This window comes from Carcharhinus amblyrhynchos, chromosome 3 (assembly GCF_965287045.1).
Source record: "Carcharhinus amblyrhynchos chromosome 3, sCarAmb.v2.hapA, whole genome shotgun sequence".
In the NCBI taxonomy this organism is placed as follows: domain Eukaryota; kingdom Metazoa; phylum Chordata; class Chondrichthyes; order Carcharhiniformes; family Carcharhinidae; genus Carcharhinus; species Carcharhinus amblyrhynchos.
The window spans coordinates 43,903,085-44,150,719 of record NC_137326.1 but is presented as its reverse complement, the minus strand read 5'-3'; the positions used below and the strand labels follow the sequence as shown (position 1 = coordinate 44,150,719).

Genomic DNA, 247,635 nt, shown 5'->3' with positions numbered 1-247,635 from the left:
TGTGTGTGTGTATGTACTTGTGTGCATGTATGATGCCTGTGTATGTGCATGTGTAAGAAGTCTCACAACACCAGGTTAAAGTCCAACAGGTTTATTTGGTAGCAAATGCCACTTGCTTTCAGAGCACTGCTCCTTTGTCAGGTGAGAAGGGGCAGCACTCCGAAAGCTCGTGGCATTTGCTGCCAAATAAACCTGTTGGACTTTAACCTGGTGTTGTGAGACTTTTTACTGTGTTTACCCCAGTCCAATGCTGGCATCTCCATATCATCTGTGCGTGTGTGCAGTGCAGTTAGAAATCCTTCTCACATCCCCAATCCCCCACATTTTTAAATGTGAATAAACTTGCCTCTGAATTAATCATGACATGAGTTTCCTGCGTGTTATTAAACTGAAGGTTTGGAAAAACACACCACACTTTCCATTACATATAATTCAAAAACATCTCTGCTGAAGGATAGACAGAGAATGGATAAAGAATTTCAGTTTTTTTCCTCCCTTCCATCCATTACAGGATACTTACCTTTCCAATCCATAAGCATCAATTTGGTTAACCAGCCTTTATGTGTACCTTGTCAAACACATGTCGACAACATCTACAACATTTCCTTTATCATCCTTCTTTGCTCCTTCGTCAACGGATTCAATTGGATTAGACCAAGTCCCCGTTAAAGAATTTAAATCTCTCCAAGTGCTTGTTGATTTTTGATATAGTGTTGCTGAGGGCTATTTGGCCTCTGGTATCTGTGCAGGTTCTTTGTTAGAGTTAGCCAGTCAATCCCACCCCTACCCCTGTTCTTTCCCCACAGCTTTGCACAGTTTTTTTCCCCTCAATTTATCCAGTATATTTTTGAATGTTACTGCTGAATCTTCTTTCACCTCCCTTCAGCCAGAAAACCCTCATGCTACCTCTGGTACTTCTGACCTTTAGTTTGTGTTGTCTCAAAGTAAACTCTTCTGCAGCCTGAAACAATTTACCTCTATTTACTTTAACAAAACGATTTATGATTTTGGACTCCTCTGTAAGTCCAAAGATGTGCAGGCTAGGTGGATTGGCAATACTAAATTGCCCCTTATTATCAAGGGGACTAGCTAAGGCATGGGATTGTAGGGGTGGGGCCTGTGTGGGATTGTGGTCGGTGTAGACTCAATGGGCTGAATGGCCTCCTTCTGCTCTGTAGGATTTGATGATTCCATGAAATCGCCTCTCAACCCACTGTGCCCGTCACAAAATAACCCTGGCTTCAGCAGTCTGTCCACATAACAGGTCCCTCACTTCCGTTACTATTCTAGGTAAAGATTTTCAAAATTAGGAGAGGATTTTGATAAACAAAATATGGAAAATAATTTTCATTGGTTGCTGATTCAGTAAGTCGAAGTCATAACTTTCAGGTCATCAAAAAGTTGAAGGATGTGGTTGATCAGAAACAAGAAAAGCCTTTAAACAGGAACCACTTATATATTCTTTAAAAAATTAGAAAGCTCTGGTAAAATGGGCAGGATATGGGATGAAATAGATAACTTTGTGATCTGGCACAGACACAACGGAAGGAATGGCTTCCTGCCATCCTGTAAAACTCTACTTAGTAACAAAGGACACAGCTACCAAACTGTTCTGAAATAACTTGACCAGTGAGCTGGAAAGCAAATCCCATAATACTATCCCTCAAGTTACTTACTAAACAGTAGTCTGTTATGCCTGTCTGCATTTTAAATCAAGAATTGGTAGAAGACTGTGTATTTTTGAAAATTGTTACGTCTTGGCCATCCAAAACTAGCAAGCTGAGGACAATTAAGGGTACGATTATACTACCATTTTCTACTTCACAATAACACAATAGCATAACTCTGCACCAATGTCCTGATTCAACTTCCTCAAGGGAGCCATCTTTGTTTTATTTCACAGACTTATAATTCCAACATAGTGTCATAAATAATAAACAAGGCTCAGTGGACTAAGTGGTCATTTTTATAAACTGAAGCTAAGCTGTTTTTAATAGTTTTAGAAAGCTCAAAAATATTCCAAGAGGAGCAGAGCAGCCTGATGTGTCTCATAGGCATTCTCAGAGCCTTTGCAGGCTCCAGCTGATACTGTTGGTTCTGAAACTCATTCTGGAATTCCACATCTCAGACCAAGATCTCAGTCCAAGTGCAAGCTGAACAGATAAAGTAGCACTCGACAAACAACAGTCCTTTCATTGAGCAATCCCCAGAAAAATACTACAGATGCTTGTAATGACTTCAATCAGGCCATTGAGATTGGCCAATGGAGTATGAACTCCCTGATTAAGGATCCAATTCATGGGCCAATCAGGGAGTCTTTACATTGTAGTTAACCAGGAGTGTCAGTTCCTCTGACACCCCTGGAGGTAGACTGCTAATTGATAACACTCTGTGCACTGCTGTTTGTAAATAAAGGGATTTTGGTGAAGGGTCTTTGACCTCTGCAGATTTATTACAATGCTGGAATCTGAAATAAAAACAGAATTCGGGAAAATCTCAGCAGGTCTGACAGCATCTGTGGAGAGAGAATGGAGCCAACGTTTCGAGTCAATCTAACCATTTTACAAACCACTCTTGTCTGCCTCATTCGCCATACTTGAAAAGATATTGATCAGTTCTGAGCATGGGATCATCAGGCATTCTCACCCAATCTGAAACACTCTTGATCTGTAAAATAACAACGGGAGCTTGCAACTGGTTGGCCTTAGTTCTACTCATTGAGTTCCTTTTTTTGATGCAGTTTGCTCAATATCAGTGTAACTGGTGCAAAAGATCACAGAATTATAAGCACAAATTGCATTTGGCACAACTTGAGTTTCCCAACAAAAAACAGAAATATTCAACAGGTCTGCCTGCGTTTGTGGAGAGGGGAACGGAGTTCATGGGCTGGATTTTTGTTTTGGAATTGGAACCCCGATGTTGGGTGAATTCCCACTCCTCTGATGTGACTTTGGCAAGGTTAGCCAACTAAGAGCCAAGAGGTGCACTTGCCGTCCAACAAGAGGCTTTCCAACAATGAGATATCAGCAGCAGCACTGTCTGAGGTGTGAATTGCTGGTGCATATGAGGGAGACTGCAGCCTCAAAATGGAGATACAATCTGATGGGAAGTTAAAAAGGAAAAAAAGGCCACAGTTGCCAGGCTGTCAGCATGAAGAATTTTTCCACTGGATGACCTGTCGCTGCAGGCTATGAAATGTGTAGGGAAGAGATCCTGGCAGGATGGGAGTGTGTTCCTGCTGCCAGGTAATATGGTTAGAGGATTGGTTAGCTAACAGGAAATAGAGATAAGTGTGTAATTTTTATGTTGGCAAGCTGTAACTCGTGGTATGCTGGGGTCTCAACTGTTTACACTCTAAATCAATGACTTGGAAGGGACCAAATGTATGGTAGCTTTTGTTTTATTCATTCGTAAGAGATGGGCGTCGTTGGCTGGCCAGAATTTATTGTCCATTCTTAGTTGCCCTTGAAGGGCAGTTGAGAATCAATAACATTGTTATGGCTCTGGAGTCAAATGTAGGCCAGATCACGTAAGGATGGCAGATTTCCTTTCCGAAGGGACATTAGTGAACCAGAAGGGTTTTGCCTCACAATCGAAAATGGTCATTGATAGGTTCTTCATTCCAGATTTTTAAAAAATTCAAATTCCACCGTTTGCTATGGTGGGATTTGAACCTGGGTCCCCAGAACATTAGCTGAGTTTCTGGAGTAATTATCACATGACAATACCACTAGGCCATCACCTCCCCATTTGCTGAAGACACACAGATGGCAGGGGCTAGAAATAAGGGATGCCACTTTAAATTAAGGTCTCCTATTTAAGATGGAGTTGAGAACTTTTCTCTTGAAGTTCGTGGTGGGATCCTCTTGCCTGGACAGCAGTGGAGGAAGGGTCATTGAATATTTTTGAGGCCAAGTTAGATAGATTCTTGACTGACATGGGATTCAAAAGATGTAGACAGGAAAGTAAAGTCTACAATCAGATCAACCATGATCTTATCAAATGGTAGAGCAGACTTCAACGGCTGAATTGTCTCCTGCTGTTCCTAATATGTTTGTTCGTACGTAAAAAGATTGCCTGACTGCAATGGTTCAAGGCAGATTTTGCATTCAACGATGCACAACTGAGTTTCAGCAGAAACTTAGGGAAAGAAAGCGGAGGCGATTCTCCCAAAAAAAATCGAAGTGTCGAGTTTGTGGAAAAATGGGAGTAAATCACATTGTTTTTTTCAGCATGAGTTTCAAAATAAATCGCCCACACTCTGTACACTGCAGAGTCCACTAGCACAAATCAGTCCAAGAATCTGTTCCCGCTGGAGATGCCAGTAGCATAGCACTGTGTGGGCCACTGCACATGTGCCGATCTGTCAGCGCTGAGGTTGGTGCGTGCGCAGTGGCTCTGCATTGTCAGCCTCCCGATCACTGGCCAGCTCGATTGGTGGCAAGCCCCACAACCCTGCATTGCTGGCCCGCTGAACGTGCCTGAGTCAGCCTCGAAACCCCACTCCGTCCACCTGGCTCCGATCTCCTGATCCCGCCCCTTGATTCCCCCCACTTCCCGGTCTGTCTCGCTGTAACCCCCTCACACAGACTCATTTTCCCAACTCCCCCCGATCCCCCCAGCAGGCTGACCTCCCCCACCTCGAAGGCCAGCCCTGATCGCTGGCCTCCCTCCCTCTGTCAAATGCAGAATGGCAGTGGAACCCACCCCACCCCCACCAATTGCCCCATCTCCGTCAGGTCACACACCTTGGCCCGATGGGCAGTGCCAAGGTTTTCCCTGAGCAGCGGCACATTGCCCCTTGGGCAGTGCCAGGGGACCAGGCTGGCACTGCCAAGGTGGTAATGCCCAAGGAGCACCCACCCTGAGCCCGACCCTCTGGGGTGGCCTCAATGGCCCCCTGCACTCCAGGGGGGTCAGACCGCCTGCTCCCTGCAAGTGGGCAGCTACTGTAAACCCCGCTGGAGTGAAATAATCCTGGCAACGGAGGAGACGCTAGCGGGCCCAGAAACTTCAGTCCCAGACCCGCTAATGATATTTAAGTGATATTAAAATTAGTACTTGCATGATTTATAAAGTTCTGTGCCGATTTCTGGTGCGGAGTTGACTGCACCAGAAATCTGGGGCTCAGAGACCTTGCAGAGACTGCGGTGCCCAGCAGGGAGCCCGTGAAACGGCCTCTGCTTAAGTCTCCTGGCCCACTGTGCTACAAAAACAGCTCAGTGGGACAGGAGGATCACACCCAACGTCTTTAAAAATGGATATAGCTGAATTGGCAACTGGACACAAATAAAATATGCCTCATTTAATGCAAAACCTAGTCAGACAATAATGGAACTACATGCCACAGCTGACAATAGCACTTTTATTAATGAAATAATATCTTATATTTAAAACAAACATGTATAAATATTGGGGATTATATATCACATTACAACAAAACAAAAAGAACTTGCATTTCAAATACAACTGTTCTTGGAATCAGTTTATTGTTCAGGTCGCAGTCTTTGGATAAGTATACAAGTGATTTTTCTTTAGGTGCCACCTCTAACATGCTTTGAATAGCTGGCTCAATAAAGGACCATCTTCCTGGAGGATGATTCTAATGACCCGGAATGACATTTCTACCATAAATATCTTGCAATGTTTGGATATTCTCTATTCCAATAATTTGCGTACGTGACATGATTAAAAAAAAGTACAAAAAGCCAAAGATCTAAAGCCTCATTTCTGAAAAAGCAAGAACATCCAGGACCTCAAAGAAGTCAAAGTGTTCTTCAGATATGGTTGACTCATTTAATTTTAGTTATTTATTAAGGACTAAAATGTCTGCAAATCCTCTGTGCTTTTAAAGTGTGCTTTCTCTGAGAATCAAGTATTAGGACATAATCCGATCACACAAGCTTGTGTGCTCACAGAAACTAAACTGCTGACATATTGTTAAAATTAAAACTTCACATGAGCGAAAAGACTCTTCAGATTGAATTATGAACAATTGTCACAATTTTCATTGCTGGAGCAAAGGAAAATTCCTATTCTAATAGTTGGCTTTCATCTCACTATTTTTGGTACCACATAACCATCCCCTGCTTCAGTCCCTGTAATTTGCTAGCTCTTCTCAAAGTGCTGGAGGTACAGTTCCATACAAGCTCCCCTATCTGACCATTTTGAGTCTCTAAGTTGGACTATTCAACCACAGAGGCCATCATCAGTCCAGCTCTGATGCAACATTAAGATGCTGATTTCCAGTCTGACCCACAAGGATCCTACTTGCTTCCTCCCCCACCAAAAAAGGGTACAAGGTCACCGGGGTCAACTGAAGAACCCAAATTGTGCACCAGGTGACTCAGTACAGACAAGAAATTGAACCTGCAATCTTCTGGTCTGTATAGCTTAGTTTTATCTCAGGGTTGTCTTTAACCATGAGATGGTCAGGGAGTTGCTCGAAGAATAGATAATTGTGCAGATAATTATTTCACAGCATCTGTCTCAAGGAATGTTTTTGCACTGGCAAGTGCTCTAGTGTGAAAGACAATATTTAACTTGATAAAGAATAATACATTTCAGCACATTAATAATTCTAAAACATCTTATATATCCAATGTCGGTTTCTACAAGGAGAAACAAAGTTGGGATACCGCTGAAAGCCAATGGACTTCTGGCTGGGCCATCGAATTTCCCGCTGAGTATCCTGCCATAATATACTGGAAAACCCCAGCCAAAAATACAAACCAACCATTGCCCACACACCCATTCTATTTGTTCAACCTCAGGATCCTCCTTCATGTTGCAAAGACATTTAGCAACAACGGGTTCATATGTTGTGGATACAATCACCTTGGAGCAGTTCTCTAAGACACCACCAGTGCTAGCATGGTCTTATTGATGCAGTTGGCCGGATTCATTATATTCCTCCTGGTTTCACAGTTAACCAGCTGTATGGATTCATATAAGCATACAAGACAAGTGATGTGTGCAACCTCACATCCCAAGACTGATGACAGGACCGCTCTTCTGCATGGTTAAAAAGTGCATTGAGGATGAAAAGAAGTAACTATGTGAGGCTTTTGCTGCATAAAACCTGCACACTCATAGAACAGAAACAAAAATGCATGGTGAAAAAAACTGGGAAGAATAAATCTGAGCGTTGCCTTTGAGTTACAGTGCAGCACACACAAAACTTCTTCCATGTTCATTCCTTATCCAACACGAATAACACGGAGCTCATACGCTTTCCTCATGGCTTGTTCAACCTGCTTAAGGAACACTTGAGGAAGCCTCCCACATAAAGTGTGGACAGTTTTCAGGAAGTTGTTTTGGAGTGGAAAATAAAGGGACTGAAACATATTCTCCTCAAAAGGAAACTGAAAGACAAAAAGAAAAGTTATTATTAATGTTTCTGTTTTAACACAAATTCCAACAGTTTCCGAACACGTTTGTCAATGGAACTGGGCATCATGTCTATGAGAAAGGGTAACCCATTACAATCACAGGGCAGAACACAGTGGTATAGTATTTGGCATTGCTGCCTCACAGCGCCAGGGACCCGAGTTCGATTCTCGGCTTGGGTCACTGTCTATGCAGAGTCTGCACGTTCTCCCCATGTCTGCATGGGTTTCCTCTGGGGGCTCTGGTTTCTTCCCACAGTCCGAAAGACATGCTGGTTAGGTACACTGGCCATGCTAAATTATCCCTCAGTGTACCCGAACAGGCGCCAGTGTGTGGCGACTAGGGGATTTTCACAGTAACTTCATTACAATGTTAACGTAAGCCTACTTGTGACACTCATAAACAAAGTTAACAGCAGTGCACTGTGCTCATATTTTTGATCACGCATCTTCTGTGATATTAATTGTTCCAGACGGTTTTCAGAAACAGAAACTGAACATTCTGACATGAGTGTAGCACGATGACAATATCCTTGCCCTTGTGAAAAGACAATCAGGAAAATTGCCGTGATTGTTCTTTCAGGCACGAATAGTATTCTGACAAGAAACCATTAATTATGCACCTTCGACTGCTCTTGTGCACAATGTATTGTGCTGACTGTTGAGTAGTCAACTGCCGAGTGCTCTGAATTATTCATTTTCAGCAGGGCTTGTTAGTATCACCAGCATATAACCAACACAATGTACAGAAGTCAAATGTGAGCACAATCACAACAGTAAACTGCATTTTTTTCCCACAAACTGAAAAAGCTGGAGCTACACAGCATCCATCAACCCCAAATATTTTTTATTCATTAATTGCAGCAGAAGGATCAAATGAGAAAGTTTTTTTTCAAAATTAATGATGCAATCTTATCAGTTTTCACTACATCAGCTCAAGTAGAAATCAAAGATTGAGTAAATCTGTAATGGAAAATGTTGTGGTTATGGGAATTTGAAATAAAATAGGAAATATTCAGCAACCTGCTTCCACTTCCTTTCCAAGGTTCACATTTTCTTCTCTTCCCCTCTCTTTTCTGCATTTCAGAGGGACCATTCCATCCTTCACGCCCAACAACCCTTCCCTCTCCCACTTCATCTTTCCATGCAAGCCACATACAATGCAATATCTTCCCTTGTAGCCCGGCCCCCACTTCCCGCTGCCCAAGGTCACAAACAGCCCTCTCGGTCAAACAGCAATTTACTTCTTTTCACTTTGAATACTGTATTCGCTGCTCACAATAGTCTCCCCCACACTGGGGAGACCAAGCATAGATTGGGTGGCCACTTTGTCAAACATGTTAGTTCAGTCTGCTGGCATGACCTGGAACTTCCAGTTGCCTGGTATTTTAACTCTCCACTTTGCTTCCCTGTCCTCTGAGCTCTGTCCTCAGCCTGCTTCAGTGTCCTGAGGCAGTTCAGTGCAGATTCAAGGAATCTTTCAACTGGACCCTTCACAGCATCCTGTCCTCAACGCGGAGTTCAACTATTATAGATTGTAACCTCTGCCCCATTTTGGTTTCCTTTTTGTGGTTTTTGTTTTTCTCTTGTCTTTTTCTTTTGGACAGCAGCTGTATGTTTCTGCCATTGACACCTCCTCTCAACAATATGTTTGTTTCTTTACTTGTCCTATTACTACTCCCTTTGGCCTTGTACCATGAACACTTTTGTCGTTTAATCTCTCCTGTCGCATTATCACTTTTGATTTCCTCCCATGTTTCCCTCTCACTTGCTTAAAACCTATTCCACCCCCAACTCTTGCCAGTCGTGATAAAAGGTTACTGATTTGGCAGCAGTGTGGCATTCCTAACGGTGTTACTGAAAACACGTGTGTCATTTCTACTCTTCTGCCCTTTCCCATTTTGCACACGGTTACTACTGAAATTTAAAGTGCTGGCAGTGTGCACGAGAGACAGGTGAGATTCAGTGACGGAGGTAAGTTTTCAGTGGGAAATCCACCACCAGCTGCTATCGCTGCAGCTCCAGACAGGTTATTAAACAGCCTCCTGTTCAAACAGAGACTGTGCTTCACAGCCTGAATGGTGTCATTCAAGAGGATTCTTCACAAAATCCCCTGCCCCCACCCCCCCATCAAATTCCTCATGGCAGAGCGTCAAGAGTTGCACCTCTGTTCAGTGATGCCTCTCTGCAGGTTATCAAGGAAAGGAGGTCCTCCAGCCAGACCAAGGCTGTCTGGATGGAGGTTGCAGAGGACGTCAGCAATCACGGCATAAGAAATAAAACCTGGAAAGCGCAGGAAACTGGTCAACGACTTGTCCCAATCCATCAGGGTAAGTGTACCATCTTCAACAGGAATCTCTTGCAGGCAGTCAATGTGCGAGTGGACAGCTCTGCCAGAAGAGTTATATTTGATGTGCTTTAATGCCACTTGGCAACTGAGACCAACGCATGTGGAACTTTGGCGTTTGTTGTCTGTTGATAAATTGGGGGTTGGTGCCACTTACATGTTACTAACTCTGCGGTTTGTCATGAAGATGACAAGCAGCCCCACAATTCCAATGGGAGGCAATGGACAGGAGAAGTTCCTGACCTCAAGCCCCTGATAGATGCTGAGGAAGAGACAATCGAGATGGCTGGCAAGGCGTTAGCGTGATCAGCTGCAGACAGTGAGGTTCGACTGGAGAAAGAGGCAACCATGCTGCTGGTGGCATTTGGGTTCACAGGATGGATATGACCAAATGTGACTTACTCAAACTGTGGTGATTCTTAATATACTTCTGTTTGTTCTGCTTAGCAGCTCATCGCCATCCAAATACCCACTTGCCTACTCTTACCCTGAGGCCTCCCATTACATCCCCCCCACCGCCCGCAATGTTTTTATCTGTTCCCATGCCCCAGCCTATGAAAGGTCTGAATACTCAACCTAGACTGCAGAGCTGTCCCTATACCAAATCTGGCTCCTCCTCCCTCACCATCCAGCACGGGACCCCAACACTGACAGCACCAACCTCACTGTTTAGGTCTATAATGCACCGTACCAATTCTGCCTGGATCTACATGTCCCTCCACCCACCACTGGCCCCTGCCCCCCCCCGCCAATTCCCAGCCCCCAAACGCACATGACCACCAACCTCAGCATCCGAGGCCTTTCTCTCCTCCCCAGCTCCCTTTTATAGATTGCAAACATGTCAAAAGTAGGAACCTGCCACGGGCTGACTTGAAGTTGCTGAGTTTAGTTCTGCATCTAAACCACCATCAGGTAACCAAAACCTTGCCTCCCACCTAATTCAGTCACCCTACATGCTGCATTTCCTTGTTCCTGCGTGCTCTGCAAATCCATCCCCACAACACAAGCATCCCTCTAACCACCTCCCCCCCCCCAAAACCCCACCCACCAACTCTGCCATTAACTCTGTTCCTCTCTCCACTGGTGCTGCCAGACCTGCAGGGTAATTCTAGCATTTTCTCTTCTAAACCGGTAAGGGGCATGTAATCGCAGACAGGTCATTCCATCCGCTGATAGGAATCAAGTCAAGCATTCCTGATCCAATTGCAGCCCTTCAGAAAGGAGACATTTCATTTTTGTGATTGAAATACTTACATCACGTATGGCTTCATACATTACTTTGAAAGCAGGTTGTTTATCATCATGATAAACTCCACGGTTCCCATGGAGAATCGAAACTCCCTGGTCCTCTGCTCCTCGACAGTTGCTGCCATACATACAGTGATCTGGTCTATAATTCCACTGACAAGGGAACACGTACAGATATTCTACAGAATCAAAAGAAACATGATTTTAATATCCTACCCAACTGAATTACCAGAGTTTGTGGCGTATTAGTTGACCTGGCTTTCGAGATGACCACATTTCTTTAGCCCCGTGGCTGGGATTCTCCCAGCCTGCTGTGCAGCTTGAGTAGCGCTGTGGGCTGGGAGACAACAGTAGAGACCTTTAACGGGATTTGCAACTGGTGTCCAGCTGGTCGCAAATCTCAGAGACCCTTTTCCTTAGCGCAATAAGCTCCATGCTGGAAATTGGTGCAGAGCTGATTACCATTTGGGAATTACAATTCTCTGTGCCAACTAGCGTCTACACCCCACCAGGAGAGGTTCCCACTACTGAGGTTTACAGCCAGCCCCCACTAACAGGGAACCTGTCCTTACCCCACTGGTGGGGATAGGAGGTCAGGGGCAAGGGGGTGGGGTGTGTTTGGGCAGTGCCAGCCTGACACCCTGGCATTGCAGTTGGCACTTCTCATTGGGCACTAGGCACTGCCAAGGGGGCAGGGCGGGACCTGCTGCCACGCTGCACCGGGATTGGGGCTTGCCATCGGCGGCAGATGGGATTTCGGTAGATCAGCAAGTGGGCGAGGGCAGTATCGGGAGGCTAGTCATAAGGAGGGGGAGGCCACCCATTAGAGTGGTGGTTCGGGGATAAACAGGAGACCAGCAGTTTGGAAGCCAGTGGGGGATGGGGTGGGGGTAAGTGCACATGTGTGATCTCCCCACTGACAGATCGGCGCATGCGCAGCGACCTGCTCAGCGCAATGCTGCAGGCGGCTTGGGTGGGATTAGGCCCTGCCCACCCCCAAACTTTCCAGCACTGAGGCACTCTGCATTGCACACTGCTGGAGATTCGACAGCACTGAGGCACTCTGCATTGCATGCTGCCAGAGATTCATTCAGGTAAGTACACCCAAAAACAAGTGGAAAATTCTCTAATTTTCACACCCATTGGGCACTTAGTTTTTGGGGGGAGAATCCCGGTCCATGTTTTTGCAACTACCCAGTGTAACTGTTGCCCTCCCTCTCCTTTTTTTGGCCATAAGATGCTATTCTCAACTTCAATTTTTTTTTACGCGAGGTGGATGTTTTACAGTATCACAAGCTATGCTGCAAAGATGTGGAGCAGTTTAAGCATCGCCCGTGCTGGGATCCCAGAACCGAAGCCCAAGTTATATTATGAAGCCAGACTAGACCCCAATAATTTTTCTATTTTGGCATAAGTGTGGGAAAAGGTTGCTATGCACTCGGAGTAATTCCATTGACTAATTGGGATCTTTTACAGTAAAACAAACTTCATTTAATATCACAGTTTTAAATATAACAGAAGCTATTAACTAATAGCAGATGAACAATATTTAAAAATGAAAGGAAGCAACTTTACTTTCCAGCTTGTGACTGTTCCAATTTCAAATAAGAAACATTCCTCTTCGAGATTTAGATGCCACTTTAAATTGTTAGCAACCCAGGTATACAAACTTTAACATTTGTTAACAGTTTTGGAGCTCTCAGAGACAAGGTTCCAAAATTCTTCTAACTTCAACCACAGCTAAATTGTTTTTTGCAAAAGATTCTTCTTCCTGCTACAGGCCCAATTCTGCACACAAACCACATTATCACATGACCTTGTCAATCATAGAATCCCTGCAATGCAGAAGACCATCCAGCCCATTGAGTCTGCAATGACTCTCTGACTGAGTATCTTAACCAGGCTCTCTCCCCATCCTATCCTCACAACCTGACACAATCATCAGTGCTAATCCATCTAACCTACACATCTTGTGACACTAAGGGGTGATTAACCAAGGCCAATTCACTTAACTTGCATATCTTTGGACAATGGGAGGAAAGTGGAGCACCTGGAGGGAACCCATGTAGACACAGAGAGAATGTGCAAACTCCACACAAACAGTCACCCAAGGCCAGAACTGAACTTGGGTCCTTGGCACTGTGAGGCAGCAGTGCTAACAACTGTACCACTGTGCTGTCCTCCACAAATTTAGCCTGAAATTCCAGGGAAACTTAAGTAAACAAAGTCCATTAACTCCATTTAAAATAACCACTTGCAAGACTGAAATGAGTAATGAACCTACTCTCCTAGTATCTGAGCTGCATTCCCTCCAAACATACCAACTAGCTGTAGCATAAAGCTGAATTCTTAAACATTCCCCTCAGCCATATGAATTGCACCCATAAAGAGCAGAACCCACATTGCAAACAACAAAATGGCAACCATCTGCAGCCACACCAGAGGGTTATTTTTATATTCCGTGTCTAAGTCAGCCCCCCTTTCTGGAGCAAATTTTTGAGACTTGAAAGTTGGCTTATGCGTCAGCATCTACAGTTCTTATCACCGTTAAAGAAAATCTTTCTTATTGAATTCCTTAAACTTTGAGATTTAACATCGGAAAAGATTTGGAATGTTTCTCAAAGTTTTTTTTTACATTCCATATACTTTAAACACAAAGGTTTCTTCACGTTTATTTCTGCAGGTTTCTCCAGTGACGCAGTAAGTACTAACCTTTAGGCTGCAGGTACAGTTTAAAATTTGTATGGGTCCCAGCGATTTAAAATCAGCTTGGTGCGCTGGAATTACTGTCAATATTCTTGGGTTTGGAAGGATTAAAAAGAAGAATTAACCGAGGTGCTGTTGCTGCGCATTGGCAAATGAAGATAGTGATGTCCCCGACAGCTGGAGCATCTACTAACAATGAACGTCTGGGGCCAGGAACTTTTTATGTCTGAGGAGGGTCTGGGCCACCAGACAGAGAACTGGCAGGGAACACTCATCAGTCTTGTGGAGGAACCTGATGGAATCATCTTTGGGCATCGAATTAGCCACTTGTAGGCCTTCCCCATAACTGAGGTCCCCACCGGCAGAGATCGTACCTGCCAAGGGCTGCCGATCAAGCAGCAGTGCTCCTATCTGCAAAGCTGCCTTTGCCAATTGGAGCATTAACAGCTGAAGAGAGATGGGGGTCAGGGAAGAGGGAGAAAGGGGTGGGAGGAAGGGTGCTGGGTAGAGGTCAATGGCTACAGCCCTGACACTGGGTCCCTTCATTGGGCATAAATTGCCAAAGAGCCTCTCAGCCTCCATTTAATCCACCAGCCACCACTAAATTGCAGTGGGCCCGGAGATAATGAGCATTAATTGGTTTTATCAATGAGTCTAATGACAACCCACTGCTGGCAGATGGGAATCGCACATTAGCCTCTTCCACCTTAATCAGGGGACGTTTTCCCACCCACACAATAAAAATGCTGGAAGATCTCAGCAGGGCTGACAGTATCTGTAGAGAGAGAGAGAGAGTAGAGCCAATGTTTTGAGTCTGGATGACCCTTCAGCAGAGTTCTGACAAAGGGTCATCCAGACTCGAAATTTTGGCTCTATTCTCTCTCCAAAGATGATGTCAGACCTGCTGAGATTTTCCAGCATTTTTCTATTTTGGTTTCAGATTCCAGCATCGCAGTATTTTGCGCTTATCGAAGTTTTCCCACCATTGGGAAAACTGACACAAGGTTTCTCCCATGATTAATTGGATCCTGTCCCCTTTGTCCCCAGCACGATGACCTGCAGAAAATCCAGCCCGAGGTTTACATGAGGCTTCAGGTGATATTAGTCTGCCAGCACTCAAACTGACATCACTCACTGCTCTCAAGAGAAGAGAAGAGGAAAAATGTTTTGCAAAGCAATTGTTTAAAAACTCTCAAATTTCAAATCATTCGTAAATGAGTGGCGAGCAGTTTATATTAATTGTGATATAACAAGTAGCATGCTCGCTAACCTATGTTTATCTGAGCATTTGTGAAATAGAATCATAGAATCCTACAGTGCAGAAGGAGGCCATGCTGCCCATCAAGTCTGCACCGAACACAATCTCACCCAGGCCCTATCCCCATAACCCTCATGCATTTACCCTAGCTAGCCCCCCGACACTACAGGGTAAGTTATCATGGCCAATCCATCTAACCTGTATGTTTCTGCCCTATGGTAGGAAACCAGAGCATCCAGGGGAAACTCACACAGACACAGGGAGAATGTGCAAACTCCAGACAGACAGGGACCCAGACCAGGAATTGAACCCGGGTCCCTGGTGCTTTGAGGCAGCAGTGCTAACCACTGGGCCACCATGCCACCACTCAATAGCCTGTAAATGGCAAACTTTTATAATCCAGCAAGAGGGAATTTTAATAAAAACTTGGTCATGCCCCCAATCTAGCCATGTAGCCTGATGCATCATCAGGTCTTGGATTATATATTTGCCAACTTGCTTTAATGCACTAGAAAAATCATTTTAAAAAAGGCGAGTTGCTATTTTCTTCATAATTACCGAGCACAACACAGTCAAGTTTATGATTATCCCTGTTCACCTGCCAGGCATTACTCATGCTTTGTTTCTGTGCTCCAAGGCTGGCTTAATTAGATAATTGATTTAATTACTTGCTTTTCAATCTTTGATATGTGACACAGTTAATGTGCTCAAGTGCAAAACATGAGTTATAACCCTGCATTCAAGGAGCAAGAATCCTAAAACCAAGCCACTCGCTCTTAGGTAACTCCTCTAAAGTTCCGATCTTCTGTCGGTTGATCAAAAGCTACCATTTTGTTTTATTGAATCCTGACTCAGTGTTCTCGCCAGTTTTCAGAATCATTTGAATCCTAGCTGAATGGAGATCAGTCAGTGTTTGCTGCTTTGCGAGCCAATGTAACTCAAGTGATTGAATGTTATGTGCCTGGTCAGAAGCTGTCAAAGCTTTCTTTCAGCAGTAAAATGATCAAGTTATGCACCAACTTGCAGATAATACACAGGACCACACGAGAGAGCAGCCTCCATTTAAAATATCTGCATTCATTCATTGCCCATTCCCATAAAGTCATAATAAAAATAGAAAACTAATAGACATTTGCTGTTTTTAAAAACCTTGGAAAATACAATTATAGCAGCAGGCTTTCATTACTTACCTGGGTTGTAGTGAAAGATTATATTTAATAGATCCTGGTCTCCCCATGTGATATCATTCTTGTATTTATGATATAATGGATACAACAATTCTTCCCATCTTAGTCCAGTTGGAATCATACTGTTCTATACAGACAGAAAACCAGACTCAGTAATCAGAATAAATGGAAAGTGACATTTCACTGACAACCCTATTGGATTACAGTCCTGTTGGAAGTCATTGGATAAGGTACAAGGAACACAAAAATCAATCAATCAAAAAATTACCACCTATTTTCCATTTAAAAATTACAAGGTGAAAATGGAATGAACACGCTGCAGGAATTAAGAGAGACCCCATTCGTGGTCTACAGTGACATGTCAGCTTTACAGCTCGTATGTCTTTATAGACATAAGTCTATAGCTTTACCAGCCATGATTGAATGGTGGAGCAGACTCGATGGGCCAAATGGCCGAGTTCTGCTCCTAAATCTTAAGGTCTTTGGGTGACAAGGAAGGCACCCTGATTCAGGTTAAGAGAGGGCGTAGGGTGATAGGGGGCAGAAAATCTTTAAGACATCACGTAGAGATGTTATTGAGGAAGTCAATGTCAGGTGCTCAGCCATGGCTGCCATACAGAAAAATAGAATAATGCTCTCACCAAAAGCTGACAAGGGGAGAAACACAGAAAATAGATGGAGGAGGAGGCCATTCAACCCTTTGAGCCTGCTCTGCTATTCATTTTGATCATGGCTGATCATCAAATTCAATATCCTGATTCTACCTTCTCACCATATCTCTTGATTACTTTAGGCCCCCCTCCCCTCAAGAGCTATATCTGTAGGGAAACTTATTCCAATCTCCTCTAATGCCTGCACCACCTACAGCCACCACTATAGTTCCTTCCCCACTTCCCTTTATTCTCAAACATTCACTACTCTAAATTTTGCTCCAGCTTCCACCCTGACTTGCTCACAAACTATTCAGCTACGTCAACTAGGTTGTCACTAACATGTTCTCTTCTTTCTACAGAAGGTTGCACGCGACAATCAGCAGGAGGCTGAAAATGGAAGAAGCCATGATCATCAATGTACTCTGATCCGACTGGAGGGATCAGAGAGAGGGAGTGAGTTACATCCATGCTGAGCGGTGCCACTGGAGACGATATCATGCAGAGTTTCTTATGCCTTACACCTTTTTTGCTTCTCACGTTGATCTTATTTTACTCACACTGCATGATTAATGCAGCTACGTTCAGCAGCTACAGATTTCTCTCTGCTCTCACTTTACGCCAAAGTTAATCTTTGTGCCCTCTTTCATTGTGGGTGCTGAAAATGTAAGGCCGCTGTGCTATTTCAGGAACAGGAGGCCAGCCTTCCTGAAGATGTCAGCTCGCTCGATTTAAACATGGCAAGCTCCAGCTTACAGACTGAAACCATGTGTACCTTGCTGAGTGGGCAGGTTTGAGGAGTAGCCTTCTTGTGATGAATCAGCAGCTACTAATGTACGAGGGCTGGGGGGGCGGGCATAGGAAGCCACAGATGAAAAATGCAAAACTCACTAACACCCTACATTGCTACATACCTGTTAGTTTTATTTACCTAAAACAAACTAATTTTAAGCTTCTATTGCATTCTAAGTCAATCTTGTAGCCATTTCTCTCATTTCATTGTTGTTTGCCATTTCCAAAACTTGACCACTCATCTCAGAAACATGACTCCCTGAGTCCCTGCTACATATTGTTCCAAGAAAGGGACGTAACTTTCACGCAATGGATACAAAGTAGTTCAGATTTCTTTGCAGTTTTGGCAAAAACAACACAGTTACTGACTCATTAAGACCTGAACAAACAATGGGGGTGATTCTCCCAACCCGCTGCACTAAAAAATGAGCGCAGTGGGATGGGAGATTCCAGCGGTGCCTGACGCACGGGATCTGCACTGGGCGGCCCAGCATCTCATTTCCAACAGCGTCACATCCGTGCTGGAAATCGGCTGGGAAGTGCATAAATTATGATACATTAGTATTACCATATATTTTAAATGTGATTAGTGAACCCAGTACTGAACTTTCCAGGCCCGCTAGCATCTCTCCCCCACCCCACCAGAGTGTTTCACTCTAATGGGGTTTACATAACTCCCCACTTTTGGGTAAGTTGCAGCCTGACCCTGCTGGTGTCAAAGGGGGCAATCGGGGTCCCCCTGAGGGCCAGGGGTTGGGGGGGGGGGGGGGGAGGTGCCCCTGGGCATTAGCACCTTGGCAGTGCCGTTGTGTGCCCTGGCGGTGCAATTGGTAGGAGAGAGGGTCCCACTGCCACTCCTCCATAGGGATTGGTGGGGGAGGGAGGGAGGCCATCAGGGTGTGGGGGTTCAGGGATACCGGGGGGGGGGGGGGAATGGGAGGGGGAGGTGGGGGGGGGGGGGGAGGGAATGGGAGGGGGAGGCGGGGGGGGGAGGGTAGGGTCAATAGGGAGGTGGAGACTTGACCGGACATGGTTGGGGGGAGCCAGTGATCAGGCTGGCTGATGGTGGGGGGGTGGGGGTGTGTTGGAGGGTCGATGTTGTTGGGATCACAGGGCTGGCCAGCTATTGAGTTGGCCAGCCACTGCAAAGCTAGCAATGAGGGAACACTGCGTGTGTGCCAATCTCAGTACTGTCAGATCAGCATATGCGCAATGGCCTGCTCAGCGCTATGCTGCCAGCCTCCTGGGCAGGCATTGGCCCCATGCCCTGAATTCTGGAGTAAATCACTCTCGTGCTCCCTGCAGTGCACAGAGTGTGGGAGATTCATTTTCAAATCCCTGCTGAAAAAACCAACAGGACTTATTACAGTTTATACATGAATTCGACACTTAGAATTTTTTTTGGGAGCATTCTGGGCAATAACTTGAACAACTGTACATACACAGCACTCAAAGCAACCTTGTGTTCTGAATCCTACTTGGACACATCACACAAATCCTCAACTCCTGTAATATGAACCTGCCTAGGAAGACTCAGAATTATTTCAGGTTACAGTTGTAGAAAACTGAATTATCGATGAAGGATCTATGATGAATTGCTGTTTTATTTTAAACCTTGAATAGTTGATTTCTTATTCGAGTCAGATTCATTAGCATGACTCCTGAATTGACTCCAGCTGCTCCATAATAAGGATGCCGTGCAAACCGACTGTACCATCCAATTCTTGGGATTTCATGCTCTGGGGCCATGGCTGCAAGTTGGGTGGAGTTGAACAAATTCAGGAAATACCAAACATCATCAACTGGTCTCAGGAAGAGAACATCAGTATCTACGTACAGCAGAGAGTCAACGTCTTTCAGAATCATCTGGTATGGAAACAGAAGAAAACAAAAGCTTTTAAAATATGCCCGCCGATAACTTCCTGCTCTTTATGCCATCGGGATCTTATGGTCCCACTGACGCATCCCCACCACAGGTTTCCCGGTGACAAGGGGTGCATTCAATGAGAAAATCCACTGATAATGGTGGGATTACAAGATCCCGCCGCCAGTGAGCAAAGTACCTTCTCCCACCGCCACGAAACACACTGCGGAGAGGAACAAAATAAACTAAGCATGACAATTCTTCAAGTTATCTCAAGTGCCTTAAGATCCCAAAATGTACTGTTAGGGCACTAAATCTGAAGGAATCTTCAGTTTTATAAAACCCTACAATTATTGAGACATTTCCAAAAGTGGACACGTTAAATACACTCCTTGTTTTTATTTGATTCCAATGAGCAAGATGCTGCTGCTGCTCCATGTCACTATGCCGTGGCATATATTTGTATATTCTGAGGTCATTCCTGTTTTATACATGATCATAGGGTTATTATGCCAGTTCATGTAGAGAAGATTGTTTGGGTCCCGGACCAGAACCCCAAATTACATTAGGACACCAGACTAAACTCCAACAATTTTTTCTATTTTAGCATAAGTGTGATGATCAGATACTTCCTTTCAGGAATTATGCCATTGACAAATTAAGGATCTTTTATTGCCGAACAAACTTTCTTTAATAACATGGTTTAAACAGAACTCTAACAAATGAAACAGCTTAACTATGAACAGTTGAACAATATTTAAAAATGAAAAGCAAACAATTTTAATTTCTAACTTATCATTATTTCCTCTTAGAGATTCACGATGCCACTTTAAATACTTTAGCAACCATAAATATACTTGCTATAATAGTTTAGACGGTCTTGAAGCTTTCAGAAAGAGATAGAGTTCCAGAAACCTCCAAAATTCTTTTAACTTCAATGTGGCTTCTGCTGCAAACTAAATCAACTGTTTCCTGCAAAGGCTTCTTTTCCCCTCTGATACAGACCCCAGACTACACATAAACCACATCATCACATAACTCTATCAAAGATTCTTATCCAAAATCCCAGGGAAACTTATGTAAACTAAAGTCCATCAGCGCTACTTAAACTAAACACTTGCAAGGTTGAACTGAGTAATTATCCTGCTCTCCCAAAACCTGAGCTGAATTCCTCCCAGATAGCCTGACTTCCCATAGCATAAAGCTGAATTTTTAAACACTCCCCTCAAACACAAAAATAATACATATCTATATCAATTGCATTACCATTATCACAGTGGTTACTACTGCAGCTTCACAATGCCAGGGAACCGGGTTCGATTCCCAGCTTGGGTCACTGTCTGTGTGGAGTTCACATTCTCCGAGTCTGCGTGGGTTTCCTCCAGGTTCTCTTGTTTCCTCTCACAGTCCAAATATGTGCAGGTTAGGTGGATTGGCCATGTTAAACTGCCCCTTAGTGACAAGGGGACTGGCTAGGGTAAATGCTTGGGGTTATGGGGATAGGGCCTGGGTGGGATTGTGGTCAGTACAGACTTGATGGGCTGAATGGCCTCCTTCTGCACTGTATGATTCTATGACTGGTTCTTCCCAGATGAATGGCTCTTGGCTTTGTCATACCTGTATTATTTTTTCAGATGAGGTTGGGCATGCCCAATTTCAAAATGCCTCTCAGTATAGAAAACAGCAAGAGTGTCTCAAGTGCACCACAAATAATGATACAATGGAGTCCTGACCCTGTCCGGCTTTGGTGTGGAATCCAAACTGTGATGATGAGGGGAGATGAGTATTTCAAATGGAGCTGCATTTCCCATTGTAAGGTGCTTAAAATCCTGAGCTCCCTGGGAAAGGCATACATGTAGGACTCATTTTTATGAAATGATCTTATTATTTCTGAGCTGTAACCAGGGGGAGAAAAATCAGGCTCAATTGAGATGACCCCACTGTTGTTCAGAGCCATTAGTATTCCCTCACTGTGCTCACTCACAAGGAAGTGTCGGAATATTGCAGGCTTTGCAGTATAAAGACAGGCCCCCGGGGTTCACTGTCTTCAAAAAGGAGGGAGGGAGGAAAAAATGCTACCACAAGCCTCCAACAGATTAATATTTTCTCTGATCCTTCTGCACAAAAGTGTTGTTACTTTGGTGTCTGAAGTGTCAGATCTAAATTTCACAGCAGAATTATTCATTGCCAAAATCTTGAAATAGCTCTGCTTAGAATTATCGTAATACAACAAAAGACAAAAATAGCAACCCACTGGGAGAAAGAGACGTTGAGCGGCACATGGTTTAAATAATTTTTTCCATTCCTGAGCCTTCCCTGCTGAAAATGTGATTGGGTAGATGTGATAGTCAACGTGCGATTTGAAGGTAAAAGGCCAAGCTTTAATCTGTTGAAAATCAAAAACAAGGAATTACAATACAATACACAGGATTTCATTTCTTCCCAAAACAGATTAGCAGAATTAAATAAATGCAAATAGATTCTGGAGAAAAGTGTGAAATTCGAGACAAAATTTACAGAACAATGGTGCACCCATAGTCATCCAGCAATCCACAAATGTGCATTGACTGATTCTGCAATGCACTGCGCGTGTTCATTGTGCAACCTGTACTTTATCTGAATGTTAATTATTAAATCAGTGTGGTAAATTAACAAAATAAATTTGTTCACAACAGTGCAATCAAAAGTCAATTGTGGAATTTTCCTGGTTGACTTGTAGGTTAACCGGAGATGTGTACTTTGGAACTTGCACTAGCATTACTGTTTACCTGTTACACATTTTAATGGTCGCTTATCTCATTCATCTTTGACAGTTGTCAAACTTTTGTACTGGAAACTAGATGGTTCTCATTTCCAGTTTCTTAGTCAGTTGCAGAAAATGCAGTTTTATCAACTGAAAAGTTCATTAAGAATCGGTTTCAAAGGCTTTTGCTGAATGAGATTATTACAGGTTCACGACTCCAAAGTCTGCTGGCAGCATTTTTCAGAGTTATGGACTGGAATTCTCCAGTTTTGCATGCCCCGCCATCGTACTATTGAGAATGGAGAATTTGGCACCCAGCCAAATCTCCATTCACAGCAGCAGGACTGGAGAATCCCAGCTGGGGGGCAAGGGTCAGAGAAATGTGGCCACAGTGAATAGATGTCATTCAAGAAGATAGACCAAGTGTTAGTTATTTGGCCAGATGAGTCTGCTGCTGGGCTACATGGTACGAATAGCCAGCTCACAGAATCTGGACGAAAGTAAAAGATTAGCTAGAGTTTTAGTCATCACACATGACAGGTACCATCTTCATCAACTGGGGCATGAAATCGCACCCAATATCATTTTTGTTGAAGAAGTGACTGAAGTTGTCTGGTAATGTACTGGAGAAGATCGGTGTCACATCCTGCACGTAATATACTATTTATCGCATGCTTGGTATTGTCGTTGACTCCACTTGCTAAGTTTTAGCTGTTCTACTTATATAAGAAAAGGAAGAGTATGCTTTTGGAAAGTCTGCAGTGACAGAAGGAAATAAACACCAGGCCCCAAAGGAATTATTTTAAAACTCTCTCTCTCTCTGGCTCTCTGTGCTGGCTCTGTCTTCCTCTCTCTGTGCTGGCTGTCTCTCTCTTTCTCTCTCTCTCTGTGCGTTTCTTCCTGCTCTTCAATGAGAAATTAGAGATTTTTCCCTATTTTTACGGGATTACTCATTTATGTTTCTATTTATTGCATAGGTTTATACAGGACAGGGGTTAAAATAATGTTTTTAAAATTTTTTTAAACCGTCTAGCTTTATTTTGTTGAGGGTTACTTTCTGATATTTATGGTCTCAGTCATCATTCAAAGCAGTTAACGTGAGAAATTTAGGATATCATTCCTCCTTAATATTTTCTCTCAAATTAGGACTTAAATGCAATTCCTAATTTTCAGCTGAACTTATTCTTCCCTGACCACCGTTGCCCCAACCTAGAAATTTATCAATTTTGTGCCTTCAGCATTGGGATTTCCTCTTTCAGGATTGCCTTGCATTTGTATCTTTTTCCAATAAAAGCCAAATGTACCTACGTTGCAAATCATACACTGATGGAACATCCTGTATTCACTTGTCATAGACTTATAAACAAAATCATTCTTGAGTTGTCAGCTTTTTATTGCCTGTTCCTGCATTTTTTTAAATAAAAAATTGTTCACCAGCTTTTGTTAGTTTTCAAGTTTGGTTTTCTTGTATCTGGTATATGGAGTCGATGGTAGCCACGATGTGGCCTGCAGAAACTTGGTGTCTGTGTCAATATGTGCAATCTTCTTGGAGATCCTCTCCACTCTGAGCCAGCAGTTTGTGCTGTGGATGGTTGTAAAGACTTGTTATTCAGCCCATCTACACTGTCTGGATTTACTCTTTGACGCTCTCGATTACTTATTAGTGTCAGGCTATCATCACTCCGCCTCTATATTCTGTGCCTGTGCGCCTCCCTCCACTTCATCTGATGAAGGGGGAGTGCTCCGAAAACTTGTGATTTTAAATAAACCACTGGACTTCAACCTGGTGTTGTGCGATCTCTCATCTGGTATATATTTGAGATTGTTTGCTGCTTACATTGCTTTCTTGTCGCACACTTTTCCTTTTCTTAAATATTTTCCCTCCTCATCAGAAAGCAGTAAAATATTTCTCTAGCTCTCTGTCTATAACCTTGAATGAAACTCTGCTGAACATATTATCTCTCACTTGCTTCTTCTGCTCAGCCTCCTGGTCCCAGAGAACGTTGCTGGGTTGAAATGATTGATGGCGCAGTCTCCTGCTTCGGGCTACAGAACTGGCCAGGATAAATGCTTCTCAAGCACCAATCATTCCCTCCTGCACTCACTGCTCCTCCAATCCTGTCCCTGGAAATGCAGCATGAGCATGAGAGGGGGAATTTGGAGAAACTGGAGCCGTGAGCATGGGTGGGAAAGAGGGGGCGATTCTCCCAAAAAAGTTCTCAGCCCTGAATTTGCGGGGAAATTGATGGAAATCACAACTGTTTTTTTTCAGTGGGAGTTCAGAGTCGAATCTCCCACACTCTGTGCAATGCAGAGATCACAATTGTGAATCTCATTAAAAGCTCAGGGGTGCAGGGCCTATTCACTACACAGTCTGACAGTTCTGGAACTCCATGCATGCACAGTGGCCCCGAACTGTCAGCCTTCAGTTTGCTGGCCAGCTTGATTGCTAGCCAGCCCGGGACCCTCGCGGTGCTGCCCCCCCAAAAGCCCTCATGGCCCAATTGCAACCCCCATGACCATTCCCAGGCTGCCCCAACCACACCCCCCCCCCCAACTCGTCCAAGAGCGCCCTGATCTCTAGCACCCTTCCCCCCTCAACAGTGATGAGTCCCAGCCCCTGGAACATCCCCCTCCCCACAGGAGGCAGACCTCACCAACAGACTCATCCCCACCTAGCCCGACCTGACCACTGGCCTCCCTCCAGAGTGGCACGGGACCACCCCCATCCCTACCGATCGCCCCCAGGACCCCACCTCATAGGCCCTGCCCCCGAGGCACTGTCTGATGCCTGATCCCCGACCCCTCGGTGGGCCCTGATTGCCCCCCCATTCACTCCAGCGGGTCGAGCCTTTAGTTTCCTGAAAGTGGGGAGCTAGACTGAACCCTGCTGAAGTGGAATTGTACTTGTGGGATGGGAGATGCTAGTGGGACCCGATAATCACATTTAAATAAGATTAAAAGTAGATTTAAATGACTTACCTGCTGCTCCCACTGGTTTCCAGTATGGTCCCAACTGTGCCAGATATCTGGCGCTGGGTGATACGCACACATTGGGAACGCATGCGCAAATCCCGCAAATTGGCCAAGAAATATTTCTCCCGGCTCACTACACTAAAAAATTAGCAGTGTGGGATGGGAGAATCGCCCCCAGGGCATGGATTTTACAGCCTCACTCGTCCCAAAACTGTAAAATCCCACTCGAGATCAACAGACCTTTCCATTGTCCACCCATCTCCTGCTCCGGTTCCTTTGGCAGGTGGACAGGGCAGTAAAATTCCTTCCAGAATCTGTGCTTGGAGGAGTAGCTCCTCACAAATTCTATCTCTTCTATTTTTGCTGCTCCTTGAATTAAAATTCCCAGAGGCGACTCTTCCTTCAATATTTTGAGGTTTTGCTTTTTTGTGAATTTGAGGGCGAGTTTGCCTGATGTGTTAGTGTATTTTGGGTATTCAGAGTAAGTCAGACAAGCATATGAGGGAGAAAGGAATAGAGGGTTACGCTCAAATTTAGATGAAAGAAGGCTTTTCTCAGGCCATTCGGCCCACCCAATCCAAGCCTCCTCTCATCTAGATTTATCAGCTCAATCCTCTGTCCCCTTCTCCGTCATTTGCTTGTCTGGCTTACCTTTCTAACCATCTAAAACATTTTGTTTCAAATGTGGCAGCGAGTTCCACATTCTTACCACGTGTGGGTTAAGAAATTTTTTCTGAATTCCTCACCGAATTTCTTGATAAGTATCTTATATTGATGACCTTTAATTATCCACTTACCCACAAGTAGAAACATTCTCTCCATAGCATTTAGTCGTCTATTTTACTTTATGCACACTATATAATTACCAACTTCTTTCATTTCCCTAAAAGTGCCACCCACTCCAACCCAAGTAAAGCATCCTTAGCTTCTGCAAAATTACGATATGACTGTTTTCCTCATAACGGGCAACTGAACTTCTCTGAATAAGATCACAAATGGAATGCAAACTGCATTGTATTATGGCCAGTCTGTGCTGCTGGTAAATTTCACTAGAAGTAGAATAAAGGTTCTTACAAACTAATTTGACTTCCTTTCCTTCAAGGAAGCAGAGAGGGGAGGCCATTATCCCATAACAAAGTTGAATCCTTGCTGGAGCCAGTTTTCAAATATTTAATATTTTCTAAAAGTCATCAACATTCTGAACATGTTGTGGCAGTGAAATTTATATCTCTATAATACTGTATTAGAGCACAAGTCATTGCATCTTTAATGCAGATCAGTTACCACTTAATAATTCAGATCCTAGGCACTGCAAGTATTTTAATAATAAATATTTGGGTTTTTTGATAAATTATGAATTGTTCTACAGGTTGCAAACAATATCAAATATTCATAGTAGCATCTATTTATTGGCAAAATATTTCTCGTTCTGGACAACATTAATCCTGGAAGGGTATTTAAGATAGTTTGTACTCAGTGGTATTTCGTAGTTTAACATCACTAATGAACTGAATTAATTCAATAAGTAGCAGAGATTGATCAACAATGATTAAGATCACAATCCTTCTGTATGTAAGCCTTATGTTAAAACCAATCCTAGAATAAGCAAATGTAAATTTATTCTCCCTGGCAACAGTTTGAGGAACCAGTCAGTGTTCAATCATGCCGAACCCCAAGATGAGCTTCTCACATCATATCCACACCATTATTAAGGCCATTGTAACATCTCGGCCTTTTCCCCTGACTCTGCTCATCCTTTGCTGAAATTCTGATTCATGACTTTGTTACCTCAGATTAGATTATTCCAACGCACTCCTGGCTGAGAATCCAAACTCTATCTTCACAAAATCCAAAACTCTGCTGCCTGCGTCTTAGCTAGCACCGAGGCCTGTTCAACCATTAGCTTTGTAGTTTGCCGGCATACGCAGGTTACCAGATAAACAATGCCTCAATTTCAAATTCTTCCTTGGTCTTGCTCCTTTTTGGCCTGAATTTTCAGGATGGCAAGGGCTCCTGAGAATGGTGGAGGTGCATTCCCCATTGACTCTGACAAGTACACTGCCATTATATACTCAATTGAGAGGTGATTGGCAACAGGGTCTGCCCTTGGACAGGTAAGTACTAGGAGTCCCACAGCAGGATGTAGAGGGTACCCTGGGGAAGGTGGTGTGTGTGTGTGTGTGTGTGTGTGTGTGTGTGTGTGTGTGTGTGTGTGTGTGTGTGTGTGTGTGTGTGTGTGTGTGTGTGTAGGGGGCAGAGTGTGATCTTGGTATTGGAGGAAGGCCAGGAGAGAGAAACAAGTGCCAGAGCTCCCACAGTACTGAGGGGAGGGTGCCTCAATTCTGAAATTTGCTTCATATTGAAGCAATCCCTTCCTCCACCTTTCTCACCGAAGATCATTAACTTTTTCTATTTGACAGCCTGGTTCAACCAGCACCCACCAGCCTAAAACACTAAGGCTGGGCCTTAATAGTGGCACTGGCAGGCTTCCCAGCTGAGGCCCTGTCCACTGTCAGGGTCAGGACAGGCGGCTGTCCATGCATATTTTACCCCCCACTGCCTCAGAATCTGCTGTGGGTGGATGGGGTGGGAAAGAGCATAAAATTCTGGCCCTTCTCTCTGCAAATTTCTTTTGCTCTGGAACTCTCCAAGAAATCTGCTTCAGATCTCTTGAGCATCCCTGATTTTAATGTCTGCATCACGAGATCCTGAGTTCTGAAATTCCTTTCCTAAACCTCGCCACCTCTTTCGTCCTTCAAGAGGCTCCTTAAAGCCAAGCTTTTGGTCAATTACAGGAATATCTCTACGTGGTTCAGTGTCAAATTTTGTTTTACGATGATCCTGTGAAGCACTTTGGGATGTTGCATCATGTTAAAAGCACTATACAAATACAAGTTGCTGTTGTTATTAAGCTACTATTGTGAATGAAAACCTATTCCATGGAGATCAAAGTGCACCATATAAAGCTGGCTAATTTTTAAACAATGGAGCAACACGATGCCAGAAGAATCCAACAGTGCTTTGTGAGAATTTATGGGAAGTAAAAAATACTTACAGGCAAAGACAGGTTGTTGGGCTCAGTATAGACTTTTGAAATTTTTGGTATTTTACCAACAACCACAGCTGAACATTCTGGCTGGATGATGAGTTAATTTACCCAGTTATAATGGGACTGGATTTACTTCAAAAATGATAAGATTAATGACCCTTACCATTATTTCCACACAAAATGGAACAGCAACTTCAGACAAGCAGAGAAACGTGGTTACTTCTATAAATACATAAATTATTGATTCATGTAGAAGGCTGTGGGTTTAAGGCCCACTCCAGAAAACTGAACAGAAAATCTAGGCTGGCACCCCAGCACTGAGGGTGCAGTGCACCACTGCAGCTGCCATCTTTTCGGTGACATGTTAAAAAAGGCCTTGTTCAGCTCCTCAGGTGGACATGAAAATAACACTTTTTGAAAGAAATGGAGGAGACTGAATGACGACATGTAAATAGAAGACTTCCCTTCCTCAGCTAATTCAGGATAGACCAGGGGGCAAATGTAGGATTTTCCTGTTGTGGCTGGCACAGCAGTTCAGTGTAGATACTGATTTTAAACATAGAGAATTTAAATGGCCACTTGTGGTTACTTATATTGGTCTTCTAATCGGGGGAAGGGCATTCTTGCTATTGCGGGAGTCCAGCAAAGGTCCACCAGACTGATTCCCAGAATGGCAGGACTGATGTATGAAGAAAGACTGGATTGACTGGAATTTAGAAGAATGAGAGGGGATCTCATAGAAGCATATAAAATTCTAATGGGACTGGACAGGCTAGATACAGGAGGAATGTTCCCGATGTTGGGGAAGTGCAGAACTAGGGGTTACAGTCTAAGAATAAGGGTTAAGCCATTCAGGGCTGAGATGAGGAAGAACTGCTTCACTCAGAGTTGTGAACCTGTGGAATTCTCTACAACAGAAAGCTGGTGGAGCCAGTTTGTTAGATGTGTTCAAGGGGGAACTGGACATGGCTCTTGTGGCTAAAGGGATCAAGGGGTATGGAGAGAAAGTGGGAGTGGGATGCTGAAAGTGCATGGTCAGCCATGATCATATTCAATGGTGGTGCAGGCTTGAAGGGCTGAATGGCTGATTCCTGCACCGACTTTCCATGTTTCTAATAATTAAGCAAATGTAAGTTCATTCAAACTGGTCGACTTTTGTCTACTGAAGGATCTGAAACTGCATCGTACAAACAGCAGTTGGTTACCAGGGTCACTGATCCACCAGCTTTTTGAAATATCAAGAGCACTGGGTTTCATTTCAGAAGCACATTCTACTCTGCAATTATCGACAACAGCAGTAACCAAGCCAAAGCACTGAACTATGCACGGAGGAACTGCAGTTATGTAGGATGCACCAATTTATAAGTAATTAGATTATTGAAAGGACAAAAGTGAAATTCAAAGACATGGCACAAACATAGCAGCAGAAAGCATAAAGTCAGAATATTGGAGGATGCAAAGCAACTGGATTAAAGTAAGCTGCATAAACGGTGACAATGTACTTTTCTGAGATTATTATTTGCACCATTTAACAGACATTGCATAGACAGAAACAACGTTTTTTAATAGCTGCCACATCTTTTTGTTTGAGACACTTACACTTCTTTCAAATTGTGGCTGGAGAAAATCTTCAGCAAAAATGTGGAATTTTATCTTACTAAAGCTGAAGAGAATCACTGATTTTAACATGGTCATGGTCTCTTCGAGCCGGTCCCCACAGGCCACCACTGCCAAGTGCATCCATTCTTCTCCACGCCATGTATGGAGGCGAAACAGTGGCTCATTAAAAATTCTAAAGGCAAACAGAATATTGATCAATTAGAATCTACCATTACAGCTTGGTATATGTGCACTGCCAGCTCAACCTTCTTCTTTCCTGCTTCTCTCATTGCCGCATATGACAGAAGGTTCATGTCATGTTCACTCTTTGATATCTCAGAATGAGTATAAGGATGGACACAGAGCCTCAACCACATCAAAGTTTTATGCCTTTGTCAATATTAAAAATGGTCAAATATTTCATGACATCTGAACTGCCTTGTTGCACAAAACAATGAGGGATAATTTACAAAAGTGTCCAGTTGTAGTTTTTATCTAAATATAAATTGCCTACTGCAAACATCATTTAATAGTTTACAGAATGAGACAGCAGAGAATGAGACAATCTGCCCCTATCATTCCTGTGCCATCTCTGTGAATGAGCTCTCCTTTTAGCCCCATTTTCCTGTAGCCTGGCAAGTTTTACAACCTTAAGTATTCATCCAATTCCTTTTGAAAACGATAATGATGGTGGGGTTTGCAATACTGACGGTGAGGTATGATTGGGCAGCATGGTGACACAGTGGTTAGCATTGCTCCTCACAGCACCAGGGACCCAGGTTTGAGTCCTGGCTTCGGTCACTGTCTGTCCGGAGCCTGCACGTTCTCCCGTGTCTCCTCTGGGTGCTCTGGTTTCCTCCCACAGTCTGGAAGCTGTGCTGGTTAGGTGCATTGGCCATACTAAAAGTTCTCCCTCAGTGTACCTAAACAGGCACTGGAGTGTGGCGACTAGAGAATTTTCACAGTAACTTCATTGCAGTGTTAATGTAAGCCTACTTCTGATGCGAATAAAAAAATAAATTTTAAAATAATTTGGAAATTATGACTGCTGCTGCTTTACTCATCCATGGAATAGCTCTTGCAATTTTGGCACAAATACGCAGAAGTTAATGAGGAGGACTTAACAGTGTCAACTGGGCAGATGTGCCTTGTCACTTTTGGTGTCTCGGTCAATGCTGGGTGGTCCCTTGGGTTTTATTCTGTCTAAACTTTTCTTTCACAGTTTGATACAAGTGAGTGACTTGCTGGGCCATTACAGTGGGCAATTAAGAGTCAATCACATTGCTGTGGCTGTGGAGAGACATAGGTCAGACCACATAAAAAGGGACGATTTCCTTTTGTAAAGGATATTAGTGACCCAGGTGGGTTTTTATGACAATCTGTAGTTTTGTGGTCACCATTACTGAATTTAATTCCAGGTTTATTAATGAACTGATTTTAAATTCCACCAGCCGGTGTAGTGATACTTGAACTCATGTCTCTGAAGCAGTCGTCCTAGCCTGTGGATTAATATCAGGTAACATTAACACAATGCCACTGTGGGAGCAAACATATGCAAGATCCCAACTTGAGTTAGGAAAAAGCTACCATGAGTGGACGCTAACCGGCACCTACTACAAATGAGAGAAAGGCTAACGATGGTGGCTTCAGAGTCCAGGTACGTAGATCATTAAAATTTAATTGGAAAGCCCAAAAGTATAATCAAAAGCACAAATAAAATGCTAGCCTTCATATCTAGTGGAGTAGAACACAAGTGGGTAGAGGTTATGCTTCATCGGTACAAATCCCTGATTACACTGCATCTGGGATACTGTGATCAGGTTTCAGCACCACACCTTAGCGAGGATAAATTTGACCTTGGAAAGAGTACAATGTAGATTTATTAGAGTGGCACCCAGACTCCGGGGCTAAGCCATGAGGAGAGATGTAACAAATTAGGTTTGTAGTTACTGGAAGATAGCAAGTTCAGGGGTGATTTCATCAAAGCTTTTAACATATAAAAGGAAACAGAGGGAAGGTAAATTTTGAGGAGTATAGGTTTAAGAGGTATCATTAAAAAATTAGAGCTAGATTTTTCAGAAGCAAAATGACAAAACATCCTCATGAAAAGTGTGGTGACATTTCAGAATCTCTTCTGAAATGACAATTGACACAAGATCAAATATTGATTTTAAAGCAGATTGCTAGGCTTTTGTTAGTCAAAGTTATTAAGGGCCATGGGGCAAGGATGGCTAATCTGGAGTTAGATCACTATCAGCTCTGATCTCATAGAAGAAAGGGCTTGAATGGCCAATTGGCCTTTCTTGTTCCTATTCTCCTGTGACCAAGTTGCAGTCAGCAACTATCCTTACAAACTTAACAAAAGTTGATAAAACCCTACTTGCAAAGTTTCCCAAGCAGTGTAATGGAGGCAAAGAAATTCTGGGATCATTCAGGAGAAGAAACAGGAGACTTCTATGGAAGGATAGATCAAATGAATTCCCTGCTTTGTACCTTTTAATTGTTAACCTGGCCAAACCACAAGGATCAGCTGAAAAACAAAGAAGTACAGTACTTGAATTAAAGAAAATCTATTGTGAATGGATGTGAGCTATCCATTGACAAGAGGAAACAAGTTATGAGGGCAACGACAATGTTTTCTCACACTTGCTATCAATAAACATTCTTTAATATTATGAAATGACTGTCAGGGCCTGAAGGCAAGAGATAATGGGATTGAAAAGTAAATTGGCAGCCTATTTTGTGAATAAATGCACATTGAGTTGGAATCAATGGTGCTATCCTGTTTGGCAGTTAGTGACTAGTGGAGTGCCGCAGGGATCGGTGCTGGGGCCTCAACTATTTACCATATATATAGATGATCTGGAGGAGGGGGCTGAGTGTAGGGTGACGAAATTTGCTGATGACATGAAGATGAGAGGTAAAGCAAATTGCGTGGAGGGTGTGGAAAGTCTGCAGAGGGATCTGGATAGGCTGAGCGAGTGGGCGAGGACCTGACAGATGGAGTACAATGTTTGCAAGTGTGACGTAATCCACTTTGGCAGAAGTAATAGTAGGAGGGATTATTATTTAAAAGGCGAAAAGCTGCAGCATGCTACGGTGCAGAGGGACCTGGTGGTCCTTGTGCATGAGTCGCAAAAACCCAGTCTGCAGGTGCAGCAGGTGATCAAGAAGGCGAATGGAATGCTGGCCTTTATAGCGAGGGGGATAGAATATAAAAGCAGGGAGGTCTTGCTGCAACTGTACAGGGCACTGGTGAGACCGCAGCTGGAGTACTGTGTGCAGTTTTGGTCGCCGCACTTGCGGAAGGATATATTGGCCTTGGAGGGAGTGCAGAGAAGGTTCACTAGGCTGATACTGGAGATGAGGGGGTTGGCCTATGAAGAGAGACTAAATAGACTGGGTCTGTACTCGTTGGCGTTTAGAGGGCTGAGGGGGGATCTTATACAGACATATAAGACAATGAAGGGGATGGACAGGGTAGAGGTAGAGAGATTCTTCCTGCTTAGAAAGGATAGCAGGACTAGAGGGCACAGCCTCAAAATAAGGTGGGGGGACAGTTTAGATCGGAGTTGAGGAGGAACTTCTTCACTCAAAGGGTGGTGAGTCTCTGGAATTCTCTGCCCGTTGAAGTGGTGGAGGCTACCTCGCTAAATATATTTAAGTCACGGGTAGATAGGTTTCTGATAGACAAGGGAATTAAAGGTTATGGGGAGAAAGCGGGAAAGTGGAACTGATCCACTTCAGATCAGCCATGATCTTATTGAATGGCGGGGCAGGCTCGAAGGGCTAGATGGCCTACTCCTGCTCCTATTTCTTATGTTCTCATGAATAGTTTGAGTATTTCTCTTAATTTCAGTCATTACCAACAAACATGGAATCCATAGCAACAAACCACTACATAGCGCAGTGTTTTTTTCCCTTAAAAAGTGAATTTTAATCAGTTTTCTATTCCTTACTGAATTTAGGATTATAAATCATTATAACCTTTCACTCCTTTGTTAATCAAGAATCTATCTTAAAAATATTCAAAATCTCTACTTCCACTGCCTTTTGAAAAAATGAGTTCAAGACTCACAAACCTCAGATTACAAAATTGACCTCAGCTCTGTCTGAATGAGCTGCCCCTTATTTTTAATTGATCCCCTAATTCTAAATTCTCCCACAAGAGAAAATATCATCTTCACATCCACCCTGTTAAGACCCCGCAGGATCGTGAAGGTTTCAATCAAGTCACCTCTAATCTTCCAAACACAAGTAGATATAAACCCAACTTGCCCAACCCTTCCTCATAAAACTCCCTGTCGATCCCACATATTAGTCCATTAAACCTTCTCTGAACTGCCTCTAATGCACTTATATCTTTTCTTCACACAGTACTCCAGGTGTGGTTTCATCAGCGCCCTGTACAACTGAAGCAAAACCTCCCGATGTTATCAATTCCCCTCACAAGTAAACAATAACATTGTATTAGCTTTCCTAATTACTTGCTGTATGTGCATGCTAGCTTTTTGTGATTCATGTACTCAGATACCCAGGTCTCTCTGAATCTCATTGCTCTGCAATATTTCATCATTTAGATAATAAGATTTTAAAATTCTTCCTTTCAAAATCCCTTTGCCAGATCTTTGCTCACTCACTTAATCAATCTATGTCCCACGGCCTCCTTATGTCCTCTTTACAATTTAACTTCCTACCTACCTTTGTGCCGTCAACAAATTTAGCAACCATACGTTGGATCCCTTCATCCAAATCATTTATGTAAATTGTAAAAAATTGAAGCCCCAGCACTGACCTTGTGGCACACCATTCGTTCTAACCTGCCAATCAGAGAAAGGCCTATTGATGCTAACTCTGTTTCCTGTTAGCGAGCCACACTTCTATCCAGGCCAATGTTACCGTCTAATCCACCTGTGTCCCTTTATCCACAGCACCTGTGACTCTTTCAAGAATTCCAATAAACATGATATCCCTTTCACAAAACCATGTTGACCCTGATTGCTTGGATTTGACAAATGTCCTGCTGTAAAATATTTAATAGTAGCTTTGAATATTTTCCCTATTGCTGATGTCAGGCTAACTGGCCTGTAATTTCCTGATTTCTGACTCCTTCCCTTTCTGATTAAAGGAGTTAGATTTATCATTTTCCAATCAAATGGAGGTTCCCCCAATTATACAGCATTTTGAAAAATTAAAACCAATACATAAACTCTCTTCCTAGCTACTTCTCTCAAGACCTTAGGATGAAGTTCATCCAGACCTGGGGATTTGTCAGTCCACAGTTCCAACAATTTGCTCAAATACCATTTCCCTGGAGATTATATTTTTTTGAATCCTCCCTCTCTTCCATTTCCAGACTTAGAACTATTTCTCGGATGTTACTTGTGTCCTCTACATGAAGACTGATGCAACGTACCAGTTCAATTCATCTGCCATCTCCATACTTTCCATTACCACTTTTCCTGATGTATTCTCTACAGAACCAACACTCATTTTGTTAACTCCTTTCTTATTTAAATAGTTATAGAAACTCTTACCATCAGTCTTCATATTCCTAGTCATCTGCCCCTCATACTCTAATACTTCCCTCCTTATTAATCTTTGTCATCTTTGCTCTTCTGACCCACCATTGATTACAATTGGATGCTTTTTCTTTAAGTTTGACACTTCCTTTAAAGTGGGCCTTCCACTTAGCATGTTTTTTTCTCACTGGAATGTATTGATTCTGTGCATTCTGAAATATCCCCTTCAATGACTGCACTGCATCTCTATACACCTATTGTTTAATCTATTTGCCAGTTCACTTTAGATAGCTGTGTTTTCATGTCTTCATAATTAAGTTTAATACTTTTCTTCGACACATTCTTGTCTACTCAAACTGAATGTGAAAATTCAATCATATTACAATTGCTTTTACCTCGGGACTGTCAATTAATTTTATCGTGTTGCACAATACCAGGTCTAGTAATGTTGGCTCACTGGTTGGTTCCAGATTTTCTGGCTAAGAAACTATCTCAGAAACATTCTATGAATTCCACACCTACGCTATCTTTGCTCATCCGATTTTTCCAGTCCATATGCAGATTAAACCTCCCCCCATCATGATTATTTCCGTACCTTTCTGACAATCTCCCATTATCTCCCCTTCTGTATTATGTTACACAATGTGGTTACAATTAAGGACCTGTAAACCACTCCCATATGTGACTTCTTGCCTTTATAATTTCTCATCTCAATCCAAACTGCTTCTGCATCCCGGTTTCCTGGATTTTCCAGTGTTACAGGATGCCTGCTCTCCCCTTCATCAGTTGTGGTACTTGCTGGACAGAGATTTTTTTCCATGAACCCCTGCTGTACCCCTTGGATCAGGAATTACAGTGGTGTTAAAAACCAACAGAGGTGCTACAGGCTACATACATGATCTAGGGAATATTGGAAGCAACCACTGCTTTAATTACTCTTCACTGCTTTCAAGACTGTCTCATCCTCAGTGACTGTCTGCCTTGGCTTCTGGCATGGCCTCCTCATCCACTGGTGTCACCACAGTTTTGAATGACTCCTCCCACTCCTTCCACGTTTGGTGCTCCCATTACGAGCATGCTTCTCCCGCAGGCACAGGCATACTCAGTGTCACTCCTATCTGATGGTCCATTTGTGTCAATCACTCTTGTAAATGTGTACCACTCTGCCACTGGAAGGATGGACAAGTTGATGCAGTCATCTCAATGCAGCATTCACCCATCGGGTTTGGGTGCATGTAAACTGGGCACATGTGGACAATGGCACCTGGTGGCCACCTGGCCTCACACTTCAGGGGTGCCTTTTAATTCATGCGGGACTTCCAGTTTGCCATTCTAAATGCCACTTGCCTTTCCAGACCTCAGCAGGTCTTTAAGACTTTTCCTGCATTGGATCCAGGTTAGTGCTTCCTATGGCATGTAACGCTGTTAGGGTACACAGCAGAAACCCCAATGTTATGAAGCTTGACTAGGCCCCAACAATTTAAGCAGTTTTCTTCTGATAGACTTAAACTCCTCTTCAAGAATCAGTTAGCAAACAACACGAGCTTATGCATTTTTGACTTATTACCTTTCCTTGAGATGATAACACCGCTGAAGGGAGAGAGAGAGAGAAAAAAAACAGAGAGACACTTGTCTTCTGACAATCCCTAACACCAGCCTCCAGAGAGAAAGAGAGAGAGAGAGAGGCCTCTTGCTTCTTTCAGGGCCAGTCAGAAACTGACTGTTTTAAAATAAATTAGAACTGTGCATTTTTTCCTGCAATCTTAACTCAATCACATGACTCTGCCTCCATCAATCAACCTATTCAAAACCTTACTCTGAAACCCTAGGACAAAACCCAAGTAAACAAAAATGCATCAACTCAGATTAAACAATCATCATTCTAGCTAAGATCAATAGTTAGCCTGCATTCTCAGCATTAGCTGCTTGATGCAGACAAATTGGCACCATGTAAAGAGAGCTGAGTTTTAAACATATCCCTTACAAGAAACATGATATGAATACATTTCTTAGAGGCATACTGTCATCACAACACTCAAAACCGGCTCTGCTGGCCAGGACATGTCATTCATATGCCTGACAGCAGATTCGCAAAAACAACTGCGCTACTCAGGAGTGGCAGGAGATTCCCATAAGGATAATGGAAAAACTTTAAGGATGATCTCAAAATATCCTAAAGAGATCAAACAGCCCTGGGAGACTCTGGCCTCTAAATGACCAAATGGAGAAGGTTCATTCAGGAAGATACCAACATGTCAAATCTTTGCCGAGAACATACAAGCAACATTGAGGCATTGAAGACAGTGCACAAACCTCCAATAACTCACCTGCCCGACTCTTTAACCACCACCTGCTCCACATATGACAGAGTCTGCAGATTGTGCATTGGACTTAGCAGTTTAGTAGAAGGGTATTCAGCTTTGGAAGGGTTAATGGAAGACTGGACAACAGCACTGCCCATATGCAGCCTTTAATTGGTTCTTCCTTGTGAAATCACTGAGGAAGTTCTACCATCTGCCTGTGTCTGTGTGCCACCAATCTGACTATCTCCCATCAATGCTTTCACTGAAAATTTCCAGCTATTCAGAGGGAGTCAGTTTGGATTTGTAAAGTGTGGATCCTGCCAATTATCTAAATATCTTGAATGAATACTGAACAATAGCAGGGACACTTGTTGTTCACAAAGCCAGACTGTTTGAAAGAACTTGCTGCTTTTAGCTTCATTCACAATCACAAGGTGCCCCAAAGAGCTTCACAGCCAGTACAGCACAGCCAATGTTGTGATGTGAGAAACACACCAGCCAACTTAGGCAAAGCAAGGTCACGCAAACAAGAATGAGATAAATAATCAGATCATCTGAAGATAAGTCTTGAGAAGGACACTGGAAATATTTTTTCGAAAGAACCATGGGATTCTTTTATGGACATGCAAGATGGCAGACAGGGCCTTGAACTAACATAACATCCAAAAGTTAATACCTTTGACTCTGATACTCAGTACCACACTGATAATCTGATATTACAGGATCAAGTTTCATGGAGAAGAGTGTGAACCCAAAAGTCTTCACCTAAAGACAAGATCGCTATCAATGAACCAGTGCTGACACCGAGCAAGCCAGCTGTCAAAAAACACACACATTTGAATTGCTATAAGTCTCCTGCTCGTGTTCTGTCAGAATGCCAAAATTGATTATATGCACCATTGCTTGCTTACTGAGAAATATCATTTTTGTTTTTCATCGGATTTGGCTTCAACTTCAAAGCAACAGAGTATTGTATCTGGGCAGCAATCCTCAAACATTCAGTATTTCCATTGCCACCTGCCAGCTTCACACTGCAGCAGTGAAGCGTTCATGAAATGTTTCGCAAAGGTTCAGTTAAAACATTCCAAAATGAGCATTTTGCACTTAATATTCTTTGGAGCAGTGAAAGTGCTTTTTATGTCAAGCACGGTCCTGTTGATGATTTGCTTCTGTGTAATTACGAATCCTGTGGCACATTATTCATTTCATGTCAAAATATGAAGTTGTTTTGGCCCAATAAATAGAGATAGACGAGAACACTAATTGTAACAAATGCAATTATGATTAAATTTAGTAATTGCCAGGCCCAATAACCTTGATGCACAAAACAAGCATCAAGGGAACAAAAAACGTAGCAAAACTGGAATAGTGATTTTCCTGTGCAACAAAACAGCTGCTGCAACATAATGTGAAACTTTCTGTCCACATTCTGAGATATGGATCTGCATAAATCTATGAGATGGGATTTCTCCACTGCTTCATAATATGTCCATCTTAATTGGGTTCATGGCCTAAGTCATTGTGGAGTTCATCAATGCAATTGATCTGCTGGAGATGCTGCCTTTAGGATCATTTAGCAATGAAATGGATCCTGCAAGGTGACAGGATGAAACTGGGGGAAGGATGTTCGTTCTGGATAGCTGAATGAAAATGGGCCAGATGGTTTTCCTCATTCATAATTACCCTGCCATCATTTTCGCCCTGCCCAATTTTCAGTTGGTTCATTTACTACGTGTCACACAAGCAATCTGACAAAGTAAAATGAATATGAACGAAATCCATCCCTGGTTTGCAACACTTCAGTTAAATTACAAGAAATGATAGCACGTCTATTGTGTCAGACTGAGATGTCTAAAACAAGGGTAAGAATTGCCACAACCTGATGTTAAAGAAATGCACTTTCAAGATCTCATAACATTGTTTTGAAGAGCAAGGGAGTTGTTATTCCTGCTGTTTTTAATCAACATTTATCCCTCAATCAACATCAGAGAAACAGACGATCTGGTCATTATCAGATTGTTGCTTGCGGTGTTTCCTATATTACAATGCTACCACACTTCAAAAGTACTTAATTGGCTACAAAATACTTTTGGGACATCTGTTGTTTGTGAAAGATGCAGTAGAAGCACAATACCTTCTTTCCAGAATTTCCAGCACTCTATTGAGATTACAGCTCGAGCACTGTGGCCATTTTAGTTACTGAGACACTGGGAGAAGTTCAATTATTGGTGGTCACATGCAGAAGAGCCATGAGACGAACTCCTAGGAACAAATCTGAGTTAAGAATAAAGAGAATGGGGTCATCTAAGAGGTGATCCTATAAAAATCGTGTCTCGAAAATTAATAGAACAAATTGTTAGGTTAAAACTTGTAAAAAACAAGCTTAGGATTTATACCAGAAAGTACTTCTTCACACAAGGAAGGAGTGAATAGATGTGGAATGGAGTCCCTGGAAGAAGACGACAAGAAAACTGTATCATTTAGCAATGAAATAGATCCTGCAAAGGTGACAGGGTGAAACTGGGTGAAGGATGTTTGTTCTGGATAGCTGAATGAAAATGGGTCAGATGGCTTTCTTTATTCATAATTATCCTGTCATCATTTTGCCCCACCCAATTTTCAGTTAGTTCATTTACTACATGTCACACAAGCAATCTGACAAAGTAAAATGAATGTGAAAGAAATCCATCCCTGGTTTGCAACACTTAAGTCCTTTGTGTCAGAATGAGATGCCTAAAATAAGGGTAAGAGTTGCTACAATCTGATTAGGATTCCTGATTATAGATCTTCAACAGGAGATACCTGGAGCACTTAATGTTCTGATCCCAGTTGGAAACAATTTGAACTGATTTTCTGTTGTTAAGTGCTAATCAATCCTGCATGGTTTGGTGAGGATAGAGTCACAGGTTAGTAAAGGGAGCTGTAGGAATATCCTCCTGCATCCTAGCAAACATGAAGCCCAAAGTGAGTTTTTAAAATTTTGCCTCTTCAGTTCAGCTGAATTAATTGCGAGCAAGGCTTTAAGATAATTTCAACCCTGTAATTACCAGAAATGGCCTGGTTTATAAATGAAATGATGTAAAATTAGAAACATGAATTAAAACACAGCAATCACTATCCCGTGAAGGCTGCCATTGGATTACTGACAAAATTCCCGCCACGCTACAGCTCCTCAGGCAATATGTGCTTGCATTTATTATATCTTCATCATTCCACATACTCTGGAGAGCCATGACCAGCGTTAAGCCTACCCAAAGAATGCCAGTAACAACAGGTTAAAGTTCTAGAAATAAGAAAATACCACAGATATGCCATTTATATACCCAATTGTCTGCTGTGGTGACTGCAATTTTTTTCTTCATTCATAGGACATAGGCATCACTGGATGACCAGAATTTATTGCCCATCCCTAGTTGCCCTTGAAACTGAGTGGTTTGCTTGGCCATTTCAGAGGGCAGTTGAGAGTCAACCATATTGCTATGGCTCTGGAATCAAATGTAGGGCAGACCAGTTAAGAACGGCAGATTTCCTTCCCTAAAGGACATTAGTGAACGAGATTTTTTTTCTGACAATCGGCAATGGTTTCATGGTCATCGATAGATTCTTAATTCCAGACAACTTCTATTGAATTCAAATTCCACCATCTGCCATGGTGAGATTTGGCGTTGTCCTGGTGTTGTCAGACTTTTTACTGTGTTTACGAGATTTGTACCCAGGTTCCTAGAACATTAGTTGAGTTTCTGGATTAATAGTCTAGTGATAATACCATCACCTCCCCAAAGGAAATATTGAATCTTACATACTTTTGGAAAGCAGAAGTCAATCAGTTTGAGTAGAGAAGTTCAGAAAGGTAAAACTAAGGTATTAGAGCACCACCACTGACCAGAGGTTGTAATTGCAGTGGAATAATGTTTACACCGGCAGTTTTCATCACAGATGTAAGTACTGGCATATAACAGGAAAAATTACAAAGTAAGGTTTGGTGATAAGAAAGTTAAAGTTTATTTAATTGGTACAACAAGGCTTACATTCACACTATAATAAAGTTACTGTGAAAATCCCCTAATTGCCACACTCCGGCGTCTGTACGGGTACACTAAGAAACAATTTAGCATGGCCAATACATCTAACCTGCACATCTTTGGATTGTGGGAGAAAATTGGAGCATTTTAAGGAAACCCACGCAGACATGGGGAGAATGTGTAAACTCCACACAGTGATCCAAGCCAGGAATCAAACCTGGGTCCCTGGCACTGTGAGGCAGCAATGCTAACCACTGTGCCACCGTGCTGCTCTTATGTGTAAAATAAACTCATTGTCACCCATCATTTAGATACAAAAAGTGCCTTGGGGCAGTACTCTATAATGCATGTTGCTTTTTATAGCGTCATAGAGGTTTACAGCATCGAAGCAGGCCCTCCGGCCCAACTTGTCCACGCCGCTTTTTTTTAAACACCTAAACTAATCCCAATTGCCCGCATTTGGCCCATTTTCCTCTATACCCATTGTACCCATGTAACTATCTAAATGCTTTTTAGAAGAAAAAATTGTACCCGCCTCTACTACTCTCTCAGGCAGCTTGTTCCAGGCACTGACCACCCTCTGTGTGAAAAAAAATGCCCTCTGGACACTTTTGTATATCTCCCCTCTCACCTTAAACCTATGCCCTCTCGTTTTAGACTCCCCTACCTTTGGAGGGGGTGAGGTTATACAAAAAGGAAAACACTTCTTGGTAGAGGAAATGGAGATCAAAACACAGATGTTCAAAAATAGAGGCTAGATAAATGTCTCAGTTCAAATTTTCTGCACTCAAACATTGCTATTTTAAACAGACAATCCCCTTTCCCCAAGTCCTCTGCAAAACCATGAACATTCCACAGACACAAGTAATAATCCTTTGAACTGTAACCATAGGAAAAGTAGATATTCCTGACATTAGCTCATGCAATCCTGCCGCCAGAGTAATCACTGAACTTTTAAACTTTGGGATCAACATCTGTCAGGGCACAAAACAGTGAGATAGTGGAAGAATGCAACAGTGCCGCCACTCCCCAGAATTAAATAAAATCAATGACATATGTGTTGTAACTAGCGACATGCAGCACACTGTTAGCAAAGAAAACAATGTTTCCTTATAAAACAAGAATGTGGTACAGGAAATAGTTTATTTCATTGCCAAGTGCCGCACAATGAGTACAGATAGATGGAGATGAAAAGATTTTGAAGCATTTACTCAGCATTTCCAGGGTGAGGTGTCTGGAAGCTGGGATGTTGCTGCGAAGTGCAGTGTCTGGGATGTAGGGAGACAGTTGCCTGGTGGCCCCGCACACACACAGAGTGCAGCTCTTACCTGTCAGCCGCTCCAGTTTTGCGCCTTTGTGTTGGGGGACGTGGCTGTTTGTTGACACCGGGCCGATGCAGCAAGCGGAAAGCGGTGGGCGGCTGGGTGAGCAGCCCGCCCCGCAGTGTCGGGGCGCCCGGCAAGGCTGCCCCTTGGTGCCCCTGTGCCGGTGGCTCGCCAGCCGAGTTGCCCGGTAGTAGGTAGAAGAGCAGGCGGCCAGCAACCAGGCAAGCAGCGATCACAGCCAACTTATAGTGAAGTCTCATTGTGTCAGCTCACAGGATCCGCTCCCCACATCCACGTCATTTGCTGTGCACTTTGTTGCCGTAAAGTTCTTCATAACTTTTGTCGGAAATTAATTCCAGATTTCACGTTTTTTTCTCTGTTTTGCCTCCTGTTTGTACTTTATTGGTGCAGCCTAACCCTCCCCTCAGCATCGTCCGCTGAGGCGGAAAAGGACAACGTTATACTGCACCCCCCTCCCCATCACTTAAATAAAGGCCAGGGGTGGGGAAACTCAAGTTGCATTTTAACCCTTCAAAACTAGTGTCATTTTAGTTCCTTGGCTGTGGATGTTGCAGATCTTTTCAGGAGCTTATTGCAAAGCGAGAATTGTAAATGCTGTTGTGGATTTGCAGTGTGGGCGTCTTATTTCAGATTCCAGCTTTTGCAATTGTCTACAGTTTGTTTTTAAAGTTCATTTATTAGTATCACAAGTGGGCTTATGTTAATACTGCAATAAGTTACTGTGAAAATCTGCCAGTCGCCACACTCTGGCGCCAATTCGGGGACACTGAGGGAGAATTTAGCACGGCCAATGTTCCTAACCAGCATGTCTTTTGGACTATGGGAGGAAACTGGAGCACTCGGAGGAAACCCACGTAGACACAGGGTGAATGTGCAGACTCCACACAGATAGTGACCCAAGCCAAGAATCGAATCCAGGCCCCTACCCACCCCAGGCAAATTAAGAATTTGTTCTTTGGTAATACTCAGCAGGAGAATGACGTAATTTCACCCGTTTAAAATGCTTTTAAAATCTTCCAACAGTGGCCCAAATTGCTTGCTTATGCTTGGATAAAGAAAGGCTGCTGGTTGCACTGCATTCACATCTTAAATTATGCTTCATGGACAGAGATATACTTATTATAGATACGGTAAGGAAATACCTATATCTTTTCCTTACCTACAGATAGGTAAGGAAAACATATACACCATAATTTATAAAAGCAAGACCAGAAATGTTTTTCCATGTGTAAAATAAGAAAATACTAAATTTAGAAGTTCATCTGCACCTGTAAACAGAAACAATAGGTTGGCATCGAGTATGTAAGTAGATAGGTCTCAAAACATACAACTGAAATAAGTAGTGAGCTTGGGGAGAATTTATGGGCCTGGTTTTGCAGTTATAATGATGATGAATCTAATGATGTTTACTGTCATTACACTTGGAAACTGACAGCAACTTCTGGTATCAGTACAAAACAGTTAAATACAAAAATCCGGAAATGCTGTCAGTGGTTCCTTATTCCCCCACAGGGGACACTTTTCAAGTCCTTGCAGATGGAAAGCAATCAGAATGTCTGAATGGATGTGAATGTCCTCCTTGAACACGAATGTTGTGGTGATAAAAATCCTTGAAAAAGTTACAACTTGTTGAATGAGGTGCAACTGAATTTTTAAACATCATATAAAAAATTATTCCAGCCAACATTAGCCCAGCAGTAATTGTTCCTGAACTGAGTGGCCTGCTAAGCCATTTCAAAGAGACAATGGGATTGCAGTCACATGTGGGCCAGACCAGCTAAGAACAACAAATTTCCTTCTCTGAAGGGCATTAGTGAACCGGCTGGAGTTTTATGACAATCAGTTATAGTTTCACTATTTCTGAGGTGAGTTTTATATTCCCAATTTTTTGAACTGGGTTCTAATCCCAGCAGTTGTCATGGTGGGATTGGAACCCATATTCCCGGAGCATTTGTAATAGCCTCCAGATTATTAGGTCAGTGACATTACCATCGCACCACTCTCTCTGAACCTGAGAAAAATAATTTTATAATTGAAATGGCCTAGCAAGCCACTCAATTCCAGGGCTATTATGGATGGGTAACAAATGCTGTCAGTGACACCCGCATCCAACAGAAGAATAAACATTATTTTTTTCAATTCCATGAAACAAAGTTTCATTGATTTTTAAAATGATAGAAAATATTTTTTGAAAAACTTTCGGTTTATGATGTTAAATGTCTACCTTGATCCCAGGTGTACGTTCGAAACTTTGTTTCACTGTTTATAAAATCATAAAATATAAACGATAAAACCAGTTGTTACTTACTGGTTTGCTGTCTGTGAGAATTCTTCAATGTGATTGTTAGCTTTGCCTACTTAAGACATCACTATTGCTGAATACCAGAGACCCTCTATAACTGAAGACATTAACAAGCAAGTGCTACCATTCCAGCACCAATCACAAAATCTGGACAAAGTCTCTGTTCTTTGTGAAACAAGAGACATTGCAGCACAGATGTACTCTCCCCAACATTTTATCAGAGTTTAGAGTGAGTTTGCACTTGAGTTCACCATGATCCACCCTTTTCCAACTCTTCCTCTTCTACCTTTTGTGTGTGTGTGTAATATGTATGCATGTACAGCTTGAAATGGATAAATGTATGAGTAAGCGCTGTAAGTTTTGTTTCACTGTAAACTGTCCTTTATAAACAAAGCTGGGGAATAATGATTCTTAGATGGCAATAATGGTACCCAACCAAAAGGTGGCCCATGGATGGATGATGCCTAGTGGAAGAACAACTGGACAGATACTTAAAACAAGCTGCTATAATACAAATCCATGTTTTTCTTTCAATCTTGCTAAATTAGATCTTTGCAAGTTCATTAGTGTGTCAAGCAGAATAGGATTTACTTTAGTAAGCAACACCATGTTTCAAGCGTTTGCTAGGAAATAAGAACAGCTGAACTGGATGGCCATGATAAAGAACCTGTTAACAGGCCTTAGGAGCAGCTGTAGACGTAAACAACTCATTGTGGAATAGATATAAATAATGAAGCTTTTGGGATTTAGTTTGATGTTGAAGACTGGGTTTAGACAAAGAATTCACTGTTTTCTAGGGTACATTAACGATTATAGGGTGTAAATCCCACATCAGCTGTTTGTGCATGTCAGCTGTCCTGCCCGATCTGTATATGTACTCGCTATTGTCATGATTGTATATTTTTGCTGCATAACTAGCGTGTTATATTCGATATTTATTAATCTTAACATCACAGCCCATATTGGCTGCAGACGATCACAGCTATGTCAAAGATTTAAATTCATACAGTTGTTGCACATTGTAGACATGATAAATGGGGCTGGCTTTGATTAAAAACAGAGTTTTATTAATGGTGTGTGATCTTTTCCGTGGTTGCTTTTTCCTTCTCTCTTTCCCACGCTAGGTCTATTCCATCATTTCCGGTGCATGCATTGATACAGCAGAGCTCCAGTGAGCCATCAGGAATAAATGTAACTACATAACATTTCCTCAACCCTTAAGGTGAAAGCCCCCAAATGAATTCACAACAAGTTCAACATGAACAATAGTCAATAGGTCAGTCGCTATTAATAAGTGACAATCTCCAGATTGTCTGACTTTCGGAACGGCTGAAGGTTATCATCCGGCATTTTTATCTTCGCACTGACATTATCAGTGATTGGTTTAACCAGTATTGACATTGGAACTAGAGGTTGTCTCTGCGTCTGAGCAGAAGGTGAAATGTTGCTTTCCTGAATGGTGTCTGGTGTAGACGATGTAGGAAGGTTCAAGTCAGGACGTCGTAAGTCTGGTTCTGAATTTTAAACAGGCTCCAGATTTGGCAGATCTGTTCTTCCAGCCAATAACTGGTCTGCATGTCTCCTCCAGAGTGGACCACCTCACACTTGCCAACATTAAATTCCATTTGCCATTTCCTGGCCCATTCGCCCAGCCTATCTAGATCCTTCTGTAGACTCTCCACACCCTCCGCACAATTTGCCGTTCCACCAATCTTGGTGTCATCAGCAAATTTCGACACCCTACACTCAGTTCCCTCCTCCAGATCATCTATATAAACAGTAAATAGCTGAGGCCCCAGCACCGACCCCTGGGGCACTCCACTAGTCACCATCCGCCAATCCGAATAGCACCCATTGACCCCCACTCTCTGCCTCCTATTTGACAACCAATCCTCTATCCATGCTAACACCCTACCCCCAACTCCATGTCCCCTTACCTTCTGCAATAACCTCTTTTGAGGTACCTTGTCAAACGCCTTCTGAAAATCAAGAAAGACCACATCCACCGGCTCTCCTCTATCCACCGCCCTAGACACATCCTCATAGAACTCCAGTAAATTTGTCAGACACGACTTCCCTTTAACAAAACCGTGCTGCACCTGCTCTATCAAGCAATTCCTCTCAAGATGCCTCGTTATTTCCTCCGCGAATGGGCCAGGAACTGGCAAATGGAATTTAATGTTGGCAAGTGTGAGGTGGTCCACTTTGGTAGGAATAATGGTAGGAAGGACTATTACTTACGGGGCGAAAAACTGCAGCAGGCGACGGTGCAGAGGGACCTCGGGGTCCTTGTGCATGAGTCGCAAAAACCCAGCTTGCAGGTGCAGCAGGTGGTCAGGAAGGCGAATGGGATGCTGGCCTTCATAGCGAGGGGGATTGAATATAAAAGTAGGGAGGTCTTGCTGCAGCTGTATAGGGCATTGGTGAGGCTGCACCTGGAGTACTGTGTGCAGTTTTGGGTGCCGCACCTGCGCAAAGATATTTTGGCCTTGGAGGGAGTGCAGAGGAGGTTTACTAGGCTGATGCCGGAGTTGAGGGGGTTGAGCTATGAGGAGAGGCTGAATAAACTAGGCTTGTACTCATTAGAGTTTAGAAGAATGAGGGGAGATCTCATTGAGACGTATAAGATGATGAATGGGATGGATAGGATAGAGGTGGAGAGACTCTTTCCGCTCAAAAAAGACAGTAGGACTAGGGGGCACAGCCTCAAGATAAAGGGGGGGCGGTTTAGAACGGAGTTGAGGAGGAACTTCTTCACTCAAAGGGTGGTGAATCTCTGGAATTCTCTGCCCGTTGAAGTGGTGGAGGCTGCCTCGCTAAATAGTTTTAAGACGCGGGTTGATGGGTTTTTGATAAGAGAGGGGATTAAGGGTTATGGGGAGAGGGCAGGAAGGTGGAACTGAGCCACGACAGATCAGCCATGATCTTATTGAATGGCGGGGCAGGCTCGAAGGGCTAGATGGCCTACTCCTGCTCCTATTTCTTATGTTCTTATGTTCTTATGACGGATTCTAACATTTTACCTACAACAGACGTTAAACTAACCGGCCTATAATTCCCTGCCTTTTGCCTGGCACCCTTCTTAAACAACGGCGTAACATTAGCTGTTTTCCAATCTTCCGGCACTTCCCCAGAATCCAGCGACGTCTGGAAAATAACCACCAAGGCATCCACTATCACCTCCACCATTTCTTTCAGAACCCTCGGATGCATACCACCAAGGCATCCACTATCACCTCCGCCATTTCTTTCAGAACCCTCGGATGCATTCCATCCGGTCCTGGCGACTTGTCCACAATCATCCCCTCCAGTCTGTCGAGCATGGTCATCCTGCTGGTGGGGTCAGAGGCCATTCAGGCCCCTCCAGGAGGTCGGAGACAGAGTGCCAGAGATTTGTTCCACTAAGTACACCCAAAAAACGGGCTGGAAAATCTCCCGTTTTCCCATCTGTTGGGCACTTAGGTTGTTTTTAAGAAAATCCCAGCCCAAATGCGGAACGTAGTTGCTTTTTTATCACGAGTAAAGCAGGAGAGGCCTTCGTTGTAGAATGTGTGATATTCTGGTAGAGCAGCAAGAATTTGTTGGGTGACTGATAAGTGAACCTAGTTTCTTGGTTGCTTTCATGGTCTGTTTTAGGGCTTGGGGAAAACATTCTGCTAGTCCATTCGTAGCAGAGTAATACAGTGCGGAAGTAATGTGTTGAATACCTTTTTCTTGTAAGAAGTTCTCAAATTCCTGTGAGACAAATTGAGGTCTATTGTTGCATATTAGCTGTTCAGGAAAATCCAAAATGACTAAATACTTGTCGCTTCTCAGTAGTCTTCTCAGATGAGATGGATGTCATCACAGTGACCCCTGGCAATTTGCTGTGAGCATCAACCATTATTCTGAACGTACGTCCTTCGAAAGATCTTGGTTTGTTCTTGCTTTTCATTTTCATTCATTGCTCGCATTTTCTTCCTGCAGGCATGCTGAATGTATACTTTTCCACAGCTTAGACATTCCATATCTTTATGTAACATAAACAGGGCCTAGTTTTATGGCTGATAAAATTGGATATCCTAAATTAAAGAATTGGGCATATTAAAAATCAAACACAGTCAAACCTCAGGCAGGCCAGTTGTACAATACACAAACCTGTCTGGGCCTGACTCATCAACCTCCTATCAAAGGTTGTTGCACCCTACTGATACTTAGCAGGAGATCATTGCACCCCATTGAAATGCACCGGCCTATTGTTAGAAGCCCAGGTTGGGCCAGACTTTCTGTCACTAAGAGTTCCTGCAGTTGGCTTAGTCTGATAACAGGTTACATGTAAGCAGCAGCATGGAGATGGACATCTGAGGGCGGACCCTGGTGTCCTGTCAGGCAGACATCAAGAAACCCACTGGGTATTGGAACCCCCTCCTGAGACCTCATTAGCTGGAAGCCAGAGAAGTTTCTGGAAAGGCAAGCAGGCAGGGGACAAAGGAACACATTTTCAGACACAAGGAGCGAAGACTGGAGAAGACTCGATGAAGGAGGTGACCCTTGACCATTTGGAAGGCTGACCAGAGAAGAAAGAAGGAAGAAGCTGCCATCGAGACTCACCTTCGTGACGCCGGACCAGAGGGACTCAGAGACTCGAGCCTACAGTTTTAACCAAACCATCTTTGCGGGTAGTATATTTGATTTTGGGGTATCCTCTTGTTTTATGTGGGTAATTTAAGGGTTAGTAGTGTTATTGTTAATAAACCTGTTGAACCTTTACTTGTGTTTGTCCTTTGTCCACCTTGCAAATAAGGGCACCAGGGTAAAACACTGGAGTAAGCAAACTGGTCAAAAGAATCAGAGATTTTTAAAATTACAACATTTACGCCAGCATTCAGCAGCAGAGTACCCACGCTTTGGATACCGATAGCATGTATTCAATGACTTTAGATGTCAATTAAGCAGACACTTTGCATATTAGAGAACACAGTTGCTGGGCTTCCTTTGCAGCCAGCTCTATAGAAACAGCAATTTCAATGGCCTTTTGCAGAACAAGATTACTCTCAGTAAACAGATGTTTTTGTGTTGCTTTGATGCGTAGACCACAAATAAAGCTGTCCCAAATAGTGCTATTCAGTACATCTCCAAACTCACAATATCCCCCTCCTCTTGGTTTCTTTTATGGAATCTAAAGTATTCTGCATTCACTAGGGGTTTTGGTGAAAGATATGCTTGCAGAATGTCCACCATCTGTTTGTACGCTTTAGTGCTGGTTGTGTCAGGTTACGCTAAACTACAGAAAATATTAATAGATTCCCCCCATCACATTCAGAAAAGTGGACACCATAATATCTTCAACTAATTTATTTGCCTGTACAAAATAGTCAAATGCTCAGTATAAGCACTCTGCTGCTCCTCATTTTCACCTCAGGTCCCATGATGCTGAGAACTCACGCCATTTTTTCATTTAAGCTGGTTCCCTGTGCGTGCTTCGTAACCTTGCTACCTCTATTTTCTTACATACAGGGCACCTTACTGAGCTGCAGCCTTTTATTTATCACAGCCAGTTGTACAATCTGTTTGCAGATTACATTCACATCCACCTACCTCATTAGTTTCTGCAGAATTGTGAATTTTTTTAACTCCAGTTTTTCCTCGGTAAATTTTTGCTTTTTGGTTGGCTGGCAAGCCACATCTGATGTCCCTGCTGCCAATTTTTGTCATGTATTGGCAGTGTGCAGTGCAGGATAGGCTTTGATTAAAAACAAATGGAATTTTATTAATGTGTGATCTCTTCTATGGTTGCCTCAGCTCTCTCTCTGTTGCCCATGTTGGGTCTATTACATCATTTCCGGTGCATACATTGATACAGCAGAGCTCCAGTGAGCCAATCAGAGTAAATACAAATACAATACACAAGTGTTCATCTGAGTTCTTAGCTGACAATACTCTGAAACTAAGGAATGCATGTCAATACTCTGGGTTGGCCCATCCTCTGATTTTCCTGTTCATTGTCAAAGTAAGCTATGTGAAACAAGTTTGAAGATTTTGACCAAAAGTCAATTGGACATTTGTTCATACAGATCATTCTTGAGATCTTGTGGAAAGAGGGTATGGTGGATCTTGATGGAAGGTTCACTAAGGAGACTGTTCATCATGGATCTGTCAAATAACATGGAGACAGTGGTGAGAAGGACTCTTGTACTCAGATCCTTCATGGATACCCAGAATCTGATGTGTCCTCAGGGGGCCATGCTAGAAAAGCAGCCATTGACTACCTCCTCCTAGAATGTGCATTTTCAACAAAACTTTGGAGAGTGATGCAATATTTTTTGTAGAGGTTCATCCCAGCTCTAGGGATCTTTGTGTTCAATTTACCACAAAGGAATCTCCTTTCGGTATTCAAAGATTCTCACAATTCCAATGGCCCTATTCCCCATGAATCTTTCCCTCATTGTTCCAATGCCATGACCTCCCTATTACCATCAGTCCCTCCCATAGTCCCAGATCCCAACATCACTCCTTAGCATTATTCTCCCAGGACAGGCACAACTCTCCATCTCTCCAATATTCCACTTCAACATCATTGCCCACCTATTACTCAATGGTCTCACACCTACAATCTTTATTCTGTCCCTGTTATATACCAGGACTCTCCAAAGCCTTATGGACCACAGTGGTTTTATACCCTGAGGGCTCCCAATCTGATTTCACCTTTGCCAGTCCTATCAAGCATATAACAATAAAAATTCCTTCAGACTCACACCCTAATACCGTACTGCCATCCCAGAATTGACACAATGCTGCACTTCAACCCCATTTGTACAACTTGCAAACCTCAGAAATTTCCTCCCATCACACCCCGTGATACAAGTGCCTAATGACATTAGTCCATAATGCACTCATTATCCATCATCAGTCTTCAAGTTCTACCTGGCCACCATTATCATTATGGGCTATGCACCTATATGTATTCTGGAACATCTCTCCAAACACCTTCCTTCATATCCTGGGTTTGGAATAGTGGAAGTGATATGCTTTGATACAGACTTAAATCAAACGTATAGATAGACTCACAGCTAGTGACATACATTTTCAATACATACATGAACACAATCTTGGAATTTGACCCAAAAATACCACTAACGTTCCACCAATACTGCATAACAAAACACAGTCAGCTTGCAACAATATGCTACAAATATATGGGATAAAAGATTGTATCCTCAAATTCATGATGATTGATACGACAAGAGATCTACTTGTAATATGTCAAAAATTCTGCTTTTAGTATCTAGTGTCAGTAAATATAAAAACTACTTCCTCGAATAGTTCTGTGATACTTTTATGTCATGTTTAGTGTTATTATTTCAAACCCCATGTCCTCAACCTACTTCTGATTAGTTTGTTTCTCTCACCAGTTCTAGGCTTCTCAAGTCTGTTCCCCCTTGCAAGTCACCAAACTGGAATTGTAACTGATCCACTTATTGCCCCCACTCCACCTTCATGTCCTTCATACTTGCTGTTTCCCAACGTGTACTCAGCAAATACAACGAAAGTGCACAAAGCGCTTTAATCCATCAATGGGAAATGCTGGGATAATGGCTTTGTGAAATTAATAAATCTTGACTCCAAACAACAAAATGAATAAATTATATGGAAACTCAGGCTGCAAAAAACAAATACAATAAATGAATAATAGAATAGACGATCAACAGTTGAGTAAGTAAGCATCAATAAATATGTTTGCAAACAATTCATTCAGTATATAACTCAATTACTTGTAATGTCACAAACTATAAATGATTAAGTAGAGTTATCAACAAATATATAGGTTGTGAATCAATAATTAAACTTGGATGACTGAAAGCAAAAGAATAACATAGTGAGCAATGACTGAACTACTTTCTTTCCTCCCCTGACCTTCTCTTTCCCTTGCTATACTCTACTCACGACTTACTCAACTTCACATTCCTTCACCATTCTGTCCCTGTGCACTTTTATCCAACTTTTACCCAAGTCACATTATCTGTAACCCCATGACTTGCCTGGGCTTGCAACATCTCACTTACTGTCATGTCTGGAGACAATACACATCTCTTTAACCTATGCTTAATGCTATCTCCACTCACATTGTCTGCACCTTTAAGACTTGAATCGCTGTAAAGACTCGCATTCTAATCAGTATTCTGTAAACTGTGTGTTCCTTTATATACTCTGTTTGTGATCAGAATTCCCACTCATCTGACGGAGGGACAAACCCTGAAAGCTAGTGACACTTACTATCAAATAAACCTGCTGGACTTTAACCTGATGTAGTGAGACTTCCTACTATGTTTACCCCAGTCCAACACCACATCTCCACAACCTGAATCGTAAGACAGATTCTAAGGCAGATTTTAATAATACAAAGCTATTTTTGCTTGCCACAGGTTATTTTCAAATGATCAGAAACAAATGCAGTGCTCACCAGAAGTATACTGTTCAACTGTCTTGTGCTCAGTTTATGTAACTGTTCAGAGTGCCAGGTTCTGCGTGAGATGTGTGCAGTGAGGTAACCTAGTGGTAGGAGCCAAAAATTGCAATTTGTGAACATGACTGGAAAGTGGCAGAATACGGAGTAGCTTTGAAAGGGGCAACATTTCAGGCTACTGACATGCTTTGTGAAAGCTGAAAGGGGAGAAGGACAAGTCACAGACAAAAATGAATGGAAAGACATTGTCAGTGATGCACTGTCCATTTGATTTCAGATCAGATAATGCAGAAATAAACTAGTACCTGCTGTAAAGTTAGGAAAATAAATAATTTGCTAAGTTCTGCCCCCGAATGTAACTGACTGTCAATTAAAGTACAATCTTCTGAATTAAGCTTCAATAAACCAACATTCTCTGATTGGTTATTTGGATTTTAGTCACTAATTGGATGTTTACAACAGTATAATTGCAATATTAATTGCAACAGTCTGTATCTCCTTACTTGCCAATTTACTATACTGAACTGTACAATCTATTCTTTTCAAAGGAAACTGGGATGTCTAATCTCATATAATGGCATGTCGTGTGGCACAGTGAGTAGAGTCTCTGCCTCTGAATCAGAAAGTCTTGGGTCGATTCTCACCCCAGAATCTGATGGCAAGAAAGATGTGTTCATAACCTGATGGCCAAGCAGGCTGAATATCAAAAACAGAATACTGCAGATGCCAGAATTTGAAACAATAAAAACTCAGCAGATCTGGCAGCATCTGTAGGGAGAGAAAGCAGAGATGACATTTTGAGTCTTTTCGGCTCTTCACAGAACTAAAGAGAGGGAAAACTGTGTTTGATATTAAAGTGTAGCTGTGAGATCTTGCAACAAAATGTAGTAACTTTAAGGACAAAAGACAGATGGCCTGGTGCAGGAGTGGGAAATACATGTCTGTGGTGCAGAGGGACCTCGGGGTCCTTGTGCATGAGTCACAAAAACCCAGCTTGCAGGTGCAGCAGGTGGTCAGGAAGGCGAATGGGATGCTGGCCTTCATAGCGAGGGGGATTGAATATAAAAGTAGGGAGGTCTTGCTGCGACTGTATAGGGCATTGGTGAGGCCGCAGCTGGAGTACTGTGTGCAGTTTTGGGCGCCGTACTTACGCAAGGATATTTTGGCCTTGGAGGGAGTGCAGAGGAGGTTTACTAGGCTGATGCCGGAGTTGAGGGGGTTGAGCTATGAGGAGAGGCTGAATAAACTAGGCTTGTACTCGTTAGAGTTTAGAAGAATGAGGGGAGATCTCATTGAGACGTATAAGATGATGAATGGGATGGATAGGATAGAGGTGGAGAGACTCTTCCCGCTCAGAAAGGATAGTAGGACTAGGGGGCACAACCTGAAGATAAAGTGGGGGGGGGGGGGGGGGGCGCGATTTAGAACGGAGTTGAGGAAGAACTTCTTCACTCAAAGGGTGGTGAATCTCCGGAATTCTCTGCCCGCTGAAGTGGTGGAGGCTGCCTCGCTAAATATTTTTAAGACGCGGGTTGATGGGTTTTTGATAAGAGAGGGGATTAAGGGTTATGGGGAGAGGGCGGGAATGTGGAACTGAGCCACGACAGATCAGCCATGATCTTATTGAATGGCGGGGCAGGCTCGAAGGACTAGATGGCTTACTCCTGTTCCTATTTCTTATGTTCTTATGTGATATTTAAAAAGGGATTCAAAATGGAGGAAAAAGATTACAATCTAAATCTGCCAATCTCAATGTTGAGTCCAAAGGGCTCCAATGTGCTCAACTTGAAGATGAGATGTTGCACCTTCAGCTCACATTGGGCTTCACTGGAGCGTTGCAGCACACCAAGGATGAACATGTGGGCATGAGAGCTGAGTTAAAATGGCAAGCAACAGGAAGGTTGGGGTCATGCTTGAGAACTGAATGGAAGTGTTCCGCAAAATGGTCACTCAATCTGCGTTTAGTCTCCCGATAAAGAGGAGGCCGCAATGGGAGCAGTGAATACAATAGACCAAACTGAAGAAGTGCAAGTGAAATATTGCTTAATCTGAAAGGAGTGTTTGCTTCTTGAATGATGTGGGGAGAGGAGGCGAAGGGGCAGGTGATTGCTAGGGAAGATGCCATAGGAAAGGAATGGGGAGGTAGGCGTAGTGAAAGAGTGGATCAGGGTGTCACAGAGGGAGTGATCCTTCTGGAATGCTGACGGGGGGAGAGGGAGGGAGGGGGCACGGGGCGGGGGGTGATGAGGGGTGAGTGTCAATCTGCAAATCCTTCCAATACATGGTACTAAGAGTGGAAGAGATTCTTGGTAGGCCATGTGATGGAAAGAAATTTGGAATCTCTCCCACCATGATCCATAGCTCCAGATTACAACATGTGTATCAAAGTGCACATTGCCATTGCAACTTAGACTCCTTATGTAATTACACAACCACCAACCGATGAATATATGTACTCTTCCCCATTTTACCTTCTTATTGCCATTTGATCAGCTGTGATTTCTGGTGGATTGAAGAGACGGTGTTGAAAATAAATTCTTGTGAACATTATGTAATTTAGATCAAATACAAGGTGTAACATAGAAGTATTTTTTTGGAGCATGTTTAGTCAGGATTTAATCATTTCTGAAATTAGACTACATGGATAGAGAGGAAAAGATAATTTATTGAAAACTTATTTTACACAGTTAGCAATAACTCCACAAATGAGGCAAAGCTGAATAAGCCCAAGGGTTGGAATAAAAATAAGCAGAGCTATAGTAAATCCATTTATCAATCTGACTGACATTACGAAATGTCACATTTTTGACACATAACACAATATTCCATCAGGTTGGTGATTGTAAAGGTTGTTATTAGTTGTTCCTTTCATCTCAGTGTGACTGTCATTTCATTTAGTTCTGATTGCATTCAGAGCATCTTTAGCAATGGCCCTCTTCTTGCCTTCGTTCAAAAAAGATAATTGTTTGTTGAGAGTCAAAGGCCCAAATTGATCTTGGATGTTGAGAATCATGAGGTATTTGGCACTATGTAAGTGTGTAGTGACAACTTTAATTATTGCCAAAGGAAAATGCTCTCACTTGACAGCCTTGTGAAGTCTTTAGGGTCTGGAAAGATGTGCACTGTGCCATTCTTCTTCTGTAAGACCACCATTGGACTGATCCTTGAGATTAGTATTGTTCCAGGGGTAATGTTATCCTCTGTGATTGGACCTTCAGCTTATCTTTAAAGCCATTAGTATGCAACATAGGACATGTTGCATGGTGGCAGGCACAGTGGTTAACACTGCTGCTTCACAGTGCCAGAGACTTGGATTCGATTCCTGGCTGGGTCTGTGTGGAGTTTGCACATTCTCCCCTTCCAAGCCATATACCATCCTGACTTGAAATTTTATCACTGCTCCTTCATTGTCTCTGGGTCAAAACTGGAACTCCCTCCTGAACAACACTGTGGTGTACCTACAGCACACGGACTTCAGCTCAAGAAGGCGGCTCACAATCATGTTCTTTAGGACAATTACAAATGGGCAAAAATGCTGGCCTTGCCAGTGACACTCACATCTCGTGAATGAATAAAAAATCAGAACTCCTTTGTTAGTGGCTTGTGGTCATTGATCATGCATACTGTTATTCCAGTAAATGGTGTTCTACTAGTTGTCATCACTGAAAATAATGTTTATGTCTAGGCAGTTCTTTTCATCAGCAGAAGTTGTATAGTTGTGCCAACAATGAGCGTATTATATAATTTGTACTTAGTCACCATGTAGAAGCAGAATTCATACTTGTTATATTAAGGGAAACTTGTATCCACATAAGTTCAGATGAACCTTTGCAAGCTTAAAATCTCTTGGCTCCTATTTGGTATAGGTGAAGCAAAATTAGATGACATTATTCACTTGCTCCCGGCTTAAATCTTACTTTGTTTACTGACTCCAGCCGAAGTCTAACACACTGTTTTATCCAAATGATTAGGACTGCTACTGATATCAAAAATGATGGCATCTGTTATTCTACACAGATAAAATTTTAAAAACTTCCTGTAGTTTCAGAAACTTCACAAAATCAAACGAGAGACCAGAAAATGAAAAGGCAGGAATCACCTGAGAATTCTCATGATGAATCCATAATGGTGCTGAAATGCACCCAGTCAACAAATACCTCATGTCACATCCCACTCACTCTATACCCCTCCACTCATTCTCCTTCTTGCAAAGATCTTAAATCCCTCTCTATCTTTGTAAGCTTCCTCTCTGAGAACGCTGCTCCTCTGACTCTTGAACAGCTGAATTCCTGTGCATTCCTCATCATAAGTGATTATGGTTCATCTCGAGTCCCACATTCTGAAATTCCCTCTCTACAAACTTTTCTGCCTCTCCATTTTCTTCATTCAAACTTTTAGCAACCCTAAAGTACCCTTCTTTGGCTCGGTGTGATTTTTTTGTCTGAATACATTTGTCTATTATTTTAGCTACAGTGTATATATATAGTTGGCTATTCGTTCACGAATCAATAATGGCTACATTTCAAAAGCAAAAGCCAACACAACAACAATTGCAGAATATAAAAGTTTTTTTTAGGTGTTCTTGGGGCAAGTGGAGGATTATTATAAACTTTTTTTCAGTTCCTGGTGTCTTGATGAGGCAGAGGATACTCCTTGCCTCTGGGTGGCAGTGTTGCATACTTGGCGAGGAGTTCTTCTTTTTCCAGATAGCATATCGTTGGAAAGACCGTGAGTCAATGGGCTGAGCACGTTTGCAGAGAGTCAGGTGGAGGAGAGAATCGGCGGCAAGGGAACGCTGAGGAGCTGGATATTTGGAGAGACAGAGGGGACTGGAACGCTGAGGAGCTGGACGTTCGAAGAGACAGAGTGGAAAGGAACGCTGAGGAGCTGGACATTCGGAGAGACAGTGTGGAATGGAACGCTGAGGAGCTGGACGTTCGAAGAGACGGAGTGGAAAGGAACGCTGAGGAGCTGGACATTCGGAGAGTCCAAGGGGAATGGAACGCTGAGGATCTGGACGTTCGGAGAGACAGAGTGGAATAGAATTGTAGGGGGAACCATTCGGACAGCCAGACATTCCAGTAAGGTCGTTACTGCGGATTCATCGTGAGGTTGGAAGCTGCTCATTGACTGTGCTGTTGCTGAAACAGTCTCCCGGCAGCATTGGCTGAACCGTCCTACACTGAAGTGTGCTGCAATCAGAAGGTAATGCTCTCGAATGGTAGCGATATCAGTCTGATTGCACCGGTGTGGGAGAGGAAACTCGGGGCACAGAGTTGTGAGATAGAAAGCTTTATTTTTTCGAAAGATCCGGTGTGAAACATTCACATGCAATCTCCTGTTTATATGCTTTCTGTTTAACAGGTTTAAATACCATTCTGCAGCCGTGGTTGTATATTTGAAGCAACCCACTCTACCTTAGTGTAATAATTAACGTTTAATGCAGTTAATATTAACTGATACTATTTTGACATGTAATGATAAATTGATTTGTTTAGTCTTGGTGAATGGAATGCAAAATTGCCAAATATTTCAGAGTCTTAATGTGTGCCCAGTCTGCAATTCATTCATAATTTCTGAATTGGCAGTCGTTTCATCTTCTGTCTTGAAAGTGCTGTGTCTCCACCCTAAAATTTGTCAATCCTCATCCGATACCTGCTTCAGTGTCAAGTGAGGTACAACATTGGGGAACTATATGTGTACATGATGTGGCTAGCGTGAATGTCAATAATTGTTCCTTTATTGATATTAAAAATGGGCATTCAGGTCCAGTGCTGATTTTGTTTTTAAAAGCAGAACATAAACATAGAAGATGTCGGCTGTCTGGCTCTTGGTCCACCTCTGCCATTCAATAAGGCCATGGCTCACCTTCTGCTACGACTCCACATTCTGTTGTAGCCCCAAATTTCTCCAGTGCCCCAACGTTTGTCGGTGTCAAGTCTTGAATATACTCAATGACTGAGTATCCACAGTTCTCCGGAGCAGAGAATTCCAAAGATTTCTAACCTTGTGAATGAAGAAATTTCTCCTTCTCAGTCCTAAATGACTGAGTCATCTTGGGACTGACCCTAGTTCCCGACCCTCAGCTCCACCGTTGTTAAACCATTGACTTTTCCAAGTCTCAATAAGGTAAATAAAAACATATTATAGCGTCTTGATCACCCCAGCACTAATTTCTTATTTTTACTTCAGTACTCTGACACTATTTTGATGATTGTTTAAATTTTTGGCCAGCCAATAATTTGTCTTTTGGGACAGTGGTAGTGGCTTTGACTTTGCTGGAACGTAGCAATAATTAGAATGATGAAATCTTCAAAATTTTTATTTTCCAAATCACAATTTACTGCTAAGTAAGTGTAGAATGCATGGGGATTACTGGATGGAATACATTCATAGACTTTGATGTGCTCACGACCCAGAGTCAGTCATGCTGGATGAGTTGCAGTGTGTGTGCAATTTGGTTTTGTTGGTTTCTGTGATTATCTTTCTTGAATCTGTCGGTTTTGATCTCCAGATTTTCTGTCGGAATTGCTTTGGGAAATATGGGACTCGAGGGCCTATCTGATTTCCGATCACTCGCACTCATTTGTTGCTTTGGGTTCCGCTCCAGGTAGTGGTTTCAATAGAAGACCTCAGTGAGTAGACTTGCGCTAAATGTTGGCCCTGCTTTCTGGGAGGAGAATGTTTGAAAGATCCATGCTGCAGTGTGCAAATCAAATTTCACAACTCAAGATTTTCTCAGTGCAATTGCATAACATTACTGGGTTCCGTTATCTTTTCTACATTGTTCCCCCTGTCTCCGCCTTCGTATAATGGACTCTTATTGTTCTCACACAGATTATCTTTCTGCTTTTTTCACTCTACCGCTTGAACACTTTCTAATTTCACCTCGTGTGTTTGTGTGTGCCTTTTTTCAAAGTCGATATATCCCACATGAAGAAGAAAGGTTTCCATTTAGGTAGCACCTTTTCACAAACTCGCTTCCCCAAGTGCTTTGCAGCCGTTCAAACACTTTCAAAGTATTGATCGTTGGCAGAGTGCAGGACTTGCAGTCGTGCCAACAATATGTTAATGGCCAGAGGATATGTTTATCGATGCTGCTTGAAGAGTAAATACTAGCCAGGACACTGGGGCAATGTTCCTGCTTTCCTTCAAAATCACAGAAATCCTACAGTAGCGAAAGAGGCCATTTGGCCCGTTGAGTCTGTACCAAACACAATCCCACCCATCCAGGCCCTACCCCCATATCCCTAATATTTTACCCACTAATCCCTCTAATCTGAGGGCTGATTTTAGCATGGCTAATCAACCTAACCTACACATCTTTGGATTATGGGAGGAAACTGGGGCACACGGAGGAAACCCACACAGACACATGGAGAATGTATAAACACCATGTAAACTCGAGCCGGGAATCGAACTGAGGTCCCTGGGGCTGTGTGCGACCGTGCCACCAATGGTAGAATGTTACCATTGGAACTTTCGTTTCCACCTGAGAGGGCCGTTGGATTCTCAGTTCACCTCTGACGGTGCAGTATGTCCTCATGTCCAAACTCAAATATCGACCTAGATTGTTTCTTTTTGGTATTTGAATCCTGGAGAAGTCAGGTCAATTAGTGTTGCAGCTAAGTCTGTTTATCTTGCAGCAGCTGGTGTTTGCTTTGCCCACTGTGGTCCTGGAACTCCGAATCCCCACTTTGAATGAGATACGGTGGTACAACCATATTTTAAATAACACGGGTTATCCATTGGCGTCAGCCCCCTTTTTAAAATGTTATAATTCCAGACTGTACAATTGATCAATGTTTATGTCATTGTCCCTGGGGGGATGCCAGTGAGAGGTGTGTGTTATACCCAGCTTGTATTTTACTTGCTGACCAGACAAAAGCACTTGACTTGTTATTGATTGTCAAATTCTCCCAGGAATTATTGGGATCTGAGATGTATTACCACCTCCCATTTCCCACTTGTCGGCACACCATAATTGTTGCCTCTTGAATAACCTCTGCCCTGTGTGGACTGATTAATCTGGAGGAGTAGCTTGAATTATTTTGCTAGATATAGTTGCAGTTAATCTTTGTTCCAGTAGATTGATAGTCAGGGCTGGTACCATGTTGCTGACCTGAAGACCCTTGACTCAAGTCCAGAGCCTCTGTGAAGCCAATAGAAAATGATAGCAATATTTCTGAATCTCTTGATAAGAGTGAAATACATTTTAAATTGTTTTCCCTTTTTTGAGCAGCGTGTTATCAGCTACGTGCCACATTAGAAAGGTGTTTGAGTTCAACATAAATCGCCCATGAACCTTCAGTATTACACATTAAGCAGAGGTCTCTTATCTGTACTCCTTCAAGATGGAACCGAGACTTCGATGAAACCTCACACTTGGCTGTTCATTACTGACTCCCTAAAATGCGTAGATGTCTTTGATGGTTTACAGAGCTGTCCAAACTGTATCAAGTAGCTCCATTCTTTCTTAGTTTGCACCAAGCTGTATCAGAACAACCTGAAGCCACTTTATGTTTTTGTTTTCCGGTTCTCCTGAATTCCTCCAGAGCAGTTTTTAGTTCTGCCAGTTGTATTCCTCTCTTCAAATACTTCCCTTTTTTTGCTGATTCTATCATCGCTCCGGATTTCTTTGATTGTCCCCTGACAGCAGTTTATCCAGTCTTTTACTTTCTGTATCAAACACTACATCTTGTAACAAGAGAAGATCAACTGGTTCATGTAAACCTGTCTATTCCATCGTGGTATAGCGTAGACACAGCATGGGTCCTATCTGCAGCCCTCCAGCACATAATTCCCTCGGAGGCACAAAGCCGCAAGAAACAATCATGGGGCCAATCTAGAAAAAGAATCCTCCAGCAAATCCCACTCCATCCCACAAAGGGAATCACGAGGGATTGATTTGCAGCAATCTCAGTGCCCGCTGATGTGGGTCTTCATTAATACACGCACTTTCCACACTGTGAAGTATCTTAGCACCTGCAGAAACTCAGCCTGCCTCCTTTGGAATGCTTGCAGCAGATTTGGACCTGTGGCTGTCAATTTACTCGGGAGAGTTAGTGACCCTGCTTCCATGCTTTTGGAATTTGGACTGATATCACTCTGCCCTCTCTAGCCAATTTAGCTCAAGTGGTCTATCCGTTTGGACAGAATCTAATCCCGCAACACTCTCAAAATCTCAATCATAGGTCCTTTGTGTTTTGGAAGCTTTTCCAAATGGAGTATAGAAAGGGTGTTGAGTGGCAGGAGTGTCACAATTGATGGCAGAATAAGCCCTGGCCTGCAGAGCAAGTGGCCCTCTCTGACCTGTACTTCAAGACTGCATAAACTACCCTTGTATTTGACCTAATGATCCTTCATCTTCCTCTTCAGAGAATTGATCCCAAGCAGAAGAAGATGATCTGTTTCGCAGCTGTTACCAAATCATTTTCTTACTCAGTAACTTGTCCAAAATGTTCAGTGAAAGTCTCATTGGTGAGATGTGTTCAGCCCTTTGACCTTCTTCAGCTCTATGTTTAACTTCAATAAGAAGTATCATGATGCCAGATAAAGTCCAGCAGATTTATTTGGAGTCACAAACTTTCGCAGCGCTCCCAAAGCTCATGATTACAAATAAACCTGTTGGACTTTAACCTGGTCTTGTGAGACTTCTTACTGTGCCCACCTCAGTCCAGCCCCAGCATCCCCACCTCACTGTAACCTCAAGATTAAGCACTGATTTGGGTTGGAGCCGCTTTGAGATTGAAAGAAAGGCAGATGAATTTGGGCTGAAGACCTGTATACCAGCTTCAATTTAATAGTCTGACAAGGACAGATGAAGGGTTTGAGTACTACATTTGAAGGTGGTAAAAAAGACCGAGTTAGTGTGCCAAGAGTTTTTATTTAACATAGTAGGAGAGGAGAATGTGTTGGTCATGGTTTAAAACAAACAAAAGCAAATTGAGAGAAGCACTTATCATGTCAGAATTTGGAATCTGGAAAAAGATGGAATCGTTTGAGAGCAGTTGGGAGGGATTTGGTCTGGTGGTTCCGAGCAGTTACATAACTCAATGACGCGGACTTGGCAGGACAATGATTGGGAAACTGGGTGCTCCGGTTTCCCCTGGGAGTTGACGCCGGGTGCCCGGTACTGTGAGGCAGCGGTACTGAGTACTGTGTCACCATGTCCTGTAGCAGCAATGATGAGTGGTTGATAACCAGAAGGGACAAATTGACAATAATTGACGTGTGTTAGAGGGGAGATAAGTGGATGCTTAGTCATTGAGTCAGTTCATGACTGAGATTGATTGCTACGTATTAAAAACAGTAAATGGCATTGAAGTAGAAGATCAGCTGTGATCTCATTGAGTGATGGAGTAGGCTTGGGGGGTGCTGAATGGCCTACTGCTGTTCCTATTTCTTATGTTCTTGTGTTCAGAATTTATTTACCACAGGGAGTTCTTCCGATCAGGAATGCACTGCCTGAAAGGAAGCAGATTCAGTAAGAACCCTCATGTAGAATAATTAGTGAGGGGGGTGGGGGCTGGAGGGGATTACAGGGATTGGCAGAAAGACAAGATAATTGAGATATGTTTCCTGAAGAGCTGGCTCAGCTGGATGTTGATTTTCTTGCACCCTTTCGGCATTCGAATGATCTATCTCAATGTGTGTCTCGTGAAAAAAAGATGCCAAAGTCCCAGAGGGTTTTTGAGAGAGAGTGAGCTGACTGGTGCTGATTTAACCTGAGAGTCATTGCACCTTGGGTGAGGGGCAAGGCTGAGAAGGAATGGATAACTTCCGTTGGTACGGGAACTGAACCCACACTGTTGGCCTTGCTCCGCATGATGAACCAGCTGCCCAACCAGCGAAAGAGCTAAACCGACCTCCAATTATATCATGTCAAAGTGCAGGTCATGTCAGTCATCAACTCCTCGTTGAGTCTCTGGTAATTTCCCTCTGGTGCGGCACAGTGGTTAGCACTTCTGCGTCACAGAGCCAGGGACCCGGGTTTGATACCCGGCTTGGGGCAACCCAAGACTGCACATTGTCCCCATGTTTGCATGGGTTTCCTCCTTGTGCTCTGGTTTCCTCCCACAGTCTGAAAGATGTGCTGTTTGGATGCATTGGCCATGCTAAATTCCCCCTCAGTGAACCCGAACCGGCGCTGGAGTGTGATGACTAGAGGATTTTCACATTAACTTCCTTGCAGTGTTAATGTGAGCCTACTTGTGACACTAACAAATAAACTTTAAACTCTTTTACATGATTTGTGATTTATGTTGTTTGAACTTGGCAATTTGATTACATCCTTGCTGTATTTGGTACTGGCAACATAACTGCAGTGATCAAGAGAGCCAGCAGTCAGCCTGATGCTATAGTTGAGAGACTTGTCAGTTTTTGATGGATTGTGACCTGATTCCTCATGTTCCCTGTCGTATTTTACATGTGTTGAAAGAATGATGTGAGCTGAGAGGATCATTTGTGATTGATCTGCTGTTAATTGACTTTTACTCCTGCTAATCTTTGTTCCAAATACGCCTGATTTTGAACTGTAGCCTTGGGATATACCGTGGATGAGAGTTGTCTGTTCGAGAAGTAAGCAGTTGGCATTTCCAGTGCATATGTTTATAGCAAGCTGATTAATTCTCCACCTGGGCAATGGTCATTCTCAATGTATGTCAAACCATTCTCATTTTCTAATCCACCGTCTGTGGAAAGTTTTCCTTGCGCTGGGCATACGAGTAAAAACCTGCAGAGTGCATGAATCACCTGTCATAACTCAGATGTCAGAATTATTTTTCTCCAAGAAATTGTCCAAAACCAGGCTTTTAAGTCGGAGAGTAGATTTCTGTCTGAAGGAAGAGAAGTTGATAGTGGCAATAGCAAAATCTTCAGCTCTTGTTGAGAGTCAGGAAGTAACGAAGGAGTGCGCAGGCTAAAGCTCTATCACATTTGGCTTAAGATGTTGCAGAGCTTTTTACATTTACTCAACTGGGAAGTACAAACTAAGAGTGGGATGCAACTTCTCCGCCTCACTGAGGTATTAAACCCTGGCATCATTCTGGGAAGCCTGCACTGCAAACCTCTCCAGGGCCTCAGTGTGTCCCAAACTTCAATTTCAGTGGCATTTTCCCATACGTGTACAGAATGTATTTGGTTGCATCAGTATCTGCCAACAGTAGAAACAAAAAAAATATTTTTGAAGAATTATCATTGGTTTGAAAAAAAAATTCTACCTGTGACCATTTAGAGTGATGTGATAGTCCACCAATTACAGATTTACTAAATTCAAGATTATATTTGCCATTATGACATTTGAACTCATGACCTCCAGATTTTAACTTCAGCTCCATAACCATGACAATATTGTACATGGGGGCCTTTGTTTTTATTTTGTAGCTTTATATATTAATTGTTTGACTGAAGGGAAGTTGAATTGGTAGTGATGACTTGAAATAAGACCAGAATTGTTTTGTTTTATTATGGCAGGCTCCAAATAGAGCTGAGGAGATTCACCCCTTCGAATTGATAGGAAATGTCTAAGAGTCTGCAGAGGGATGTAGATAGTCGAAGTGAGTGGGTGAGGGCCTGGCAGATGGAGTACTGTGTTGGTAAATGCGAGGTTATCCATTTTGGTGGGAATAACAGCAAAATGGACTATTATTTGAATGGTAAAAAATTGCCACATGCTGCTGTGCAGAGGGACCTGGGTGTCCTTGTGCACGAATCACAATAGGTTAGTTTGCAGCTGCAGCAGGTAATTGAGAAGACAAATGGGATGTTGTCCTTTGTTGCTAGAGGAATGGAGTTTAAAAACAGGAAGGTTATGTTGCAGCTGTATAACGTGCTAGTGAGGCCACACTTGGAGTACTGTGCACAGTTTTGGCCTCCTTGAGAAAGGAATTTACTGAAGGGGGTGCAGAGGAGATTCACTAGGTTGATTCCAGAGTTGAGACGGTTGGCTTATGAGGAGAGACTGAGAGGACTGGGACTATATTCATTGGAATTTAGAAAAATGCAGGGGGATCTGTAGAACTAAATAAAATTATGAAGGCAATAGATAAGATAGAAGCAGAGAGGTTGTTTCCACTGAAGGGTGAAACTGGAGCTAGGGGGCGTGGCCTCAAAATAGTGGGGAGCGGATTTAGGACAGAGTTGAGGAGGAACTTCTTCACACAAAGGATTGTAGATCTGTGGAATTCCCTGCCGAGAGAAGCTACCTCATTGAATATTTTTAAGGCAAGGATAGATAAGTTTTTGAACAGTGAAGGAATTAAGAGCTATGATGAGCGGGCGGGTCAGTGGAGCTGAGTCTACGAAAAGATCAGTCATGATCTTATTGCATGGTGGAGCAGGCTCAAGGGGCCAGATGGCCTATTCCTGCTCCTAGTTCTTAAATTCTTATGGAAAAAGCAGTTTTGTATTTTTTTTCACCTTTTATTGAGTGCTTTCTTTGCATAGCACTGCTGTGAATAGTGAGGGTAAATCGGCCAGTTAATTGCAGAGGTAAAGCGTTCCTGTGAATTTGGAGAAAGTCAGATGTGCTGCCTCTGTAAATTAAAAGATCATTGATAGGGAAACTACGTCTGGGGATTGAGAGCAGTGTGGTGAAGAGAGTTGAGGTGATTTTTGGAGATATCGTGGTATTTATTCTACTTAGAGTTTGTTTTTAAGATTGAAAATCCATGAATTGTGAAGTAATAAACCACTTCATCAATTACACGTAAGTTGTGTCTCTCAGTACATACAAAAGTGAGCTGAGGAGAGGTAGTATTTGGAAATATGCTCTGACTAAAATATCCCTGGAGAGAGTTGGCCGATGCTTGGCTCTTTTAATTTGGCGATCTGGGTGAGGAGTTCCAAACATTTCATAAACTACTGGGGTACCGGAGTATATGGTTTGATCCAATGTCAAACAAAAAGGACTACATTGGCCTTGTAAATGATTTTGATTTGGCCTCGGATAGAATATTGAGTCCAGTTTAATGTGCATTATGTAACGAATGAACTCCAAAAAAGGCTTTGAGGCCTAGTGGCACAGTGGTTAGCTACGGCACAGCACCAGGGACCTGGGTTCAGTCTGTCCTCGGGTCACTGTGTGGAGTTTGCACATTCTCCCCATGCCTACATGGGTTTCCTCCGTGTGCTCCGGTTCCCTTCGACACTCCAAAGATGTGTGGGTTAGGTTGATTGGCTGTGTTAAATTGCCCCTTAGTGTCAGGGAAACCACAGGGTAAATATGTGGGGTTATGGACGGTTGGGCCTAAGTGGGTTTTTTGTTGGCGTAGGCTCAATGGGCTGAATGGCCTCCTTCTGCGCTGTAGGGATTCTATGAACAGCTGCTAGATTGATGCCCATCTGAAAACAGCCACAGCAACAAAACTAAAAGCAAATTATTGCGAATGCTGGAAATCTAATAAAACAGAAATAAACCGGATAAACTCAGCAGGCCTGACAGCATCTGTGGAGAGAGAAACAGAGTTAACATTTTGAGTCTATATGATTTCTCTAAAGAAGTGTTGACTCTGTTTCTGTCAGTCTCTCTCCACAGATGCTGCCAGACCTGCTGAGTTTATCCAGCATTTTCTGTTTTTCTGACTACAGCAGAAACTTAGATTGATGTCGCAGTTTTCTAAACTATAAATCTATCCCATGGTGTTACACAAGAACCTGTTCATTACCCTGGTTGCCTTGGTAGTTGTCTAACTAATTTTTAGATAGAAAACATATAGCAGTTTGGGAGAATTAGTGTGTCCATGCTGGTCAGTTCTGAAGGTTTGATGGGTCAGGAAGAATGGCAATGCGATTATGCATTACGCAAGTATAGTACTCTGATATATTACTCAGATTTGCCTTTTTGCATTGAGCTGTTGAGCAAATTGTTGGCTGTGCAATGAGTGGATTTACAGCAGGTATTTAGAAAGAAGGTGCTGAGTTCCTGCCTCTTGTTGATCATAGAACTCCTGCAGTGCAGGAGGAGATCATTCAGCCTGAACCGACTGACAGAGTGTGAGTGCCCACACAGATTGGCCATGATAAATGCACACAGTAACCCTGTGCATTTACTGTGGCCAATCCACCTAACCTGCACATCCTTGGACTGTCAGGAGCCCACGCAGACATGGGGAGAATGTGCAAGCTCCACACAGACGGTCATCCAAGGCTGGAATTGAACCCAGGCCTCTGATGGCGCCGTGAGGCAGCAATGCTGACCATTGGGCCAATGTGCTGCCCATTGATGTTACCGCGCAAATGGTAAGTAGTTTAGTCACTGAGTTCCTGACACTCAGCTCGATTCCCTTTTGAAGGGCAAAGGGAATTACCCAGGTTTTTCCTCTTGAATTAGCCATAGATCCATTCCCTCCCCATCCTGAATTAGCTGAGGATTTTTGCCCCTGATTTTGCTTGGGCAGAATACCATTTCATTTTTGCCCCTCTTGGGTATGAGTGGGTGTTGTATGTTTCATCTGTTAGCAGCGTCCTATCAGTGCAACTTGTTGGGATGTCCACGGGAATAACTTTTTATAATTTAAACTATTTATTAGTCACAAATAGACTTACGTTAGCACTGAAATGAAATTGCTACGAAAATCCCCTAACCGCCACACTCCAGCGCCTGTTCGGATACATTGAGGGGCAGTTTAGCATGGTGAACCCACCTAACTCGCACATCTTTGGATTGTGGGAGGAAACTGAAGCACCTGGAGGAAACCCATGCAAACACAGGGAGAACGTGCAAACTCCACAGATGGTGACCCAAGCTGAGGATCGAACCCTGGATCCCTGGTGCTGTGAGGCAGCAGTGCTAACCACCCTGCCACCGTGCCCGCCTGGCACTGAGTTACAGCGTGACTGTTGGGGACAGGCACAGTGGGTCAGCTGATCGTTTCTTGTCTATTTTTCCTCATAGAGGCAACTTGTTTTTTTTTCACGAAAGGGAATGTTACACTGTGAAGGTTGAGGCACTGCAGAGCTTGGCTTTCAAATTCAACCAGGAGAAATTGGATGTCACTGGAATTTATTCCAGCGATCAATCACTGCAATTTTCGAGGGCCTGAAGGTACCTGATGTTAGAGCTCCCTTTGTTAAAGTGAAGCTTTTTTGGCAGTCGCCCAGCAAAGCTGAAGCATTTGAGCCCTTAACTAGCTCTGCGTGGGCTCTGCTGCCTGGCTAAGGCAGCTTGAATCATTAGACGTTTGTGGCCAGCAATAAATAACGGAGAGTGTAATTAATTTTGTGTCCGATCACTCCTCTTGCCAGACTGTTTAATTGCTGCCCTCGGGCAGTTCTTTTTTTCCACTTAGATGGAAAGCAGGTTAATTCTCCGGGGAAGTGCGATGGTATCTGACTGCTGTCATTTTGGATCAGATGTTTTGAGAGGAGCTGCAGAGAGAAAGCTTCTCTGCTGGAGTTTAATTGCAAGTGACATCTGTGTGATGATCCTGCCAATGGAAAGCAGATAGTCTTCTTGGCGAGTGTTGAGGTGTTGCAAAAGCTCGAGCAGTAATGGGTTTAAATTCTGCTGTGGCTTTCTGAATTGAAGCACAAAAATGTTTTCATCTTGTTCCAAGAAGGAAATTGCCACCATTGGCAATAGATACCCCCCCCCCCAAAAGAAACTGGATAAAACGCATCCCCTTTTTGAGAAAAGTCACTGATTTCAGTTTGAAGTTGTGAGCAGTGAGGGCAGGAGATTAACCTACAATCAATTAGCTATGGAGTCTTCATTCACTTGACGATTGTAGAGAGCTTTTGGCAAAAGCATTGGGGCGACAGAGTGGCACAGTGGTTAACACTGCTACCTCAGTGCCAGAGACCCGGATTCAATTCCGGCCTTGGATCACTGTCAGTGTGGAGTTTGCATATCCTCCCCGTGTCTGTGGGTTTCCTTCGGGTGCTCCAGTTTCCTGCCACAGCCCAAAGATGTGCGGGTTAGGTGGGTTTACCAAGCTCAACTGCCCCTTCGTGTCAGGGGGGATTAGCAAGGTAAGTAAGTGGGGATAGGGCCTGGGTGGGTTTATTATTGGCACAGGCTCAAACGGCCTCCTTCTGCATTGTGGGGATTCTATGATTTGGCTTTGTTTACAAGTTGATGTCAAGAGAACTGAGCATTTGGATTTGATTGACAACACCGGGTTCTATATGCACATCGATGACTCCCAGCTCAGCCTCGCCACCATCTTGAATCTTCCATTATCTCCTGTGTTGTCAGATTACTGGTCTGCGGCCACTCCTGGCTGAGCTGATGTTTCTTCCAATTCAATATCTGCACGATGAACGATGTTAGTTTGCACCCATGTCTCTGCTCCTTGCCCCTGCCTCAGACTGAGCCAGAATGTGTTCTGTTGGACAGTGGGCTGAGTTTCAGACCCCATATTCTCACCAGTGTATTTTCACTTGTCTCTGTCCCATCTCAGCCCATGAGGAGCTGAAATCCTCATTCACAGTTAAGTTAACCTGAGACTGGATTATTCCAGTATTCTCCTGGTCAGTTTTCCACCTTGTGCCCTTCATCCTGAGGCTGAACTCTGCCTTTCACACTTAGTCCCTTACGCCCATTATGTCTATATACTTGCCAACAAAAATTTAGCTCCCATTTAAGAACTGCCTTAGTTATAAAGTTCTCATCCTGTCATTGAGATCTGTCCATGACCTCTGACCTCACCCCTCCTATCTCTGTAACCTCCAGCTTTAGAAGCCAGTGAGAATTTTGTGTTCCTCGAAACCTGGCCACCCAGACTTCCTCCATCTGTAACTTCATTAGTCGAGGATCAAAGCTGTGGTGTTCCCTCACTAAAACCCCTTCTCTCTTTTTTTCAAGATGCTGTTTCAGCTCTGGGATGGGCCGCCATTGTTGATGCAGTGCTGCCCCCCCCACCCTGACGGCACCTGGTGGGGAGAATCGGGGCTTGGGGGTTGAGCCACCAGCTGCAGGGGTACCCAGCCTTTGGTTTGCTGTTGCTCTCACAGCATTTCCCGCCTGGTCCACTTGAGTTTCCGGTGTGGGTGATGAATGTTGTCCGGGACACGGCAGGAACCGAGGTAAAGCTCACGTTCCCCAAGTGAGGAATAGTGCCATCACTGGTGGGGAAAAGAAAAGCAGAAATGTCACCTGACAACTGTTGCTTTGAGTTCAGTCTGCGTCACAAGGTTTACTTTTCCAAGATTCCCTGTACCTTTCACCACAGACACCTTCTTGTCTGAGGTACTGTCATTGACTATGGCTGAAAGTTCAGCTTTCAGAGTGAACTTGCCAGCATTATTGTCATGCACGTCCCAACCCTTCAGAATGCGGAAGAGGCAATTCGTTTGACATAACTGATTCCGTTAACCCTGGTAAATAATAAAACAGTGAGGAGTTTCAGCATTGTGGTACCTCACACTAACTTGATCTTTCTCTATACCCTAGCTATGACTGTAACACTACATTCTGCATTCTTTCCTTCTCTGTGAACGGTATGCTTTGTCTGTATAGCCCGCAAGAAACAATACTTTTCACTGTATGCTAATACACGTGACAATAAATTAAATGAAATTGTCTCCCATTCCTGGACCTCCAGAGCTGCCAGTTTAAAGCACCTTTAAAATGCTGAGTTTGTTCAAAGGAGTGGCCAGCAGTTTTATCTGCTGGTCAAGGAACATGGCAGGTCACAGCTTGGCTCATGCTGGACGATGTGTGGGAACGATGTGTTCTGAAGCCCTTGGGCAGCACAGTGGTTAGCACTGCTGCCTCATAGCACCAGGGACCCAGGTTCAATTCCAGTCTCAGGTCACTGTCCGTGTAGAGTTTGCATGTTTTCCCCGTGTCTGCGTGGGTTTTCTCCAGTTGCTCCAGTTTCCTCCCATAGTCCAAAGATATGCAGGCTAGGTTGATTGGCCATCCTAAATTGCCCTTTAGTGTTGGGGATTAGTAGGGTAAATATTATTAAGGATAGGACCTTGGTGGGATTATTGTCAGTTCAAGCTTGATGGAGCAAATGGCCTCTTTCTGCACTGCAGGGATTCTATCGTTCTACAAAATACATCACTTGGCACAATTTTGGATTCATGAAGGCTCTGACTCAAGCTATTGACACAAATAAGTAGTCTCACAATACCAGGTTTAAAGTCCAACAGGTTTATTTAGTTGACAAGCTTTCGGAACACTGCCCTTTCATCAGGTGATTTGACAGTGCACGTTAACCACCCAGAACGGAGCTGGTGATGATTGTTAAATGGTGGCAGGAACTTGGTGAGAGGTGGCTTTAGCTGGATTGAGCAATCCAGTTTGGTTTTGGAAGCTCCTACAGAAGCTGTGCCATAGAATCGTAGAATCCCTACTGTGCTTAAAGCCCATCGAGCCTGTACTGATCACAATCCCACCCAGGCCCTATTCCCTTCACCCCATGTATTTACCATGTTAATTCCCCTGACATTCAGGGATGCTAAGTTTAGCATGGCCAATGTACTTAACCTGCACATCTTTGGACTGTGGGATGAAATCCACACAGACGGGGAGAAAGTGCAAACTCCTCACAGATTGTGATCTGAGGTCGGAATCGAAGCCAGGTCCTTGGCGCTGTGAGGCATCTGTGCCAACCACTGTGCTGCCCCTCATTAAACTTCTGGAAGGATCGGTGCAACATTCATCCCCTAGTCTACATAACCAAAATTGCCAAGATATATAGAAACGAGAAGGTGCTTTCTCCCGACCCCCTTGCTCTACATTATGGACTCCGAGCTTTCATTGAAATGGTGTTCTTCAGTTAATGACATTTTTTTGACACCCAAACATGTTGCATTATCTTTAAATCATTTTCTCAGTGTGGCTGATGATGTCTGCAGAAATGTCGAGCATTTACTGTGGAGTGTGTGACATTGAATTCCATAGTTGTTCCACAGACCATACCTTCCCAATAGGGAGGTTCTGTACTTGATCAAACACTAATTACTGCATACGGGAACTCAGTGTGACTCCAGTGCAAATGGGACTGCCAGCAGATGTTCTAGAAAGCTCCATGTGAGTGCAAAATACTGCAGAATATTCATACTCTGAAGGGATGCTTGCGGCAAAGTGACCTATTGTGGACACAAAACTGAATCCATGTGAAGGTGTGAGCTGTAAATACATTTGAGATCAGTTTATAGCTGTGCTGACAAGATTTTTATCTTGCAAGTTGAAGGTCTCTGGAGTTTAGTTGAGCTTTTGTTTTAGCATGTCCGTTATATTAATGGACTGTGGAGGTGGAGGAAATGGCTCTTGCTTCTGTCAGAGGAAGTTATCTTTTGTAATTATGGATTACTTTACTCTGCTGTCCTTTCACCTTTTTGGGATCAATTTAGAAGTCATGTTGAGCTAGTGGACTGTGATAAATATCTCTTTCCACAGTCAACAGCGTGTTTTTATTCTTCAATTTATCTTGACTCAAAAAAAAATGATGCTGGAAACCATTCTGACTAGACAATGACACGGAGCTGTGACACATATTTCTCTTATGTTTAAGATTCAGTCCCACTTTGGTAAGCAAGCACTTAATCAGGTATGATACTGTATGTGCTGTCTGGGGTTAAACCGAACACACTTGTTGCTGTGATTTGCTGAATAGGGTGGCACAAGATAGCGAAATGAGAATTAATTGACAGATCACATGGCTTGGCTACAATCTGATTTATCCGCAGAATAAGATTTGGAGTTGTGGAAGATTGGCAGAGTAGATACTCACTTTTAACATTATACCTCACTTAACAATGATCAGATGTCACTCTTTGTAAAACCTTCCAGTAATGCTGAAGCCAGGCCTGCTGTGACACAAGCGTTAGCTCAACTCTACCCCATGGTGCGTTCACCTGCTTCGCTCCTGGTCAGTCGAACAGCGGCTTACCGTCGCCTATTGGGTGACGTCCTGTACCCGAGGAGGGAGCTGTCAGTCAATCACTTTCTCCAGAGAAATCCTACGACATGGTACCTGCCACTAGAACTCAAAATGACATGTTCCAGGCAGTCGCAATTTACTCACCACTCGAAGGTCTTAATGACACTTGGCAGCTTTTCTGCAGAGCAGAATTGATTGACAGTGCGCCCTGTGGAAATGATGATGTACGTGTGACATCTGGACTTTCTAATCCCCTGCCACATGCGTGAGGTGATTCAGTAAGCACCCAAACTCTTGGGGGTGACCGTCTACATGCACAAACCTGAACACACTGCAGTTGAGGGCCCCAGATGTACAAGTGAGTGCGATTTCCTTCTCGGGCTGAGAGAAACCCGGTCTGCAATCATAGAATTTAAAGAAGGATGCTTACGAATAATAATAGTTAAAATTTGTGGTGATGCCTGCCAGAATAGGGCAGGAATTCTCCATTCTCCCATGCCCCGTGCCACCAATGCCAGTCAGAATGGAGAATATGGCGCTCAGCCACATCTCCGTTCACAGCAGCAGGACTGGAGAATCCCAGCCATGGGCAAAGTCAGGGAACTCCGACCCTGGATTTCACTTCTGTTAAAGTGGACAGAATTAAAATAGCAAGCAAGAATGAAGCAACTTGGATAATGACAATTGCCCGTTTCTGTGAAATAAGTACGTGCAGCTCAGTGGATCTATGCTGCTGTTTATTCTCTCTACAAACTGCCCCCTGTCCTCCTCCATCTGACCCCATCAGCATCTCCTTCTATTACTTCCTTCCTCACTTGTTTCTGTCCTTACCCCTTAAGCTCAGCAGTGCTTTGCTCCTCAGTTAATCCCTGAAGTAGTGAGTTCAGTTTGGGAAATGTTGTTCATCTTTTTTAATCTACTGGATCACAGAATGGTTACGGCACAGCATGAGGCCATTTGGCCCATCATTACTGTGCTGGCTGTCTGCAAAAGCACTCTCCTGCCCTTTCCCCACAACCCTTCAATTATTCCTTTTTAAGCCATGCTCCATCTTAAAAAGTTTTATCCCTGAGTCCTGCAATTCTATTCAATCTTGTCTCACCCTGTCCACTGTTCCTCCAATGACCATCAATTGTAGATTCAGCTGCTGGTTTCTGTTTGAAATTGCACTTAACTCTCGTTTTGTCGAAGCTTGAACCAGCTTAGAGTTGAGCAAATAAGTCGTAAACCTGTGTTTATGTAGTTAGTGAAAGAGCACACAGGAGTGATCATACTGGGATATGGTTCCTCGTAGAAGGGATGTTTTGATACCTCAGCAAATGATGTTTCTTTGTGTAAAATGCTGGTTAGTTTTCCCCTCCTCCCTGCACAATCTGATGGAGAACCAATCTGTATCATCTTCACCATTGCTCTGAATGAGATAAACTGACTCAGGACAGATTGTTGACCCTGTGTCTGCTCTCTGTAGCTCGCTGGCGGCGTCTCGGCTCTGTGCGGCTCGCTGGCGGCGTCTCGGCTCTGTGCAGCTTGCCAGCGGCGGCATCTCGGCTCTGTGCCGCTCGCCAGCGGCGGCATCTCGGCTCTGTGCCGCTCGCCAGCGGCGGCATCTCGGCTCTGTGCAGCTTGCCAGCGGCGGTGTCTCGGCTCCGTGCGGCTCGCCAGCGGCGGTGTCTCGGCTCCGTGCAGCTCGCCAGCGGCGGCGTCTCGGCTCTGTGCAGCTCGCTAGCGGCGGCGTCTCGGCTCTGTGCAGCTCGCCAGCGGCGGCGTCTCGGCTCTGTGCAGCTCGCCAGCGGCGGCATCTCGGCTCTGTGCCGCTCGCCAGCGGCGGCGTCTTGGCTCTGTGCAGCTTGCCAGCGGCGGCATCTCGGCTCTGTGCCGCTCGCCAGCGGCGGCGTCTCGGCTCTGTGCAGCTTGCCAGCGGCGGCGTCTCGGCTCTGTGCGGCTCGCTGGCGGTGTCTCGGCTCTGTGCAGCTCGCCAGCGGCGGCGTCTCGGCTCTGTGCGGCTCGCTGGCGGTGTCTCGGCTCTGTGCAGCTTGCCAGCGGCGGCGTCTCGGCTCTGTGCGGCTCGCTGGCGGTGTCTCGGCTCTGTGCAGCTCGCCAGCGGCGGCGTCTCGGCTCTGTGCAGCTTGCCAGCGGCGGCGTCTCGGCTCTGTGCGGCTCGCTGGCGGTGTCTCGGCTCTGTGCGGCTCGCCAGCGGCGGCGTCTCGGCTCTGTGCGGCTTGCCAGCGGTGTCTCGGCTCTGTGCAGCTTGCCAGCGGCGGCGTCTCGGCTCTGTGCAGCTTGCCAGCGGCGGCGTCTCGGCTCTGTGCGGCTTGCCAGCGGCGGCGTCTCGGCTCTGTGCGGCTTGCCAGCGGTGTCTCGGCTCTGTGCAGTTTGCCAGCGGCGGCGTCTCGGCTCTGTGCGGCTTGCCAGCGGTGTCTCGGCTCTGTGCAGTTTGCCAGCGGCGGCGTCTCGGCTCTGTGCGGCTTGCCAGCGGCGGCGTCTCGGCTCTGTGCGGCTTGCCAGTGGTGTCTCGGCTCTGTGCAGTTTGCCAGCGGCGGCGTCTCGGCTCTGTGCGGCTTGCCAGCGGTGTCTCGGCTCTGTGCAGTTTGCCAGCGGCGGCGTCTCGGCTCTGTGCGGCTTGCCAGCGGTGTCTCGGCTCTGTGCAGTTTGCCAGCGGCGGCGTCTCGGCTCTGTGCGGCTTGCCAGCGGTGTCTCGGCTCTGTGCAGTTTGCCAGCGGCGGCGTCTCGGCTCTGTGCGGCTTGCCAGCGGCGTCTCGGCTCTGTGCGGCTCGCTAGCGGCGGCGTCTCGGCTCTGTGCGGCTCGCTAGCGGCGGTGTCTCGGCTCTGTGCGGCTCGCCTGCGGCGGCGTCTCGGCTCTGTGCGGCTTGCTAGCGGCGGCGTCTCGGCTCTGTGCGGCTCGCCTGCAGCGGCGTCTCGGCTCTGTGCGGCTCGCCTGCGGCGGCGTCTCGGCTCTGTGCGGCTTGCCAGCGGCGTCTTGGCTCGTTGCGGCTCGCTAGCGGCGGTGTCTCGGCTCTGTGCGGCTCGCTGGCGGTGTCTCGGCTCTGTGCGGCTCGCTGGCGGTGTCTCGGCTCTGTGCGGCTCGCTGGTGGTGTCTCGGCTCTGTGCAGCTCGCCAGCGGCGGCGTCTCGGCTCTGTGCGGCTCGCTGGCGGCGTCTCGGCTCTGTGCAGCTTGCCGGCGGCGTCTCGGCTCGTTGCGGCTCGCCGGCGGCGTCTCGGCTCTGTGCAGCTCGCCGGTGGTGTCTCGGCTCTGTGCGGCTCACTGGCGGCGTCTCGGCTCTGTGCGGCTCACTGGCGGCGTCTCGGCTCTGTGCGGCTCGCTGGCGGCGTCTCGGCTCTGTGCGGCTCACTGGCGGTGTCTCGGCTCTGTGCAGCTCGCCAGCGGCGGTGTCTCGGCTCTGTGCGGCTCACTGGCGGTGTCTCGGCTCTGTGCGGCTCACTGGCGGTGTCTCGGCTCTGTGCGGCTCGCTGGCGGTGTCTCGGCTCTGTGCGGCTCGCTGGTGGTGTCTCGGCTCTGTGCAGCTCGCCAGTGGCGGTGTCTCGGCTCGCCAGTGGCGGTGTCTCGGCTCTGTGCAGCTCGCCAGTGGCGTCTCGGCTCTGTGCAGCTCGCCAGTGGCGGTGTCTCGGCTCTGTGCGGCTCGCTGGTGGTGTCTCGGCTCTGTGCGGCTCGCCAGTGGCGGTGTCTCGGCTCTGTGCAGCTCGCCAGCGGCGGTGTCTCGGCTCTGTGCGGCTCACTGGCGGTGTCTCGGCTCTGTGCGGCTCACTGGCGGTGTCTCGGCTCTGTGCGGCTCGCTGGCGGTGTCTCGGCTCTGTGCGGCTCGCTGGTGGTGTCTCGGCTCTGTGCAGCTCGCCAGTGGCGGTGTCTCGGCTCGCCAGTGGCGGTGTCTCGGCTCTGTGCAGCTCGCCGGCGGCGTCTCGGCTCTGTGCGGCTCGCCAGTGGCGGTGTCTCGGCTCTGTGCGGCTCGCTGGTGGTGTCTCGGCTCTGTGCGGCTCGCCAGTGGCGGTGTCTCGGCTCTGTGCAGCTCGCCGGCGGTGTCTCGGCTCTGTGCGGCTCGCCAGTGGCGGTGTCTCGGCTCTGTGCGGCTCGCCGGCGGCGTCTCGGCTCTGTGCGGCTCGCCAGTGGCGGTGTCTCGGCTCTGTGCGGCTCGCCGGCGGTGTCTCGGCTCTGTGCGGCTCGCCGGCGGTGTCTCGGCTCTGTGCGGCTCGCTGGCGGTGTCTCGGCTCTGTGCGGCTCGCCGGCGGCGTCTCGGCTCTGTGCGGCTCGCCGGCAGCGTCTCGGCTCTGTGCAGCTCGCCGGCGGTGTCTCGGCTCTGTGCAGCTCGCCGGCGGTGTCTCGGCTCTGTGCAGCTCGCCGGCGGCGTCTCGGCTCTGTGCGGCTCGCCAGTGGCGGTGTCTCGGCTCTGTGCGGCTCGCCGGCGGCGTCTCGGCTCTGTGCGGCTCGCCAGTGGCGGTGTCTCGGCTCTGTGCGGCTCGCCGGCGGTGTCTCGGCTCTGTGCGGCTCGCCAGCAGCGGCGTCTCGGCTCTGTGCGGCTCGCCGGCAGCGGCGTCTCGGCTCTGTGCGGCTCGCCAGCGGCGGCGTCTCGGCTCTGTGCGGCTCGCCGGCAGCGGTGTATTGGCTTCCTGTGTCTTGTCAGCAGCGGCGTCTCGGCTCTGTGCAGCTCGCCACCACAGTGATCAGCAGAGCCATCCAGGAGCAACATAGCTGTGATACGTTGGATGACGCTGCCTTATTAGGCATGTTGCAGGCTAAAATATTCTCAAATCCTATTATTATGGCTGGCTGCATGCCCAGAGCTGTTTGTTCAACCTCTTGAACTCTGAGGGTGTAGAGGTGAAATCCCCAAAGCAAATGGCATATGGAGATTCCAGTGAAAATTCTCCGTTCCCTCAGGTGTTTTAGATTGGGTAGTTTTTCACCTCAGAAATGTCATGTTTTTATTTAACATCTCCACGCTTACTCTACTTTATACTTCACGTTGACAGCTCTTTTTAATTTAGAGCAGGTTTCCAAGATCTTCCAACATCAATGAATGTTTCTCCCAACATAATTTATGGTGTGATTTCTTGCAGGATTTGTGAATTTTCTCATATTTATCTGGAGCAATCATGATCACTCCTGCCTTTGAATTAAGTCAAGAGCCTAATTTCCTCACCATCATCATCCACGTCCCATATGCAAAAGTGAACGAAGTTGACCTGTATATTGATGGAGCGGACTTCAAATTTTATGCAAAGCCATACTTCTTGAGGCAAGTACTACAGCAATGGGATTCCGAGTACATTGTTTTAATTGCCCCAGCCCTTGTGCTAAATTTTGTTGTGCTATAATTTTTGTTACTGTACATTGGCAAGCTCATTTATCACTTTACTAATGTGGGATGTATCATTATATTGAAGGCTCTTTATAAAAATGAGTTGTTAACACAATGTGTTTTTAGCCTTATAACCTCAAGCATCTGCTCTCTCTTTGTGAAAACAGATTAACCCTCCCAGGAAGGATCGTGGAGGATGGGAGAGAAAAGGCTTCTTACGATGCTGATGCAGGTAAGGATGTCGCTTTAATCTCGGGTGAAATTATTTCAACTAGTTGTAAGGGGTGTAAAATATAACACCAGAATGATGAACTCTTATGCTATCCTTGCTGGTTTTAGAGCATTTTAAAATCAGTCTGAAAGTACCTCTGTCATTGAGACGTGAAATATTTTTTGAGCTTTCTTTTTAAATTTGGCCTGGATGTAACTAACAAAACCTTCGGACGTGTTAACTGTGTCAGTTGACAAACAGATTTATCATATTTCCAGTAGAATTTTCTTTCAGATTCATTATACGATCTTTATTTAATGCATGGACAATATTTTTGTCCCCAGGGTGTAACAATTATTTTGGCTAAAGCACCGATTTCTACCTTTATCTCCAATATTGACCCTGACTACTTGGCTTTTCGGTAGTGGTGGTTAAAATGAACAGAAGTTAACTCCAATAGCTAACAATACCTGTGATGTGGAGATGCCAGGGTTGGACAGTAAGAAATCTCACACCAGGTTAAAATCCAGCAGGTTTCTTTAAGCTTTTGGAGTGCTGCTCCTTTGTCAAAGGAGACCACTGATTCCAAATAAACCTGTTGGACTTTAACCTGGTGTTGACAGACTTCTTACTAAAAATACTTGGCCGTCGCAAGAGATTTGAACCAAACTTGGGTTTTGCACAGCTTGGGCGACTGTGTGGAGTTTGCACATTCTCCCTGTATCTGTAATTCCTCTGGGTGCTCCTGTTTCCTCCCGCAGTCTGGTTAGGTGCGTTGACCATGCTAAATTCTCCCTCAGCGTACCTGAATTGGCGCCAGAGTGTGGCAATGAAGTTACTGTGAGATTTTCACAGTAACTTTATTGCAGTGTTAATGTAAACCTACTTGTGACACTAATAAATAAACTTTAATAAAGAATGTATGCTTTATTCAGTATTTTCCTTAAGCACAGGCAGGTTGTGTGTCTTTTGTTTCCAGCGTATTTCCATTAAAAATAAGTGATCTTTCTAAAGAGACGTCATAGTTGTTTGGTAACACAGAACTTGAGAAAAAAGAAGAGGTGAAGCCTCAATTAAAAAATGCCTCTTTTATCTTTCGATGAGATGTAGTGTGCTGACACCAGTGACTTATCCCAAAGGGATCAATTTGCCCTCTGTCAATACAGCAATTGGAGTTTTCGCCTCACCAAATGGACTAAAGCTGTTCTGTTGCTGAAATGGGATGTGTAAATAAAGCTTCGGGAAGTCAGGCAGCCTGTTGATGTCGGCACTGAATTACGTTCCGAGAACTGATGGTTATCACTTTCAGCTGAGCAGACAGAAATGATTCCAACCTGTGCCTTCTGGCACACTGGGGGACAGAAGCAATTTGTTGGTCAGTTTAATTGGCAATAATCTCCCGAAACCCTTATTAATTTCCTCCAGCTGGTATCAGAGTGAAGGAGCAAATGAGAAATGACAGTGAATGTTAGCAGTGTTGATCTAACAGAAAATGACTTGGATGTACACGCACGCTGTGGATCACTTCGGTTAAACACTGAACCTAACTCAATCTCGAAAGAATATCTGCTTCCACTATCGCTACTTCTCGATGCTTTAGACTTTATGCGTCTTCAGTGAGTCTGTCTTTGTGTTGACTTTAAATTGTAGTGTGAAATGTGTTAGTGCACTCTGAACTCTGCTAGTGGTGCAAATCAGAAAATCCTACAGTGCAGAGGAAGGCCATTTGGCCCTTCCGGTTTGCACTAACCACAATCCCACCCAGGTCCTATTCCTACAACCCCATGCATTTACCCCAGCTAGTCCCCCTGACACTAGGGGGCAATTTAGTATGACCAATACACCTAACCCGCACACCTTTGGACTGTGAAGAGGAATCCGGAGCACCCGGCAGAAATCCACATAGACACAGGGAGAACATGCAATCTCCAAACAGTGACTCAAGTCAGGAATCAAACCTGGGTCCTCGGTGCTGTGAGGCAGCCGTTCTAACCCACAATGCAATCTAATTTGGCACTCGTTACCACCAGCTCAATAACCTCAGTCAACGGCCAGAAGAATCATAGAATCCTACAGTGCAAAGGAGGCCATTCAGCCCATCGAGACTGCACCAACAACAGGCCCATTCTGTGACCCCACGTGTTCACCCTGCTAATCCCCCTGATACAAAGGGGTAATTTCACATGGCCGAGCCACCTAATCTGCACGTACTTGGACTGATGGACATGGGGAGGGGAACTGTGCCAACCTTTTCAGCCAAAAAAAGAGAGATCATTGCTGAAAAACTGCACAGTTCACACAAGCAATGGGATGGGGCAGATATGTGACCTCAAGCTCATGCCAAGGTCAAACACAACTCAAAGGTTGTGAACAATCTGACTCAGCTTCAGACAGCAGTTAGAATTAAAGTTTTAAAGTTGATTTATTAGTGTCACAAGTAGGCTTATACTAACACTGCAATGAAGTTACTGTGAAAATCCCCGTGTCGCTACACTCCATTGCCCGTTCAGGGAGAATTTAGCATGGCCAATGCATCTAACCAGCACATCTTTTGGACTGTGGGAGGAAACCAGAGCGCTGGAGAAACCCAGGCAGACATGGAGAAAATGTGCAGACACCGCACAGATAGCCACCCAAGCCGGGAATTGAACCTGGGCCTCTGGCGCTGTGAGGCAGCAGTGCTAACCACTGTGCCACCTCTATCCCAAAGTATTGGTGCTGCGGTTATTGCCAAATCCGACTGGTGAATTCTGCGAATGGGTTGGCAGCTAACCCAGTAGTGTCAAGCAATCCAGACAAGGCTGAGAGTACAGTCAGGATTTGTTGAAGGGCAAGTTTGAGAACTTCCCGGAGAAGAGATTAGATATGCTGGAGTATCTTGTCTAAGTCCATTAAGATAATCCACAGTGTGAGGAAGTATTATTCATTTTTTAAACATTGCAACAACACATTTATATTGCGCTTTTCAGACAAATAAAATGCTCAAGGTCCTTCAGAGGAGCTTAATTGAGACAAAAAGTGACTCTGAATTAAAGAAGGTGACATTCGGGCCAGTAACCAAACATCTTAGCTTCAGAGCTAAGGTTTTGAGATTTTAATTATGTCAAGGTGCACAGTGCCTTAAGCGAATTTGACTGCAAACGGTTTTCTCTGTGCATGGAATTTCCGTGAAATAAAGCTGTTTAATGATGCGTGTAAAACTTGGTCTCACAAAGCAATTACTCAATCTGCCTTCAGACTGATTGGATAGCTCCGCATGCAACAGTCATAAGGGTGTCGGAGATGCCAACCCTCTAGGGCAGCTCCGTAGCACAGTGGTTAGCACTGCTGCTTCACAGCTCCAGGGACCTGGGTTCGATCCCTGGCTTGGGTCACTGTCTGTGTGGAGTTTACACATTCTCCTCGTGTCTGCGTGGGTTTCCTCCGGGTGCTCTGGTTTCCTCCCACAGTCCAAAGATGTGCAGGTTAGGTTGATTGGCCACGCTAAGATTGCCTCTTCGTGTCCTGAGATGCATAGGTTAGAGGGATTAGTGGGTGAAGTATGCAGGGATATGGGGGTAGGGTCTGGCTGGGATTCTGGTCAGTGCAGACTGGATGGACCGAATGGCCTCTTTCTGTACTGTAGGGTTTCTATGATTCTATGATTATCCTGGAGTCAATTCCCATAAAAGACACAAAGATTTCTAATCAAACCAAATAACATCACTGCAGCCAAGAATGTGTTGTGGATAGACTTGAATCTGTAACAATAACTGTTGGTACTTAAATATCTCAAGCAGCTGACAGGATTAGATGTAATCGTGTTAGGGGGCACACAGGAACATAGGAAGAGTAGGCCATTCAGCCCATCAAGCCTGCTTTATATCATCCACTTTATTGTTTTTATTCCTCAGACATGGACCATAAACACGGGCATGGATCAGTTGGATCAAGTGGTCTGATTCTGCATTCTATGTTCCAAGTCATTTTGCTGGCTTTGGCAGCTGAAATAAAACACTCTGTGCCAAACTTTTCAACCAAGGAATTGCCACCCCATTTTGTGGAGTTCATTTCTGCTTTTGCCCAAGTGCAGTGTCCATTGCTTGACTAAGTTGGGGAGGTTAGATGGAACATCACTCCGTATCTGTGTGGAAAGCTCTCTAAGATTGCCACCTCCACCTCTGTAACATTGCTTAACTGTGACCTTGCCTTGGCTCATTTGCAGCGGAAACCCTCGTTCATGTTTTTGCAGTTACTATGTTTTAATTTGCACCTGGTGCCATTCACAAATCCCCCTGTGGCAGTTTGTGGCCTACACAAGCTTCTGTTTCAGAGTCCTCATCATGGATACCAAATCTCTTCAAGCCCTCACCTACCGCTATCTCTGTAACCTCTTCCAGCAATATGAATCTTTGATGTCTCCACTCCTCATATTCTGGAATCTTCTGCATCCTCAATTTTTAATCATTCCATCATTGATGGCCATGCTTTCAGCTACCTTGACTGTAAGGTTTGGAGTTTCCTCCCTAAATCTCTGTCTCTCTCTCTCTCTCTACTCTTGCATGTCACCGAAAATGCTCATTTACACTTATCTCTTTGACCAAACTTTTGAATATCTGTCACTGGCCTGATATCTCTCTTGGCTTGGTGGCAAATCTATTTTTTAATATTGGTAACACCTCTGACTGAAGTATCTTGGGTTGCTTTACTTTGTTAAAGAAACAACAATCTGAGTTGCCTGTTGAAGGAATGTTGAACTGTCATCCATTTTCTAGCTCTGATGAAGGGTGATCTTGACTCGAAATGTAGGCTCTATTCTTTCCCAAAGATGCTGTCAGACTTGCTGAGGTTTTCCAGCATTTTGTGCTTTTGTTTCAAATTCCAGCATCAGCAATATTTTGCTTTCATCTATTTTCTTCATGCATAATGGTTCGGTTGCTTTGTTTGAATTATAAATGATATCCCTCAACCCTACTGTCAATCAATTTAACTCTTTTAGAACTGAGTTTCCCTATAAAATCAGCATTTTTAACACATTCAATCAAGGTACAGGTATGAGTCACAAATTATTATTTGGTTTGTGTGCCACAGTTTAAAAGCTGTGTGTGCTTGAAGAGAGCAACATCCTAGACCCAGCCATCTTCAGCTGCTTCATCAATGACTTTCACAAGGTCAGAAATGGGAGTATTTGCCTATAATCGTACAATGTTCACCAATGACTCCTCAGATGCTGAAGCAGCCCATGTCCGAATACAGCAAGATCTGGAACAATATCATGGCTTGGGCTGATGAGTGCTAAGTAACATTCAATTGTCTGGCAATGACTACTTCCAGCAAGAGGAAATCTACGGCCCCCTGACATTCAGTGACATTTCCATTGCTAAATCCCCCACTATCAATATCCTGGGGGTTACCTTTGACCAGTAACTGAACTGGGTGGGCCACATAGACACTGTAGGTCCAAGAACCAGTCAGAGACTAGGAATCCTGCAATGAGTGACACATCTCTGGACTTCCCAGAGACTGTCCACAATTTACATGGCACAAGTCAGGAATATGATGGAATACTCTCCTGAATGAGTGAGGCTCCAAGAACAGTCAAGAAACTCAATACCTTACAGGACAAAGCAGCCTGCTTGATTGGTGCCCATTCCACAAACATTCACTTCCTCCACTACTGAATAACAGTAACAGTTATGTATGCCACCTACGAGATGCGTAACAGGAAATCACCAAGGCTTCTTAGGCAGCACCTTCCAAACCCACTTCCACCTAGAAGGACATGGGCACCAGACACAGGAAAACACCACCACTTGCAACTTCCACTCTAAGCCAATCTGCATTCTGACTTGGAAATTCGTCCCCATTTCCTCACTGTCACTGGATCACAATCCTGGAACTTCCTCCCTGTCAGCATTGTGGATGTACCTATACCACATGGACTGTAACAGTTTAAGAAGGCAGCTCATCAACACCTTGAGGGCAATTACAGATGGGCAGTAAATGCTGGCCTAGTCAGAGACATCCCATGAATGAATTAAAAAAAGGTATTGTTATGTTGTGATATTTTGGAATTTAGTGGCTCTTTAGAAGGTTCAGATGGAATTGCTATTTGGTGATGAGCAAACAGATGTGATTATAATTTGACTTTAGAGTGAAAGATCAGAAATAATTTGAAATAGATACAGGGAAGAGAGAAGACGGTAAAATGATTAAACCGGATTTAAAAACAGAGCTGAATTGGTGAAGGAAGTTCCTTATGTTTAATATAAGAACATAAGAACATAAGAAATAGGAGCAGGAGTAGGCCATCTGGCCCTTCGAGCCTGCCCCGCCATTCAATAAGATCATGGCTGATCTGTCGTGGCTCAGTTCCACTTTCCCGCCCTCTCCCCATAACCCTTAATCCCCTCTCTTATCAAAAACCCATCAACCCGCTTCTTAAAAATATTTAGCGAGGCAGCCTCCACCACTTCAACGGGCAGAGAATTCCAGAGATTCACCACCCTTTGAGTGAAGAAGTTCCTCCTCAACTCCGTTCTGAACCGCCCCCCCTTTATCTTGAGGCTGTGCCCCCTAGTCCTACTGTCTTTTTTGAGCGGGAAGAGTCTTTCCACCTCTATCCTATCCATCCCATTCATCATCTTATACGTCTCAATGAGATCTCCCCTCATTCTTCTAAACTCTAACGAGTACAAGCCTAGTTTATTCAGCCTCTCCTCATAGCTCAACCCCCTCAACTCCGGTATCAGCCTAGTAAACCTCCTCTGCACTCCCTCCAAGGCCAAAATATCCTTGCGCAGGTGCGGCGCCCAAAACTGCACACAGTACTCCAGCTGCGGCCTCACCAATGCCCTATACAGCTGCAGCAAGACCTCCCTACTTTTATATTCAATCCCCCTCGCGATGAAGGCCAGCATCCCATTCGCCTTCCTGACCACCTGCTGCACCTGCAGGCTGGGTTTTTGCGACTCATGCACAAGGACCCCGAGGTCCCTCTGCACCGTCGCCTGCTGCAGTTTTTCGCCCCGTAAGTAATAGTCCTTCCTACCATTCTTCCTACCAAAGTGGACCACCTCACACTTGCCAACATTAAATTCCATTTGCCATTTCCTGGCCCATTCGCCCAGCCTATCTAGATCCTTCTGCAGACTCTCCACACCCTCCGCACAATTTGCCTTTCCCCCAATCTTGGTGTCATCAGCAAATTTCGACACCCTACACTCGGTTCCCTCCTCCAGATCATCTATATAAATGGTAAATAGCTGAGGCCCCAGCACCGACCCCTGGGGCACCCCACTAGTCACCAACCGCCAATCCGAATAGCACCCATTGACCCCCACTCTCTGCCTCCTATTTGACAACCAATCCTCTATCCACGCTAACACCCTACCCCCAACTCCATGTCCTCTGACCTTCTGCAGTAACCTCTTGTGAGGTACCTTATCAAACGCCTTCTGAAAATCCAGAAAGACCACATCCACCGGCTCTCCTCTATCCACCGCCCTAGACACATCCTCATAGAACTCCAGTAAATTTGTCAGACACGACTTCCCTTTAATGAAACCGTGTTGCGTCTGCCCTATCAAGCAATTCCCTTCAAGATGCCTCGCAATTTCCTCCTTAATGACGGATTCTAACATTTTACCTACCACAGACGTTAAACTAACCGGCCTGTAATTCCCCGCCTTTTGCCTGGCACCCTTCTTAAACAACGGCGTAACATTAGCCGTTTTCCAATCCTCCGGCACTTCCCCGGAATCCAGCGACGTCTGGAAAATAACCACCAAGGCATCCACTATCACCTCCGCCATTTCTTTCAGAACCCTCGGATGCATTCCATCCGGTCCTGGGGACTTGTCCACAATCAGCCCCTCCAGTCTGTCGCGCACCACCTCTCTAGTAACAGTAATGTCATTAAGACCCTCCAGTCCTACCACCTTTCCATCGCTAACACCCGGCAAATTATTCACGTCCTCCTCCGTGAAGACAGAAACAAAAAAGTTATTCAAGACCTTAGCCATATCCCCATCCCCTACCACTAGGTCCCCTTTCTCATCCGCTAAGGGACCAACGTTCACCCTAGCCAGCCTCTTCCTTTTTATATATTTATAAAAACTCTTGCTATCCTTTTTTATATTAAGCGCTAGCCCAGCTTCATAGCTTCTTCTACCCTCCTTTATCAACTTTTTTGTCAATCTTTGTTGACATTTAAACCTTTCCCAATCCTCTTCTCGCCCACTGCTCTTAGCTACTCTAAATTCCTCCGCTTTTAATTTAACACTTTCCTTCACCTCCTTCGTTATCCACGGCTTATTACCTCTCTTCCTACTGTCCTTTTTAACCATCGGAATAAATTTCTGCTGAGCACCAAGAAAGATCTCCTTAAAGATCCTCCACTGCTCCTCAGCAGACCTACCTTCCAACGCGCTCCCCCAGTCCACATTCGCCAATTCTTCTCTCATCCTACCATACTCCCCTCTATTCAAACAAAGGACACGTGTCCGGGAACCCACTTTCTCCTCCTCCATCTGCAACAGAAACTCCACCATACAATGATCACTCTCTCCAAGAGGATCCTTCACCTCAAGGTCCCTAATTCTACCCGCCTCATTACATAGCACCAGATCCAAGATAGCTCGCTCCCTCATCGGCTCCAACACACACTGTTCGAGGAAACTATCCCGGCAGCATTCCAAGAACTCCTCCTCGAGCCCACCTCGTCCAACATGGGTCGACCAATCAATATGCAGATTGAAATCCCCCATAACTACTGCCGTCCCATTCCTGCACGCCGCACTTATTTGCGCGTTGACAGCCCGCCCCACCTCCAGATCATTATTCGGGGGCCTATAGACGACACCCACCAGCGTCTTCCTCCCTTTGCTGTTCCTAATCTCCACCCACAACGATTCCACGTTCTGCTCTTTGGTTCCTATATCATCCCTTGCTACCACCTTGATGCTGTCCTTAATCAGCAGAGCTACGCCACCCCCTCTTTCCTCCTGCCTATCCTTCCTAAACACTTGATAGCCCTGTACATTCATCTCCCAGTCCCTGTCACCTTGCAGCCACGTCTCTGTAATGGCCACCAGATCGTATCCATTTGTGTCGATCTGCGCCACCAGCTCATCCACTTTATTCCGAATGCTTCGTGCATTCAGATAAAGCGCTTTCATCCCAGCCTTCTTCTGGACCCTATTTGCCGTAACGCCACCACTTGGGACATCCTCAGCCTCCTCCCTTACCTGTACCCTATCCTTAACTGTAGACCTCCTAACATCACCTACCCTCGCACCCTCCCCCCCCCTAATTAGTTTAAAGCCCTGTCTACAGTCCTCTTTACTCGATTCGCCAGCACTCTGGTCCCAGCACGATTCAGACCAACCCCATCCCGCCCGAACAAGTCCCACCTACCCCAATACTGGTGCCAATGCCCCATAAATTCGATCCCATTCCTCCCACACCAATCTCTGAGCCACCCATTCACTTCCTTTATCCTGTCAACCCTACACCCGTCTGCACTCGGTTCAGGCAGTAGGCGTAATGTTTTCTCAGGCAATGATGAATCTACCTTAAAATGGCACCATAGACATCCAGGAACGATGCTGAAGAAACTAATTACAGTTTTTTTCCACAATTACATAAAGCTCCCAGCTGTCCTTGGAAAGGGAGCATGCGGGTTCTGTAAGCACAGTCGAGGCTTCCCATACCTGGTGGGAACTGTGGGGAATGGGGTGTTTTACTGGCTTTTTAAATCACATTTTGACTTTGTTTTAAGTTTCTATTGCTACATGTTTTTGTTTAATGCAGTATACCTTTTAGAAGCTCCCCCTTTAATTTGTCCTTTTAGTTTAATTGATTTAACCCCAAAATTGTATAAAGGTTTCCGGCTACCCAATAACTTGTTTACCAGGTACCCCTTCTTCTGTAATGAAATGTATGCCTTTAATCTCTCTTGTATGGCTAATCTAGCCTACACTTATCAATTAATACTAAAACACCATAAGCCACTCGGCTATGTTTAACGTCCACCTTATTTTTAATGCTATTGTCTTTGAGCATGCTGCGGAGTGCTCCCCGGTATTTGAAGTGAGGGAGATTTAAAATCCTGATTAAAGATCTAAATACAGAAGATGCTGAAGTAATGGTGGTAAATGGAATGTCTCACTTAGCACAATACAGATCAATTTCTTCGTACTTTGCCAGAAATGACCGTCCCTTAATCATGTTAAGTTAACTTTTGTGTATTTCTGTTTCTAGGAGTCTTTACTATAAAGGTTCCAAAAGAAACCCCTGACGAATACTTTGAGGGGTTGAATATGCTGACTGTGATGCTTGCACCAAAAGGTTCAAGATCTGCAAAGCCACTGCTGGAAGAGATCGGTATGTTTCCTGCAGTCTGATTTCATTTACCCCCTCTCCCTCACCATTTACTTCCTTAAGTAAACCGTTATAGAAGCTGTATGAGTGACTGAACACTAATATCCACTGAAATCCCTGATTGGATAGAGGCGGTGGGTAGTTCTTGAAATGCCCTTGCCCCGTCCCCGAAGCATTGTTGCAAAGGGGTTTGCTTGGTAGGTTTTCGATATGTAAAAATGTTGATTGTTTCTCTTGACGTTTTTCTTAGTTGCTGTGTGACAGCTCGAATGAACTCAGTTGGTCCTTTTTTCCTGTGAGAGCAACTGGAATAATGGAATCCAGAGGAGAAATGGTTTGCGATTGTGCCTTTGGGAGCCTATCTATTTTACTGAATTTGAGATGATGCATTTAATTATGTTTAAAATTAGCTGCTGCTATCAGTAGTTCCATTGGAACTAGAAATTATACTGGCAGCGATGGCAGTACAAATCTCCAGTGCTGAATTAGCACCCCATTCTAACAGACTCCAATTTGCTTTCAGTGAATGCTGTCTGGTTTGGTTGATCGTGTCCTGGTATGAACTAGCTCAGGTCCTGAACTGGACTCCATTCGCAGCATCACAATAAACAGTGAAAGGAAGAAAAATAGCACGAGGATTTGAGTTGTGTGTCAATTTTTATAGTTTATTTGTTAGTGCGACAAGTAGGCTTGCATCAACGCTACAATGAAGTTACTGTGAAAATCCTCTAGTTGCCTGTTTGGGTACATTGAGGGAGAATTTAGCATGGCCAGCGCACCGAACCAGCACGTCTTGTCTTGGACTTTGGGAGGAAACCCACGCAGACACGAGGAGAATGTGAAAACTCAGCACAGTGACCCAAACCAGAATCAAACCCGGGTCCCTGGTGTTACGAGGCAGCAGTGCTAGCCGCTGTGCCATCCATGTTGCCACTTTTTTTTAGAGGGCAGGACATTAAAGTGCTTGAGTCTGAGTTACAGAAAACTGTTTATGGTTTGGAATTTAGAATAAAATCCCTAAAGTGCGGAAGGAGTCCATTCAGCCCATTGAGCCTGCACCAACAACATTCCCACCCAGGCCCTATCCCCGTAACCACATGTATTTACCTTGCTAACATCCCCCTGACACTAAGGGGCAATTTAGTATGGCCAGTCTACCTAACTATACATCTTTGGGCTGTGGGAGAAAACCGGAGCACCCACAGGAATCCCATGCAGACATGGGGAAAACTTATAAACTCCACACAGTCATCAGAGGCTTGAATTGAACCTGGGTCTCTGGAGCTGTAAGGCAGCAGTGCTAACCACTGTGCCACCATGCAGCCCACTTTAACCCTGATTGTTAAGAATCATTTTTTTTGGCAAGATAACATCACAAAAATTATGACCATATGGTGTGCATGTTATGAAACTGTGCCTGCTCCAGGGTTTAATTTGTGCCAGGAAATTTAAGAAACTAAAACAAAATTCAGTTTTAGCCCATGTCATCACACAGTTACTGAAGGAACTATTTTAATGTTAGAACATTTCACCTTGAATGTGCTATGTATAATATAAGAACGATCTATTTTAGTTGCTGAATTCATTGTTTTTAAACACCTGGCGGATAACACAAAGCTTCATCAAATTTCTCAAAAGTTCCATTTAGTTGCTAAAATTATGTTGTCTTAGTATATATTAACCCAGGATTTTACAGAGTGGGGGGGTTGTGACCTGCGGATGGGTCATGGGTGGGCGTAAAAAGGATCATGGTATCTCCCAAAGATCACCTGACTTAGGTGCCAAGAACTTTCACTATAAGTGCGGCCAAACCCAACTGCCTCAATTTTTAACTCCATTGGAAATTATGTTTATGAACCATATGGAACGAGTAGAGTGAGGCACTGAAACCATGATGATTTCAGTTCTGAGGGTTTTGAACTCTGAGTCACCAGTATTTCACTACATATAACGCACAGGGCTTTATATCCTATTTGTGTTGGCACAATTAACCAAACCAAACTTAAGAAATTATCTTTATATTGCTTTAGCTTCTTCTTTGTAGGCTGTTCACCAGTGATCCTGGCACTCTGTACAGAGCATGTCCTGTCTCATTGTGGCGTCGGCAGCACGTCCAGAATGTACACTTGGCGCCAAGTGCCCAGTGTGTAACGTGCTTTAGGCGCAAATTCACTCGAAGGCGAGCTCCTTGCAAACTAGACAAGAGGACTGTGGACTTGCATCATTTTGGGATGAGGAAGAGACGGCCAGAAGCAATGATAGGCAGTGCACCTACTGGCCAGGATCTCTCATCAGAATCTACTGGCGAGAGTCCACAATGGGACAGGACAGTGCTACTGTTAGCTCTATACAGAGTGCCAGGATCACTGGTGAAAACCTTCAAAGAGGAAGCTGAAGCAGTATAAAGATGATTTCTTGAGGTATGGTTTAGTTCATGGTGCCAATGCAAATTACAATGTCATGCCCTTGTGTTATATGTAGGGAAATACTGGCGACTGAGTTCAAAACCCTCAAAACGACAAAGACATCTGAAGACTAAGCATGTCAATCTTGAGAGCCAACCTTTGGCTTTTTTAAGAAGAACGCAGCAAGAACTGAAATCATCAGCTCAAGTTCTTCGCAGAAACGTGATATTGAATGACAAAGCCCAGTTAGCCTCTTACATGGTAGCTTACCACAGCACTGAAGAGAAAATGCCCCACGTTTCAACATTTGGAATGGCTCACATGGCCATAGCTGAGGGGTCAGCTAAAAAAACTGAAGCGCATCCCACTTGGTGATAACACAGTGGCTTGGCGAATTAATGATATTACTGAGAATTTGGAAGTACAGCTTCTTTCTCGTTTAAAGTTGGCACTGGAGTTCCCGGTGCAGCTGGATGGCGGGGGAGGGGGGGTTCCCGGTGCAGCTGGATGGGGGGGGGGTTCCCGGTGCAGCTGGATGGGGAGGGAGTTCCCGGTGCAGCTGGATGGGGAGGGAGTTCCCGGTGCAGCTGGATGGGGAGGGAGTTCCCGGTGCAGCTGGATGGGGAGGGAGTTCCCGGTGCAGCTGGATGGGGAGGGAGTTCCCGGTGCAGCTGGATGGGGAGGGAGTTCCCGGTGCAGCTGGATGGGGAGGGAGTTCCCGGTGCAGCTGGATGGGGAGGGAGTTCCCGGTGCAGCTGGATGGGGAGGGAGTTCCCGGTGCAGCTGGATGGGGAGGGAGTTCCCGGTGCAGCTGGATGGGGGGGGAGTTCCCGGTGCAGCTGGATGAGGGGGGAGTTCCCGGTGCAGCTGGATGGGGGGGGGAGTTCCCGGTGCAGCTGGATGGGGGGGGGAGTTCCCGGTGCAGCTGGATGGGGGGGGGAGTTCCCGGTGCAGCTGGATGGGGGGGGAGTTCCCGGTGCAGCTGGATGGGGGGGGGAGTTCCCGGTGCAGCTGGATGGGGGGGTGGTGGGGAGGGAGTTCCCGGTGCAGCTGGATGAGGGGGAGGGGGGTTCCCGGTGCAGCTGGATGGGGGGGTTCCCGGTCCGGTGGCGTGGGAGTACAGATGTTACAGATTGTGCAATCTTGCTAGTTTAAGTTAGATATGTTTGGCAAAATTTGTTTTTTGAGGATATACTGTGCTGCTCAACATTACCAACCAACGTGACTGGTGCACAACAAATATTGTGAAGCGTTGGGAAATGTACCTCCTCTTGGTTAATTGCAGAGGAATCGCAAGCGATGGAGCAGCTGGGAAAAACAGCGGAGTTTATAGTAAGGATTAAGGAAGCAGCTGGTCAGGACATCTGGAATCGTTGCTTCATTCATCATGCGGTATTGGCATTGAAAGGAGTTCCATCTGAATTTGAAATGGTGCTGAAAGAAACTGTGAAAGTTGTGAATTTCTCTAAACTCAGCACACTTAATACCAGGCTTTCCAAATCTGTGCTTCTAAATGGGGGTCGAGCGCACACAATTATTATTCCATACAGAGGCATGTTGGTTGTCGAGGGATTGGCTGCTTGGCAGAGTTTGCGAACTCGGGTATGAAATCCACGCTTTCCAGCTTGAGAGATGGTTCCCTCCGGCCGATTCGTTTGGCAACGAAAATTGGATGCCAGCTCTGCCTCACCTTGCAGAATCTTTTTGGTTCTGAACAAGCTGAACCTAAAATGGCAAGGAAAGGTTAGTGATTGTTTTCAGCACTGGGAATAAAGAGATGCTTTCCAAAAGTCGTTGAAAGCTTGGCAAATGCGAGCAAAAAGCCAAAACTGCTACATATCGCCTACACTGCAGTGTTAGTCAGGGAACTTTCGATAGACTGACAAGCCGTAGTCAATCGCATCTGGCTGTGCTGATCGACAGTCTGTCACTACTTTCCAGAGGAAGAGTTTCAGATTTCACTTGACTACGACAGAGAGCCTTTTGAGTGAAAGATTTCCTTTATGTACTTTTGTTTTAAAAGTGTTCCTTGATTTAATTCCTGTATGACCTGGCTCTGCTTTGAGGTTATGTTCCTTGTTCTGGGTTCTCCAACGTAGGAATTGTTTCTCTGTATCGCTATCAAATGCCCTTATATTTAAAACACTCTGATTAGATCACCCCAGAACTGTCTTAACTCGAGGAAATATAAACCAAATGAATGCAACCTGACCTCGTAATCTAACGTTTTAAGCTAAAGTATCCAGTGAATCTGTGCTGTACCCTGTACAAGACAACTATGTTCCTGAGGTATGGTGTCCAAAACTGAACGAATACAGTAGGTAGAAGGTGTATCTGGGTGAGTGTTTGTATCTGTATATTATGTAGTCTCATCAGAGTTGTAAATGGACATGCATACCCTGTGCCTGAACTCAGAGCATTTCCTGCCATTTTGGATATGTTGAAATAGGCTCACTTATCGAATATGTTGATGAAATATGGTGGTTGCTGAGCTGCCATTGGCTCTTCATAACGTTAAAATTTTTTACTCAGTCTTTCCGAGCAGAGTGGGTGAAACACTTTGTCAATTTCTTCTGCAGGATCCTCCATCAACACTGAAGAGGAGGAAGATCTGAAAGAGTTTGACTGGGAAATTGAGCAAAGTCCCTTTGTGGAATTGGAAGGAAATGTTCTAAACTCCAGCTGTTTCTATGGTTTTGGGAACCTGAGATCAGGAGTTTTCAAGAGATTGCAGGCAAGTTTTTGGTGTTCTGTCATTCAGGCTGAATGCCCGATACCATTGAGCATTCACTCCAGTTTCACTATGTTGCTGCAAAGAAGCAACAAGCAAAGAATCTCGGGCTTTAGTCTTTGGAGACTGAGATCAGAGGGGAATGTTTGAATAATTCGGATCCCACAGATTGACAGATCTTCCAGAATCCATGGAGAAATGTTATTCTCAGAGTCTTAAGAAATGCAGAAATATATTATTGAATATCAAAGCACAATGCTATATAAATGTTTAAGTATTTGTATTTACAAATTGTTTAATTGTGAGATTTTGCACCTTAATGTTGAACCTTTTATAAATATGACTCGTGTATATGTATATCAGCAAAATTTGCATTATGCAGTCTAAGAAGGTGAGGTGTAACTACTGTCTGAAGATTCATCTTCAGCTGTCATGTTTGTCATTTCTGTTATGCTCAATGCCATTTTTCAAATGATTTTAATGAGCATTTGTCTTGTTGAAATATTAATTTTGAATAGTTGAAGTGGTTGCGTGGAGCTGAGAAATCAGAGCATGTAGATGATGTACTTGTTATAGCTGGTAATCAGTGAATTTTGAAAATGCATTGTGCTGACTTGTGTGCCTAACTGGCTGTGTCAGGGTCTTTTGTTAACGGTACCAATACCTTTCAGCCAGCTAACTGCCTTTATCTGTATTGTTGACGGTGAGAAAGTTAACACTAGTGACTTGTGTGTATGAAGCAGAGAGAGAGAGAGAAGCAGAAAGGGAGCGTTAGGAGAGAGGGAAGGTGAGAGATTGTTCCGAACACAATAGGTTGAAGAAAGTGTTTCACCGTTGAGAAATAAAATAGATATACCTCCGTTACCTGTTTTAATCAATGAAAATATTTTGTTTTTTTTTAAATCATCAGTGTTCATATTATACTTTGAAAAATTACAGCTTCTCTGGGATTTTTACATTATTGTTTTGGGGGCAGGAGGAGAGTAAAGTGGTAAATCAAACCTCGGGAATGGTTAAAATAGTTTTAAATACAAATGCTGATAGTAACGCATGCATTACAGTGCCATATATTCTTTAACAGGTCTTCTGCTCCTGCCAGCCTCTGTCTTGCATGCACCTTTATTTTCCCCTCGGATGAATAACACATACAGATCTCAAAAAGAGTACGTGCACAGGATGTTTATGTATGTATTTATAATTAGATAGAAACCATGTTGATGTATGGGATGGACTTTGCAGTGTCAGTATCCGCAGAGCACCACCTGGGGGAGCCAACGGGCAGGTGGTGTTAAAACAACAACTTGCATTCTATCTTCTTGCTTCACTGAAACAAAATGCACCCCCCCAGGTGCTACACAAGAGGGCCGGCAATCCGACACTGAGCAGAAATTAGAGGCAAGGTTGGAGGACCAAACAGCAGGTGGGATCACAAGGAATTTAGGTTATGAGGAGGTTTTCGTAGGCCAGAAAAAGATTGTCAACAGCTAACTAGTTTAGGACAAGCGCTAAGTGCAATCGATCCAGGAGCTGGTTGGTACTGATGGTAAATAATGTGAGTTGGGATACAGTAAAACTTATACAGGTGGGATGGGGGCAAACCAAGGTAGGATTTTTAGATGCGAGTGAGAATTTGATAAAGTGCTGGGGAATGAGGAACCTGTAGAGATCAATTATTTTTGTTCACAGGGGAAGTGGCCAATGTTGCTGTCTAGATCAACATTTATTCCCCTTGAGAATCTGGTGGTGAGCAGTCATAGAATCATAGAGTTCCTACATTGCAGAAGGAGGCTATTCAGTCCATCGATCTGCACCGACTCTGGCAGAACATCCAGGCCCTAACTCTGTAACTCCACATATTTCCCCCAACTTACACACTTTCGAGACACTAAGGAGCAATTCAGTATAGCCAATCCACCTAACTTGAACATCTTTGGACTGTAGGAGGAAACTGGAGCGTCCGGAGGAAGCCCAAGCAGACACGGGGAGAACATACAAACTCCACACTGGCAGTCACCCAAGGCCAGAACTGAACCCGGATCCCTGGCGCTGTGATGCAGCAGTGCTAACCACTGTGCCGCTCAGTCCATGTAGTGTAGGACCAGCCACAGTGCTGTTCGGCCGAGGTCAACGTCAGTGGTCTGTCTGGTTTTGTCCCTTGTAGACTTAATGGCAGTTTGATACAACGGACTTGCTCGACCTGTTCTGAGAGCATTTAAGAGTCAACCGCATTGACTGTAGCTCTGGAGTCACGCATACGCCAGGACAGTTAGGATGGACATCAATGAAACAAATGAATTTTTACAACAGTCGTATCATGGGCACTATTACCGGCTGAGACTACTATTAAACATCAGATTTATTAATTAAGTTTAAATTCCATCGGCTGCTGTGGCGGGCTTTGATCCTTTGCCCCAGAGTATTTACCTGGGCCTCTGGATCACTAGCTAAGTTACGTTGCCACTATACCACTACGTCCCATTCAGGTAAGGAAGTGAGACAGCCTCAGTTTGGAATTGAAGGCCGGTGACAGTATTCTGGATGAGTTGTAATTTGTACACAATTTTGAACAGGAGGCAGATGAGGAAGAAAGCATTAGGAGGTAGAGAGAGGTCTTTGGAAGTTAGGGATGCAGAGGGACCGTGCTGGGTTTGGAAATGCAATCCAGGGTCAAGGAAGCCCTTGGAATGTGTGGCGCTGATTCACCCCGAGTCAGCAGGCCAGAACTGGGTTGCAAACTGGCCCAAATTGAGGAGTTACTCATGAAAACTGAGCAAGACAAACTTGCATTTTTATAAAATAGTTTATTCTCAATAATTCTCACCTGACAGAACAGCTTGACAGCAGGGTTAGGGATGAAAGCAGAGAGTGAAGAGTTGAACTCATTGACACACATATGGAAGTTGATGCAGTACTCGAGGTTAACGCTATTGTGTGGCAGAATGTAAAAGAGAAACAGGGTCTGAGGATTGATCTGAGAGCTCTTGTTTGTGTATGAGAAGAAACAGTTGCATTTTGGCTTCATTGTTACAGCCATTAAATTGTACCAGGGCTGTGCAATGATACTGAACTTGAAGCGAGTAATAGTTCCTTAGTGTAAGCCAGGCTGTCTCCCTGGATTTAACTGGAATGACTGACGTGCATGTGCCCTTTTGCAAAGCTGTTTCTTTCTCTTCTCATTATTTAGTGATTCACCATTCGGCCTAGTCGTAAAAGTGGCTGCTGCTTCCCTTCTCTTTCACCCATCATTTTTGGATGTGAGGAATCATCTTCTGTTCTGTTAATTGTATGTTAATACATTGTGTACACAACTGAAGGGCATTGTTTAAGCACTTTGACCACCTGATTAGTCTGTGAATAGTCTCTGTTTGAAGTGAATCATCAGTGATTATTCCACCAACTGGTCTAACGACAACTTGAGTATCTTTAACAGCATGAAATGTCCCAAAGTGCTTCACAGGAGAATTGGGCACCATGACACACGTGGTCAGATGATCACAAGCTTGGTCAAAGAAGAAGTAGAGAGGCAGGTATTGGGAGGATATTCCAGAGTTTGGGGCATCGGCAGCTGAAGACAAGGCCACCAATAGTGGAGTAATTAAAATTGGGGATGCACAAGAGGCCATGATGTGGGTATGCTGGCGTTGGACTGGCGTAAACACAGTAAAAAGACTGACAACACCAGGTTTTAGTCCAACCGATTTATTTGATAATACTCACAAGCTTTCGAGGTTTCCCTCTTCGTCAGGTGAATGGAGAGTTCTGGCCTCAGACAGAGCATATAAAGCACAGACAGTTTAGAGATTACTGATTAGAATGCGAATCCTTACACCTAACCTGCTGTTCAAGACCTGAAGTGGCCGACAATGTGAGTGGAAGGAGCATGAGGCCAGAGTGAGATGAATGCTGGTATCTCGGGATTGTGGGGCTGGAGGTTACAACCGTCAGGAGAGCAAGGCCATGGAGGGATTTGAAACCAAAGATGAGAATTTAAAGTCTGACTTTGCTCAGCTGACGATCAGTGTAGGTCACTGAGCACATAGCAATGGTGAACGGGACTTTAAGGTAGAGTTTTAGATGACAGGTTTGCAGAATGTAAAATGTTCCGTCCAAAGAAAGTAAAATCATGAATGAAGGTTAAAGAATGGCATCAGATGAGCTGAAAAGGGGCAAAGCCAAGCTATATTATGTAGTTGGAAGTAGGCGATTTTTGTCATGGTGTTAGTATGTCGCTGGAAGCTCACCTTCAGGTTAAACATCATACCAAGTTCAAATCAGACTGGTTTAGTCTTGGACTGTTGCCAGGAAGAGAGGTGGAGTTTGGAGAAGGAACTGAAAATGATGACTTTGTCTTCCCAATACGTAGCTATAGGAAATGCCTCTTTTTCAATACTGGGTGTTGGACAAGCAGTCTGATAAGTTAGCCTCATTAGCAGAATGGAGCGGTGGCGATGGTGAGGTAGATCTGGTTGGCGTCAGCATGCACAGACAAAGCAAAGCTGTGCTGTCAGATGATGTCACTGAATGGCAGTGTATAAATGCAAAACAGGAGGAAGGATTCTGGGGGGATGCCTGAGATAATGCTGTGGGAGCAGGAAGAGAAGCCATTGCGAGTGATTCTCTGGCTGCAATTGAATGATAGGCATGGAACCAAATGAGAGCAGTCCCACCCAACTGAACAACAGTGAAGAGGTGTATGGCATGGCCAACCATGTCATAGGCTGCAGATAGGCAAAGAAAGATAAGGAGGGATAGTTTTACAGCGCAGAGAGGGGCCCTTTGGCCCATTATGTCTGTGCTGGCCATCAGTACCTATCTATTCTAATCCCTTTTTCCACTTGGTCCATAGTCCTGTATACTAAGGCCTTTCAAATGTCGCTCTAAATGTTTCTTAAATGTTATGAGGGTTTCCAGATCTCCCGTCCTTACAGGTGGTGAATTTCTGATTCCCACTACCCTGTAGGTGAACAAGTCTTTCCTTAAATTTCCTGCCTCCACCTTAAATTTATGCCCTCTGATTCGTGACCCCCTTGACCAAAGGAAAATTTCTTCCTATCTCTGTCCTTCATAAAATTGTGTGTTGCAATTAGGTACCCTACCACTTGGCTTTCTCTGCTCTAAGGAAAATGACCCCAGCCTATCCATCCTCTCTTCATAGCTAAAAACATCCTGGTAAATCTCTCCTGCACCCTTTCTAGTACAGTCACATCCTTCTAGTGTGGTGACCAAAACTGCACACACTACTCTAGCTGTGGTCTAATGATCGGCACAGATAGCTCCATCATGACCTCCCTGCTCTTGTATTCTATGCTTCAGCTAATAAAGGCAAGGAATCATTGTATATTCCCTTACCTTGATAGTCCTCCCAAGGACTTTTCAGGGTTAAATTTCTTGTGCCCATCTGACTAACCAGTCTATGTTGCCTATCATCCAAGGATTTCCTTCTTGGTATTTACCACACTGTCAGTTTTTCTGCCATCTGCGACCTTACTGATCATACCCCATTACCTGGCCTGCACGTGACTTCAGATCAACAGCAGTGTGGCTGACTCTCAAATGTCCTTTTGAAATGGCAGATAGTTAGGGATGGGCAATAAATGCTGGCCCAGCCAGTGACGCTCACATCCCTTGAGTGAATGAAAAAGAAAGCTTGGTGCCAATTATATTTAAAATGTTTCAGCCACGTTGACATGCATGTTAACAGCTAGAAAAATAGAGCAGATTGGCTTATTTAGCTAAAGAGCTATCTGCAGTGCTCGAGAGAACAATGGCAGTCCAAAGAAATATTTTTGTTCTGGGAGATAAAGTTAAAGTACTTTAGAAATATTCAATGAACCCCAAATGGTTGTTAAACTAATCAGGTCAAAGGAATAATTAATTATAAGTGAGGGGGTGGCACAGTGGTTAGCACTGCTACTTCACAGCGCTAGGGACCTAGGTTCAGTTCTCAGTTTGGGTCACTGTCTATGTGGAGTTAGCACATAGTCCCTGTATCTGCGCGGGTTTCCTCTGGGTGCTTCAGTTTCCTCTCTGTCGAATGTGCTGGTTAGCTACCTTGGCCATATTAAATTCTCCCTGAATGTACCCAAACAGGTGACGGAGTGTGGCGGTTGAGGGATTTTCACAGTAATTTCATTATCGTGTTAATGTAAGCCTACTTGTGACTAATAAAGAAACGTTAATTTTAATGTAATGGTCAGTTTGAGGACAGCACTGAGTAGGCCATATCACCATGGAGATGGGTGGAGCTTAGGCTATCCAATTTCAATTTACCTGAGTGTTTGCTGGGAGAGGTTTTGGATTGCAGTTTGGACTTCACGTAGTTGGCAGCTCACTGAGGGAAATTAAGCAAAAGTAAATGACAGTTGGACTCATGCTGAGTAACCAGACTAAAACCCTAACTTCTTTGATTGCTTGGAAGGCAGATGAGGCCTAATCTCACATTCAATTTTGAGGGAACAGAAGCTGGAAGATTCCCTGGTGTCATACTTGGTGTCATAAACTTTAATGTAATACAAAATTGGCCTTGTCTTCAAGCAGCATTATGTCCAGATCTGCTTTTAACCTGCGAGACGAGCGCAGTGAGTGCAGATTCCTGTAGATTCAAGCTTTCCAGCAATAGAAATAATTTACTGCTATTGTATGTTTGATTTTAGCACAAAAAAGCATGGTGTCTTGTAGTTAGTCAGTCTGAGCTAAACCGAGATTTGTACGTCAGAGTAAGAATCTTGTTACGTGCATTGTACTGTGCAGAAAGAAAATATCCACCCAAGTTACACAAATGCCATGTGTAAAAAAGAGAATGCTTAGTAACATTGGAAGTGTTGATGTTGATTGCAATTTGACAACGTTGATGTGAGAACTGAGGGATTTTTTACAGTTTGCTTCTGTAATAAAAATGAAGTCTAATGTGCAGCATTCTTAAATGTTATCTTGGTAATGTCCAGGTTACCTTAGAGCTTTGTAGAATCTGCCAGGGACAAAACACTATTCTTTTTACAGGCTTGTGTATCCTCCTGGAAGCCAAGTGCCCTCAAAACTGCCCAAGTCCAATCTGGTGATCTAATATTTGCAATATGTGTTCAGTAAGAAGTCTCACAACAGGTTAAAGTCCAACAGTTTTATTTGGTAGCACCAAATATTGAAAGGAAAATTCCTTCAGCTTGTTGAAGCGGCACTTGTTTTCTATTGGGCGATATGATATAAAAGGCTGTGGGAAACTGCAAGGCTCTTGAAATTAATTTGCCAAGATTGCTTTCAGAACTATGGGCCATAATTTTTTATCCCTGCTCATCCCCTTGACACTAAGGGGCAATTTAGCATGGCCAATCCACCCAACCCACACGCTTTTGGACTGTGGAAGGAAACTGGAGCACCTGGATGAAACACTTGGGGAGAACGTGCAAACTCCACACAAACTGTGACCCAAGCTGGGTCCCTAGAGCTGTGAGGCAGGAGTACTAGCCATTGTGCCACCATGCTGCCCGTAATTTAAATCATTACTTTCGAATGATTCCACTCATTTTGCAGTCAGTTATGCTGAAAAAAATTAGAAGGAAAAGAAAGCATTTTTGAACTTCAGAAGTATTTTGAAGATCCAGATTAAGCCCACATGGGAACCACTCCCACACCCCGAACATTATACCAGATAGCAACCCCCCCCAAAACTGAACAACATCGACCCAAACCCCTGCCAATGTCGGAACCTCCACCCTATGGCAGCTGGTGCTGTAAAAGGAAGGCATGTCCTCCTTTACTTTGCTGCTCGAACCAGACCTGCTTCACTTCACTCTCACTTGGCCCAAGTCAGGGAGACGAGTGCTTTGGAATTCCAGCGTGGGCAAGTAGCAATTCACTGCTGGTTACCATGCTGAGGGCGTCAAGGGTCCAATGTTTTGGTGAACTGACATGGCTTAATGTAATGCCAGCAATGCTCTCCAGTGTGTATTAAGCCATTGATAATCTAAAGATTTTATTTTGGTGAATATTTATGTCGCATGATAAACAGAAAGAGACCATCTCATCAGATTACCTTGTTGTCATGATGCCTTTGTGTCTCTCAACAGCATGAACTCAGTGATGTGATTGACCTGAAGGAACCGGATAGCACCACAATGGCTGAACGTCGGCAAAAACGGTTAGCTGCTGAAGAGGCCAAGTTTGATTCTGATCATTATCTGTAAGTGAATCATGTGAACTTAAACTGAGAACTTCAATTTTATTGTTGGGGCATTCACACACCAAGGCGGTGATTTAGTTCCATCGTTTAGAACTAATGTCACATTCTCTCCGTCTCTCTCAATCACCACCTTCATCACATTCGATATTCTTTTCACCTTTTTCTTTGTCTACCTTGAGAAGTGTCTCGATTTGAAATTATATTGCAGTATGTCCCACTTGTGCTTTCTATCTTACTCTCTTCTTCCAGTACCTTGTTTCTTTTTCACACTTGTCATTTTTTCACTGTATTTCGTGTTATAGATTTCTTGTAAACGTGTGAACTAAAATATACACACATTCAGACTGAACTGGGGTTTAATGAGAATTTCTGATTTCAGTGGCAAACATTCCTTTACATAATCTTTCCCATCAAGTCTCTGAACTCTTCAATATGCAGAGCAGTCTCAAATACTTGGATCCAGCTATGACTGTAACATTTGAAAATATTTCAGAAAGAATCCCTTTTTGTTCTCTCTGGTGATAATGTAATTTGAATTTTTCAATTAACTGTAGCCAATGTAACAGGTATCCCTACAGTGCAGAAGGAAGCCATTCAGCCCAACGAGTCTGCACCGACTACAACCCCACCAAGACCACATCCCATAACCCCATGCATTTACCCCAGTTAATCCCCCCGACACTTGGGCAATTTAGCATGGCCAATCCACTGAACTCTCTCATCTTTGGATTGTGGAAGGGAACCGGAGCACTCGAAGAAAACCCATGCAGACATGGGGAGAATGTGCAAACTCCACACAGCGACCCAAGCTGGGAATTGAACCCCGGTCCCTGGTGCTGTGAGGCAGCAGTGCTAACCATTGTGCTACTGTGCCGCCCACAATGCAATCTAATTTGGCACTCACTGCCACCAGCTTGGTAACCTCAGTCAACGGCCATAAAAATCATAGAATCCTTACGGTGCAGAAGGAAGCCCTTCAGCCCATCAAGCTTGCACTGCCAACAATTGCACCCAGGCCCTATCTCTGTATCCCACTAATCCCCCTGACATTAAGGGGTAATTTAGCATGGCCAATCCACCTAATCTGCACATATTTGGACTGATGGACATGGGAAAAGGAACTGTGCCTACTTTTTCAGTAAGGAGTTGTCACCCATTTAGTGGAGTTTATTTCTGTCTATGCCCAAATGCAGTAGCCAAATCTGAGTTTAACACGGGTTGTAATCAACTAGTTCTGCAGCAAAATCATGTAAGTGTGACAAGTATTGAATAGTGATCCCGTGCAGTTGGCATGCGTGATCAGCTGTTTCTCTTTTCCCTTTGTGTCTCATGTCTTTCTAACTCCTCAAGCTGCCCGAGAATGATGGCATGGATTGACCCTGAGCCCGTTTCTCTCCACTGTCTACTGCATGGAGCCTTCCCAAAGTCTTCTCTTTATAGAGATAGGCATCTTTCTTAGGGATTGGCCTGGATGAATTATTCTGGTGCTGGAAATACTTCCTTTCTTATAGAGTAGCCAATGAATTGCCAACTTCTTTGTCTAAAACATGGGGGGAAGCCTGCCCTTCATGTTATCCACCTTCCATGACCTCAGGCTTTTGCAGGTACCTTGCCAATCAATCAAGACTTTACACCATTCTTTTCCTTATTTCACCCTAAGCTTGTTTCCCCTGATCAGTTTCTCCCTCCCCAGAAATATCCCATTGCCAACTGTCAAGTAGCCATGATGTTTCATTATTCACAGCTGGTCCATTATCATTAACTGATGGCAAAACCTGTTCTTAGTGGCCATTCAATTCCCGAGTCCTTATTTCTCATTAAATAAGAATACTTAATTCTATTTTTATTAGAATATTCAACCATATTGATTCACTAAAGTAATGCCAATGCCTACATATCAATTAGCTTTTACATTCCAGCAGGCTTCCTAATTAAGCAAGGTCATGTGAAAATTCGAACACATCTTTTTAACTTTAAGTGTCGATCCACTTGCTCTCCCACAATTGTATAGGCCTCTTCTGACCCCAGCCCTTTTCCAGCCCACCTGCAGCTGTCATTATGCCACGAGCTTTCTTTCTGGAGATACGAAACTGTAAACAGCTTTGTGACATTCTCTCTTACATAACACATTAGGCATTTTGCTGCTATCTGACAGACTGCAGCCTTTTGCCTCGTACCTATTCACTAATGGCTGGAATATAAGGGAAGCTAGACATACATATGTGAGTTGTAATTAATTTTGCTAGTAATTATGTTTTTAAAAGCTAGTTATGATACAATTCTGCACTGTAAGTTTGCTTAAAGTACATGCCAGCTTCTCAAATTGAATTGGATAATGGGAGGATAATGCCAGGTCAGCACTGAAATACAAAGGATTTGTTTGAACCACCCAGCGGGACTTCCACATTGGTGAGAATGGTTCTATGATGCCCTTCGCAGTGAGATTTTGTGGAGGTTTTTAGTGATCCAGTGACTGACACCTCACACGATAATTAAATCTCAAAAGCAGAAGAACCAAAAAATCTATACAGACTCTGTTTACATTGTGTCATGCCCATCTCCTGTCTCACGCACTTAGGCACCTGTTGACGAACAGACTGTCATAAAGTTTGACCAGGCTAAATTTTCAAAGTATAATTTTTCTTGGGCATATATTTTGTTTGAGTAATGCTAATTACTAAGAGAGTTATGGGTGTTCTTTATTCCCCCCCTTCTATTTTGCTAAAGGACTTTTCAAGTTAATGAGCAGTCTTCCATAGCAAGTGCTAAACTTGCCACAGCTATTCCTTCTGACAAGTACTGAGTTTTCAGACAGGCATATTGTCCACCATAATAGTGCTGTTTCTCAGTATTTATAATGCACTCAGCCGGAACAGTGAGTCAGTGCTGCTACAAACCTGGAATTTATCCTAGTTTTCTTATTTCTTGGAAATCTGCATGTTTTTCTTGTGATTGACAAACTGTTGCTGTTTACCGACCATCATCGCTTGTGTTTTCCTTAACCAGCTGTCACATCAGTTTAAGCAACGGATCCTTGGCCAAATGTGGTTAATACATCTGGATAGTTAAGTTGGGTGGCTAGTTTTCCTGATAAATAATGGATTTAGATTTCTACAGTTTGTATATCCCTGCCCAGCAACCATTTAAAGGATTGTTAAACTGTCTGTTTTAAAAATCCCCATGTTCTGTAACATGATGCATTGTGACTGTACTGAGTTTGTAGAATTCGTACAGTGCAGAAGGAGGCCATTCGGCCCCTCAAGCCTGCACCGATGACAATCCCACCGACCCAGGCCCTATCCCTGTAACCATATTTATGGACCTTGCTAATCTCCCGATTCTAAGAGGCTATTTAGCATGGCCAATCAATCTAACCTACACATCTTTGGAGTGTGAGAGGAAACCAAAGCACCCAGAGAAAACTCACCTAGACATGGGGAGAACGTGCAAAATCCACTGACAGTGACTCCAAGCCAGAATTGAGTTTGCATCCCTGGCACTGAGAGACAGCTGTGCTAACCACTGCTTATGAGATTGTTACTAAGATTTGTTGAAATGAATAAGATCACATGCGGATTTTAATTTACACAAAGATATTTGGACCATTAATTTAAATGCAGTTCAATGCATTTCTCTAAAAGTGCAATTTTGAAAAAGCATATGCTTCGGTAATGGGTTTCGGAAGTTGATAATCATTCACAAAGTGTCCTTGTGGTCAATAAATTGTTGGATGTTGAATAGAAGAAAATTGGGAGCTACAGTTTTCACTCCAGTGAAGCTGGGCTTACTGAAAAAGAAATGTCATTAGAATAGTGTGACTGCCTTTGTACTTTCAGTGCAGACCTGTTTGAGGATGATGCTATTCAGCACTTAATGAAGTATGAACCCTGGTGGATAGACACTCAGAAGAGGAAAGAAGAAGTGAAGAAAACACAGAGTGAACAACATTTGACAGAGGCACAATTTGGTAAGTGGATAATAAACTGATCACAACTGATTTACCCCATGTTCAGCAACACTGCATCTGTTTTAGTCCAACTGGTCAGTACCCTAACAATAGTGCTGAGGTTGCAGAGTAAACTCACCGTAATTGTCTAAAACTGTAACAAAAACATTTTCCAACAAATATCATTTGGTACAACTTGTTGCAGCATTCAATTAAGCACATTGGTCGATCCCAAACTCATATTCGTCAAAATTGCTTCATTCGTTTTCAAATCCTGGCATGTCTAATTGTGATTAATTACACTTAATAGAGGAGCTCCTGAGCATAAGTGATCATTTCAAGCCCTAGGCTGTAACCTTTCTTGTGAAATGGCTCACAACATTACACAACAGATGGTTTTGAAGTAAGCAATCTGTTACATGTGTACTGCTGAACTATTTGTATAATTATTGAGTCTTTCCTTCCAAGCGAATCTCTAAAACAGGCTGTGAAAATTGCAGGAAAAAAAAGAATTGGAACATTTGAGTCACATCTTTGTTTAATCTCCATGGAAAGATTTCAATTACGTACTTAAGAGTTGGACAATGAGATACCAGCTAGAATTAACACAAAAGGTCACTAATCAGCCTGTTTTCAGTGTTTTAAAGCATCATCACAAAATCCATGTTAATAGATCACAATAATTCTGAAGTGAAATAGGTGCAAATGAGCAAGTATGTTAAATGGTTATAATGGTCTTGCTTGTTGACACCAAACCACATAGACTACCAACAGTGCTTAATCTAATTTACCTGGCATTAAACAAGTCAGTCGCTCAAAAGCAATGGACTCGTGTTACTTGGTTCTCCGAGCAAATAGCTTCTGGTTTAAGATCCGCAGCCGCCTCCTGAAAACGTGCGAAGGGGAGATGTTGATCATGTCACTGGACTCGTAATCCAGAGGCCCAGGCTAATGCTCTGAGAACACAGGGTTCATATCCTATCATGGCAGCTGGTAGAATTTAAATTCAATTAATCTGGAATTAAAAACTAGTCTCATTAATAGTATCCATGAAACAACAGTCACAGGCAGCATGGTGGCACAGTGGTTAGCACTGCTGCCTCACAGCGGCAGGGATCCGGGTTCAGTTCTAATCTTGGATGAATGTGGAGTTTGCATGTTCTCCCCATGTCCACATGGGTTTTCTCCGCGTGCTCCAGTTTCCTCCCACACTCCAAAAATTGGCAGGTTAGGTTGATTGGTCATGCAGAATTGTCCTTTAGGTGTCAGGGGAATTAGCAGAGTAAATTTGGGGATAGGGATTGTTGCAGGCTCGATGGGCTGAATGGCCTCCTTCAGCACTGTAGGGATTCTGTGATTGTGAATGACCTTAAAGGAAAGAAATCTGCCCATCTTGCCTGGCCTACATGTGATTCCAGATCCACAGCAATGTGGTTGAGTGTTACCAGCCCTCGGAAATGGTGCCTCAATCCAGTTGAATCAAGAGCAGTTCGGGACGGACAGTAACTGCTGGCCTTGCCAGCAATGTCCACATTCCATGAAAAAATAAACCAAATACTAAAATATAATAAACTTTTACTTGTGACTGTGCTGCTTCGATAAAACAAGGGTCGCATCTTGCAAGGAAACTTGGGGATAAGGGCCGTTGAGCCCATTAAGTCTGCACCGACTCTCCGACCAAACATCTTACCCAGGCTCTATCCCCATAACCTTACAATTTAGCCCGCTAATCCACTGAATCTACACACCTTGGGACACTAAGGAGCAATTTACCATGGCCAATCTACCTAAGCTGCACATCTTTTGACTGTGGGAGGAAACTGGAATACCTGGGGGAAATGCACACAGACACAGGGAGAACGTGCAAACTCCGCACTGACAGTCACCCAAGGAGGAATTGAACTTCTGGCATTTATGTAGCAGTGCTAATCACTGTACTACCGTGCTGCCCACTTGCAAGAAATGCCCCCCGATGTTACCCTCAGCCTTGTGTAAGTTGGGATTCGGTTCAGCAACTTGGATAGCACTAATGTAAGTGAAGGTGCAGTTTTGTGTGTGGTTCTTGGCTAACGTTTTTTTGGTTGTGAGTGTGAGTGCAGCATACATGGCTGGGTTTGTTAAACTGACCTCACTGCTGTGACTAGGGAGATGACACTCTACTGCAGCAGAGCCTGCAAGAATGTCTGTCACCACTGCCCCCCTTCCCCCATTCATTCTTGATGTACCTTGTATTTTGTTAATATTCTGATCTTCACAGCATGTCGCAGCTGCTGAAGCTTTGATGTGCTTGAGGTGGCTGAAGAGCATTACGAAATAGGAACTTTGATGGTTCTGGGCAGAATGAGCGTTCCCCTTTCCCAGCAGGCCCAAGAGCTGTGTGCATGTGCAGAGGGCGGGAAGGTGATAAGCTGCACATGCCCTGTCCCAGTCACATTTTCGTTAAAGGACTCACCCCAACCAGGATATTGAGAGTTGGCTGGCATGATGTGGAAGCAACAATCACAAGATCCTGAACCAGGGGAGCCCTGGGACTGGGGGAAGAAACCTAGATAGGGGAGAGGTGCTTAGTGAGATAGACACTGGCAGGGACCAGTGGGGAGAGAAACCATTTATGGGAGTAGCAGAGGCAGAGGATCCAAGCAGTGAGACTGCTGCTTTTGGCAGGTTCCAGTAAGTGAGGGCTCAAGAGAAGCCCTGGGGAGCTAGAAGGTTGGTGACTCAATGTTAGGTAGACCTCAATCTGTGGGGGTGTTCTCCTTGGCTGTGCCCACGAAGCGGTGCTGGAGTTCAGCCTCGGGAAGCAAGTGGAATGCAGTCTTGGGAAAAGAGAGGTTAAATGATCAGGCGATGAGTAATTGTTGAGATAGTCCAAGTCGGAGTGGCTTTGAGGGAGTTCAAAGGCTGAATCTTCAAGAGTGAAGACTTGGATCCCCACATGAGGCAGACAGAGTTTTAATGTGATTGTAAACCCTCTGTGGTCACTGACGTCTGTACAGGTTGCTAAGAAATTCGGGAGATCTTACTCGCACCTGCCATTTCTGATGCCGTGTAGTTTGCTCAACCTCAATTTGCCTATTAATTCGTGTGTACCTTGTGTTAATTCTGATTATTAGAATGTAAAACAAATATGAATTGTTCCACTTTTCTGACTGTGTGGCACAGAGGTTAGCACTGCTGTGTCAAGCGCCTGAGATCTGGGTTCAATTCCTAGCTTAGGCCACTGTGTGTGGAGCCTGCATTTGCTCCAGTTTCCTCCCACAGTCCAAAAATGTGCTGGTTAGTTGTATTGGCCATGCTAAATTCTCCCTCAATGCACCTGAACAGGTGCCGGAGTGTGGCGACTCAGAGATTTTCACAGTAACTTCATTGCAGTGTTAATGCCAGCCAACTTGTGACACTCATAAATAAACTTTAAACTTGAATATTTATTCTGTTTAAAATCCATGGAATTTGTGGCTTTATTCTCAGTAAGTTTCTGGGATCTCAAATTTTGTCTATTTTAAACAAAAAATGACTGGTCCTTAAAAGGATCATAACGAATAAATTGTTTGTGGTTTTGTATAACATCGAATCCATTCTGAGAGGACATTTCACTTGCTGAATATTGTTTTATTTGAAGGTTCATTCTGTTGTATGGCTTTGAGGACGGGGGTGGGGAGAGCATAACATCAGACAAGCCGAGGGTGTTGTTTCGTTCTGCTAAGCAGTGCTACAATGGTGTGTTGTGTACAATGTGATATCTTAACCTTCCAATTCATTGGCTGGCATAATGCCTTGGATTTAGAAACAGCTGGAACTGCATTTTAAAATGTTTACAGATGCAGCCTGACCTAAGAATTGACCAAGTTTCTAAAAGCCTCTAAGCAAATTGCCTTGGGAAATGTTTGGGCAGTTCCCCTAATGGACTTGACACTTGCCGATGTCTGAACTCTCTGCAAAGCAGAAAGACAATGGGCCACCAGACTTCCTGACTCCAGAAACTTTGAGGAACAAAGAAGGACCATCAAAGGAGGGCACTAAGAACCTCCACAATGGCATCTTGATAGCTTTGGCAATGGGAGATCAAAGTTCCTTTGTTTATATGGATTGCCCTCCATTGCATATCATTCCCTCCTTCCCTAACAGCACTTTGGGTATGTGTGCTCAACATGGACTGCAGTGGTCCAAGAAGGCAGCACACTACCACATCAGGGTTAATTGGGGGAGCCAATAATTAGCAAATGACACCCATATCCTCTGAATCAATACAGAAAAAGCCAGTTGTTGCATGAATGAACCCCAGTTGCAAAAAGCACAACCTTGCTTATTGAAGCACAAATTGAGTCAGCAGCAGCAACATCACCTTGAAAACAGCAGAATGTGTTGTATTCACTTTCTTCCTGCTACTCTCAAGTTTGGACCCTATCTCCGTACGCTTTGGAATTTATCACAAGAGATAGAGAATTTTAATTGAAAGGAACTTCAAGAGCCATTGCATCCACTTCGGGAAAAAGGCAGGTTGCAGTTTGAAAAAGACTGTCTGCAGGAAGAGGACTAGCTTACATTGGCTGTAACATCATTGGGATTTCAGGACCACCAAATGAATGTGTCTTTGGTTGCCTGGGTTCTAAGCTCTGCTATTTCCTCTTTAAACCTGTCCTACTTTCTCCCTCACTTGGCTCCCTTTCAGGCAGTTACCTAATATCTCAAATAGTTTCAGTGACATTTTGACTTGTGCCTCTGTGAAACACCTTTGGACATTATGTTGAAAGGTGCAGCGTAAAGACAAGTTAGCCATTCGGTAAACAAAACTTTAATGTTGCTGGACGTGTATTTTAATTTTTTTTGAAGTGCTTTCTAAAACTTGGTTTAAAAGCTGATTTGGAAATGTTCCTAAGAACAACTGCAAGACATAAAGCTTCAACAGGGAGACTCTTTTTATTGAAAATACTCAAGTTATGTACTACCAAATGACTACTTGTTACTAAAAATGTACCTGTCTCTTGCCCTCAGTCAAATTTTCTGAAGATGAAAAGCAACAGTTGCGAAACTTCACCAACAAGAGTTACCTGTTGGATCAAAAGTCTTACCCGAGTGTTTACCTTGGTCTGCTTGACATTATCCTTGCGTATACTTATGATATCCGCAGTACTGAAGGAGAAGCCCACGTAAGTCCACTTGCTAGTCTGTACAGTTGACTTTTTTTTGATTTTATTCCAATTAAATCAAGTCTAATTCAGAGTCTTAACAAGTTGAGACATTCCTGAACCAAGCTGACAAGACAGGGCTCTCACCTCCTGTCTTGGGCTTGATCTACATGATCCAAGCTGATTGGAGTAGACATAGCTCCTCCTCTAAGGCTTGATCTCATTTGCATCTTAGCCAAAAGGCCAAGACGCCGCTTTTAAAAATTGCTTCAAATGAAGCTGAAATGTAACCTAATGACATCAACCAAGCACAGCATGTCAGTGCTACACCTGATCTTAGCCAAAAGGCTGAAAACTTTTAAACAGGTTGAGCTCATTAGAACGCGAACTGTCAGTGCTGGGAAGCAGTGTTACTTTGCAACATTGGGTATCTATAGTCAGCATTGGCCATCGAGAGTCAACTTCGAGGCCAGTCAATTATCTGCTTATCAGGTCCCTTGTAGAACTTTACTACCATGAATTTGCACAGTTTTAACTTTGTTTTAAAGTTTATTTATTAGTGTCACAGGTAGGCTCACATTAACACTACAATGAAGTTACTGTGAAAATCCTCCGTCACTATACCCAGGCGTCTCTTCAGGTATACTGCGGAAGAATTGAGCATGGAGTTTGCACCTAACCAGCATGCCTTTCGGACTGTGGGAGGAAACCAGAGCACCCGCAAGAAACCCACGCAGACACGGGGAGAATGTGCAGACTCAGCACAGACTGACCCAAGTCGGGAATCGAATCCCAGTCCCTGGTGCTTGAGGCAGCAGTGCTTACCGCTGCGCCACCACATAGTTCTTCATTTTCCTGTCATGCATAATGTACACAAGCAGCTAGTTACAGGTTATAGCGCCTACAAGCTGCATTATTCCATTTCTCACATTGATCCATTTTTGCACTGTATAGCTGAAAGTTGTTTGTTTTGAAGAACAGACTTAAGATTGTGTTGACATGTCATATCTGGGCCCCTCACTGTTCGCAGGGAGAGAGAAGCCAGTTTTCTAGTGAGCCAAATGTAATTCATATTTCAGAAGGGAAGGACACTGCATCTGCTTATCTATCTGCAGCTTCCTGCCACCCCCTCATTAAGATGACTGGTATGAAAACAAAAATTAGGATGTTCATAGCAACGTCAGGTGATGTTGGTGATGGTTTAATGTGGGCAAATTTTATATGTAATTTTTTTTTCCCCCCAGACTGAATCCTCGTGGAACATCTGGAAACTGAGCGGGACCCTCTGTTGGCTCGAAGTAAGAGGGATAGCTTTTTATGTCATTTGTGTTGCCTTGTGCATAGATTTGGGCAAATCAGTCAATTTTAGAGCTCCCAGCTGTACCCTGCAACTACATAAACATTCAGTCATCAAAGCTTATCTCTCTAGAACATTAACTCTGCAATCGTGGATATAAGAACCTAAATGAGGACCAAGTTGCTACGAGTCATTGATCGACTGGAGTGACAGATGGTAAATGCCTCTTTAGTTGTTGGATAAAAGCCAATAGAGATTTGGTGAAGATTGATAATGCTTTGGGCATCTACTATACAATGTTGATATGAGAGAATTTCTCACAACACTGAAGGACAGCAGTCCCTATTCAATTATCTGTTTGCTTAGCTTTTGAATGAGGTGAGCTGTGCACTTGGCATATTTAGCTTTCAATATGGATGTGTTCCACTGGGCTTTGATCTGCTAGAGAAAAAACATTTTTCTATATATCCCCTTCCCCTCAGAGGAGTAATATCCCGGGGTATATTGCCCAAAACTTCCTTTATGTTGGCCGATTGATAATTCTTCATGTATGAGCATGGTCACTGATTGTTAGCAAACAATTTGACTGTTGCAGGCCTCTCTTGCTGTCCACGCATTCTGCCAGACTTTTAGATTGTACCAAATGCTTCAGTCATATTCCACGCTACAGATATAAATTGATTTGCAAAATAAACAAATGTGATGTGAGGGAAAAAAAACTTCACATAGTGCATTCCAGACCTGAACTATTCATTGTCTGGAAGTGTTGTGGAGGCAGGTTCAATTGAGGCATTCAGCAGAAGATTGGATGATTATTTGAATGGAAACAACGTACAGGGGTACAAGGAAAGGCAGGAGAATGGCATTAAGTCATGATGCTCATTTGGAGAACCAGTTCAGACACAATGGGCCAAATTACCTCCTCCAAGTCATAACAATTCTGTACACAAACTATTCCTATGGGCAACTACTCATTCCGTATAAACCAAAGTGAACTTTAGGCACGTGGTATCTGCATGCTCCCTGGGGCATGAAAGAAAAACCTCTGTGATAATGGTGCACTGAATTAACTTAAGTTATCATGCGCACCCTTCATCTTCATGTAAATGTGCCAGACTGTGCTTAAGAACATAAGAACATAAGAAATAGGAGCAGGAGTAGGCCATCTAGCCCTTCGAGCCTGCCCCGCCATTCAATAAGATCATGGCTGATCTGTCGTGGCTCAGTTCCACTTTCCCGCCCTCTCCCCATAACCCTTAATCCCCTCTCTCATCAAAAACCCATCAACCCGCTTCTTAAAAATATTTAGCGAGGCAGCCTCCACCACTTCAACGGGCAGAGAATTCCAGAGATTCACCACCCTTTGAGTGAAGAAGTTCCTCCTCAACTCCGTTCTGAACCGCCTCCCCTTTATCTTGAGGCTGTGCCCTCTAGTCCTACTGTCTTTTTTGAGCGGGAAGAGTCTCTCCATCTCTATCCTATCCATCCCATTCATCATCTTATACGTCTCAATGAGATCTCCCCTCATTCTTCTAAACTCCAACGAGTACAAGCCTAGTTTATTCAGCCTCTCCTCATAGCTCAATCCCCTCAACTCCGGTATCAGCCTAGTAAACCTCCTCTGCACTCCCTCCAGGGCCAAAATATCCTTGCGCAGGTGCGGCGCCCAAAACTGCACACAGTACTCCAGCTGCGGCCTCACCAATGCCCTATACAGCTGCAGCAAGACCTCCCTACTTTTATATTCAATCCCCCTCGCTATGAAGGCCAGCATCCCATTCGCCTTCCTGACCACCTGCTGCACCTGCAAGCTGGGTTTTTGTGACTCATGCACAAGGACCCCGAGGTCCCTCTGCACCGTCGCCTGCTGCAGTTTTTCGCCTCGTAAGTAATAGTCCTTCCTACCATTCTTCCTACCAAAGTGGACCACCTCACACTTGCCAACATTAAATTCCATTTGCCATTTCCTGGCCCATTCGCCCAGCCTATCTAGATCCTTCTGCAGACTCTCCACACCCTCTGCACAATTTGCTGTTCCCCCAATCTTGGTGTCATCAGCAAATTTCGACACCCTGCACTCGGTTCCCTCCTCCAGATCATCTATATAAATGGTAAATAGCTGAGGCCCCAGCACCGACCCCTGGGGCACCCCACTAGTCACCAACCGCCAATCCGAATAGCACCCGTTGACCCCCACTCTCTGCCTCCTATTTGACAACCAATCCTCTATCCACGCTAACACCCTACCCCCAACTCCATGTCCCCTGACCTTCTGCAATAACCTCTTGTGAGGTACCTTGTCAAGTACAAATCCAAGTTGTTCAAAGTGGAAAAAAAGTAGACAACAGAGGAAACCAGTGAAGATTTTTGTTGATTACAGACTTTAGAATTGCACTTCGTCATGAGCCGTCCAGTTTGGAGCCTGCTGACTGGTGCAAATACCTCCTTGTTCCTTTTGAAGTTCAGAAATTGGGAAATTGAGCTCTCCTTCTGTAGTTGAACAAAACATAAATTCAAACAGTGGTTTCCTGCACTCCCAACTATTTGTGAGATCCAAATGTAGCAAATACAGTACTGTATGCTGATTGTTTTCAGTACGAAACAAATAGTAAGAGGCGAGGGCGTTTCAACTTGTTTTGCAATCAGAAAGTGTTTGCTCGCTAGTAATGCCTCATTGCCTGAGTATGAAAGTAAGAAGTCTCACAACGCCAGGTTCAAGTCCAACAAGTTTCTTTGATAGTAGACCTACAAGCTTTTGGAAAGCTGTTCCTTCGCCAGGTGAGTGGAGAGTTCTGTTCACAGGGCATATAATATGCCCTGTTTGTGAACAGAACTCTCTGCTCACCTGACAAAGGAACAGTGTTCCGAAAATTTGTGTGTTTGCTATCAAATAAACTTGTTGGACTTGAACCTGATGTTGCGAGACTTCTTACTGTGTTTACCCCAGTCCAACACCAGCATCTCCACATCATGAGTATGAAAGACCATAGTGATTGTTTGATGAGAACTCACAGCTTAAGTGTCTAATGCAGTGTCCTGCCTGACCGGAACAGTGACCTGCATTTACATTCCACTGTTAATCAAATGTTCACCAGAAGCACTATGGAGCAAGATTTGAGGGTTGGGAAGGGTGAGCTATGAGTGGATTTGCAAATCAGGATGAGATTTTTAAAATTAAGACATTGCTAATTTGGATTGGAATGCACGGGGAGATTAGGTGAACGAGACTTGTGCGAGTTTATGGAGATGTGTGAAGGATGGGAGGCTGGCCAGGTGTACATTGAAATATTCAAGTCTAGAAATATCAAAATATTTGGATGAGGATTTCAGCAACAGGTGAATTGAGGCAGGTGAAATTTGACGGTGTTGTGGATGTGGAAATAGGCTATCTTGGTGATATGGCAGATAAATATTAAAAGTACAGTAATGTTCTTGTGCTAAGCAATGGCTCTCCTTGTCCAATACGGTTAATATATTTGCACTTCTCAAGAAAACGTCTGCAGGTAATGGACAAGAGCACTGCTTCATTAACGCTTTTTTTTGTGTAGAATACATGCAAATTAAAGTTAAAGTTTCTTAATTAATCACAAGTTAGGCTTACATTAACCCTGCAATGAAGTTACTGTGAAATTCCCCTAGTCGCCATGGTCCGACGCCTGTTCGGGTCAATGCACCTAACCTGCACATCTTTCAGATTGTGGGAGGAAACCGGAGCACCAGGAGGAAATGCATGCAGACACGGGGAGAATGTGCAAACTCCACACAGACATGACCCAAGCAGGAATCGAACCCGGGTCTCTGGTGCTGTGAAGCAGCAGTGCTAACCACTGTGCTACTGTTTGTGCACTCACTGCTGTTCCAGGTAAAATCAGCAGCAACCCACAAACCAGGGATAAAACTGGAAACAGTTCACGTGACACTGTAGCTCACCAACAGTGAGAGACAGTTCACTGTTTTCTACCACTTTTCAGGAAGCTGCCTGAATTTTTTCAATTCATAAGGTTGTGGAGAATAGACTGGTATTGGCTCCAGCATTGCTTTATGGAAGCATTATCGATACTGTTAGCTTGAGATGTTTGAGCAATGAATACAAAATTTCAATCCAACTACAGTGTCATGGCAGTATGATAATCCAACATATGCTTCTCCTTGTTCTTCGTAAAAAGCGCACTTTTCCCCTGTACCCCTCACCTCTTTGTTCCAATCTTTGCACTGACAGTGCAAGTGGCAGCTCGAAGATGCAGTAAATACCTTGAGAAGGTGGGAGAAATCTGCATTTTGTCCCCTTTCTCAAAATGCGAGGCCTGTGCTGAGCATCTCCCGAGGAAAATGTGACTAAGTTCAAAAGTTCCATGTCAACCCGAGAATGTGCTGCTGCCGGGTAAGGCCTGCTCGACATGTAGAAACACGTGGAATCATTGAAATCCTCTGCGGTATAACCCAAGGTTTCTCCATTCACACGTTGAAGCTTTTGGTGAATTGGGATTGATTGTTTTCACAGATTTCTACTTCATTAGCATAAATGTCCTTGGTCTTATTTACAGTCTGCCATTGTGAATAAAAACCTTCACTCATTGTTACCTTTACTGAAATCAAATAGTTGACAGTTGTATTTGATCTGGCCTAAAATTAAATGCAGTATGGTCATTGTGGTACAGATTATATCAATGGACTTCTGTTATTTGTTTATCTATACAGACTTACCACTCTCTTCAAGAAGTTCTTGTGTCCTTCAGCAGAAGAGTTTTGTGTTATCCCTTTTACAGACATTTTCACTTGGCTTTGAAAGCTGTTGAGGATGCAGTGATAATACTTCAGCTGGGTAAGAACGGTTTGTAAATCCGAACTGACTTGATTTGATTTATCATTGCCACGCATTAGTATACAGTGAAAAGTATTGTTTCTTTCATGCAAAGCATACCATTCATAGAGAAAGAAACGAGAGTGCAGGATGTAGTGTTACAGTCGTAGCTAAGGTGTAGAGAAAGACCAACTTAATGTGATGCACGTCCATTCAAAAGTCGAATGGCAGCAGGGAAGTAACAGTTATTGAAGTCGGTTGTACGTGACCTCAGACTTTTTGTATCTTTTTCCTGACGGAAGAAGGTGCAAGAGAGAATGTTCAGGGTGCATTGAGTCCTTAATTATGCTGGCTGCTTTTCTGAGGCAGCAGGAAGCGTAGACAGTGTCAGTGAATGGGAGGCTGCTTTTTGTGATGAACTGGGCTTCATTCACGACCCTATGAAGTTTCTTGTGGTCTTGAGCAGAGCAGGATGCAACCAGAAAGAACGCTTTCTATGGTGCATCGGTAAAAGTTGGTGAGAGTCGTAGCTGACGTGCCACGTTTCCTTAGTTTTCTGAGAAAGTCAAGGCGTTGGTGTGCTTTCTTAACTGTAGTGTTAGCATGGGGAACTGCACAACCCTGCCACAGCAACCTCTGCACCACATGCCAGATCATTGACATGGATGCCATCATCTCACGTGAGAACACCATCCATCAGGTACGTGGTACACACACTCGCAACTTAACCAACGTTGTCTACCTGATACGCTGCAGGAAAGGATGTCCTGAGGCATGGTACATTGGGGAGACCATGCAGATGCTACGACAACAGATGAATGAACATCGCTCGACAATCATCAGGCAGGAATGTTCTCTTCCTGTCGGGAACACTTCAGTGGTTACAGGCATTCGACGTCTGATTTTTGGGTAAGCGTTCTTCAAGGTGGCGTTCACGACACACGACAATGCAGAATCGTTGAGCAGGAACTGATAGCCAAGTTCTGCACACATGAGAGCGGTCTCAGCTGGGATCTTGGGTTCATGCCATCTTTTGGCTTTTTTGATATGTCTCCTTGAATCATAATTGGGTTTCTTGTATAGGTCAGTGTCGCCTGTCTTGAATGCCTCAGACCTGGATTTCAGCAGGCAGTGGATATCCCTGGTTTCTGATTGGGAAACACACGGATTTGCTTCTTTGGCAAACGGTCTTCTACACACTTACAAATGAAGTCAGATACTGTTGTGGTGTACTTGTTCAGGCTGGTCACAGAGTTTTTAAATACTGACCAGTCCACTGACTCTAAACATCCCCTTCGGAGATTATCCGAAACCTCAGACCAACATTACATAACTTTCTTTGCTGGATTCACCGGCTTCAGTTTTTACTTATAAACCGGGAGCAGGAGCACAGCCTTGTGGTCTAATTTGCCAAAGTGTGGTGGGTGATAGAGCTGTAGGCATGTTTGATATTTGTGTAGCATTGGTCAGGATATTTAGGCCTTTGGTGGAGCAGATGTGTTGGTGGTAACTTGATAGTACACGCTTGAGTTTGGCCTGATTTGAAGTCCCCGGCCCCGATGAACAATTCCACGGGCTGTTTCAACTCCAAGCTATTCGTAGTGGTGTGTATTTCATCCAGCGTGATCTTCACGTCTGCTTGGGGTGGGGTCTAAACTGCCACCAGAATAACGGAGGTGAACTCCTGTGGAAGGTAGTAGGGGCAGCATTTTAGCATCAGGTATTCTAGTTCTGGGGAACAGAAAGTTGCCAGTGTTGGTATGTCTAGGCACAACAAGGTATGATTAGAAAGTAGACCCCACTTCTCCTCGCCTTGCCTGAGGTCGCTGTATGGTCCATTCGATGGATTGAGAAGCCGTCTGGTTGCAGGGCACTGGTGAAGCAGGAGTGAACCAGGTCTCAGTGAAACAGAGTACACAGCAGTCTTTCAGTTCCCTTTGGAAAGTGAGTCTGGCTCGAAGTTCGTCTTGTTTTCCTGAGACTGGACATTTTGCCAGGAGTAAGCTGGGGAGGTGGACCTTGGGACCACGTTGTTTCATGCAGGTCTGCATGCTTTCCACACTTCCTGAAGTGACTGCTTCTTTTCGAGCATGGGAGACGGTGAGAGTGGTTTGCGATGTTAAGGGTATGATTGAGTCCAATGAGGTTCTTCGCTCCGGTTCGTGTGCAGATGGAGAATTTGTTGCCTTGCTTGCAGTCCCTGTGTCAGTGGATGAGTCTGAACGGTCGGGCGTTCTGGGTCGCTGCTGTGTTGCGGTTTGGCTTTGCCAGTCGGCAGATACCCAGACCATGCTCTGGCGTGGATGGGCCGAAGGCCGGTAAGTGGATGATGTCTCAGGTCACGGATGAGCCAGTGGCCTGGTCTGTGTATCGGGCTGCACTGGATTACTGCCAGGTCAGGGTCTTCCTTCGGAGGTCGGAGGATCTCTTGACCTGCAAGTAAATTTAAAAGAGCACTTAGTGATTGTTAGGCCGTGAGAGTTTATTTCAGTGTGTGGAGAAAGTAGAAGCTTTGGTGGGCTTTTTTAACTATCGTGTCGTCATGAGGAGGACCAGGACTGATTGTTGGCGATCTGGACACTTAAAAACTTGAAGCTCTCGACCATTTCTACTGAAGCTGCTTAAAAGGATAAGAATTTACCCTCACAGCTTGACCACCAAAGATGATGATCAGTTTGTCGACTGAATCTTAGAGTGAAGCACATTGAATTGCGCAGATAGCTATCTGTGGAACTATAGTCAGGGAACAGCCTTCAGAGAGGGGAATCAAGTATAAGAACATAAGAAATAGGAGCAGGAGTAGGCCATCTAGCCCTTTGAGCCTGCCCCGCCATTCAATAAAATCATGGCTGATCTGCCGTGGCTCAGTTCCACATTCCCGCCCTCTCCCCATAACCCTTAATCCCCTCGCTTATCAAAAGTATCTGGACTGGTTACAAAGCTTATTAGTTAAGACATCAAATTTGGAATGCTTTTTTACAACATGCAATCAGAGCAGCATGACGCATCCCGTCAATAATTTTGATTTACGAGATGATGTATTATACATAGGCAACTGACACAGTCTTGAATTGCTATGAATGTAACAGAAGTGTTTTGCATTCTGAAGAATGAATCTTATTGTGGGAGACTTGCATTTGTTTCTCTCGCCTCTGCTCCAATCTTGTTGATGGGGACAAGATCTGTGGGCGGGTCCTTGTCTACTCTATCCAATTGTATTCCTCATCGAGGGACTTTTGATTGTAGAATTCATTGTTCAGTTCAGTGTAGAATCTATTCACTGACTACTGACCCTGAATAATTTGTTTGGAAAGGACAGTTCAAGTCTTATTCTGTCTTGTTCAGATAGAAATAGGGTTAAATATTAAAATAAAGCTTCTTAATCAGTGAGAAAGTTTAGATCTTTTTTGAATCTTAGTGTTACTTCAGAAGAAAGTTTTGTTGGTATTGTTTGCTGTGATTTTTTTTTGTCCTTAGGCATTGCGTCAGCACCCAGCTTTATTTCTCCATTGCTTCTCTTAATCTCTGCACTGCCTCTATTCTATCAAGTCTTTGGTCTAATTTTGAGTCTTGCAAAATTTGCAGTATTTCCAGTTAAATATTTGTGAAAACAGAAACCACTCTGTCTTTGGGCCTGGTCACAAACGCCATTGCCAATCCCACTGCCAACTATATTGCTGGCAACCTTGGCATCCTGTTTGACCCCAAATTGAGCTTCCAACCTCGTATCTTCACCTTCATCCAGACAACCTATTCCCACTAATCAGCTCTCTCTTGCATTTCTACCTCAGCCCTTTAGCCACTGAACCCCTCTTTCATGCCATTGTCACCTCCAGAAATGAATGTTCCAAAGTTGTCTTTGTTGATCCTGCAGGCTTCCCATCTTCCATTAACCTCAATTTATCCTGCCCCATGCCAAATTCTGCTTGCCTCTCATCAATTAACAGTTTCCTAAAGCACCAAATTTAAAATTCCTGTCCTCATGTTCAAATTCCTCGTGCCTTTGACCTACCTTTTTTCTGTAACCTCCTCCAGCCCTATCCCTGTTTCAAACTCTACTTTCCGCCAGTGCTTCTCTTGTGCATTCCCCCTTCCCTTTGTCCCAGCATTGGCAGCCATATTTTCTCCTGCATCTGCACCATCCCTTAGACTAGGTCTCTACTCTTTGGAGTTTAGAAGGATGAAGGGGGATCTTATAGAGACGTATAAGATAATGAAGGGAATGGATAGGGTAGAGGTAGGGAGTTTCTTCCCGCTTAGAAAGGATAGCAGGACTAGAGGGCAAAGCTTCAAAATCGGGGGGGTGGGGCAGTCTAGATCGGAGTTGAGGAGGAACTTCTTCACTCAAAGGGTGGTGAATCCCTGGAATTCTCTGCCCATTGAAGTGGTGGAGGCTACCTCGCTAAATATATTTAAGCCACGGGTAGATAGGTTTTTGATGGACAGGGGAGTTAAGGGTTATGTGGAGGAAGCGGGAAAGTGGAACTGATGATTAGCTATGATCTTATTGAATGGTGGGGCAGGCTCGAAGGGCTAGATGGCTTACTCCTGCTCCTATTTCTTATGTTCTTAATTCCTTGGTTAAGCTCCAGTGTTCTCTGACCTCCCTCTCCTCATTAAACAAATTCAGTGACTGGATTTAATTTGGTTCTGATGTTCCTTTCCTTTCTGATTATGACCCTGTGTAATTTTTTTTTACATTAAAGATGGGGGATGGTGATGTCTATAACCTGGTTTGTGCAACCAGATTAGAGGATAGGTAGGAACAACCTCATGAAACAGTTTGCAAACGGATGTTTTGATAGAAATACATAGATAAATCCAAGTTAATTTTCCATACGTAGCGAAAGTATGTAGCAAATTGCGTCTGCTACAGACTATGGTGTTCTGAGAGTTTGACTGGGTTTTTATTAAGTTGAGTAAATTAATTTTTTCTTAAATTTCCTAAAATTACAAAGAGCTATGCGAGTTGCAAGGTCCTGAATGCTGATGCATATTTGACAAGACATTTACTTAATTTTTACAGAAATTAAAATTTTTTTGTATAACGTGAAATACTATCATCGTGAGTTCTGCGTAATACAATGAGAGCCACAAAGTTTAGTTTTATAGGAGAAAATATTTCCTTCTGTTTGCACATTTAATGCAGCTGCAAGTGATGTAGTTTTGTTGCCGAAACTTTATGGTTATGACTATTCTGTCAGTGAATGATACGGCTGACATCACATTTACTCACACAACTCTTTGTCTTAATGTTTTCCGAGCACAAACCACTCCTTCTAGTGGTGTGCCCCAGGGGTCGGTGCTGGGGCCTCAGCTATTTACCATTTATATAGATGATCTGGAGGAGGGAACCGAGTGTAGAGTGTCGAAATTTGCTGATGACACCAAGATTGGGGGAACGGCAAATTGTGCGGAGGGTGTGGAGAGTCTGCAGAAGGATCTAGATAGGCTGGGCGAATGGGCCAGGAAATGGCAAATGGAATTTAATGTTGGCAAGTGTGAGGTGGTCCACTTTGATAGGAAGAATAGTAGGAAGGACTATTACTTACGGGGCGAAAAACTGCAGCAGGCGACGGTGCAGAGGGACCTCGGGGTCCTTGTGCATGAGTCGCAAAAACCCAGCTTGCAGGTGCAGCAGGTGGTCAGGAAGGCGAATGGGATGCTGGCCTTCATAGCGAAGGGGATTGAATATAAAAGTAGGGAGGTCTTGCTGCAGCTGTATAGGGCATTGGTGAGGCCGCAACTGGAGTACTGTGTGCATTTTTGGGCGCCGCACCTGCGCAAACATATTTTGGTCTTGGAGGGAGTGCAGAGGAGGTTTACTAGGCTGATACCAGAGTTGAGGGGGTTGAGCTATGACGAGAGGCTGAATAAACTGGGCTTGTACTCGTTAGAGTTTAGAAGAATGAGGGGAGATCTCATTGAGACGTATAAGATGATGAATGGGATGGATAGGATAGAGGTGGAAAGACTCTTCCCGCTCAAAAAAGACAGTAGGACTAGGGGGCACAGCCTCAAGATAAAAGGGGGGCGGTTTAGAACGGAGTTGAGGAGGAACTTCTTCACTCAAAGGGTGGTGAATCTCTGGAATTCTCTGCCCGTTGAAGTGGTGGAGGCTGCCTCGCTAAATATTTTTAAGACGCGGGTTGATGGGTTTTTGATAGGAGAGGGGATTAAGGGTTATGGGGAGAGGGCGGGAAAGTGGAACTGAGCCACGACAGATCAGCCATGATCTTATTGAATGGCGGGGCAGGCTCGAAGGGCTGGATGGCCTACTCCTGCTCCTATTTCTTATGTTCTTATGTTCTTATGTTCCAAAGATCATTTGGCCACATTAGTTGAGCTGCATTTTGCAAGATGGGATCTTGGTCTATTTAAAAAGCATTTTGTAAATATATTGTGACCTTAAACTCCACAGCAGTGCAGTCTACAAGTATGTAGACATAAGCTATTTGATGTGCCTCCAAGAACATAGCAGTGTCCCAGGTTAATTCACTGCTCTACTGAAGAGCTTGTCCAAATCCCCTCAAGAAATAAACCACAAAGCTATGTGGTTGCTCTGTGTCAAAAGCAAATATTGTTGTTGAAAATATTAGGTTTCATGTTTGGATGTTTTGTTTGAAAGGCATGTATTTTTTTTAAACTAGCCTCTGAACCAAATGCTTGCAGGGTGTATAATGGAGGTTATGTGCAATGTTCTAATTATATACTTTAATGGGACGATAAAAGAGCACTTTCTATTGCAGCAGTTCTGTTTCCTACATTAGTTTCCTTTGCAGCTTCCCTGACCAAGTGCCCAGAAAAATTTTGATTTATGCTCTGTGCAGGCACCACTGGATTAATACTGTGCCAACTCCTTTCACATGTACAGTGTTGGGTATAGACTCTGCAGAGTTGTACACATTGGCTCCTCTCGGAAGCAAACCAGTGAGGAAGGAAAATCAGTGGCAGGAGACCATTCAGCCCATCGAATCTGCACTGACTGTCTGACAGAGCATCATACCCAGGCCCACCCCATCCCAGTAACTCCAAGCATTTGCCCTGCTAATCCGCCTAACCTACACATCTTGGGACACGAAGGGGCGATATATCACAGCCAACCTGCCTAACTGAAATAATACTTGAGTTTCAAAATCTGTCTTTCTCAAATCTTCATTCACTACAGTACTAATTTTCTGATTGTGTCTGGGGGGTGGGGCTGAGATCTTACTAATTTTCTTGTCTATCTGCTGAATAATTGACGATCTGTCAGAATGTTTTAAGGTGGGGCTCACGATCAATTACCAGGGTCTTCATTTGTGGTTATGCGCCGTCCGTCCACTTCCTTCACAGTGCCAACAGCACTGTGCAAACGGATGAACATCTACAGATGTCTGGAAGCCATGAAGTTGGGAATTTGATCGCAGCCGCAGCTGAAATGGGGAGGGTGAATAGCCAACCCACTGGCAATGCAGAACAAAGCTTACCAGTGGCAGCAACTGTTCCTGCTGCCAGAAGCATTAGAGAGGAACCCTGGATCCAAAGTATCTTCCCCATTGATGAATTTGCATGCTCCAAAAAATAAATGGATGGATTTCCCACTCGTACTCAGACTGGCATTTCATAAGTGGGGACTCAAAATTGACATGATGAGGGACAAGTCTCATGGGATCACAGGTGAACTAGCCAGATGGGTACAGAACTGGCTTGGCCATAGAAGACAGAGGGTAGCAGTGGAGGGGTCTTTTTCTGATTGGAGATCTGTGACTAGTGGTGTTCTGCAGGTCTCTGTACTGGGACCTCTGCTGTTTGTGATATATATAAATGATTTGGAAGAAGATGTAGCTGGTCTGATTAGTAAGTTTGCGGATGACACAAAGATTGCTGGAGTTGCGGATAGTGATGAATATTGTCAGAGAATACAGCAGGATATAGAGAAGCTGCAAAATTGGGCGGAGAAATGGCAGATGGAATTTAATCCAGATAAATGCAAAGTGATGCATTTTGGTAGATCTAATGCAGTGGGAAGCTATACAATAAATGACAGAACCATCAGGAGTATAGACACACAGGCATCTGGATGTGCAAGTCCACAGATCCATAAAGGTGGCAACAGAGGTGGAAAAGGTGGTGAAGAAGGTATTTGGCATGCTTGCCTTTATTGGATGAGGCATAGAGGATAAAGTTGGCATATGATGTTGCAGTTATATAGAACATTGGTTAGGCCACATTTGGAGTACTTTGTCCTGTTCTGGTTGCCACACTACCGGAAGGACATGGAGGCTCTGGAGAGAGTGCAGAAAAGGTTTACCATGATGTTGCCTGGTAGGGAGGGTATTAGCTATGAGGTGAGATTGAGTAAACTAGGGTTGTGCTCCCTGGAAAGACAGAGGTTGAGGGGTGACCTAATAGAAGTTTATAAAATTATGAAGGGCATAGATAGGGTGAACAGTTGGAAGCTTTTGCCCAGGTCAGAAATGACAAACACAAGGGGTCACAAGTTCAAGGTAAGGGGGCAAGGTTCAGTATGGATGTCAGGGGGATGTATTTTACACAGAAGGTGGTGGGGACCTGGAATGCACTGCCAAGCAAGGTGGTTGAGGCAGACATGCTAGGCTCATTTAAGATTTATCTAGATAGCCACATGAACAGACTGGGAATAGAGAGATACATATGGATGATCTAGTTAGGAACACGTGGTCAGTGCAGGCTTGGTGGGCCAAAGGGCCTGTTCCTGTGCTATATTGTTCTTTGTTCTTCTTTGTTCTAAATGCTGCTACCCCCCGCCCCACCAATCTTGACGTTTCCAATGGCACACACCTGCCTATATTAAAAATTAATTTGCTCCTAATTTGGAACTGGTGATGAAAGCTTTCTGCTGGATCCATACCTCATTTAGCAGAGTGAGGAGATCAAGTGATCAGAAGTGTCACAGCCAGTGACACAAAGAGAAAAGTGGCCTCAGTGTTTTCTATGATGTAGCAAATATTAATTTAGTCTAGAGAAGTGTTCTTGGTGTCATTTCTGAAGAAACAAAGTTGAAGCAATTTTTTAAACTGCTGCATTTAAAGAGAAGATGCATTTGTACTGAGTTTGTTTGAAGTTGAATGTAGTGTTGAAGGAAAAGATGTGTAATGTTTTGTCCCTGCTGCCTCTCTCAGATGGTTCCCACCCGCCCCCGTTTCTCTCCCTCTTCCTTTTAAAACGAGGAAGCAAAACTGGAGCCCCATGAAGTTTTTGTTTCCTGACGCTGCTAAAACCCTGTTAATCTGTCGTGGCTGCAGTCTGCATATTATTAAGGACAATCACGGTGCATCTGAAACACACTTTGAAGGAAGCGCACACTCTGCCAAGTTGGATCGTCCTTGAGGAATAGGGGGAGGTGTGCAGGAGGTAGTAATTACTGCTACAGCTTTGACCTGTGTCTGACCTGCATTTATCCTAGTTTTTTTTAACATGAATTTTAACCTATGTTGCTTGAATAGTTGTAAAAAAAATCAAAAATCTCAGCATTTGCTCGTTATGTAAAAGTAGAACTCATAAGAACATAACATAAGAAATAGGAGCAGGAGTAGGCCTTCTAGCCCTTCGAGCCTGCCCCGCCATTCCAGAAGATCATGGCTGATCTGAAGTGGCTCAGTTTCACTTTCCCACTTTCTCCCCATAACCCTTAATTCCCTTGTCTATCAAAAACCTATCTACCTGTGACTTAAATATATTCAGCGAGGTAGCCTCCACCACTTCAACGGGTAGAGAATTCCAGAGATTCACCACCCTTTGAGTGAAGAAGTTCTTCTTCCTCCTCAACTCTGATCTAAACTGCACCCCCCCCCCACCGCCTTACCTTGAGGCTGTGCCCTCTAGTCCTGGTATCCTTTCTAAGTGGGAAGAATCTCTCTACCTCTACCCTATCCATCCCTTTCATTATCTTACACGTCTCTATAAGGTCCCCCCTCATCCTTCTAAACTCCCAACGAGTACAAACCTAGTCTATTTAGTCTATCTTCATAGTCCAACCCCCTCATCTCCGGTATCAGCCGAGTGAACCCCCTCTGCACTCCCTCCAAGGCCAAAATATCCTTGCGCAAGTGCGGCGACCAAAACTGCACACAGTACTCCAGCTGCGGTCTCACCAGTACCTTGTACAGTTGCAGCAAGACCTCCTACTTTTATATTCTATCCCCCTCGCTATAAAGGCCAGCATTCCACTCACCTTGATCACCTACTGCACCTGCAGACTGGGTTTTTGCGACTCGTGCACAAGGACCCCCGGATCCCTCTGCACCGTAGCATGTTACAGCTTTTCACCCTTTAAATAGTAATTCCTCCTAGCATTATTTCTGCCAAAGTGGATAACCTCACACTTGCTAACATTATACTCCATCTGCCAGGTCCTCGCCCACTCGCTCAGCCTATCCAGATCCTCTGCAGACTTTCCACACCCTCCGCACAATTTGCTTTTCCACTCATCTTTGTGTCATCAGCAAATTTCATCACCCTACACTCAGCCCCCTCCTCCAGATCATCTATATAAATGGTAAATAGCTGAGGCCCCAGCACCGATCCCTGCGGCACTCCACTAGTCACCAACCGCCAATCAGAATAGCACCCATTGCTTCCAACTCTCTGCTTCCTATTAGACAGCCAATCCTCTATCCATGCTAACACCTTACCCCCAAATCCGTGCACCCTAACCTTCTGTAGCAGCCTTTTATGAGGCACCTTATCAAACACCTTTTGAAAATCTAAAAACACCACATCCATCGGTTCCCCTCTGTCTTCTCTGTCTTTTACTGAGTTAATCGATTGTGGCTGTTAATTCGGTGTAAACGTTTCATAGGTTTCCCAGCCATTTCTGTCTGATCTTTTGAATAGATACTGTAAAATTAAATTGCCACAAATAATAGTGTCAATTTAAATTTTAGTAAGTTTCTTTTTTTCAGAATCCTGTGCAAGGAAATTCACATTAAGGTGTTGACCGTTTACTATTAAGAGAAATTAGATACCCAAATGCTAACACACAAAATACGAGTAGAAGTAAGCTCTTCAACTCGTCCTATCACTCAACAAGATCTTGGCTGATATGTTTGTATTTCGAATTCCAGATTCTCATCTACCTTTAGTAACCTTTGATTCCCTTACCTGGCAAGAATCCTTCTACCTCTGCCTTAAAAATATTCCACAACCCTGCCTCCACTGTCATAGGAGACAGGGATATGCGGGTAATTTGTGTTAATGGGATAATTTGTTTAGTAATGCTTTAACTAAGACAATTATTCTATACTTGCAGATTTAGCCATATTTTCTCCCTCTTTTTACATCAAGTGGTTTTGCAGATTGAGCAAAATAACTTTGAAAGCAAATAGAATATTGTCGTTTATTACAAGGAGGTTGGAGGATAAAAGTAAGGACGTCACGCAACACATGTACAGGACGTTGAGACTACACTGAGAATACTGTGTACAGTTTTGGTCTCCTTGCTGCAGGAATTTGCATTGGAAAATTTCCGAGAAGGTTCATTTGTCTGATTTCTGAGATAAAGGGGTTGTTGTGTGAGAACAGGTTGAGTCGGTTGCACTTGTACTCAGTGGAGATAAGAAGAATGAGAGATGATCTTACTGAAATGTATAAGATGGAGTCATAGAGGTTTCCAGTAAGGAAACAGGCCCTTCGGCCCATCTTGTCCATGCTGCCCCTTTTTTAAAAGCTCTAAGCTAGTCCTAATTGCCCACATTTGGCTCATATCCCTCTATACCTATCTTATCCATGTAACTGTCTAAATGCTTTTTAAAAGACAAAATTGTACCTGCCTGTAGTACTATGTATGGCAGCTTGTTCCAGACACTCACCATGCTGTGTGTGGAAAAAAGTGTCCCTCTAGACCCTTCTGTATCTCTTCCCCGCTCACCTTAAACCTATGCTGTCAAGTTTTAGATTCTTCTATCTTCGGGAAAAGTTATTTATTATCTACCTTATCTATGCCCTTCATTATTTTATAGACTTCTATAAGATCACCCCTCAGCTTTCTATGCTCCAGAGAAAAAAGTCACACTGTCCAGCCTCTCTTTATAACTCAAACCATCAAGTCCTAGTAGTACCCTAATAAATCTTTTCTGCACTCTTTCTAGTTTAATAATATCTTTTCAACAATAGTGACCAGAACTATACACAGTATTCCAAGTGTGGCATACAAATGTCTTGTACAACTTCAACAAGATGTCCCAACTCCTGTATTCAGCGTTCTGACCAATGAAACCAAACATGCTGAATGCCTTCTTCACCACTCTGTCCACCTGTGATGCATGTGTCACTGTCCCTCATTCATAAATTCGTAAAATTCTGAGGGGCTTGACAGGTTCGATGTTTCCTGTTGTGGGAATCTAGAACTAAGGAACACAACTTGAAGTAAGGGCCCTCGCGTTTAAGGTGAAAGTGAGGACGAGTTTCTTCTCTGAGAGGATCTTAGTCTTTCAAATTCTCTTCCACAAGAGCAGTGGAGATTGGATAACTGAATATATCCAAGGCTCAAAGAGACAGATTTTCGATTGACAAGGGATTCGGGGTTACAGGGCACAGGCGGGAAGATGGAATTCAGGCAACAGTCAGACCAGCAGGGGGTTTTGTGGGACAGTGGCCTGAAAGCTTCAAGTTCAAGTCCCCTGCCAAGACTTGTTGATCACGGAAGGAGCATTCAAGATGTGGTTCAGCGGGCTGATGATCCACCCAGGAATCCTTCTGCCTCTTCCCTATTGCCCAACGGGAAAGTGTGTGAAGATGTACTTTAAAAAAAATCAGTTCAGCCATGATCTTATTGAATGGTGCAGAAGATGTGGTGGGCCAAATGGCCTTTCTTATTTCTTATGATCAGTTAAGACAATCCCTCTTAATTTGTAATGCAATTTTACCTTGATGGTCCCCAGTCATTTTGTCCATTTCTTCAAGTGGAAAGGCAAGTGGTGAGGATGGCAGAGTCTACAGAGGGATATAGACATGTTAGGTGATTGGGGAAAAAACTTGGCAGATGGAACATAATGTCAGAAAATGTGAGGTTAGGCACTTTGGTATGAAGAATAAAGGAGCTGAATATTATTTAAATGGGGAAAGCTGCAGTAGAGAGGGATTTGATGGTCCTTGTGCATAAATTGTGAAAAGCTAGCATGCAAATTCAGCAGGTAATAGGGAAGGCAAATTGAATGTTTGCTTTTACTTCAAAGGGAACAGATTATAAAGATAGGGAAGTCTTGCTAAAACTATGCAAGGCACTAGTTAGACCACACCTGGAGTACTGTGAACAGTTTTGGCCCCCTTATTTAAGGAAAGATATACCTGCATTGGAGGCAATCCAGAGAATGTTCAGTAGGTTGATTCTGGGTATGGAAGGAGGAGCAATTGAGTAGGTTGGGCCTACACTCGTTGGAGTTCAGAAGAATGAGAGGTGACCTTATTGAGAGGTATAGGATTCTTGGGGTTTGAAAGGATAGATGCTGAGAGGCTGCTTCCCCTTGTGGGAAGGTCTAGGATCAGAACATAAGGAGTAGGCCATCTGGCCCTTCGAACCTGCCCCACCATTCAATAAGATCATGGCTGATCTGAAGTGGCTCAGTTCCACTTTCCCGCTTTCTCCCCATAACCCTTAATTCCCTTGCCTACCAAAAACCTATCTACCCGTGACTTAAATATATTTAGCGAGGTAGCCTCCACCACTTCAACGGGCAGAGAATTCCAGAGATTCACCACCCTTTGAGTGAAGAAGTTCCTCCTCAACTCCGTTCTAAACTGCTCCCCCCTTATCTTGAGGCTGTGCCCTCTAGCCCTGCTGTCCTTTCTGAGCGGGAAGTATCTCTCTACCTCTACCCTATCCATCCCTTTCATTATCTTATACGTCTCTATAAGATCCCCCCCCTCATCCTTCTAAACGCCAACAAGTACAGACCCAGTCTATTCAGCCTCTCTTCATAGTCCAACCCCTCATCTCTGGTATCAGCCTAGTGAACCTCCTCTGCACTCCCTCCAAGGCCAAAATATCCTTGCGCAAGTGCGGCGACCAAAACTGCACACAGTACTCCAGCTGCAGCCTCACCAGTGCCTTGTACAGTTGCAGCAAGACCTCCCTACTTTTATATTCTATCCCCCTCGCTATAAAGGCCAGCATCCCATTCGCCTTCTTGATCACCTACTGCACCTGCAGACTGGGTTTTTGCGCGTCATGCACAAGGACCCCCAGGTCCCTCTGCACCGTAGCATGCTGCAGCTTTTCGCCCTTTAAATAGTAATCCCTCCTACTATTATTTCTGCCAAAGTGGATAACCTCACACTTGCTAACATTGTACTCCATCTGCCAGGTCCTCGCCTACTCACTCAGCCTATCTAGATCCCTCTGCAGACTTTCCACACCCTCCACACAATTTGCTTTTCCACTTATCTTCGTGTCATCAGCAAATTTCGACACCCTACACTCAGCCCCCTCCTCCAGATCATCTATATAAATGGTAAATAGCTGAGGCCCCAGCACCGACCCCTGCAGCACTCCACTAGTCACCAACCGCCAATCGGAATAGCAATCAGTGAATATTATCTCGGAAGAAGGGGTTAAAAGAAGAACCCAGGACGGGAAGCAGGCCCTTCGGCCTAATGAGCCCGCGTCGCGGTTGTGCATTTAAGACAGATGAGGAGGAATTTCTTCTCTTGGTGAATCTGTAGATTTCTTCATCGTAGAGGGTGGTGGAGGCTGGGTCATTTTAGGTATGTTCAATGCCAAGGTAGACATTTTTAATGAGTAAGGGTATCCAGGATTAGAGATAAGGCGGGACAGTGGAGTGGAGTCATGATCAAATTGAATGGTGGAGCTGACTTGATAGACCGAATGACCTACTTCTATTTCTAGATTTTATGGCATAATCCTCATGAATGTTAGGGGTTATTTACCATTGGACGTCAACGGTAAGGTTACTCACCTGAAACCTCCACACTCATACTTTCCCACTCGTGTTAACAGGACTATAACAAGCAGGAAATCTGGCTTATGATCTGCTCCTTAGCTGGGTATCAGGAGGGAGATTTGTTTGGCCCCAACTACTGCTGCAGCTTAGATCGGCCAGCTCAGCAAAATGTCCTGTATTTGCAGATAACTGTATCCACTGTTACATTCACTACCTCAGCTACTTGGGGATTGAAGCAATTAATTAATCTTAATAAAAGTAATTATAAGGTCCCTTATTTTGCCTTTCCCAGACTTTGCTTTTCGTCAGGAAGATGACCTGACCACACTATGACCTGCCAGGCATTAGGTTTGAATGGCAGTAACTAGTTCTTCTCAAGAGCTCATTTATTCTCTCAATTGTGCTGAGACTAATGAGACTTGACCTGTGGAGGAAACACGTGTGCATACGCCTGTAGATTGTTCTCTGTGCATGAATTATGTTGTTTTAATACCAATCTGTTTCCGTGGTTGGCGCAGGGTTTTACATGAAATAATTATGCAGTGAAACCTTGCCATTTACTTCCAATGACAATAATAGTTGCCTTGTTTCCTCCCAAAGTGAAAGCCCACTCACTAGGCGATTTCCGCTTGTCCCTGGTCTCACATACCCTAAACATTTGCTAAGGAATGTCAAAATGAATTGTAGTTTAGTTTATCAGTCTCGAGTTTTAAAATTATATCAGACCACACCTTTTTTACTTGCAACCTTCAGTTTGAATAAATTTTGTGTTGCAATTTTGGGGAGGTGTGAGTTAAACGACGGTGCGTGGAAGAGGGCATCTTAATGAATGATAGTACCGCAGAGTGTCTCCCGAAACAATGCAATATAAGGATTGCAAAAGGAATGGTGGAATAACCGAAAAACAGTGGCATCAAATGTGGCACAGAAAGATAGAGTGGGAATAAAAGATTTGCTTCAGAGAGAAAAGACGCGATGAATTTAAAATTTAACTAAAAGTCAAATCTCTAGTCACAAGAACGGGACTCAGCAGTTTAAAATGTTCCCTTGCTTGACAGGACAGTGAGATTGGCATTTCAGTAATGCTTATTACATTGTTAAAAGGGCACTTGCACCATTAATTATAAGCTGTACCCTTCTGCAGTGGATTTAATAGGCAATTAATGTGAAAATTGAACCAGGTCTTAAAAGTAATAGGGCAGTTTAGGGGTGAGATGCTGCTTGTGTAAGGCAAATGGAGGAGTAGTACTAATCAACCAGCAACATACAACCAGAAGGAATGGGAGCAGAAATAGGCCGATGCACCATCCAGTAAGATCATGGCTGATCTGTTTGTGTTTCAAGTTCCACATTCCTCTCTACCCCCTGAGAATCCTCGATTCTCTTGAGTAATAAGATTCTATCTATCTGCACCTTAATATTCAATGGCCTCACCTTCACTACCTTCTGCGAGGGAGTTCCAAAGTTGCACAGCCCTCAGAGAAAAAAAATCTGCAGTTTTATCATTTGGTTGGAGCTTGCTGGCATGTTAATTGTATATTGGTTGTGTATTGTTTTTTCGGGTTGGGTGTTGCCCCCCCCCCGGCGATCCTCCAGCTCTCGGCCCTCCCCCAGTCCTCCAGCTGTCGTGGAGAGTAGAAAGATTGGGGGGGCAAGTGGAAAGACGTTTCCTCCTTTTGGAGGATCTTAAAATATGGATCACTGTTTAAAAATAAGGGGTCACTCGTTTAAGTGAGATGAGAAATATTTTCTATGAGGATCATAAGTCTCTCTCGTTCTCTTCCTCCAAGGCCAGTGGTTGTAGATTCTTTGAATATTTTTAAGGCAGAGCTAGACAGATTGTTGATAAACAAGGGAGTGAAAAGTTGGCAACAATATGGGGTTAAAGTTATAATCAGATCAGCCGTGACCTTATTGAATGATGGAGAGGCGCATGGCCTACTCCTGCTCCTAATTCATGTGTTTGTCATGTTGCAGAGTTGTTGTGCTGGAATAATTATACAGAGGTTGTAAAATATTACCCTTATCGATGTGGCAGCCAGCCATTAGACTCTTAAGTACATTATTCCACTGATCTTTATTGATTGTGGCATCCTGTTGTGTTTACTCAGTGAGTCTACTTCTGAATGGGGTAGTTGAGTATGTCTGTCTCATATAATAGATATTTTTGCATCAACCTTTTCAGCAGTTTCCCAAGCACCCGTTATCGCACCTCCTTCAATCCCACTGAACACTATAAGTTCACTCAGTGGTGTAGCATTGTGTTCGATAAACCATTCAGAAGGCAGACCCAATCCCTGGTTATCCAAAGAGCTGATCAGGCAGCATGCAGCACAGCTGCCTCACAATGCCAGGGATTCCTGTTCAATTCAGGCCTTGGACTGTCTACGTAGATTTTGCACATTCTCCCTGTGTCTGTGTGGGTTTCCTCCCACACTTCAAAGATGTGCAGGTTAGGTGGGTTGGCCATGCTAAATTGCACCTTAATGCCAGGGGGATCAGCAGGGTAAATATGTGGGATTATAGGGAAAGGGCCTGGTTGGGATTGTTGTTTGGTGCAGACTCAATGGGCCAAATGTCTGCGCAGTCAGGATTCTATGATTTCAGCGTGGTGGGAGCACTAGCAATGGCCTCAGCAAGCAAATGAGGTTTCCCTTTGCTGCTACTTATCTGGTGACTTTTCCTGGAATTAGATGCATGTGTGTTGAATGGAGACGGGATTGTGTTATGCTGATAATAGCTTAGAAGTGAAAGAAAGTCCTTGCAGAAGGAAGCACTTAATTACCTTAGTTTGACAGTCTGTCAAAATGTTTCTTGGGAATTCTCACAATGTTTCAGACATTCGGCTGTGAAGTTGGAAAGATTTAAAGACCCCACTTTGAGATTTGACTCCCAGCTGTTCACTGTTCATGTCCAGCTCACGGCAGGCATGGGGCATTAAAAATACACCTTGTAATGATTTAGAACCATATGTGAACTGTTCATAGTTGGGGGTCCTTGTTAAATAATCTTTTCATGAAAGCAACTTTTGCTGAAATCAATCATGCAATTAATAATCTGTCCAGTTTTGGATTGAATGATCATATTTTGCTTGATATTTCAGAAGGTAATTGATTTTGTTTCCTGTATATGTATACCTGTGTCATAGAAACATAGATTCCCTACAGTCCAGAAGGAGGCCATTCGGCCCATAGAGTCTGCACCAACAGAGTTTCTTAGTCAAAGTATCTGACAGTATCTTACCTAGGCCCACTATCCCTCTAACCCCATGCATTTCCCATGGCTGATCCATCTAATCTACACACCTTTGGATTGTGTAAGGAAACTGGAGCACCCAGAGGAAATCCACAGAGGCAAGGAGCGAATGTGCAAACTGCACACGCAGTGACCCAAAGCTGGAATTGAACCCAGTGCGAACCACTATGCCACTGTGCTGCCTAACAATATTTTATCCAGAAAAAAGATTAATGGGTGATCCATGTCTCACCTGTGCTCTGTAATTGCATTCGCTACCTGTGTAATATATTAGAAGTGCTTTTTTAAACATCAATTTATGGGATATGGGCTTCACTGGTAAGACCAGTATTTGTTGCCCATTCCTAATTACCCTTGAGAAAATAGTGATGACCGACCTGCTGCAGTCCCTGAAATATAGATATACCCACATTGCTGTTAGTGAGGGAATTCCAAGATTTTGATCCAGCAACACTTAACGAAAGGCAATTTCTACATCTTCATACTGGTATTGTAAAGTCCAGGGACAGGCTGCAAGATTGGGAAGCTGAAGAGCAAAAGCAAATTGTGAGAGAGAACTCGCACAAAATATGAAAATGGACAGCAAAATCTAATGTATGAAAGAGATGGATTAAAATGATGGTTGGATCCTTGAAGGATGAGACTGGGGGGTTTATAGTGGGTACACAGAAATGGCAGAGACACTAAATCTGTATTTTGCTTCAGTTTCCACAGTGGAGGACGTTAGTACAATCCTAATGGTAAATAATACAGAGGTAAGAGAAAGGAGGGGCCTTAAAACAATCACTGTCAATAGGGAAGAAGTGCTGAACAAATTATTGTGATTGAAGGCAGATAAGTCCCTTGGACTTCATGGCCTACATCCTAGGCCCTTAAAGGACAGGGCAGTGGAGACAGTGGGTCCATTGATTACAATATTCCAGAAATCCCTGGATGTGGGAAAGGATTGGAAAAATGATAATGTAGTACCCTATTCAAAAAGGGAGGAATGCAGAAAGTAGCAAACTATAGCCCAATTAGTTTAACATCTGGTGTTGGGAAATACTGCAGAAGAGTCTGGGTGCACTTGCGCATGAATCGCAGAAAATTAATATGCAGGTGCAGCAGGTAATAAGGAAGGCAAATTAAATTTTGGCATTTATTACTAAAGGAGTGGAGGATAAAAGTTGTGAAGTATTGTTGCAACTATACAAAAAATTAGTGAGAGCGCACCTGGAGTATTGTGCACAGTTTCTGTCCCTTTGAAAAGGGATGTAGTTGTATTGGAGGCAGTTCAGAGAAAGTTCACTAGAATGATTTCAGAGATTAGGCGTTTGTGTTCTGAAGAGAGATTAAGCAGTTTAGCCGTATACCCTGGATTTTAGAAGAATAAAGGAAGATTTAATGGAGTATACAAGATGTTCAAGGGAATTGGCAGGGTAGGCTTTGAGAGGATGTTTGCTCTTGTGGGACAATCTGGAACGCGAGATCATAGTTTTATGATACGGGGTGGCAGATATAAAAGAGATTAGGAGAAATTACTTCTCCCAAAGGGTCAGGAATCTATGGAATTCAATGTTGTGGATACTGGGACATTACCAATTAAAAATCTGCCCACCTTTTTAAATTTAATCAGTGCGTTGGAATGTTATGGAGGATGGGCAGGAAAGTGGAGTTGAGGACGAGTGAAGATCAGCCATGATCGTATTGATGGTGGAGCAGGCTCAACAGGCTGAATTGCCCACTATTGCTCCGAGTTCTAATCTTCTTTTATGAGTGGCTTGGAGAGGGCATTCCAGATGATGGTGTTCAGTAAGTGATGTTGGAGGAGCCGTAATGAGTTCCTGCAGTGCATTTTGTAGATGGTATATACTGCCAGGTTTGATTTCCACTTTGAAGTAATCTTAATAGTATTGGGTTCAATAAGGCTGTTTGAATAATATGGAGTTTGGCCAGAATCCTAAGCTTCTGTTGCTGAACCACTGGTAAAAGTAAGTATTGAGCACTTCTAGGTAGTTAAACTAGGGCATGGTTGAGTCTGCAACAACCTGTATTCTCTACACTTCATACAAACATACGAATTAACAACGGTCGTAGGCCACTCAGGCCCTCAAATCTACTCTGCTGTTTTATCAGATCATGCCTGACCTGATTGTGGCGTCATCTGTTTTCCTGCATGCCTTCTGCACCCCTTGACTCCCTTGTCAATGCAGAATCTTTCTAACTCAGCCTTCGAAACGTTCAAAATCCAACCCCCTCTGGGCCAGAATACTCCACAGATGAATGACCCTCTGAGGGGAAAATAAACTTATCTCTCTCTTAAATGAGACACCCCCTATTTCTAAGTTGTGCCCACTCCTTCTATGTCTCCCTTAAGGGACAACACACTCTCAGCATTCATGTCCTTTCTGGACTTTGCACGTTGCAATAAGATCACCTCTCATTGTAAACTCCAATGGACACAGGCCTAACCTGTCCAATCTTTCTTTGTAAGATAAACACCCCCTCCCCATTACAAATTCCAAGAATTAGTCAAGTTTTACTTGACAAAATGACGGTTTTAAGAAGTGTCTTTTCTGGGGATTTGTGATAACATAACTGGAACGGCAAAATTATTAACTGGGAAAAGTACAGCAGGAGTTCTCTTTCTCTCTAATCCAAGTCAAATTTGGGTATAAGGAATGAATGCCATGCAATACTTATTTATTACAAGAAAGTTGGATTTTTGAGTGTGTGCAGTAATACAGTTAATAATAATTAACACCGTGAGAGGTCCATCTCTGTTGCTGCGAAGGGAACAGTTGGAGCCATTTTGAAATTTGAATATGAGGACGCAGCCTGATCTTTCCTGACTTATTCTTTCCATCTTCAAAATGCACAATTAAGTAATCTTGTCACCAAAGCAGGAAACAAAAGACTGCCAAAATCTTGTTCTGCCAGTCATGCAAATCCTCATGTTACAAGGAAGCAAAGCCATGTCAGCAACTTAAAAATTAAATGACTGGAAAATGACCTCCATTTATTTTAACACCTAAAAACCTATCTCTTTACCGATTTATTTTTTATATGTGGCTTAGTTGCGAGCAAAGTACCTTGATTTTATGTTGTCTTAGATCGTGCGAGTGATTGGTCCAGTGGAAATAGCATCTCAATCTTTTTAAAAATGTTGGTGAAAATGGCACTTCTTTTTCAGGGTTTACTTTATTCTTCCCTTTGCACCAGGTAAATCTGCTGTTCTCAAGTGCCTGCTGGCCATCCATAAGATCTTCAGAGAGAGTGACCCTGCATACCTCCTTAATGACCTCTACATCACGGACTACTGCATTTGGATCCAAAAAGTCAAGTGAGTCTCACAACTAAACGGATACAGTTGAATAGTTAAAATAAACTGTGAGGACATTTCCATAGCCTGTAAACTGGCAGTAAATTGGTGACCCGCGTTGCACTAATTCTTTTAGTCATTTGCATAGTTCTGTTGGGTTGCTAGGTGACACTGTCTACCTGATTGAATATGTATAAAGAAAAGTGGCTGCCAAAATATGCCACATTAAATTTATTGTTGTACTGCACCGCGTATAATTCTTTCTCAAACTGTTACTTCCTTGATTTGAGCACAGCGGATTTCATTTGTTCAAGTTGCCTTTTTCTTCCTCCGTTGACAATTTACCGCTGTCTTGAAAATTCTTCCAAGATTTTGACACATTCCCTTTGCTACACAATATTTTCCACACAAAATATGCATTAGAAAATGTCACTTTGTGCTTCAAACAGCTGTCTACCATATGACAGTGTGAAGGTTCTTTATGAAATTGAGAAATGTGGCAGGTAACCAACTCTAGTCAAAGGTTCCCAGTCTTGCTGTCAGATTGTGCGAGAGAAGAAGCTCGAACAAAGTGACAGTCTTGGAAGGCTGCTCACAAGATCCTTGGAAGCAGACTTCAGTTTAAGTTACTGACCATATGTTGGAGTATGAATGAATATTTGCAAAATAAAACAGGTGTCACACCTCGGAAGATAAATTGCTCTTAAATCTGAGACTTTATCATGTCCGATATAAAGGACGTTTTATTGCTTAGTGAACTGGTACTTTTGTTTTAACATTAATGACATTTCTTTCACAGCAGAACATAATTCTTTACCACAAAATAATTAATGAATCATTGAATTTGCCGGAGCATGCCAGAACTTGCATCTGTCTGGTACAGATTTGATCTGTTGCCCACATCTGTAATTATCCAGAATGATGTAGATTCTCTGGCCTCCCAGCTGTGTATTTCCCACTGGCGAGAGATGGCGCCTTGTTTCATAGAATCCCTATAGTGCAGAAGGAGGCCATTCGGCCTACTGGGTCTGCACCAACCACAATCCCACCCAGGCCCTATTCCCATAAACCCGCATATTTACCCTGCTCATCCCCCGACAATAGGGTCAATTTAGCGTGGCTAATCAATTAAATCTGCACATCTTTGGCCTATGGTTAGAAACCGGAGCATCTGGAGGAAACCCCCACAGGCACAGGTGGAAACTCCACACAGTCTAAACAAGCTAGCTATTGGCGAGATTGTCACGTCCCGTCCCATGCCGGTGGACACCCACATGCTGGCATGTGTGATGTTGGCAGGACCAGAGAATCCTGCTGGCATGAACTGCCGGAGAATTCAGGCCACGGAATTTCAAGTTGATCTTCAGATCATTCAGGACAAAGTGCATGTGTACACTTGTGCCTGCACGTGGGAAAGCTGCCATTCCAATTACAATTGCAAAAGTTTTGGTTGTTTTAAACATTCCTGTGTGCAACTAAAAGAATGAGCTCTCGAATGGTGAAAACTTCATCTTTCACATTTTAAAGACCTGATGTTGCTCATGGTAAGCCAAATAAGTTGCCAAAAAACATTAAGAATATTAGAGCATATTTTCTGTCATTTAATTTACTGTCATCAGCACCACGCAAGAAGCGCGAATAATAAATTTAAAATGGCCCACAGAGACATTATAATACAAATGTCTCAGTTTGCTCCATAACCAACTTGACTATGCCTTTAGCTGAAGCCTAAAACTTACAAGCGTGTGCTAATCTGCGAAGTTTCTTGAACTAACAGCAATTCAGTGGAGTAATATCAGGTTATGTTTACCCGCAATAATTAAAATATAGGACCAACACAAAGTGCCAGATAACACGTTTCACTGCATGTCACCTTGGGCCAGATTTTGTTGCAACAAGGGGGCTTGACAGCTGGCATTAGTTAAACCTGCCCCTGCAATTTTTAGTTGAAAGATCAGTTGCCCACAAAGTGTGAACTGGGGGAAGTGGAGCCTCTGGGACCTGCCTGAACAGCTAAGTAACAAGTTACCTCCTTAACCAATCTGACTGTAGAATTTTTAAAAATTCATCCGTGGGCATTGCTGGCTAGGCCAGCATTTATTGATGTGGAGGTGCCAGCGTTGGACTGGGGTAAACACAGTAAGAAGTCACAACACCAGGTTAAAGTCCAACAGGTTTATTTGGTAGCACAAGCCACTAGCTTTCGGAGCACTGCTCCTTACATGATCCTTATATGCCCCTTATATATTCCCTTACTTGATGGAGGGACAGCACTCTGAAAGTTAGTGGCTTGTGCTACGAAATAAACCTGTTGGACTTTAACCTGGTGTTGTGAGACTTCTGACAGCATTTATCGACCATCCCTGGTTGCCCGAGGGCAGCTGAGAGTCCACCACATTGCAGTGGCTCTGGAGTCACATGTAGACCAGACCAGATAAGGACGGTGGATTTCCTTCCCTAAAAGACATTAATGAACCAATTGGGAAACTCATATGGGAAAGACTGAGAATGAGGGTAAATTGAAATGCATGAATTCAATGTCGAGTACACTACAGGAAGAGAGAAAGAAGGTATTGGATTAAAGGAAGAGTAAAAAAGGGAAGAGAAAAATTTTTGAAGTTAAATGAAAATCCAGCACTGAAAATTTGATATTTTTATCAATCTCCTCAAAGATCAGAAGTTGAGGCCAAAGGCACTCGCTGTTAATTATATGTAAATGGAACAGCAAATTCAATGCACTCCTCCACCATTAGCATCTGAAAACCACAGCTCCCTGTTTGCCTCGCCATTGACATGCATTGAACATTGTGAAGTTGCTGTACTTGTCTGGCCAATACAGACTACCATTGCCACAGATATTTGGGGCTAGTAATCTTTCGTCGTGCAAGTACCCTTTTAGCAACGTGGTTGTTAATTACTGCCAACCAACCTCGTTAGCACTGAAAGTTAATTAGTACGGGTGTGCCCCCCCTCACTCCCTTCAAGTGTTCAAGTTTAGAAGGAGATTTTGAAAGTGTCAACATTTTCAGTGTAAATTTTTCATCCAATATTTAGGAAGTTTTTTTTCACTTTGCTATCTCCTTTAATCTGACTCTTTCTTCTCTTTCTCTTATATTTTATTTGGTATTGAACTTTACCTATTCTGATTTGCCCTCCATCCCAATCTTTAGGTAAAGAAGGTACCCTGAAGTGCTGTTTCTCTCACCACATCATTATCAGGTCATACAGACATCAAGCAGCCTTGCAGACAAATGCTTTTTATGTTGAAAGCTGCAGGGCAGCTATTGCACTTTTTGCTGCATATTACCATGGGCCACATTTTGGTGCATTTACTTAGTTGATAAAGTGTAGCTTTTATATTTAAGATGGCACTTCCTGTTGGTCCTAAATTTTAATTACTCTAAATAGTCATAACCCAAGGTCATTCCACTCTGTTGTTGTTCCTGGAGATTGGAATATGCTTCAGTTTTAGTTTTATCTCTAAAACACTGGCAAATTATGACATTTATACTGCAATGTTCCAGTACACTGGGCTTGCCATTTTTAGTGTAAATGTTATGCGTGCCAATGACAAAGTTGGTTGATCTGTTTCAATATTGTGCTAAAGTGAGTAAGATCACCAGGCCTTATTGCTCAGTAATTGCTGGATAGAATTTTGGTCTTACCAAGTTTCAGGCCACAACATTAACTTAGGTCGGAATTCTCCAGCTGTTCACGCCGATTGGATTTCCTGGTCTCATTATGGTGAGCGATAAATTCTCTGTACTCGTTGGCAGCAGGGCATCAAGAGCCAGAAAATTTTGGCCTTAGTTTTCATTCTGTTAAGTGTGATACCGTGTGATTAGGGGTGGCATTGTGATTAGCACTGCTGCCTCACAGCACTATGACCTGGGTTCGATTCCCAGCTTGGGTCACTGTCTGTGTGGAGTTTGCTTGTTCTCCCTGTGTCTGCGTGGGTTTCTTCTGGGTGCTCTGGTTTTCTCCCACAGCCCGAAAGACGTGCTGATCCATGCTAAATTCTCCATCAGTGTACCCAAACAGGCACCAGATTGTGGCGACCCGAGGATTTTCACAGTAACGTCATTGCAGTGCTAATGTAAGCCTACTTGTGACTAATAAATAAACTACTTTTTCTTTTGCTTTGGTGTAGTTAAGAGACTGCAGGCATTTCTACACCTGTGTTTTCTGCTCTTCGGGTGTCTCTCTGTACATTGTAACATAAGAACACAAGAAATAGGAGCAGGAGAAGGCCATCTAGCCCTTCGAGCCTGCCCCGCCATTCAATAAGATCATGGCTGATCTGAAGTGGCTCAGTTCCACTTTCCCGCTTTCTCCCCATAACCCTTAATTCCCTTGTCTGTCAAAAACCTATTTACCCGTGTCTTAAATATATTTAGCGAGGTAGCCTCCACCACTTCAACGGGCAGAGAATTCCAGAGATTCACTACCCTTTGAGTGAAGAAGTTCCTCCTCAACTCTGATCTAAACTGCGCTCCCCCCCCCCCTTTATCTTGAGGCTGTGCCCTCTAATCCTGCTGCCCTTTGAGTGGGAAGAATCTCTCTACCTCTACCCTATCCATCCCTTTCATTATCTTATACGTCTCTATAAGATCCCCCCTCATCCTTCTAAACTCCAACGAGTACAGACCCAGTCTATTCAGTCTCTCTTCATAGTCTAACACCCTCATCTCCGATATCAGCCTAGTGAACCTCCTCTGCACTCCCTCCAAGGCCAAAATATCCTTGCGCAAGTGCGGTGACCAAAACTGCACACAGTACTCCAGCTGCAGTCTCACCAGTACCTTGTACAGTTGTAGCAAGACCTCCCTGCTTTTATATTCTATCCCCCTCGCTATAAAGGCGAGCATCCCATTCGCCTCCTTGATCACCTGCTGCACCTGCAGACTGGGTTTTTGCGACTCATGCACGAGGACCCCGAGGTCCCTCTGCACCGTAGCATGCTGCAGCTTTTCGCCCTTTAAATAGTAATCCCTCCTACTATTATTTCTGCCCAAGTGGATAACCTCACACTTGCTAACATTGTACTCCATCTGCCAGGTCCTCGCCCACTCGCTCAGCCTATCCAGATCCCTCTGCAGACTTTCCACACCCTCTGCACAATTTGCTTTTCCACTCATCTTTGTGTCATCAGCAAATGTTGTTACCCTACACTCAGCCCCCTTCTCAGATCATCTATATAAATGGTAAATAGCTGAGGCCCCAGCACCGATCCCTGCAGTACTCCACTAGTCACCAACCGCCAATCAGAATAGCACCCACTGATACCAACTCTCTGCCTCCTATTAGACAACCAATCCTGTATCCACGCTAACACCTTATCTCCAACTCCATGCCCCCTAACCTTCTGAAGCAACCTTATGTGCGGCACCTTATCAAACGCCTTTTGAAAATCGACAAACACCACATCCACCGGTTCCCCTCTGTATATTGCACTAGTCACATCCTCGTAGAAATCCAATAAATTCGTCAAACACGACTTCCCCTTAACGAATCCGTGCTACGTCTGCTGTATCAAACCATTCTTTTCTAGGTGCCTCGCTGTTTCTTCTTTGATGACGGATTCAAGCATTTTTCCAACTACAGACGTTAAACTAACCGGCCTATAATTCCCTGCCTTTTGCCTGCTACCTTTTTTAAACAGCGGCGTAACATTAGCAGTTTTCCAATCTTCCGGCATTTCCCCGGAATCCAGCGAAGTTTGGTAAATAATCACTACGGCATCCTCTATCACCTCTCCCATTTCCTTCAGAACCTTGGGATGCATTCCATCTGGTCCTGGGGACTTGTCCACCATCAGTCCCGCTAGTCTATCAAGCACTACCTCTCTAGTGACAGTAATCGCATTCAGGCCCTCAACTCCTACCATCCTTCTATCTTTAATATCCGGCAAACTATTCGCGTCCTCCTCCATGAAGACCGAGGCAAAAAACTTATTTAAGGCCTCCGCCATTTCCTCATCTCCCACCACTAAATCCCCCCTTTCATCCTCTCAGGGTCCAACATTCACTCTAGCCAGCCTCCTCCTCTTTATATGTTTGTAAAAACTCTTCCTGTCCTTTTTTATATTTAGTGCTATTTTAGCTTCATAGTCTATCCTTCCTTTCTTTATCAACTCCTTAGTCATTCTTTGTTGATTTTTAAACCTCTCCCAATCTTCTACTTGTCCACTACTTTTAGCCACTCTCAACGCATCAGCTTTTAATTTAATACTCTCCTTTATTTCCTTCGATAACCACGGCTGATTATCCCTTCTCCTAAATTCCTTCTTTACCATCGGAATATATTTCTGCTGAGCACCGAAAAAGATCTCCTTAAAGATCCTCCACTGTTCCTCAGCCATCCTACCGACCAATCTGCGCCCCCTGTCTACATTTGCCAATTCGGTCCAGGTGAAGGCTTGAATGAAGGCACTTTATCTGAATGCACAAAGCATTTGGAATAAAGTGGATGAGCTGGTGGCGCAGATCAGCACAAATGGATATGATCTGGTGGCCATTACAGAGACATGGCTGCAAGGTGACGGGGACTGGGAGCTGAATGTCCAGGGGTATCAAGTGTTTAGGAAGGATAGGCGGGAGGAAAAAGGTGGGGGGGGGGGCGTAGCTCTGCTGATTAAGGATAGCATCAGGGTGGTAGCAAGGGATGATATAGGAACCAAAGAGTAGAAAGTGGAATTGTTGTGGGTGGAGATTAGGAACAGCAAAGGGAGGAAGACGCTGGTGGGTGTCGTCTATAGGCCCCCGAATAATGATCTGGAGGTGGGGCGGGCTGTTAACGAGCAAATAAATGCGGCGTGCAGGAATGGAACGGTGATAATTATGGGGGATTTCAATCTACATATTGATTGGTCGACCCATGTTGGACACGGTGGGCTCAAGGAGGAGCTCTTGGAATGCTGCCGGGATAGTTTCCTTGAACAGTGTGTGTTGGAGCCGACGAGGGAGCGAGCTATCTTGGATCTGGTGCTATGTAATGAGGCAGGTAGAATTAGGGACCTTGTGGTGAAGGATCCTCTTGGGGAGAGTGATCATTGTATGGTGGAGTTTCTGGTGCAGATGGAGGAGGAGAAAGTGGGTTCCTGGACACATGCCCTTTGTTTGAACAGAGGGGAGTACGGTAGGATGAGAGAAGAATTGGCGAATGTGGACTGGGGGAGCGCGTTGGAAGGTAGGTCTGCTGAGGAGCAGTGGAGGGTCTTTAAGGAGATCTTTCTTGGTGCTCAGCAGAAATTTATTCCGATGGTCAAAAAGGACCGTAGGAGGAGAGGTAATAAGCCGTGGATAACAAGGGAGGTGAAGGAAAGTGTTAAATTAAAAGCGGAGGCGTTGAGAGTAGCTAAGAGTAGTGGGCGAGAAGAGGATTGGGAGAGGTTTAAATGTCAACAAAGATTGACAAAGAAGTTGATAAAGAAGGGTAGGAGAAACTATGAAGCTGGGCTAGCGCTTAATATAAAAAAGGATAGCAAGAGTTTTTATAAATATATAAAAAGGAAGAGACTGGCTAGGGTGAACGTTCGACCCTTAGAGGATGAGAAAGGGGACTTAGTGGTAGGGGATGGGGAAATGGCTGAGGTATTGAATAACTTTATTGTTTCTGTCTTCACGGAGGAAGACGTGAATAATTTGCCGGGTGTTAGAGATGGAAAGGCGGTAGGACTGGAGGGTCTCAATGACACTATTGTTACTAGAGAGGCGGTGCTCGACAGACTGGAGGGACTGATTGTGGACAAGTCCCCAGGACCGGATGGAATGCATCCGAGGGTTCTGAAAGAAATGGTGGAGGTGATAGTGGATGCCTTGGTGGTTGTTTTCCAAACGTCGCTGGATTCCGGGGAAGTGCCGGAAGATTGGAAAATGGCTAATGTTATGCCGTTGTTTAAGAAGGGTGGCAGGGAATGATAGGCCGGTTAGTTTAACGTCTGTTGTAGGTAAAATGTTAGAATCCGTCATCAAGGAGGAAATAGCGAGGCATCTTGAGGGGAATTGCTTGATAGAGCAGACGCAGCATGGTTTCGTTAAGGGGAAGTCGTGTCTGACAAATTTACTGGAGTTCTATGAGGATGTGTTTAGGGCGGTGGATAGAGGAGAGCCGGTGGGTGTGGTCGGTCTTGATTTTCAGAAGGCGTTTGACAAGGTACTTCACAAGAGGTTATTGCAGAAGGTAAGGGGGCATGGAGTTGGGGGTAGGGTGTTAGCGTGGATAGAGGACTGGTTGTCAAATAGGAGGCAGAGAGTGGGGGTTAATGGGTGCTATTCGGATTGGCAGTTGGTGACTAGTGGAGTGCCCCAGGGGTTGGTGCTGAGGCCTCAGCTATTTACCATTTATATAGATGATCTGGAGGAGGGAACCGAGTGTATAGTGTCGAAATTTGCTGATGACACCAAGATTGGTGGAACGGCAAATTGCGAGGAGGGTGTGGAGAGTCTGCAGAAGGATCTAGATAAGCTGGGCGAATGGGCCAGGAAATGGCAAATGGAATTTAATGTTGGGAAGTGCAAGGTGGTCCATTTTGGTAGGAATAATGGTAGGAAGGACTATTATTTACGTGGCAAAAAACTGCAGCAGGCGACGGTGCAGAGGGACCTCGGGGTCCTTGTGCATGAGTCGCAAAAACCCAGCTTGCAGGTGCAGCAGGTGGTCAGGAAGGCGAATGGGATGCTGGCCTTCACAGTGAGGGGGATTGAATATAAAAGTAGGGAGGTCTTGCTGCAGCTGTATAGGGCATTGGTGAGGCTGCAGCTGGAGTACTGTGTGCAGTTTTGGTCACCGCACTTACGCAAGGATATTTTGGCCTTGGAGGGAGTGCAGAGGAGGTTTACTAGGCTGATACCGGAGTTGAGGGGGTTGAGCTATGAGGAGAGGCTGAATAAACTAGGCTTGTATTCGTTGGAGTTTAGAAGAATGAGGGGAGATCTCATTGAGACATATAAGATGATGAATGGGATGGATAGGATAGAGGTGGAGAGACTCTTCCCGCTCAGAAAGGATAGTAGGACTAGGGGGCACAGCCTCAAGATAAAGGGGGGGCGGTTTAGAACGGAGTTGAGGAGGAACTTCTTCACTCAAAGGGTGGTGAATCTCTGGAATTCTCTGCCCGTTGAAGTGGTGGAGGCTGCCTCGCTAAATATTTTTAAGATGCGGGTTGATGGGTTTTTGATAAACGAGGGGATTAAGGGTTATGGGGAGAGGGCGGGAATGTGGAACTGAGCCACGACAGATCAGCCATGATCTTATTGAATGGCGGGGCAGGCTCGAAGGGCCAGATGGCCTACTCCTGCTCCTATTTCTTATGTTCTTAAGTAATTCCTTTCTCATCCTATCGTACTCCCCTCTGTTCAAACAGAGGACACAGGTTTGGGACCCTACTTTCTCATCCTCCATCTGCATCAAAAACTCAACCATACTATGATTGCTTGTCCCAAGAGGATCCTTCACAACAAGATCCCTAATTCTTCCTGCCTCGTTACACAACACCAGATCTAAGCTCGCTCCCTCATTGGTTCCGTCACACACTGTTCAAGGAAACTATCCCAACAGCATTCCAAGAACTCTCCCTCAAGCCCATCGCGTCCGACTTGGGTCAACCAATCAATATGCAGATTGAAATCCCCCATAATTATCACCGCTCCATTTCTGCACGCATCTGTCTTGTTCCTCTTTGAGTTTGACACAGTGTGACAGGCAGGAAATTGACTGTTTTTTTTATAGTGCAATTCTTTGGGTTTGTTGACTTTGTTGACTAGTTGGAGGAGAAACAGTTAAATAACAGGAGAGGTATTGTGCATCAATTGCCAAGTATTTTATCACAGTCCTTGATTTCTTCTGATGGTATTCTGACATCTTACCATTTTCTCTGAAGGTTGAAATTCACAACTCTGTGATCCCAGAGCACCAGTAATTGGCTCAGAATCCATTGCAATAAATCCGTAAGCCAGTACTTGCAACTCCTAATTTAAGCTCTTTAATGGAGCTGCACAGATGTTAGCATTGCTGCCTCACAGCGCCAGGAACCCAGGTTTGATTCCCAGCTTGGGTCACTGTCTGTGTGGAGTTTGCATATTCTCCCTGGGTTTCCTCTGGGTGCTCCGGTTTCCTCCCACAGCCCAAAGATGTGCAGGTTAGGTGCATTGGCCATGCTAAATTCTCCCTTTGTGTAGCCTAACAGGCATCGGAGTATGGGTATTTTCAAAGTAACTTCATTGCAGTGTTAATGTGACCCTACTTGTGACTGATAAATAAACTTCAACTTTGAGTTGGTCTACAGCATTTACCACTTCTCTGGAAGTCTATTTTGGAGGTCTTTTAAATTTAGCACTTGATTTTCGACTTGTATTTTTGCTACTTGGAGAATGTTCTCCACATCCGTCCTCAACTCTGAAAGCATTAAGAAATTTGTCAGAGAGTTTCAGTAAGTGTTGATCTCAGGAGAGCCCTGGATCTTTTCTGGCTGAACTCTACATTTTAATACAAATGTCAGAAGAACACCCCTTGCTCCTCGACTGTGACATTTCCATTACCCACATGAGTGAGTAGATATATTTCATATTATGGTGTGATCAGCATCGTAGTAAATTGTTGGGATATTTTTGCAGTGAATTGATCCATTAGGTACTAAGTAATCATTTGGGACTCAGCTATCACAGTGGAGCTTTGACTGCATTAACTTGGGATGGATTGAAACTAATTTGAAGAGATGTTAAAAGAGGAATCATTTTGGCTGAAGAATATCTCTTGTTAGCACACAAGCCACCCCAGAATAAAAAAAAATATTGGTTTTGGGAGTAGTGGACCTACTCCGTTCAATACCAAGAAAATGCAGCTCCTATTTGAAAATATTAATTTAATCTGTGATCAATTTAAATCTGGTCTGATTTGATCAGATTGTTGTTTTTTTAACTTGATTGTCCGTGTTTTGTGCTGATTGTACTTTGGAAGCTTGGTTAATTTATCACTGTTTTTCTGAGGTTATCAATACTACATTCACACAGTTTGTACTTCGTTGACATTATCTGATCATTATCAGTTTGCTGTTTGTGTGAATTTACTATGTGCAAATTGGAATTGGCTGACACATTTCTACATTACAACAACAACCACACTTTCATTCATTGACTATGAAGTGCCTTTAGACATCCTGTGGTCATGAAAGACAATAAATTAAAGAACAATAGGGTCTGTAATATCTTTCTTATTGTATGTGACTGTTCGTTTGTCTTTTTTGTTTTTTTTCAGGGATTTATCCATAAATGTGGTACACTTCAGTAATTCATTTCTAACTTGCCAACTTTGCTCTTAAACTTTCATCAACTTTCTGAAGCTTTGACAACTGTCTTGCCTGCTAAAATCTTCTGGTTTTGGTGTCAAAAACATCGTTATTGTCCTTCATTGTCCATTTTACACTTATTTTTGATTTTCATGATCCAAATGGTGAAATTCTGTCATGAAGGTGGATTCTGATATGACATCCAGTTATGACAGGAAAGTTACAGGGGCAGTATGGTTATGTTTTAATTTGGTTTGTTGAAGGCTATTGTCATTTTGATTGTTCGCTTCTTGACTTGGCAGCTAAATAATAAGACAGGTCGAATTGTAATGGATAATTTCTCTTCCCTTATTATTCATCCAGTGTAACAAATTCATATTCTATAGACTTTGTGACCTTGACTAGTCTGATTTTACTCTGCCAACTGCTCAGTGGAAGTGCCTGCCAGCTACAAGATTCTCTTGTTTGTTCCATCTTTCTGAGTAGCTTGTCATTTTCTACTATATTGGGGTCCTCCAAGAGTCCTCTTAAAAGCCCTTTCATTCAGTCCTCCCGAATGTAATCAAATTGACTTGAGGCAAGGCACCCTCTGGCGACTTTTTGGTTTTAAATCTCTACAAGTTCCATCTCTTCAGATAATCAATTCTTTTTCTCCGGCAATAACTTTCTTGCTTCTTCTCCCTCACTGTTGCATGCTGTCTCTCTGTCTCTCACAGGCCAGCTGCTGCTTCCTTTTTTGAATCCAGTTTTTACAATTGATTTGATTTATTATTGTCATGTATTAGTATACAATGTAAAATATTGTTTCTTGCATGCTTTACAGACAAAGCATGCCGTTCATAGAGAAGGAAACGAGAGAGTGCAAAATGTAGTGTTATAGTCATAGCTAGGGTGCAGAGAAAGGTCAACTTAATGTGAGGTAGGTCCATTCAAAAGTCAGGTGGCAAAAAGGAAGAAGCTGTTCTTGAGTTGGTTTGTACGTGTCCCCAGACTTTTGTATCTCCCTCTGGAAGAAGGTGAAAGAGAGAATGTCTGGGGTGTGTCGGCTCTTTAGTTATGCTGACTGCTTTTCTGAGGCAGCACGATGTGTAGACAGTGTCAGTGGAAGCTGGTATGAGAGATGGTCTGGGCTTTCTTCATGTCCCTTTGTAGTTTCTTGCTGTCTTGGACAGAGCAGGTGCCATACCAAGTTGTGATACAACCAGAAAGAATGCTTTTTTTGGTGCATCTGTAAAGGTTGGTGAGAGTTATAGTGGATATTTCCTTAATCTTCTGAGAAAGTAGTCATTGGTGAGTTTTCTTAACTATAGTGTCAGCTTGGGAGGACCAGGACAGGTTGGTGATCTGGACACCTAAAAACCTGAAGCAGTCGACCATTTCTACTTCGCCCCATTGATGTAGACAGGAGCATGTCCTCTACTACACGGCAAGGTAGCACAGTGGTTAGCACTGCTGCTTCACAGCTCCAGGGTCCTGGGTTCGATCCCCAGCTCGGGTCACTGTCTGTGTGGAGTTTGCACATTCTCCTCGTGTCTGTGTGGGTTTCCTCCGGGTGCTCCGGTTTCCTCCCACAGTCCAGAGATGTGGGGGTTAGGTTGATTGGCCATGCTAAGAAATTGCCCCGTAGTGTCCAGGGTTGCGTAGGTTAGAGGGATTAGTGGCTATAATATGTAGGGATATGGGGGTAGGGCCTGGGTGGGATTGTGTTCGGTGCAGACTCGATGGGCCGAAGGGCCTCTTTCTGCATTGTAGGGTTCTATGATTCTATGATACACTTCTTGAAGTCGATGACCATCTCCTTAGCTTTGTTTACATTGAAGGAGAAACATTGTTGTCGTCACGTCAGGAACTTTTGGAACTTGACTTGGGATAAACTTTGATCTGGGCCCTCTGCCCAAAGCAATCAGGCCCACTATGTTTTGCATTGGATTAAAAAGAACAGTTTAAAACATAACCACCTTATGATGTCCAGTGGTCAAAAGTGTGTGGCAAAATCTAATGTCAGGCTATGTCCATTTTATATGATGGAAATATTATTTAAAGCTTAAAATGAGTCAGAATGTGTGTAGTTTAAATCATAAATTCAACAACCTGATTCGATTTCCCATGAAATGCACCTAGTGTTTGATGCCATTGTTATGTGGAATTAGTCTTCAGGTACTTCTGTGCAGATGAAGATATTCGTGCTGCGCAAAGCCTGTATAGCTACATGTTTCACATTCTACTGTACCACCCTTTTGGGGTTTGTGCTAACCCTTTTTGAAATTGTTAGTCAGTTTTTGGCTTTCCCGAATGACAGGTGTATGCATCACTTAAACCTCTAAGGAGCACATTGGAAATTTGTCAGGCAGCCCATCTGTCCAGACCTTAGTGAATATGTTCACAGTACAAAACTGCCTGCGCTTCAGCACTTCTTCAAAATAAATTGTTAATGTCATTCAGAAAGACTGCAGTTATGACTGGGGTGGGAAGTGGAACATTCTTACAATAGAATACAATGCTCTGAAGTTGGTACTCATGCACGTTTTTAGGGAAGAACAGAGAGAACTTTGCATCTAATATGTGCTGTGCCCAGATTAAGTGCTAATGGGCATTAGATGCTAATAATAGGTGCCAAATGAGGGGGGGAGTATTCTGTTGCCAAAATGAGAATGAGAAAGATTTAGTTAATGAGACAAATTTGGTTCCTAAATTCAAAGTGTGCATGAAGCAATGTGCAGCAGTTATGAACCCTTTAGTTTGTTCTAGATGCTGTAACAAGTCAGGGGAAGGGGCGAGCAAGGCTTCTAAGGCAGAACACGGCTTGGCAGCTCAGCCAACTATTTCTTCAGCTGATCTATTAATGCTTGATAGTTAGATGCTGTGCAAGGGTTAAACAAGCTGTGGATTGGTGCTCTATTTAGGCAGTTCGACACCATTAGTGCCTTTACTAACATTGCTTCACAACAGGATACCTGAAAGGGCAGCCTGCCACTGTGAAAATCTATTTTAACTGATCGTGGTTAGATGTGAAGGAAATGTTTCATTGTACCAAACTGAACATCAAAGACAGGGGTTTATAGCAGATTGGTATGTTATGTTCTTCAGCTGCTGATTTTACTCCCTGGGTTTGGACTGAGTAAGCGGCCTTTCACCAGGGTTTGAATTTCTCATCAAATTTTTCATCAGACTCCTGATTATAAGACATTGAAGAGAGGGGCTAAGGGGCCATTGTTATTGCTTTAGAATGGACTTTGCAAAATTGAGATGCACCATTATCTAATCTACTAACATGTCCTTTTTAGACCACCCAATATAGTCTGACAGCCTGACATTCTGCACAAGAACAGACATACAACACTTAGCATTTCCAGGCTGTGCCTCAACACTCAAAGGTGTTCAGAGTTCACCAGGCGGCACTCAAACCTATTAGCTTCACTTAAACCTATTGACTTCATGGATAAAGTCAAGTTTAGGTTCATGGGTTTGGTTCGAAAGTTGGCCATTGCATTCAGGGTTTGTTAACCAGTGTAGGAAAAAGAGCTGAATTGTACTGGGGGCCTCACACAGATCCCTCCTCCCTCATATAAGGGATTTCAAAAGAAAACGTGAAATGCAGGCGTATACACCAGAGCAGTGAAGCGGAGGTACTGATTGTCAAGGGCAAGTTCTGGGTCTGTGTCAGGGAGTATTTGTTCACACACAAGATGCTGAAGATCCAGAATAGAGCATGTTTGAGGCCAGGCCTTTGTACTAGCCTAATAGCTAGGGAGGAAGATTTTGTCGAGTTAGTTCTTTGGAAGTATGATATCAGATTCTCCAATTTGCTCATCTTGTGGCATATAGAACAATCCATGAGTATAATCCTATGATCTGTCCACAGATTTCAAAATTGAAAATTCCAGATAGACTGCAAATTGTTTGTTTGCCAAGAGAAGATAATTATTGAAAAGAGCCCTAACCTTGGCAATCTGCTGTTCTTAATCAATGGTGATTGACTGCAAGGTTGGCAATGCCAATTGATTTTTCACATTTTTATGCAGGCATTGCCCAAGTGTCTCGTGTTTAATATATGATATGAGGTGGCAGGTTGTTTTTTTGAGTGGTATTGACATCCATGTAATAGGTGTCTGGAGCACTAATAATTTCCCCTCACTCTCTTGCTGTCCTTGGAACGCAACCAGCGCAGTGCCCTCAACACCATGCTGACTGACCAAATCATTCAGCATTGACATCGAATCCAAGTTAGAATTTTTTGTCCTGCGGGAATTTATAACTACTTCCCTTTTATGATTCTCAAGTGTGGCCCTAATACATATTTTACTTCCCGTAGCGCAGTTATTGACTGCTTTTTGCAAATACGCTCCATTAGGACTTGCAAGGATGCGTTTACTCCTGCCTGTTTGCAACTCTATCTCTCCATATTCATTCACACTAAGAGGTTGCACATTATCATGCAGTACAACATGAAAGATTTGGGCAGGGCCCTAGCTTTGCGGCACCTGGCTGGTTTATATATTAATGAATACTGTCTTGCGAGCTTTTAGTCTTAAGTTTGACTGATAAAGGTTAAGGTTCAAACTATAAAGATGAAAATAGGTTTCAAATTGAGCGTGACGGTCCAGAGTATTTTTACACTTACAAAAGGGGAGTACTTAAAAGCGTTGTTGATGTGGGATAATCACACTGAAAGGAAACTTTCAGCTTTTTAGGCTGCAATTTGAATATTTATCTTGTTGAATATTGGTGCTGCAATCCAAACTGTCATCTATTTGCAGCAAGTCTGAATGTAACAATGCAGACCACATTTTCTTAAAAGGGTTTTCGCTTTTCAGAATTTTTTTGAGAGGGTTTGCTTTCGGGGAGAGAGAACAAGTTCCATTGAAAGGCTGTGTTCTAAAGCAAAGTACATTCACACAAATGTTTTGAATTTAACCCCATTCGGAAGAAAAGTGGTTACAGTGGCTACCAGCCGGGTTTTGTTACTTCCTCAAAGATTGCAACAACACCTCGTGCCCATTGTGTCGGCATGACCCCCAATCATGGGTTAAGTACTTGAGCTATGAATACAGGAAGATTTAAAAGAGAGATGTGTGTTGTATGGTCATCAGAGGCTGACTAAGTCCGCTATGTATTGAAGGAGAAAACTGTGCAAATGGACTTCTGCTTAGTGGCAGGCAGGAGGATCGACAGTATTTTCGTTGTCAAAGAAGAGACAACTGAAGTGGGGGAGGGGACTGGCATGCTTACTAGTTTTGTACTTTCACATGGCAAGTAGAAATGATTTTGCTCAACCCTAATCACTCGGTTCCAGCCTGATCTTTTCAGGTACTCAGGGTGGCACATTGGTTAGCATTGTTGCCTCACAGCGCCAAGGACCCAGGTTTGATTCCAGCCTGGGTGACTGTGTGGAGTTTGCACATTCTCCCTGTCTCTGTGCGGATTTCCTTCAGTGCTCCGGTTTCCTAGTCTAAAGATGTGTGGGTTAGGTTGATTGGCCATGTTCAATTGTCCCTTAGTGTCCCAGGACGTGTAGGTCAGGGAGATTAGCGAGGTAAATACATGGGTTGGTAGGGATAGAATCTCGATAAGATGCTACATCGAAGAGTCAGTGTAGACATGATGGGCCAAATGATGACCTCCTGTATTGCAGGCATTCTATGATTCTGTTTACAAACTTTGAGAGCATTGGCAAAGCACATACAAGCAATAAAATAAATCTGGTTCAGATTACAAGGGGATATCACTGATGTATTCAGCCCTCATCCCATCCCCCCCCAGTTTACGTTATCAGATTCTTAATGTCAAGAATTTTCTCAGATGTTCGGAATATCCCATCCATTTATGGGTGTAACTAATGCCATTGAATCTGACTGTGTCAACACGTTGTCTGAATTTCTGACAGAGGATTAACTTGCATTGAGTGCGTGACTTGAACATTGGGTATCCAGAACATAGTGGGGGGATGGGGAGACACACTGTGGCATCATGTGTATCAAAGCCTCTTTAAACTAAAACTTGATTCACCTTCAGTTCCAGACTAAGTATTCTTGAAACATGGCATTCCTACCAGAAAGAGCTTATTTGCAGACATTGGATGAGGACAGGTTTCAGCACAGTTGTGATCATGAACCTGCTGAAGCTCCCTGCTTATTTTCATGTATAAAGGATGGCCATTTCATAGAAGTACTGACTGACTGCTGGAGCTGTGTTAATGATGGATCATTCAGCGGAGGAGAAGGTTTAAACAGAACAAGGTCACTGCAGGAGAACTATTTCCTTGCAACCCTGGTGAAGTGCCTTAATCCGGAATGTTTCTCTTTTTAAGTACTGAAAGTTATTTTACTTTTCACGTTTCTGTAGTCTGAATCACCGCTTTATTTTCAAGTGGTACCAAGTTGAATTGGACGCAGATGCAGAGTTATTGCTTAAATCGGTAAACTCATCATTCACGGTGGCTTTTCGGTGCACAGATTCTTGTAGTGTTGACTTGTGTTAAGGACACAGGTGCATGTGGGAAAGGAACTTCATTCCACCGCACACATCAGTTCACTGAAAGCATGTCTGCTGAAATAAGTCTTTATTGATTGATGGAAGTACTCACTGAGTGTATTGCATATAAATCAACTAGCTGCCCAGTTGCTGAGGGAAGCTGTTAATCTTGTCTGCGCTAATAAGGCACCAGGTTGCCGATATCTGTTTTCTGGTATCTTTTCTGTTCAGGTTGACATTATCATTCATTTAAAAGGAAAGTACTTCACCTTTATATCAAAATGGATTTAAAAGCAGCAATAAATCAGCGCTGAAAATATAAGGTGTACCACTGTGTTGAATTATGTTCACTGTTATTTACTATAGCGAAAGATTGAGATAGTAAATCTGTCATGACGTATTTACCACTTTTTTTTGCTTCTACAGATTCTTTTTGCCCTTTTCTTCCTATAGCAAAGTCTAGTTTTAGTTTATTTATTAGCGTCATAAGTAGGCTTACATTAAGACTGCAATGAAGTTGCTGTGAGAATCCCCTAGTCGCCACACTCCAGCGCCTGTTTGGGTGTACTAAGGGAGAATTTAGCATGGCCAAATGCACAGAACCAGCACATCTTTCAGACTGTGGGTGGAAACTGGAGCACCTGGAGGAAACCCATGCAGACACAAGGAGAACATCCAGACTCTGCACACATAGTGATCTAAGCCTGGGAATTGAACCCAGTTCCCTGGTTATGTGAGGCGGCAATGCCAGCCACTGTGCCACTATGAAGCAGATTGTTTTGCCACAGAGCTTGTTTTTGTTTCGGCCTTGATATAGTTGAATGAGAGAGACTGGAACAACTGGGGAGAGGTTGTGGGGAGGAAGGTGAAGCCACATGAGTGGAGAGGGAATAAAGTGATTTCTTTGGATTAATGATCTCTCTCTTTATATTGTGACTAGAACTCACCCTCAGGTATACGATAATGATGTGGTTTGAAAATAATTAGCTTTGACACAGATACCAAGGGATCCAGTTAATGGCCAGATTAATGGTTTTGCTAAGATTTAAGTCGCTATAGACACTTTCCTTGCAGTTGTAGAATATTTCTGTGTTGCCATTTCATTTTCTCTCCCAAATAAATTGGAGAGATCCTCAGTTCTCCTTGTAATGATCGCTGAAGACTTGAAGAATGGCCAGTGTTTATGTTTTTTTGTTTATTTTGGCTTGATTCTCCCATGTCCAAGCAGTGACCAGAATGCTGCTGTTCCCACCTCCTGACAGTAGAGGCCCTCAGTGAATTACAATATCTCTCTTGGCTCAGATTCACCATCTCACACACACACACCCACCCTTTCCTGGAGTTTGCTGTTTCCTTTGTTTTCTGCTTTCTACCCCCACACGGTTTTCTAACACACCAAAGGGGGCTTAGGGGTACTGTCTGAAACACTGGTGGAACCAAGACTGCTGTTGGGCATATTGTTGATTTGTATGAGACTTTGCCTCTCAAATAACTGATCTTTCAACCTCGGAAGATGATGATCTTGTGCTGAAGTTTTCATTTCTAGGTTAAAGTAGGAAATTTGGAAACTTCTAATTGTTAACGTGTATACATATGATATACATCTCCTTACTCAGTTTTGGATTTGATTTGAAAGCTTCCAGCATGTGATGAGCAGTCAGCCATCATGGGATTGGAAGGCTCATCATTTCAAATTCAGTTGCTTCATAGAGGTTGGATCTGAACTGTTTGAGTTTCATTCGAGTGCAGCCAAAGACCTCAGTGACCAGAGTGGATGATAGTTGCTCAGAGATCAAAGAATTGGACTTTCCACTGGGGTTTCAGTGGGCAGTAGATTTTCTTTTATCGTCTAGAATGTGATCAAGCAGTCCAGCGATCAAGTTGTTAATTCTGCCTTTTGAATTCCAAGTATCAAGAGCAAAATACCAAGAACGGCAGTGTTGGAACAATTTCCACGCACACACAAGGAGAGAGCTCAGAGTTTCACTGCTGGTATTCTTTGGTGATTTTATGGATAGTTGCTGTTTAATACATCTGCTTTTGTGTTCATGAAATGCATGCGGTTTCTGGCTGAAATCCTAGCGTCTCATACAGAGCTAGCTCACTGATGATGGTTTATTTTCCAAGTGGGCCAACAATAACAAGAACTTACAATCGTACAGCACCATTACTGTAGAAATTGTTCCCAAGTGCTTCATAGAGGCCTCAGAAAATAATGGATGCAAAGCTGAGGCCCAGCACATAGTAGAAGAGGTGAAGGTTTAAGGAGGTCCTTAATGGGACAGGAGTTGGAAAGACAGATGGATTGCAGGAAGGAATTCCAGCTTGGAATTTTGATAGCTGATAGCACAGTTGACAATGTTGGAACAAAAGAAGAGAGAGCTACAGAAGAGATTGGTCGGGATTGGAGAGTGGGAGGGGGAAGGAGTTGTTGACACAGGAGGTTCCATGGTAATAAGAAAGGCTGCAGTGAATAAGTGTATTCAATTTTCTGTTGGTTACCAAGGGTATGGGTGATTGAGTGTGACTTGTAGGATAGGATATGGGCTAAAGTTTGTGGAGGACAAAGACATCCTGGTGAAGGTTGAAACAGTCAGATCTGGAAGGAACATGAAGGTTTCCACAGCAGATTGGCTGATGGAAGAGTGGAGGTGGGTGATGTTATGGGAGTGGAATTATGGGGCCTTTATGATGAAGACAGTTTGGGTTGAAACTTGAATAGGATGGCAAGATTGCGAACAGTTTGCCTCAATGTTAGTTAAGGCAGGGATAGGGCAAGAGATGGGTGGAGAAGGTTCATGGCTTTGGTCTTATCTGTGTTTAGTTGGAGGAGATTACAGCCCATTGCTGACTGCAAAAGAGAGGAGCTGGAGGGACAGAGTTATGTATTATTGGTGTATGGGTGGAAGCTGGCCCTCTGTCTGTCTGCAGAAATTTCCAGGTCACGAGGAGGTGGGTGGGGGGGGCTTGCTTTTGGAAGTGATGGTGTCTAGGTGGGAAGAAATCCTCCGGCTATGATCAGATCAGCAAAACGGGAAACAAATGACTGTGTCCCCACTGTGCTGAAAATAGAGGACGGGTGGTGGCGTTTGGCTGTATCGAAGGGTTGTGGGACGAATGGGCGTAGTCTATGCACCACTGGTAACACAACTCCAAACTTTGAGTAAGACTATGGGAACTTGATTGGAGAGATTCAAAGAAGGATTTTCAGTTGAAATGACCGTAATTCTGGAAGGTGATGACATATTCATAGACTTGAGAGAGAAAGAGCATGGGAGAATGAGAAGGTGGGGGGACAAAGAGAGAGTAGTTTGAGGGTGGGATATTTGCAACAACAATACATTGGCACCCCAGAAACCTGAGCACAAAATCTAGGCTGATGTTATGGTACAGTGCTGAGGGGGTAGTCAAGCATATTGATATGACAGAATTATCATGGCATAAAAAGGGCAAAAGGAATAGCAGTTGAAGATCATTTGTACAGAGCAGTCTTTGAAGCAGTTATAATACAATAGATTTTTTCCCATGTAACTGGTGCCCTCACATTCTCTCATCTAATAATCTAACTCTCACTGAGCAGCAGTCAGGAGTTACAATTATTTCATTTCCCACCGCAGTTTGCTAAACCCAATTGTAACCCTCCCTTAACGGGTTGAGATCATCCAAGTCGGTGGAGATTACAAGTGGAACTGGGGACTTCCCTGACCTTTATGGCATGTTAATACACCAAGAAGATTAATAGTATTAAATTCTCCATTTTCCAGATTTACAGAATCACAAGAGTTATTACAGCACTGAAGGAGGCCATATGGCCTGCTGTGTATGCATCGACTGTCTATAGGAACAGTTTATCTCATGCCACTTCCCTCTTGATCATTTCACCAATAAATTGCTATTAAGTAAAACCTCCGCTTGAAAAAGGAGCCTTTGTTATATTTAAATTCCTTTACTCTCAGATAGTTACAAGCATTTGTATTCATAGTCGCAATTAAAAACTTTATAAACACTTGGAACTATCGGTCAAACTGAGCTGCTAGGAACCCACTGTGCTAATGATAGGTTGTGAAATCAGTCATGCAGCACAAATCCTGCAATGGCAGCCCTAAGGTTTATGTCAGCAGAGTAAAATCACAAGCACCGATTTTTTTTTTCAAAATTCAAGACCTTGCTCATTCTCTTTGACACTTCTAATGAGTTTATCCGCTTTTTATACACTTCCATGTCCAATCCCAAAGGGCAACTGACTTTTCCCAAAGGTATCCCAGATTGAAGGCAGCTGCACTTTAACATGTGCAGCCACCTGCCTGAGACACACATGTGCAATGTTCAAATCATTCCTGTTCGTCTCTTTACAATAATCGTGGGGTCAGGGGTTAGGAGGTGGGATTTGGGCCACTGGCCATTTTTGAAAGGACATAGAGCGTCTGCATGAAAACTCAAACTTTGTACTCTGACTTGCCACTACCTGAATGTGTGCAGGCACTGGGGCAAATCTTAAATGCAGAAATGTATGTTGTGTTTTGGGTGTCTGTAAATGTACCAACATCACAGAAATGCACTGCTACACTTTTTATTTTGAGCTGTTTCATTTCTCCAGAACATTGCCCCACCTCTTCCTTATTAATTCATTGTAAATAGACTAGTTCTATCTGTATTTTGTGGCTCCTGTTCTTTATCAACTGTGATGTGATCTCTGCTGCCCATGCTTTGGAGCTTCTGCATTATCTGCCTCTTCGAGTTAGAACCTCTCCTTCCAAGTCACTGAGTGAGCGGCACGGAGCCAGACAGTTTGTAGCAGCAATACAGCGACTAATGTTACATGTCTTATTTCAAAAGAGTATTTGATTAGTGTGTCATTTTGTTGAGTCCAATGTGTGAGCCAGCTTTGAATGGATGCAAAAGACGGATATTGGGAAATACTTCCTGATCTGGCAGGTTGTAGGGTATGTTGTACAAGTAAATCCAATGTGCTTCACGTTTCAGATGCAGGTGCTTGCAACACAAGTTTGTATTTTGGATTAGGGCAGGCCATAACATGACCAAAAAGCTGTTTGATGAACCTTGTTAGTGTTGTCAGAGCTTTGGTGTGGTGTTTTGTAATGATACCCATGTAATAAAACAGAGAAATGTAATTTTGACAGGAATTTAATCAAGCTGTATAAAATAACCATTGTGGAATTAAGTTGAAAAGATACATCATGTGATTTAAAAGGCAAATGAGCAAACTTGGTAATTAAATGCAACAGCATGAGGTGTTCTCCAAATTGATGCCCCAAATGGGATCTGTTTACTGTTTGCAAGAAACAAGGGATGAACTATAGTAGCTCACGTTACAGAGTGACATTATGCTCTTATGACTGTGTAAACTGATGTGTAAATGTTATTGTATGACCAAATTTCAATTAATGTCAGCAAGAGAGTAAGCAGGCCTGTCCAATAATTTTCTGATCATTTAAACCTGAACCCAAGATCTAAGCCTGTCATATTCTTGCATCTATCAAATTCCTCGTCAATCTCCTTTGTTCCAAAGAGACCCAGCCATTCCAACCTATGCTTGCAACTAAAACTTCCCATTCTCCTCTTTACATCTTCTGTAAAGTGTGGTGACCGGACTTGGATGCATTGCTCTCGTTGGGGCCTGAACCAGAGCTGAATCAAAACTTCCCCCTTTTGCATTCAGTGCCTCTAATTATGAAAACCCAAGATCCCAACCACATTCTCTGTCCGATCTGCCACCTTCAGTGTAGGTGCACATGCACCACTAGGACCCTCTGTCCCTGTGTACTCTTCAGAATGCTGCCATTTTTTGGGAGTGAGGTTCATAAGGAGGAGGTGTTAGCAATTCTGGAAAGTATGAAAATAGAGAAGTCTCCTGGGCCAGATGGGATTTATCCTAGGATTCTCTGGGAAGCTAGGGAGGAGATTGCAGAGCCTTTGGCTTTGATCTTTACGTCATCATTGTCGTCATTGTCTACAGGAATAGTGCCAGAAGACTGGAGGATAGCAAATGTTGTCCCCTTGTTCAAGAAGGGGAGTAGCGACAACCCTGGTAATTATAGACCCATGAGCCTTACTTCTGTTGTGTTTTTTGGGGAGTTTTGATTCAGCTCTGGTTCAGGCCCCAATGAGAGCAGTGCATCCAAGTCTGGTCACCGCACCTTACAGAAGCCTTACTTCTGTTGTGGGCAAAGTTTTGGAAAGAATTATAAGAGAGAGGATTTATAATCATCTAGAAAGGAATAATTTGATTAGGGATAGTCAACACGATTTTGTGAAGGGGAGGTCGTGCCTCACAAACCTTAGAGTTGTTTGAGAAGGTGACCAAAGAGGTGGATGAGGGTAAGGCAGTTATTATGGTATATATGGATTTTAGTAAAGCGTTTGATAAAGTTCCCCATGGCAAACTATTGCAGAAGATATGGAGGCATGGGATTGAGGGTGATTTAGCGGTTTGGATCAGAAATTGGCTAGCTGTAAGAAGACAGAGGGTGATGGTTGATGGGAAATGTTCATCCTGGTGTTACTAGTGGTGTACCGCAAGGATCTGTTTTGGAACCACTGCTGTTTGTCATTTCTATAAATGACCTGGATGAGGGTGTAAAAGGATGAGTTAGTAAATTTGCGGATGACACTCAAGTCGGTGAAGTTGTGGACGGTGTGGAAAGTTGTTGCAGGTCACAGAGGGACGTAGATAAGCTGCAGAGGTGGCAAATGGAGTTTAATGCAGAAAGGTGTGAGGTGATTCACTTTGGAAGGAGTAACAGGAATACAGAGTACTGGACTAATGGTAAGACACTTGGTAGTGTGGATGAGCAGATAAATCTTGATGTCCATGTGGATAGATCCCTGAAAGTTGGCACCCAGGTTGGTGTGGTTGTTAAGAAGGAATATATATTGGTAGGGTTTGAGTTTCGGAGCCATGAGGTCATGTTGCAGCTGTACAAAACTCTGGTGCGGCCGCACTTGCAGTATTGCTTACAGTTCTGGTCGCCGCATTGTCGGAAGGATGTGGAAGCATTGGAAAGGGTGCAAAGGAGATTTACCAGGATGTTGCCTGGTATGGTGGGAAGATCTTATGAGGAAAGGCTGAGGGACTTGACACTGTTTTCATTGAGAGAAGGTTAAGAGGTGACTTAATAGAGGCATATAAGATGATCAGAGGGTTAGATAGAGTGGACAGTGAGAGCCTTTTTCCTGGGTTGGAGATGGCTAGCACGAGGGGACATAACTTTAAATTTAGGGGTGATGAATATAGGACAGGTGTCAGAGGTAGCTCTTTACTCAGAGTAGTAAGGGCATGGAATGCCCTGCCTGCAACAGTAGTGAACTTGCCAATATTTAGGACATTTAAATGGTCGTTGGATAAACATATGGACGATATTGGAATAGTGTAGGTTAGATGGACTTTAGGTTGGTTTCACAGGTCGACACAACATCGAGGGCTGGAGGGCCTGTAGTGCGCTGTAATGTTCTATGTTCTATTTTTAGTCTCTCCTAATTCCTTCTGCCAAAATGCATCACTTCACACTTCTGTGTTAAGTTCCATCTGTCACTTGTCTGTCTATTCTATTTCCTGTCACAGGCAGTTCATATCATTTTTATTGTTTACTACTCGAGTTTGGTATCATTGGCAAATTTTGAAATTTACTTCACTCCATATTACAACATCCAGTTCATTTATATATAAAAAAAACTAATCCTAGCACTGAGCATGGGGGAACACCAGTGTCTACCAAACTCCAGTCTGAAAAACATCTACTGCCACTCAATGCTTTCTATCCTCACATTAAGTGCCCTGTCCTCACCATTTGAAGCTAGTTAAACCATCAAATTGGGCTGTGCTGGCACGTGTAATTTTATATGGTGCTGGAATTCGGGAGATGTCCATAGTCACTGATTTAGAAGTAGCTTTTCCAATTATCCATTCACTTTTGCAACTTTTATCATTTATCAGTCAGTTGCTGCAGTGGAATTGATGTTTCTCTAAAGTTTGCAAATTCCTGTAGTGACTGCCTTTTCATCTGGCACTCAAAGCAGTGAAATCTGATCGTGGATTTGACAACATAACTTGCTGGCGTTTAGCCAGCAGAGTACTTGTTCATTGTGGAGAGTGTGAAGCTTCTTAAATAAACAGAGGATTAATTGTATTTGTGGCATGTCATTCAAGTGACAAGAGAGGTTGTAATCAGTCAACACTTGTATTTGCCCTCTGGCTCGGTGAACCACAGCAGCCTGAGTAAACACAAGTGCTGGAGGGAAGCACCATGTCTTGTGTTTAACATTGAAATATAACTGCTTTTGTTTGGAATTGGAGGGCGAGCTGGCAATCTTGGCTTTTCTTTCAAGGACGCTGGAAGGCTAAAGGATTTGCTTGGTTGTTTTCTTCCAATTATACACTTTTCTTAGCGAGTCAATTCGAATCACACTGAATTGCAAAGTGTGGGGGTGCAAGTTTAAGGATGCTTTTGCCAAAACTAGATGGGCATAGCTTTGCATTGATGCCGCATAGTTGGTTTTAACCCAGTGGTAAATATGCTGCTGATTGCCTGGCAGATACCAGGCAGGCCTGGAGTTGGTGTTGGAAAATCAACTGCTTATCTCCTGTTTGCAGCTGGTTGCACAAGCCCCCATGTTTTGGGAACTGTTGTCATTGGCCCAAATCTTGCACAGCATCAAGTCATCTAAAGGTACAAGGAGCATTTCTATTCGTGCCTTATCACACAGCTCAGAAAACCCAGACTACTTCACTCACAATGATTGACTAACCTTGAAATTGTTGTGTATGCTGTGCTGTTGTTACTTCACATGCGAGGATGTTTATTTCCAACTTTAAGTGCAAGCCAATTTTGCAAAGCTTCTGTTGCTCTTTGACATGGTAGCATTTTTTTTTCTTAAAATATACCTGGAACAGAGAGGATTTGGGCATTGCTGGCTAACCTTTTATTGGAATCTTCTTGCATCGCCCAACATTCCGCGAAAAATCTGAAGCTGCTGTTTTGCCAGCTCCTGTAATGTTATTTTCCATCAGTCTGCCAAGAGAAAGCATGTTTTTAAAGAATTTTTATCGATTACTTTGTAATGAAATGGAAAATGGGTATCGACAAAGAAAATGAGCAGCTCATCTCCCTTTTGCAATCATTGTGATTCGTTTAAAAATAAGTAAAGCAATCCTGGATAAACTGTGGTTTCCTCCAGGTGAATATTAAGAAGACTGAAGTGAAAGTCTTCAACCCCAGTCCCAAACTCTTAACTCTTCCCACCAATTGTAACCACTCCCTGGCCACGATCTTAGAATGAACCGTTCAATTCATATTGTCATCGTCTTATCCCAGCCCAAGCTGAGTTTCCAAACTGATATCCTCTCCCATCACAATGCTTACCTGTTTCCAATTGTGTAACGTTAGCTGAATACCTCAAATGTAAAACTTTTCTCCTGCTGTTTAAATTTCTCGTCCCTATCTCAGTAACCTCCTTCACCTCTAGAATCTCCTTGACTTCAGCACCACCCCCACCCCCCAACATTGAAGGTTGTGCTTTCAACTGCTGAAACCACATGCTTTGGAATTCCATCCCTAAATCTCTCCTCCTTTCCCCCTTCTGAAGGAATCTCCTTTAAAACCCATCCCTGGAACCAAGCTTTTGGTCGCACCTGTCAGTATTTCTGACAGTGCCTGTTTTCCCTCATTGATGCATTTTGGAACTTTTTTGCATTTGGGTAAATGCAAGTTGTAACTAACTGGAGTAGTTATAAAGCTCAGGCTCCAACAGTGCGTGTGTTGGACTCGGTGCTGGCTTTTATAAAGGCCCACCCACTTCTACATTGAATATCTATTAAAAATTTCAAAGCAGTCGTTTTGTGATGCGGCATTAGCTGTATGTACTTTATTGGCGGCTGAAGGGATTTGGAGGGACCACAAAAGCGGGATTGTTGTTTACATCACTGAATAGACATCATCTCTCAGCCTTTTTTATAAAGAGAGAGTAGAGTAGCAGCACAAGAAGTCACAAGTGATTTGTTTCCTAACAAAATGAAAATAAAATTAAAATGGTTTTAACATCATTTGCAAGTTGCACATGAGAAGAGTTCTCAGTTGGATCCATACATCCAATATACATATAGATCCAACTGAGAGCAGCACAGTAAGAACATGAGAACATAAGAAATAGGAGCAGGAGTAGGCCATCTAGCCCTTTGAGCCTGCCCCGCCAGTCAATAAGATCGTGGCTGATCTGAAGTGGATCAGTTCCAGTTTCCCGCTTTCTCCCCATAACCCTTAATTCCCTTGTCTGTCAAAAACCAATCCACCCGTGACTTAAATATATTTAGCGAGGTAGCCTCTACCACTTCAACGGGCAGAGATTCACCACCCTTGAGTGAAGAAGTTCCTCCTCAACTCCGTTCTAAACTGCCCCCCCTTACCTTGAGGCTGTGCCCTCTAGTCCTGCTGACCTTTCTGAGCGGGAAGAATCTATCTAACCCTACCCTATCCATCCCTTTCATTACCTTATACGTCTCTATAATATATCTTACACGATCCCCCTCATCCTTCTAAACTCCGAGTACAGACCCAGTCTATTTAGTCTCTCTTCATAGTCCAACCCCCTCATCTCCGGTATCAGCCTAGTGAACCTCCTCTGCACTCCCTCCAAGGCCAAAATATCCTTGCGCAAGTGCGGCGACCAAAACTGCACACAGTACTCCAGCTGCAGCCTCACCAGTGCCCTGTACAGTTGCAGCAAGACCTCCCTACATTTATATTCTATTCCCCTCGCTATAAAGGCCAGCATTCCATTCGCCTTCTTGATCACCTGCTGCACCTGCAGACTGGGTTTTTGCGACTCATGCACAAGGACCCCCAGGTCGCTCTGCACCATAGCATGCTGCAGCTTTTTGCCCTTTAAATAGTAATCCCTCCTACTATTATTTCTGCCAAAGTGGATAACCTCACACTTGCTAACATTGTACTCCATCTGCCAGGCCCTCGCCCACTCGCTCAGCCTATCCAGATCCCTCTGCAGACTTTCCACACCCTCTGCACAACTTGCTTTTCCACTCATCTTTGTGTCATCAGCAAATGTTGTTACCCTACACTCAGCCCCCTCCTCCAGATCATCTATATAAATGGTAAATAGCTGAGGCCCCAGCACCGATCCCTGCGGCACTCCACTAGTCACCAACCGCCAACCAGAACAGTGGTTAGCGTTGCTGCCTCGCAGCGCCAGATTCCTGGTTTCGGTCACTGTGTGCAGTCTGCACATTCTCCCTTTGTCTGCTAGGGTTTCCTCTGGGTGCTCAGTTTTCCTCCCACAGTCCGAAAGCCGTGCTGGTTAAGTGCATTGGCCATGCTCAATTCTCTCTGTGTACCCGAACAGGTACTGGAGTGTGGCGACCAAGGGATTTTCACAGTAACTTCATTGCAGTGTTAATGTAAGTCTACTTGTGACATTAATAAATAAACTTGAAACATGGAGGTGGGATAGAAAGCTTGTGCACCATTCTGGGGTCAGGTCAGCATGAAGGATGCTGCTTGATGGTAAAGCAGGAATATTCTTTCCCCCTTCCTGTCAATAATGTAAAGTTAGTCAACTGGAACAGTTTTGACAATGAGCAAAAAGTGCAGCACGTTTGAAGCTGTGTGCTAGCATAATTGTTCTACGTTGACCAGGTCTTGAAGACTGCCAGGGTTTGGCACCTAAGCTGCTTCAGAAATTTGGTATATTTAGACTATGTTAAGGCGTCCTATAATCAAGTCCAATTGCTTTATTTTTAGAGGAACTGTTGTGAATGGATTGTACTTTATCCCTTTTAAGCGTCGTTGACATTTCACCATTCTTCAAGAAAGAAATGCAATGCTGCGTGTTACTGAAAAGATTAGTGGCTCACAATATGTTGATTTGAGTGTTGAGTCAATTTAATTCACACTGTTATTTTAGTGATTTAACAGGTCAACACTGCAGGACATGTTTGCATTTTAAAAAGCAGTATCTGTGACGTGGGTGTTGTGAGCTAAAATTCATTGATACTGATTATTCGTCTGAGGATGAATTGAAATGATATTTTAGTGACAATCCCGGAATGTAGTTGGCAGCCAAGAACGCTTAAAAGGATAGAAAGAGGGAGTGTGTGAAATAATTGAATGAAGTGACAGACATTGGAAATTGAATTCAGCAAAGAAACTTGGATATTGCACAAGGTCCAGCAGCATCTGCAGAGAAAGAGGTTAATATTTCAGATGTTGTTCTTCTGTTAGAATTGAAAATTGGGAGATTAATAAACTTTTAATTGGACAAAAGGAAACTGGGTGGAAGCCAGCAGGTGGAAATCAAATATCAGGAAAGCTCAGTTCTGTCTCAGAGTAGTCAGTGACTTAGACGGAAACAGGCCCTTCACCCAACTGGCCCACACCAACTATGGTGCCCTCCCAGCTAGTCCCAGTGCCCACTTTTGGCGCTTATCCCTCCAATCCTTTCCCATCCATGTACTTATCCAAGTGCTTTTTAAATATTGCTATTGAACCTGCTTCAACCACTTTCTCTGGCAGCTCATTCCAGATAGACACCATCCTCTGCGTGAAGCAGTTGTCCCTCAGGTCCCTTTTAATCCCCACCCCCACGCCCTATGTTATCTAGTTTTCAATTTCCTAACCTAGGAAAAAGACTGTGTGACTTAACTGCACAGCCAAAGGGCCTGAAGTGATAATTATCACAAAAGCAATGCTCAGCCACTGAATGAGCCAGAAGATGGACAGTGACTCCAAAAAGGGGAATTGCAGAAAATAGATATGGATTACATGCACAGCAGGTTTAAAAACAGGGCAGACTGACACCCTGGCTGCAGGAGGTACATATCCAAACCACTAATCCTCTCAGTGCTTTCAGACCTACCATGCTTCTGAGAAAATGGGGAAAATCGCTAAGAACTGAGTTTGCTAAAGATAAAATGTGTTCTGTCTGCCAAGAGGCAAATGTGGATGTGCCGGCGTTGGACTGGGGTAAACACAGTAAAAAGTCTGACAGCACCAGGTTTTAGTCCAACCGATTTATTTGATAGTAAACGCACAAGCTTTCAAGGTTTCCCTCTTCGTCAGGTCACCTGGTGCTGTCAGACTTTTTACTAAGAGGCAAATGGGCAGGTATTGCATCTGCTATCCAGGAAAGTACCAGAGGCAAGGTAACTGGAATCAGGGTGGTAGAAGAATGGGCATGGTGGCACAATGGTTAGCATTGCTGCGTCACAGCGCCAGGAACCTGGGTTTGATTCCCAACTTGGGCCACTGTCTGCACATTCTCCCTGTGTCTGCGTGGGTTTCCTGCAGTGCTCTGGTTTCCTCCCACAGTTGGCAAAGCGTGCTGGTTAGGTGCATTAGCCTTGCTAAATTCTCCCTCAGTGTACCCAAGGTGCTAGAGTGTGAAAATTAGGGGATTTTCACAGTAACTTCATTGCAGTATTAATATAATCCCACTTGTGACACTAAAAATAAAATTAAAACTTATTAGACGGGCTGGTCTGCCCAAGAGGGGAAGACGAGATGATCTTTCTGATGGCATGCTGTTGTTGGCAGAAATAGTGGAAAACCCACTGGTGAATTTCAAACCTTTTTGATTGAGGATGAAACGGTCACCGTCATTGGTGTAAAAATAAAACATTTTGAGAGCTGAGGACAGAGGGCAACAAAATTGGGCAGATGTGGTATGGCGGACATGGTTGAGGTGAAACCTAGCTGCGGGACAGAAATTCCGCTAAGTAAATAATCAGCAGATGCATTAGACAAACTTGGAGGAGCGGGGGAGGGAGGAAAAATGGACTCTTTACACAAGTCCAGGAAGAAATAAATTTTGGATAGCTTTAAGGATCTGTATAAAACCCATTACTAAAGTTGAGCAGAGCAAAGCACCGAGTCAAGAGTGAGAATAGAAAAAGAGTGAAATGAGAGAGTTGCAGCATCACGGAGGGCAGGAGGAGAGTTAAAAATTGAAGTTGAGACTATTTCACGTATGCTCGAACAGCTGAAAAGCTGCATTATTTATGCAGGAAAGGGAGTCAAGTTAAACGCACGCTGCTTTTCAGCACGAGAGCAGCTTGGGTTGTGTTTATGTGCTTTCTTGTCTCTAGCAATGGACTTTCCACATGTATCTAATATAAGACTACAAATTATCAACAATATACTTCTTCCCTTTCCACTTTGTGTAGAGTCCATGCTTCTTTATCCCATCCCACCCCAGTTCACCAGTGTTTCTGGGTTGTGGTGAAAGGGGGAAGTTTACACAATTAACAAGTTTATTTCATTCATGTCACCGGTAGGCTTACATTGACACTGCAATGAACTTACTGTGAAAATCTCCTGTCTCTGCACTCCGGCACTGAGTGTGAGAATTTAGCATGGCCAGTGCACCGAACCAGCACCTCACCTTTTGAACTGTGGGAGGAAACCGGAGTATCCAGAGGAAAACTACACAGGCACGGGGAGAACCTGCAGACTCCGCACAGTGACCTAAGCCGGGAATGGAATTGGTGTCCCTGGCACTCTGAGGCAACAGTGCTAATCACTCTGCCACCGTGTTGCCCGGCAAAAGTAGACGGCTTGAATACTAACGGGGGGCTGGAATGAGTTGTCAGCCTAATGATAGGGCATCAATTGGAGGTGGAGAATCTGAAATTGTAGAGGTGACAGAAGGTGCAAAATAGAAGAAGAAAACTTTTAAATCAAGGCAAGAGTGGGCAAGAGGACGCAATTGCTGGGATGCTCTGTTTGCATGTTTTTGTCTTGTGCAAAATTAGCTAAATCTGAAAATGGGGACAGTGAAGTGAATGTGAATGAAATCTCCCAAGTATGTGAAATCACAGGCACGCTGTGAAGCAGTGGTGCTTTCTTGAAGATTGTGGCCAAGAGAAAGCTGGGGTTATCGATCAGAATCAGATAGTATCCGTGTAGGTACATTTCCAACATGTGCTAATAGCACCTCGTGGCCACCCTGGTATTTATAAAACATAACCTAAGCACTTGGAGCAGGAGTAGACCGCTTGGCCCCTCGAGCCTGCTCTGCCATTCAATGAGATCATGGCTGATCTTTTTGTGGATTCAGTTCCATTTACCCTCACGCTCACCATAACCCTTAATTCCTTAACTGATCAAAAATCTGTCTGCCTTTACCTTAAAAACATTCAATGAGGTAGCCTCAACTGCTTTACTAGGCAGGGAATTCCACAGATTCATAACCCTTTGGGTGAAAAGGTTCCTCCTCAACTCAGTCCTAAATCTGTTCCCCCATATTTTGAGGCCATGCCCCCTCATTCTAGTTCCAGTGGAAACAATCGCCTTGCATCTATCCTCTTAATTTTGAGTTTCTATTAGACCCACCCGTCATTCTTCTCAGAGCTAAGAAGAAGGAAGTAGATTAAGCTGAGTAAGGGTGTTGAAGAACTTGAGGCAATTTCTGCGGAAAAGTTAAGCAGATGAGGAAGTGAGGAAGAGGTCTCGAAAGACCAAGAAGGCTAAAGACTGGAAAAGGGCTCAAATTCACGAGAAGAAGCCATCTTGCCAAAAATGAAAGCAGAAACATGAAAGGACCAGCTGAAGAGCTCAGCACCATGTCAGTGATCAATAGCTACAACTTCAGACTAAGTGAAGTAAATCTGTACAATTGCATTTCTAATGCTTAGAAACTAAAATGAAAGCATTAGGATTGTAATGCAGAACAAGCGGAGTGTTGCTTTTATAGATCTGAATTCAAATTGTCAAATGTATTGCCCTTTTGTCCATGAGAATATCAATCACCTGAGTAGATCTCTTGAGACAGACATTAACTTTTCACAAAGCATGTTTTATAATCATTGTGTTTGCCTAGCTAGTGAAGTTCCCTTGTTTGATATATAAAATGTACTTGACTACCTGATACAAAAGTGAGGTGATAACATCAGTCAGTACAAGACATTAGTTTGCCAACAGTAACCATATTTAGCAGTTTCTGAGCACCACAATGTGGAAAGGATAATTGAGCCATGGAAATCAGGCTGCTACTTTTTTGGTACCTTTTGGTACTTTAATTCTAATCAAAAAAGCCAATTTGAATTAAGTCCACTCATGGTCTCCACATGAGGAACAAACAAGATCCAAGCTGATAAGGCAAGACGTTGCATCTCATCTTGGGCTTGATCAAACAAGATCCAAGCTGACAGGTTGAGGCACTGCAGCCTCTCCTGGGCTTGATAGTAATATGCTTCATCTTTGCCAAAAGGCCAAAATGGCCTTGAAAAATTGCATCAGATAAAGCCCTGGTTTAACCTCATCAGCTACCGATTCTTTACCCCAGCTAAGGCAAACCACAGTTATAAGCGTCAGCATAGTTCTAGTGCAATGGGCTAGCCTCATCCCCTACCTGATGATGGTTTCACCCCTGCCAGGCTGATATTGGTGACACCACTATTCTTACCCCAAATGGATAATTGTTCCATCAATCAGGCTTGGAGGCCGCACTGCTGCAAATTCATGCATGGTTGTCAGATATTGCCAGCTTTTGAATAGTTAAGACACCACCTGTACTCAGATTTCTATGAGTCAGTTCATACAGGCATGTGGCCTAATTTAATGAATACTTGCAGATTCTTGATAGTATTCAGATCTGGGGAAATGTCTGAGATAGATCTGAAAATTGTGCTCCCTCAATAGCTGAACTAAGAACTTGTGTTTCTGATACACATTGAATTTGTTTGCCATTTTGTAATGTATGATTGATCATACGCACATCATCTCTATTATGGAATAATCCTCCACTCACTGTTCTGCTGCAGAAGTCGGCCTGCTTATATTGGAAGAAGTTGCCGTGAGTTTAGTCATTACTTGCATTGTAGCAGTTTGTGGAATTTTTTTTAATAAGCTTTGTTTGCTGAGTCATAGAATAGAATCTTACAGTGCAGATGGAGGCCATTTGGCCCATCGAGTCTGCACCAACCATCATCACACCCAGCCCCTGTTCCTGTAACCCCATGGGTTTTCACTACATTTACACTAGTTCCCCTGACACGAAGGGGCAATTTAGCATGGCCAGTCCACCTCAACTGCACATCTTTGATTTGTGGGAGAACCAGAGCACTAGTGTTGGCTTGGGAGGGACCAGGATAGGTTGTTGGTGATCTGGACACCCAAAAACCTGAAACTCCCGACCATTTCTACTTTGTCCCCATTGATGTAGACAGGGGCATGTCCTCGACTACACTTCCTGAAGTCGATGATTATCTCTTTCGATTTGTTGACGTTGAGGACTTGGCTGGTCAGGTTGGATCAAGTGGTGCTCAGAGCACTCAATGTGGGAAAACAGGCACATGAAACCAGGTACGAGTTGGCGTGCCAAAGCAGCACCTAGCTGAATAAGCCAGTAAATTATTTTACTCATCAAATAATAAATGCATGGTTGTCAGATATTGCCAGTTTTTGAATAGGTAAGACACCGCCTGTACTCAGATTTCTGAGAGTCAGTTCACACAGATATGTGGCCTAATTTAATAAATACTTGCAGATTCTTAATAGTGTTCAGATCCAGGGAAATGTCTGAGATAGATCTGAAAATTGTGCTCCCTCCGTAGCTGAATTAAGAACTTGTGTTCCTGGTACACGTTGAATTTGTTTGCCATTTTGTAATGTATGTTGTTTCTGGGCCTCCAGATTCTCTCAGAATTGCCCAAAATATTCAGAGTAAAATTGGTGATTTATAACTAATTCTGACCATGTGAAACCAAGGCAGCACGGTAGCACAGCTGCTTCACAGCTCCAGGGACCTGGGTTCGATTCCCGGCTCAGGTCACTGCCTGTGAGGAGTTTGCACATTCTCCTCGTGTCCGTGTGGGTTTCCTCCCACAGTCCAAAGATGTGCGGGTTAGGTCGATTGGCCATGCTAAAATTGCCCCTTAGTGTCCTGGATGGCCTACTCCTATTTCTTATGTTCTTATGTTCTTATATATGTAGGTTAGAGGGATTAGCGGGTAAATGTGTAGGGATATGGGGATAGGGCCTGGGTGGGATTGTGGTCAGTGCAGACTTGAAGGGCCTGTTTCTGCACTGTAGGTTTCTAAAACTTAATTGCTAGTGTATAAATATCTGCACCTTGCTGCTTATATACATTGCAGTATGATCTGAAATCAGTATTTTCGCTGCTATTGTGTTTCCTGAATGGAAATTCAGGAATTCCATTCTTGAATGGAATGACAAAGGCATTCCTTAAGTAGATGGTTGCATGGAAAGGTTGGATTATTGGGCTCTTCACTGCCAGTGATGACAGCTTTCCTGATTCCAGGTAATGCATGGTTTATATCTGGGATTGGAATGAAGGGTATGTTAAAAGTTTGGGTCTTATCAAGTAAATTTTTCGAATGCGGTAATGTTATCTATAGTGCAAACCTTTGCTTTCTGTGATCACTTGGGCATATAACAATTAGTCTCAACTGAAGCCTCATGAACGTTATTTTAAAATTCCTTGCTGAAGATGTGGTACAATGTGTCCTCTACACTTTGTGATGCTTTAGTTTTCATGCGTTACTTATTAAAGTTAAAAACAGGACAGTGTAATTCCCAATCGTAATTGAGAAAACCCCTGTTTGAAATCCTAGTCTAAACTAAGTTGGGCGATCTCAGCTAAAGGCATGCAAGAAGCCTATAGTTCTTGTATTAATGTACAACGCAATATCCCTTGCTTTTTTGTCAAGCTTGATTGAGGACAGGAGTGGATATTTCTCTGAAGCCCCAAGAGTCAAATAAAACTACCAACACTCATCGTTGACTGGTAAAAGGATAATTGCTTCCAAGGACCTGGAACCTTACAATGCCTTGCTTGTGAAAGTGTGCCTTAGTGTTGGTCACTGCTTTCAGGAAGAAAAAGAGAAGAAATTGTTTGGGGAAAATTACATTGATGGTAATAGATTAGGATTTTACAGCCCCGTGTTCTGGTAGAAATCGAGTTCTATTTCATTTCTGTTGCTCATTTTCCACAGCCATGAATTACTTTGTCAGTTTGCTGCTGTTATTTGGCTGTGTTCTCTGGCTGATTCGTGCCTCAGAGGTGACCAGACTTGAAGAGAGGAAATGAAACAGTTGCTGTGTGTTTTATAGTCGTGGTGGCTGCTTTCAGGAAGTGGTGAAAAGTTGATTGATGGTGAGAGTTGGAGCAGGGCTGCAAGAAACCAGATGTAGTAGCTATTTATATCAATGTAACTGTGACATAGCACGATCATCTCTATGAGATACTGAGTTCAGAAAAAAGTGTACTTTCTGTCAACTTCCAGCTGTATGAAACTAAACTACTGCCATGTTTTTCATTGGGTTTATTTCATAAACCTACTGACCTACGTTAACTGAAGCATTTCAAGACAAAGTTTAGGTTTGCATCATTCTGTTCAATTTTCTTGCTACGAATTGTTGGGGGGGGGGTGTGCGCTTGGGGGGGGGGAGGGGTGCTAAGTTAAACAGCCCTGATTCCTTTTCTTGCCAGAAGTCTGTAAACAGAATGGCTTCTTGCATACAAGCGTGCATGGGGTGGCATGGTGGCACAGTGGTTAGCACTGCTGCCTCACAGCTCCAAGGACCCAGGTTGAATTCTGGCCTCTGGTGACTGGAGTTTGCATGTTCCCCCTGTGTCTGCATGGATTTCCTCCCAATACTCCAGTTTTCTCCCACAGCCCAAAGATGTCAGTTTAGGTGGATTGGTCATGCTAAATTGACCATTAGTATCAGGGGATTAGAAGGGTCAATATGTGGGGTTACAGGGATAGGACCTAGGTTAGATTGTTGTCAGTGCAGGCTTGATGGGCCAGAAAGAATGCCCCTTTCTGCACTGTTGGGTTTCTGTGCATCTATGAAGAGAATCAAGAGTAAGCCACTCAGCCCTTGAGCCTGCTCCGCCATCCAAGAAGATAATGGCTGATCTAATTTTGGCCTCAACTTCGCTTCCTGCTTAGCCCCTCGCTTATCAAGAATCTATCTGCCTTAAAAATATTGAAAGATTACTCCTACAGCCATTTGAGGAGGAGAGTTCCCAAATCTCTCAACCCTCCGAGAAAAGATTTCTCCTCAAGTCTGTTCTAAATGGCCAGTCCCTTATTTTTAAACAGTGGCTCCTAGTTCTAAATTCTCCACAAGTGGAAACACCCTTTCCACATGTACTGATCAAATCCCCTTAGGATCTTGCATGTTCAATCAAGTCACCCCTTACTCTTCCAAACCTAGCTTGTCCACCCTTTCCTCATAAAACAACCTGCCCGTTGCAGGTGTTAATCTCGTAAACCTTTTGTGAACTGCTTTTGTTGCATTTACATCTTTCCTCAATTAAGCCACTGGTACTGTACGCAGTACTCCAAAGGTGCTCTCACCAATGCTCCTGTATAACTGACGTATAACCTCCCTATGATGTACTCAATTCCCCTTGCAACAAACAGTAGCATTTTATTAGCTCTCCTAATTTCTTGCTGCACCAGAATACTAACCTTTTGGGATTCATGCAATAGGACTCTTGGATCCCTCTGCATCTAAGTTCTGCAATCTCATAACGTTTAGATAATATGCTTTTTATTTGTCTTGCCCAAATGGACAACTTCATATTTTTACACATTATATTCCATTTGCCAGATCTTTGCCAACTTACCCAACCGTTCATCCAAATCATTTATATAAATTATGAAGAATTGGGGACCTGGCACTAATCCCATCCTACCAACTAGAAAATTATTCAGTTATGTCTGCTCCCTTTCCTGATAGCTAATCTTCTATCCATGCCAGTGTGTTACCCTCTACACCAATGAGCTTTTATTTTCCACTGTAACCTTTTATGAGGCCCCTTGAACACTTTCTGAAAATCTGGAAAGTACAGTACATCCAGCAGTTCCCTTTTATCCACAGTACCTGCTACTTCTTCAAAGAACTAAAATTGATTAAACGTGATTTCCCTTTCACAAACCATGTTCGCTCTGCTTTCGGATTATGAATTTATTATTTTAAATTCATCCCAATTAAATTATGGTATCAGATTAAATGTTGAGACATTAAGTTTGCAACTCAGGTTGTGGATCTGCTGAGTAGGGACCAGGTGCTTCCTTGTGCAGTTGGGATCATTGAGGAGACAATTGCCCCTGGCCACATTCAGATGCCTGTCAGTGGCTGACAGCACAGTGGAATAATGGAGAAAGCAGGATGAAAGTCAGTTTAGCCTGGCTGCAGACAAATTAAGAGAAAATGGTAAAATATGACACTCTTCAGTCAGCACAATGGACTTGCTGATATGAATATCATATAGTTTATGACTCTTCGAGTTTCAAGTGGATTGCTGGGCTTCATTTTAAAAAAATTGAAACAAAGCCCAGATTTTGTGTTTAGCAACAAAATAATCGTGCTGGCAGTTCTTAATGCTTACAGCTGCATGCACACTGTAGTGAGCTTTGTGCAGCAACTTAGGATAGGTCAAAAAGCATTTCAGTTTAGTGCCGTGTATAAGGTATCTGGCTACTCTGTGGCCAGGCAAACAACAGCGTGGTCTCTTCAAACAGTCAGATTGAAGAATCCCTATTGTGGCACTCAGAATCTGAAGCAGAAAGTATCAGTTAGAATAATTAATTTAATGTTAAATCATGTGCAGTAATGATCTGCCTGAGGGCAGGTGCCTAAGGGTAGAACCTCGGCACATTTCACCACGCCTTGCAGTCTTGTGTTTTTCTCTTCATTTGCTTATTGGTGCCTTCCACTTTCAATTTAAAGATCATTCCCTTCCTCCCCCTTGATCTACATTTCTTTAACCTTTCTTCAATGATCTCCCTTCAGTAAGTTCCCATCCCATAAAACAGGCTTGTCCAAGCTTTTCAGTTTCACTTGTGTGGGAAGATCCATGTTTGGGTTTTTTTCCCTCACTCAAGAGGCCAATGAGCAAATTTTGGAAAGATAAGGCTTGGCACAACAATAAGCCTAATTTTAACAAAAGGTTGAGATTTTAACGAAATAAACACTTACTGAACAAATATAAAGCAATTTTATAGGAAAATGTTGTTAAGCTAGGAAAGGGTAAGTAATAAAATTGGCCAGAGGATCAGTGTATGGGTGTGTGGTGGTGAGAGTGAGTAAGAAAGCTGAGACCGGGCGTAAGGCCGACACTCTCTCACTCCCACACTCACTCAGTCTCTTAACAGTCACCACCATACACTTGTTCATTGCTGACACCCCCCCCCCCTGCTGTGTGACTCACTGCCTCACTGCCTCTCACAAACTCACTGCCCCCGGTAGCTCACTCACTCTCTCACTAGTCCGCCTATCAGAAGTAAAAGTGAGAGAGAAAAACGACCAGTGATTGGAGCAGATGCATTAAGTGACATCCATTGAAACTCATCTTTTTGAACAGGATTTTGAAAACTGAACCATCAAAGGGCGTTGAAGGCTGTGCTTTGGACCTTTTTACTAACAATCTTCCCTCCTCCATCATCCTGAGACAAGGTTAATGCTCTTGAGTTCTCTTCAACTGACCCATTCTATCCTACTCCACAACTTCCTAGCCTTCGAATGGATACTTTTCTCAAGGTCCCTGTTTCAACACTATCCAACAAATACTCCAAATTGCAGGTTTGATTATTGTCAACTTCTCTACTCATTCTCTGCTTTGCATTAGAGAATGCATTATTTGCTGTTGCTATTCTAGTTCTGATTCTATTTTTTAAAGGTAGTAAAGACCTTTGGGCAAGATGCTCCCCGATACGTAAAGAACAAAATACAGCAGATGCTAGCAATCTGAGATGACAACAGAAAATGCAGGATGCACTCAGCATGTCTGGCACCCAGTTCTCATGTAGGATCATCAACTCTTTTCTTTTGCTTTCCCCCCCGCCCCAGATTCTGCCAGACCCACTTGAGTATTTCTAACATTTTCCTCCCTTAACTAAATTATTTGAGCTGTTGATTATTTATCTTGACCTCCGCTTTCCCATTATTTCTTCCCCCTTCATACCTTTTATCTCCTTTGCGTTGCATCACGTGCAGAAAGCAAAACAAAGTGAGGGAAAGAAAGTTGGATGAAGAGAGATGGAAATAAAAGGGACTGAAAAAGAAGTTCAATTTTTTTTAAAAAAGTCTCCAGCAATAATTAAACTCTGAAGGAATGAGCCTTGAACTTTGTAAAAGTGCATTTTCAGTCAGAGATGTTGTGTATTAGGCTGACCAAGCCATTCAAAAATGAACTAACATTTGAATGGGCAAACCCTAACTTTTTTCAAGTATTATCTGGGTATGTAGTGGTAACTACCACAAATTCACATCCTTACATGAATTTCAGTGCTGAATCTGCCACTCAAACCTGCGCATCTTTACAAACCGCAGCTTGTGGAGGAGCAGGGCACTTCAGTCAGCAGCTTCCTGACCTCAGCGTTTAACTGCATGTGTGCTGTTGCCGGAAGCTGCTGGCCAGTCTCCTCCATAATATGGTGAGCACCGGCACCCTCACTTACTCCAACCATAGGGCCATTGCCTGGATGTCATATGATGGAAGATATCAGTAATTACAATGCAATGGACCCACGCTCCATTCACTTGGACACCCCAGTACATTTTAGTATTACAATCATTTTTGTGTGAAATGTTTTCATTTAGGATGAATTGAATTGAATGAATATTTAAATGTGCCATCATTCAAAGATTTGCAAACAGGCTATTTTTAGCTACAGCTTACAGAAATCCTGGCCCATATGTAACCTTTGAGTAAACGAGTTATGGTGTTTATCAGGATTGAACTGTCATATGCTCAAATATGCATGGTTGCTATGGTGCTCATACATTGGCTGCCACTTAATTGGGAATCCAATTTGGTTTAAAAATTCCCTGCATTGTCAAGGTTAAGACTTGTTACTTTCAGGCTATTGGCACTTTTAAAGAATTGTTTTTCAATGGGTTCCAATTTAAAAATGTACCAAACGAAGTAATAATGTGACTTGTTGTAAGGCAGTTGTCAATACAGACATATTAGCACAAAAGGCTGTTCAAGAGATTGAGAAATACTTTACCTTCTTTTACCCTTTACTTTATCCTAACAAAATAGGGAATGGTAGGATAGTGGTTGTTACTGGACTAGACCTAGACAAACGACTTGGTGACATTTGAACTCATGCCTCCAAAATAGGGCAATTAAAATTCAGTTAATTAAATAAATCTACACTGAAAGGTTAGTGTCTGTAATGGTGGGCATGAAATTACAGAATTGTTATAACAATTCATCTAGTCAAAATTGCAAGCCCTTTTAGGGGAAAAGCAGAAAGGCTTTCATTTCTATAGTACCTTTCACGGCATTGATGGCAAAAGCACTTTACGGCCAATTTTTGAAGAGCAGTTACTATTGTACTTTCGGAAACACAGAAGCCAGTTTCTACACAGCAAACTCCCACAAACAGCAATATGATCGTGACCAGATCATCTGGTTTAGTGATGTTGACTGAGACAGAAATATTGGCTGGAACTAGGTCTAACTGTTCCACTCTTCTTCCAAATAGTGCCATGAGATTGCTTACATCCACCTAAGAGGGCAGCCAGGACCTCTGTTTAAGGTCTCACCCAAAAGACAGCATCACTGACTGTGCAGCACTCCCTCAGTATTGCATTGGAGTGCCAGCCTAGATTATCCTGTGTGGGGGCTGGAACCCGCAACCTTTTTGCTCAGGTGTGAATGCTACCGTCTGAACCACAACCAGCACCAAGGACATCTTCCGTCCTTAGCTGGTATGCAACTTAGAAGCATAGCAGTGTGGCTAACTCTTAACTGAAATAGCCTAGCAAGTAACTCAATTGTAGCTAACCACTGCTTGAAATTCTAAGATTAAAACCAGACCGACTATCCACCATCAACCTGGGCACCAGACACAGCTAAGGCACCTCCAGTCTGGTTGACCAGCAAAGTCATCCTCGCTTAACATCTGGGAACTGTGCCAAAACTAAGCAGCCCCACAGACCAGTCAAGCAACAACCTGGCATAATCATCATCGTAGAATCAGAGCACTCAATGATCCCCTTGCAGCATCCTTGGGTATGTCCTGTCCCACCAGCAGGAGTACTCAGCAGCGACACGGTGGCACAGTGATTAGCACTGCAGCCTCACAGCACATGGGACCTGGGTTCGATTCCTGCCTCAGGTGACTGCCTGTATGGAGCTTGCATGTTCACCCCATGTCTGCATAAGTTTCTTCCTGGTGCTCCAGTTTCCTCCCACAGTCCAGAGATGTGCAGGTTAGGTTGATTGGCCATGCTAAATTGCCTCTTAGGAGTCAGGTGGACCAGCAGGGTAAATATTTGGGGTTTTGGGGATAGAGCCTGGATGGGATTGTGGTTGGTGCAGACTCAATAGGCAAAATGGCCTTCCTCTGCACTGTGAGGATATATGGTTCTATTCTATGAATAGAAGTGGCAGCGTAATAGTACCGTTGGGAAGGAATGGTCTGGGCATTCTCTAGCAAATCAAAGGCTGGGTATTCTCTGTGTAACTCATAGAATCATAGAATAGAATCATAGAATCCCTACAATATAGAAGGAGGCCATTTGGCCCATTGAGTCTGCACTGAAAACAATCCAATCCTATTCCCGCAACTCTCATTTAGCCTGGTAATTCCTCTAAGGGGGTCAATTTAGCATGGCCAATCAACCTAATCCCCACATTTTTGGACTGTAGGAGGGAACCAGAGCACCCAGAGGAAACCCACAGATACGGGGAGAATGTGCTATCTCCGCACTGTTAGTGACCTGAGGAATTGAACCAGGCTCCCTGGTGCTGAGAGGCAGCAGTGTTCACTGCTGCACCACCGTTCCTCCCCCCGCATCTACAAGGCACAGCACTTGAAGCTGCTTACCATCCAGGCCAAAGCAGCCTGCTTGACTGGCATCCCAACAACATCCTTAAATATTTATTCACTCCGTATGGGTGCACTCTGGCTGCAGAGTGCATGATCTTCATGCAGTAACTCACTAAAATTTCTTCGACCTGATCTTCCAAATTCATGACCTGTGTCATCAAGAAAAACGAGGGAACACCACCACCACTTGCGTGTTCTCCTGCCATCCTGACTTGGGAATATATCACTGTCCTTCACTATTGCTGGGTCAAAACCCTGAAACCCTCAGCAGTACATTGGATTTGCCACATGAACTGCAGTAGTTCAAGAATGTGGTCCGCCTCCACTATCTGGGCAATCAGGTGAATAATAAAGGCTATTCTTACCAGTGACATCCACTTTCTGCTCTTTCCTAAAGACATTGATTTTTTATCAATGTCCAATTGCATAGTCACTTTCCTGTTGGCTGTGCCATCACTCCCCTACCAAGTACTCAGTGCTTTGTTTCCTAAATGAAAGCTGCATACCCGTATGAAGGTTATAGCTTCAATTTCCACTACGTACGAGTCTTTTATGAAGCACTTTATCAAAATCTTTTTGAAAACAAAAGTGCACAATGGCATATGATTTTTCACTGTCTACATGGAACATTATACTTTCAAAGACTAGTTAGTCAGGAGAAACCTTACCTTTCTAAAATGGCATAGCCGATTATTTGGGAAATCATTCTTGTGTAGATAGCTCTCAGGTTTACCCTTATCGCGTTCCCATTATCTTTTCCAAGGATTGACGAGCCCGGTATCTCTCAGCCAGGCTGTTATTAGGGGTACGTTTGGGGGAGGAGGATAATCAGTAATTGCAAGTTTTGATCATGCAGGAAGCTGCAAGAAAATCAACTCTGCAACCCTTATGGGTTTCAAAACAGCTGGCTATCTACTCGCACTGGCAGGACCTGGCGAATGTGGAGCTTGATTCCTGTACCTTCTCCTTTCCTTTTATATTGTCAACGATACACTTGACAAGAAATCAAATCTGATACTGCATTGGGGGGTGTCTGGGGAGAACAAAATGAGAGAAGATAAAAACAAAAGGATTTAGAAGTCCAGCCATACAAAAACAGATCCAGTAGTGGATTTTTGGAAATCTACTGTCAGGGCGATAGATGTTAACACTGCTAGTTAGGGGTCTCCCATCTGAGATTGAAATGAGGAGGAATTTCCCTGAGGGTCGTAAGTTTTGGAACACTCTTCCCCAGAGAGCATTCGAGGCTGGGTCGTTGATTATATTCGAGGCCGAGTTAGATTGATTTTTCATCCACAAGAACTCTATGGTGATGGGGCCAGCTCCACGGCACAGTGGCTCAGTGATTAGCATTGCTGGCTCACAACGCCAAGGACCTGGGTTCAGTTCGGGCTCGGGTGGCTGTCTGTGAGGAGTTTGCACATTCTCCCTGTGTTTGCGTGGGTTTCCTCCAGTTGCTCTGCTTTCCTCCCACAGTCCAAAGATGTGCAGGTTTGGTTGATCAGCCATGCTAAATTGCCCCTTAGTGTCAAGGGGATTGGGAGAGTAAATACTTGGGGTTACGAGTATAGGATCTGGGTGGGATTGTTGTTGGTGCAGAATCGATGGGCCAAATGGTCACCATCTGCACTATAGATTCTAAAGTGAAGTTGAGGCCACAGTCTGATCAGCCATGATCTTCTTGGAAGGGTGGAGCAGGCTTGAGGGGCTGAATGGCCTGTGCCTGCCTATCTCTTATGATCTTCGCCAAAAGCTTTGATCACTGGATTATATCTGAGTTTTTCCAGTTCAGGTTTGTCTTCTGAAGTGATGATGTATGTCAAGGTTCTTTCCTCCCCACACACACGCAGGAACATCATAAATCTTAATACTCAGTGGGTGGTAATTTTACAGTAATGTTCTGGGAAAAGTTTAAACATTCACTCTGAACTGAAGTGCTGTACGTTAAAAGCATTGTGAAACATATTTTATATTATTCTTGTAGTTCTTGCTTGACAGATTTCCATTTGTCTATTCAAATCATGAGACAGTGGATCAGGGTGATTTTAAATATGCAAATTAAAGAAGATGAAATGTTGATCTATCTAGGACCTTTTAATGAATTTTTAATATGGAGAGATTCCACATGGAAATAAATTTGTCCTATAAATATTAAGGTGCATAAACAGCTCATGTGCAATACAAGTACAGCCATTTGTCACTGCTGTTATCTTAAACATTCTCCCTTGCTCACAATCCATTTATATTGCTTTCAAATGACTGCTGTGGGATTTGTAGCGTCATCAGTCAGACTTGTAGCAAGTCATCTCATTTGCTAAATGACCACCAGCCATCACGAAATCTATACTCCAAGCTGTGAAATGTAACCTCACGATTAACCTGATAAACTGCTGCCTGATAAACAGGCTGCCCAAATACTATGCTCCTTTTGCAGGGAGAGGTGGGCGCAACCTGTCAAGTGACAATGTATTCACGGACTTTGAGGAGGAAAAGGAGATTGAAGAGACTGCAAGGACAGAATGATCAACTGGAGTGCACCTTTCAACCATTATTCACCAAATTAAAAGAAATGTATAAGTTAAACATCCATTTTATATTTGGTATAAATGCATACAAGTGTTTATGAAGAAGTTGTACTAAAACTAATGTTAATTTTGCAATTAACTGTTTTAAGCAGTGAACTCAATGTCTCATAGTTGTTTAAAAGTGGACTGTCTGATTTGTACATGGCCTCTTGAGTTGAGATAACTCTCTCGTGGCATTCAGTTTCAGCAGGGGTACTAATTGCCAGAATGGGCAGGATATTGGGGTGCAGTGAATAATGTGTGGCAGATGCCTTCCAGCTGATCATTCCGTACTATCAGCCTTTTCCTCTTGCTAGTGACATCCAGCTCCCATGAAATATATATATTAAATATAAACTTGAATAAGGTCTTACTTACTGGATCTGCCCTGTTCTATTTCCTGCAGGAATAATTTGACTGGTTAGCTTCCATTGTCCTCTTCCTTCTCTGGACTGTGAACACTCTGTTTAATTTTCTTACAGGAACCATGGATTTTTAATGAGACACAAAATGCAGAGCTTGAGCAAATCCAATATTAATGGGATAGCACAGTGGTTAGCATGCTTGAGGAATCCAAGTTCAATTCCCAGCTTGGGTCGCTGTCTGTATTTGCACATTCTTCCTGCGTCTGTGTGGGTTTCCTCCGGCTGTTCCAGTTTCTTCCCGCAGTCCAAAGATGTGCGAGTTAGGTGGAATGGCATGCTAAATTATCCTTTAGTGCCAAGGAGACTAGCTAGGGTAAATGTGTGGGTTTATGGGGATAGGGGCTGGGTGGGATTGTGGTCAGTGCAGACTCAATGGTGCAAATGGCTTCCTGCACTGTAGGATTCTATGGTTTTAAAGTTGTGCAATTCTAGTTTTGTGTAACACATGTACCTATATGTTTATTTTGTGATTAGGCAATTCACAAATTTGTTAATGCCATGTGCATTGCTGTTCTTTGAGAGTTTTCCAAATGATACACACAAATTTTTTATTTTAATCTCCCATTTTCCTCCCCATACGCTTCCTTTTCTGAAGGAGTGTGTTTCACAGGGCATGATGGCGCTCCAATACTCTGGGTTGAAGCTGAAAATTTTATGCTCTGTTGTATCAGTACAGCCCCCTGTGATATGTTACTGCACCACTGGAGAAGTAACTCATCATGTTGCAGATTGGCTGAAGTGATGTTGGTTTACAAAGTTTCACACTGTCTACCTCTCCTGGTGTCACTTGAAGCGTTGCTTGATCATAATTCTCTGAGATGACTTTCATCCTTGTATCTAAATAGTGAAATCTACAAATTAAAGCTTATTTATTAGTGTCTCAAGTAGGCTTACATTAATGCTGCAATGAAGCTACTGGGAAAATTTCCTAGCCGCCGCACACCAGCGCCTGTTCGGGTATACCAAGGGAGAATTTAGAATAGCCACTGCACCTAACCACCACATCTTTCGGACTGTGGGAGGACACCAGAGCACCAGGAGGACACCCACGCAGACACAGGGAGGATGCACAGACTCCACGCGGACAGTGACCCAAGCTGGGAATCAAACCTGAGTCCTTGGCACTGTGAGTCAGCATGCTGCCTCTCCATATAGCATCCATAATCTGTATAATTCAAAGTTGGCACTCATAGTTGGCATGGGCATTACAACGCTAATGAGATATCCAAACTGCTTTCAAGCTGTCAGAGTGTTTATACCTGTCCAGTAACTGTGAAATCCATGGATCTGAGGTTGGATCTCAATATTGATTTGAGATACTGGCGTTGTTTAAGCACTGTCTAATTTATACAGGAATTTGGTTGACTGTCAGTATAAAATTGTCCATGTAATTGGAAGGAGTATTGCTCTACATTAGTTATGTTTGACTAGGGGATTCTCTGCTCAACTTAAAGTTATTGGCAGAAGGAATGTTTAAATAAAGTATTGATCCTGCAAGAGATGTTTATGAGGGCATTCATCCTGGGTGGCAGATATTTAAAGAGATATTCAAATCCTCTCACTGAAATATATTTCAGAGAGGAGGAAAGGTAGGAAGAGCGGGGAGGACTCCCATGGCTAAGCAAAGAAGTTAAGGATAACATAAAGACAAAACAAAGGCACATTGTATTGCAAAGGCCAGTGTCACACTGGAAGATTGGGAAGCTTTCAAAAATCAACAGAGGGTCACCAAAATGAAATAAAAAGAGCAAATGTACACTATGGAAGCAAACTAGCGCAAAATATAAAAAGGAACAACAGAAGTTTCTATAAGTATATAAAGAGAAAAAGAGTGAATGTTGATCCTTTGGAAGATGAGACTGGAGAGTTTGGAGTGGGGTAAGCAGAAATGTTTGAGACACTAAGTTAATATTTTGCCTCAGTTTTCGTGGTGGAGGAATGAGTATTATCCCAATAGTAACAGAAAATGCAGATGTTCCAGAAAAGGGAGGAACTTGGAACTATCATTGTGACTAGGGAAAAAGTATCGAGCAAACTATTGGGATTGAAGGCAGACAAGTCCTCAGGACCTGATGGTCTACATCCTAAAGACTTAAAGGAAATGGTGTCGGAGATGGTGGGTCCATTGGTTACAATATTCCAAAATATTCCCATGTGGGGACAGTTCTGTTGGATTGGAAAAATGTTAATGCTCAAAAAGAGAGGGAGGTAAATTATAGGAAACTATCAGCCAATTAACTTAACATCTGGTATTGGGAGATTGTTAGAATCATTAGGAAGGAAGTAATAACAGGACATATAGAATGTCCTCGGAGTCTGCATGGTTTTATGAAGGGTAACTCATGTTTGACTAATTTGCTGGAGTCCTTCGAAGATGTAACAAGCAAGGTGAATAATGGGGATCCCATAGATGTCGTATATCAGGGCGTCCAGCAGGCATTTGATAAGGTGCCTCACGAAAGGTTAATACACAGGATTAATTCACATGGGATATGGAGTAACTTATTAGCATGGATGGAGGACTGGCTAACCAATGGAAAACAGTGTGAGATAAATGGGTCCTTTTCTGGTTGGTAAGATGTAACTAGAGTGTGCCACAGAGTTTGGCTCTCGGGGCCCCAAATGTTTACAATTTCTATTAATGACTTGGACACAGATGGCAGGTACCATAGCCAAATTTGCAGATGACACTATCCCATCTATTTCAGTAAGTTGATAAGAAATTTACAAATGAGTATTCCTAGGTTAAGTGAATGTGAAAAAATGTGGCAGATGGAGTTTAATGTGGATAAATGTGAGGTTATCCATTTTGGTAGGAAAAATTTAAAGGCAAATTATTATCTAAATGGAGAGGAGCTTCATAGAACTTTGATGCAGAGGGATGTGGGTGTTCTCGTCCATGAGTTGCAAAAACCTTGCCTGCAGGTACAGCAGGTAATAAAGAAGGAAATGGAATCTTTGCATTTATTGCTAAAGGAAAGAACATATAGTGAAGTGGTGCTGCTGCTGTACGAAGTATTCATGAGACCGCACTTAAAATATTGTGTACAGTTTTGATCCCCTTGAGGAGGGATGTAGTTGCATTACAGGCTGTTCAGAGGCGATTCACTAGATTGATTCCAAAAATTAAAAGATGTGAAGCAACTCACCATTACCACCCTTCCAGGCAGCACATTCCAAACTGTCACGACTCTTTGCGTACAAAAGTATGTGAGGAAAAAATAGAGGTGAATTACCTCACATTCTTCTAAAAAGTACCTGGATGAGCGCTTGGCACACCGTAACATCTAAAGCTATAGCCCAAGTGCCAGTAAATGGGAATAGGTGGGAAGTCAGGTGTCTTTCACATGTCAGTGCGGATGGGCCAAAGGGCCTCTTCTACATTGTATGATTCTATGAGGTGTTGACTTATGAAGAGAGATTGGGCAATTGGGGGCCTATACTTTGTGGAGTTTCAAAGAATGAGAGAAGATTTAATTGAAGTGCACAAAATGATGAGGGGAGTTGACAAAGTAGACGTGGAGAAGATGTTTCCTTTTGTAGGGCAGTCTAGAACAAGAGGTAATTGCGTTAGTATCAGGGTTGTGGGTTTAAAGCAGTGATGAAGAGAACTTGGGTGGTACGGTGGCACAGTGGTTAGCACTGTTGTCTCTCAGTGCCAAGGACCTGGGTTCAATTCCCGGCTTGGGTCACAGTCTGTACAGAGTCTGCACATTCTCCTGTGTCCTCCGGGTGCTCTGGTTTCCTCCTACCCTCTGAAAGACGTGCTGGTTAGGTGCATTGGCCATGCTAAATTCTCCCTCGGTGTACCCGAACAGGTGCTGCTGTGTGATGATTAGGGGATTTTCACAGTAACTTTATTGCAGTGTTAATGTAAGCCTATTTATAAATAAACTTTACTTTTTACTTTAAATTACTTCTTTCAAAGGTTTGTGAACCTGTGGAATTCCTTACCCCAGAGCCTGGAGAATGCCAGGACTTTGAGTAAATTTAAGGAAGAGATGGACAAATTTTTGATTAGTAAGGGTTTGAAAAGCTATGGTGAACAGGCAGGTAAGTGGAGTTGAGGCTGAGATAGGATCAGCCATGATAGTATTAAATGGTGGAGGGGCTGAATGGCCTACTGCTCCTCTTATGTTCTTATGATCCTCGTGCTCAATTTTTATTTTTCAGTTAATATTGTATAAAATATTAATGAATGATGCAGCTAAGAATATTGTAATGAAATAGTGTGGTGCAATTGTTAATAAATAGGGAAATTGAAACGTTTTCTTTTCCCCTGTAGGTCAAAGAAGCTTGTATCCTTGGCTGAGTCATTGCAGAATGTAAAAGTCACGAAGAATGATTTGGGCTTCGAACTGGAGGAACTGGAGAAAGCAGCACTATTAGTTCAGGAGGAAGAAAATGAGACCAAACCAGGCAGTGGTCCCCAGTCAGAAAGTGAGACAGAAGAGGATAATGACTCAGAGGAATCGAGTAGCTCATCCTTTGATGAAGAGGAGTCCGATTCATACGAAAGTGATTCATCTAATGCGAGCGGTCCTGAGGAGAGGCACAGAGAGGGTTTGTGCGACAGAGCAGAGGCTGACTGTGTAACTGAGGTAAAGGTTAAAGAGGATTTGGTCAAATCGAACTGTGGCGAGGGAACTGTGCACATGGATGCCACACTGCATCTGGATAAATGCCCATTGGGGGAGACTTCCACTGTGAAATCACCTCCGGGAAGATTGATAGAAGAACTTGGAGATCAGTTGCAGTCAGTAGGGTTTTCAGAGCACTGTGAAAAATCTGCTGTTGAGAATTCAGAGCACAAACCAACAAGCCTGCCTCTTCAGAGTTTGGCACAATATCAGCATTCACAGACGACCTCACAGCAGACTTTCTTAGAGGTGTCTCCTAAGAGGAATTGCCTGCTGCTCCTTGCAGATCCTGATAATACTGAGGATTTTACAAATCTGGCATGAATCCAAGTTGCGTGCGAGAAAAGAACAAACTGATTTATGTGCAAGTGGCTGAGAAGCTGGTCAGTGTGCTTGTCAAATCGCTTCAGATGCGGTGAATTTGCCCTTAAATGCTTTGGATTGTTTTCACATATGACCAGATATTTTAATGTGTATAACTAGATTACACCTATCTCCAAATTAAATGTGTTGTCGTAATTGCCTCTGCTGGTGCATTGTGTGGTGATGTTAAATCATCACGCGGTGTTAGTCGTTTTATCATACAGATTAGATTCGATTTGGATCACAGTGCTGGTTATTGTATCTAGCTTAAATTTTATTTTATGATTACCTTTTTTCTTTAAACCAGACATTCCTCAAGCAGAATTAAATGACCAATCTGTGGCAGCCCTATAGTCAGCATGTCATCATCTTAATGAGCAGTGCTGTGGAGTGAATGCAGGTTGGAGACAATGGATTCCCTTTGCCCTTAGATGCTTATCCCATGTAGGATGTTGCCTGTGAGCAGATTGCCACCTTGTTAGCTAGGGAATTGTGTGATGGAAGGGAGACTTAAAAGACAGGAGAAGTGATTAAAAAGTTGAGGGGTGGGTAAAATGACAAAGATAATTTACAGTGTAATGTGGAACTGCTGGGACAGGAGCCGAGCAGACAATCCATTTGTGCAAATGGTGTCACTCAAATCTTGATACTGAGAAAGGTGCAGTGCTCATTAAAGTTGTTGTCAGAGCAGACTGGAACCTACAAAGCACTCATTATTGAGGAGGATGTGAGAGATAGAGAGAACGAGAGGAAAGTGGATTGCACCAATTTCAATTCCACCAAGTTTAACCATTGAAACTGCGTTATGGAATGAAATCCGTGTTTCAAACTGACGGTAAACTCAACTAATTTGCACACAGCAACCTGCCAGAAATACCTTGTGTGTATCGTGACCATTTAACAGTTGTCCCAACTATCTATTAATGCTTCAGACTTAAATAGACATTTAAGGAACAACTTCTGTCTTTACAGATTGTCTGCAGCCTGTCCCCAATTATAGCTCTTGAGATATTTCTGAAGAATTTACATAACGCACCTTGAATTAGGACGGCTGTAAATTTTGAAATATTGGAATCATGCGGAAGCAGTGGGGTGGTAGCTGGACTTGTAATCTAGAGGCCAAGACTAATGTAGATTCAAATCCCACCATGGCAGCTGGTGAAATTTAAATTCAGCTCATAACCTGGAATGAAACACTAAGCAATGGTGATCATGAAACCCTTGTTCATTGTTGTAAAAACCCATTTGGTTCACTAATGTCCTTTAGGGAAGAAGGTCTGCCGTCCCTACCTGATTTGACCCGACATGTGATTCCAGACCCAGAGCTATGTGGTTGACTCTTAAATGCTCTCAGAAATAGCGAGGCAAGCCAGTTGTTTCAGAAATATTGATCATGAAACAGAACAGCCTTCCCAGCATTGACCGAGGCACCAAACATGACACTGCTACATCCAGATTAACTGTGTAAAGTCCTCCTTACAAATATCAGGGCATGTCCAAAAATTGGGAGAGCTGCTTCACAGATTAGTCACACATCCACCTGATGTCGTCATAGTCATACTCACCAATTGATACCTTACAGATAATGTCCTGGGCACCACCATCGCCTATCTTCGAGTATGTCCTGTCTCATTGGCAGGACAGCCACAGCAGAGATGGCGACACAGTGATAGACAGTTGGGAGGCAGTTATCTGGGGAGTCCTCAGCATTGACTGTGGAGCCCATGAAGTGTCAAGCCTTCAAGTTAAACATGGGCAAAGAAACCTGCTGCTGCTTACCGCATACTGCCTGCCCACCACATAGCTGGTGAATCGGAATGTTTGAATGTTGAGTATGACAGATGAAGTACTGAGGGTCACAAAGAACACAGAGTGTAATCTGGGTGGGGCCTTCAATGTCCATCACCAAGAGTGGCTTGGTAGCACCAATACTGACTGAGCAGGCTGAGTTCTTAATGGCAGGAGCTGCTATACTGGGTCTTTGGCATGTGGTGGGAGAACCAACGAGTGAAAAACTTACTCAACCTTGTCTTCAATCCATTTGTCACAGTTACAAATGACGAAATCCTGTGTACACATATGCTCCACTATGTTGTGCGGCACTACCACCATGCTAAACAGATCTAGCAATTCAAAACTGGGCATACCTTGAGGCATTGAGGAATATCAGCAGCAGAATTGTACTTGACCACAATCTGAAACCTCATGAGCTGATATCCTCCACTCTTTACCACCAAGCCAGTGGAACTTGTGTTCAGTGACTTGTGTGAGAAGATATGCCAGAAGCAAAGTAGGCACACCTAAAAATGAGGGGTCAACCTGATGAAGCCACAGAGCAAGACTATTGATGTGTCAAACAGCAAGTCATCAAGCTAAACGATTTCAAACCAATGGATCTGAGCTCAGCAGTTTTGCCACATCCAGTTGTGAATGGTGGTAGACAATTAAAGAGCTAACTGGAGAATCATAGAATCCCTACAGTGCAGAAGCTGCCATTCAGCCCATCAAGTCTGTACTGACCACAATCTCACCCAGACCCTATTCCCATAACCCCACGTATTTACCCTGCTAAACCCCCGACAGAGTCAATTGTGCACAGCCAATCAACCTAACCCGCACATCTTTGGACCATGGGAGGAAATTGGAGCGTCCGGAGAAAACCCATGCAGATATGGGGAGAACGTGCAGACTTCGCACAGACACTCACCCAAGCCAGGAATCAAACCTGGGTCCCTGGCACTGTGAGGCAATAGTACTAACCACTCTGATACTGTGTCGCCACACATCCCCATCCTCAATGATGGGGAATCCCAGCACATCAGTGCTTAAAACAAAGCTGAAGCACTTGCACCATCGTCAGCCCAGTGATCATCCTGGTCATCTCCTGTAGTCTCCAGTATCAGAGGTGCCAGTCTTCAGCCCGTTAGATTCATTCCATGTGTTATCAAGAAACTGCTGAAGGCACTCGATACTGCAGAGGCTATAGGCCCTGACAACATCCTGGCAATAGATTGATTTGATGCTCCAGAACTAGCCATGCCTCTAGCCAATCTATTCCAGTATAGCTACTACATTGGCATCCAGCCAATAATGTGGACAATTGTCCCGATATATCCTACATATGGAGGTGTTCGCTGATGACTGCACGATGTTCAGCACCATTAGCAACTCCTCAAATACTGAAGTAGTCTATGCTTATCATGTGCTGCAAGATATTGACAAGACTTGGGCTGATAAATGGCAAGTAACTTTCATACCTCTCACGTGCTGGACAATGACCATCTACAACAAGAGAGAATCCAACCATCTCCCCTTAACAATCAGTTGCATTACCTTCACTGAATTACCTTCCCTTTACCAACATCCAGGGGGTTACTATTGACCAGAAACTCAATTGGACCAGTCATAGGTACTGTGGGCTGCAGGAGCAGGTCAAAGGCTGGGAATTCTGTGGAGAGTAACCTACCTCCTGATTTCCCAAAGCCTGCCCACCATCTACAAGGCACAGATCAGGAGTATGATGGGATACTCTTCACTTGCCTGGATGAGTACAGGTCCAACAGCATTCAAAAAGCTTGACAACATCCCAATCAAAACAGCCCATATGGTTTGGTTTGAGTTGATTTAGTATTGTCACATATATTAGTAGACAGTGAAAAGTATTGTTTCTTGCACTGTACAGACAAAACATACCATACTTAGAGAAGGAATGATGTGGAGATGCCAGCATTGCACTGGTGTGGGCACAGTAAAGTTCACAATACCAGGTTAAAGCCAGGTTGTGAAGGAGCAGCACTCGGAAAGCTCGTGATGTAAATAAACCCTATTGGCCATAGAGAAGGAAAGTAGAGGGCACAGAATGTAGTGTTAAGGGTGTTGAGAAAGATCAACTTAATACAAGGTATTACAAACCTCTGATGACAGCAGGGAAGAAGCTGTTCTTGAGTCGATTGGTATGTAATCTTAAACTTCTGCATCTTCGTCCTGAGGAAGAAGGTGGAAGAGACAATGGCTGGAATGGTTGGGGTCCTTAATTATGTTGGCTGTTTTTCTGAGGCAGCGGAAAGTGTAGGCAAAATCAGTGGATGGGAGGCTGGTTTGCATGATGGACTGGGCTTCATTCATCACCCTTTGTAGTTCCTTGCTGTCTTGGACAGAGCAGGAGCGATACCAAGCTGTGATAGATCCGGAAATAATGCTTTCTCTGGTGCACTTGTAAAAGTTGATGAGAGTTGTAGCAGACATGCCAAATTTCCTTAGTTTTCTGAGAAAGTAGAGGCATTAGTGGGCTGACCTAGCCAGAGTATCAGCATGGAGGGACCAGGACAAGTTATTGGTGATCTGGACACCTAGAAACTTGAAGCTCTCAACTACTTTCATTTTGTCCCTGTTGACATAGATAGGGGCATGTCCTCCTGAAGTCAATAACTATCCCCTTTGTTTTGTTGACATTAAGGGAGAGATTATTGTCATCACACCAGATCATCAGATTCTCTATCTCTTTCCTGTACTCTGTCTCGTCATTATTTGAGATCCGACCCACTGTGGTGGTGTCATCAGCAAACTTGAAAATTGAGTTGGAGGGGAATTTGGCCGCACAGACATAGGTGTATAAGGAGTATAGTTAGGGGGCTGAGAACACAGCCTTGTCGGGCACTGGTGTTGAGGATGATCGTGGAGGAGGTATTGCTGCCTATCATTAACTGATTGTGGCCTGTTGGTTAGGAAGGCTAGGATCCAGTTGCAGAGGGAGGAACTGAGCCCCAGGGCACGGGGATTTGAGCTGAGTTTTGTTGGAATAATGGTGTTGAAAGCTGAGCTGTAGTCAATAAATAAGAGACATAGTTGTCTTTGTTATCCAGGTTGAGTGTAGGGTCATGGAGATGGCATCTGCTGTAGATCTGTTGCAGTAAGAGATGGAACTGTCATGGATCCAGGCAATCCGGGAGGCGGAACTGTTTCGTGCCATGGCTAATCTTTCGAAGCACTTCATAATGATGGACGTCAGAGCCACCAGAGATAGTCATTCAGGCACGCTGCTTGGCTTTTCTTTCGTACAGGGATTATGGTAGCCTGCTTGAAGCAGATAGGATCTCACATTGGTGTAAAGAGAGGTTAAAGATGTCTGTGAGTTCCCTTGCCAGCTGGTCCACAGCCCTTGCCCCTTAAGTATTCACTCTCCCCCCATCACTGATGTAACGTATCAGCAGTGTGTACTATCTACATAATGCACTCCAGCAACTCCCCTGTGCTCCTTTGCCAGCACCTTTCTAACCCATGACCTCCACCACCTAGAAGGACAAGAGCACCCGCCTGAAAGTTTCCCTTGAAGCCACTCACTATCCCGACTTGGAACAATCATGCTGTTCTTTTACTGCGTCTGGGTCAATATCTTGGAACTCCCTTTCTAACATAGCACATGGATTGCAGTGGTTCAAGAATGTAGCTCACCATCCCCTTATGGAGGGTAGTTAGGAATGGGCGATAAATGCTGGCCTAGCCAGCAACACCCACATTCCATGAAAGAATACATTTTAGAAATCCAGGCAATATGTTTCTAGGTTTTTCTGATCTTCCTGTCCTTTCATAATCACAGGTTTTGCTCGGAGGCAAGAAATCAATGTGTCGGGAGTAACTGATACATGTGTCCCTTGTGAGAATGATGACTATTGCATTTCATGTGAAAAATCTGATCAAGCGCCTGGCATTTCTCCTTTTGTTCTGAAGTATTATTGAACAGTTCATTGAGTATTCTGGGAGCCAGTGCTCACTTGAGAAGTGCAGAAATTTAGGGCTGCTTGTTCTCCGGAAAAATTGTCCCAACGTTCGAGCAATCTTGCATTTTAAAATTGGAATGTGAGTAGTTTTGACATCCTACCACTGGGTGTCATACTCGTAGCTCTACAAAGCTCATCACGGATATGATAACATTAAAACATACACTTTTTATTGTGACGCTAGTTACTGAGTTGTTCCAACAGCTTTATTTGTAATTGCTTGCAACTGTTAACTGGATAACCCATGTTGTTCCCCAGTTGGTGGCTGATTCGATCTTCATAGTGCTGAGTTTATTAATCCAACCATGTAGAAAACCGTGAAGTAGTATTAAACATATCGAAAAGTCCACTGTTGGAATTTAACCACTGTTTTTGTTGCCCATTCTGCATAGTGACTTTAATCACAAACAAAATGATAATTTTCCTAGATTTAGCCCAGCCCCACCCACGTTGTTAGACCTACAACAGCAAAGCCTTGCATTTATATAGCACCTTTAACTCCCCAAATTTTTAACTGTGGCTCAGTTGGTAACATTCTCGTATTGAACCAGTAGGCTGTGGGTTCAAGTCCCACTCCAGAGACTTGAGCAGACTGGCCCCTAGGTGATGTGTCATCTTCCAGATGGTACATTAAACCAAAGCCTCATCTGCTCAGAGGGACGTAAAATATCACACGGCTTTATTTTGAAGAACAGACAAATAACATTTGACCAATAGTTAGCAGGTAACATCACTAAAAATAGACTATCCTGTGATTTTCATATTGCTGTGTGCGTGACCTAGCTTTGTGTAAGTTGGCTGCTGTGTTTCTCACATCACAGTTACAGCTACGCTAAAAGAAGTAGTTTGTTGATTGAAAGAGCTTTGGGATATCTTAAGGCCTTGGAAGGTGGTACATAAATGTAAAGCTTTCCAACTTTGCATCTGTAAGTGACAGGACCTGAGTTGTTTTGGTATGACTCGAGGCTGCAGCAAGTTCCCGGGGAAATACATGTCAAACAGACACATGACCCCGATTGAATAGATCTTTCTGCACGCTCTGTTAGAAAAATAAACGGCCGAGTACTCCAAACCATATCTTGGTAAGTGAGTAAGACTGTGTGACAGTTTTTGTGGAGCCATGTTTCAGTTTTATATATATTGTATTTTATAAATACCCAAATTAGTTTAAATAGTTGTGCTGCACGGTGGTTAGCACTGTTGCCTCATGGTGCTAGGGACTTGGATTCAAATCCTGACTTGGATCACTGTTTGCTCATTCTCCCCATGTCTGCGTGGGTTTCATCCGGATGCTCTGGTTTCCTCCCACAGTCCAGAGATGTGTAATGTGAATTGGCCGTGCTAAGTTTTCCCTTAGTGTACCTGAGCAGGTGCCGGAGTGTGGCGACCAGGGGATATTCACAGTAACTTCATAGCAGTGTGAATGTAAACCTACTTATGATTAATAAATAAACTTCAAATGTTACTTTAAATGGGTGACCCTCTGCTTCATTACCTGGTAAATCTGCCATGTTTCATACCCTGTCTTTGGAATTAGATGAAAATAAACCAACTTTTCAACCTATTTAAATAAGACCCTTGTCAGACCCCACTTGGAGTACTGTGCGCAGTTCTGGTCGCCTCACTATAGGAAAGACGTGGAACCTATTGAAAGGGTGCAGAGGAGATTTACAAGGATGTTGCCTGGATTGGGAGGCATGCCTTATGAAGATAGGTTGAGGGAGCTGGGACTCTTCTGCCTGGAGAGACGAAGGTTGAGAGGCGACCTGATAGAGGTTTATAAGATGTTGAGAGGAATAGATAGGGTGGATTCTCAGAGGCTATTTCCCTGGGCTGAAATGGTCACTACGAGAGGACACAGATTTAAGGTGCAGGGAAGCAAGTACAGAGGAGATGTTAGGGGTAAGTTTTTCACTCAGAGGGTGGTGAGTGAATGGAATCGGCTGCCGTCGGTGGTGGTGGAGGCGAACTCGCTGGGATCTTTTAAAAGACTTCTGGATGAGTATCTGGGATCTAATGGGATTGGGGGTTATAGATAAGTCTATGGCTTAGTAGGTATAGATGTGATCGGCGCAACTTGTGGGCCGAAGGGCCTGTTTGTGCTGTAGTGTTCTATGCTCTATGTAAATGAGTGTCAATTTGTTTCATAATGGTGGCTTTCTGTCTAACTGGATATAATTGATATTGTAATTAAAAGTTAAACAAGCCCAGTGCCTCATATAATGTATATATGTTGCTCCATAGCGAAAGAAAGATATGATCTTATCTCCAATCCTATTTATCCTGAGCTTTGTGAAAGCTAGTTTAGTAGGTAAATCAGTGGGAATCTGTCAAATTAATAGCAGCGATAAACCAGTTTTCAAGTGTATGGTGGAACAGATTCATTGCAGTAGCGATGCCTGCAACGATAGAGCTTCACTCAAGTCCACAATCCAAATCTGAACCAGTAACAACAGCATGCTTTATAAGTTTTGTATTCATCATGCTGTAAAATGACACACAGCGGTGATAGAGAGCCACTGGAGCATCCTGAATTGACCTTCTCCAAGACCCATTTAAAGGCTCAGTCCTTAACAATGGAGTAAAGGTAATGGTGCTGGGTTCAATGCATGATGTAATACACATTGCTGCCATTCTATCCTTAGTAAAAAGTCTGACAACACCAGGTTTCAGTCCAACCGATTTATTTGATAGTAAACTCACTAGCTTTTGAGGGGTTTCCCTCTTCTTCAGGTGAATGGAGAGTTCTGGCCTCAGACAGAGCATATAAAGCACAGACAGTTTACAGATTACTGATTCGAATGCGAATCTTTACACCTAACCTGCTGTTCAAGTCTTAAAGTGGCTAACAAGTCTTAAAGTTAGCCACTTTAAGACTTGAACAGCAGGTTAGGTGTAAAGATTTGCATTCTATTCAGTAATCTGTAAACTGTCTGTGCTTTATATGCTCTGTCTGAGGCCAGAACTCTCCATTCATCTGAAGAAGGGGCTAACCTGAAAGCTTGTGAGTTTACTATCAAATAAATCGGTTGGACTGAAACCTGGTGTTGTCAGACTTTTTACCCAGTCCAACGCTGGCATATCCACATCATTCTATCCTTATCCACTAATGTGAATCTTGACCCTTTTGTATTTGCACATTGTGTATTCGGGCATATTCTCGAGCAAACTGGAGCGTCTAGTATGCTCATCAGCTGTGAAATGAGACACTGTTCATTAACCCGACAGACTTTCTCAAGTGGAGCACATGCGAGTGGCACAATACCATGACTGTACAACAGTGTCACACTCTGGGAACTGCAATCACTCCACAATCAGGTGGAACCTACTCCAAAATACATAACCCTGATTGTTTGTTTCAGTGATGTGGAGATGCTGGCGTTGGACTGGGGTAAACACAATAAGATGTCTCACAACACCAGGTTAAAGTCCAACAGGTTCATTTGGTAGCAAAAGTCACTCTTTTACTATCAAATAAATCTGTTGGACTTTAACCTGGTGTTGTGAGACTTCTTAGTGGGTTTGTTTCAGAGCAGGCCTAATCCAGAAGCAGTGCAAGCAATAAAAAGTCCAGCTGATTCATGAATTGTACCTCCCAAAATAAATTGTAGTGTCATCATGTTGCACAAGACCATTGGGAAACAAGTCATTAAAAGTGCAATTAATGTGGAAACTGGGTCTGCTAATGATGATGATGTAAGATAAAGGCAAGATACTGCAGATGCTGGAAGCTGAAATAACAATAGAGAATGCTAGAGAAACTCAGCAGGTCAGGCAACATCTATGGAGAGAGAATAGAGCCAATGTTTTGAGTCAGGATTACCCCTTGTCAGAGTTGATGATTACATAAATTTGTTTAGTCACACAGGATCATGCAGACCAGGTAGAACTCAAACAGGATCCCTGGTTTGGATGGTGGTGGGAGCACTGCAATTAGAATATTAAATTCAAAAGCAAGAAATGTTGGAAACAGGAAGGAAATCAGATAGCATCTATGGAGAGAAGTGGGCAGGGTTAATTCAGAGTGATGACCACTTGTCAGAAACATTGATGTAAAGTCATCAACCTGAAATATTAGTCTTCTCCTTATAATTTTAAAATGTTCTATTAAATCTTGCCTGCTTCTCTGCCAGTAGAAATTGGAGACCGTCTCAAATCCCTCTTTGCTGTAGTATCCCTGTCAACATATGGTTGAGTGTGTGACCTACTTTCTCTTTTGCTCCATCTCTTTTTTATAATGAGGTTCCCAAAATGGCAATAGTATTCTGACCTAACCAACTTTGCTGAACTCCACCATGAGGCGTAGTCACTTTTAAAAAGGACTCTGAGGTCAGTGCCTTCTTTGTTGACTACAGCTTAGGTGAATTAAGTATCGGCAGCCTCCAAGTACTTTGATTTTAGTTGAACTTGTAACATAATAATAGCTGGTGTGAGAAGAAGTAATACAACAATTTGGTAGGAAGCCTTACTGAATTGCAGCGCTGTGTTACAGTGCAGCAGACAGAGCTTTATTCTGAATATAAAGCGCATTTCATAATGTAGGAATGATTGATAATGACTTGAGGTCAAATAGAATATTCTCCCTTTGATGGCTGTTATTCTCATTCCACACAACAAACAACAAAAACACTTAAGCAGAGGTGTCAAACAGAGAAGATTCCTGTGCACAGCTGCTGGACAGCAAATCGCGGCTGAATCTCCATGTTAGAAACCTTAGAGTTTTTTCCATCGTAATCCTGCCAAGGTACAGGGGACTTCTTCCAGAATTAAGATCTCTGAGCTTTGACGGACAATCTACTGTAGAGGATATGCTTTTCTTCTCTAAACGCAGCACATATCTTTTGCATGACCATGTTAGCAAAAAAGAGAATATCTTGGAATTGGAAGCAACCTTATTGACATCAGCACAGAATTCTTTAGGGAATAGGAGGCAGAGAACAAAGGTTCTGGGTATATACTCTAAGTGTTCAGGATATGACATGTGACGTTCCTCCGGGATCTGCACTAGATCTTCAGCTTTTCATCATATAAATGATTTAGATGAAGGAGTGGAGAGATGTACACCGAAGGTTTCTGAAAACAAGTTAGGTTGCATTGTAAATAGTGTCAATTGGATCAAAACATTCCAGCTGTACTTTCATTGATGAAGTGAAAGGGCTAAACTGACAAAATGCTGTTCAATATCAGGAAGTGTGAAGTCGTCCACTTTGAACATAAGGAAAAATAGGCCTAAATATTTTCTACATGATGAGAAACTAGGAACCACAGTGGAGTAGAGAGATTCAATGGACAACGTATGAATCAGTAAACACCTAGTAAATAGGTACAAAAATAACTAATACAATAGAATGGTTGCTTCCTGTCAAAATGTTTGGAATACAAAAAGGTTGGAAATAATACTGCATTTGTACAAAGCTTTAGTTGGACCAAGTCAGAGTTCCATATTCAGTTCTGGGCAGTCAATTTCAAGAAGAATACATCAGTCTTAGAATACGTGCAGCACTGATTTAGCAGAATAAATAACAGTAGGGCTAAGAAGGTTAAATATTGAGGAGGGCTTGAAAACTCAAGTATGGAAGATTAACGAGTGATCCAGTTGAGAAGTTGAAGATGATTAATGGATCTGAAAGGGTAGTTCGAGAGAGACTATTTCTCAAGCTGGTGCGCTCCAGAATGAGGAAACATAATTTCAAAATTGGAGCTCAATGAAACATTGTCAAGAAACACTTGTTCACACGAAGAGCAGTGAAAATCTAAAACTGGTTCTTCAAAAGGCTGTTGCGTCTTGGCCCTGAAAATGTCAAAACTGATTTTGGTCATTTTTGTTGGGTAAGCATATTAGGAGACATGAAAACAAAGCAGTGGGATGGAATTAAGATACAGATCAGCCAAGGTCTAATTAGATTGTAAAATAGATTTGAAAGATCTACTTCTGTTCCAATGTTCCTGTTCTGTTAATGACCAGTGCTTATAATAAATTGATACCGAGGTCATTCTCAAAGCATCTATTGGGTGATAACATACGTGTTAGAAGAAGAGCAACATTGGGACTGTATCATTGAACCCACCACTTACCCCCGGCTCACCACCCCTGCACCCATCTAAAATGCCTTGCTTAAATTCCCCAGTTACACAGCATAAAGTGATATGGTATTAGGTCCATTTCAGCGGGAGAGCAATGTTGGCCACTCTGTTTGTTAGCTGATGCATTTCAAGTGATGATCAGCTGCCGTAGGCATTTGTCTATTGCTGCTTGTATATTGCTGCTTTATGACTGCAATTTTAAGAATGAAAGGGCATGTGGAGTGGTCTTTCCTCCCATGTGTAATTTATAAATTGTTTGGAGGATTACTTTAAGTTTTAAAGCTAAAACATAATCCTTTCCTTTTCACATCTGAAATATTCATTTGTCTGAACTCTACAGATGCTGCCTGACCTGCTGAGTTTTTACAGCATTTTACTGTTATTATTCCAACATCTGTAATAGTTTGCTCCAACTTTAAAACATTAGTATCTCACAGAGGCAACAGCGATTATGTATAACATCAGCTTCTTTCAGTTCCTGTGTGAAACTTTGTTTCTGAGCTATCACTGAGCCAACCGACATATTTGGCATTAATGCAGAAGATTATGCTTCACTGATGCCAGTAGTGTGTGATGGAGACACAAATCATTAGAAATATAGAAGATAGGAGCAGGAGGATGCCATTTGTCCCTTCGAGCCTGCTCCGCCATTCATTACAAAGAACAAAGAACAACCCAGCACGGGAAACGGGCCCTTCGGCCCAACGAGCCCGCGCCGCCGCATCACCCTACACCTGTTCTACCCTGCATGTCTACGAATGGAACCCCTAACTTAGCCAGATTCAGGGAGGAAATAGTGTCAATTTGGTAAAAACCGATTAGCCTAAGAGCACATCTTTGGGGTGTGGGAGGAAACCGGAGCGCCCGGAGGAAACCCACGCAACCACAGGGAGAATGCGCAAACTCCCACAGACACAGGCCCAAATCCATGTATCTGCACAGCTAGCAGTGCTAGTCACCGAGCTGTTGCGGCGCCCGTCTACCGGTCCAGGATCAAGCACACACACCGACACGAAGTACTAGGCCACTCCTGGAACTTCCAAGAGCAGCCCACGCACGACCCGCCGTGTGCATGCCCCTCGTTTGACACGAGGTGGACCTCCACCTGTGGAATAAAGACAAAAATATTAATCTTACAGCCTGCCTTTCCGGTGTCTCCCGAGGTTTAACCCTATTTAATAGCCCCTACCATATCCCTCCATTCTCGTTTCACTCATGTGTCTATCTAACTGCATCTTAAACGAGTCCAACGTTCCTGTCTCCACCACCCTACTCGGTAGCGCGTTCCAGACCCCCACAACTCTCTGCGTAAAGAGCCTTCTTCTCACCTCCAAATTATACCTCTCCCCCCTCACCCTTAAATGATGACCTCTCGTGTTCGTACCCAGTCTAGGGAGCAGTCTCTCACTATTAACTCTATCTATTCCCTTCAGTATCTTATATACTTCTATCATGTCCCCTCTCAATCTCCGTCTTTCCAAGGAGAATAGTCCCAGTTTCTTCAATCTCTCCTCGTAACCCAGTCCCCCCATGCCAGGCAACATCCTGGTAAACCTCCTCTGCACCCTTTCCAGAGACTCCACGTCCTTCCGGTAGTAAGGTGACCAGAACTGGACGCAGTACTCCAAATGCGGTCTAACCAACGTTCTGTACAACTGAAGCATTAGACGGCAGCTTTTATACTCTATACCCCTTCCTATAAAGGCTAACATCCCATAAGCCTTCCTAACAACCTTCTCCACTTGTGACGCAACCTTCATGGATTTGTGAACCTGCACTCCCAGGTCCCTCTGTATGTCTATACTCCTAATCGGCCTACCTTTTATCACATAGCTCCTCTCTGCATTATTCCGTCTAAAATGCATCACCTTGCATTTGTCAGGATTAAATGCCATCTGCCACCTATCTGCCCACTGCACCAACCTATCTATATCCTGTTGTATCACCTGACAATCCAGTTCCGTACCCGCCAACCCTGCCATCTTGGTGTCATCAGCAAACTTGCTGATCACACCACCTACGCCCTCTTCCAAGTCATTTATGTAGACTACAAAGAGGAGAGGTCCCAGTACTGAGCCCTGCGGCACACCACTGGTCACTGGCCTCCAGCCCGACAAGGTCCCCTCCACAACTACCCTCTGTCTCCTATTTCCCAGCCAGTTCTCAATCCACCTAGCTACCTGGCCTCGTATCCCATGCGCCTTAACCTTTTCTACCAGCCTACCGTGAGGGCCTTTGTCAAACGCCTTACTGAAATCCATATAGATGACATCAACGGCTCTCCCATCGTCAACCGTTTTTGTCACCTCCTCAAAGAATTCCACCAGATTCGTAAGGCAAGACCTCCCTCTAACAAAGCCATGTTGCGTATCCCTAATCAGATCGCAACGCTCCAAATGCTCATACATCCTACCCCTAAGTATTTTTTCCATTAACTTCCCTACCACCGACGCCAAACTCACCGGCCTATAATTCCCAGGGTTATCCCTACTACCTTTTTTGAACAACGGGACCACATTTGCTACCCTCCAGTCTTCTGGGACCTCACCTGTGTCCAAAGAAGAGACAAAGATTTGCGCCAGAGGCCCAGCAATTTCATCTTTCACCTCCCTAAGCAGCCTGGGATAAATCCCATCAGGCCCCGGAGCTTTATCCGTCCTTACGCTACCTAAAAGCCCTAGCACTTCCTCTCTCGTAATAACTATATCCTGCAACTGAACCTCCGCTCCCTCCAAGAGACCGCACGATTCCGAACCCCTCTCCTTCGTGAATACCAACGCAAAGTATTCATTCAGGAGCTCCCCCATTCCCTCCGACTCAATACACAACTGTCCACTCTTGTCCCTAAGAGGACCAATTTTCCCTCTAACTACTCTCTTGCCTCTAATATAGGAATAAAATGCCTTTGGATTTTCCTTAATCCTACCAGCCAAAGCCATCTCATGCCCTCTCTTCGCCCTTCTAATTCCCCTTTTTAGCTCCCTCCTACTCTCTGTATATTCCTCCAGCGCACTCTCTGTACCCATTTGTTTTGACCTAACATACGCCTCCCTCTTCTTCCTGACCAAGTCTTCAATATCCCCCGTAATCCACGGCTCTCTAATCCTACCTTTCCCATCCTTTTGCTTAACCGGAACATACCTCCCCTGCAACCATTTCATTTTGTCCCTAAAAGCCTCCCACTTGCCAGCCGTGGACTTGCCAGCTAACAGTCCCTCCCAATCAGTTTGCCGCAGCTCCCTCCTAATCCTGCCATAGCTCGCCTTTCCCCAGTTCAGCACACTCCCGTTCGGACGGCACTCGTCCCTTTCCATTTTTATCCTAAAGTAGACGGACTTGTGGTCACTGTTCGCCACATGTTCGCCTACCTCTACCTCACCCACCTGCCCTGGCTCATTACCCAACACTAAATCCAGTATAGCCCCTCCCCTAGTCGGGCTAGTTACATACTGTTCTAGCGACCCTTCCATAACACATTTCACAAACTCCTCTCCCTCCGTACCCCCAGCTCTAGGCCCCCTCCAATTCACTCCGGGAAAATTAAAATCACCCACTACAACCACTCTATTCTTCCTGCACCTGTCCAAAATGCCCCTGCAAATGCCTTCCTCCACTGACTTTGGGCTGTTGGGTGGCCTATAGTACACCCCTAGCAATGTGATCTCTCCCTTTTTATTCCTCAACTCCACCCACAGCGACTCAATCCCTATCTCTTCCATATCGTCCTCCCTCTGCACTACTGTGATGTTTTCCTTGACTAACAGTGCCACCCCTCCACCTCTCTTCAACCCTCCTCTGTCACACCTAAAACACTTGTACCCAGGAACATTCAGCTGCCAGTCCTGCCCTTCCCATAACCACGTCTCCGTTACAGCCACCACATCTAACTGCCTTACAAACATCAAGGCCCTAAGCTCATCCGTTTTCCCTGTCACACTCCTAGCATTGAAACAGACACAGTTCAACCCACAAGTGTCCCTCGGAACCACCTTCTCCCTGATAATTTTCCTTTCACCCGACTCTCTCCCAGCCACCTCCCCACCCCCCCTCCCTATTAGTTTAAATCATTCCTGAACACCCCAGCTAACCTCCCCGCTAAGACACTAGTCCCCCTCCCGTTCAAATCCTCCCCACCCCTCCTGTAAAATTGCCTTTCTCTCCTAAACACCTCCCAGTGATCCACAAAAGTAAACCCCTCTACCCTACACCAATCCCTCAACCATGCATTCAACTGCATGATCTCGTCATTCTTTGCCCTGCTGGTACTGGGCAGCAACCCAGACAGTGCCACCCTGGAGGTCCTGCTCTTTAGTTTGGCCCCCAACTCCCTAAATTGCCTACAGACCTCTCCCCTACTCCTCCTTCCTATGTCCCCCTCCCCTACGTGTACTATGACCTCTGCCTAGGTCCCCTCCCCTTTCAAAATTCCCTCTACCCTTTCCATTATATCCTTTACCCCTGCTCCAGGGAGGCAGACCACCATCCTGGAGTCGCGCCCCTGCCCACAGAACCTCCTATCAATCCCTCGGACCCTCCCATCCCCTACCACTATCACCTTACCAGCCCCCTTCCGTCCCTCTAAGTCAGTCTCCCCTTCCTTCCTATTTTTCTGTGCCCCTGCCGACGAACCTTGGGGGGCCTCCGGGGAGGCCGGGGGACCCTGACTACTCTTCTTCTTCCTCTTTCCCCTCCTAACAGTCGTCCATCCTCCCTTCTCTTCAGCCCTTGAGACCTCCTCCTGCTCATGGTTCCCAGCCATTATCTCCTCGTTCTCCCTGACTAGAAACGCATCTTCCAGTCGCCCCTCGAGTTGCCTGACCCGGGCCCTCAATCGCTGCAGTTCTAAACATTTACTGCAGATGTGTACCTTGGGGACACGTGACACCACCAGGAACTCCCACATGTGGCACCGGACGCAACTTACATTCCTCCCTATATTCCCTACCATGTCCCAACCTCCTGTAAGTGCCCAAAGGTAGAAATCTGTCACTCACCTTCTCTAAGCCTGCACTCGCCTAAGCCCAGCAAGCCAAAGCCCTTCTCACTCAGTTCCCACTCACTCCGCTGCCCGCTCCCGACGCTGCCCGCTCTATGCTGCTACCCCTTTTTTATACCCCCCGCTCCCCCTTAACAACAATCCCCTGGCCTAACTTCCGGTACGGAAGTAAACTACACTTTAACAAGCCCCGAGAACCGGAAGTAGAGGAAAAAAGCGGTTTTTAATTCAAATCAGTCACTCACCACAGCCACAGCCACCAGGTTCAATGCTCCGGAGAACATATCTGATTACGATCATAGCTGATCATCCAACTCAATAGTGGTAATCCTGCATTTCCCACATAACCTTTGACCCCATTTGCCCCAAGTGTGATATCTGGCTGCCTCTAATACGTTCAACGTTTTGGCATCAACTACTTTCTGTGGTAATGAATTCCACAGGCTCACCACTCTGGGTGAAAAAATGTCTCCTCACCTCTGTCCTAAATGGTCTATCCTGAATCCTCACACTGTGACCCCTTGTTCTGGACTCCCCCACCACTGGGAACATCCTCTGTGCAGTTATCCTGTCTCGACCTGTTAGAATTTTATAAGTCTCTACGAGATCTCTCCTCATTCATCTGAACTCCAGCAAAAACAATCCTAACCTAATCAATCTCTTTCTGACATCCCCAAATCATTGAAGTTGGTCACCTAGAAAGATAGTTTGTTATAATTTAGTTCAAATGGATTTTTGTACTGCTGTAAAACGCACAAGTACAGTTTGAATTAGCTTGTGATTTCCAAAAGAATGTTTAATTTGATTCTTCCCTAATGATAAATGCAATGCATGAACAAGTGATTAATGCTTCAAAGTGGGAAGAAGCTTAAATGTACTGTAGTTTTTTAAATGCTAGCTTTCTTATTCTTAGCCTAATCTACATAGCAAGCTGTCTTTGTTGGATTAGGAATGTGCTATTTGTTATATAATAGGGAATGGGCCAATTGGATAGCTGCTTCAAAGAGCCAGAACAGACATGATGGGTTGAATGGCTTTCATGTTGCATGACTTTATGAATAGGACATTATTTTGGTGTTCAGCTGTGGTATGTAGAACAAATAATTTCTATAATTTTATATGGCCCTGGTGTTCAATTTCCTGCAATTGCTTAATTATATATTTTTTATTTTCTATCAACCATAAAATTAGCAAACCGAAATCATTGGAGTGAACAACTTTCATTATCCAGTAATCCAGAATGATGTCATCTGGATTTCCGCAATCCTTTTTACTTGTTCCAATATACCAAACCTCATTTTCAGTCATGGGGAGAACTCTAAATTCACTTCTTAACACTGAAAGATCTCATTATCTTGAGGCGGAATAACAATGCCAATTAAAAGGTTCCAGTTTAAGTAAGCTCAGCTGCTTCTAAATCTCACTATTTGCCAAATTGCAGCAATCCTTTAGAAGGGCAGAATTCCTAAAGTACACAGGGCAGCTTTATTGTGAAACATTCTTCCAAAACCAAGAGCTTTAACTTCACGTTTAATGCATTAGGATAACTTCACTCTGCCAATATTGAGTGTCTGGTAATTTTACCACACTATGGCAGCTGGGGGAATTTAAATTCAATCCATAAATCTGGATTATGAAACTAGCCTTAGCAATCCTGACTATGAAACTACCTGATTGTTGTTAAAACCCATTTGGTTAACTGACATCCTTTAGAGTAGGAAATCTAATCTTCCTTATGCAGCCTGGTCTACAAGTGACCCCAGACGCATGACAATGTGTTTGACTCTTAACTGCTCACTGAAATGGCTGAGCAAGCCACTTATTTGTATCAAACTACTATGGAAACTGAAAAAAGGCCCAGATGGACCAACTGGCATCAACCTAGGTACCAGAAGCAACAAGCGCATACTCTGCCCTGTTGATCCCACAATCATCCTTTCTAACATCTGGATAGCTGTCACAGAGAATAGTCAAGTAACAACCTGATGTAGTCACACTTGCCCAATCACATCCAGCAGCCAATGTCCCAGACTCCTTTCTCATTCCCGTGTATGTCCTGTCCCATCAGCAGGACAGAACCACCAGAGGTGGTGCTGCAGTGAACAGTTGGGAGGAAATTGTACTTTGAGTCCTCAACATTGATCCAGATCATATGAAATCTCATGGCATCAGGTCAAACGTGGACAAGAAAATCATCAGCTGTTCACTGCCTACCTTCCACCCTCAGCTAATGAGTCAGTACTCCTCTATGTTGACCACCATTTGAAGGAAACACTGAGGATAGCAAGGGCACAGAATGTAGCTCAGAATAGTTTCAATAAACTTACCTCATTCTTTGTTTAACCTAATAAAACGCGTCTGAGTAACCTACAACCTTGACATGTCAACAGTGCAACACTCCGAGTGGGCAAAGCACATCCTCTCTTTATTCTTAAAAAACAAACCCTGCTACAGTCAAACGAGGAGTAGGGGAATAGGGGAGTCATTTCATCCCTCTGCACCTGGTCGTAACAAGATCAACAGCATTAAGCCAGGATGCACGGTCCTTTACATGTCCTTGAGGGAATACAGTTTTTCAAAGTTACTATAAATCTGTAAATGACTTCCGATTTCCTGATGTTTTAGTGGTTAGCTGTAGATGGAACCTTCTCACTGAGTGACATCCAGCTTCTCTGTTGCACTGGATATATTATGAGTCACAAGCATTTAGTGTATAGAATTTTCATTGTGGAGCTTTATCTGACGTTGAAGTAAAAATTAGCTGCCTGATTAAGTGCGGGTTTTAAAGCCCCTGCTTTCTCTTGAATGTTTTGTTTAAAGGCCACACTGCTTTAATTCTCTCAGCTTGTGCTATCACTGCTTCACTCATACACTTCCTGTTCACTCTGTAGGAGCTTGCATTATTATCCGCTGTGATAATGTCCTTCCAGACAGCTTATTAGTACCCTGTCCACAGTGTCTGGGCGTTAGTCGAGCTTTCGCTTTGAAGTTGAATTTTACTTGGAGACTGTCAGCCATAAAAATGGTGAGAAGGAAACTGCAGGATTCTGTGAAATGTGACTGATGATTATATGCTTTGCTAGGTTCTTTTTCATCTTTTAATGTTGTGCATTTAATGTGGATTGTGCATTGTTTATTACATACATTTGTATTCTTTTGGAGCTGTGTCATTAACTTTGCTTCCAAAGTCAGGATAATACAAAACAAGACCTAACCAAATAACAAGCATTATTACCTGCAGGCCATTTATTTGACATGTTGCAGGATGCGAATCTACTTTTGGCTCATCCTTATTTTTTTAACTTCCTAACTTTGACAGCAATGTGTATTTGGTCGTCTTAATGCTGTGTGTAACAAAGCCAATGATATACATTAATGAAGCTATGACCAGTGTTTTTGAAGTTGTGATGTTGAAAATCTGTGTTATTTGCTGTTATAATCCCCACATTTTTGATATTAATTTTTACTTCATTCTTAAAGTTACAAAGTCAATACACAGAGCAGACTGGGCAGAACAGACCCATCTCCTTGCTCGCTCCAAAAACCAAATTCGAATTGACTCTAATTCATGGTCCCGACAAGAGAAACTGACAAGATCCAAGCTAACAAGAAAAAAATTGCACCCCATCTTGGACTTCATCTGATGTTTAATGTTGGCCAAAAGCCTAGTTGTAATCCCCATCTTCAGACTGGGATTCTCCCCTGGTCCTCAAAGTTTCTGAGATGAGGTGCCTCTCAGTCCCTTGTCTAAGTTGTTACCTTTCATTGAGTAAGGGCATGCTCAATCCTGTCCTTTCTCAACCCTGTCCTCACCCAACATCCATATTTTCCAACTTTAGACTGTAGTGATCGAGAGTAGGAACATTTGGGAACGAGACACACACTATCGGAATCTCAGAAACATCATTATTCTAATTGGAAATGCTGTTCTACAGCCAAGCGAATCATGGGTATTGTCACTCTGCTGGTTTAGTGGGCATAAGGCAGTACCTGATAACTAATGAGTTGAACAAGCCAACCAGTTTCAGGTTTGATCTCCAGAATGTGCTCAGAAAGCTGGCATCAGTCAAGTCAGCATTGTGGGCGCTATAATTAGCCTTAGTGCCCTAGAGACAAAGAAGCAAACATTGTTTATGCTCCTGATTGTTGTCCACTGATCCATGATGGAAAATGTTGGGAAAGTGTGGAAAGTCGATGTTTATGCCTGGCAGTTTACCCACCCCCACACTTTGACTCCCGACTGAAAATGAATGTGACTGAAGTATGATGGACTGATCCATGGGCGACATGGTGGCACAGTGGTTAGCACTGCTGCCTCACAGCGCCAGGGATCTGGGTTCAATTCCAGCCTCGGATCACTTTGAAAGCTTGTGCGTTTACTATCAAATAAATCGGTTGGACTAAAACCTGGTGTTGTCAGACTTTTTACTGCGTTTACCCCAGTCCAACGGCGGCACATCCACGCCAGGGGGATTAGCAGGGTAAATATGTGGTGTTGCAGGAGTGAGGCCTGGGTGGGATTGTGATCGGTACGGATGCGATGGGTCGAGTGGCCTCCTTCTATGATGATCTATTCTACAAAGAGTTCGCACCTTGGGGAGATGAATATGGATGAAAGAAACTTGGATATTAATTTTTTTAAACAATGACCATATTTAGATGTTGCTGATGTGAATATAATGCATTGTGATCTCAAATAAATCAATGCTTTCTTTAAGATTTAAATCTGAATTTAGAACTGGTTTGAGGAATTTTATGGCGGGGGGATTTTCACATTGGCTGCATGATCAGTTATCTGACTGAGTGGATAACCTGCCTGGATTCAACCTGTCTTGATTTTCAATCGCAGATACTTTTTCCCATCTAATATTTCAACACAACAACCTGCTATGACCAGAGTGGAAGGGGTGCACATTCTCTCGCACCACCCCCCCCACTACTCCACAGATTGCTCATTAATTGTAAATAATTTATTCATTCCTCAAAATGACTAATTGATTGCATTCACTATTAGACCCAGAATAAAAAAGACTTCTTTCAATAAACTCAAAGTGATGGATTTTTAATGAAACAATTATTTTAAAACAAGTTGCAAAGACTGGTTAACATAAAATTTTTAATCCAAATAGGTAATTACACTCCCTTTTAAATCCCAACACACACAGGACAAAATCAATAGGGTCACTGTTATCTCTGCCTGATCTGACTGACACATGATTCCATATCCACAGCAATACCATAGAATCCCTTCAGCCAGAAGAAGGCCATTCAGCCCATCGAGCCTGCACAACAACGATCCCACTTAGGCTGTTATCCCCGTAACTCCACATATTTACCCTGCTAATCCCCCTGACACTAAGCAGCGATTTAGCATGGCCAATCAACCTAATCCGCATATTTTTGGAGCGTGGAAGGAAACCGGAGCACCCGGAGGGAACCCACGCAGACAGTGACCCAAGCCGGGATTCGGACCTGAGTCCCTGGCGCTGAGGCAGTAGTGCTAACCACTGTGTCACCGTGCAATCTGGCTGTCTCTGAAAAGACCCCTCAAGGGCAATTAAGGATGGATAAGGTACAGAAGGAAGGGAATCACCCTTTGGGAAAAGGGAAAACATTATGAAAAGGGATAAAATTCAAAGAGTTTTGATGTTGTCAGACTGGTGTCCCTGCGTGCGATGATAGATTGCTAGTCACAGTAATTGTCTGGAGGCTCTTTCCAAAGGAGTTTCGCTGTGGAGGAAAACAGAACAGGATTAATGACTTTGGGATCTCTCTCTCTCTCTCTCTCTCGTCTTGGCCTCCCAGGCTTCCAAATACAGATGAGTTATACCGAGATAAAGATTCCTAGCTGGAGACTGATAACCACAATGAGTTTTATGTGGGGTGAAAGGTAGTTGGGGAACCTTTGTTCTCTGTTTATTCTCAAAACTGAGTCCAAACAAACACATTCCAGACAGAAGACTCATCTCAGTCAGGTGTTTTCCAGAAATGCCAGACAACCTCACAACGTGAAAACAGTAATTTCTTCTTTCCAGCAATTAAACCAGTAAACAAATCATTCTTATCTTCTCGGGTGCCTTGTTGGTCATTTAGCTGAGGTCGTGTGACTTCTCGGGAAAGGCAGTTTGATCACAGTCCAAAGGGAACTTGTAATCTTCTAAGAAAAAAAACTTAGTCAGTTACCAAGGAAATGTCTGAAATAATCCAACGGAGCAATTCTCTGAGCTCACTGCTGGGGCAGTGCAGCAGTGATGTGGAGATGCTGGTATTGGACTGGGGTAAACACAGTAAGAAATCTGACAATACCAGGTTTAAGTCCAACTGATTTATTTGATAGTAATCTCGCAAGCTTTCGGGGTTTGCCTCTTCGTCAGATGAATGGAGAGTTCTGGCCTCAGACAAAGCATATAACAGCACAGACAGTTTACTGATTACTGATTAGAATGTGAATCTTTACACCTAACCTGCTATTCAAGTTTTAAAGTGGCTGACAATGTGAGTGGAAGGAGCATTAAGCCCAGGTTAGAGAGATGTGTATTGTCTCCAGACAGCACAGTGAGTGAGGTTTTGCAAACCCAGGCAAGTCACGGGGGTTACAGATAGTGCGACATGAACCCAAGATCCCGGTTGAGGCCGTCCTCGTGTGCGGAACTTGGCTATCAGTCTCTGTTCAGCGACTCTGCGCTGTCGTGTGTCGTGAAGGCTGCCTTGGAGAATGCTTACCCGAACGTCAGAGGCTGAATGCCTGTGACTGCTGAAGTGTTCGCCAACAGGAAGGGAACAGTCTTGCCTGGTGATTGTCGAGCGATGTTCATTCATCCGTTGTCGTAGCGTCTGCACGGTCTCCCCAATGCATCATGCTTCGGGATATCCTTTCTTGCAGCGTATTAGGTAGACAACGTTGGCCGAGCTGCAAGAGAATGTACTGGGTACCTGGTGGACGGTATTCTCATGTGTGATGATGGTATCCATGTCGATGATCCGGCATGTCTTGCAGAGGTTGCTGTGACAGGGTTGTGTGGTATTGTGGTCACTGTTCTCCTGAAGGCTGGGTAGTTTGCTGCAAACAATGGTCTGTTTGAGGTTGTGCGGTTGTCTGAAGGCAAGAAGTGGGGGTGTGGGGATGGCCCTGGCAAGATGTTCGTCTTCATCAATGATATGTTGACAGCACAGATGTAGATGTAGGTCCCAATTTTTATTCAATTTGAATTTTGCCATCTGCCGTGATGGGAATTGTTTGGGCTCCCAGAGCATTACAGCGGGTCTCCGGATTACTAGCGCAGTGACAGTACCACTGTGCCAGTGCATTCCCAGAATCATGAATTTACGATAGTGTGTTTGTCTCGAATATTCAAGACGCTAACTTATTTTATACACGAGGTTGCACGTTGTAAATCTATATCCCCCAAACATTCTTGCAACTATTCCAAACTGTGGAAAACAGTGAAGCATGTCAACCACACTGTCACTGCTAACAGGCCAACTGAACCAAAATATCCATTAGATTAATATTAACTAAACTGCAGCCACACTATCTGTCTCCTATCTGTAATTTTTTTCTTTCCCCTGTATTCCATGAACCTACTTGACTGCCAGCTCATGCTAAGTCTGGAGATTTGGACCAATGACTTACTGCTTGGTCCATGACTGTTCTTCCTCCCACACATCTACCCCCTTACCAAGGCTGCTTGCCACCAGCCTTGTCTTTCCCTGATGTTGAAGCTCTAATCCATGCCTTTTTGAGCAAAAAGCTCCATTCTCTAATCCTCTGAGTCATTATTCACCCTATGTAAATTATTTTCACTCAGAATTTCTCCACTATGTTCATCAGCATGAAATCCCACAAAACCACCTTCTTGCTAATCCCCTCTTGCTTCATGGGCTGGTAAACTGATTTGATGAATCTTATCCCCTTCTCATCTCTGTATGACAATAGTGGGCAACTTTTGGAGCCCAGGGGCCACATGCAACCCATCTGGGTTCTAAGTTTGGCCCACAAGCCCTCTTGTTGACCATTGCCCACGCGCAGGGTTGTGTCATCCTGCTGATTTCTGTCCACATAGTCTTTTTTTTCCTACTGGCATAAGTGAAGCGATGCACATGTAAAGGGGTGAGCTTGGGTCAGATGCTCCTTTGGAGAGTCAGTGCAGACTCGATGGGCCAAATGGCCTCCTTCTGCACTGTAGGTATTCTATGGATTCTAACTCTTTATGAAATGTTCAGGCGATAGTAAATGTATTTAATCTTACTTATAGGGCTATGATTGGTGAACAGGTCTGATTTCAATTTTGTCACCCACTGCGATGAAAAAGGGCCACTAATGTGAACGATTTACTAGCCTAGGTTGCCTATAACTGCTGTATCATCTTGCTACATAACAACAGCAATAATTATTTTCTTATTGTCTTGTTCTCTTATCTATCCATTTGTGACCAGAACGGCTCCTGCAATGGTTTGTCCTCCTGTTCGTGCATCATGCCCTCTGGACTCCCCCAAGGAGCTACCATTGTCCTGCTCTTATTTCTCAACCCCATTTTACTTCCCGCAGTTCAGAACTTTAGCGTCTACCAGTCGACCAGAACTCAGACTTCCTTTTGTGCCATGCTCACTCTGTTCTTTCTCTGCTGGCCATTCTTGTCAGCCACGACGCAACATCTTTTGCCTTGTCACCACCGTTCCTTTTTACAGTATGCTGCTTTCTGATGGTGTCTTTGACCTGATTGTTCTATTTTCCCCTTTTCTCTTTACCTTGTTATTCACTATTTGTTGGCCTGCAAAGTGAGTTGAGGAGCCGCCTTCACCTGTGATGTGCAATGAAATTTCAAACTGTCGCTGTCTACAGTTCACTGAAGCCCAATGCTGTTTTTTTGAATAGAGGGTGCTTTAAAGTGTGTTCACAAAATGCAAATTAATTCATCATAAATTGTAATTGGACTACTGGTTTCAGTATGCTGTGTATTCCGATGTAATTACTTTGAAAACTCTGCAAATTGATCATTACAACTCAAAAAAATTCCAGGCAGAAAATACCGAAAGGTGAACAGACTGAGTTTTCATTTTCAAACAAATTAATGGTATTGTCCATTCAAAAATAACAAAGTATCTCTGATTTCTTGTGCATTCATGGAAAATCCAGTCATGAAGCAGGTTAAAATTTTAGTGCTGTGCGGCGATTGAAGGGATGTTTGCAAGTGCTTCACATCTGAGATGATGCAGTTTGATAGATCGAACCAGGGCAGGACTTACTCAGTTAATGGTAGGGCATTGGGGAGAGTTATAGAACAGAGAGATCTAGGGATACATGTTCATAGTCCCTTGAAAGTGGAGCCACAGGTGGATAAGTTGGTGAAGGCGGCATTCGGCATGCTTTGTTTAATCGGTCAGAACATTGAATATAGGAGTTGGGATGTCTTGTTGAAGTTGTACAAGACATTGGTAAGGCCAATACTGTGTGCAATTCTGGTAACCCTATTATAGAAAGACTATTATTAAACTAGAAAGAGTGCAGAAAATATTTACTATGATGCTACCAAGACTTAATGGCTTGAATTATAAGGAGAGGCTGGATAGACTGTGACTTTTTTCCCTGGAGCATAGGGCGCTGAGGGGTGACCTTATAGAGATCTATAAAATAATGAGGGGCACGGATCAGCTAGATAGTCAACATCTTTTCCCAAAGATAGTGGAGTCTAAAACTAGAGGGCATAGATTTAAGGTGAGGAGGGAGAGACACAAATGGGTCCAGAGGGGCAATTTTTTCACACAGAGGGTGGTGAGTGTCTGGAATGAGCTGCCAGAGATAGTAGTAGAGGCAGGTGCAACTTTGTCTTTTTAAAAGTACTCAATTACATGAGTATGATGGATAGAGAGGTTTATGGGCCAAACGTGGGCAATTGGGAGTAGTTTAGTGGTAAAAACTAGGTAGCATGAACAAATTGGATTGAAGGGCCTGTTTCCATGCTGCTATCCTCAATGACTCTATGACTTCTCCTGTCTAGAGCCCTGTTCTTCAAAAGGAGTTGTTCACATTGTGTGCTGCCACACAATGTTGCATGTATAGGCACCCCTGCTTAAAACAGTTGGTGGTAATGTGACTGTCCCATTTGTAGGCAGTAATTGGTAATACAAGAAGCAGGAAGACAGCAGATTGTGGTACTGTGGGACTTGAGCATGGGCTTTCCACACAAACAGGCGATTACCAAAGTGGTCAAACTGGAAAGCAAAGCGAAAGAGGAGAGGATGAAGAACAAACTCTCGATCAGCTCTCAAGAAGACAAGAAGTGGATGAGGGCTGAAAATCTGCAAAGGTGTTTTCAACTTACAAAACCAAAATTAGGGCCCTGAAATATAAGATAGGCACAAATAAATTATAAAGGGAGTTCAGACAAAACTTCTTTACTCAGAGAATAGTTAGAAAGCAGAAACTTACTGCCACAAGAAGCAGTTGAGGTGAATAATGTAGATGCACTTAATGGAAAGTTGAATAAATACCTTGGAGGGAGAGAAGAATAGGATATATTGATTTGTTGAGATGAAGAAGAGTGGGAGGCTGTGAGTGGCGCATAAGCAATAGCACTGATCTTTTGAGCCAAACGGTCTGTTTCAATGCTGCAAAATACATTTTGAATAATTTGTGACCCTGAACTTTTTTTAGTCCATTGCGTGGATAAATCAGATGAGAACTCTCAGGTGTAACAATTTGTGTTATAAGTTCCCATCTTCAAGAGCACTTTCAATCACTTGGAGTATTCTAAGGTTTGAGCATGTTGCAAGCACTTGTGTTCTTAATGCAATCGATGGGAAACTGTAGCCTTGAAGTTCAGATTATCATCATTGTGTTTTTTCAGTGACTACCGTTCAAATGTTCATTGGCTATAAAGTCCCTTGAAATGTCCACAAAGTGGTGTAAGGCTCAACATAAATACAAGTCTTTCTTTTATTCTGTTTACAGCAGTATAGGAAGTACTTTGGTTAGAATGATCTAGCTGAAAGAATAAAATCTGCCTGGTGAAGAGAGAATGCTGATGGGTATTAGTCAAACATGAGACTTCATTAATAATTAGTAAAGCTGGGACTGTTCTTCGCGGAACAAAGAAAGTGAAGAGGCGATCTCGTAGAAATTTGCTTGGTGATGAGGGATTTTGTTAGAGCTGAAAAAGGAAAATTATTCCCTCTTGGTGAGTGGCTCAATAGCTGGAGATTCTAAATTCAAAATCGTTGGCAAAAACCTCTGGGAGAAATGGAGAATTATTTTCCTTGTTGAGTTGTTGGGATTGGAAACACTCAACTTGACAAAGCAGTGTTAGTTGATGCCATAAGTAATTTTAAAGGGTAATTTGTCATGCACTTGAGGATGAGGAACTTGGAGTGCTAAGAATAAAAAATGGTACAGGAGATTTAAGCATGACTTCTCTACAATGGGCAAATGGCCTTATCCTGTGCTTTGCTTTTCTATGATCATAGAAACGAAAGAAGCATAAAATATTATCAGAAGCCTAATATTGATTACTAAGTCTTAGGAAGATTTTTGTAAATTCTCCAGTTGTTAAGAAGTGCCAAACCTAGATTAAAAATCCAGAAAAGGTCACCGCACGTAAGATGGGCCTTTTAATCTCCTCTTATGTTCTATCATTCTATGAAATTGATGGAAATAATTCTTATTTTAAATGGTGTAGTGCCACTGAATCTCATTGTGTGTATATTAATGACTGCCTTGTGCATCTTGAGTTCAACTAATAAAGAATTGGTGGATGAAATGTGTACCATGTCTGCTGGGAAGATTGAAGTACTAACCTAATATTTCTATCCTTCACAACATTCATACAATGGAAATCCATTAACCATCATAATCCTAGGGCAGAGAATGGAAATTGGCAAATAAATGGGAGTCTTGCAATTTTGCTGTTGCAAATAATTCTGAAAATATGGATGTACCTCGAATGGGCATGAAGATAAATGCAATATAAATAATATAAACTGGATTTAATGCTTCTTCAGCTGTGGCTTATGTCAGACAAAAGTAAATGGATGCTAGCCAAGTATACAGTGAGGGAAGACTTTAACCTTGTAAGTACTGCTGGATAAACAGAAAACCTGGAGATTTGAAAGCAGCAAGTCACCATTTGTTGTAAGTAATCTGTTAAAATAGCACAAATTGTGTTCAGTAATTCACGGACTGTTCAGTGCAGCATATCATCTGTACAGTTCATCTGGCCCGTCAAAATGTTATAAACAAATTGAGAGTCGATTTGAACTGAAAAGATGAAATAGACCTTTTAGGATACTCTGGCAGGACTTGTCCAAGAATCCAAAGGAATGCTTGTTAGGGTCTATAGACATAGAAGACACACTGGAATCAATTACTTGTGCTTTATTTCTTGTTTGAAAAGTCTTGTTTTTCTTTTCATCACCACTGAAAAACAGCAAATGACTGAATGTTGAACTGTGCTGGTTTTAAAACTGTATCATTGAGTTTATAACAATAATTCCTTTTTTTAATTGTCTCATAAAATACCGATCCCTCATTTGGCTCAGAACACTGAGAAGAAGTTGCTAAAATGTGATCAGTGCCAAAAGCATAGAGAGTGTATTCTGCCACTGGGCTGGTCACTTTGCTGGCAAGTTACAAGTGTAATACAGAATTTGTTTGCACAATTTAAATGAATGTAATTACTGTAACATGAATGTTTGGCTTCAGTGTTTGATTCTACAGGTGATTCGCAAGTCCTGGGTTAAATAAGCATTCCTCCATTCTTATTCTCTTCGTAATGTTCTCTCAAAACTATTGCAAAGTACACAATGTTCCACACAATCTTTAAATACCATTTTGACATTTTGACCTGGTTTCTCAACAGTGATTACGTTATGTCATTAAAACATCAGCTCGCCAGTCTGACTGCAGGCTGCCGAGAAGTTCTTGTGTAATTTGAAACTAGCTCAACCAAGCACAGGGCTTATATTAACAAATATTGTCAGGAAAACGCTCCCAAAAGTTAATTTACTATTTCCAAAGCAGTTTAGTGCCAAAATTTGATTAGGTTGACTTTCAAAGTTGCTAAATGCTGTAGCAGTGACTTCTTGTTTTAAGTAATTTATATAAAATCCTGCAGGAATTGGCAGTTGATGCCAATTACCATCAAGGATCAGCTTGACCTTGATCAGTTGGCTGATATGGACCAGCACATATTTCCTTGCTGAGATGATCAAGTACCACAATATCAAGTGTATGAGTTGCGTTTCTGTGTAAGATCTCTTTTGTGAAGTTAAAACGTCCGCTTCTGTATGTATTCATTTGAATTTTGTAAATGTGCTGTTAGCGTGAGTGGGCAAAATGACCACTACGGACTCAGGGTGAAGGTCAATAACGGCACAGCTTTATTTTCTTTTTACATCTACGGAGTAGCACAGCCAGGACGTACAATTGGACTGAACCGAAAGTGTTCTAAAGACTCCCCCACAACAGGCTACAGTTATACCTGAACTTCGCGTTTCAAATGCTAATCCTTTATTTCCAGTATTTGACTTCAGCCATCCTGTTTCGATGTTTTTGAGTGTTGGAGCAATTGTTTTAAGTGTGTTAATCGTTTTTGTCTGGTTGGTCATCAATGGTCTGGAATCTCTGGGGTTTGAACCATAGGTGTGTTATTGATCTCAAGAGTTTTGAGGGGCCTGGGACGCTTCCTTAACTGTGTTAATTTCAGGTGTCTCCATGGGTTGTTTGACTGGTTTAGAAGTGCTGATTTTGATGGGGTGGGGATGTGTTCTTTAATTTAGTTCCAGTAGGTGCCATCCTGTCCAATTTCCCTTATGTGCTAGCCCTCATTTGCAATCTAAAAGCATCTCTTGCCTACTGATCAGTGTCTGTTACTTTGTGATTTTAGTGGAGGGCTCTGAGGATAGCTTTAGTTTGCTTCCATTTTGTGCGCCCAATTTCATAAAATTTGTTGTCTGATAACAGTTCCCCTTGTTGGTTGGGAGCGGGCTTGTTCCGCCTCTCTCAGACCGATTTTCTTAACAAATTTTATGTCCGGTGCTCCCTGCGTTTGCACGCTGCGGTCGTACAGTTTAGGGGAGCCCCGGGTTTGTCAAATTAGGTGTATGCGGGAGAAGTCTTCCCGATTTGTTAATTGCCCCATATTGCCAATCATTCTGATTAGTTCCCTCCTAGTTTTAGTTTTCTTGCACTGGCGGTATGTATAGCACACTATGACCCGCCCAGGATATTACCAGTACGAGTTGGATGGCAACCAGTATGTGCGAGATTATCCAGATCCAGGGGTGAATGTCTACGCTTAGACCCCAGTCCCACCACTTCTGAACCCATGTCTGGCTCTGTAAGGCTGACTCTGTGTCATGCTCTAGGGTTTTGATGTGTGATTGTAGCTGGTGGTATAATCGAACAGAGTTTCCCACTTTGAGACAGAGCTCTCTCAGTACTTCTGCTAAGTGTGGGATTGGAGCCTGTTCTGGCTCTCGGTAGGATTTGAGGTTGTCTCTCAATGGGTCCGTGGCATTAAGTGTCAGGGTCTGTCTACTTCGGATGTTGGTGATGTGGACCTGGCCAATAGTGACCGGTCAGCGAGGGGTGAAGCAGAAGTTTGGGCTGGGGATCGGGCATGTCAGCCTATTGTATATGAAGGATGTTCTTGTTGTGGCTACACAATCCCTGCCTCGTCCTCCATATCCTGCCCAGGCAAAGTGTGGATCAGTGGGTGTAATTTCTAGGGTACAGCCCTGCGTTTAGTTAAACCCGCATTCCGTTGCCTCTCCTTGTCTCAGTGGGTGAGGGCAGATGGTTATCTCTCCCCTTTGTTTGCATCCCGAGAGGGAGGTACTGAACATCACGCCATGCTTTGAGATGGCTGTAACTTTGGTTAGGTGGTAGCGGAGGGAGATATTGCCTCTAACAACACCGATGTTTTCAATCTGGAAGATAGGGAATGGTCCCGAGTCTGGTGTAACTATTGGAATCAATAGGACCATCCCTACTCCTGTACTCTCGCTAACCTCGCAGTCGGGGATCACTGGATATACCCGTGTCATTCCTTTCAAGGTTCGGCTATCCAGCACCCCCTTTTGATCTGCGGGTTGTGCTAGCTGGGTGCTGTCAATCCATTGGGCACCTCCCTGCTGTGTACCTGGTCCAAATTATGCCTTAATTAACCTATCATCCACTGACCGTACGCATGGCACAGCTGTCCCTGTAGTACCCGGGCAGTGTTTTCTCTCTCTCTGTCTATAAGGAGGTTAATGGTACGGGCGTGTGTTTCTAATATTGTGATTCCATCTAGTTGAGTATGGGCACCCCTCTCCCCCAAAACAGCCTGCTCGGCTTGTTGGGCTAGTGACCATTGCAGGGTATCTTTCATCACTCCCTTCAACTGTTCTATCTTATTATTGAGTCCCTGGATGTCAATTGAGTTCACCACGCTGGATCCGGTGTTTATCCCTGTGAGGATGTCATTGACTATGCCCCTTTGTGTGTGTGTGTGTGTGTGTGTGTGACTGTGTGTGTGTTGTGTGTGTGTGTGTGTGTTGTGTGTGTGTGTGTGTGTGTGTGTGTGACTGTGTGTGTGTTGTGTGTGTGTGTGTGTGTGTGTTGTCTCTGTAGTGTGTTGCTCCCAATGCATCGATAGCCAGCTTTACTGTTTCCCTGCCCAGCATTTGGTACATGTCTTGTGTCTGTTCTGAACAGTATCCCGGTACCTGGATCCCTGAGATATCGATCAGAACAGGCATGATTTCGTGTTTCACATTGTCATATACAATTTCTCCCTCGTTCCACAACACCAGTGCTCCCTCCGGCCCCCCCGCTCAGCAAGGGGCAGGGTAAGATTTTGGGCGTCGTGGTCGTGGGGGCCCACGTTGTAGGAAGTGCAAAACATACATATAGTGAGACGACTGGAGCCTCAACTAGTCCATAGTACCCACAAATAGCGGTGTCCGATTTCAAAATGTCTCTTTGTGGCTGGATCCTTGGGTCCTTGGGAAGGGCGCAGATCGTTCCAAAGGTGCAGCCAGAGTCGCTCAGCGAGTCTGGCCGTTGGATACATGTTTGGGTCTTATCCAATGTGCAGGTGAAGCAGGTCACATCGAGACCTGGGTGGACTTGTAGCCATGCATTGGAATACATTCTGTTGTTCTCGGGGTATGGTGCTGCCGGCACGCACAATACCTCGGACGTATTGAGTATTATTCTGTGGGATTGTTGATAGGTGGTGTATCCCTGGATGGCGAACCTTGACAAGAAGATCACGGATAGGGCCATCCTCAAAGTGCTTATCATCCTGGAGAGGGGTAGGAAGGGCCGCCAGGTATTAGAATCTTAATATTAACTAATCTCTATAAACTAATCTACTTAGGCATGCCTCTACATCTATATATATATATATACACATATTAGAGCCATGCTGACGTGTGGCTCTCCTCCGTCCAAGAGATGAAGGTTGTTAATTCGATCTCCGCTGTGTGGATAGAGGCGATTAGCTATGGGTCGATACGTGGCCCGTTTATGCCGACGGACTACTCTTGTCTTTACAGTCAGTCTGTCCTGTCTCCCCTCCCCGCCCCCCTCGGGTGGTATGCCTTTAGCTGTGACCAGTGTTTCCAGCGGCCTTTCCCTTTGATGTCAACACAGGCACATGTGTCACTGGTGAGGATAATCTCATGGGGTCCTACCCATTTCGGTGCGAACCCTGTTTGATCGGGGGGCAACTCGGACCAAAACCTTGTCCCCTACCTGGGGAAGTGTGGGGGTATGGCAGATGTCATGTTTCCTAACCTGGTCTTTTATAGCCTGTTGGTCTCTGGCTGTGTGCTGTAGCTCTCTAAGTTGGTGGTCTAACTGTTGCACATATCTTTTCATTTTATTGTGGAGGGATGCCAGTTCTTCTCCTCCTACCGTTATGTTTTCTGGGAGTCTCATTACCCTCCCCGTCATTAATTCAAATGGTGTAAGTCCTATAGTGCGACCGGGGGTGGCTTGTAGGCGCATTAAAATAGGGGAAGGACATCTACCTGACCTGCCTCAGCAATTGACTTGGCAATTGCGTTTTTAAGTGTGCGGTTCATTCGCTCGACCATCCCAGAACTCTGAGGGTGGTATGGGATATGGAATCACTGTCGGATTCCCAGGGTCTTACAAGCCTGTTTCATTATTTTGCTTGTGAAGTGGGTTCCTTGGTCGGAGTCTAGTTGCAGTGGGACAAATTTACTGGAGTTCTATGAGGATGTGTCTAGGGCGGTGGATAGAGGAGAGCCGGTGGATGTGATCTTTCTGGATTTTCAGAAGGCGTTTGACAAAGTACCTCACAAGAGGTTATTGCAGAAGGTCGAGGGACATGGAGTTGGGGGTAGGGTGTTAGCGTGGATAGAGGATTGGTTGTCAAATAGGAGGCAGAGATTGGGGGTCAACGGGTGCTATTCGGATTGGCGGATGGTGACTAGTGGAGTGCCCCAGGGGTCGGTGCTGGGGCCTCAGCTATTTACCATTTATATAGATGATCTGGAGGAGGGAACCGAGTGTATGGTGTCGAAATTTGCTGATGACACCAAGATTGGGGGAACAGCAAATTGTGCGGAGGGTGTGGAGAGTCTGCAGAAGGATCTAGATAGGCTGGGCGAATGGGCCAGGAAATGGCAAATGGAATTTAATGTTGGCAAGTGTGAGGTGGTCCACTTTGGTAGGAAGAATGGTAGGAAGGACTATTACTTATGTGGCGAAAAACTGCAGCAGGCGACGGTGCAGAGGGATCTCGGGGTCCTTGTGCATGAGTCGCAAAAACCCAGCTTGCAGGTGCAGCAGGTGGTCAGGAAGGCGAATGGGATGCTGGCCTTCATAGCGAGGGGGATTGAATATAAAAGTAGAGAGGTCTTGCTGCAGCTGTATAGGGCATTGGTGAGGCCGCAGCTGGAGTACTGTGTGCAGTTTTGGGCGCCGCACCTGCGCAAAGATATTTTGGCCTTGGAGGGAGTGCAGAGGAGGTTTACTAGGCTGATACCGGAGTTGAGGGGGTTGAGCTATGAGGAGAGGCTGAATAAATTAGGCTTGTACTCGTTGGAGTTTAGAAGAATGAGGGGAGATCTCATTGAGACGTATAAGATGATGAATGGGATGGATAGGATAGAGGTGGAGAGACTCTTTCCGCTCAAAAAAGACAGTAGGACTAGGGGGCACAGCCTCAAGATAAAGGGAGGGCGGTTTAGAACGGAGTTGAGGAGGAACTTCTTCACTCAAAGGGTGGTGAATCTCTGGAATTCTCTGCCCGTTGAAGTGGTGGAGGCTACCTCGCTAAATATTTTTAAGACGCGGGTTGATGGGTTTTTGATAAGAGAGGGGATTAAGGGTTATGGGGAGAGGGCGGGAATGTGGAACTGAGCCACGACAGATCAGCCATGATCTTACTGAATGGCGAGGCAGGCTCGAAGGGCTGGATGGCCTACTCCTGCTCCTATTTCTTATGTTCTTAAGACTCCCCACCTCGAGATGATTCCGTATGCTAGGATGTGGGCTACGGTGGTGGCTTCGCAATCCCGAGTTGGGAATGCTTCCACCCAGCGGGTGAATTGATCGATTAAGACTAAACAATATTTCTTCCCTCAGCTAGTGGGTAGGGGGCCTATGGAGTCGATCTGCAGGTTTTCCCAGGGTCCTTTTGGTCGGGGTTGGCGGGCCAGTTTGACTCTCGTGTTGGCCGGGGTTGCGCTGGGCGCATATGATACAGTGCTGGCAGTGTTTGGCTACATCCCGTCCCATCCCTGGCTACCACCAATCAGCTGATAGTCGGGCCCGTGTCCCATCCCGGCCGGAGTGGTCTGGCTCGTGGTGGAGTCGGAGTAGTTCGGTGTGTATAAATGAGGGGGCGACTACTTGGTGCCCTCTGCGCCACACTCCATCTTTGTCCCTGGACGCCCCTGCCTGTTCCCACTGTGCCACCTCATCTGGGCTGGTGTTACCCTGCAGCTTATAAATATCCACTTCCTCCAAGGGTGCTGTTGTGGTGGCGGCTATGTGTGGGAGGACTTCCCCAGCTGCAGCCTTGGCTGTAGCGACTGCTAGTCGGTTCCCTTTTTGTTCCGCTGTCTTTACTCTTTGGTGGGCTTTTATCTTAATTACGGCTGCTTCTGAGGGCAGCCTGGCTGCAGCTACCAGGCCTCGGATTGTATTTTCGTGCTTTAAGCAGCTCCCCCCCCTCCCGTGGTGATAAACCCGCTCCTTTTCCAGGCCATCATGTAATCGTGGACCACCCCAAACGCACATTGGCTGTCAGTATATACATTTACTCGCTTTCCCCTTCCTGCCTTGAGGGCTTCCGTGAGGGCCATGAGTTCATCCACTTGGGCTGAGGTCTCCCCACTCATAGTGTCTTTAGCTACCGGTGTCCCTTTTTGGTCTGCTACCGCCCAACCTGTGCGATATTGTCCCTCTACTTGTCTTCGGGACCCGTCTACATACAGTATGAGGTGGGGGTTATCTGGGGGTTGGTCATTAATCCCTCCCTCCTCTTCAGTGTCTGGGTTAATCGGGCAGTAGTGTGGACTTCCCTCTGATAGGAGTCCCTCAGTGGGGTTCTTCCCAGTGTCCCGCACTATCCGGACGGACTGGTCTCGGGGGAGGAGTACCGCTTCCCAATTGGCCCTTCGGGCGTCCGACACAGTCCGGAGTCGGCCTGTATTCAGGAGCTCAGCGATGGTGTGTTTCGTGTGTAAAATGATTTGTCCTGACATAGTGATCGGTTCGCATACCCTGACTGCCCAGGCAGCACAATCTAGAGCCGCCACACACTTGTGCAGTCCCTGGGCTACCGGGGATTGTCAGGTGGAATAATATGCCACCGGTCGCATGGTACCCCCGTATTCTTGGGTTACCACGGGGCTATAAAATCCCTCCTCTGAGTCATAGAAGAGGTGGAAGGGTTTGGTTATGTTAGGCAGGCGTAGGGCTGGAGCTGCTAATAGTTCTGATTTTAGGCGTGTGTATGCTACCTCCTGTTCGGCTCCCCACTCGATCGTTCCTGCTCCTGGCTTTCCCCCTTTGACCAGCCAGGGATGTGAACTGGTCAATGAAATTGCGGCAGTAGTTAAAGAGTCCCATAACTCTACGCACCCCTTTAACTGTGTTTGGATGGGGCATATTTATAATCGCGGTCTTCCGATCGGAGGGGAGGGCTCTCTTCCCTTGGCTTATGTTGTGTCCTAAATACCGGACCTCCTGTTGTGCAATCTGTGCCTTGGTTGGGTTGATTTGAAACCCCGCAGCCTGCAGGGCACGTAGGATTGTGGACAGGGCTCCTATATGTCCTGTGAGGTTGGTGGAGGCCATAAGGATGTCGTCCACGTATTGGAGGAAGGTACTTCTATTTGGGGACAGGTCGCAGTCCTCAAGGGCCTCACTGATAACTAGGTGGAAAATATTGGGGCTGTTGTGGAACCCTTGGGGGAGGCGTGTCCATGTGTACTGTTTCCCTCCACAGGTAAAGGCCAACCTTTCCTGGGAGTCCGTGTGAAGCGGGATGGACCAGAATCCGTTTGCTATGTCTAACACAGAGAAAATACCATGTTCAGGTTGGAGTCCGTTAAAAATAGTGGATGGACTCACGACTATGGGGTGTTCTTTCTGGGTTATTTTGTTTCGGGCAGTGTAGTCTATGGTCAATCGATAACTTCCGTCCAGCTTACGGACTGGCCATATCGGGGAGTTAGTGTTAGACACTGTAGGTCTTAAAATACCCTGGGCAACCAGAGCCTGAACGATTTTCTCAGTGGCCTGTAGCGCCTCAGGCTTTATGGGGTATTGTTTGTGAGGGGTGTGGATCGGCCCGTGTATGTGTAGGGGAGGGATTTTTACGAGGCCGCAGTCTTGTTTCCCTGCTGCCCAGACTTGGGGTAATGATTGGCATAGAAGCCCTACTGCCCCTTCCTTTCCCCAGTCTCGGGCTGTGTATGTGTGGTCTCCTGCCCGGACTGAAGCCACGTTTCTGTTGGGGACCCAGTATTCCTGAATCCCACTTTTGTGTTCCTTCCTCGCAGTCCGCAGCAGGCGCTTGTTAAAGGCATCCACCATCGCCCCTAACTCTCCCGGGAGGTCTATCCCCAAGATTATGATGCAGGCATACCCAGAAGTGTACTGGGAGGAAGATGTCCTCAATCTCTAGTAGGACTGCCTCGCTCTGGTAAGCTGTAGTTCTATTTCCCCCTTCCCCGCCTACTACGATGGACCGGTGGGTTGTAGGAAGCGCCATGTTGGTGAGGGATATCGCGGCCCCCGTATCTATTAATATTTTGCATCGCCGGCCCCCTAATGATGCATTAACCCAGGTGCGAGGGTCGACTCCTGGGGTGGGGGCCGATGCAATTCATGCAATCTTTTGCACCGCCAGAGTCTGTATAAAATGCAGCAGCTGCTGGTGGCTGAGGTGTGCGGTATCGGAAATGACTCCATTCTCTTTCAGGTCAGGGGTGCTTGCCGGGGTTTGGTCGTACCTGGGGGGCGCTCTCTCTCTCTCCTCGGGAACCTCCTGCTACGGCAAGCTGACTCATTGTGTCCAGTCCTGCAGCAATTGTGGGATACGTGGGAGGGTTGGGGCGTCTGGACTCAGCAGTCCTTTCTATACTGGCCAGGTTTCCCACACCTATAGCAGCCCCCTCCGTCAGTTCCCAGGGAAGATACCCCCTGCCCTAGCGCTTTGGATCGTTCTCTGTTGGTTGTCTACAGTAATAGCCCAGTTCTCTAGCTCGTCAAAGGTGTTGAAGTTTACCGACCTGGTCTTTAGGATTGCTTGGTGCACTGGGCTCAGCCCGTCCTTATATAGCTGGAGGAATGCGGGGTTCTGTCTATCGGCATCGGACATTCCCCCATGGGCCAGAAAGGCGTCAAATTTCCGTCGCCCGTATTCCTGGGCTCCTTCCTCCTTCTCCTGCACTACCCCTACGATTGTGTTCCAGCTCACGGGGACTCGCCCCATGGTTTGGGTAATATCATCTTTAAAATCCGTCAGAGCTTGGTCTTGCTCTCGGTGGCTCTCGTTCAGGTTCGCGCACCAGGTCCCATTCTGGTGCTCTACCTGAAGCCGGGTGCAGTAACTCTCCGGCATTTTGGCTCTTACGAGCCCTGCTATATCCCGATTATGTAAATTGTGACACATTTGCATCTCCTTAAGTTTTTGCCAGAAGATCGTGTTACTGTGTCTGGGCTGGAGGGTCGGGAGTTTGTCCAGCAGTATCATGGTGTCCCCCGGGGTAAGGGATACATATGCCATCTTTATCCGAGCCTGGGCAGATCGCCCTCGCCCGCCTCCCCCTTGCCCCCCGGGGACACACTCAATTTTAACGGGGGCTGCCATTACGCTCTGGGATGGGGGGGTCGGTGGTAGGTGGAATGCTCCCCCCTGTCGGGCATAGTGAACCTGTTTCATCCACTAAACATTCCCAGTCAGGACACTCCTCACTCGGAGGTTTGTGTGAGAAGTCGGACAGCACTGGCAGCACAGGGTTAGCGGCCATCACAGCAGCGTGTTGTCGCTGTGCCTTGTACATATTTATGAACTCGTCCTGCAAGGGTGACATGAGCCTTTAATATTAGGATCCAAGCCTTGTCATCCTTGCTCCTTTTCTCTTTCGCCCACCATTCCCGTTGGGTTTCGAGAGGGTCATGGGGCTTCCACCCTGCCTTCATCATGCTTTTAATTAGATTCTTGTTTTTCTCTGCTAGATAGCAGGTGAGGGACCCTTCTGGTCCCCATTCAGAGGTGATATTGTTGCTATCCATGTTAGTTTCCTTTACTAGGGTCAGTTGTGTACCAACCCTGGCTCTAATGCTTTCACAGATACTTGTGTGTATCTCTGATTGGGTTACGGTCTCGTGTTCCCACTGTTAGTACGTTTGTACCTTCAGTGACAACCCGCAGAGCCCGACCTGCGTGTAGCGGGGAGATTGCCGCTCTGAGGCAGGTGAGCTCTGTACAGCCTCGCCGCAGGGGCCGCAGCGTACGGAGAGACTACTGACTACAGTGACCGGGGCCACTAGCTCCTACCCAAACTCCTATCGCTGAATCGACTCTCAGAGGGCAGCGTTTCCCTGTCTCCCAGGGAGTCACCCAGACCTGGGTGCGGTCTGGCATGTAGTCGACCGCGGGTCGGAGTCCCCCGATGTGTAGTCGTTTTTTCACGCTACCAGAGGTCTCCTGCTTGTAGTGGTCGAGGCACTCACAGAGGCTCCAGACTTAGTAGCACCCAGACATGTAGCAAATTCCTCGCGGATTTGGCCCCCAGTGGCCCAATCTTTTGCGCCTGCAGAAGTCCTCACCGAGTTGCAGCACCCGGACGTTTACCAAACTCCGAGAGTCCGATCCCAGTGGCCCAAAACCTTGGACGTCCTCCTTAACCTTCAATCCCAGGGTGCTGTCCCTGAACCTTCAATCCCAGAGTAACATCCCTACTCTGTAATACCTGTTCTGTCGGGTCCCCTAGTGGGCAGTCAGTCTGGGGTCGGGCTGGTCGGGGGTCAGCGGAATGTAAAAATAAACAATGAATCCCAGCCACCTGCCCAGAAAGAAACTTAAACTCACGTTACCGCTGTGCAGCTACTGAACGGACCCTGTTCACAAGTTCAGACTGCGGCAGCCGTGAAACACTGCTCTGACACTGGGACACTAATATTCCACGGGTTCGATGAAATGAGTAAAGATATTCACCCAGTGCCAGGAGACGGTGTTCCAGCGACGGCCGCGATCCCGCATGAGCCCCCAATTGTTAGTGTGAGTGGGCGAAACGACCACTACAGACTCAGGGTGAAGTTCAATAATGACACAGCTTTATTTTCTTTACGACGACGGAGAAGCACAGCCAGGACGTACAATCGGACTGTCCCGAAAGTGCTCTAAAGACTCCCCCGCAACAGGCTACAGTTATACCTGAACTTTGGGTTTCAAATGCTAATCCTTTATTTCCAGTATTTGACTTCAGCCATCCTGTTTCGATGTTTTTGAGTGTTGGAGCAATTGTTTTAAGTGTGTGTTAATCGTTTTTGTCTGGTTGGTTATCAATGGTCTGGAATCTCTGGGGTTTGAACCATAGGTGTGTTATTGATCTCAAAAGAGGTTTGAGGGGCCTGGGACGCTTCCTTAACTGTGTTAATTTCAGGTGTCTCCATGGGTTGTTTGACTGGTTTAGAAGTGCTGATTTTGGTGGGGTGGGGATGTGTTCTTTAATTTAGTTCCTGTAGGTGCCATCCTGTCCAATTTCCCTTATGTGCTAGCCCTCATTTGCAATCTAAAAGCATGCTCTTGCCTACTGATCAGTGTCTGTTACTTTGTGATTTTAGTGGAGGGCTCTGAGGATAGCTTTAGTTTGCTTCCATTTTGTGTGCCCAATTTCATAAAATTTGTTGTCCGATAACAGTGCAATACTAAGTCCAGGAACGCAATGAAATGCTCAGCTGTTTCCCTAGAGAAACGTCTTAAGCGATGTAAAAAGTTGTCTTGTGTACCTTGTTCTTTTATATTCATTCATGGGACACGGGTGTCACTGGCTCGCCAGCATTTATTGCCCAAGCCTAGTTGCCCCAGTACAGTTGAGAGTCAACCACATTGCTGTGGCTCCAGAGTCACATGTAGGCCAGGCCATGTAAGGATGGTCAATCTCCTTCCCTAAAGGACACTAGTGAACAAAATAGGTTTTTTTTTCTGACAATTGACAATGATTTCATGGTCATCTTAATTCTTAATTCCAGATTTTTTTTATTATTGAATTCAAATTCCATCACCTGCTGTGGTGGGATTTGAACCTTGGTCCCCAGAACATTAGCTGTGTTTCTGGATTAATAGTCTACCAATAATACCACTAGGCCATCGCCTTCCCCTAGATAGATTTTAATATCCTTTTATATCATTGTAAGGTTGTGAAGTAGACATAGATTCCAAATGGTAAAATAGGGCCCTAAGTGTCGGATCCAGGCGTAATACAGATCCGAGCCCGGAATCCTCGTTCCAGTGCGCCCATACGCATTTTGCTGGCTCCGGTCTGATTCGCACTGTGGGCGGGGCTTAGCGCTGCCGGAACGATTGGAGCTCCGAACTGCACATGTGCAGTTCAAAAAAACTTGGAAAAGCGCGCCCGGGTCAGGAAAGAAAAAGCAGAGAGCGGCTCCCTGACACGGATCGTCCTCTGGGAGGGGGAGAGCGGCTCCCTGACACGGATCGTCCTCTGGGAGGGGGAGAGCGGCTCCCTGACACGGATCGTCCTCTGGGAGCGGGAGAGCGGCTCCCTGACACGGATCGTCCTCTGGGAGGGGGAGAGCGGCTCCCTGACACGGATCGTCCTCTGGGAGGGGGAGAGCGGCTCCCTGACACGGATCGTCCTCTGGGAGGGGGAGAGCGGCTCCCTGACACGGATCGTCCTCTGGGAGCGGGAGAGCGGCTCCCTGACACGGATCGTCCTCTGGGAGGGGGAGAGCGGCTCCCTGACACGGATCGTCCTCTGGGAGGGGGAGAGCGGCTCCCTGACACGGATCGTCCTCTGGGAGCGGGAGAGCGGCTCCCTGACACGGATCGTCCTCTGGGAGCGGGAGAGCGGCTCCCTGACACGGATCGTCCTCTGGGAGCGGGAGAGCAGCTCCCTGACACGGATCGTCCTCTGGGAGGGGGAGAGCGGCTCCCTGACACGGATCGTCCTCTGGGAGGGGGAGAGCGGCTCCCTGACACGGATCGTCCTCTGGGAGGGGGAGAGCGGCTCCCTGACACGGATCGTCCTCTGGGAGGGGGTTGTGGGGGAGAGCGGCTCCCTGACACGGATCGTCCTCTGGGAGGGGGAGAGCGGCTCCCTGACACGGATCGTCCTCTGGGAGGGGGAGAGCGGCTCCCTGACACGGATCGTCCTCTGGGAGGGGGAGAGCGGCTCCCTGACACGGATCGTCCTCTGGGAGGGGGTTGGGGGAGAGAGTAGCTCTCTGACACGGATCGTCCTCTGGGAGGGGGTTGGGGGGGAGAGCGGCTCCCTGACACGGATCGTCCTCTGAGGGGAGATGGGGGGGAGAGTAGCTCCCTGACACAGATCGTCCTCTGGGAGGGGTTTGGGGGAGACAGTAGCTCTCTCTGCCCCACCTCCTCTGGATCATCCTCAGTGGGGGGAGGGGAGCAGGACGTGGGTCAGAGCATCCTCTGGGGAGGGGGGAGGAGGAGGCGGGTGAGACGTATCTCTGGGGGTGAGAGGGCTGATCGTCGTCTGGTGGTGGGGGGAAGGCCCGATTGCTCACCGATGGGCGGGGGAGGGGTGTCCGCTGCCATTGCGGGCGACCCCCTCCTCCCCACCGGATGAACAAATCCCTCTTCCCTAATGTCTCAATCCTCACCAACTAAATGAACGCAGGCTTCGACGAGTGTAAACTCTGACACTTATGAATAAATTCAGCGATTCAAGTTTTAAATGACACCTAGTATATATTTCTCATGTCTTCTATATATTAAAAGAATAGGAAACCAGGAGGAGGGATTCATTCCTCCAGGGGGGAGGAGAAGTCGCCTGCAGAGTGGCAGTAGACACTCTTGCCCCCTCCACCAGAGATCCATCCGCACCCCCCTCCCCCACCATCAGAGAGCAATTGGGCCTCCCCCCACCCCCCCGTCACCAGACAATGATCAGCCCTCTTGCCTACCCCCCCCCTCCAAGAGATACATCTCACCCACCTCCTTCTCCCGCCCCCCCAGAGATACATCTCACCCACCTCCTTCTCCCGCCCCCCCAGAGATACATCTCACCCACCTCCTTCCCCTGCCCCCCCAGAGATACATCTCACCCACCTCCTTCCCCTGCCCCCCCAGAGATACATCTCACCCACCTCCTTCTCCTGCCCCCCCAGAGATACATCTCACCCACCTCCTTCTCCCGCCCCCCCAGAGATACATCTCACCCACCTCCTTCTCCCGCCCCCCCAGAGATACATCTCACCCACCTCCTTCTCCCGCCCCCCCAGAGATACATCTCACCCACCTCCTTCTCCTGCCCCCCCAGAGATACATCTCACCTGCCTCTGCAGAGGATGCTCTGACCCACTTCCCTCCTCCCTCTCCTCCACCGCCCAGAGGATGATTTGGGTCAGAGAGCCATTGAAGGCTCTGAAGCCGCTTTGGAGGTTCCTCTTCAAAAGAGAAATTGGCTTTGGATTTTTATTTAGCAGGTCGCTTCCAGCACGGATCCAGAACAGACCAGAAGAAAGTAAAGTGGGATTTGTGGGAGAGTGGGGCGCATGATTCATTAAATCGATTTAAATGCATGCTATTACCGCAATTTGGGAAACGGCCGTGAATATTTGGTAAAATCAGGCCCATAGAGTTATATCTTTGTTATTGCAATTTGCAGTATTAATTGATTTAAGGGAGAATCTTTGAGTTCAGTTAAGGATTTAGTCACTATTTTAACATGGTTTCAGCAAATTCCATGTTACCTAACTCAAATGAACAACATCCTGGATATTTGGACTCAGATATAATTCATTTTGGTTCTGTTTTAATTTGAATATGGCAGCAAAAACATAACAGAACTCGCTTAAAGGATTCCTAAAGCACAATGTATATATAACCGTCTGCAACCAAAACCTGTCCATTAAACCACAACAACTGGGTGGGTCACTGTGATCAACACATTTGTTGGAGTTTGGATTTACCTCAAGTGCTGCAGAGGCTGGCAGCTAAATAAAGGAGGAGATAAATGAATATTAGAGAGTGTAGCTCAGGAAATAGATCAGCAGACATGGGCTGGGGAAGAACATTAGACAGTGGACTGGAGAAAAAGGTAAGAGAGTGGAGCTGGTGAAGAAGGTTGCAGAGTGTGGCTGGGGAAGGAGGTTGGAGAGTGGGGCTGGGGAAGGAGGTTGGAGAGTGGGGCTGGGGAAGGAGGTTGGAGAGTGGGGCTGGGGAAGATTGGAGAGTGGGGCTGGGGAAGGAGGTTGGAGAGTGGGGCTGGGGAAGGAGGTTGGAGAGTGGGGCTGGGGAAGATTGGAGAGTGGGGCTGGGGAAGGAGGTTGGAGAGTGGGGCTGGGGAAGGAGGTTGGAGAGTGGGGCTGGGGAAGGAGGTTGGAGAGTGGGGCTGGGGAAGATTGGAGAGTGGGGCTGGGGAAGGAGGTTGGAGAGTGGGGCTGGGGAAGATTGGAGAGTGGGGCTGGGGAAGGAGGTTGGAGAGTGGGGCTGGGGAAGGAGGTTGGAGAGTGGGGCTGGGGAAGATTGGAGAGTGGGGCTGGGGAAGGAGGTTGGAGAGTGGGGCTGGGGAAGATTGGAGAGTGGGGCTGGGGAAGGAGGTTGGAGAGTGGGGCTGGGGAAGGAGGTTGGAGAGTGGGGCTGGGGAAGATTGGAGAGTGGGGCTGGGGAAGATTGGAGAGTGGGGCTGGGGAAGGAGGTTGGAGAGTGGGGCTGGGGAAGGAGGTTGGAGAGTGGGGCTGGGGAAGGAGGTTGGAGAGTGGGGCTGGGGAAGATTGGAGAGTGGGGCTGGGGAAGATTGGAGAGTGGGGCTGGGGTAGAAGATTGGAGAGTGGGGCTGGGGAAGGAGGTTGGAGAGTGGGGCTGGGGAAGGAGGTTGGAGAGTGGGGCTGGGGAAGATTGGAGAGTGGGGCTGGGGAAGATTGGAGAGTGGGGCTGGGGTAGAAGATTGGAGAGTGGGGCTGGGGAAGGAGGTTGGAGAGTGGGGCTGGGGAAGATTGGAGAGTGGGGCTGGGGAAGATTGGAGAGTGGGGCTGGGGTAGAAGATTGGAGAGTGGGGCTGGGGAAGATTGGAGAGTGGGGCTGGGGAAGATTGGAGAGTGGGGCTGGGGAAGGAGGTTGGAGAGTGGGGCTGGGGAAGATTGGAGAGTGGGGCTGGGGTAGAAGATTGGAGAGTGGGGCTGGGGAAGATTGGAGAGTGGGGCTGGGGAAGATTGGAGAGTGGGGCTGGGGTAGAAGATTGGAGAGTGGGGCTGGGGAAGATTGGAGAGTGGGGCTGGGGAAGATTGGAGAGTGGGGCTGGGGTAGAAGATTGGAGAGTGGGGCTGGGGAAGAAGATTGGAGAGTGGGGCTGGGGAAGAAGATTGGAGAGTGGGGCTGGGGAAGGAGGTTGGAGAGTGGGGCTGGGGAAGGAGGTTGGAGAGTGTGGCTGGGGAAGGAGGTTGGAGAGTGTGGCTGGGGAAGGAGGTTGGAGAGTGGGGCTGGGGAAGGAGGTTGGAGAGTGGGGCTGGGGAAGGAGGTTGGAGAGTGGGGCTGGGGAAGGAGGTTGGAGAGTGGGGCTGGGGAAGAAGATTGGAGAGTGGGGCTGGGGAAGAAGATTGGAGAGTGGGGCTGGGGAACATTGGAGAGCGGGGCTGGGGAACATTGGAGAGCGGGGCTGGGGAACATTGGAGAGCGGGGCTGGGGCAGATTAGAGAGCGGGCCTGGGGCAATAGATCAGGGAGTGGGGTTTGCGAAGATGGCTATAGAGTGGGGCCAGAGAAGATGCAGCATCCTATATTGATGCAGGACCATGCTTGCAATCAAAGTATCAGAAGCTCCCCATGTCCGGAATGAACACACTAGATGTCTCGTGTATTAATTTTCAATATTCTAATCTTTCACTTAATCTTCTTTCAGCTGGGGTTTAAAGATTCTGAAGTGGTGTTGAAAGCTATTTCAACAGTTGTTTCTTATCAATCAGCCTGAATATGAATTGCTCATATTACTTAGAAATGGGTTAGATAGTAGATTGTCAGACTGCGTAGGCTACATGACAGTTTCAGGTTTAGTGGACATGTACATCATTATCTGGCAGTGATCCTATAGCAGTTACATGTTAAGGAAGTGGTACTCTTTGCTGATAAGGAATTGCACTGTGATGACACTCTGCTGTCTACACTGTATTGTCAATGACTGCCTGTACTTGGGGAAATCATCCATCTGTGGTTACCCCACAGTTCTTTCCAGTTAGCTCAAGGTTCCCGGAGGGAACTTAAATGTCATCATTGAGTTATTGAAGCACCGACTGTTATGCTATGGGTTCATTTGGTGTCTCACTCGTATAAGCTTGAGACTTATATATCTAAACATGAACACGGTATTGGTTGTCTTTAACTATGGACTGATCCCCATTACTACCAGGCTTGGTGCTGTTGCCCTGCAGGATGAGTCTATTACCACGTGATACCTTGGTCAGTGCTATTCCCCGGTCCCATGTGAATTCTTGCTCAGTGCTATTCCCCGGTCCCATGTGAATTCTTGCTCAGTGCTATTCCCCGGTCCCATGTGAATTCTTGCTCTGTGCTATTCCCCGGTCCCATGTGAATTCTTGCTCTGTGCTATTCCCCGGTCCCATGTGAATTCTTGCTCTGTGCTATTCCCCGGTCCCATGTGAATTCTTGATCTGTGCTATTCCCCGGTCCCATGTGAATTCTTGATCTGTGCTATTCCCCGGTCCCATGTGAATTCTTGATCTGTGCTATTCCCCGGTCCCATGTGAATTCTTGCTCTGTGCTATTCCCTGGTCCCATGTGAATTCTTGCTCTGTGCTATTCCCCGGTCCCATGTGAATTCTTGCTCTGTGCTATTCCCCGGTCCCATGTGAATTCTTGCTCTGTGCTATTCCCCGGTCCCATGTGAATTCTTGATCTGTGCTATTCCCCGGTCCCATGTGAATTCTTGCTCTGTGCTATTCCCCGGTCCCATGTGAATTCTTGCTCTGTGCTATTCCCCGGTCCCATGTGAATTCTTGCTCTGCTGAGCACCTTTACACTACAATGGCACGCAGGCACACACATCTACAACTGTAATGAACCATGAATAGAATATGAAGCCAGTCTATTTACTATTACAAAGCACAAGCACTCATGTTTCTGCTCCTCCTTTGTTTTGTAGTTTGTTATATTCTTGAGATTGTCAGCAAGTCAGATTCCTTTGAATTCCCTTAATTATGTTGAACGTGGCCGATATTGTGGTGTTCATATGTTCGTTAGCTGAAGTGCTGCTGTGTTTCTTCTTTTTCGTGTTATTTTGAAGTGGTTTGTGGTCAGTTTTCAATCTGACTTCACTTCCACAAATGGGTGGGATTTTCCACGCCTCACAATTATTAACATAATCTCTGCGTGCATGTAATTCCAGCTGTATGTGTGAGCTATAAATCACAAGCTGGTCATCTTGAAGGATCACAGCACCTAATCCAGCTTATGAAGTGTCAACATTGAGTGACAGCAATCAAGATGAACCCAACTCGATGAACCCAAATTTAAATTAGAAACTGAAGATAACAAGGTGAGAATCATGTTTAAAAAGTTGCTTCTGTCTGTATATTTCTGCCAGAAATATCTGCCTCTTGGGTTTCACTGTCTCGTACGTTTATGGTGGGCCTGGTTTCCCTGTTTTAGGCTGGGTTCTCATTGAGTACCTTGTCCAGACTTCAAAATCCTTCTTGTAAATTCACACCTTCAGATCCTTGTAGTGTTCACAGCAGATTACCTACTTTAAACATGGGCATTTACTTAATATTGAACTGTCCACTGAACCTTCCCACCACTATGTCATGTTTTTACTTTTATTGGACTATTATTTAAGTAGTAAAAAATTGCAGCATGCTGCTGTGCAGAGGAACTTGGGTATCCTTGAGCATGAATCACAAGAAGTTGTTTTGCAGGTGCAGCTGATAATTAAGAAGGCAAATTGGAATTGTATTCTTCATTGCTAGGGGGATGCTGTTTAAAAACAGGGAGGTTATGTTGCAGCTGTATAAGGTGCTGGTGAGGCCACATCTGGAGTACTGTGTACAGTTTTGGTCTCCTTACTTGAGAAAGCATATATTGGCACTGGAGGTGGCGCAGAGGAGATTCACTAGGTTGATTCCGGAGTTGAGAAGGTTGGCTTATGAAGAGAGACTGAGTAGACTGGGACTATACTCATGGGAATTCAGAAGAATGAGGGGAGATCTTTTGGAAATGTGGAAGTTTATGAAGCGGGTATATAACATAAAAGCAGTGAGGTTGTTTCCGCTTGTGGGTGAAACTAGAACTGGGGGCATGGCCTCAAAATATGGGGGAGCAGACTTAAGACTGAATTGAGGAGGAACTTCATCACACAAAGAGTTGTGAATCTGTGGAATTCCCTGCCCAGTGAAGCAGTTGAGGCTACTTCATTGAATGTTTTTAAGGTAAGGATAGATCGATTTTTGAATAGTAAAGGAATTAAGGGTTGTGATGAGCGGGCGGGTAAATGGAGCTGAGTCCATGAAAAGATCAGCCATGATCTTATTGAATGGCGGAGCAGGCTCGAGGGGCCAGATGGTTTACTGCTGCTCCGAGTTCTTATGTTCTTATCTGCCAGGTTGAATAATACAAGGATATCTCCATGTAAATCAATATGTTTAGCTGTCTAACTTCCATGGTAGACACCATTCTGATACATAGTAATCAAATCTTGCACCCAACACTTTCTACAACTAGATCATTAATAAGGCTTGAAAAACTGTCATTTCACTGTAACAAAGATATGTAGTTTCGTCTGACGTTTGAGTCCCATTTCAGAACTCTGTGATAGGATGTCACCGAGAGAACTCCCCACTCACCTGATGAAGGAGCAGTGCTCTGAAAGCTAGTGGTGTTTACTACCAAGTAAACTTGTTGGACTTTAACCTGGTGTTGAGAGACTTCTTACATAGGATGTCAGTGACAGAGTGCCTGATTTTCACTTCTCAGGCTGGTTTTGGTTTGTTTCTCTTGCTTGCTGAGAATACTCGGACAGCTTCGATTAACAGTTTGCTTTTCTTTCCAGACTTCTCAATGGCAGAATAATTTTCAGTGGTCTACACATGCAAATGGCAAACAACGGAATGTCATTGTGGGAAAGGTCCCTGGCTTTATTACAAGGATAATGAATCAATCATAAAGCAGGTAGAACTGTTGTATCAGGAAAAAGAGAGAGATCCATTATACCAGGTGGATGAACCTCAGGTGATCGTATGCTTCAGAACTTAAGTTGGAGTAAAATATGGAAGAAACAGAGTATGATTGGACTCGTTGCTTCATTTCTGCCAATGCCAGTTTAAATCCTTTCCTTCCCTTAACCAACCCTGCCGCCCACCACCGTCCACCATACCCCCATTCAGAATCTGATTTCTTGTTGCTGTTGTTGGATCTTTGCCCAATTTATTTGTTGCATTTCTCCTTTGTCCCAGCCCCATACCACTAAACCCCAATCCCCATTGCTTTACTATGTTGACTGATGCAAAGGGTGTGTGTTCTTAAGTTGTAGCTTATTATCAGACAATGGGCAGCATGGTAGCAAAGTGGATAGCACTGCTACCACACAGCTCCAGGGACCTGGGTTCGATTCCCGGCTTGGGTCACTGTCTGTGTGGAGTTTGCACATTCTCCTTGTGTCAGCATGGGTTTTCTCCGGGTGCTCCGGTTTCGTCCCACAGTCCAGAGGTATGCGGGTTAGGTTGATTGGCCATGCTAAAAAAAAATTGCCCCTTAGAATCCTGAGGTGTGTGGATTTGCGGGTAAATTTGTAGGGATATGGGAGTCGAGCCTGGGTGGGATTGAGGCCAGTGCAGACTCAATGGGCCGAATGGCCTCCTTCTGCACTGTAGGGTTTCTATGAACTGTTCTGTTGACAAGATGCAGTCTAACTGGAGCAGATTTAGTCAATTCATTGTTGTAAAATTCTAAGCCAAGATTATGCCAATGACCTGTGTATAATCTTGGCATCACCCCAACAAGCTGCTTATGATATACTTCCTGTGAAGAGATACTTCTTGCTGTAACTGGCCACATATCAGTGACTGCAATACATACTCTTGCTGCAGAGAGACTCTTTAGTGGCTAGCTGAATAAACTGAAAATGTTTTCATCCATTAGTTGCCATAAAGCTCCTTAGTTCACATTTATTTGTGATTTTACAGATCATGTAACCCAACATTGGGTCATGTTGACCCAATGCAAATACTCCCTCCCCTTATCCAAGGGGCACGTTGGCACAGTGGTTAGCACTGCTGCCTCACAGCACCAGGGGTCCAGCTTCAATTCCCAGTTTGGGTCACTGTCTGTCTGGAGTTTGCATTTTCTCCCCACGTCTGCGTGGGCTTTTTCTGGGTGCTCCAGTTTCCTCCCACAGTCCGAAAGACCTGCTGGTTAGGTGCATTGAACATGCTAAATTCTCCCTCAGTGTACCCGAACAGGCACCGGAATGTGGCGGTGAGACGATTTTCACAGTAACTTCATTACAGTGTTAATGTAAACCTACTTGTGACACTAATAAATAAACTTTAAAAGAAAACTTTAAGCAATGATTCCCACCTCCAGTCATCTTAATGTTCTTTAATCCATTTCTGGTCAGTTTCTTCTTTCCCTAGACCAGACCTTCCCAAATTTTACTTATTGCATCAAATGGGTTTATAAAGTTTATTTTATTAGTGTCACAAGTATGCTTGCGTTAACACTGCAATGAAGTTACTGCGAACATCCCCTACTTGCCACACTCTGGCGGCTGTTTGGATACATTGAGGGAGAATTTAGCATGGCCAATGCACCTAACCAGCACGTCCTTTGAACTGTGGGAGGAAATTGGAGCACCCGGAGGAAACCCACGCAGACATGGGGAGAACGTGCAAACTCTGCATTGACAGTGACCCAACCTGGGAATCAAACCTGGGTTTCTGACGCTGAGGCATCGATGCTAACCACTATGCCACTGCGATCAAAGATATTAAATGGAATGGTGAGCCATGGGTTGGTTAAGGGAAGGAAAGGGTTTGGTTTACAATGATGTTGCTAAAAATAAAGAAATTAGTTTAAACATGTTCTGCTATCACATTTTGTTCTAACCTCTTGTTCGAAGCACACAATTACCTTAGATTTATACTTAAATTGATCGATCAGCTGCCCATACACCAGTATCCTAATCTAATATTTTAACCCCTTTAATGTCTAAGCATTGTATATCCTGAAGTAGCTCGAGCTCCCCAACCTCTTTGGACCTGATTAAGCTGCTAAAAGACCCAGAAGATATTCCCCAAAACATAGCAATGCTAACTGTTGCTGGAGAAGAGTGTGCAGAACGGATTTTACTGCCTCGCTCAAGCAAGACTGGAAATTTCCACCCAAGGTCAATGGACATTTCTGTTGTCTGCCCCTCGCCTGCTTCGATTCTGTGGCATTCGTCATTTTTGGGGAAAATTCTGCCTGTTAACTTTGTTTTCTCTCTCCACAGAGAGTGCGTATCTGATCTTCATCAGCCTGCCTTACCTTCAGAGTAGAAGCAGCATTCCTGATTTATATCTTTTATTTTCAAGTTCTGTGTTTAAGTATGTAAGGTGCTGTTCCTACCCCAGGAATATATGATGATGCCACGATAAGCACACATATCCTCATCTTGCACATCATTTTCATTCAAAGCTGTACCCCAGCTTTGTATCAGGCACTCACTGTATGAATACTGATTAAACATTAATTGGTACATTCCAAAGAAACACAAGTTTGGGAACTCACCTACACCATCAAACCAGTGCTTAAGGAAATTGAGAACTTTATGGAAAGGAGTAATTAAAAGGCGAGTCATTCTGGGACTCTCGCACCTTAATTTCTCCTAATGAAAAGTCTGAGATCACGTACCAACTGACTCAAGAGCAACTTCTTCTCTGCTGCCATCAGACTTTTAAATGGACCTATCTTATACTAAGTTGATCTTTCTCTATACCCTAGCTATGACTGTAACACTACATTCTGCACCTTCTCCTTACCTTCTTTTTACAGATGCACCATAGAAAGCACTCTTTCTGGTTATATCCTGCTCTGCTGAAGACCGCAAGAAACTTTGAAGGGTCATGAATGAAGCCCAGTCCATCATAAAAAGCAGTCTCCCATCCACTGACACTGTCTACACCTCCTGCTGCCTCAGAAAAGCAGCTAGCATAATTAAGGACCCAATGCACCCTAGACATACTCTCTTGCACCTTCTTCCGTCGGGAAAAAGCTACAAAAATCTGAGGTCACACACAACCGACTCATTAACAGTTTCTTCCCTGCTGCCATCAGACTTTTGAATGGGCCAACCTCACATTAAACTGATCTTTCTCTGCACCCTAGCTATGACAGTCACACTACATTCTGCACACTCTCCTTACCTTCTCTATGAATGGTATGCTTTGACTGTATAGTGCGCAAGAAACAATACTTTTCAGTTTAGAGGTGACAATAATAAATTAAATCAAAAAATGCTCTTCCCTTCACTCCCATTTACCCCACCTTTACCACCCTGCTTCTTTTTACCCTTTATTTTTGCTGCTTCTACTCCTTCTTGCCCAAGTTAGGGTGCCTCAAATTCCTTATTTCCTCATGCTTTGTTCTCCTACCCTCTCTTGTCTCCAGCTCCTGCTGTCCTTCTCTTGTTGTGTTCTATTTACCCCTTGCTATATTTCTTTCCTCCCCACTTTGCTAGTCATCAGCTTTGAGAAAGGCAAGACCTTTTCATAGTTAGACCATTTATTGTTTGCTATCTTTCAGCTAGGCATAAATCAAACAGTGCACTGCAGCAAAAAAAAACATAATTTAAGAAATTAGTTGGTTTGCTTTGAATTCACCAGAAACTGACTGATGTGAAGATACAGGCATTAAAAGTATGTGTCAGACAAGCCACATGGCAAGTTGAGGGTAATTGTCTTCTGCACATGTATAATCCTCAACTATCAGGTAACAACATAGAGAACACAATAATCAGACACAGGCCCAATGTTAGCCATTTTCAGTCTCAATATTAACACTTGAAGGATATAAACTGGATGGGGAATATGGAAGAAAGTCATTAACCCATTTATAACAAAACAAGTTTAGGGTTTTGTTCCCTTTAACACAAGGATTCCTCGTGGTTGCTTCTACACACACTGTGTGCATGGCTAGCTGTAATGGGCAATAAGGGTAAGATTTTTCACAAAAATTAACATTAATAGGATTGTATCAATTAAAGAAGTCCTGTTAGTTGAGTATTTTAAACTTCTCAGTTTGCTCTGCTGGTTAAAACACTGAATGGACTAAGAATCTCTGGTTTTGACTCTCGAACCAGGATATTACTGACCTCAGGCAATGGAAGTGAGTAGGCCAGTAAAATATCAGGAAGCCAGTTGGGGATAGCACCTCAATGCAGTCACGCCAATGGCAGTGACTCGACTGGGAAGCAGCTAATTAACAATTAAGAACCATTTTCCAGGGACAGAGCTATTTGGTCCATTATTTAAACTTTCTTTCCCCTTTGCTGACTCTTTAGGTAGGATCTCTAAATCAGGAGTTCGACATCCAGATGAATTCTGGGTCCAAATCCTATGCCTTTGAACTCTAGTGGCCTCATTGTCCAGGGACAGGAGTTGTCTATTTAGTGCCAGAGGCAAAGCTAGGTGTCATCCATATTGGGGGCTGATGCTGTTTTGCCAAAGAGAGCAAACAGCTCCTCAGATGGCCAGCTGTGTGTGGATTCACCTGGAAGGGATCGTGAAGGAAAAGTGAAGGTCCAGCACTTGCTCCAGTGCAAATAGCCCAGAAAAAACGAAGGCAGATAATCTTTACCCAATACCTCTGTGCAAACCTGCACCAAACTGTTTAGGTTCAACAAAATAAAATCTGATTCTGAGACAGCATCTGGGAATGCATTTGTCTATCCGCATTGGATCCCAACCTGCAGTCGTTTGAAAATCCCTCTCTTTGTGTCCCCCTCATAGCTTGCTTATGTTTGTAGGTCGGAAAATTTGGCCATAATATACCTGGTCCCTTCATCCAGTTCATGAACATAGATTGTAAATAGTTGATGCCCCAACACTGATCCCTGTAGAGCCCCACTCATGACATTTGCTAAACTGAAAATGGCCCATTTATTCTGACTCTGTTTCCTGTAAGTTAGTAAACCCTCTATCTTTCTAAAATAACACCTTCACCTCCATGAGCTCTTGTGTAGGAACCATTTATGTATTTACTTATCAAATGCTTTTTGGAAATCTAAATACAAAAAAACTGACTGGTTCCTCTTTATGCAGCCTGTTCATTACAACCTTAAAGAACTCTAATACGCTTGTCAAATGTATTCATAATGTCATATTAACTCTGCTTCACTTGAACTGTGCTGGGACTGGTAGCAACAAATCAAATAATTAGAGCCACAGGGAGAGTTTTAAACTAAGCAATTGGGGGCGGGGGGGGAAGGGGGTAGTGGGGGGAGTGGTGGTGGTGATGGTGGTGGGGGTGGGGAGAGTTCATGAGAAAGTTAATGAGAAAGGACAAGGAAATCATGTAGGATAGTGACACGAATAATGATCAGAGTGTGACAGGAGGAGACAGAACATTCAGACATAAGAGTACAACAACAAACAAGGTCAGAGTAAGAAAAAGCTCTTTATCTGATTTCATGCAGCATAACAAAACCGATAAATTAATATCACAAATAGAAATAAATGAGAATGATCTAAAAGTCATTACAAAGACATGGTTGCAAGGTGACCAAAATTGGAAACTGAATATTCTAGGGTATTTGAAGTTTAAATGCAGCTTTGATGTGGAGATGCCAGTGTTGGACTGGAATGGGCACAGTAAGGAATCTCACAACACCAGATTAAAGTTTGTTTAGATTCACGAGCTTCCAGAGCGCTGCTCCTTCATCAGGTGAGTTGAGTGATGATTGTCCTGGCTCCTGCTTTCCCCAATACTGGTGCCAGTACCCCATGAATTGATATCCATTTCTCCCACACTAGGCTTTGAGCCACACATTCAACTTTTAGATCTTACTGACTCGATGCCAAATTACTCA

General features: G+C 44.2%; 2 protein-coding genes across 2 annotated transcripts; one reads left to right on the top strand and one right to left on the bottom strand.

Annotated features, from left to right (window-relative positions):
* Nucleotides 1-5,351: 5,351 nt before the first annotated feature.
* gxylt2 (glucoside xylosyltransferase 2) lies at nucleotides 5,352-43,411 on the bottom strand. Its single transcript, XM_080183635.1, has 7 exons — nucleotides 42,983-43,411; nucleotides 29,808-30,000; nucleotides 21,695-21,826; nucleotides 19,191-19,442; nucleotides 16,138-16,261; nucleotides 10,990-11,162; nucleotides 5,352-7,364 (listed from the first exon to the last, which is right to left on the bottom strand). Exons 1-7 carry the CDS (start codon nucleotides 43,237-43,239, stop codon nucleotides 7,200-7,202), a joined length of 1,296 nt encoding a protein of 431 aa, XP_080039761.1. The 5' UTR covers nucleotides 43,240-43,411; the 3' UTR covers nucleotides 5,352-7,199.
* Nucleotides 43,412-58,477: 15,066 nt separating this feature from the next.
* On the top strand, nucleotides 58,478-192,177 carry shq1 (SHQ1, H/ACA ribonucleoprotein assembly factor). The gene is made up of 12 exons (XM_080186320.1): nucleotides 58,478-58,950; nucleotides 79,653-79,831; nucleotides 80,062-80,126; nucleotides 90,348-90,470; nucleotides 95,452-95,606; nucleotides 103,667-103,779; nucleotides 107,616-107,746; nucleotides 112,718-112,872; nucleotides 114,096-114,149; nucleotides 118,847-118,970; nucleotides 140,327-140,447; nucleotides 191,305-192,177. The coding sequence occupies exons 2-12, from the start codon at nucleotides 79,689-79,691 to the stop codon at nucleotides 191,981-191,983; spliced, it is 1,863 nt and encodes a 620-aa protein (XP_080042446.1). The 5' UTR covers nucleotides 58,478-58,950; nucleotides 79,653-79,688; the 3' UTR covers nucleotides 191,984-192,177.
* Nucleotides 192,178-247,635: the final 55,458 nt, after the last annotated feature.

Excerpts from the sequence above, each read along its gene's own strand:
- gxylt2 (XM_080183635.1), bottom strand. The coding sequence starts at position 43,239 with ATGAGACTTCACTATAAGTTGGCTGTGATCGCTGCTTGCCTGGTTGCT. Across the intron at positions 30,001-42,982 it reads AAAACTGGAGCGGCTGACAG|AATTTTTAATGAGCCACTGT; the intron begins GTAAGAGCTGCA and ends GTTTGCCTTTAG. Across the intron at positions 7,365-10,989 it reads TGTATGAAGCCATACGTGAT|TTTCCTTTTGAGGAGAATAT; the intron begins GTAAGTATTTCA and ends TTTGTCTTTCAG.
- shq1 (XM_080186320.1), top strand. The coding sequence starts at position 79,689 with ATGATCACTCCTGCCTTTGAATTAAGTCAAGAGCCTAATTTCCTCACC. Across the intron at positions 95,607-103,666 it reads GAGTTTTCAAGAGATTGCAG|CATGAACTCAGTGATGTGAT; the intron begins GCAAGTTTTTGG and ends GTCTCTCAACAG. Across the intron at positions 140,448-191,304 it reads ATTTGGATCCAAAAAGTCAA|GTCAAAGAAGCTTGTATCCT; the intron begins GTGAGTCTCACA and ends TTTCCCCTGTAG.